The sequence below is a fragment of the Mytilus trossulus genome, chromosome 8 (genome assembly GCF_036588685.1).
Source record: "Mytilus trossulus isolate FHL-02 chromosome 8, PNRI_Mtr1.1.1.hap1, whole genome shotgun sequence".
In the NCBI taxonomy this organism is placed as follows: Eukaryota; Metazoa; Mollusca; class Bivalvia; order Mytilida; family Mytilidae; genus Mytilus; species Mytilus trossulus.
Genome location: NC_086380.1, coordinates 61,011,506 through 61,250,076, shown reverse-complemented (window position 1 = coordinate 61,250,076; position 238,571 = coordinate 61,011,506). Strand labels below are relative to the sequence as shown.

At 32.8% G+C, this 238,571-nt stretch overlaps 7 protein-coding genes across 7 annotated transcripts; 6 read left to right on the top strand and 1 right to left on the bottom strand.

Annotated features, from left to right (window-relative positions):
- Positions 1-21,763: 21,763 nt before the first annotated feature.
- LOC134681222 (sorting nexin-14-like) lies at positions 21,764-63,120 on the top strand. Its single transcript, XM_063540739.1, has 32 exons — positions 21,764-21,901; positions 30,037-30,105; positions 31,067-31,118; positions 32,227-32,309; positions 32,908-32,986; positions 33,682-33,725; positions 34,898-34,985; positions 35,312-35,396; positions 35,766-35,922; positions 36,810-36,885; positions 37,280-37,324; positions 38,013-38,093; positions 38,889-39,000; positions 39,222-39,377; positions 39,996-40,053; positions 40,679-40,745; positions 42,723-42,781; positions 46,048-46,115; positions 46,383-46,444; positions 46,696-46,891; positions 47,733-47,766; positions 48,539-48,588; positions 50,750-50,853; positions 52,581-52,683; positions 53,798-53,829; positions 54,164-54,234; positions 55,497-55,717; positions 56,703-56,867; positions 58,858-58,888; positions 59,168-59,232; positions 60,356-60,447; positions 62,847-63,120. Exons 1-32 carry the CDS (start codon positions 21,804-21,806, stop codon positions 62,904-62,906), a joined length of 2,763 nt encoding a protein of 920 aa, XP_063396809.1. The 5' UTR covers positions 21,764-21,803; the 3' UTR covers positions 62,907-63,120.
- A 7,086-nt stretch (positions 63,121-70,206) lies between these two features.
- LOC134727847 (fibrinogen-like protein 1) lies at positions 70,207-78,491 on the top strand. The gene is made up of 5 exons (XM_063592240.1): positions 70,207-70,447; positions 71,469-71,749; positions 73,430-73,526; positions 77,199-77,363; positions 78,226-78,491. The coding sequence occupies exons 1-5, from the start codon at positions 70,207-70,209 to the stop codon at positions 78,489-78,491; spliced, it is 1,050 nt and encodes a 349-aa protein (XP_063448310.1).
- A 7,158-nt stretch (positions 78,492-85,649) lies between these two features.
- LOC134727846 (caspase-2-like) lies at positions 85,650-124,145 on the bottom strand. The gene is made up of 9 exons (XM_063592239.1): positions 124,064-124,145; positions 119,288-119,565; positions 95,573-95,753; positions 95,074-95,174; positions 92,215-92,385; positions 91,041-91,263; positions 89,268-89,435; positions 86,654-86,763; positions 85,650-85,793 (listed from the first exon to the last, which is right to left on the bottom strand). The coding sequence occupies exons 1-9, from the start codon at positions 124,143-124,145 to the stop codon at positions 85,650-85,652; spliced, it is 1,458 nt and encodes a 485-aa protein (XP_063448309.1).
- Positions 124,146-153,475: 29,330 nt separating this feature from the next.
- LOC134727845 (ficolin-1-like) lies at positions 153,476-157,258 on the top strand. Its single transcript, XM_063592238.1, has 3 exons — positions 153,476-153,625; positions 155,170-155,266; positions 157,089-157,258. The coding sequence occupies exons 1-3, from the start codon at positions 153,476-153,478 to the stop codon at positions 157,256-157,258; spliced, it is 417 nt and encodes a 138-aa protein (XP_063448308.1).
- An 8,685-nt stretch (positions 157,259-165,943) lies between these two features.
- LOC134727844 (fibrinogen-like protein 1) lies at positions 165,944-176,757 on the top strand. The gene is made up of 3 exons (XM_063592237.1): positions 165,944-165,971; positions 166,557-166,673; positions 176,534-176,757. Exons 1-3 carry the CDS (start codon positions 165,944-165,946, stop codon positions 176,755-176,757), a joined length of 369 nt encoding a protein of 122 aa, XP_063448307.1.
- Positions 176,758-184,044: 7,287 nt separating this feature from the next.
- On the top strand, positions 184,045-192,839 carry LOC134727843 (uncharacterized). Its single transcript, XM_063592236.1, has 4 exons — positions 184,045-185,856; positions 186,575-186,597; positions 189,278-189,560; positions 192,573-192,839. The coding sequence occupies exons 1-4, from the start codon at positions 184,045-184,047 to the stop codon at positions 192,837-192,839; spliced, it is 2,385 nt and encodes a 794-aa protein (XP_063448306.1).
- Positions 192,840-195,828: 2,989 nt separating this feature from the next.
- On the top strand, positions 195,829-203,525 carry LOC134727842 (fibrinogen-like protein 1). The gene is made up of 5 exons (XM_063592235.1): positions 195,829-196,069; positions 196,963-197,354; positions 199,188-199,284; positions 202,425-202,589; positions 203,260-203,525. The coding sequence occupies exons 1-5, from the start codon at positions 195,829-195,831 to the stop codon at positions 203,523-203,525; spliced, it is 1,161 nt and encodes a 386-aa protein (XP_063448305.1).
- Positions 203,526-238,571: the final 35,046 nt, after the last annotated feature.

The following is a 238,571-nucleotide window of genomic DNA, read 5'->3' as shown; positions in this document are numbered from 1 at the left end:
GAATTATTGTATAACTTTCTTAAGCACAGTGAAATTTGCTCTTAAAGAGGGTGGTGGTGGAAGTCTTGAAAAAGGTTTGTTTTCTAATCGTTTTTATATAATGAAGTCGTGTTAACTATTCTCGTTAGACACGTTTAGAGAAGAATGGCAAAAATTTCCCCCCCCCCCAAAAAAAAAGAAGAGAATAATAGCCCAAAAAATAAAGAATACAGAAAAAAATCTTGTAAGAATATTTTGGTCGTGTTGACAGCAAGCTAACGTTTGTAGTGATACTTGTTAAACAAACTATGCCCCTAAATTAGACTTTGTACAACCTTTATGTTTCATGTCTTAGAAAATAATAGAAAAATAGATGCAGATGAAATTGTTTTAAAAATTCCGAAGCATTAATCATCTTTTGAAAGTGTTACTGCATCTGTTTATTTTGGGATAATGACACTATTCCTTATTATCAAAACTAATTGCTCTTTTAGAGCAAAGGAAAAGATAAAATACTTGTCTTTTACTTTTATATAAATCAGATTTTGTCGTCTCATATATTTGTAGCTAACGCAACTCAGATTTGAGAAGACTATATCTAATACTAGTACATATAACGATACACTTATCTTAGGAAGAAAGATGAGAAGTTAGCAATATCCTTTAACTCTACTTTCCGCTATATAGATGACGTTCTTTCACTAAACAATTCAAAATTTGGTGACTATGTGGATCGCTTCTATCCCATCGAATTGGAGATAAAGGATACTACAGATACAGTTAAGTCGGCTTCATATCTTGACTTACATCTAGAAATTGACAATGAGGGTCGGTTGAAGACAAAACTTTACGACAAAAGAGATGATTTCAGCTTTCCAATTGTGAACTTTCCATTTCTAAGTAGCAACATTCCAGCAGCACCTGCATACGGGGTATATATCTCCCAATTGATACGATATTCCCGTGCTTGCATTTCCTATCATGATTTTCTTGATAGAGGGTTACTGCTCACAAGGAAGCTATTAAACCAAGAGTTCCAAATGGTGAAGTTGAAATCATCCCTTCGTAAACTTTACGGACGCCATCACGAGTTGGTTGACCGTTATGGAATAACCGTTTCACAAATGATATCGGATATGTTCCTTACGTCGTAACTACAATCCCCTTCCCTTTCATGAATTTGACCTACCGAATTAGACTATTTACCGGATTTGTAATCACATAAGCAACACAACGGGTGCCACATGTGGAGCAGGATCTGCTTACCCTTCCGGAGCACCTGAGATCACCCCTAGTTTTTGGTGGGGTTCGTGTTGTTTATTCTTTAGTTTTCTATGTTGTGTCATGTGTACTATTGTTTTTCTGTTTGTCTTTTTCATTTTTAGCCATGGCGTTGTCAGTTTGTTTTAGATTTATGAGTTTGACTGTCCCTTTGGTGTCTTTCGTCCCTCTTTTGTGACTGGTTTATTTTACAAACTACCACATTAATATTGGAAAAACCGGGGGTTGTGAACAACATAGAAAATTGAAGTGCATGCATACAGATATAAAAAAATGGGTAAAAGATAGCATGCAATGTTCTTAAAATAGTTCCCCGTCTATTTCAACCCAGGTTTAAAAAAGGGATCGTTCAAGCGTCACAATGAAAAGAGTTAAGCCCTTTTATCTCAACCGTGCATGGAAGAGAGAAGTTACACAGGTAATACGCTAACACATTTGGTGGGAGGATTTCTTTCTTTGGAATTATTGCATAACTTTCTTAAGCACAGTGTAATTTGCTCTTAAAGAGGGTGGTGGTAGAAGTTTTGAAAAGGGTTTGTTTTCTAATCGTTTTTATCTAATGAAGTCGTGCTAATTATTCTCGTTAGACACGTTTAGAGAAGAATGGCAAAAAATAACCCCTCCTCCCCCCCCCCAAAAAAAAGAGATTAATAGCCAAATATATCAAGAATACAGAAAAAAATCTTGTAAGAGTATTTTGGTCGTGTTGACTGCAAGCTAACGTTTGTAGTGATACTTGTTAAACAAAATATGCCCCTAAATTAGACTTTGTACAACCTTTATGTTTCATGTCTTAGAAAATAATAGAAAAATTGATGCAGATGAAATTGTATTCAAAATTCTGAAGTATTAATCATCTTTTGAAAGCGTTGCTGCATCTGTTTATATTAGGATAATGACACTATTCCTTTATTATCAAAACTAATTGCTCTTTTAGAGCAAAGGAAAAGATAAAATACTTGTCTTTTACTTCTTATAATCGAATCAGATTTTCTCGTCTCATATATTCGTGGCTTACGCAACACAGATTTGAGAAGACTATATCTAATACATATATCGGTACAGTTTGTGACTGGTTTATTATTCAAACTACCACATCAATATTGGAAAAACCGGGGTAATGAACAACTTAAACAATTTAAGTGCATGTATACTGATATAAAAAAAATTAGGTAAAATATAACATGCAATGTTCTTAAAATAGTTATCCGTCCATCTCAAGCCAGGTTTTAAAAAAGGATTCGTTCAAGCGTCATGATGAAATTAGTTAAGACTTTTAACCTCAATCGTGGGAGAGAGAAGCTGAACACTGAACAATCGATACGCTAACACATTTGGGTGGCATAATTTCTTACTGAAGAATTGATGTATAACTATCTTAAGGTGGCTCATGGGTACAAAAATTTCAGCAAAAAATTAAATCTTTATTTTCTCATTACAAATTTTCTTTATTTCACAATTAGCTATTACTTTATGATATGGTACAAAAATCAACCAAAAAAGTCGATTCAGTTTTGCCCTAGATGACTTTTAAAATGTTTATATCATTGAAAAAGATCCAAATTATCTCCCTTTGGTGCAATAATGCCATTTTTTGGCATTAAATTTAAAATATCATTTTTAATTATCGGTGACCTATATTTTTTATTATTGTTTTCAAATAAGCTGTACATAAACTAAATAATTGTTAAATTTAAGCGACTTCTGTAATATTTTTTTTTTTATTTATTTAGATATTACCTTTATTTCTCATATTAGTTCAACAGAAAAAAGGACATTATCAAAAGTGTATGCTTCTTCCGGAGCAAATTGTGAGCTTAAATGAACGGTGATCCTATTTTTTTTTATTTCATTTTTCTTTTAAGTATATTATAAAGTGTATTTATAAAAAAAAATATAACGAAATCCTATATTAGAAAAAAAATGATTTATGCCCAGGAGCCCCCTTAAGCACAGTGTAAATGCTCTTAAAGAGTGTGCATTGGTGGTGGAAGTCGTGAACAAAGTTTGTTTTCTAATCGTTTTAAACTTATGAAGTCGTGCTTACTTTTCTCGTTCTTGTTCTTGACACGTATAAAGTATAATGGAAAAATCTCCCCCCTCCCCCCAAAAAAACCCCCATAAAATAAGCCGTTATAATAGCCAAAAATAATACAGAAAAAAATATGTTACATTAGTTTGGTCCGGTTGACTGTTTTTTCTGTTATGTTCTTAGACATGAAACATGAAGGTTGTCCGGAGGCAGATTAAGGGCCATATTGTCTTTTACTTCTATATAAATCAGATTTTGTCGTCTCATATATTTGTAGCTTCCGCAACTGAGATTTGAGAAGACTACATCTAATACATATAACGATACAATATGTGACTTGTTTATTATACAAACTACCACATCAATATCGGAAAAATCGTGGGTTTATGAACAGCATAGAAAATTGAAGTACATGTATACTAATTTTAAAAAAATGAGTAAAAGTAGCATGCAATGTTCTTAAAATAGTTCTACGTCAATTTCAACCCAGGTTTTGAAAAGGGATTCGTTCCAGCGTCATGATGAATTAAGTAAAGCCTTTTAACGTCATTCTTGGATAACTTGATACACAGACTCAGAGGTCTCATTTGTACTGTACACATAAACTATATATATAATAATAGTAATTGAAAAGGATTTTTAAATGAGAGTATGTGTATACAAAGCCCCGACCGCATGTTGTTGTGATGAATAGTTTGATACTACTAACATAAACTTTGGAAGGTCATTTGGCTTTTTAATTTCACATAAAATAATTTGAATTGAATTCTGTTTTTTTTTTTTAGTTTAATTCGTCACTTAAATTCCTATATAATACTACAACATGCTCAAGGACGATACGAAATTATAGGGCAACATTATGTCATTTGCTCAAATTCAATGCAATTTAAATTCTATTTTTGTTGAGGCCAATTTATTTTTAAAAGTCTTATTTACTTTAGTAGTTCATGGACTTTTCGAATTTGTAGGATAACATTATGTCATTTGCTCAAATTCAATGAATATAATCTGTTCAAAATGCAATAAATCCGATTCTTTGATAGAGCATCTGAAACGTTTTGTTAATATTAAATGTATTTTTTTATTTTCTTTCAAAGTTATGCAATCAATAGTATAAACGAAAATAAAGTAATATTTTAATACCACACACATTTAGTATGTTATGTCAAAGCTTTCATCATATCCGGGCTATACGATAGCAAGAAGGGGGCTACTATAGAAAAAAAGAAGATGTGGTATGATCGCCAATGAGACAACTATCCACAAAAGACCAAAATGACACACACATTAACAACTATAGGTCAACGTACGGCCTTCAACAATGAGCAAAGCCCAAACCGCATAGTAAGCTATAACAGGCACCGATAAGACAATGTAAAACAATTCAAACGAGAAAATAACGGCCTTATTTATAAATAGAAATGAAAGAAAAAACAAACATATGTTTTCCTATAATGTGCATATCCCACATACCAATGCAAGAGACAGTAAATCGTCGTTTGTAAGAAAAAGATAAAGAAGAGAAAAAAATTAGTAACGATGCAAGCAGCGAAAATATATATAACAATCGAGAAACAGACTTAATCAGTCAAAAATTGTACAGACTGTCAAAGTTTAAAACTTCAGAAGACAAAAAAAAAATTTCTCAACCAAAATTCCTCATATCTATCATCAAAAACTAAATTCACAAAATCACACAAAAATAATTTCTATACAACGAAGATAAACTATAAAATGTCTCCGGCACACGTACAAATAAAAGTTTTATCGCTTGTAATTTGTTATTTCGCTGTTCTGCTAGTATATATATATAGAAGCTTTTATTCCACAATTTTATTTATCATAAAGTTTTTGTTCTATATTACGACATGAAAAAACACGTATTGAAGCTATATTATTCAGTGCTTTATGTTTATGTTTGAAACGGATAAGGGTAAGATATAGTAACATTAAAAAAAAATATATGACAAGAATGTGTCCATAGTACTCGGATGCCCCATTCGCACTATCATTTTCTATGTTCAGTGGACCGTAAAATTTTGATAAAAACTATAATTTGGCATTAAAAGTAGAAACATTATATCATAGGTAACATGCATATGTGTACTAAGTTTCAAGTTGATTGGACTTCAACTTCATCAAAAACTACCTTTACAAAAAGCTTCAACCTGAGGCGGGACAGACGGACAGACGGACGAACGAACAAACGGACCGACGGACGGAAGGACGGACGGTAGTACGGACGGTACGACGGACAGACAAATGGACCCACAGACATGAAAATATAATGGCCCTCTACTATCGTAGGTGGGGCGTAAAACAAGGTGTAGTCAGAAGAGTTCCTGACTGATTATCTCCTAAAATTAAAGGATTGTGTATACAAATTGATTGATTGATTGATTAATTGATTAATTGATTAATTGAGTAATAGAGTAATTGAGTAATTGATTGATTGATTGATTGATTGATTGATTGATTGATTGATTGATTCAATTGGTAGAATAGTGATATCTGTAAATGAACTACTTTCGATCACTTGGTTAACGATGCCCGTGGTAGATAGAAACTGAAAAGGTATAACTCTGACACACGTTTCTGGCATAATTACTTTCTGTGCAATTATTGTATAACTATCTTATTTATAAGTATAGTGTAATATGTTCTTAAAAAGGGGTGGGTGGAAATAAAAAGTTTTTTACTAATAGTTTTAATCTAATGAAGTCGTGTTAACTTATCTTGTTCTTGGTCGACACGTATAGAGAATAATGGTAAAAAAAATAGAGAAAATAAACTTTTGAAGACGTATACAGACACCAGGGGTTGCGTTCAATGTCGCAATATCTACATGTATTGTATCTAGTCTACCTACACATTATCATGTATCCTGTTGCCGTCATATAACCAGTTCTTAATAATTTATCAGTTTGCTTATTTTTCGGAAAGTCTGTTTTTCACTTATGCCAATTTAAATAAGATTCTTAAAGTACAAAAATATGAAAAAAGTTTAAAAAAAAAAACACCAAAAAACAACCCATTTAAAGGCCACGCGCAAATTAATAAAATGCGTTATGTTTTTTTGGTGAAAAAGTACGACCTTCCTTTATAATTTATCTTACGTCTTTTACATATGATTAAGATATGCTGTTGAGATAGTAATAATCACTATATTTTAGAAGGATACAACTTTAGAATCAGATAAGTAAATGTAATAGCTTACTAAAACGATAGTGTAGCTTTTCTCATCTTTAACGGTCGTACGCATGGTACGGTAACTTGTATTTGTCTCCCTTTTCGTTCTTGTCTTTTGATAGATTATGTATCTTCATGGCCATCATACCACTCCTCCATTTTTTTTAAAATATTTATTGAGATGATTCCTCATTAGTTAAACATAAACGTTTATTGTTTTTTTTAATACTTTGTACTTTGCAGATTTAGGGCTATATTGTCTTTTACTTCTATATAAATCAGAATTTGTCGTCTCATATATTCGTATCTAACGCAACTCAGATTTGAGAAAACGATATGTATAAAACAGAAGTATAAAAAAGAAGATGTGGTATGATGATTGTCAATGAGACAACTGTCCACAAGAGACCAAAATGACACAGACATTAACAACTATAGGTCACCGCAATACGTATACGTAAAACAACACAGTCTGTGTCAGACTTGTTTATTATGCAAACTATCACATCAAAATTGAAAAAAACCCGGGGTTATGAACAAAATAGAAAATTTAAGTACATGTGTACTAACATAAAGAATAACTTGAGATAGCATCTAATGTTGTTAGAATAGGCCTGCGTCCATTTGAAGTCCATTTCAACCCAGGTTTTTAAAAAGGATTCGTTCAAGCGTCATTATGAAATAAGTTAAGCCTTTTAACCTCAATCGTGAGAGAAAGAAGCTGAATAGTTGATACGCTAACACATTTGGGTGGCAGAATTTCTTTCTGTAGAAATGTTGTATAACTATCTTAAGCACAGTGTAAATCAATCTAATTAATTTGAGTGTAAATGCTTTTGAAGAGTATGCATGTTGGTGGAAGTCTTGAAAAAAGTTTGTTTTCTAATCGTTTCAAACTTATGAAGTCGTGTTAACTGTTCTCGTTCTTGTTCTTGACACGTATAGAGAATAATGGAAAATCCCCCCTAGAAAAGTAAAAAAATAAATAACAAAATGATGTTATAATAGCCAAACATAATACAGAAAAAAATATGTTAGATTCGTTTGGTCCTGTTGACTGTTTTTTTTTTCTGTTATTTTCGTAAACATGAAACATAAAGGTTGTCCGATGGCAGATTTAGAGCTATATTGTCTTTTACTTCTATATAAATCAGAATTTGTCGTCTCATATATTCGTAGCTAACTCAACTCAGATTTGAGAAAACTATATCTATAAAATAAAAGAATAAAAAAGAAGATTTGGTATGGTGATTGTCAATTAGACAACTGTTCACAAGAGACCAAAATGACACAGACATTAACAACTATAGGTCACCGAAATACGTATACGTAAAACGTATAACGATACAGTCTGTGTCAGACTTGTTTATTATGCAAACTATCACATCAATATTGGAAAAACCGGGGGTTATGAACAAAATAGAAAATTTTAGTACATGTGTACTAACATAAAAAATAACTTGAGATAAGATAGCATCTAATTTTGTTAAAAAAAGTTCCACATCTATTTCAACCCAGGTCTACAAAAAAGGGGTATCATTCAAGCGTCATAAGAAAGTTAAACCTTATAACTTTTAACCTCAATCTCTGGTAACTTGATACACATACACTATGTAAATAGTATTTAAAAGGAATTTTTAAATGAGAGTATTTGTATACAAAGCCCTGACAGCATGTTGGGATGAAAAGTTTGATAACATAGACTTTGGAAGGTCATTTGGCTTTTTAATTTCATATTAAATAAACTTTTGAATTTGTTGAGTTCAATTTATCTCTAACTCTAAAATTCTTATATATACTTCAAGAACGATACGAAATTGTAGGGCAACATTATGTCATTTGCACAAATTCAATGCTAGTATATAGAATCTGTATTTTTCTTTGATAAGACCTCTGAAACGTTTTGTTAACATTTCAATGTATTTATTTTATTTTACATAGTTACTCACTCAATATAATAATAGAAAACGATATTTTAATACCAAATACATGTAGTATGTCCATTCAAAGCTTTCATTATATCCAGGCTATTCGATAGCAAGAAGGGGACTACAAGTATAATATTCCGATAATATCCCACATACCCATACCAATACAAGAGACAGTAAATCGTCGTTTGTAAGAAGAAGAATAAAGAAGAGAATTTTTTTTTTGAACCAACCGTTTTGTCAGAAAAATTACACTGGTTATATAGCGGTTTGACAAACACCAATTTTGATCATTGAGAAGCTTATGATTTTCTTTATACCACAACGTAATTAAAACGTTTTAAGCTGCTTTTACAAAGTTATCTCCCTGTAGTTTTAGGTACCGCCTTAATCAGACAAAAATTGTACAGACTGTCAAATTTTAAAACTTCAGAAGACAAAAAACTCCCCATATCTATCATTAAAAACTAAATTCACCAAATGACAAAATAGATAAACTATAAAATGTCTCCGGAACACAAATAAAAGTTTTATCGCTTGTAGTTTGTTATTTCGCTGTACAGCTAGTATACATAGAAGCTTTTATTTCACAATTTTATTTATCATAAAGTTTTTGTTCTATATTACGAACTGAATTAAAGCTATATTATTCAGTGCTTCATGTTTATGTTTGAAACGGGTAAGGGTAAGATATAGAAACATTTAAAAAGATATACATGTATATGACAAGAATGTGTCCATAGTACTCGAATGCCCCGTTCGCACTATCATTTTCTATGTTCAGTGGACCGTAAAATTTTAATAAACTATAATTTGGCATTAAAAGTAAAAACATTACATCATAGGGAACATGTGTACTAAGTTTCAAGTTGATTGGACTGACAACTTCATCAAAAACTACCTTTACCAAAAGCTTTAACCTGAAGCGGGACAGACGGACAGACGAATGAACGAACAAACGAACGAAGAACGAACAAACGGACGGACGGACGGAACGATGGACGGACGGTACGACGGACGGACGGACAGACGAATGGACCCACAGACCAGAAAATATAATGCCCCTCTACTATCGTAGGTGGGGAATAATAACAAGGTATAGTCAGAAGAGTTCCTGACTTATTATTTCACATGAATTAAAGGAGTGTGTAACACAAATTGATTGATTGATTGATTGATGATTGATTGATTGATTGATTGATTGATTGATTGATTGATTGATTGATTGATTGATTGATTGATTTCGAACTCAAAAACACGTTTTGGTTGAAAAGTGATATCTGTAAATGAACTTATTTCGATCACTTGGTTTACGATGCCCGTGGGTAAAGGTTGTATGCTGACAAAATTTTCTGGCATAATTCCACTTTCTGTGGAACTATTGTATTCATATAACTATCTTATTTATAAGTAAAGTGTAATATGTTCTTAAAAAGGGGTGGGTGGAAATAAAAAGGTTTTTTTACTAATAGTTTTAATCTAATGAAGTCGTGTTAACTAATCTCGTTCTTGGATGACACGTATAGAAAATAATGGTAAACAAAATATGAAAAATTAAATTAGAGAAAAAAATCTTTTGAAGACGTATACAGACACCCGGGTTGCGTTCAATATCGCAATATCTATATGTAGTATCTAGTCTACCTACACATTCTTATTTATCCTGTTGCCGTCATACAACCAGTTATTTATAATTTATCAATTTGCATATTTCTGGAAAAGTCTGTTTTTCACTTACGCCAATTTAAAAAAGATTCTTAAAGTACAAAAATATGAAAAAAGATTAAAAAAAAAACAAAATAAAAACATTTAAAGGCCACACGCAATTTTATAAAATGCGTTATAGTTTTTTGGTGTAAAAGTACGACCTTCCTTTATAATTTATCTTACGTCGTTTACATATGATTAATATATACTGTTGAGAAAGTAATAATCATTATATTTTAGAAGGATACAACTTTAGAATCAGATAAGTAAATGTAATAGCTTACTAAAACGATAGTGTAGCTTTTCTCATCTTTAACGGTCGTACGCATGGTACGGTAACTTGTATTTGTCTACTTTTTCGTTCTTATCTTTTGATAGATTATGTATCTTCATGGCCATCATACCACACCTCCATATTTAAAAAAAAAAATTATTGAGATGATTCCTCATTTGTTATACATACACGTTTATTGTTTTTTTTAATACTTTGTACTTTGCAGATTTAGGGCTATATTGTCTTTTACTTCTATATAAATCAGAATTTGTCGTCTCATATATTCGTATCTAACGCAACTCAGATTTGAGAAAACGATATGTATAAAATAGAAGTATAAAAAAAAAGATGTGGTATGATGATTGCCAATGAGACAACTGTCCACAAGAGACCAAAATGACACAGACATTAACAACTATAGGTCACCGCAATACGTATACGTAAAACGACACAGTCTGTGTCAGACTTGTTTGTTATGCAAACTATCAAATCAAAATTGGAAAAACCGGGGGTTATGAACAAAATAGAAAATTCAAGTACATGTGTACTAACATAAAGAATAACTTGAGATAGCATCTAATGTTGTTAAAATAGGTCTGCGTCCATTTGAAGTCCATCTCAACCCAGGTTTTTAAAAAGGATTCGTTCAAGCGTCATTATGAAATAAGTTAAGCCTTTTAACCTCAATCGTGAGAGAAAGAAGCTGAATAGTTGATACGCTAACACATTTGGGTGGCAGAATTTCTTTCTGTAGAAATGTTGTATAACTATCTTAAGCACAGTGTAAATCAATCTAATTAATTTGAGTGTAAATGCTTTTGAAGAGTGTGCATGTTGGTGGAAGTCTTGAAAAAAGTTTGTTTTCTAATCGTTTCAAACTTATGAAGTCGTGTTAACTGTTCTCGTTCTTGTTCTTGACACGTATAGAGAATAATGGAAAATCCCCCCCTAGAAAAATAAAAAAATAAATAAAAAAATTATGTTATAATAGCCAAACATAATACAGAAAAAAATATGTTAGATTAGTTTGGTCCTGTTGACTGTTTTTTTTTCTGTTATTTTCGTAAACATGAAACATTAAGGTTGTCCGATGGCAGATTTAGGGCTATATTGTCTTTTACTTCTATATAAATCAGATTTTGTCATCTCATATATTCGTATCTAACGCAACTCAGATTTGAGAAAACTATATCTATAAAATAAAAGAATAAAAAAGAAGATGTGGTATGGTGATTGCCAATTCTAATGCAATTTGGATGTATCATTGTTTTCCATTGGCTAACAGTTGCCGTCAAATCCACAGTTGACCAGGCGTAACTAAGGAGAGACCCGCCATTTCGAATTGATGAATCAACAAATGTTCGATTATTACTATATAATCAAAAATAAAACAACACCTACCTCGAATTTGCCGTTTTAATGTAATTTTATCCAAATTTGAAGCGTACAGGTAACGAAATAACCTCCAGTTTGTAAGTTTTCGTTTGTATGACGTCACGTTTAGCCATGACGTCTTTGTGCCAAAATTATTCATGAAGTTTCGCGGATTTTTTTTTTATTTGACAAATTTAGACATTTTTTCAAGTTTTATCGTATTTTTTTCTTTTTGTAATGCATTAGAATCGGAATAACAGTACTGTAGTTGAAGAGTTGCCACCGTCAATTTTGATTTGACGGTCGCAAATCTCCGTTTTAATGTCTCCGCTCCGCGTCGCCAGTAAAACTGCATTTGCGACCGTCAAAATCTACAATTGACGGTTGCAACTCTTCAACTACAGTACTGTTATTCCTTAATTAGACAACTGTCCACAAGAGACCAAAATGACACAGACATTAACAACTACAGGTCACCGAAATACGTATAACGATACAGGTTGTGTCAGACTTGTTTATTATGCAAACTATCACATCAATATTGGAAAACCCGGGGGTTATGAACAAAATAGAAAATTTAAGTACATGTGTACTAACATAAAAAATAACTTGAGATAAGATAGCATCTAATGTTGTTAAAATAGTTTTACGTCCATTTCATCCTAGGTCTACAAAAAATGGGGTATCATTCAAGCGTCATAAGACAGTCTAACCTTATAACTTTTAACCTCAATCTCTGGTAACTTGATACACATACACAGAAGTGTCATTTTACAGTACACATAAACTATGTAAATAGTATTTAAAAGGAATTTTTAAATGAGAGTATTTGTATACAAAGCCCTGACAGCATGTTGGGATATAAAACTTGATAACATAGACTTTGGAAGGTCATTTGGCTTTTTTAATTTCACATATAATAAATTTAAATTCTATTTTTGTTGAGCTTAATTTGTCTCTAAAACTATTATATATACTTCAAGGACAATACGAAATTGTAGGGCAACATTATTTCATTGCTCAAATTCAATAAAATTTTATAGAATCTGTATAAATAACAATAATCGCTATTCTTTAATAAAACCTTTTAAAAGTTTTGTTAACATTTAATGTATTTCTTTTATTTTCTTTCAAAGTTCTGCACTCAATATTATAATCGAAAATAAAGTGATATTCTAATACCAAATACATGTAGTATGTTAAGTCAAAGCTTTCATTATATCCAGGCTATACTATAGCAAGAAGGGGACTACTTTATAAAAAAGAAGATGTGGTATGATTGCCAATGAGACAACTATCCACAAAAGACCAAAATGACACATACATTAACAACTATATAGGTCACCGTACGGCCTTCAACAATGAGCAAAGTTCATACCGCATAGTAAGCTATAACAGGCACCGATAAGACAATGTAAAACAATTAAAACGAGAAAACTAACGGCCTTATTTATATAAAAAAAATGAAAGAAAAGAAAAACCATATTATGTTTTCCGATAATGTGCATGCATATCCCACTTACCAATACAAGAGACAGTAATTCGTCGTTTGTAAGAAGAAGAATTTTAAAGAAGAGAAAAAAATAAGCATTGATGCAAGCAGCGAAAATACATATAAAAGTCTTATCGGGGCCTTTTATAGCTGACTATGCGGTGTGGGATTTGCTTATTGTTGAAGGCCGTACGGTTACCTATATGTTTATGTTTGTGTCATTTTGGTCTTTTGTGGATAGTTGTCTCATTGGCAATCATATCACATCTTCTTTTTTATATTAATCAGTCAAAATTTGTGCAGACTGTCAAAGTTTAAAACTTCAGAAGACAAAAAAAAAAAGTTCTCAACCAAAACTCCCCATGGCCATATCTATCATAAAAAACTAAATTCACCAAGTGACAAAACAGATAACTATAAAATGTTTCCGGAACACAAATACAAGATTTATCCCTTGTAGTTTGTTATTTCGCTGTACTGCTAGTATATATAGAAGCTTTTATTCCACAATTTTATTTATCAAAAAGTTATTTTTATAGATTACGAACTGAATAAACACGTATTAAACCTATATTATTCAGTGCTGCATGTTTATGTTCGAAACAGGTAAGGGTAAGATATAGTAACATTTAAAAAAATATATATGACAAGAATGTGTCCATAGTACTCGGATGCCCCACTCGCACTATCATTTTCTATGTTCAGTGGACCGTGAAATTTGGCATTAAAATTAAAAAGATCATACATATCATAGGGAACATGTGTACTAAATTTCAAGTTGATTGGACTTCAACTTCATAAAAAAACTCGACCAAAAACTATAACCTGAAGCGGGACAGACGGACAGACGAACGGACGGACGAATGAACGGACCTACAGACCAGAAAACACAATGCTCTCTATAATCGTAGGTGTGGCATAGAAACAAGATATAGTCAGAAGAGTTCCTGACTAGTTATATCCTAAGAATTTAAGGATTGTGTAACACATACAAATTGATTGATTGATTGATTGATTGATTGATTGATTGATTGATTGATTGATTGGGTTTGGACTGTCAAAAACATGTTTTGGTAGAATAGTGATATATGTATATGAACTGGGATTGTGCCTGAAATTCATGTGATGAAGACATAATCTTTCAATCAGTGTAATTGAGGTCTGGAGCTGGCATGTCAGTTAACTGCTAGTAGTCTGGTGTTATTTATGTATTATTATCATTTTATTTATTTCCTTTGTTACATCTTCTGACATCAGACTCGAACATCTCTTGAACTAAATTTTAATGTGCGTATTGTTATGCGTTTACTTTTCTATATTGGCTAGAGGTATAAGGGGAGGGTTGAGATCTCATAAAAGTTAACATGTTTAACCCCGCCGCAATTTGCGCCTGTCCCAAGTCAGGAGCCTCTGGCCTTTGTTAGTCTTGTATGATTTTTAATTTTAGTTTCTTGTGTATAATTCGGAGTTTAGTATGACGTCCATTATCACTACTGTTTATATATTTTTTAAGGGGCCAGCTAAAGGACACCTTCGGTGCGGGAGTTTCTCGCTACATTGAAGACCCATTGGTGGCCTTCAGTTGTTGTCTGCTCTATGGTCGGGTTGTTGTCGCTATGACACATTCCCCATTTCCTTTCTCAATCTTATACTTTCGATCACTTGGTTAACGATGCCCGTGGGAGATAGAAACTGAAAAGGTATAACTCTGACACACGTTTCTGGCATAATTACCTTCTGTGCAATTATTGTATAACTATCTTATTTATAAGTATAGTGTAATATGTTCTTAAAAGGGGTGGGTGGAAATAAAAAGTTTTTTTACTTCTAGTTTTAATCTAACGAAGTCGTGTTAACTATTCTCGTTCTTGGTCGACACGTATAGAGAATAATGTTAAAAAAAAATTGAGAAAAAACATCTTGACTTTTGAAGACGTATTTACACACCCGGGATTGCTTTCAATATCGCAATATCTATATGTTGCTGCTAGGCTAGCTACACGTTCTCATTTATCCTGTTGCCGTCATTCAACCAGTTCTCAATAATTTTATTAAATCAGTTTGGATTTTTCTGAAAAAATCTGTTCTTCACTTACGCCAATTTAAAAAAAGATTTTTAAAGTAACAAAATACGTAAAAAGTTTTAAAAAACCAAAAAAACATTTAAAGGCCACACGCAAATTAATAAAATGCGTTTTAGTTTTTTTGGTGAAAAGTACGACCTTCCTTTATAATTTATCTTATGTCGTTTACATATGATTAAGATATGCTGTTGAGATAGTAAAAGTCACTATATTTTAGAACGATGCAACTTTAGAATCAGATAAGTAAATGAAATAGCTTTCTAAAATGATAGTAAAGCTTTGTTCATCTTTTACGGTCGTTGTCTTCTTTCTCGTTCGTATCTTTTAATAGATTTTTTCATGGCCATCATACCACACCTCCATATTTTTTTTAATATTTATTGAGATGATACCTCATAAGTTATACATACACGTTTATTATACTTTTTAATACTTTGTACTTTCCGCTATCCAAGATGAAATCTGTAGATCGTGCATGGACCTGGTGTGTCATCCGCATGATTTAATTTAGGCTTGATTATGTACAAAGTTCCTATGGATGAGGTTGTATTCAGCTTAGCATTCTTGGTCCTAGTAAGATCCCTGTTAATTTACGATTTTTTATTGAGTTAAGCCTTCCAACTGATATTTTATTCTGTGTTTTCTAAAAGGGAGAAGGTTTGGTACCATTAAAATGTTTAATCCCGCTGCAAATGTTTGCACCTGTCCTAAGTCAGGAATCTGATGTACAGTATAGTTAAAATTGAGAATGGAAATGGGGAATGTGTCAAAGAGACAACAACCCGACCAAATAAAAAACAACAGCAGAAGGTCACCAACAGGTCTTCAATGTAGCGAGAAATTCCCGCACCCGGAGGCGTCCTTCAGATGGCCCCTAAACAAATATATACTAGTTCAGTGATAATGGACGCCATACTAATTTCCAAATTGTACGCAAGAAACTAAAATTAAAATAATACAAGACTAACAAAGGCCAGAGGCTCCTGACTTGGGACAGGCGCAAAAATTCGATGGGGTTAATAGATATAGGAAGATGTTGTGTAAATGCCAATGAGACAACTCTCCATCCAAATAACAATTTAAAAATTAAACCATTATAGGTTAAAGTACGGCCTTCAACACGGAGCCTTGGCTCACACCGAACAACAAGCTATAAAGGGCCCCAAAATTACTAGTGTAAAACCATTCAAACGGGAAAACCAACGGTCTAATCTATATAAACAAAACGAGAAACACGTATATATTACATAAATAAACGACAACTACTGTACATCAGATTCCTGACTTAGGACAGGTGCAAACATTTGCAGCGGGATTAAACGTTTTAATGGACCCAAACCTTCTCCCTTTTTCTGAAACAATAGCATAACATCACAACATAGAAAAACATACGATAAAATATCAATTGGCAGACTTAACTCAATCAAAAAACGTATGATTACACAATGAACGAATAAATTTGATCTGCGATATCTGAATACAAATAAAATTGAGAATGGAAATGGGGAATGTGTCAAAGAGACAACAACCCGACCAAAATAAAAAAACACAACAGCAGAAGGTCATCAACAGGTCTTCAATGTAGCGAGAAATTCCCACACCCGGAGGCGTACTTCAGCTGGCCCCTAAATAAATATATACTAGTTCAGTGATAATGAACGCCATACTAATTTCCAAATTGTACACAAGAAACTAAAATATAAATAATACAAGACTAACAAAGGCCAGAGGCTCCTGACTTGGGACAGGCGCAAAAATGCGGCGGGGTTAAACATGTTTGTGAGATCTCAACCCTCCCCCTATACCTCTAACCAGTGTAGAAAAGTAAAAGCATAACAATACGCACATTAAAATTCAGTTCAAGAGAAGTCCGAGTCTGATGTCAGAAGATGTAACCAAAGAAAATAAACAAAATGACAATAATACATAAATAACAACAGACTACTAGCAGTTAACTGACATGCCAGCTCCAGACTTCACAGTTAATTAAATATTAGAGACAAACATTCATGACCAAAAGGCTAACAAACAAATTCAAACACACTGAGAAATATTTAACCAATCAATGTTCACTTTAGAAAAAAAAACGGTTTTTTATAATCTTGAAGTTTATACAAATGTTGTAAGAATAAGTGAAAAATTGAAGATATTACAAATAATCAAAGCTGGTATACAGACAAGATCCATATAAATAAAAAAATGACAAAAAAGCATTATAAACAGTATCAACATGTCGAATTAACAAGAAAATACGATTTGAGAGTACTCGCAGTTACTGACAGCTAGTTAAAAGCCAAAACCAATTAATAGTAAAAAATCATGCATCAGAGACTAAAATCGACTAAAACACATCACAGGGATTTAGTATTTTAACGTCATTAATAGTCAAAGAAGACATGACTTGTGCAATGCCAAAAATAAATGTATCGACAGGTAGTAGTATAGTGAAGAGCGACTTCTATAGAAATAAAAGTTAACGTGGCTGTGTCCCCTATACATGTTTGTGAGATCTCAACCCTCCCCCTATACCTCTAACCAATGTAGAAAAGTAAACGCATAACAATACGCACATTAAAATTCAGTTCAAGAGAAGTCCGAGTCTGATGTCAGGAAATGTAACCAAAGAAAATAAACAAAATGACAATAATACATAAATAACAACAGACTACTAGCAGTTAACTGACATGCCAGCTCCAGACTTCAATTAAACTGACTAAAAGATTATGATTTCATCATATGAACATCAGGCACAATCCTTTCCGTTAGGGGTTTAGTATTATACCATCATAACATATATGAGAAGAACATAACCCGTGTCATGCCAACAACTGTTTTTTTTTAGAATAAATGTGTTTAGTTCCGACGCAAAGACTTTATCAGTGACTCAATATTAACGCCAAAATATGCAATCTTTAATGACTTGACAACAGTATCGTAAGCATATCCCTTCTTAATAAGTCTATTCAAAGGTTTTGTAAGTTTCTGAGGTGAATACTGACACCTTTGTGCTTTATAAAGAATATTTCCATAAAAATTGGATGTGAAATACCTGAACGTATAAGAAGTCTGCATGTTGAGCTATATTTACGAATGATGTCTTTATACCGATGATAAAATTTAGTAAATGTTTTGACTAGTTTGTGATATCGAAAACCCTGGTGTAATAATTTTTCAGTAATACATAAATTTCTCTCGTTAAAATCTAAAACATTGTTACAAACACGAGCGAATCGTACAAGTTGAGATATATAAACACCGTAAGATGGTGACAAGGGAACGTCACCATCTAAAAACGGATAATTAACGATAGGAAATGAAAAATCATCCCTTTTATCATAAATTTTAGTATTCAGCTTTCCGTTAGTGATATAGATATCAAGATCGAGGAAAGGGCAGTGGTCATTGTTAGTATTAGCTTTATTTAAAGTAAGTTCAGCAGGATAAATTTCATTAATATACATACTGAAGTCGTCATTATTGAGAGCCAAAATATCATCAAAATATCTAAAAGTATTATTAAATTTGTTTATCAGATGTTGTTTTGATGGGTCTTTGCTTATTTTTGTCATAAATTGTTATTCATAACAATACAAAAAGAGGTCCGCAATAAGTGGTGCACAGTTAGTCCCCATTGGAATTCCGATAATCTGACGATATACGGAATCCCCAAAGCGAACAAAAATGTTATCTAGTAAAAATTCAAGGGCATATATAGTATCAAAGCATGTCCAATTAACAAAGTTTTTTTGTTTATTGCTACTAAAAAATGACTTAAAAGAGTTTGAACATATATATTCACATTTTTAATGCCCATTTAATTAGGTGTGTGATTTTTTTCTTAATGAGAATGTGAGGCAATGAGGTATAGAGGGTAGAAAAATCAAAACTTTGAACAGATTCAAAATCACCAATATAAGCATGCAATTTATCAAGTACTTCCAACGAGTTATTGACACTCCAAAAGTAATTAATTCCACTATTGTCGTTTATTTATGTAATTTATACGTGTTTTTCGTTTCTCGTTTTTTATATATATTACACCGTTGGTTTTTCAGTTTGAATGGTTTTACACTAGTAGTTTTGGGGCCCTTGGGCCCTTTATAGCTTATTGTTCAATGTGAGTTCTATATAGTTATTATTTCTTTGTTTTTTAACATGATTATTGGTATATTTCCTCTTATACACATATTGTATCATGTCATTAATTATATAAAAGGAAGATGTGGTATGATTGCCAATGAGACAACTCTCCGCAAGAGACCAAAATGACACAGAAATTAACAACTGTATGTCACAACATCAGAAACAATTAACACAACAATGCTACATCAAAATTAGGCAATGTTTATTGCATAATACTTATCAAAGGTTCCAGGACTATAATTTAGTACGCCAGACGCGCGTTTTGTCTACATAAGACTCATCAGTGAAGCTCATATCAAAATATTTATTAAGTCGAACAAGTAAAAAGTTGAAGAGCATTGAGGATCCAAAATTTCAAAAAGTTGTGCCAAATACGGCTATGGTAATCTATGCCTGGGATCAGAAAATCCTTAGTTTTTGAAAAAAAGTTCAAAGTTTTGTATACAGGAAATTTATAAAAATGACCACATTATTGATATTCATGTCAGCACCGAAGTGTTGACTACTGGGCTGGTGATACCCTTGGGGACGAAACGTCCACCAGCAGTGGCATCGACCCAGTGGTGTTAATACTTATCAAAGGTACCAGGATTATAATTTAGTACGCCAAAATACGGAAATCCAAATCAATCATTCATTTTTTATGCCCCACCTACGATAGTAGATGGGCATTATGTTTTCGGGTCTGTGCCTCCGTTCGTCCGTTCGTCCGTTCGTTCGTCCTGCTTCAGGTTAAAGTTTTTGGTCAAGGTAGTTTTTGATGAAGTTGAAGTCCAATCGACTTCAAACTTGGTACACATGTTCTCTATGATATGATCTTTCTAATTTTAATGCCAAATTAGATATTTTACTCCAATTTTACGGTCCAATGAATATAGAAAATGATAGTGCGAGTGGGGCATTCGTGTACTGAGGACACATTCTTGTTTTTTCATGTTATGTGGGTATTGGTATTGTGTGTGTCCTATCAGAAACACCTTGTGTACCAAGAGGTGTAAGAATCACGGCGTTTATATCAATCATTTGCGCATGGTGGAATATACCATGATCTACCATGTGTATACAAGCATGTGAGCATTTACTGTAATTTATATGTGAAAAGATATAAAAAAAAAATATGTGGTATGAGTGCCAATGAGACCATCTTTATCCAAGTCACAATTTGTAAAAGTAAACCATTATATATAGGTCAACGTACGGTCTTCAACACGGAGCCTTGGTCCACTCCGAATAGCAAGCTACAAATAGCCACAAAAATGACATGTGTAAAACCATTCAAAACGGGAAAACCAACGGTCTAATATATCATGTATATAAAAAGAACGAGAAAGGAGAAAGAAACACTTATGAACACGACAGCAACAAACGACAACTACGGACACTCAGATTCCTGACTTAGGACATGTGCGAAAAATGCAGCGATTAAAAACGTTGTAATAGGTACCAACATTCGCCATTATCTGAAACAATAGTGTAACATCACAACATAAAAAAAAAACACTGCACAAAATATCAATTGAAATGACTTAACTCAATCAAAAGATATATTATCACAAGTGAACATACACTGAACGAATAAATTTGATCTATGGCACAACGTAAAAACAAATTCAATAAATAAGGGGTAATATGCTTTTTCAATAATTTCAGAAAAACAAAATTGAACTAGAAAAATGTACAGTTAATGGGAAAAAAATGTTGTAAAATATACATTATAAATTGATTACAGAAATAGTTTCGGTTTATAGTACGAGAACAAAAATGAAAATTTATAGTGAAATTATTTATCAAACATCATTCAGTAAATCACACTTCAAATTGACAAAAAAAAATAAAAGAGTACATGCCAAAGAGCAGCAACAAAAACTTGAAAAAGTATGCGAATTTTTAGAGACAAAGATGAATAAGCTAATCATATATAATTTGAAGTTACATATGTTATGTGCTAAATTAGTTTTTCTAAGCACATTGTACATGATTTTTGGCATTGCATGAACGACATAATAGTCCGACCACATTAAATGTCATGATTTGCCAGTCATCATGTTATATTCTGTGAAAACGGCTCATCATAGCTTACGTTTTGATTGTTCGTCATTATGTCGAATATTGTCTAAATTTATAATGTTTAATATTGCGAATACATAACACAGCCCTCTGATTGACCTTTTATTAAATAATTGAAATTTGCAAATAAGTTTATCTAGATCGCAAGATCATGTTACGTTTCCGGAAATGTAGAAAGGGTTTTAGGTTGATTCAAAAAATAATAAACAGAAGGGGAGATAATCTATGGGAGGATGACGAGAAAAGGATAAACATGATTCCGTGGTATATCCTGAAGTATTATGTTAAGAAACACACCAAGTTCTGTGTGGGGACTGCTTCTTTGTTGTTTCTTACGTTACTATTTTATAGGTACGAATTTATGCATCAGTTTAATGTTATATAGACGATAAAATACATACATAATTTCATATTATAAAATTTTATAATCGGTAGAATACATGTATAAATATGTGCCACAGTACACTGTCAGTGGTATGAGTGCCAATGAGGCAACTCTCTATTCAAGTCAGAATAATAAAAAAAAATATATCAGTTAAATTATGGTCTTCAACGTCACTAACACCGAGCCTTGGCTAACAGCGAACAGAAAGCTATAAAAAGCCCACTACCGGCAAAATGATAGTGAACATCAACAAAGGGCAACCACTGAACATCAGGTTCTTGACTTCGGACAGGTGCAAACAAATGCAGCGGGGTTTAAACTTTATACCTTTACCCTTACCTTGAACAAAAGTGTAACATCACAACATAGAAAAAAGCCCTATAAGATTTTAAGTTAATATACACTAAATGCATAAATTTGATCTATGACACAACATATGCACAATATAAATTCAAAATCAATAAAATAAGGGGGGAGATATATATATTAAACAATATCAGAAATGCTGCCATATACATAATGATATTGTTATTAGGATACGATTGCTTTCAAGCAATCTGTAGACTTTTACCGCTGACTCCGGGCTCATTCCCTCACGTCAACCGTTTTATTCTAAACATTCAGCAACATCCCAGATTCTTATGATTGTCTTGCTTTAAAAGGTAAAAACAAGCAAAAGGATTGAACATAAACAACTTTCCTGTAATGTTGATATTTCCCTTGACTTCTACAGGTGTTTTTAACAACACGGAAAATCAGAATTAAGCAGTATTTATATTTAGTGTTTTTATAAATTTAGAAACACGTCAGTGGGGATTCCCCAGTTTTGATAAATGCGAGAGTTCTCTGAATTCCGATAATTCTATTTCTGTCAGATAAAAACTGAAGTGGAGTTTTTCTATATTTTATCGTTATGAAATTGATACTGTACTCTAATAAAGAAATGGAGACCCATTCATCATATCATTTAATAAACATTCTTGTTCCATATCGCAAGTCGCGGGTTTGTTTATGTATTAATGCGCATGCGTATAGTTCTCTTGATTTCAAGGGGTATCAGATTGAGTGGTTGCTCTGGATTCCCCGCTTATTAATTAATTTGAAACTCGAGAGATTCTTTCTGTGTCTGTCTGCTATTGAGGGTTTACTATTGTTGTTGCATTATTTAAAATCATATGCATCATTTAAATTAAAATCAGTGTAGTTTTACCTATAATACCCCTTCAGCCGAAATGGAGTCTTCCATATTAGCGTTTCGAGTTGTCTCCCTTCTGGAAGTATTTCCCGTCAAAATCGAAATACAATACGTCTTGTACAGAAAAAAATGACTCGTTAGATGTCGATGAACGTCGTATTATACTAAGAGCAATCTCAATTTAAACAGAGGAGTGTGTATGGAAAGGAGTCATGCCAACTGACCCAAAGGAAATTAATATTTTTAAGTAAGTAATGGGGTTCCTCCTAACGTTGAATTACCTTCTCTCACTCTCAATCTGAGCTCTCAGTGACTGTTGTGGAAAGTAAACTTGGAATTGATAGTACACAAATAAAACACAATACATTCATTGCTCATACACTTGTATACGGGATTGGTTATTTTTAAAGTTGAGTGACTATTCAGATTATTACATTTGCATGTGCAGTTGAATTAGTTTTGACTGAAATAATACTATCCAGCTGTACCATAAAACTTTTGAGTTAGTTTTTTGTACCCATACTCGAAAATCAACCAATGAAATTCCTTGATTTCTTGTTTCGAGCATGATTTTTGTGCGTCAAGCACTGAGCAAAGTTTTATGCCTTCAGGCGAATCCAGGTCCGTTCCCGCCCAATCATGTTTGCCCCCTTTCGCGTTCGCACCCTACATGTTTGCACCCAAAGTCCGTTTGCACTCTACACATTCGCACCCAAATATACTATGAATTATACAAAATGTATATTGTATCTTTATATCTTTTTTTGGTAAAAAATAATAATGATAGAGTCAAAATTGGTTGTTTGTTTAATAATTTGTAATTTGAAAGTGTATTGCTATAAATATTTAGCCATCATATTGTCATACTTGTCCAATCCAATCATACATGAGATCAAAGGAGACAAGCTGTTAAAAACAATTATATTTCATGTTTTTGATTTTAAATCTGTAAGTTTTAGTCATAACAAGCTAAATATATGCAGTTATTTACATCAAACTGCTTAATTAACATTTAAAAATTAATCATAAAATAAAAAAAAAGACAATTATATGATAATTCCTCAAATTTCGTTCAAGAAAATAAAAATATTTGGTATGTATATGTCGTGTACAAGTTGCGATTTTGTACAGGTTATAACATGTACAAAAATATTGTACATGTTATAACTTGTATAATGCAAAAATACAAGTTATAACATGTACAAAAGTACCTCGTACATGTTATAACCTGTACAAAATATTGCTTAAAAATGGTTTTAACTTGTACAAAATAAAAAAAAAGGATATGTTTCTATTACTGCAACAGATGTTATTAACCTCTATTATATTTTCATATTCTTTTTTTATTCCTTCATGTAAGTGTGTTTTGTCCTTTTTTGATACAGTAAATCATTCCAGGGGTCGGCTGTATAACGAAGCATTCCTAAGACCTGTCATAACGGATATTTCTTAAGGACTGATGTCTTATGATCCTCTTACTTGTGACTTTCTATGGACATATCTTTATTTGATAAATTATAATTGTGAGTGTCCACTTTGAAGGCAATAGTAAAATACTTTCATTCTAGTTGACACTTAAAGACATAATAGGATGGCCAGGATAGACGTGTCTACAAATGAAATTGGGAATGGAAATGGGGTATGTGTCTAAAAGACAACTGGCAACCCGTCCATGGAGCAAACATCATCCAAAGGCCACAAATACATGCTTTCAAAGTAGAGGATTTAAAACATCAAAATGACATTCACCTCATGCAATGATCTTAAAGTTTATAAAAAAAATAAGTTATCAATTTACATAAGTCATGCTGAAGGCCAAAAATGTTGAAGAGTAGATCCAAAGATATTGATTAAGAAGCGTGGTACATTGATAACTATTTCATCTCTCTCTTGCTTTTACAGAGTAAGCATATAATATAAGTTATATGGTTCGCTACTGACCCCCTACGGATCCATAGAGGGTTAGTAAAATTCATAGGGGGTGAGGCCGGAGGCCGAGTCCCCTATGGATTTTATTCACCCTCTATGGATCCCTAGGGGGTCAGTAGTTTACCGTATAACGAATTTATCGCACGCTAGACTTTTTCTGCTGCGTTTTGCTGTAAAATAATCAACGAAACACAATAACATTAATAGATGACGTCACCATTACCGCGTCACGAACCCCCTATGAAACTTACTAACCCCCTACGGTCTCATAGGGGGTCACCACGTGACGGCGTTAAACCAATCACAACGTGATAATTCACCCGCGGTGCGATAAGACATTATTTTAGTCTTGCATGGTATAAAACGAGAGGGAGGAGTATTACCCAAAATTATTAGACATTGATCTTAATTTTTTGGTAAAATTTAGTTACTAATATATAATGAACTGTCATTAAAGGAAATGTTTGCCTTTAGTAAATAACTTATGTAAGCCATGATAGACTGCTTCAAACATATAATTACATGAAAACACATTTTGCTAAGATAAGTCATGAAACATTTACTTCTTAAACTTTGTGATCATTGTCCTCTACAAAAAAAGACATTTTCTGGCCTATATATTGTTGTTCTTTATGCATTGGTGAATTTAAATGTAAATTTTACTTCAATGAGATTTATCTTAAATTTCATACAAGTTAAAACCATTTTTAAGCAATATTTTGTACAGATGATAACATGTATGAGGTACTTTTATACATGTTATAACTTGTAATTTTGCATTATACAAATTATGACATGTACAGCATTTTTATACGACCGCAAATTTTGAAAAAAATTTCGTCGTATATTGCTATCACGTTGGCGTCGTCGTCGTCGTCGTCGTCGTCGTCGTCGTCGTCTGTCGTCGTCGTCGTCGTCGTCGTCCGAATACTTTTAGTTTTCGCACTCTAACTTTAGTAAAAGTGAATAGAAATCTATGAAATTTTAACACAAGGTTTATGACCATAAAAGGAAGGCTGGTATTGATTTTGGGAGTTTTGGTCCCAACATTTTAGGAATTAGGGGCCAAAAAGGGCCCAAATAAGCATTTTCTTGGTTTTCGCACTATAACTTTAGTTTAAGTTAATAGAAATCTATGAAATTTTGACACAAGGTTTATGACCACAAAAGAAAGGTTGGGATTGATTTTGAGAGTTTTGGTATCAATAGTTTAGGAATTAGGGGCCAAAAAAGGGCCCAAATAAGCATTATTCTTGGTTTTCACACAATAACTTTAGTTAAAGTAAATAGAAATCAATGAAATTTAAACACAATGTTTATGACCACAAAAGGAAGGTTGGTATTGATTTTGGGAGTTTGGGTCCCAACAGTTTAGGAATTAGGGGCCAAAAAGGGACCCAAATAAGCATTTTTCTTGGTTTTCGCACCATAGCGTTAGTATAAGTAAATAGAAATCTATGAAATTTAAACACAAGGTTTATGACTATAAAAAGGAAGGTTGGTATTGATTTTGGGAGTTTTGGTCCCAACAGTTAAAAAGGGGCCCAAAGGGTCAAAAAATTAAACTTTTTTTGATTTCATCAAAATTGAATAATTGGGGTTCTTTAATATGCCGAATCTAACTGTGTATGTATATTCTTAATTTTTGGTCCCGTTTTCAAATTGGTCTACATTAAGGTCCAAAGGGTCCAAAATTAAACTTAGTTTGATTTTAACAAAAATTGAAACCTTGGGGTTCTTTGATATGCTGAATCTAAAAATGTACTTAGATTTTTGATTATTGGCCCAGTTTTCAAGTTGGCCCAAATCGAGGTCCAAAATTAAACATTGTTTGATTTCATCAAAAATTGAATAATTGGGGTTCTTTGATATGCCAAATCTAACTGTGTATGTAGATTCTTAATTTTTGGTCCAGTTTTATATTGGTCTAAATTAAAGTGCAAAGGGTCCAAAATTAAACTAAGTTTGATTTTAACAAAAATTAAATTCTTGGTCCTCTTTGATATGCTGAATCTAAACATGTACTTAGATTTTTGATTATGGGCCCAGTTTTCAAGTTGGTCCAAATCAGGATCTAAAATTATTATATTAAGTATTGTGCAATAGCAAGTCTTTTCAATTGCACAGTATTGTGCAATGGCAAGAAATATCTAATTTCACAATATTGTGAAATAGCAAATTTTTTTTTAATTAAGAGTTATCTTTCTTTGTCCAGTATAGTAAGCAAGAAATATCTGCAAGATTTTTTTTAATTGGAGTTATCTTTCTTTGTCCAGAATCAACTTAAATCTTTGTTATATACAATATACAATGTATATTCACTTTTTACTACCAACTGATAAATTTAAATAATCTTTACCATTCATTGATAACAAGCAGTTTTTTTACATCTTAATATTTTATGATGTATTTAAATGAGTAGTAATTGTTGCAAACTCCATTAGAATATTTTAATTGAAATTAGTTTTGGAATAAGGGAAAGGGGGATGTGATTTAAAAATTGGGTTCAATTTTTCTCATTTGAAATTTCATAAATAAAAAGAAAATTTCTTCAAACATTTTTTGAGAGGATTAATATTCAACAGCATAGTGAATTGCTCTAAGAGAAAACAAAAATTTTAAGTTCATTTGAATACATTCATTCTGTGTCAGAAACCTATGCTGTGTCAACTATTTAATCACAATCCAAATTTAGAGCGGAATCCAGCCTGAATGTTGTGTCCATACTTGCCCCAAACGTTCAGGGTTCAACCTCTGCGGTCGTATAAAGCTACGCCCTGCGGAGCATCTGGTTGTACATGTTATAATCTGTACAAAATCGCAACTTGTACACGACATATACATTTAAAAAATATCTAATAATTCTAAAACTAATTTCGACCTCCCTATTTCATATACAAATCGGGGGCGAACGTGAAGGGTGCGAACAGACTTCGGGGGGAACGTATAGGGTGCGAAAGTATATTGGGCGCAAACGGACTTGATACCCTTCAAGGCTAGGGCTGCCAAAAATGCTTGAGACTCATGCATATAAAGAAGAAGATGTGGTATGATTGCCAATGAGACAACTATCCACAAAAGACCAAAATGACACAAACATTAACAACTATAGGTCACCGTACGGCCTTCAACAATGAGCAAAGCCCATACCGCATAGTCAGCTATAAAAGGCCCCGATAAGATGTTCATGCTTTTTTGCAGCAGTATCCTTGGATCTGTTTTTTCCTCTTTGATCTTTTCAATTTTGACCAAATCTCACGAATTTGCTTAATGAAAAGTTGACAGAACTGCTATACATGTGTCAATGAAAACTATATGGCAATCGTATCCCTCAGAGCATTCTGCTCTTTGATATAGAGTCGAGGTGCTGATATGGGTTGAGGGATGATACCCAGGCTGATATGGAAAAAGCCATGTATTAATAGCTTTATCATATACTTCCGACAATAGTTTTATGTAAGGCAAATAAACAAATGCAATAACTAAAACAGTCAAAAACTTTTTAAAGAATTTAAATTATGAATCAAATATACCATTATTGTCCAATAACAGCATCACTACCTCCATATACATGTATATGTATGGTGACATTTCCTATAGAGGCATTTTGAAACATTGAAAATTTGGAAGAGTTTTATGATCATTATTACTCCATGTTTGTTGTACTATAAAATGATTCTTTTAAAATTGTCAATGGCATTTGTTAGCAAGTACTAAACTATCCCCACAAAAGTTCCCGTAAATTTTGATGTTGTCATAAAAATATCTGACATCACAATCATGACAATGGAAAAGTAAACAATCGGTACCAGAAACACCGGAAGTAACTTGCACGAGAAGCACTGTTTATCACAGTCTGTTATGGGTTTTTTGCACTGTTATGGGTATTTTGCACGAGACGCCCCTGATATGGGTTATCAGCCCGGGTGGGAAATTTATGGCTTGTGTTCTTCCGCTCATTACACATATGCAAAAGCTATCATATCAATGCTAAGTATATGATAAAACAATGCAAACCTTGAACATTGTTGAACAAAATGCCTCTAAAAAAATTAATTTACACAGGTATGCAAGAGGAGTTACCCGAGTATCTTCTTGTGGCATAAATAAAAGCTTAAGGGGGCTCTTGGGTATAAATCTTTTCTTTTTCTAATGTAGGATTTCGCTATGTTTTTCTATGAATAAAGTTTATCCTATTATAGGCTATACTTATTAATAGAAAAATAAAATAAAAATATCGGGTCACCGTTCATTTAACATGTTTAAGCTCACAATCTGCCTCTGAAAGAAGCATACAAATTTGTTAATGTCCTTTTTTCTGTTGAACTAATAGGAGAAATAGAGGTAATATCAAAATAAAAAAAGAACTAAACTACAGAAATCGCTTAAATTTTACAATTATTTAGTTTATGTACAGCTTATTTGAAAACAATAATATAAAATATAGGTCACTGATGAGTTAAAAAAGATATTTCAGTTTTTAATGCCAAAAAATTGCATTTTTGCACCAAAGGGAGATAATTTGGAGCTTTTTCAATGATATCATTATTTTAAAAGTCATCTAGGGCGAAACTAAATCGGATTTTGTGTGTTTTTTTGGTACCATATCAATCATTAGGTAAAAACTAATGGTTTAATAAATAAAATTTGTATAAATGAAAAAAAAAATGTTTAATTTTTGCTGAATTTTTTGTACCCGCAAGCCTCCTTAAAAGAATTATGTTTATTTCTATTTGACATTATTTTTAGATCTGTTTGACATTCTCATTGCTCATGAATATATTTCAATTCAGAATTTTGTTTTGTTAAATACATTTTATTGTCTCATTATTTTTTTCATTATTAAATACCATGAAGTCAGTCAGCCAGCGATATTAAGCAATTTTCCAAACTTCTTATGCGACTTAAATCGTCATATCGCCTCCAATATTTTGCCCTGACATTTTTCACTTTTGAATTTTTCTTTTTTTCTTACAGATATTTCCAGTTGTTTTTAATGCTATGGTCGTTCCTCCTAGGTATATTGTTATCATACTACAGCTTGAGGTAAGACACAGTTTGTACAGCTTGTAGAGTAAAACTTTGGGTGGCTTGCTTGCTTTGTTTGTATAAACGTTTACCAGAGCTTTGTACTTAATAGATATAGGAAGATGTGGTGTGAGTGCCAATGAGACAACTCTCCATCCAAATAACAATTTAAAAATTAAACCATTATAGGTTAAAGTACGGCCTTCAACACGGAGCCTTGGCTCACACCGAACAACAAGCTATAAAGGGCCCCAAAATTACTAGTGTAAAACCATTCAAACGGGAAAACCAACGGTCTAATCTATATAAAAAAAACGAGAAACGAGAAACACGTATATATTACATAAACAAACGACAACTACTGTACATCATATTCCTGACTTAGGACAGGTGCAAACATTTGCAGCGGGATTAAACGTTTTAATGGGCCCAAACCTTCTCCCTTTTTCTGAAACAATAGCATAACATCACAACATATAAAAACATACGATAAAATATCAATTAGCAGACTTAACTCAATCAAAAAACGTATGATTACACAAAGAATGTATTTTTTTTCTGACATTTCAGTCTTGTTGATGTATTTTTTTTCTGACATTTCAGTCTTGTTAAAATCTTGTTCTGGAATTATTTCCCAAACAAGTGATACAAGTGGAAACAGCAATTAAATTAATACATATCATAACCTAACTTGACTCTGTGAAAAAATTGTGTATTTACAATATTACAGCAGTTTTTGAGAAATAAATTTTTCATTTTTTTTACCAATCCAGTCAGTCTTTTTAGCCAACACTTTGAGAAAAAGAGCAAGGAGTATGAGAAATGATATTACAAGAAACATGTACATCCCATATAATTTTTTTCTTTCAAATTTCTTAGATATGTAATTTATCTATCATTTATAAAAAAAATTTTTTTTTATATATATGCATTTTGTTCTTTAAACCGAGAAAAATCACAGTCTTTTTATATCTTTCAGCTCATCTTCGTTATTACCAAATCTGTTATTTACTTACACACGGAAGAAGAAGGTGAGTGCATTTTATTACCAGCTTTTGACTCCGGATTATATAATTTTTTAACAGGTTACCTTTTCTATGGTTGTAACTTGTACATCATGGTGCTCAGGCAAATAAGAGCAATCAAAATAAGTAAAATTAAACATATAATCGGCATAATTTGAGGGGAAAGTTTACTATTTTTGAACTTTATGAAAAGCTACATTTTTAAAATAACACACTTCCTCCACCAATAAAAACTGACTGCTAAAAAAGACATGAAAGAGCACAATGTTGTTGAAAGTTTGATGAGACTGTTTAAAAACTGTGTTTCAAAACACACCTTCTATGGCAGTTTTTCAACTCAGCAAGTTTACTTACACACGGAAGAAGGAGGTGAGTGCATTTTCATATTACCGACTTTTGACTCCGGATTATATAATTTTTCAACAGGTTTCTATGGTTGTACATCATGGTGCTCAGTCAAATAAGAGCAATCAAAATAAGTAAAATATAATCGGCATAATTTGAGGGGAAAGTTTACTGTTTTCTAATGATTTTGTTGTGCCTTCAATGGCAGTTGTTCAACATAGCAAGTTTTTACACTCTGTTCTTCTAAACAAAGATCATCAAATCTCAAAAATTAGTACTGGTATATTTTTACTAAGGTTGATTACTTCATTGTTTTTTGAAAAAAGTAAAATCACAAAAATATTGAACTCTGAGGAAAATTCAATCGGAAACTCGCTAATCACATGGCAAAATCAAATGACAAAACACATCAAATGAATGGACAACAACTGTTATATTCCTGACTTGGTACAGGCATTTTCAAATGTAGAATATGTAAATTTTGCCTTTCAAAATACATACGTAAAATAGATATCATGGAAGATGCAGTTGCTCAAATTAACTAACATCTTTAATATGACATTCTTTCATTAGAGGCTAATCAAATGTTAAACAGTATGTAGCTGCCTATTTGAAACAAATAATTTTGGCACAGGGGTTTTTTTTCTAGTGAAAAGAAACACGTTCACTGTACGCCTGTAACAATATTTCAACTTTTTATTTTATGAAAAAAAAAAAAAAAAGTAAAAACTCTCATGAGCATGTTGAGAAGATGAGTTATGTATTTTAGACTGGTAACTTAACAGATGATGAGTTAACATTGATGAAGACAGTATGTACTGTATGTGGACAGAGAAAATGTCCTAGGCATAGGTAAGGGCTATTCCATTAAAATGTATATGGGAGGTAGGAAGGCAAGTTTAATTATTGAATGTGGGTCATGTGTCTTTTTTCAGTATGCATCTATCACTTTTTTGCAAAATTATCTAAAAAATGGTTCTTGGTTGTAGGAAAACTTTTAAAGTCCTTTCCAACCCTCCCACATACATTTTTATGGAATAGCCCAATTATTGATATTATTTTCCATTATTAAAAGATATATCACATAGAAAATTTATAAACAGTAATCACAAAAAGTACTCTCATTACTATAAACCTTATTTTAAAAGATATATTTGTTCATTTTCTGCTCTTTCTTTCCAATTTATTGCCGATTTTCCAAATTTGTCGCTCATTATTAGTTTAAAAGTTTTTGCAAAGATTTATATTCTTGTAACATCTTTTTCTTGCAAAAAATGACCAAAAAGGAAACTTAGTGACGACATTGTACAAAAAAAGATTATAATCCCAGTCAATTAAAAACAGACAAAAACAAATCCATAAAAGAACATACAAAACTACAGAAGGCTGGTGAGCAACCGAAACATGCATATGTGAATAATTCATTCAGTGTTGAGAAAATTTATTTCAGACCAGAATTGAATATTTTGGCATTCCAGCCATGGACCAATTTACAACTGACAGGAAAAACTAATGATGCAGTAGAGGAAGTAAGTCTATTTTTAGATTTTGACGAATAAAAGAAAGGATGTCTATAAGTAGTCCTCATTTGGTTGATTGAAGGAAAACATATATTGCCTTCTATTGGAGGCTTGAGGAGGCCACTTCAAACCCTAATTGATAGGGGATACCCCTGGAGTTCTGTTACCCCAACCTTTTCATATATATGTTAGATTTAGAAATGTGTATCTTTCACATATTTACATTATAATTGGGTAGGTAAAAAAGTAAAATTTTCATACTTACTGAAATGAATATTTTCAACCCTCTAAAATGATGTCATTGATGTATCTTTTTAGGCAAGAAATGTATGAATTTAATATAATGGGGTTGATTTAAGTAGCACATCTATTTTATAGAGGAAGTCTATGCTCTTAATAATGAAAGTATGATTTTTAAGATTGATGTCACAAAAGTTTGTTTCTACATGTTACGTATACACAAATACAATGTATGCTCTATGTCACTTTGAGACACTCCCCATTTCCTTTCTCAACTTTATTACAAATACAGACATTTTAGAATACAATAACTTAAGATTTTCTAAACCTTGAAAATGAATTTTGTCTCACTATTAACTGAAAAAACATTCAATATTTTTTTTTGAAAAGTATTGTAATTCAAAAATATTTTCCCTCGAAACCTTAGTCACAAATGCATATACTCTATTTGTTTTTTGTTTCAGTTTTTAAACATTGTATTAAAGGAGCATCTATACACATGGTACAAGTAAGTTTATAGTAGTCATTAGTCATTTGAGTAGTGAGAAGTCATGTGTTGGAAGGAATTTTGACATTCTCTCAAAGATCACCTGAGGTAACTTTTCAATTAGAAAATAAACTCAAGAGTTCTAAATATTGAGTACTGACCACAGGTCAATTTTCCCAATTTTCAATTTAAGGTAGCACAATACAAAGATTTTTTTACTTCCAATCACTAACATTTGAAATGCTGCAACTTTCTTATGAATGCATAGAAAATAATAAAAGAGGTACATATAGATAGATAAAAGATTAATCTTTTAAATGAATGTAATATTTTTATTATGCAATCATTATGTAATCAATTATTATGTAATTAGTGGCAAAATCTGGGTAAGGTCACTTGAATGAATTTAGCTCTTTCATCTCTTTAACTATACAGAAAATGTTAACGAAATCTTAATCAACACATCATGGGCTTCAAAAGGGTGTCTCAGATTGTCTCTATGTTATTCTATTCTCTCATAAATCTCCAATTAGTGAAACATCCTAACCACATAAAAGAAGATAATGTTCAATTAGGTGTAAAATGTGTTCTATACATTCTATCTGATATCTGAGACACCCTTTTGTAGATAATGGCCATAGGAACAACATATAATAAAATCAAGCCTCTAGGGATACCTATGCAGAAGCTAATTTCATTTGAAAGTGGAAATTTGGTGAAAAATATTTTAGACACCGTTAACATTATAATTGGTTACATAATTGTTGCATAATGCTAACTTTGTATTAATTTGAAAGAGTAATCTGTTAGCTATCCAAAACTACCACTTTTATAAATTTTCAAGCATTATTAAGAAAGTTACAGCATTTTAAAACTTGGTAGTTGGAGTTATAAAATCTTTGTATTGTGCTACCTTAAATCATATTGAAATTTGCACCCTCTATATATATAACTTAATAGTGCAGAATATCAAACTTATTAGTAGCTGATCCGTGTATAGTTAAATAACAGCCACACGTAAAATTTTGTACTGTGCTAATTTGAATTTCTGAGATATCATATTTTAATTGTTTGCTATAGTCAATTGTCAGTCTTATATTAATATTACTAGGTTACTATTGACTAGAATCAAGCAGTGCAATCCATAATATGTAAATTCATATAAATTCAATTGAGACAATTTTCTTTTTCAGAGATTTAAGCAAAGATGAAGAATTTGTAGATGATTTGAAGTCAAGTCTCAGATTTCTTGCATCTGTTGTACTCAGAAGAGCTAAAAAGGTCAGTGTTTTAAACTGCTAAAATGTGTTGCCTACCATTCCAATAAGTTACCTTAGTGCATGTTTTTCATAGATTCTAGTTTGAAGTTGTTTATCTGTGTAAAAGATAAGGAGATGTGGTAATAACCGTATAATAGCCAATGAGACAACTATCCACCAAAATTCAAATGAAATGGATGTAAGCAATTATAGGCAATTGTACCTGTTGGCCATCACAAGTTCACAAATTATGAGATAGGTTTAAGTAAGTCAAAATATCATTTAGAAACACAAAAAAATAACTACGTACAAACGTCTGATCATTATTTGTGTTTTGATATTTTACAGGTTGATATTGCAAAGATGGTTAGTGAAAAACTAATAAGAGCTGGACTCTTACATTTACATGTGTATTTAAAGGCTAAAAGAACAGGTAACTATTAAAGGTGTATTACAAATTTACTGTTTACCATCTTAATTTCATTCAAAATAACTAAAAATGAAGGTTTTACTTATAAAAATTTGACACATTCCTCATTTCCTTTCTCAGTTTTATTTTCATATTTTTTTGAAAATCACAACTGAATAACTAAAAAAAACAGTGTCATACTAGACTAGCCTAGACTTTTATATTTGTGAAAAAATAAGATAAATTTTACCTATGAAATATTGGCTAATGTGTGCTTAAATACTTTAAAAAAAATTAGTCTTTAAACTAGTACTGTGCCAATAAATAGATATTGTACTATTTCATTTGTTCACATTAGCATATTACCGTTTATTTTCACCTTGTATTTGACAGCACCTTCAGGTTCTGATCTACAGCTAGAGAGTTTAAAGATGTTAGGAACTAATCTACACTGTGCTATGCTCAGTAGGAAGGCAGAGTTAGAATATCTCAGGCGTATGATTCAATCATTATTTCCATATATCCTTAAACCGCAAGGTCTACATTCCAAGTAAGTCCTTTGTCTCCTTATCGTGACATTATGTAAATAGCACATAGTTGAGAGGGGGATAGAGCAGATTATTACCACGAGAAATCATTGTTAACTGTGGCAAAGCCAAGGTTGACAATGTCTTTTCAAGGGTAATATTCTGCTCTATCACCTATGCAGCTATGTTCTATTTAATTTATTATACTGAATGTTCTGTCCTTAGTGTCTATTAAATGTAAGCATTCCTGATAAATAAATGGACCCCCTTTGAAATAAGCTGTAAGGCTTTCATGAGCAATCCAGATTATTTATCAACAATTATTTAAATATTTGATGATTTTGGTATGTTAACATAGATATAAGAAGATGTGGTATGTGTTCCAATGAGACAACTTTCCAAGTCACAATTTGTAAAAGTAAACCATTATAGGTCAAAGTAGGGTCAAGGACACGAAGCCTTGGCTTACACAGAACAGCAAGCTTTAAAAGGCCCCAACATATAATTATCTATAAAATTTAAATGACCAAAAAGCATTACAAGTTGTATCAGCAGGTCTTCAGTACTCACAGTTACTGAAAAAAGTATAAACACAAAAATACTGAACTCCGAGGAAAATTCAAAAAGAAAAATCAAAAATCAAAAGGCAAAATCAAAAGTCCAAACACATCAAATGAAAGGATAACAACTGTCATGTTCCTGACTTGGTGCAGGCATTTTCTAATGTAGAAAATGGTGAATTGAACCTCGTTTTATAGCTAGCTAAACCTCTCACTTGTATGACAGTCGCATAAAATTCCATTACATTGTCAAAGCTAGCATATCTGCTACTGTTTCATTATACTTTTATACTACTTTTGTAATGTTTTATTTTGATATTTGTTTTAATCTGTCTATCTATGTTTTACAGATGTACATGTTCATTGGTCAGAGAGCTGTTGACTAATAGTATTTTACTTCCTGCTTTGGATGCAATGGCCAATCCTGTGAGTCGTCTATCTATTTTATATAGATGCTAATTATTCCTGAGACTAGTACTGTAAATTTTCCACTTTTTCTTGTGCATATATCAACAATAATAAAACATTATATTACATTTAAAAACTATTGATCTAGCCACATGAACCATACCAAAACTCGTAGCTTAATTGACTAGGATTGTCAGTTTCCTTATCAAAGGTCAGTGGTTTTCTCTAGACGCTCTGGCTTCCTCCACCAAAAAAACTGGCTGCCACGAAACAGCCCAAAAGTGGCCTTTCAACACCACCAAATTCTAAACTACACCAAAAACCAGTTTGTTGTGAGATACACCTGGCTGAACAATATGTTAAATATATCACTAAATGCAACCAATTATTTTAATTATTTTTTCAATTTCAGGACATGGTTAATAATTTACTGTTGATATTTCTTGATAATACTCCGGTAAGTCATTGAGATTTAAGTGATTAGTTTGGAGATATCTATCCTTCATTTGAAAACTGATCATTTTCTCAGTTTTATAACTTTTATGTCTCACGAAATTGTAATGTTGTTCGTAAACTTAAACAATGTATAAAAAAAGAATTCCAAATGATGTATTCACAAAATAATATTGTCTTTTTTTATCAGCAGGAGTGTTACAATTGAATCTCTTAAGATGACTAATTTCAACAGAAAGAGGACATTTTGTTTTCATGTCACTTTCAGTTTAAAGTTTTGGTTTATGGCTATTTACCAGGAAGTTGTTGTCACATCTACTGTAAACCAACTTAATTTCGTGAGCAATTTATTTTCGCGACTGTCGCGTTTAAGAAATAAATGTGAAATTAAATTGTCACGAAAATGTATAACTTGGATATTTCCTATCAAATCAAATGAAGGAAATTAAAAAAATCGCAAAATTTAATCACCGCGAAATTGACTAGCTGGTGATAAACGCGAAATAAAGTATCCACAAAAATAAGTTGGTTTACAGTATTTGAATCTTAGAACACATTTTGATTATCATGTGAACTTCATATACCAGATTCCAAGTTAGGGGTTTGACCCTAATTTCACAGTTCAATTAATTAATGACATCAGCTTAAAATTTTTATATCTTATCAAATTATTTGTTTGTTTTTATTATTAGCCACCTGAAGCCACAGAGCCACCAGCTCCTTTTGTACCTTTTCTAGGAACATTTGCACAGCCACTGGCTAAAAATAATTCTGTAAGTAAACTGGTGTTGCAGTATTAAAAATTTAAAATATATTTGATTTTCATTTAATATGATTAGTTTAGATCAAAACTATAGTAGCCTTGTTAAATGGCAGTCAGCCATTATCTAACAGAATTTGAAGGAACTTTTGATATCAGCAAAATTGATAATTTGAAATGTACTGTCATGGCTAGAACTAAAATAAACTATGTTGTAGATCAAATATACCTGAACTTATTAAGAATTAATGTACAAAGTAAGCAAAAAGTAGTTGAATTACATGCATGATGGTGGATATAATTTCAATAGCCAACAAGCCAACAACAAAAAAATCAAAAGACATCTAGATGGAAACACTTAAAAGGTGCTTACACAACATTTTGAGCTCTATATTGCCCTGTTTCATGAAATATGACTAGATCTCAAATGGATTATAAATCAACACAAATTTACTTTAATTACAAAAAACATAGGATAAGACAATAGACAACCACTGAGAAAGCATTGGTAAATTGTTTCTTAGCTCATATTACTGAAAAACAACTAAGTGACATGATCGATGTATTTTCACTACTTCCACGAGTAGAAAAATAACATGAATAATAATCGTTGCAATTATGTTAAACTTTGATCTTTCCCAATTCAAACACTTTAAGAAAACTTGTTTCCATATCACTAATCTTAGCGAAGTAGACTAGAGAGCAAAATGTGAAAAAAAAAATCTGCAAAAATAAGGTTTCCTCATCAAAAGCAATATTAACTAACTTCAGAACAAAGAATAACCTTTTTTAATATGTTTATTTTCAGTGTTTAAGATTGGAATTGAGTGAAGTTATGAAGCCAGAAAATTTATATTCCTTCATGCAGTTCCTAAAGTCAGAGGCAGCCATTAATGTGTTACAGTTTTGTTTACAATGTGGTTAGGTTTATATATCTTTAAGACATACAATATTTATAGATTTTTTAAAGAACAACAACAAACACATTTTTTTTTAAGTTATTGCTCTTGAGATAGATAAAATATGTGCAAGGTGTGGGACATTGGAACTCTGTTCTTAAATCGATAGATAACAACACATTTTTAATCAAACTTTCAGTACATTTATATGAAGAAATAATCAGTAAGGTATTTTTTTTCAGATGACTTTAACAAGAAGATTTTAAACCCTGACCTTTCCCAAGGTGACCTTGTAGAGCTACACAACATGGCTAAAGAGTTATACAGAAGCTATTGCTCACCATCAGCTCTGGATAGAATTAAATTTGATGAAGATATTGTGAATGAACTCAGAGATGGTAAGACATTGTGTTGGTATAGTGCTGTTTTCGATTAGAGCTAATTTCCTAACGCATGTAGAGCAAGGCTTTGGTTAGCTTGCTTGCCTTTGTTTGTATATTGTACAATTGTGATTTAGATAACGTCCAATAAAATTTAAATATGATATACAGGTTTAACTATCCCTATCTATATTGTTTGCAGATGTTTATCTTTATTACAAGGCTTGAGTAAATGTTAACACAAACAAGGCAAGCAAGCCAACCAAAGTTTTCACAAGCATTAAGAAATTAGCTCATGAACTACTTTTGTTTTTAGACTGGATGTCTTCAAAAAGAGTTAAGGATAAATATTCCCAACTAGTCTTTGGGTGTGTAGAAACAAGAAATTTTGAATGTAGATTTAATAAATAAAGTTAATGAATTTAAACATATGGACATTATTAAAATAAAACTTAAAAAAATTCTTAATATCTTTTTCAACATTAGATAACCATGACAATTAGATTTCTATAAACATTCAATAGTTTGGTCTTGAGAGAAGTTATTTGAGAAATGTATCATGGGCTCCTTATTGTATTTATTGACATATAAATTTGTTTAATAATGGATTACTATTTATTTTCTTTTGTTTTGTAGTTGTAGAAGGACCATCAGACCAAGTGATTAGACTTAGAACATCAACACCTCTCTTCAAGTAAGAAATATATAGTGTAAATTCAGAAATTATTGTGTGCATTTATTATTGCGATTTTGTCAATTTCAACTTAAAATATTACAAAATGCGAGTTTTATTTATTGCGTTTACAACTCTGTGGCACTATTCGCAATAATAAAAACCTCGCAATAATTTCTAAATTTACAGTATGTATTTTTTATAAGTGCTAAATAAGATATACCCTATACTACCCAGTAATCCTCTAAGTTTATACATATCTCATATTTGGCTAGAGTGCAAGGGTTATATTTACACTGAAAGCTTTCATTTACCGTAAGTAATACAGTTTCATATTTACTTGGTGGAACTAATGTTTGTAAATATGATTCAGGTATATTTTAACTACAAATTTGAATGTTTAGCAAACTCATTGAAATTATTATCTTCTAATAGGTTTATATCTAAATTTTCAAATCTTCAAATCTATTTTTTTCTTATTCCATGGGAATTGATTCTATTGAAACACCCCTGTATATCCCATTGAATGTTTGCATACATTGGTACAACACCAACTATATTATTCATTTAGAGATGATAAGTACAAATGATATATGGCAGTGTCTATCCTTTGTGGTTTACCTAAACTGAATTATTTTTATTTCAGGGCCTATGAACATACCTATGATTTATTAGAGAACACATTCCTACCTCTGTACCACCAAAGTGATGATGTGAGTATGACAAAAATGGCAATGATACAATAACACAACAACACAACAAAACCCAAAACAGAATTTATTATTTGCAAGCTTCAAAGCACAAATTTTAAATATTCAAGATAAAAGTTGTCAAGGAGAAGCTGCAGAAAATAAACCTGTTTCCTAGCTTGTTTGTCTTAGATATTCTTATCTTTAATTTTTGTCGAGCCTGCAACTTTTGTTTCAGAAAGCTCGACATATGAATAGTGATCCGGCGGCGGCGTTGACTAACTTTTTAAAAGCTTTATATTTTAGAAAATGGAAGACCTGGATCCTTTCCGTCAGTCACATGTCAAATTTGCTTATCTCATTTTCATGGTTCCGTGACCACTTGAAAAAAAAGTTCAGATTTTTTGTAATTTTGAATTCTCTCTTATTATATGTAATAGGATAATTATATTTGGTATGAGCGTATTTTGCAAGGTCCTAATGCCTGTCAGACAGTTTTCACTTGACCTCGACCTCATTTCATGGATCAGTGAACAAGGTTAAGTTTTTGTGGTCAAGTCCATATCTCAGATACTATAAGCAATATATAGGGCTAGTATATTCAGTGTATGGAAGGACTGTAAGGTGTACATGTCCAACCGGCAGATGTCATCTGACCTTGACCTCATTTTCATGGTTCAGTGGTTATAGTTCAGTTTTTGTGTTTTGGTCTGTTTTTCTCATACTTTATGCAATAGATCTACTATATTTGTTGTATTGAATGATTGTAAGCTGTACATGTCTAATGGGCAGATGTCATCTGACCTTGACCTCATTTTCATGGTTGAATGGTCAGAGTTAAGTTTGTGAGTTTTGGTCTTTTTATCTAAAACTATATCCAATAGGTCAACTATATTTGGTGTATGTAAATATTTAATGATCTATATGTCAGTCGCGCAGGTTTTATTTGACCTCAACCTCATTTTCACGGTTCATTGCTCATTTTTAAGTTTTTGTGTTTTGGTCTATTTTTCTTAAACTATAAGTAAAAGTCAACTATATTTATTGTATGGAAGCATTGTTAGCTGTAGATGTTTGCTTGGCATGGTTCATCTGACCTTGACCTCATTTTCATGGTTCATTGGTCTTTGTTTAGTTATTTTGGTTAATGTTAAGTTTATGTGACAGTTTTTAATAAAGCTTTATACTTAGGACTATCAACATAATATCAATGATAAGTAAAGAAGGAGAGACATTTCAGTGTGTGCACTTTTGTTGTCTTTTCTCAATGGGTATTATTCAAATAGATTAAATGGGATACTAAGTTGCATTCACACTGTCACATTGTGTTAAGACAGAAAACAAAATACCCAATAAAAATGCATCTAAATTATAGGTAACAACATAATGATAGAAATCATATCTTTATGAAATTGATCTGTAATTATACCCCTGCTTTAAAGAAGGGGGGGGGGGTATACTGTTTTACCTCCGTCTGTCCGTCCGTCCGTCCGTCCGTCCGTTTGTCAGTCCGTCCGTCACATGAATATTTTTCGTCGCATTTTTCTCAGGAACTACAATACAAGGATTTCTGAAATTTGGTTTCAGGGTTTATCTAAGTCAGCTATACCGTGTGATGCATTTTCAGATTGATCACTTGACAAATTCCTGTTTACCGAACACTTGTATGATTTTACACATGATAGCCAAGTTGAAAATTTTCGTCACATTTTTCTCAGGAACTACAATACAAAGATTTCTGAAATTTGGTTTCAGGATTTATATAAGACAGCTATACCGTGTGATGCGTTTTCAGATTCATCACTCGACAACTTCCTGTTTACCGAACACTTGCATATTTTTACACTATTTATGTTATCCACTTGCGGAGGGGGTATCATCAGTGAGCAGTAGCTCACAGTTTCACTTGTTTTAACTCATTCAAAAATCTAAATTGGAATAAGAGAAATTATGGTTAAAGTGAATGATTTAATGTTGTATTGTTGTATTGTTTTATTTCAGTACTATAAGATGATCTGTGGAACAGTAGTGCCATCACAAACAAGTAGATCTACTACAAAGTTAGTACTTATACAATGTATATATAATAAGTGTATATATGAACTTGTATATGAAATAACAATCAATCTAACATTTTCAGTAAAATAATCGCTAATTTATATTGAATGGAAATTCTGGTATTTAATGTTTTGTATTTCTAGTTTTTTTGTGGGGTTATTGGTAAAATACAAAAAAACCAAGTATTAGCTCCCTGTTCCCATATTTGGGACTAAGGGAATTTACATTTTAATTCCACCTTATGTAATAATGCTGTATTTTGATTGGATGAGAGACATGGTATTTTTAACCAATTTCTATGATTTGAGATTTTCTTTTCTCTGCCAGGGTATTTGTCATTAGGGAATTCCATGTGCTGGGGTATTTGCTAGCAAATACCATGGCAGATGGGGAATACCCTAGCAAATACCATGGCAGAAGGGGAATACCATGTCTAAAAATAACTCAATGCATTATTTCTATTCTAATATGACAAATTCATGGTCATTCTAAATATACGGTTCCAGATGAAATATTAAGGATAAAAAGCATCATTATTGAAGGACGTAAAAATTCCGCGAACCTGTACTTTTAATGACGTCATAAATAAAACTCAACGAAAATGAATTGTCAACCGGTCACATAAAACTGGAATCCACTAATATTACGTTTCGTTCAAACTGATGAACTAAGTGTAGTAGTCAGCCGAGAACCAGCATATTATCATAAAAAGGTCAGCTAGTGACTTTACATAAAAGTATAATAAGAAATGATTATACGGTCAATGCAATTTGACTGCACAAATAGCACAGCTGCAGTGTATACAAACAATATACATTCAAGTAGAAATTCTTTATGATACTTGATTATAATAAACTCACTGAGGTGGAACATTCGGTGGTATTTAACAATTATATCATGCTTACAAGGGGTATTTGCCAAAAATACCCCTTGTAAGCATGATTTATTTGTATAGTATGATGAAAGTTAAAGAGAAATTATAAAAATTACCTCTATTGATCATTACCCCATATTTAAATGTCTTTCCCTTTATGTTTCAATTTTATTAAAATTGTATACAAGAGAAGTTTGTCCTGGTTTATTTCAGTTTACAGTAACAGCCTAGATCTATTAACAATAATAGGTAACAATGTCCTGGTTTATTTGAGTTTATATTTACAACCTAGATTTATAAACAATGTCCTGGTTTATTTCAGTTTACAGTTACAGCCTAGATCTATTAACAATAATAGGTAACAATGCATGACGTTGTGTATGTTGTAATTATATATTAACTAGAGTGTTATTTGTAATAGTTTTAAAAGTGTACTGTAGTTTATATATTATATAATTATGTATTCTAAATATTGGAAACTTTATTAGTATTTTTTTAAAGGATGCAGAAAACATTAGAGTAATTAAAATTCATTGTCTGCTTGTCAGTTAACTTCCCAAAAGACTAATATTTATTTTGACCTATATATAGCTAGCATGAATATATTATTCTAAGTGAAATTAATTAGGAGTCACTTCTTACTGACCAACAAAGGGTCCACCTACAATAGCCAAAATGAAAATATAACCCTGATATGAGTTTGCAGTTTCAAAAACATTTTGTAGGGAGAACTATGTTTACTTTATTTTCAAAAAATAAGTAGATGTGGTATAATTGCCTATTAACAACTCTCTACCAGAGAGCAAATGCGCAAGAAGTAAGCAAGTATAGGTCACTATTCAGCCTTCAACAGTGAGCACAACTTATCCATTTATCAAAAAAGTGGTTTCCAGATGATATAAGAAGAGAAAAAATGGCTAAAAAAAGCCCAGTAAAATGCAAATATTTTGGGGAAGATAGAACATGACTCTCAGTATTTATTAACAAGATTAACGAATCGTTCCATAATTTTGTTTATCTTGATACAGAGTAAATCTTGAAATTCTAAACACAGCTCTCACTTCTGGTAACAATGAAAAAGATAGGTATTGTAAAGTTAACAAGATGATTTAATTCTGTGTTATTGAGCATGATTTTATTGACAAACTTTGTTTATCATTATCATTGTTGTAAACAATATATTGTTTGTTTATTTATTTTGTTTGTTTGTTTGTTATGATCTAACAGCATGTTAATATACTGTGGATTCATTTATTTAAGTGGATACCAATTTTAGTAGATTAAAGAAATCTTGCATATTAGTGGATTTTTACTTTCATGGTTTTGCTGAAGTCTGCATACAAGCCTTTAGAAAATTTGTCTTTCATTGAACATTTATTTCAAAGTTAACCTGTACCAACGAAATCCACGAAAATTGGAAATCAACAAAAAATAATGAATCCACAGTAATTGTTTTATGGAATCCACAGTAATTGTTTTATGGAATCCACAGTAATTGTTTTATGGAATCCACAGGTTTTACTTATATAGGTTGCACTTTGTAAATACAGCTGTTTCTCAAACCATGCCTCTTTTAGGGAAATATATAGTATTGATAGATAGTTTTTATGAAACTTCATTGCAAAAGTGTCACAGTTTTAGCAGTAAAACAAATTTCTATGGGATATCACATTGTCTCTATTTACAGAAGTGCAACCTATAAAGTAAATCTGTGTTTTAGGCAACCTTTGACTTGAAGATGGAAGAAAGTAAAATCAGGCAATATTTTCATGTAAATTATTTATGCATATGTACATGCTAAGCCTTAACCATACGTCTTGTTAAAACAAAATAAATAATCCCAGAGATTAAAGAGATGAGAGATGAAATCAATTTGATTTTTCTGTAAAAGTTTAAAAAATTTGCTTAGTTTGCAATTTATTTGTAAGTTGAGAATAAATTAATCAATCTAAATAACATACAATATGATTTTGTTTATATAAATAAGAAATTTAGTAAGGTAGTTAATAAGTTCTGGACAGGCAATCAATATTTCAGAGTAAAAAGAACACTTGTTATTATAGATGTCTTTTTAAGTTTAACATCCCACTTCTTGTCATAGTAATAATTACTTTCGTAATGATTACTTTTCTTTCACATTAGAGTTTATTTCTACTAGATAACTGTTTTGATCATAGATTTATTTTGAAAGAATTAACGAACTGATTTAGGGTGAGGCCTACTTTGTTAGCATATAGTTTCTATGTATTGTAAATATTCATTAGAATATGTTTAACCGCTGAGCTCTTTGCATGCTCATACACAGATTTTTTTTTTAAATTACCAGTTTAGGAAAATGCGTAATGAGCTAGTTTTTATTTCAAATTAGTTGTATTGAACTATTATTTTTTTTAGACCAAAGAAGAAAGAATCTGGACTTTCAAACATTGGGACCAAGATAAAAGGAGTATTTAATAAAACGGGTTTGTATTATGTCTCTATTAAAACCTAATTTGTATTTGAAGGTGTCAGATTAAAACAATGAGTTCTTTTTCAAGACATTTTCAACATGGAACAGAGCTTAACTCAGTAAGCCTAACTTGTTATATTGACAAAAGTGAAACAGTCCTTATCTGACACAATAGTGTATCTGCACAACATAAAAAGTCTGTTATGTGAAGATCTTAGTCCCATTATTCAACAACCTCAGTCATAATAATTTCTGAATTTACAATTTCTTTTTTATTTAGGTGACATGAGACCTTTACCAGAGGCAGACAACTTTGATGATGCGGATACAATCACTATAGCAGTAAGTGTTGATCTGTTTATATTGACTATTCCATAAACATGTATGTCGAAAAGTAGGAAGGGTGGTTTAATTATTGAATGTGGGTCATGGGTCTTTTTTTAGTATGTTCAATTGTGCAGTTTAATAGTAAAAAAATGGTGACCTTTTGTTACTTTTCTCAGACTTTACATGATTTTTCCAGCACTGTAGGAGAATAAGAAATAAGTTATTTAATTTTCTAATTCAAAATGTTCTCATGTGTATATTTTCAGTCGTGTAGTTCTTTAGACGATGAGATACCAGAGTGTATGGCTGTTGATGGAACATTCCAGGAATTCCACCCCCCTGATCTCAGTACATGGAGGGTGTCCATTCCTAGACTAGGGGCCAGACCTGACCCTGACAATCCTAGAAAACAATACTTTGTCTTCATCATTGATATTAGACGAGTAGATGATGTATCTAAAGGTAAATAGAAATATCCAGCGTATAATTTAAGATCATGAATTGGCTTTATCCGTGTTTGGCACAAATTTTTGGGAATTTTGAGTCCTTACTGCTCCTCAACTTTATACTTGTTTGGCTTCTAACTTTTTTATCTGAGCATCACTGATGAGAACACTAAATGCACCTCTGTTGTAACAAATTATAAGCATGGTACCTTTAATAACTATAAGTCTTAGGTTTTCTCAAAATATCTTTCATCTAAACAATCTGGGATTAAAATTGAACAGTTGTAGCACTTAATTAGTATTAAGCACCTTCACCAAATTTTCCTTACACAAACAACCTCTTTATAAGCCTCAGCATTTAAAGTAAGAGCAATGGTAGGTTGGCTTATAGAGTTATAACGATGTACACATTTAGAGTGACATGTTTTCCTACTGACTATAAGCTTGTTGAATTGGCAATGAAAATTCCACTCTGACAGCATATTTATGGCATATTTATGGTTTATTTTCTAGTCCTGATTTACATGCAAAAACCAAAGCGTCAATATAATCACCATCTTTAATAGACAAACTTAAAGCATGAGTAGATATTTGTAATAACCAATAAGATTTTGTAGGTGCATCGATTTGCTTGCATGTTTCAATCAGTTTGGTAAAATCAGTGCAATTCACAAACAAAGTCAGAAAAAAAATGCTCAATTGATCCATTTTATTCAGCATATTTAATTAACGAATCAACCCCTTTGTTTATTTTATTCTGTACATGACACAATGAAATTATTGTCAGTTTGTCTCATTCTACATTCACATTGTATATATAAGATGGTGTGAGTAAAAGTTTGTTATTTTATTTATAGATAAATCAGGAAGAGCAAACTGGGTTGTAGCAAGGTAACAGTTTATATTCAAATACTGTAAATTCAGAAATTATTGCGTGCATTTATTATTGCGATTTTGTCATTTTACACTTGAATGCGATTTTAATTTTTACGATTTTGAGAAAAGTCATGCTTAATTCAGTTAAAATATTACAAAATGCGAGTTTTAATTATTGTGTTTACAACTCAGTCGCATTATTCGCAATAATAAAAACCTCGCAATAATTTCTGAATTTACAGTAACAAATCTCTGATTTAACTGATTTGTGAGTTATCTCCCCTTATGTAAGATTTGTAATAATTATACCCTGGCTTTTACCTCTGTCTGTCTATTCATCAATCCATCCATCCATCCATCTGTGCGTCAGTCAGTCCATCAATCCAACCGTCAGTCACATGAATATTTTTCATTGCATCTTTCTCAAGAACTTCATTTAATGGATTTCTGAAATTTGGTTTCAGGGTTTATACAAGTCAGCTATACCGTGTGATGGGTTTTCAGATTCATCACATTCTACAACTTTCTGTTACCAAACATAACATCTTTTTACACATTACATCCAAGATGAAAATTTTCGTCACATTTTTCTTAGGAAGTACAATACAAGGATTTCTTACATTTGGTTTTAAGGTTTATATAAGTCAGTGTGATGTCTTTTCAGATATATCACCCAACAACATCCATTTGCTGTCAAGATAAAAGAATACATATATATATATATATATAGTAACGTTAAATCTATGACATAATCTATACATTTTAATTTGTTTTGTTTCTTTTTCAGGAGATACAATGAATTTTATGCTTTAGAGAGCAAACTTTTAGAATTCCATGGTAATATATAATATTTATTTCATAGAAAGTAAACGGAAAGGAACACAACAATGATGTGTTGACTATTGCTTAAAAATAAAAGAAGTAAACAATGTGCTGCTTGCAAGAGAAACTTAGAACATTTAACTATTGAGTGTGAAGACAAGACAACATTTATAACAATGCAAATGAGAAAACCAACAACTTGATTTATGAACAAAACAACAATCGATCAAACAATTATGCTATACCAAATCAAACAATAACTATGTCTGCATGGCTGGCTCCTGACTTTGAACAGACATGTTAATGTATAAGTGTTAATTTCTATATCATTTGGTCTCTTGTGGACAGTTGTCTTATTAGCAATCATACCATATTTTCTTTTGTATACTGAATGTAGCAGGGCTTAACATTTTAAAACAGGCACCAAAACCTCCCCATACATTGGACAGTGGTCTAACAGATTAACATAAGATAAAACTATAAAAATCAATGGGAAAAAGTGCTCAACTCATCTGATGTTGAAAATCTATAAATTTAAGTATCTTAAGCGTGTAAACATTATAAAACACTCACAACAGATGGCCTGTAAATTTAATACTGGTTACCTTTAGACTTTAATACTGGTTACCTTTAGACTTTGATACTGGTTACCTTTAGACTTTGATACTGGTTACCTTTAGACTTTGATACTGGTTACCTTTAGACTTTAATACTGGTTACCTTTAGACTTTGATACTGGTTACCTTTAGACTTTCATACTGGTTACCTTTAGACTTTGATACTGGTTACCTTTAGACTTTGATACTGGTTACCTTTAGACTTTAATACTGGTTACCTTTAGACTTTGATACTGATTACCTTTAGACTTTATTACTGGTTACCTTTAGACTTTGATACTGGTTTCCTTTAGACTATGATACTGGTTACCTTTAGACTTTGATACTGATTACCTTTAGACATTGATACTGGTTACATTTAGACTTTGATACTGGTTACCTTTAGACTTTGATACTGGTTACCTTTAGACTTTGATACTGATTACCTTTAGACTATGATACTGGTTACCTTTAGACTTTGATACTGATTACCTTTAGACTTTTATACTGGTCACCTTTAGACTTTGATACTGGTTACCTTTAGACTTTGATACTGGTTACCTTTAGACTATGATACTGGTTACCTTTAGACTTTGATACTGGTTACCTTTAGACTTTAATACTGGATACCTTTAGACTTTAATACTGGTTACCTTACTTTGATACTGGTTACCTTTAGACTATGATACTGGTTACCTTTAGACTATGATACTGGTTACCTTTAGACTTTGATACTGGTTACCTTTAGACTTTAATACTGGTTACCTTTAGACTTTAATACTGGTTACCTTTAGACTTTAATACTGGTTACCTTTAGACTTTGTACCTTTAGACTTTGATACTGATTACCTTTAGACTATGATACTGGTTACCTTAAGACTTTGATACTGGTTACCTTTAGACTTTAATACTGGTTACCTTTAGACTTTAATACTGGTTACCTTTAGACTTTGATACGGATTACCTTTAGACTTTATTACTGGTTACCTTTAGACTTTGATACTGGTTACCTTTAGACTTTGATACTGGTTTCCTTTAGACTATGATACTGGTTACCTTTAGACTTTGATACTGATTACCTTTAGACTTTGATACTGATTACCTTTAGACTTTAATACTGGTCACCTTTAGACTTTGATACTGGTTACCTTTAGACTTTGATACTGGTTACCTTTAGACTATGATACTGGTTACCTTAAGACTTTGATACTGATTACCTTTAGACTTTGATAATGGTTACCTTTAGACTATGATACTGGTTACCTTTAGACTTTGATACTGGTTACCTTTAGACTTTAATACTGGTTACGTTTAGACTTTAATACTGGTTACCTTTAGACTTTGATACTGGTTACCTTTAGACTTTGATACTGATTACCTTTAGACTTTGATTCTGGTTACCTTTAGACTTATTTCAAGGTTATTGAAATTTTAACTCAAAAGAAGTAAAATGGATGCTTGTGAGGAAGTCAAGATAGAGACAAATTGATTAATTATACATTTTTACAGATTTTGGTGCAACTCCATTCTCTCCACCATTGTTATTCACATATTGTTTACATTTGTATTATGATTAACAGGTGAATTGATGCAGGACTGTCAGTTACCAGCTAAAAAATCTTTTGGTACCAGTAAACATGAGTTTATAGATGGCAAAAGGGACCAGTTTGAACAATATTTACAAGTAAGAATATAATTTACACGTAGGAATATTTCAGGAAATGTTTAAATTTACTTTGCTATTGTACCACCCAAACAAACACAGAAAATCCTATGCATTGGCGGATCCATTGGGGGGTCTGGTGGTTGCAACACCCACTTTTTTGGGCCAGTCAATGCATTTGAATGGGGACATATAGTTGGAACCCCCCCTTTGTCCTGGGTTGGGAACCCCCCCTTTTCAAAATGGCTGGATGCACCCTGCTATGTGTAGATAATGTATACAAAAAAGGGGGGGTATACTGTTTTACCTCTGTCTGTCCTTCCCTCACTCCGTCAGTCAATCCGTCCGTCCCATAAATATTTTTCGTCGCATTTTTCTCAGGAACTACAATACAAGGATTTCTGAAATTTGATATCAGGGTTTATCTAAGTCAACTATACCGTGTGATGCGTTTTCAGATTGATCACTTGACAACTTCCTGTTTACCAAACACTTGTATGATTTGACACATGATAGCCAAGTTGAAAATTTTCGTCACATTTTCTCAGGAACTACAATACAAGGATTTCTGAAATTTGGTTTCAGGATTTATATAAGTCAGTTATACGGTGTGATGCGTTTTCAGATTCATCACTTGGCAACTTCCTGTTTACCGAACACTTGCATATTTTTACACTATTAATATTATCCACTTGCGGCAGGGGTATCATCAGTGAGCAGTAGATTGCAGTTTCACTTGTTTTCTACTTTTACATTTTTCAACAACTCAAAGTCAAAGCTTTTATATGTTGTCATTTTGATTGGTACAGTAGCAAGGTCTCACCACTTCATGATTATTTGTAAGACAAAGTTTTAAAAAAATAAAATATTGATTTCAGACATTCAACACACTTTTTAGTATTGTATCAATAAACCAATTTTTATATGCCCGTCTTTTTGACGGGACGTATTATGGTATACCGTTGTCCGTCTGTCCCTCTGTCTGTCGTCCACACTTCGGACAATAACTCAAAAACACTTTCACCAATTTCCATGAAACTTAAGTGAATTGTTTATATCTATTGACTTAAGCTCCCTTTTGTTTTTTTTTAATTTTAGATTTTAAGTTTTGGATTTATGGGGCTTTATTCATAAAAAAGGGGGGATTTTCAACACTTCTGACAATAACTCAAAAAGGTTTTCACCATTGTCTATGACACTTTGGTGAATTGTTTATATCTATTGATGTAAGCTCCCTTTCAATTTTCATAAATTTCAGATTTTACATTTCCGTGTTATGAATTTTTATGCTTAAAAAAGGGGGGATTTTCCAATTTTGAGAAATTTTATGCAATTTTGATAAATTGTTTATATCTATTGACCTTAATAGTGCCAATTTTTTTGTGCATTTTTATTTATTATTTGGGGGGGGGGGTATTTGACAGGGCTCACACTATTTCTAGTTGATCATTTAAATTCATTTAAAGCATAAAAGACAAGTTAAAAGAGCAACGGGCGTATCATGCGCTAAAGCGCAGCCCTTTATTTGAGATGTTTTGGCCATGAGGAAAAATAAAGAACTGAAGATGGCCAATGGCCGAAACGTCTCAAAAAATTGGTTTATTAATACAATTATATAAAGTATGTTCCCTATTGGAATTTTGAAAACAAGGACACTTTTTTTTGTCAAAATAATGGTAAAAGAAAAAAATGAAAATCTAAAATGTATTCAATTATTGATGGTATTGTTCATTGATTTATTTTTACAGAAACTATTAACAAAGCCTTACCTAAAGGGAAGTCAGTTATTGTATAACTTTCTCACATCAGAAGATGAATTTACCACAAAGTTCCTTCCTGACATTAAACTAGGTAAGAATAAACATTCTGTGTGAGCCTAGGCTATGTGTTGAAGACCATACATTGACCCTATAATGGTTTACTTTTGTAATTGTGACTTGGATGGAGAGTTGTCTCATTGGCACTCATACCACATCTTCTTATATCTATATATATTACTGTAGATTCATTTTTTTGTGGGTACCAAATTTCATGGATTGAGGAAAACCTTGCTCTTTCGTTGATATATGATTTCCTTGTCTTCTAAAAGTCTGCATATATTCACAAAGCAAATTTGTAATTTGTTGAATAATTCAATTCTTTGTTTCTCTAAACTCGCATAATCCACAACAATTGGTATACAACGAATAAAAATGAATCTATAGTAAGATAATGTCAGTGGGACTGCAAACAGAATATAAAGAATTATCAATATAAAAAAGAAGATGTGGTATGATTGCCAATGAAACAACTATCCACAAAAGACCAAAATGACACAGACTTTAACAAGTATAGGTCACCGAACGGCCTTCAACAATGAGCAAAACCCATACCGCAGAGTCAGCTATAAAAGGCCCAGATAAGACAATGTAAAACAATGTAAAACAATTGAAAGGAGAAAACTAATGGCCTTATTTATGTAAAAAATATGAACAAAAACACATATGTTACATATAAACAAATGACAACCACTGAATTACAGGCTCTATCATATTATTTTGGATGTTGTATCTTGTTACCTGCTGAAATATCAAGAATATGTTGGGGTAGGTTGCAGAATACAAGAAATCTGAAGCTAATTCAAAATTTTGTAGAACATTTTAAAAATGTAACAAAAAAACATTAAATAATTTTGCAAAGCTTTGAGGAAAAGGGTAGCTAAAAAAATCATATTTTGTGTTTTGTATATAAATATATTTAAAATTAATTTATAATAAAAAAAAAAGTGAAAATAATCATTTTACCAAAAATTGTGAAGTAACATAAATTTTAAGCATTGGAATATAATCAACTATGGCCATACAGAACTTTATCTACATTTCTAGCTCTTTAAAAGGGTTATGTTAAAAATTAATATATACATAAATTCTAACAAAATTATAACATTTCTAACAAATCCATATTGTTCTTAATTTTTTTTTCTCAGGGAAAATGATGAAATCCATAATTGTGAAAGAGGTAAGTTATTACAATTCTTGTAATTGAGTAGGATCCCGACATTTTATTTAACAATGCAACATAATTAACACAGAGTTCTCTCCCTGTAGTGTTAGGTACCACCTTAATGAAGAACAATTTTAAATATGTCAAGCATAAAATAATTTTCAATTAAAGATTTGTTTCTGTATTTTTTCAATTTTTCTAGTCGTTTATACTTTTCAGGAAAACACAATCTAAGTGTCATAAACAATGTTTTATATTACACATTTTGTCAAAGGTAATACAATAGGGAAAAGATTTTTAGTTTTATTAGTGGTCATATTTTAGGAATGATTTTTTTTTGTGCTTTCAGAAGGGACAACACTTAGAAACATTCCTACAGACATTAGAACAGTCAACCATAGCAGAGAAACCAAGATCTGGGTAATTATATCTAGTCTTTTATCAATGTTTGGAACAGTCCTTAACATTTCTTTGTGTCTGCCATATAAAATAAACGAAGATTTGGTAAGAGTGGCAATGAAACAAGTCCTCGTCCAAATCACAATGTTTAAAAAAATAACAATTAAATTAACAGCTTTCTCAGGGGCACCATTTTTGCCAGATTTTTATAAAACTTACAATAAAGGCTAATATCAGTAATATCTTGGACATGTTTTATAATAATAGATGATCAACCCTTTAATGCCCCATTTATGGGCATTATGTTTCCTGACCTCTTGTCCATTCATCCACTCGTTTGTCCATCTGTCCTGCTAGTGTTTGGAACAGTCCTTAACATTACTTTGTGTCTGCCATATAAAATAAACGAAGATTTGGTAAGAGTGGCAATGAAACAAGTCCTCGTCCAAATCACAATGTTTAAAAAAATAACAATTAAATTAACAGCTTTCTCAGGGGCACCATTTTTGCCAGATTTTTATAAAACTTACAATAAAGGCTAATATCAGTAATATCTTGGACATGTTTTATAATAATAGATGATCAACCCTTTAATGCCCCATTTATGGGCATTATGTTTCCTGACCTCTTGTCCATTCATCCACTCGTTTGTCCATCTGTCCTGCTAGTGTTTGGAACAGTCCTTAACATTACTTTGTGTCTGCCATATAAAATAAACAAAGATTTGGTAAGAGTGGCAATGAAACAAGTCCTCGTCCAAATCACAATGTTTAAAAAAATAACAATTAAATTAACAGCTTTCTCAGGGGCACCATTTTTGCCAGATTTTTATAAAACTTACAATAAAGGCTAATATCAGTAATATCTTGGACATGTTTTATAATAATAGATGATCAACCCTTTAATGCCCCATTTATGGGCATTATGTTTCCTGACCTCTTGTCCATTCATCCACTCGTTTGTCCATCTGTCCTGCTTCAGGTTTAAGTTTTTGGTCAAGGTAGTTTTTGATGAAGTTGAAGTCCAATCAACTTGAAACTTAGTACACATATTCACTATAATATGATATTTCTAATTTTAATGCTAAATTAGATTTTTTACCCCATTTTAACGGTCCACTGAACATAGAAAATGGTAGTGTGGATGGGGCATCTGTGTACTGGGGACACATTCTTATTTTCAAAAGAGTTATACCTCTTGGAAGTAATAAAGAAGTGCAACACGGGTGACATTGGAAGGCTGTTCTTTCATTGCTCATGCCATTAAAAAAAAAACCATTTCAGTAAACCAGAGAGGCGAGGATCAGATGTGTCTATAAGATCAACATCCAGTGAGGTTCTGTGTAACAGTGTGTACGAAAACAATGCTGGGTACTCCACAGATAGCTTAGCCTCAACTTGGAGTCTGGAAGGAAGTGTCAAGTCAGAGACCTCTGGTGGTGGTGAAGATCAAACTGTAGAATACCAGGATTTAGATGGGATATGTGATGTACTGATTTATATTGGTAAGATTTAGACGAAAGGTCATGTGATCAGTCAAAGGTTTGAATATCTATATACAGTGTTTACATTTTGACAGGTAATTAGATCAAATTGACTACTTTTTTACCAGTCGGGAGAAAGCAGTAATTAATATAAAACTGTGATAGATGTAGTTTGGATTTAAGATTAATTTGGACACTAACTGATTTCATTTAGATTGATTCAAAAATGCTAGTGTAAATGAGGTACTACTCAAGTTGTTTTATTTTTCATAATATTTTATCTTTTTTTTTTTTTTTATTCCAAATTGACTTTAAAATAGATTCTACCACATTATGCCGTAGATAAGGATATTTATCAACTCCAGATATTTAATTTTCAATCTTTTGAATGAGAGATTAGCTATCAATAATGAATTTATATTGTAGTCACTCATGAAGCTAAAATGATGTAATCTGTTTCTTAGAAATAGTTATGGAAAATGCAGAGTACTTTGTTTCTGAATGGATATTGCAGGAAATTAAATGAGAACATTTAATCATTTGTGGTATATCAAGATTTCTCAAACTGTTAAGATCAAGTTTAAATGTAGAGAAAATTGTTTCTATAGTAAACATTCAAATGAATAAAATCTTCATTTTAAGCCCATACCCACCTTTTCATATTTACCAAGCGTATGCATATATAGTTTATGAATTAAATAATTAAAATATTTTTTCTTTGATATTTCAGCCAGATATGTATATAAGATATCGGATTGGTTCCATTATTTATTATTTACCGCCATTTTTGATGTTTCAGCCAGATATGTATATAAGATACCAGATTGGTTCCACTATTTATTATTCATCGCCATTTTTGATATTTCAGCCAGATATGTATACAAGATATCAGATTGGTTCCACTATTTATTATTTACCGCCATTTTTGATATTTCAGCCAGATATGTATACAAGATATCAGATTGGTTCCACTATTTATTATTTACCGCCATTTTTGATATTTCAGCCAGATATGTTTATAAGATACCAGATTGGTTCCACCATTTATTATTCACTGCCAGAATGCTGTTTAAAAATACTCTAGAGAATTATTTAGAATGGTACATCGACTATAAAATAGGGACTGTTACACAGGAACATAGGGTTGTGGCTATTATACATTTACTCAGAGGTAATTATACTAAAGGGCCAGTCACAGGGTTGTGGCTATTATACATTTACTCAGAGGTAATTATACTAAAGGGCCAGACACAGGGTTGTGGCTATTATACATTTACTCAGAGGTTATAATACTAAAGACCAGACACAGGGTTGTGGCTATTATACATTTACTCAGAGGTTATAATACTAAAGGCCAGACACAGGGTTGTGGCTATTATACATTTACTCAGAGGTTATAATACTAAAGACCAGACACAGGGTTGTAGCTATTATACATTTACTCAGAGGTAATTATACTAAAGGGCCAGACACAGGGTTGTGGCTATTATACATTTACTCAGAGGTTATAATACTAAAGGCCAGACACAGGGTTGTGGCTATTATACATTTACTCAGAGGTTATAATACTAAAGACCAGACACAGGGTTGTAGCTATTATACATTTACTCAGAGGTAATTATACTAAAGGGCCAGACACAGGGTTGTGGCTATTATACATTTACTCAGAGGTTATAATACTAAAGGCCAGACACAGGGTTGTGGCTATTATACATTTACTCAGAGGTTATAATACTAAAGACCAGACACAGGGTTGTAGCTATTATACATTTACTCAGAGGTAATTATACTAAAGGGCCAGACACAGGGTTGTGGCTATTATACATTTACTCAGAGGTTATAATACTAAAGGCCAGACACAGGGTTGTGGCTATTATACATTTACTCAGAGGTTATAATACTAAAGGCCAGACACAGGGTTGTGGCTATTATACATTTACTCAGAGGTAATTATGATGACACAGCTGATGGTTGTGGCTATTAAACATTAACATTTATACAGGCTAGACATAGGGTTGTGGCTATTATACATTTACTCAGAGGTAATTATGATGACACAGCTGATGGTTGTGGCTATTAAACATTAACATTTATACAGGCTAGACATAGGGGTGTGGCTAAATATATTTTACTTGGTGGTAATTATATAACACAAAAAACAAGAGTTGTGGCCATTATACATTTACTTTGGGACATTTATATAAGCAAGGCACAAAGTAATGGCTATTATACATTTACTGAGATGTAATTTTACTATATGAATAGAAGAAGATGTTTCTGGTTTCAAATGAACTGTCTTTGATACTTTATCAAAATTATATAATGGTAATGAAATTAATTAAACCTTGTTCAATAGGTACAGTTGCAATGGGAAAAGGGGAATGTGTCATAGAGACAATAACCCGGCCATAGAATAGACAACAGCAGAAAGTCTTCAATGCAATGAGTAATTCCTGCACCCAGAGGCATCCTTGAGCTGTCTCCTAAACAATTATATATACTAGTTCAGTGATAATGGAAGTCATACTAAACTCCAAGTTGTACACAAGAAACTAAAATTAAAATAATACTAGACTAACAATGGCCAGAGGCTCCTGACTTGGGACAGGTGCAAAAATGCGACCGAGTTTAACATTATGGAATCTCAACCCTTCCCATATACCACTAGCCAATGTAGAAAAGTAAACTCCAAAAATATGCACATTCAAATTCAGTTCAAGAGAAGTCCAAGTCTGATGTTAAAAAATGTACCAAAGAAAATGAACAAAATGACAATAATACATAAATAACAACAGACTACTAGCAGTTAACTGACATGCCAGCTCCAGACTTCAATTAAAGTGATTGAAAGATTATGTCTTCATCATACAAATATCAGACACAATCCTTCCCGTGAGAGGGTTAGTATCATACCATCATAACATTTATTAGAAGAACATAACCTGTGTCATTTATCTGTTTATCAAAATTATTGAAAAACACTATGATGCTGGTTAAAAAATCTGAATGCATAGATTAGGAAAAACCCAGAGGGGTACTGATTGTAAATATTATAAAAACAATTTGGACTCCTTTGGTCCTCTGAATGATTTCTTTTCTTTTTATTTTATCATTAACCTTATTATTCCAGTTTTAATAATGTAATTGCTTTGTTATTTCAGATGTGTTATTCTTTGATTCAGATTCACCTAGGTGAGTTATATATGATAGTTTGGTATTTTCAGATACATGTATATTTTCAACATCAACTTAAAAGGATGAGTGAGGATAAGGATGTTTTAATTTCATATACTTCGTATACATTATTATTCATGTAGAAATGCATTTGTGTCTTATATTATTCTTGAAATATGTGTAATGCAGTATGTGGAGCAATTTACAATAACAGTATACAAAAATCATCAAAAACTTACTTGATTAATGTATGATGGTGCATGTATTTATTTGACCATTGTCTTTTATTCAATATAGAACTGATGAACAGAAGAAAGAAAGATACCATAAAACATTAGCTGAAGCTTTGAAATTCTTGCCTAGTAAGTACTTGTATCAGTTAGAAATTAACTATGATTACCAGTATTTACATATATGAATTGACTGTCATGCAAATTCTGAAAAAATTAAAAGACCTGTTTATTTATGTTTTAGGTATGTTAAACATTGTTTCTGTGAGTTTGACTGTCCCTCTGGTATCTTTTGTCCCTCGTTTCTGATCTGTATTTTTAGTCTATTTAAGCTGATACTTCAATTTTATAAAAGGTCAACAAATATTGTTTTATTATACCCCCGTTTTAAAAAAGGGGGGTATACTGTTTTACCTCTGTCTGTCCTTCCATCAGTCCGTCAGTCAGTCCGTCTGTCCCATGAATATTTTTCGTCACATTTTTCTCAGGAACTACAATACAAGGATTTCTGAAATTTGGTTTCAGGGTTTATCTTAGTCAGCTATACCGTGTGATGTGTTTTCAGATTGATCACTTGACAACTTCCTGTTTACCGAACACTTGTATGATTTTACACATGATAGCCAAGTTGAAAATGTTCGTCACATTTTTCTTAGGAACTACAATACAAGGATTTCTGAAATTTGGTTTCAGGATTTATATAAGTCAGCTATACCGTGTGATGCGTTTTCAGATTCATCACTCGACAACTTCCTGTTTACAGAACACTTGCATATTTTTACACTATTAATATTATCCACTTGCGGCGGGGGTATCATCAGTGAGCAGTAGCTCGCAGTTTCACTTGTTGTCTCTTTCTTACATGGTAATGCATCTACAAAAAAAACAATTGTCGTAACTTGAAATAATGGACTTTTATTTTAGAGTAAACACTTTGATGTAGTAATTTCTAGGCAAACTTACTTTTCCTAGATTATTTTTTTTTAGGCAAAAGTAATCTCCCCATGAGAAATTAAATGTTCCCTTAATCATTAAATCTTAAAAGTTGTTGCATGTTTTAGATATATATACAGATATGGCAAACATTTTAAGCAAGTTAATTTTTCGGAAGGCAATAGTAATATCTCAATTTTGTTATAATATTATAAATTAATATCAAGTATGACAAACTTATAAAACACAGCATTTCAGTTAAATTGTAAAACTTCTGTTGAATTGGTTATATAAAGGATAATTTATTCAATTCTTTTTTCAGAGCCATTCAGTAAAGTTGTAGGAGAATCAAACTTTGAACATGGAACAAAGTTAATTGTTGATATTTTACAACAACCAAAGTTAAATAAACAGGTAGGTGAAAGGTCTTAAAAAGGGCATGTAATATGTATACTGTGAAAGTACTTTAACTGGTGGGTATCAACAGGGCTCATGCTACCAGGCGATTTGGGCAAAGAAGTTGCTTTCCCGACCATCACTTCGCTTTCCCCAACCCCCAAAAGCGAAGACAAGTAGCCCTGTTGTTTACAATACTCGCTTTCAGTCGCTTCCGTCATCGGACATTTTCAATTTTTACCAAGTTGATGAAACATCAACTTTTTATTAATAATTAAAGAAATTTAGACATAAACGATTAATTATCTTATGAAATGAGGTTGAAGCATCGTTTTTGCAGTGTGTAGCAAGTTATTTGATAAAAATACAACTTTTTATCACTTCGTGCACTTCCAAAAGTTCTGGTGGTTGTTACTAGAAAACCTACATCAACCTAACTTTCGACTGCAAAATAAGTTTGTTACTTCATTTAAACTTGATAAAAGTTGCCTCCAGTAAATGTTCAATCCATTTAATGCATTAAAAACGTCACGATCCTTTCCAAATAACTTGTCAAACATCGTTTATTTTTGTAAATTTTCTTGCAATCGTCCGCCATTGTCCGAAATCCGTATTTTTACAAAAATTACTATGAACGCACGGATGGAACAGCTGACAGAAGAATATTGATCCCAAAAGGAAAGATTTCGCATTAAAAGACTTTTGGTTACATCTTAATAAACTCATTATTGATTGGTGTATATAATTCCCTATAATTTATATGGATTGTTGTAAACTATTGTAAAGTCGCTTAACTCTTAGACTATTACACTAATATCAAAATCCAAATATTGTAGTGCACGGCGCGAATGAGCACTTCTCTTTCAAATCTCTCCTCTTCTCCCTATCAGTTTCAAAAAGAGAAGTCACTTCTCCCTATAATTCTGAAGTAGTGTGAGCCCTGTATCAATTTTTGTGGTTTGAGCAACTTTTACATGTTTGTGGGTTTTTAAATGGGTGTATTTTAGTTTTCTAAAATTAAAAATTAAAAAATTGAAGCCATTAGAAATGAAATTTACAAAATGACTGGATTGAAGTAAACATTGGCCCATGTAAATGTGTTAATTGTAGTGATCACACTAATTAACCCGAGAAAGTGTGATCAATAGATTAAAGACCATCAAAGGCCATAAACACATGAAACATGTCACCTAAAGAAAACAGTAACATAAACAAATGTTGTAAAGGTATCTTGAATTGTAAAATAGCTCTTGTTAAAAACAAGCCCAGCATGAAATTATTAATTCCCATACCAACGTGAATTATGAGGATATAAAATGAACACTTTATCATAATTATCAATACCAGAAAACTGACTTTGATCAATCAAAAATATTTTTTTTGAGAATAAAAGGATCAAAAGTTGTAGAGTTCCTGCTTTTTCAGATAAAATGGGTATAATCCTGCCTGCAGTTGTAGTTCATTGTGTCTTTGTCTTGTAAATTCTATTATGATATTTTCAGATTTGGCAATATTCAATGAATTCTCCGGATCATATCAGTAGTCAAACCTACATGGGGATCTTTACTTGTCTTGATTTTGACATCGGTTACTTTATTTCGTAATTTTTTTCTTGGACACTAAAATTCGTGCATAAAGCCATTCACGAAAATTGGAACCCCACGAATAAAAGTACTTTCACAGTAGTTCAATTACTGACAAAAAAATCAGTATTTACACTGTAATGTTGAGGAATGGAAAATCATTTTCTGTCATATTTTTTACTTTAACTACATTGTAAGCTGATTTAATAGTTATGTGAGGTCAAGTTCAAGAAACACCTGCCAGAGAATGGTTGAAACTTGATAGGATAGATATTGACCTTATGAAAGTGCATGTATAAGATTTTGGCTGATTTTGGAACATTCAAATTCAAAATAAAAGAAGAGTTTTGATCGTCTTGAAAGGTCTTATGTCAACCCATTATTTAAACAGTTACTGACTTTGAAAAGATATTTTTCCCCAGAAAAAGGTTAACATAAGTTTGATTTCTATCTTATACAGCTCACTTCATTGAAACTAAATGTTTTTAGTGACTCATTTAGTATTTCAAAAGAAAATAATTATTCTTAGATGTGAAGGATGAGAATTTTTATTTCTCTGCAATAGCGGAGGTGGCATTAAGTTTTACCCTTACCTGTCTGTCTCTAACTTTACTTTTCCTCAAACAAATGTTTGAAACTTATACACAATGCTAACAAATACCACTAAACACAGATCAAGTTTGAATTTTGAGTTAGATCCCTTTTCAAAAGGAAAAGTTGCTTAATGTTTTATTCTGTTCTATAAATGTGGACAATCAACAGTAAATAAGTATAATGTATTATCAGTAATAAATAATGTACCAAGACTTCATTTTTATCTCTATCTACTTTCAGTTATCTTATGTGTTCCTTGATATTTTCATACAAGAACTGTTCCCAGAATTGAGAGGATGAAATTGACCAACGGATGAAACTGACCAATCAGTGTTGTGTTGAGAGGACAAAACTGACCAATCAGTGTTGTGTTCATGTGATTACTTTATGTGCAATCAAAAGATTTATTCAAACTTTATGTGTCACTGTCACATTTAGAATACCACCATGTATTGAAACTTATTATTGTCGGTATTTTTTTAATTTAATTTACTATCTTTTATGATTACACATGAATAAGGGGTCTTGGGCAATTTTATTATTAAACACATTTGATTAATTTTTTTTGGAGAAAAAAATATATTTTTGTTGACATATGTAGATTCAATTTTTTGGTTGATTTTTTTTTATGGACTTTGGATTATGTAGTTTTGATTATTTCTAAATGAAAATTAATATAACTAAATATTGCGGAAAATGAGAATAAATTCTCTCTGTTGCAGGTAATCAAAATAAGTATTGTAATCATGTTATAACTATCAGGTCGAAAATTTAATGACTGGCCTAAGAAGTTGGATAACACTAAAATGATCATGTTAAACTATATGTCTCTTTTTAAGATGTTTACCTCAAAAGTTAGATAACACTAAAATAGTAATTTTGACCTTTCAAATTTACAAATAATGATGTTTTAGAATTAATAGCATGTAATATAATGTATTTATTTTATGTTATATTTGATAAATGCAGATTTTAGACTTTAATTGGCAATAAACTGTCATAGTTAGATAGATGAGAGGATTTGGGGGGGGGGGGGGATTCTCAACTTTAATGAATTAAAATTTCTTATTTGAAAAATATAGTTTATATTTTATGTTTGTTTTTTTTATAAGTCTGGGTCACAGGCCTTTTTTTAAGCTACATGTTATGTCAGATTTTGTACTTTATCGGGACTTTGGGATTGGGTGTTTTTAAGCTCAAGATTTTGGGATTGATCCTGTTGGATCTGGAATTTCTTTTTTTCAAAGTTTTTGATGCCAGGATTTAAATTTATCTAAATTCTAGACCTCAGGATTTCATGTTTTTAAACGTGATATTTCCGGATCAGGACTCCTCCTACCCCCCTAATACATGTAAACTACCTTTGTGTGAATAGACACGCCATGGTATGGCCATGTGTTTTCTCATACAAAAGGGGAATGTGTCCAGTATTCTAGTCCTTATTGTAGTCTTATATGTCTTTTTCATATCTTGTGATGTTTGGGTTGCTGTTTCACTAAAGTTTACCTTACATTACCTTTCATTTTAGAGTAACAAAAATGATGATTGTATTAAAGAAAGTAATCATAGATACAGGATTTAAAATTTTATACACCAGACCGGTGTTTTTTCTGAAAGAATTTATTATAAATTTCTTCATGGAAACTGAGCTAACCTTTACATCTCTACTAGTTGCTTGTCATAAAATTACTTTTTTTAATTTGAATGAATATTATGTAAAAACCTGAAGTTGAAATTTTGATAAAATATTTGATTACTGAACTCTAAGATAGCTAGAAGATACAGTAAAAATTCATAACTATTTCTAAAATAAGTGAGAGTTATTTCTTGTTGATTTGTGTAGCTTAAGGTAAAAAAATTTTACAGATATTTGGGGATCTATGTTAAACAGATTATTTATCAAATAAAAATACATGTTTTTAGCTGCCACAGTGTGTATAATTGTATTAGTTGTTATTGTTTAAACTATGTGAGATTTGGTAATACATTTTTATTGTTAAATTTGTTAATAAAATATCTGGTGTCTGTTTTTGTATTTTCCTATTATGATTTTTTAGAAGATGATAAGATATTCAATGTTGTGGTGAGACGGACTGACAAGCAGACACCAACTGAGGAAGGAGACACAGTTCAATTTCAAAGTGCATTTTGAACAGCAGGGTACCTCCCACCAACTGGCATCTGTTGTAAATGAATTAGGGGACAATCGGAATATAGAAGTTAAAAAGGCTTATGTGCTTACATTGCCTATGTACTTTTTAAAACTGTTTGTATGCACATTGAACGACAAATTTATGTGACCTATACAAAAATTTCTGACGTTGGACACTCAAATCAATCAATGTGTTCGTAGATAGAAGATGTTTTTGTGTTCTGTTAAATTGTCCCTTTTAAAATTGTTATACAATGATGACTGATGTACCCATATTTTGACTATTTATTAATTGTGACTGTTTATTTATCGCATCATGTTAATATAACGGAATTTGATAAGACTGTTATAAGAGGGTTAGTGCTATAGAACCAGGTTTAATCCACCATTTTCTACTTTTTAAAATGCCTGTACCAAGTCAGGAATATGACAGTTCTTGTCCATTCGTTTTTGATGCGTTTTGTTATTTGATTTTGCCATGTGATTATGGACTTTCCGAATTGATTTTGCTCTGAGTTCAGTATTTTTGTGATTTTAATTTTTCCTGCATTGGAAACATCGTCTAAGCCAAAATTTGACCTCAGCCAGTACAACGCAAGTTTATCAATACTACACAACAAATTCCCTGCCTTGGGTCTTTCCACAATTATAGTTCTCATGAACTATCAACCGTGCCAACTCTGTTGAAGGTGTCTTCACCTAAAGTCAAAAGTCCTATGTCAGGGCCCTTGGTTCTGCATGAGACATTTTAAATTATGCAACAACAACCTCCATTTAAGAACATACTAGAAACCTCTAGTACTAATCAAGATTACCAACAAAAGCCTTATGTGTCTTCTTATACACACGTACCACCTACTATGAGTCAATAATATTTGGTTTAGAGCAGCACACCATTACAGAAACAATTGGCTGTAAGTGGATCCTATCAAGTTTCTCTAATGCTGACTGCAGTGCCTTCTTACGGGATCATCCCCGTCGAGTCAATGGCAAATCCTCCCACATTTATCACTCCAATGATGACAACCTCGTCAGCTCCTGGAGCTTTAACAAGCTTCCTATAACACCAAGCTGTTAAAGGAAAGGGTAGAGGAAACTGAAAGAGTGTGGCATCACCTATGCTTCAGACTCCTTATTGGGAAGAGAATATACCTGATGGCAAGAAAATCTTGTGCAAGGGTCCAAAGCCAAAACCCACAGCTTCCAAAAAATGCCAAAACTCAATTGAAGAGGATTTTTGAATTGGGAGGCGTTCATTTTCCAATTCGAACGAACTGCCGGTGAGAGGAACCAAGAAACCTTCATCAAGGCGTTAAAACAATTGAAAACCTCAATAGCCAATCAGATGACGATACATGGATCAAAAAGGGACAATGCTTATCGGCAAGTCTACATTACTGATGACACAGTATCACCGGCCTATAAGGGAAATACGAGTAGTCTTTTAGAAAATGAAGTGCATAACCTCACACAAAACTAGCTGATGTTATGCTTTCAACTAATCAGTATAACCGTGGATTGGCCGACCAATACAACATTGGCTCTTCTGATCAAATAATCATGGAAGATCACCTGATTAATATACATGAGGAAGATCTCCTGGGCAATACAATCGCGGTAGATCGCCATATAAAAATACACCCAAGTTTAATTTCGATCGACCAGCAACAACCCCACTTAGCCAGAGATCATCTAGTCCCTAAGGACAACGGTTAACATCTCCACGGGCAAACTCCAGAAATTCCGGTTATTTCAGGAAATGTTCACCTTCACCATGATACAGAGCAAATCAAAGCACAACCCCCAAAATGGGGTCTTTAAACCGCAAAGGGTCGGGTCAGTTGGCCAACGCTCGAAGTCTATTGGCCATGAAACATCACCTCATCACAAAATCGAACAGAGGCCCACAGCCTTGTCCGATATTGTCATCAGACGAACCAAAGAGCTTATCTGCTTGCTTGCTAAATGGACCGTGAACATGAACATGAAAAACAGCTCAAAACTGTCAAACGAAACATTTGATTAAATCCTTGACAAAAACGTCTTTTAAATTAAACCTTAATCTTAAATACTTTCTTTTACTACTTAATATTTGCAAACTCTCCAAATTCCCGATCAGCTGGATGAACCATCATGCCGGTTCTATAACAACACGTAGAATTAACCCTTTCTGTTAGCAGAATTACACATTAACTTAAGAATATCATCGGCAGAGTAAAATGTTAATTGTATTGAATGCACGATGTCAAATTGACTTTTTGTTTCCTCTCCAACAAATACAAAGGATTCGAGTAGCATGTATTGATAACCTAGTATTTTGTATTTGGCTTTTGACTGTCCCTCTGGTATCTTTGGTCCCGCTTTCATAAAAAAGATGACATCCACCAATGATTTTAATGCTGGATACAAACTGTGCCTTCATTTTATTTTTGCTATCAAAGTTTCTTTCTTATTTTTTGTTTGATTTCGGGTTAAAAGCTACAACAATATTATTTAGCATTTTTGATCACGTCTATAACAATTTGCAGTTTGAACAGGAATATAGCCGACTTAACTGCTTTACTAGAAACCTTTTCCAGGAATAAAACCGGCAACTTTATAGTTCAATCTGTGTAACCTGCCTAATATAAGTATTCAAACATCCTGCTTCAACCAACACATTTCATGGTCCCAAGGTATGTCTATCCTTGCAGAAAAAACCTGAGTATTCCAACATCCTGCTTAATCGGACAATTTGTTCTGGTCCCCCAGTGTGTGGGATAACACAGGATACACTGTATTCACAAAATATTGTAAAAGTGGTCTTGTAATGACAATTACTGCTAATGGAGATGAAGGAAAATATTATCAAAGTAGACAGTACGTTAATGATGCATTTTCTACCTCTTCTCTATAAAAAAAGGTTTAGCAAGCTATAAAACAAGGTATAATCCAACATCTCCAACATTTGGAAAGGACTGTACCAAGTCAGGACTATAACACTTGTTTTCCGTTTGTTTCAGAGGAGATTTTGTTGGTTAAATCTACTGAAAACTAAGAATGAAGACGACGGTGATAGTTCATAATTTAAAAGACGTTTTTGTCATGTCCGTTTGGCAAAGTGAAATAAAAAGGTAAAAAGTAGAATCTTACATTGTGAATAGTATCATATATGCCTGACTTTGTACAGGCATTTCCTAAGGTAGAAAATAGTGGATTCAACCTGGTTTTATAGCGCTAAACCTCTCACTTGTAAAACAGTCGCATCAAATTTCATATAAGATCTATTAAAATTATTATTTACCATATATAGATGTTAATCATCAAGAGACAATTACTTATATATATCTTTATTCTCATAACCCAAAGTACAATGGTACAGAGACATGTAAGGATATTATATCCGAGATTTATTTTTATTATATTTGTATCTTTATATAAAAAGTAAAATAACAAAAATACTCTGAGGAAAATCCAAAACGTGAATGCAAGCTCAAAATCTTAAACCCATCAAACGAATTGATTACAACTGTCATATTCCTTGCATGGTACAGGCATTTTCTTTTGTAGAAAATAGTTGATTAAACCTGGTTTTATAACTAGATTAACCTCTAATTTGTCAGACTGTCGCATAAAATTCCATTATAATGACATTGATGTGTGAATAAAACAAACATACATAATATGTAAAAATGTCAATAAATGGGGGTACAGCAGTCAACATTGTGTTATAGTCCAGTCAATCTACCATGAATTTGACCCTAACCCGAAAGTAAGATTTTTAAGTTTTAATCTTAAGCATTATACCCCAAATATACACAGAAAAAAGTCACAATAAATCTAACTTGAGGAAGACAAAAAAAATCACCATTTAAAATTCCTATGGAGATTTGCATTGAAAAGGGAGATAACTTTTGCCAAAAATGCCAAAAAAATTAATAAAAATTGATACAAAATAATAACTTTACCGCTTCTATTCATCAGAATGTATTAACTTTTTATTTTTTTAGCGGTCTTTAGAGTATAACAAACAACTCGAAAGGTGTTTTCATATATTTTATCAAGCTATAATCTAGATTTCGTAATTCATTAGTTAAACATTTATTGAATTTTTCAACATGTCAAAGTAAAGTATCCCAAATTTGATAAACATTATTAAGCATGTATTCTTCTTTTTGTAGTTTAAAATTTCTTAAGATAAGTAAGTTGCTGAAAAAAAATATACAGATAAAAACAATACAAAATTTTCACATCATTTTTTTTCAAAATGGTTAAAGCTTCAAATTTACAATTTCTTTAATGAAAAATGCACGAAAAAAATAATACTACCCATAACACTTCGGTTTTGTTCATTTCATGAGCAGAAGATTATATAATTTAGTCAAATAAAATCTTATAATCCTTTTAAAGTATCATACTTTACATAAATTTCAAACAAACAAAAAAAGACTAATTTTTGCTCAAGTTATCTCCCCTTCCAATGTTAATTTCTATAGGGAATTAAAAATGCTGAATTTGAGTTTTCCTCAAGTTAGATTTTATGGGACTTTTTTCTGTGAATATAAAGGGCATAATGCTATGGATTAGAACTAAAACATTTTCTGTTGCAATTAGTTTGGGGTCAAATCTTAGTTTGCCTGGACTATTATTACTTCGATCACTATAAAACAAACAAATATGTAACAAAGAAACACTAAAACGTTTATAGACAAAGCACATTAGCAAAAATGAAATCAAGAATTTAAAAAAATCACTTTCGTACAATAACGGGATGTTTAAGTAAAGAGCCACGTCATATGTAACAAAGAAATTTAAAAAGCTATCAAGACAAATCACATTAGCAAAATTGAAAGACAGGAATACAAAAATTTACCATAGCACAATAATGGGATGTATATGCACAGAGCTGCGTCATATATAACAAGGAAACACAAAAAGGCGCTTCGTACGTATGCAATTTATATTATATTGTTAAAAAAAAATATTGTGTCACATATTTATTTTATCTTAGTGATCAATTTTATGTCAGTTTACTCTTCTTTGAAATAAATAGATGTATTGTTTAGTAGAATGACAATGTTCTTACCGGACAAAACGAATTTCTACATATAGAAATATTGTTTCCTTTATATACAAATATTATAAAGGTTTTGAGATCCGATTCTGTTAAACATTTCCCGCAAAAGGAAAGCATTTGAGTTGCCAAGGTATGCATTTATATTCTAGTCAAAATATTACAATACATTATAGAACTACACCAAGTATAATGCATGTGTTAAAAATATTTAATTGTCAGTAAACACTGCCAAATCATCAAAAGTTTCAATTGTGAATTTTAGTTACTATCACGACAAAAATATTGACTGAAAAAATGTGATAATATCCAACTTCATTCCAGTTAAGTCCAGCATCATGGTTAAAGCTTTATGGTTATACATTTACAGTGTAGTATTCACACTTTCCTACGGAATGGATATCAAAACTCAACGTTTTGTAGCAGACAAGCCTTTAAAGATTTGTTCTTCAAACTATTCATCTGTTGAAGTCCGACAAGTGAAATCTGGTGTAATATGTGCCGCGTTGTGTGTGCATCATCAGTCATGTTGTTCTGCTGGTTTTAATAAACAAACTGGAGAATGTTTTCTAGATCATGCTTGTTTTCCAGAATGTGTCCCATCACAGAATGCAACGTTCGTAAAAAAAGTAACATGTGAGTATAAACACGGAATTCTGAAATAAGTTTTACCCAAAAGACACCAATTCTTCGATTTTTCGTAAGGTTGTCATATATTTCAATGAAATGTGTTTTATGTTACATTTGACTCACTTTTTTCGAAATACATCGTAAACACATTTTGAATTTAACAACAAAGAAGGGTCTAAATAAACATATATTTCAATGAAATGTATTTTATGTTACATTTGACTCACTTTTGTCGAAATACATCGTAAACACATTTAGAATTTAATAACAAAGAAGGGTCTTAATAAAAATGTGCAAATTTAAAACTCCAAACTTTGTCATAGGTATCTTCGCATCCTTCGACAATGTGACATAGCCAACAAAATTCTAAATAAATGGCCACCAAGTTGGGACTCAAATATCCCAATGAAATACATGTAAGCTGTTTCACTGCATTCTATTTTACGCAAATATCAAATTAAAAGTTAGAAAAATCCAAATTTGTAATATTGGTGACGAAAAATATAACACGACATTATCAGATGTGTTTCCTGACTAAATATCGCAGTTAGAAAACAATACATTTTGAATAGATTGCAAAAATGAAAAAAGCACCAAGCTCAAGTTGTAACCATTATTAATATGTTTAATGCAAGCTTAATTTTCTATGATAAAATTTAAGGAGACGTTGGATAAACTATACTTAGACGAAATTCGAATAATTATGTTTTCTTTATATTATATTTGTTACATTTAAGCATTGTCTTTTTATTGTGGTTTGCATATTTACCTGCGCACATGTGTATATATATTATAATATATCCACATGACAATAAGAGAACCATTTTCAAAAGTCTTTCAGAATGATGAGGGTTTTCAAAATTACTCACTGAACAACAAAACATTTTTAATCAAATAGAAAAAAAACTGTTATTTAGAAGCTCACATCGGACAGAAGTATGGAACAGGTAGACTGTCTCTAAGTAAGGATTTTAAGGGTTTATTCTGCATAAATATCCTAATTTCACGTTCTTGTGTTAAATCATAGCTAAAACTGAAGATTACGAAACAACAGTCTCTAAAATCACAAGCGAAAAGACAACAAAGATTGCCATAACGAGCGAAAGAGCCACCCAAAGTGCCACAACAATCGAACGAACAACAAACCATGACACAACAATGGAGAAACTAACAAGCCAAAAACAAACAAGTAACGGACCTGACTGTAGTAGTGTTACTGTTGGAAGTTCTAGTGGTGTTTACACAATATATGTTGACAATCAACCTCTCGATGTATACTGCGAAATGACTGGTTCTGATCAATGGACGGTAATACATTTTACATTCTAAAGTTTATTACGAAACAATTCTTATAATAAACACATATTTTATTTTGCAAATAACTTTTTGAAAATGGCATCTCATAGTGTAGTATAATACTAATTATAAATATTCTAATTTAATGTTGCTGATAACCTGTCCATGACACATCACAATTATGTCTCTGTATTATAGAATAACGATTATAAAATCATACTTGTTTGACAATCATGATAAAAAAAATCTCAAATAATTGAAGAAATTTAATATTTGAAAGGAGAAGTTTTACGAAGGGCTATTATTGGCCTATTATTTTAGAGTTTTAATCAAATCAAACGTAATTGTAGTCCAATGTTTTTTTCTTATTTCATAATTTCATAATTATTAATCGTATTTAAAACTTATTATGTACTATAATGATAGGATCTTTTTTTACCTACCACTAGATCTTTTGAAATCGATTCATTTGATAATCAAAATGTTACCTTTTTGATATTTCAGAATAAATGTTGAAATTAAAGGCCACTTTAAGCCAAAATCATTGCCTCAGCTCTTTCTTGTACAAATAATAGATATCATAAAAAGGAATTGATATATAGGGGATAATAAAAGCATAAATTAGGAAAAAATACTATGATAAAAGGAATAAGTCGAACTTACACATAACAGTAAACAAAACATCAAGAATAAAAATGAGCAAAAGTAACATCGTCTATTGTTTATAGCAATTAATTTATTTAAAATTTTGAATCTGCAAATACTTTGCCTTCGAGCATCGACAAATAATTGCCGAAATGCGCATCCGGTGCAGTAAAATTGGTACCGTTCAAGTCATCACTACCAGTGAGTCAATGCTTCTACTAGGGGACTGCACATCCCCGAGGGTAACATCATCCAGGTAGCCTGTACTTTGGAACAAAAAAGAACTGTGTTATCAAAATTTACCGGTCCTAGATTTTTTAATTAATTTTATATCACGGAAATTTGTATTGTTAGAAACAAGGAAAATTCCAGAATAATACTAACATGAACACTTTTTTAATATTTGTTATTTCATGCCATAGACGCATTATGTCAGACTATGTAATATTAGTATATATAACATTTCATTTGTAAGGTTTCCTGGAAGGGTATACAACACAATCCGTTAGTACACCATGTTGTTCAATCAAAATAAAAAAAACAACATATTAATTCAATTCGCCGTTTCAGAATCTAATGCATCCTCGGTAATATTTTCAAAAACGTACACCAAAGCGACCAATTATCCTCTCTTTAAACCATAATTCTGACTGTCAGCATGTCCAAGACTTACAATCGTCCTTACTGATTTCCCAAAATGATTATTTATAATGCTATAATATTTAACTTAGTTTTATTTTGATAAATCCATATACACTCTAACTATTAGTTTTGTTTTGTAAAATTATGGATACTTTGCCGAGTCTATTAAATCTTGTAGAACACCAGAGCTCACCTCAGTTTTTTATGAGTTGACTGTCTCTTTGTATTGTACAAGTTGTACTCATCTTTTCCATTTTAAATTGCATTAATGATCAAAATTACGAATACATAATAAAACAAGTGACAATAAAATACAACTATACTATAAAAAAAAATAATTATACAATACCTACAAATATGTGCCATTCATTTGTAATTTTTAATTTTTAATGTTTCAATGTATAGGTGTTTCAAAGAAGAATAGATGGTTCAACAGATTTCTACAGAACTTGGCAGGAGTACAAACAGGGATTTGGGAGTGTAAATTCGGAATTCTGGTTAGGTAAGTATACCATAAAGACCTGAAATACATTTTACTGTGCTTTTCGGTGTGTTAATTTAAAAATCAAGATTCTTATTGTGTGGGTTAAATTACGATACGATATAAACAGTAAACAGAACATGAGTTCATGGAGTTATAAATGATTGCTTAACTACATTCAAGCTCCTTGATATAAATTGACAAGCCGACTAATTAAAAAGAAAATAATGAGTGTTTGTTTCTAAAATATTAATTATTATAAATATTGAATTGGTTATGTTCTTGTAATGTATTGAAAGTATGTTTGCATTTGATTTCAAATAGACTACTGGCAATCTTTTCATCTTTTAAAAAATTTACTATGAAATTCACCTTAAACAAATTTATACGTGAATTAAGTACAAATAGTTACATGAATTTTACCCCAAAAATGTGTTTTTCTTGTTTTCATGTGAAATTCATGTGAAACTCATGTGGAATCAAATAACGTCAATTCACAAATAAGTGCGTTTAAGAATAACATTCAATTGAATGAAATTTCCATGTCCAGACTATGAAAAAAATATGTTACTTTCATGTTTTCATAAAAAAAGAAAACTAGTTTCGTTAATACCTTATACGACAACGGGTGTTGAATGTGTAGACATGCACAAACATATTGGCACATCCAACGGTAATTTAGAGCATTTAAATATATGTTTAAAACCAACATTGCGCTGAAAGTGAACAGTTCTTTATTATAATTTATAATTTTGATTATAGTTTTTTTTAAATACTATGAACGACAAAATTTCTTCCTCTGTGACTTTGCATTTTCTGAAGTCAGACACGCGAAGCAATGCATGTGGTTTTTAAATTTTATTGGTGCTTTCGTGCTTTTTTGTTAAATATGTGTTTGTTTTGAGATTGAGGCACAGTGATGACTGCTGTACCTATATTGTCACTATTTAGCCTATTGCGTCTGCTGTGTTCACGCATCGTTGTAAATATAACGGAATTTGATGGGACTGTCATACAAATGAGACGTTTAGTGATATAAAACTAGGTTCATTCCACCATTTTCTACATTTAAAAATGCCTGTACCATATCAGGAATATGACAGTTGTTGTTCGTTCGTTTGATGTGTTTTTTTTAAATGATTTTACCATTTCATTGGAGTATTTTTGTGATTTTACTTTTTTCTTGCGCTTAGACGATAATTATCTTTTCATTTAATTGATTTAAGAAATCACTTTTTATCAAATCACCTTTTATCAAATCAGATGTTGTGCTGAACATGTTCTGAATACCCCGATTAATATAACAAATTAAACATGTTAAACATGTTTGGTTTTGGTGTGTAAATAACCTAATGCCAAATTTTTACTTATCGAGGAAGAATAAACTATATTTTGTGAATGCTCAACTACACACATTTTTTCTGTCTGCTTTTTTGTCAATGCAGTATCAGACGCGCTTCGAACGTATCAAAGGATCAGGCTGGTTCCTTTGATAACTAGTTACGCCTCTGCTGGTTGACGTTTCATCCCCTGGATATCACCAGCCCAGTAGTCAGCACTTAGTTGTTGACGTGAATATCAATTGTATGTACAAAAAAGTACAAATAGTTCAAAATTCTAAGGATTTTTTTTATCCCAGGCATAGATTATCTTGTTTTGGCATACGTTTTGGAAGTTTGTGGGTCCTTCATGCTCTTCGACTTTTTACTTGTTTGACTTTCTAACTATTTTGATCTGAGCGTCACTGTTTAGTCGTATGAAGACGACACGCGCGTCTTTCGTATCAAATCGTAAGCCTGGTACCGTTGATAACTAATTGCATAGTAAAATATACCTCATTTACCTGTTTATAATATTATTGTAACATTTACATTGTTTCATAGATCAAAGGAGTAGGTCCAGTAAGACCCCTTTTTGGCCCCAAAAAAATAGCAGTTTTACACAATTGTTTAAATGTAAATTTTTAGTTATTTATTGGACAGTAGAATGCTTCTGCTACATAAATATGGGCTGTTTTTGACAATACAATTGCACATATATCGAGTACTAGCACCATGAAGTCATGCTAAATTACTGAAATCTTCACAATTCTAGCATTTTAGTTAAAATTTAGACGGTTTTCGTGTAAAACGAAAGAGGCCGCATTCGTGTTCATCCTTAATATGGAAATGAAAGTTGTATTTTATTATACTCCATGACATATATAAAGATTGAGGATGAACACGGATGTGGCCACTTTCATTTTTGACAAAAATCATCTGAAAAGTGGAATTTTTCGGCATATTTGATAGATTTTTCATATTTGAGCTTGAATCGGATCGTTTTTAATGACTAAATCAGTTAAAATCTTTCACATAAACTGATTGATTAAAATGAAATAGACACTTAAGTGTTTAAATAGTGGTAAAAATCTTTCGTCAGATGAACCTGAAATTTAAGGCCAAAATCGGTCCTTACCGGACCTACTCCTTTATACAATCAGGATATATTCACTTGTGTTGATATGTCTTTTGGTAGAGTTAAACCATTTCAATAAGCAACTTTCGAGTTCGATGTATATATGTCAATATCTTAGGTATTAGTGAACATCATGCGTGTGTTTATGGGCATCGTCACTTCCGTTCCCATGTTGAGCTAGTGGTTGTAATTATTCGGTGAATTAAATTCTCATAATTGACAATTCAACACTGCTGTCATTAGGTAATTGTGATTAAGTACCTACAGAACAAATATTTTTTTCTAGTTTATCCTGCACAATGACGATCACTCAGGCGCGTAATGCACGTTAATAATGCAGGAATACAGGCGATTCCCTCTATCTGGAAAATGACTTCATAAATGCACGCGTATTTTAGACGAGTTATTTTCTGAAGGACAAACTCGAAAGTAGTCTGTGTATAATGTGTATTCTATGTTGTGATGTAACACTACAGTTTCAGATAGGGGAACGTTGAACGTTGGTACCTATTTCAAACGTTTAAATCCGCTGCAATTGTTTGCACCTTTTTTCAGTTTGGAATCTGAAGTTCAGTGGTTTGTTTATATGGTTCTAACGGGTTTCTTGTTTCTCGGTTTTTAAATAGATTGTTGGTTATCCCGTTTGAACAGTTTTACTTCAGACATTTTGGGGCCCTCTATAGCTTTCTGTTCTCCGTGTTGAAGACTGTACTTTAAAATATAATGGTTTGCTTTTGTAGATTGTGACTTGAATGGAGAGTGGTCTCATTGGCACGCATACCACATCGTCTTATATCTATTAACCAGTATTAAAAAATCACACTCCCAAATCACTCTTTGTATTCTTGCCAAGTCCTGTTAAAATCCTGTGAACTATCTATTCTTATTGAAACACTTTTATTTTCGAATATTGAAAAATATAATATACGATGTTTTGGTCTTGTCTGATAAGATAATAGTGCTCATAGTTTTCTTTAAAGGAAAACGATGAAAGTAATGCCTCTTATATTTCTCTAGGGTTTCATGCACACATGCCGTTCTTATTTTATATGTTTATGTCACTCTTGCAACCAATCATTTTTTGGTTTGAAGCCTTTGCGTTATTCTTGTTTCTTTACTTTTGTTCTAATTAATTAATGAGAAAGGAATATTGCTCAGCATTCTTTGTGTGCGTGTGTTTGCTATGGAAATGGTAAAATGAAGCACAGTATGTTAGTAAATGTGTTTTATTTGCAGGGAATGACAATTTATATAAGATCCTATCTACAGGGAACTACAAACTACGAGTTGATCTAGAAGACTGGAACGGTGAAATACGGTACGCTGAATATGATACGTTTAATGTAGGCAATGAAGCTTCAAACTACGAACTCACTATTGCAAATTATATTGGAAATGCTGGTAAGTATTGTTATCATATCGTTTATCTAGTTTATGTTTTGGTCAGATCTTTTTGAGTCTCAATGTGTTTACTTATTAATATGTTACTTCTTATAAAAGTAAACAACCTCAATTATTTCGCTTCCACGAACCAGATGAACACAAAACATTGATTTGAAACACTGGTGATACCCTCGGGGAAATAAATCTCCACCAGCAGTGGCATCGACCCATTGGTTGTAAATAAATTCATCATAGATACCAGGACTAAATTTTGTATATACGCCAGACGCGCGTTTCGTCTACAAAAGTGGCGAAAAAAATTCAAATGATTAAGAAGGTAGACCAACGTGAAGGGAAATTATTCATACTAACAAACATCGATTATTTCTAATCTGTTTCTCCCTAAACCAAGGTCTATCTCATAAATAAATATATACATTAGTACATCACTTTTTTCATCTCTCTTTAAGAGGGACAGACACACTAATAGATTAGAAATAAACTGACAAAGCAATGGCAAATAAAAAGACAAACACACAAATAATAGTACAGAAGACACAACATAGAAAACTAAAGACTAAGCAACACGAACCCCATAGATAAGTGGATGCTAGGAGGTCCGAAAAAAAATTCACCGTACTTCGGCAGAAAAATAAAAATACCAATTATTATTAACTTCGACGAATAAGACTGCACCGGACCTTAGCGTGTTGTTTAAAAAATAATCAGTTTTAACAGTCTAATAATCTATGCTTAACTATTTACACGGTTTTGCCAAGAAGGCTTCTCAAAGATTTTTGTTTAAGCGTTTTTGATAAGGCAAAATGTAGAAAAAAAATTCATTACAAGGTATATTTTATTTAACTTTACCTGATTACAGGAGACAGCCTTACTGCACCAGATGTATCATATCCACCAAATGGATATGGGTTCTCGACATGGGATAAAGATAATGATGGATCATTTCTTATTAATTGTGGAAAAGTAGAACATGCTGGCTGGTGGTTCAATTGGTGTACTCAGGGCAATCTAAATGGGAAGTATTACAATGGTGGATCGATTGAGAATGACGGGATATACTGGGAAGCTTGGAAATTCTCACAATATTCTCTCAAGAGTGTATCCATGAAAATAAAACAAGTGTAAACATTTTTTTATATGTGTCTAATGGAAAACTTTAAATAACAATTGTGCATGCAATTCAAATAATACACGAAGACGTTTTTTTATAAATGTATGTTACGTAGTTGACATATTGAATGTCAAATGATTTAGTTATTGATTTTTTGGGGATTAATTATGACATATGCTATATATAAAGGCAACAGTAGTAGTATACATTATCTTTTTGGTGATCTTTTATTCACACTATTTACAAAATTGTAAGCTGAATATCTATAGTACTAAAATTACGAGGTCCAATTTGTCAGGCGTTATTACGTAGAAACGACGAATCAAAGAATTCAACTTTTTATATAACTAATATAGTACAAAGTTGTAGATTAAATATTTCATCACTCCAGGCCCTTTTGTTTTCCACGTAATTAATACCAATAGTATATTCACCGGTTACCGATTACCTTATCTGTACGTTCCGCATCTGACAGGCGCACCACCAAACAGTGTATTCAGGACTAATATGCTATATACACGGGTCATAATCACAGGGTTGACACTACTAAATGTCAAATTGTTACCTATTGTAGTATTTTAATCAGTTAGACTTTCTAAGATAACAATGCGAATATTAAAAATCTTGACTATAAATAAGGCGTATAGGTACAGTTTTCAATTTTTTAGCAGGCATGACGAAAACCAGCGAATCAAAGAATTCAACTTTATTTATAATTAATATAGGACAATGCTCTTGATTAAAAGTACTCCATTCCAGGACCTTTTGTTTTCCAAATAATTAATATTACCAAAAATTGATAAGTTCCAGTTCGACGGGATCAAACAGAAAGATTTGAAAGCAGAGAAAACTGTGTATCTTTTAAAAGGCACTACTTTATCAGATGACAATACTAATACTAAAATAAGGCTTGCACATAGTTTCATACTATAATTCAGTCACGGACCCGCGATATCACGGGTGTGTTCCGGTATTTGATAAAATGTTTTAACAATGTATTATGACTTCGATTTAGATCGTCGTGGTATCATTAATTGAAAGCTTTTTCAATTGAAGACTGAATATTCATTTCTCTTTCTTATTTTTGATTTGATGTTTGATTTTCCTTTTTTAATTAAAAACTGTGTTCTACATAAAACTTTGGTGTGGTTTATCCTAAGGTTTTTCATATTTTTTGCTTCAAAATATTATTTTATAGTTTTGTTCATCTGCGTCATTCGTGCATTGGCATCTTTCAGATTATATATTGCTGATTGTCAAAATCACTTTGTGTTTCAAAAAACTGTTAACTAGTTTCACAGATACGGCAACCATCTCTCAGCTACACATATGACTGGAAGTTCAAAAATAATTATACATCTCTTAGCGTCCTGAATTAATTCAAAAGACACGAACCTGTCATATGTTAAGTCATCGATAAGTTACATGGTGTGTTATTGACCTTATATGGTATATAAGCGCGAATCCCCATATGGAATTTACTAACCACCCCATATATATCGTATTAGGTCCCTAGCACACCGTATAACGAATTTCTCTTACAGATTGTCTTTACATATGGTATTTAGACTATCGGCCTTTCAAAGTGAGTAAGTCTGTAATACTTACTTATAACATGTTTAAGAAACAACTTCCATTTGCCTACGCCAAAAAACAAATGCCAACATTAACACCGTGTTGGTTTTAAGTTTTTTTATGAATGTATTTCAACCGTTAATTACTAGTTTCGTGGTCTGTTTGCACCTTTGAGATTTCTTTTTTTGTTTCAAAAGGGAAGTAACTCCTTACTTAATCCATATGGTTGCTAGCCCTCTGTGGAAACTGACCAAGTATTTTTTAGGTCACCCTATACCAAATATATATAGTCACCACGTGTAGTCCGTTTACCAATTGTATATCCCTACCGATTTAATATTATTAGTAACATAGTGTGCTAGTGACCTAATACGGTATATATGGGGTCAGTAATTCCATATAGGGTGCGGGCGAAGCCTGAATCCCTATATATAATTTACAGTTTATTCCATTTTGTTACAAACGTGTTCACGTATTCTTATAAATAACAGTGTATTGTCACCCTCAGTGGGGAGCTTTTTAGATCCCGTCTAATTGATAAGATTGCTTATATTTAACGTTGAGGTGATTTTTGGTATGAATAATCTAGATATTTCATATTTTATAGAGTGAATTTATCTTGGGTGAATTGTAAGAAAGCCAGGATTGACAATTTGAACGTTGGGCGTGCGTTTCGTCTACATAAGACTCATTATAATGGTCTTAAACATAATTATATTAGCCGTCTCATTGGCAATCATTGCCAATTAGACGGCTAGTATAACTTTGTTGAAGACCGTAATGCAAGGTGTGAGTGAATTACATTTTATCTCATCATTGAAGCTGATTTAATATTATGACGATCCTAGTTCCTAAAACTAATATGTCTAATCATCTGTATTAATTGGTCTCTTGTGAAGAGTTGTTTCATTGGCAGTCATATGAATACCTTTTATCGGATGATTTTTGTTCAGAATACCAGATTCGTTGAATACTGCCTAATAAACATGTAAAAAGGAAAATTCTAAAAATACTGAACTCCGAGAAAAATTCAAAAAGGAAAGTCCCTAATTAAATGACAAAATCAAAAGCTCTAACACATCAAACGAATCATATTCCTGTTTTCGTACAGGCCTTTTCTTCTGTCGAAAATGGTTGAATGAACCTTATTTTATAACTAGATAAACCTTTCATGTGTATGACAGTCGCATCAAATTTCATTACATTGGCAACAATGCGTGAACGAAAAAACAGTACAAAAGACAAAAATGTCATAAATATGGACAAACCAGTCAGCATTGTGTTATCATCTTTATCACTATATAAAAACAAACAACTTTAACAAAGAAGCGCAGAAAGGCAAACATAAAATTTAGCAACCTCATTTTACTTTTGTATTATACGATTATATTTGTTAATGGAAAATCCACCCATAAAGAATTGATAGATGTTAAGTACCGTTACCGAATCCTTGCTCTGACAAACACATGGTTGAACACTTACTTTAACGTAGAATCGCGCGTTTGACGTCACATAAGTAGAAAAACAATAATTTTATCATTTAATGTATGACGGGATGCGTTATCACGGAGTCACGTCAAACGGATATAACAAAATACAATTTTAACTGTAAAAGTAAAAAGGCATCCATCAATTCCTTTCATGATTTCCTTGATTGAGGATTGTCGCTTACAAGGAAGCTTTTAATCCAAGAGTTCCAAATGGTGAAGTCGAAATCATCCCTTCGTAAATTTTAAGTACTCCGTTTTAATGAAGAAAAATATAGTTTAAATGAACACAATTATACTAGCCGTCTCATTGGCAATCATTGCAAATGAGACGGCTAGTATAACTTTGTTGAAGACCGTAATGCAAGGTGTGAGAGAATTATCCCATCATTGAAGCTGATTTATTATTATGACGATCTTAGTTCCTAGAACTAATATTTCTAATAATTTGTTATTTGGTCCACGTCAAATGGATATCACAAAATACAGTTTTAACAGTAAAAGTGAAAAAGGATCAATCAACTACTTTCATGGTTTCATTAATAGAGGATTGCTGCTCACAAGGAAGCTATTAAACCAAGAGTTCCAAATGGTGAAGTTGAAATCATCCCTTCGTTAATTTTAAGGACGCCATCACGAATTAGTTGACTGTTATGGAATAAACAATTCATATATTATATCGGATATGTTCCTTAGGTAGCATTACACAGTAAAAGAAAACAATTAGAATTGACACTCATATTTTTTAAACACCCTCTTTCTCTTCTTATTTAACAAATAAGGCGTATTATTATACTTCAGTGTGTTTTTTCTATATAAAAAGTAATGAAATAGTTGTGCTATTTCATTCCACAGAACCATTTGCCAGTCAATAGTTTCAAAAACTATTGCCCCGGTGAATAGTTTCATAATCATCTTTCCCGTACTTTTTCATGCTTATTTTTCATTGGACAATAATGATGTCATTGACTACTCTGCTTGGTTACGTATGCTTTGCAACGTCAAACTCCCGCTAATATTGTAAACTGTGGAATCTGTTTGTGTGGATTGTAATTTCACTTATAAGAAGCAATTATAAAAAAGAAAAAGAAAGATCTAAAATATAGTACTTTATTCTTAATATTGGTTCGCTCTCCGTATATAAAAGGTGAATTTGCGTTTGGTGTATTTTAGCTAGAATTTTTTATAAGCACAGAAAGTTTAACACAAGTATTTCTAGTCTTGATTGAAATTAATGAAATATTTATTAATACAAAACGAATTATAAAAAAAAAGTATAGTTCATCATGTGCATATAAAGTTATGTGACATTTTTGTTTTCTTTCAGATGATATATATACACTTTTAGAAAATAAGTTATTTGGTATATATATAAAATACTTAATGGCTGTGTTGTTCTGTATAATAAAACACCTTATGACTGGGTGTGCGGGTAATAGCAAGTTTGTTGTCCCTTCGCATACCAACTATTGTTCTCGGCTTTGCCTCGAGCAATAGTTGGTACCACAGGGACAACAAACTTGCTATTACCCTCACACCCAGTCAATAGGTGTATAATATTTGTGTTATGCATGTGTATATTTATAGAAAGGGAAATTTCCATAGATTATATTTCTAATGGATATAATGATGAAATATAATCTCCTTTTGGTGTAACCATGGCACCAATCTGCATTTATATGATACAGAATATTGCAAAAAGGCAATTAACATGTCACAAAAGTCTCCAATATTTGATCCAAAGGAAAATTTTAATCAATTCCAGTGATACCATAGGTATATATCTATCAAGTGGTTGCAAAAACTCAATGCAATATTGCTCGTTTTTCCATAAAATTGAATTCAAATCTTTGTTGATAAACACTACAATTATTTATGGACCTAGTATGTGCGGTACAGATAGGAAAATACGGACGATCAAACAGATAATTGCCCTAAAAACAGGCTAAAACAATCTAAATGTTCATATAAACCCACTAAAAGGGCTATATTATTCTTTAATTATGTTAAAATTCTATTTTATTGTACAAAAACTATAATATTTAAAACATTGCCCATGGCCATAATGCGAAACTAAACCTCTTACTGTGTATTGCTACCTTTAGTCGTAACTACAATACCCTTACCTTTTTACGAATGTTAGCTACCGGATTAGACTTTGTAATTAGTTAATAATTCAGTTATGCATATCTTTTATATTCCTTTAATAAAATTTAATGTTTGCAATAGCATTAATTCTTCTTAATAATATATATGTTCCTATCACAATCGAGAAGCCTAGTCGTATTTGGCACAATCTTTTTGAACTTTTGATCATCAGTGCTGTATAACATTGTACTTGTTTTGACTTTCGAATTGACTTTCGAACTTTTATATTTGGGAGTCACTGATGAGTCTTGTGTGGACGAGGCGCGCTCCTAGCGTATTGACTTTTAGACCTAGTACCTTTTGTTAACAATTATTCATGTGTTTCTTTGTCTAATATGCTATCCTATTGAATTGTATAGTAGTCCTAAAATGTTACGTTGTCAATTTAATGTTATATTTTACATTGCCATTAAAGCGGGAGGTTTGGCATGCCATAAAAACCAGGTTCAACTCACCTTTTTTCTTTTAAAATGTTCTGTACCGAGTCTGGAATTTGGCCATTGTTATATTATAGTTCGTTTCTGTGTGTGTGATTCTCATCGGATTTTGTCTAATGCTAAGTCCATTTCTGCGTATGTTACATTTTAATGTTGTGTCGTTGTTCCCCTCTTATATTTAATGCGTTTCCTTCAGTTTTAATTTGTTACCCCGAATTTACTTTTTGTCCATCGATATACGAGTTTTTAACAGCGGTATACTACTGTTGCCTTTATCTACTAGAATTGTAATAACATAAGCAACACGACGGGTTCCACATTTGGACCAGGATTTGCTTACCCTTCCGGAGCACCTGAGATCACCCGCAGTTTTTAGTGGGGTTAATTCGTCATTATCTCAATTCCATAAACTTGCAGTCAAAGACTGGCGTTTGGAATCACTTGCTAAATCTATCTCGCCTAACGTAGAAGCAAGATATCATCCAGTGTTCTGATTCTGGTGTTTACGTTTCAGCTACCGATGCCAAAAAAGTATAATCGTCGTATGTGATTAGTACAGCTTAAGATGAAACCCTTCTGGTAATTCAAGGCTATTTAGAAAACAGTTGTATTTTTATTGGCGATTGTATAAAATTGAGAATGGAAATGGAAATGTATCAAAGAGACAACAACCCGACCATAGAAAAAAAACAACAGCAGAAGGTCACCAACAGGTCTTCAATGTAACAAGAAATTCCCGCATCCAGGAGGCGTCTTTTAGCTGGCATATGCCTTTTCTCTTTCAGTCATTCATTGACCATTGATTTGATACTTTCAAAGTAAAGGTGTGATGTTCTGTCAGTTGTTAGCAAGTCAACACTATTTTGTTTGCAGTGCTTTGGGGCATCTCATACTCATTCAAAATAATTGTTCTCGACGCGTCAGTCATTTTAAACAGACTTTGATGCAAAAGAATGGTTCACACACAAATTCATGTTTTACTTTTGTAGTCTTTATTAGTTAATATCTAACAATATTGACATTTAAAAGCAATGTCTGAAATTTCACTTTATATGATATATACAGATTTGACATATTTTGAAGTCAAAAGTGTTTTCATAACTATAATTCATGTGAAGATTGATTGATTGATTGTTGGTTGCTTTACACTGCATTAGAACAAAAAGGCTATATCGCAGCGATACATGTGAAGAGAAATCTTACTTTTTAAAAAAGGACGAAGATACCAAACGGACAGTCAAACTCATAAATCGAAAATAAACTGACAACGTAGTTGTATTGTGCTGCACATATTTTGTTATCACGGATTTCCCGCTGACATATTTATCCAAAAGCTAAAACAAATACATCAAAGAATATAATGTTTGAATAATATATTCAACAGAAATATAAGCAAAATTATTTGTGTACCCTAACATGTATCTCAATTTCAGATTGAGTATATATACATTTAATGCTATGTCATGCATAAATATAAGTTGATTTGCTCTCAAGCTCCAGAAACCATTAGCATTGTAAATTTCTTTTATTTTTCTAACAACTGAGGAGGGTCACCATAAACACCAGGAAAGAAGTAAAATTTCTTCCTTAGGTTTGATTTAACCTCCGATATGGTCAATTTCTGGCCAAATTCATCCGGACCTTTTCCTTTTGCCACTAATCTGTTTACCTGAAATAAAACAAACTAAATATCACCTACAATAGTTATAAAAGGTACAAGGCTCATAATTTTGATACGCCATACTCGCGTTTCGTCAACATAAGACATGCTCGACTCATCAGTGACGCTCCGATAAAAAAGGTTAAAGAGCCAAACAAGTATTTAGTTGATGCCTTGAATGTATTTTATGATCAAGTAATTGAATTAACCGACCTCTTCAAAATTAGTTCTTCTTATTATTGTTTTCTAGTTGTTACACACCAAAAAGGTAGACAGACAAATAATCAAATATTCTAAAATTTCAAAACCATTGTTTCTGGCAACAGGATTTTCCTGTTTATGTCCCGAACGTCACAAAAGGGGACAAAGTCTTGGTATGGGTTAATGCATAACATTCTAAAAGTAAAATAATCAAAAACTTAACTCCGAGGAAAATCCAAAATGGGAAGTCCCGAATTATACGTCAAAATCAAAAGCTTTAACACATCAAACGAATGGATAACAGATGTGTCATATTCCTGCTTTGCTAGAGATTTTTTAAGATGTCGAAAATGGTGGATTAAATATGAAAGCAATATAGCATGTATAGTTGGTACTTTTCACAGACATCGTAGACATCCTTTCTTTCAAGTTTAAACCAAATTTGATTGTTTTTGCCAAGCCAATTGCGAAATTGAAAAAAAAAAAAAAAAGATTTATAGTCAAATAACTGGCATGTATTTAATCAGCATATCATTGGTTCTTGTTCACATATTAACATTTAATTAAGTAAAAGAAACTGTAAATTTCAAGTAATATAAGTTTCATAAAACTTGAGGTTAATTTTAGACTATTTAATCTTTGCGAATAACACATTACTGAATACTAACTCTGATAAGCAAATGCTGTAATTCTTCATGTTTCGCATGGTATTTAAATATCCACACAACTGCACACAGGAACCAAGATCCGGTGGTAATGTTCCTGTAAGACAGTGTTCCTAAAATGTAAAAGAAAATAGACAATGCATTATAGCCAAGCTCACATAATTTGTGTTCTATATTTAAGAGTTTAAACATTTAACAAAATGTAAAAAAGTATTCGCTGTTGTTTGAACGATTTAGGATATATAAAAAAAAGAAAGATTACTTTCCGGTTTTTTTTTATCAAGAAAGTATTTAAAAGGAAGAAAGTTTTTTTTTTATCTTTCGTTAGATTTATTTGTCTAATATTTGTCATATGCTGCATTTGCACATCCCTAGTTTAATTAAGAAATAATTGATGCCAGCTATACTTTATTGTAGTTTTAACATGGGTAGGCATTATATTCGTGATTATTTTTGCCAGAGCGATAGCGAGGGCTAAAATAACACGAATATAATGCCTACCCATGTTAAAACTACAATAAAGTATAGCTGGCATCAATTATTTCGATTCTGATTAGGACAATTACGGTAATATCTATGTTCGCTGTGTATAAAGTGTACGGTATTTGTGTAGGCTCTTCCATCAACCTTCCTGTCGATTTTTATCCAACTAGTTCATACCAGTTTAATTTGGCAAAGTTGTATAAATTTCTAAAATTCAAAATTGAAACAGATATTAATAAATTAATTTATTAACTAAAACAATATTTGTGTCACAATATAACAGAAAAGTTATATTTCAACAGTCTTTTCCTTTGAGGTCAATTTCTGACACGCACATTTTCAAGTCAGTCGTCAATGGCGGTGGACGCACAAGGAGAATCGGGTAGGTCTTTATTTACTAAATTAATCGTAAATATTCCGCCGGTTAATATTGTAGCATTGGTAAATATGTTCATATCTGATAGAGGATTTCTTGATAAAGTTGTGCTGACATTCGAGACTTGGCAAGAGGGGCCCTTTGACAGAAATCCATTTATACTTGCGGTGGCTACACCTTTTAAAGTTGATCAAAGGGCACGCCTTTGTGCATCTGACGATTTCAAATGCTGTATTTATACATGAGATTAAAATTATTACTGGGTGACAATCTTGTTGCGTTTGTAAAATGGATTGGAAACCTTGGTGGTATATTGGTAATTACGCCTATTTGTTTTTATAGGAGAATGGGGTTCGATTCCCTGCTAGGGTCAATCCATTTTATCAGAAATATGAAACAATTTTGTCATTTCAGTACAACACCGTCAACAGTAATAGTAACCTATTCTTTGTTTTATATTTTATCGTCGGAACATATGTTTCAATGAAATTAATATACAATGACATGCCTTTTTAACAGGAGAGATGAAACGTGTTTTTAGGGGGATGGGTTTTGAAGTTAGAACAGCCAACATGGACGTTGCTGTATCTAGGTCAACTATTTTCAATTACGAATTGTAACACATTGTTGTCATTGTTAAAGTATTAGTAACAAAATGTGTATCATTTTAGTGTTTGAAAGTGTTTTAATTTAAGGAAATACATTAAATGCATACCATTTTGACGAAATTCATTTTTCTGCCGTAGTCAATATACGCATGTGCAAACTAATTTTATTGGATAATGAAGTATGGTTTCTTTACAAAGCTAAAGAAGCACGTCATATTAGAATAGATATTTTTTTATCCTTTGTTTTGTTTTAGATGGGGGAGCCCTACAAAATTTTGGAATTGAATCATTCATTTCAACTAACGTACGTAAGATATGTAATTTGTTAATTCATTGTTGCTAGACATTTCATGCATAATTATAATGGTCATTATGAACAATAGATAATTCAAATAGGGTCTGGGAGAAATGCTGATTGGAACGAATTGCCAGTTGACAGCCTTGTCATTGATTAACACATTTTTAATACCTTTCTTGAATACACTTTTAATTAAGAAAAAGTAATACTTTATAACTTTAATGCTTCAGAATCACGATTTTGGATAAATTAAAGAATATAAACAGAGAAAAAACGCAATTAGTAAATACCTATTATAAGGACTGAAAAAGGATTTTTATGTAAGCATGCTACACAATAGTACTCAGTGTATAAGATATTGATAAAATGATATTTTGCGAATATTACTTTATAATGTTTTTTAAAAAAAAACGGACTTCGTTTTTCCAAAACATCTTGTTCCATTTATAAAATATTTGCACTGGATATAAATGCTTACACTTATTTATCACAGATCAAGATTACTTACAATACAATTAATACAATTTATCAATAATGAAATTGAGAATGGAAATGGGTGAATATGTCAAAGAAACAGTAATCCGATCATAGGACAGACAACAGCAGTAGGTCACCAACAGGTCTTCAATGCAGCGAGAAATTCCAGCAACCTGAGGCGTCCTTCAGCTAAATCTAATACTTCGTTCATTCTTATCTTCTTTTACCTGACCCTGTTTCAATTAAGTTTGATGTTCAATAAAAACAAAAATAATCGAATAAAAAACACTTAACAATATATTTTTAACGTGATCTCAAATACTCATTTCGAGATAAAATGAAGGTTCTGCTGATGTGTTATTTATACTATTTTACCTTCTGGTGTTGCATAGACAACTAAAAAGTCTGCTGATGGGTGCTTTACTTCCGTTTGATTTTCAGTCTGGTAAGGTGCTGAATCACGTTGATCACCATTTTTAGGCTGAATTTGCTGTTTTTCGAATTTAACACTTAGTTTGGATAGCTCTTCATCGGTACGTTTAACTGATATGAAATTTAACATTTTGAAAACAATATAAAATTATAATAAATAAAGACCAACACAATTTCAGCAATGCATTTACTTCTGTTCTGTACAAAACTCACTTGAATATTGAATAAATGCTATGAAATAGTTGTTGTCGTAATGGATTTCAATTCAAACGAGACAATAATCAATCAGTTCGACAAATCTCACGCAGACTCCTAACTTGGGCAACATATAGAAATAAAGAGATGTGGTATGATTATAAAATTTGAAAAATTATTATGAGAATGACGTTCACTGTCCGGTCTTTTTCTCAAAGACAAAAATATTAATAAAACGCTTCTAAAAAGGAAACAGTCAGAGGAATGTAACTTTTCCCTTTTTTCGTGGCTTTTATAGAAATAAACTTATCATAAGATTAATTATCAGATAATTAACTGAAAACATACATGGTATATAACGGATAACGACAACAATTGAATAACAGATTCCTGGAACATTTCTCTCCTCGCAACCATCATTGCGCCTATTACAATGGTGTAGTAACACAACATAAAAACAAACTACGAAAATCAGTTGAAGGGCATACCTTTTCAGGTTGGTACCAAGGAAAAACTTATAACAAGCAGACACAAGTCACAAAATGGCGGGAAAAAACCTCGCACTTACTAAAAGCCAGTTACTAAAATCGGTTTAGATATGTCAACTTTCCCAAGATCTAAGGAAATTAGGACTATTTGAGTAAAAATGAGCGTTGCGAATATACCTGGGTGAATGCATATTTAAAACTTACAAATCTGTACATACTACAATTAAGAAATGACACAAAACCCAATGATTGACTAAGCTATATGCGATCATCTCTTGGCTGTTTTGTTTAGTCAGCTGAACCCTGTTAGAGTTGGGCAGTGCTGATTGTAAAAATGCACAGTCGCTTCAGGTGAAACTTTAAACGCAACACTTCGTTTAATCAGAGTTCTACACTCTCTTCACGTTACATAATCTTTCAAGATTTAGGAGGTCAATATGTTGTTTTTTGAAGACAAAATTGGTGTTCCATCCACCACATTGTTGGTCAAATTGTCTAATTGTACCGAGTAAAGAAACGAGCAGTTGTTTTAACTTGATCCGTAGATTGATAACGTTTGATTTTGGATTTGCATTGGAATCTGTCACTTTTGTTATACTTTGTCATCATTTACGACAATTCCTTATCAACATAGAGGTTTCTCCTAAATATTGCCTACGTGTAAACAGATAGACAAAAAACGCAATGGAGGAAACATCATGCTATTCATTTCTATTTTATATAAATAGTTATCAAAGGTACCATACTTATAATTTTGATACGCCAGGACGCGCGTTTCGTATACATTAGACCCATCAGTGACGCTCAGATCAAAAAGTTAAAAATCCGAAGTATTTTGAATTTGAAAGAATTGAGGACCCAAAATTCCAAAATGTTGTCTCAAATACGGCTAAGGTTTAATATGTTATATATGAGAAAATCTGTAGAATAACGATCAATTCTTACTTTTACAAAGAGTTAACTTATAAAAAGATGACCATATATAAAACACCCTCAATAATTAATTTAACTATTCATAATTTCATATAGTTACCTGCTCTACAAGCCTGCACAAATACTAATCTTGGCTTGTCTTTTAAACCGTCACAATACTTTGAAGCAAACACTTCTATAATATCTGTTAACTTAATTGGTTTGTCATCGTTTCCGTAAATGTATGCACCTTCTCCATGACTCATCAAAATAAGAACAACACAATCAATGTCGGTCCACGTCGTAATATTTTCCCGTTCTTCTTCTAAAAATCTTACCATTTTCTGTATAAGATAAAAAGAAAACTCATATATTAGATAAATTCCAGATAATGTTTGAAACATGATTAAGATAAAACGTACAATCGACGTTTCTTGAATTTTTTCAGCTTATTACGCAATGATAAATATATTTATCTGTTAGTTTCGTATAATACATAATTGTATAACTTATAAAAAGAAAGATCAAATTTTAAATCACAGATTACCAAAGATGCAATGAAAATCATTAAAAGAATATTACTGTAGATAAATGAGACATAAAAAAAGAAGATATGGTATTGTGGAGATGTTGGTTTAATGTTCTTCTTATTGTAAGAACGCAATACAATCGTAACATTGGTCCAGATTTTGTCAGTATGGACAGTATTTATATACGTCAAAATAGAATTAACCTTGTGGCAAAATAAAATTTACCTCGTGGCAAAATCTTGTAGCAAAATAATGCTTTTTTCATACACATTTAAGAAAATTCATGTAGCTGTTATTTTTCATTTTTGAAATCAACATTACATTGTCAATGATTAATGTAAACTCACTGACAGATATGTTGGGTTATTCGCATAGCTTTAAAGATTATTTTATCAAACTTGTAACGTGATATACGTTATCTATTGATAAAGAAAACATTAATGGAAATACTGATATTTTGACTAACATTTTCTTAACATCATCGCCTTATTGGTTTAAGAACCAAGCACTACATAAAATGTTCGCTGTTTTTTCGAATTATTTGGTTTGAAATACTCTCCAATTTTGCATTTTCTTTTCTTTTTCTTTTATGTTGGTTTGATTCGAGCGCGACTATTGTATGTATTGGTCTGGCGCAACAAATTATAAGTTTTGTACATGTACATGTATATGATAATAAATTGTCGAATCATGGAGAACAATATTTACAGTAAATATTGTAACGATGTCATGTATAAATAAAAATATATCAAATATCATTGTCACCTCTGCTGGTAAATTGGTTCCTGTTACAACTTCAAATTGTAACTGTTGGAATAGATCTGTCATATTTTTTACATCGACGTCTGATCCTGTTCTTTCCAGTTTTGTATCTTTAAACGTATTATTGATTATAAACACTTTGCCTCTACTTTTACCATGAAGACTATAAACATCCTGTAAATAGTTATGAATAACATTTATGTTTTCTAGAATAACTTTACTTTGGTAAATTGGTAGTATTGTACACTCAACTGATCGTTGTTTCATATTTTTCTATTATTTATCTGACATTCCTTTTGATACTAACAATATTTCAAGGTTTCCTGAATCGGGTGTAGCCAAGAGTAGGAAAATGTTCACAATTGGCAATAACTTCGAGGACAAATCTGCAATATCTTAAAAAAGTTAAAGCATCTGGTCCGAGTACACAGTTATCGTCCTTTGATTTTCGTTGTCCACAAATATAGTCCTTAATGTGGACAGTGTGTTACTTGCCAATTTTTGTTATACCCCTTCCAAATTTAATTCTCCATGTTTTCTGCCTCATATAGCAAGTTGGGGGGTGAAATGACACTGTAAAAAAATTTGGGTCATAAATATTTAGGTAAAGTAGTGATTAGGTCCAGCTGAAAAAGGTCAAAAATTAGCACTTCGGAAGCTGTCAAAAAATTTCAAGACCCCCTTAACACAAAATTGTCGATATTTTGAGTTAGAGCTGATGAAGTTTTCTATAAATTTGATATAATTTGTCCCAAAAGTAGTACAACATCTTGTAAAAATGTTATTGAGAAAGCGCAGGTGGGATTTTTTTTATTTACATTTATTGTCTAAAAGAAATGCACTACGAAACAACTGTGTACTCGGACCTAAGAGGTGAAATCAGGAAATATAGAATCTGTACTTTGGCAACTTCCCTGAATGATTTGATGGTGTCAATTTGTCAAATAGTATAAAACTAAGGGATTTAAACTTTTATTTGACAGAATTTCTGCAAAAATGACCAATTTTGGCATTATATGGTCAAAATAAGCATTTCATAGTTTTTTCAATTTTGATGCATAAGTGGCATTTTGACTTTCTATCTGACATGTTTTCATGTGTCAATTTTTGTGTTTCTATGCTTTAATCCAGTTGTTTTACTCATTTCTGAACTCTGAATCTACAGAAAAGAAGATTATCTCAGACAATATGAGTAAAGTGTGTTGTATAAATGACCCTCATTTGACACCCTGTTTGGATCAAGTTAAATGTGTGGAGCATGGCACATAAAAGTTGAAGTCCATAATAAAGACCTCACTAAATTTGTATAAAAAGCATTTAACTGTCTTTTGTACCTGTTTCATTTCACATAATATCTTTCTGTACCCCTGTAGGATACCATGTGGTTCAACTATAAGCCTGTTGAGACTAAAATTGCATGCAAGTTTTTCACTAAAAAGTGAAAAATCTTTGTATCAGACCATACTGTCTGCTCAAAAAGTTGAATGTAAGAGGCTTTTTGTGCTAAGATTTATTGTATCATGTCACCTGAGTATAGATATGATAGAAAAGACATTTTTTTTTATTTCTTATAGCTTCAATATGCATTTTTAAATGTAAATATGTGCTACGGCCTAAATTGACCCTAAATTATTTTTAGTCATACTTGGCCTAAGACCCTTTTAAACTAATATGATATGTTATTTGTAAGTTTTCTTTCCATTTAAAGTACAATAAGTACATATGTAAGGATTATTTATAATCAAAAAGCTTCACAAATTTAAAATTGCTGGAAAATATTACATCTTCATGTAAGGCTCCCCTTCATTGGAAAACCTCCATTTTTAGGCACAGGCTCATATAAATTTGACTTTTGAAAAATTATGCTAAGTCTGATATATCAAATGAGTACTCTATTGCTTTAAATACATGATGTTTTATATATTAAGGCATTTTAAAAGTATTTTTTGGCAATATTTTAATTTTAAAAGCCCCAAATGTTGATAGTTGAAATTTCTCAATTTTAACGTCCAAATTTAACACGTAAAGTTGAATATAGAATTAATCATAGTGTCTATAATATATATCCTATTGTTATGAAACTTTGTGAGCAGTCTTATAATATATTAAGCTTATGTCATACCAAGTTTTATAAAGATTGGTCAACTTTTTCTATCCTATTAGGTCCGAGTACACAGTTATCGTCCTTTGATTTTCGTTGTCCACAAATATAGTCCTTAATGTGGACAGTGTGTTACTTGCCAATTTTTGTTATACCCCTTCCAAATTTAATTCTCCATGTTTTATGCCTCATTTAGCAAGTTGGGGGGTGAAATGACACTGTAAAAAAAATTGGGTCATAAATATTTAGGTAAAGTAGTGATTAGGTCCAGCTGAAAAAGGTCAAAAATTAGCACTTCGGAAGCTGTCAAAAGATTTCAAGACCCCCTTAACACAAAATTGTCGATATTTTGAGTTAGAGCTGATGAAGTTTTCTATAAATTTGATATAATTTGTCCCAAAAGTAGTACAACATCTTGTAAAAATGTTATTGAGAAAGCGCAGGTGGGATTTTTTTTATTTACATTTATTGTCTAAAAGAAATGCACTACGAAATAACTGTGTACTCGGACCATCTGTTTAACTGTAAAAGGTTTGTATATTTAACAAATAGAGAAATAAATTAATGACAATAAATCATCGGCGAATAACATTGTTAAATACATTAACATTCTTAAATTCTATTTTTTTAAAAGCACTGAATTTAGGCATATGAAGAAACACCAGAGAAAAGACTAATGATGATCGTTTTTATCACGGTTTGAATTATCCTACACATTATCGTCGTTTAACTGTACGTTTTATGCAAAAACAATTACTTACTCCTTTACTATATTCGTGCATAAGGGGGCTCCTTATGTCTTTAATCTTAAAAACTGCGTGTGTTTCCATTTCTTTTTGTTCGGTTGGTTCAGGTGGCCATGCTTAAATACAATATTGCATCTTGACTTCAAATTATTACAGACCGGAGTCAAAGTCAAATAAAAGGTATATAAAGATAAAATCTATTGTATATTAAGAATCTGTGTTTACTCCGTCTCATAGGTAACTTTGATTAGCTGCAAAATAGAAGCAGTTCCATGTCACATACTTTTGCAGTGATATTTTGTATTTGCAATATGTATTTGCCAAATATTTTATATATTTCCAGCTTGTAATTTTTACTATTTTTCGGGGAAACAGCTGCAAGACCTTGTTTGGTTAGAAGTAATTATAAGAAAAATGACTATCTTCATTTAAATATTTATTTGTTTCATTAACACAAACACACACCAACATGCACATACATGTTTTTGATAATAAGAAATAATATTTATTATACCTTTTGGGTCATTAAAATTCTCTTTCAGGTCAATAAGTGCAGCATATTTGACTAACAAGTCTGCCAAATGTTCATTCTTAGTTTCTTGGAAAGCATTGTAAAGACTCTTTACACTGCCTTTTTCTCGCCTGTCAAGGGTATTAAGTATTAATCTAGTTTTGTTGTCTATTTCAGGTGTTTGCTAAAAAAAATACACCTAAAAATCAACGAACCACATCAAGACATGCATCGATAACGTAATATGCGGTAAGGTGTTTACTGTAGAGAGTAACTATATATTTCTATATAGCCTCAAGCAGGATTTAATTATGCGAATATTATAAATACACTTACAACAATTCTATTCCTTTAGAAATGCTACCTGTAGTCATAGGATTTGCAGAGATTATCACGACAAAGTTATTAAAGTTTAATGTAAAACAATCCACTTCAACAGACTACGTGACATACTTGTTATTTTTTTTAGTTAGTATGATTTGTATCTTATAAAGAACTTTCTCATGATAAATACAAAGAAACAATTGTTCACCTTTAACATCTTTTCTCAAGTCTTCTTACTGAAAATTTCAAAGTCCCTTCATTTAAGTTCAATTATAAGACTGTATGAACATCACTGCTTTGAAATATCGGGTAATAAGTAAAATAGATACTGATTGCCTCAAGTAAATATCACTAAATCGTGTATAGTTATGTTACATTTGTTTTATATTGTGGTGCTCGTTACTGTTGCAAGTCCTTATATCCGTTTTTTATATGAGATAATGAGAAGTTACGGTCTGCTTGTAGTTGAAATGCTGGGTTTATCAACCATGATCGAGGAATGATCATATATGATACATTCAACTAACCAAACCAAGCTATTGATGTCACGTGCTCATGACGGATGGGCAGATCCTGCTACACATATGGCACCTCTCATGTTCCTCATACAAAACCGGTAATAAGTCTTCTTTGCTAGTAAAGATTCAGAGAATATGTGACAGGAATGTGATTTTGACATTAGAACATATCCATTGTCAACAGTGAAACTGATATTCCTTTACAGTCAATCAACTCGTAATGGCGTCCGTAAAATGTATAAAGATATAATTTTAACTTCCCAATTTGGAATTCTTGGTTAAATAGCTTCCTGGTTAGCTGCAAACCCACTATCAGGACAAGATATCCAAACCCTGAAGTATCGTATCAACTGGAAATGTATGCCATGCATTGCTAGAAGATATCAACATAAAAAATGGAAAGCTAACAATATGGAAGCTAAACTCAAGAAGGACGAATGTGTGTACAAATCGAAGCATTAGTAGGACAGTAGCTCACTTTTGGTAATTTTGGACCATCCGTGTAGGCGCCTTACATCTTGGTACGTAGAGGATAAAAACTAAACCAATGAACAAACACGACAAGTTATTTTTCCAAATAAGTTAACAAGATATTTTACAACGTCATACACAATGTGCATGTTTATATTTATTTAGGTGACAGAATATCTTACGTGTACTAATAGTTGCATATCCTGTGTAAACATGCCATCGCTAAATAGATAGTCAGCCACTGCATCCGGGTTTGCTAAGCCCTTAACAATATCGACTCTATTGTCCTTAAAAGCTTTTTTCCAAGCATGTGTCATTACTAATCAACTGAAAAAATAGTATGTTCGAGAAAAAAAATTATCGCACATAAAAAAAACAAGCTTTCAAATACTGGAATTTATTCTCATTGTCACGATTGATTCAACACGAAATTTGCATGACAGTCTTTAATTTGCAATTTTTAGTTTATGTGTTTTGACAAAGAGAGCATATCACCACATCTGATTAAATTTAAAAACAACACTGTTTACACTAATATTTCCAACAAATAGAGTTGTTATGATAATTAATTTAGACGAAGTGAATAATCAGCTCTATTATACAGTATACTTTACTATATTTACATAAACAAACAAAAAAGACATCTGATTTGATATCATTTGCTAAATGGACGTTTATGCTTTGACCTTATATTCTTGGATTTCAAGCCTCTTTACAATGTTACAAACTTAAGACATGCAAGAAGTAATTCAATTGTTTTTTTTTTTCATTTGCAGGAAAACAAATAAAGAATGGAAGGAAAGATGCATAACAATTGTCAAACAACCGTACTATGATAATTTTTAAGTGTATGTATTTTACGTAAGTTGGCGTATAGGACTTCTCCGTTATACATTAAAAGATAATAAATTTATTTAGCATGTGCTCTTACCATTATATACTGAAATATACATTAGGTCAATCATCTCTTGCTTGGCCATTCCGCACAATAATAACTCTAAATGACTGTTAAAACACAATTGTTCAGAGAACAATTTCTTTCCATCCTATGATATGGAAACTATTGAAATGAGGTTTTAAATGTCACTTCCAGTACCAAATGATAGCTGATTAACAAAATATGCTTTCTATACACATTTGTTTCAAATAAAGGGAGATAATCTTTTACTTCCAGTTTGAAATATATTATATTAGCTATCATCTTATAGTTTACTCGAAACTGATCAAAACAGAAAAGACTTTTATACTTTTACATTAGATAAGTACAAAAAATAGCTACTTCCGGTTTAAACAATGTCATTTCCGGTTGACTTTTTCAAGGACATATTGCTAGAAACATAATACAAAAGGTCTCTGGCTAAATCATTTATACATACGAAGGTAAAGAAAATGTCAATATCTAGCGCGTCAAAATTTAATTTGATTTTGACATGTGATTAGGGACTTTCCGATTCGATTTTCAATATGTTTGTGATTTTAATTTTTACATATGGCCTTGACCTCTTTATTGCTAAATTGATGGCTTTACTGCTAATTTCTGTTTACTTGAATATTTCGTATAATTACTAGGAATTTTATTTTTTGATATTACTCAGGTAAAGAGACATATTAAACGTCTCCAAAATTTTGTTAAATATATCGTATGATGATTCCTCCCTGGAATAATATACCAACGGGAGTCTTTATGTGAGTTTTTCTGATTTTTTCTGAATTTTGTCCTCTCGGATTTTGTATTCATTTTTAAAAGACAAATATTCTTCGTAACTTGAGTTAAAAACTCGTATCAAGATATAAATAACCAAAAGCATTGGAAAGTGATGACCAACTATTTGTTGTAAACGAAAACGTACTTTGGTGCAAAAAAGAGAATAGAATAAAACATGATTCTGATAATATTGATTTCATACTTTTCACCAGAAAAACTTATAAATTTGATAATATTCAGTTTTCTTTATAAGTATATATTTCCTTTATTCGGCTAAAATAATTGATGAGACTTAACTAAGATAACAATTATAAAATCCTATCTTTTTTCAAACTATTTTAAAGAAATAGTAAACCTTGTATAAACGACGTGTTGTTGATCCTTATGTGGTATGCAGATAGGTATAACACTTCTGATTATAGTTTTCAGTGTATATATGAATCTGAAATACAGTAATATTATAAAGTTATTATTTATATCGGAAACAAATTTACTTTGTAATTCGTAGAAATATCATTTCTTGTAAGTGTCATTAAATCAGTCAACCTCGAAATTATTTTAAAACTAGGTAAAACATTTTTTTTTCGAGTCTCAGATTATCCCAAATTGACGCAAAATGTAACCAAAGGAATGTCATACTCTGTCACTTTTCTTTGTGCTGGGCCTTTAATAACATTTTAATTTTACAATACGTATAGTGTTTGTAAAATGATAGTGCAATAAACCCTTAGTCGTTAATGTCGCATCACCAATAACTATTTAAAAAGGTATGATTTTTGTATAAACTATTTTGATTGCAAGATTTTGCAACGAAATGTTTATAATAATGCAGGACTCGGAGGTGCGATGGGACGCAAAAATACGATGGTCCGTTTGCTGATGTATTATTTACAAGAGACCATCACAAAACCACCATCGAACTTCAGCACGGTCAGAAACATACGCACCCGCATTGCAGTTCAGAATACAATCGCTGCTCTTCTGTTCTTTAATATCAAAATCAAATTCAAATTCAATCAAACTACACATCAATACTGAAAAGTGGAATAACTAAAATACCGTACTCCAAGGACAATTCAAATCGGAAATTCATGAATCAAGTCAGGAAAATGGACATTGTTATATTATAGTTCGTTTCTGTGTGTGCTGAATGTTAGCGTTGAGGATCTGTAGTGTCGTGGTTCTCTTCTTATATTAGATGTGTTTCTCTCAGGTTTAGTTTGTAACCTGGAATTGTTTTCTTCTCAATAGATTTGTGAATTTCAAACATCGGTATACTACTGTTGCCTTTATTTATATTGAACCAATTACAAATGATTTTGAATATCTGACAGCTGTTTAATAATTATATTAAAGTTCAAATGTCTACACAATCGTTATTATTGATTGAATAAACATAATTCCGAGAAAAAAAAAGAAAATAATTCTGAATCACAAAAAACTACACATATCTTGAAATTCGTGATAACAAAGAAACCATGAAAAGTCTAAATATACAGTATACGTGTATGTTACCGAAAATAAAGCAGAATAACTAAGGTTAATTATTACCATCGAGAATTTTTTAGAGAGTTTTAAGTATGCTTCAAAACAATTTCATGTAGAAATACACGAAAGATATATGTCAGACTTCTATGATTTCTAGAAGTTTAACATGCTATTGAGAATATCATTTATTTTAAAACTTTATAGCTTGTTGCATTATCATTCTTATACTCTTATCGTCTGTATTAAACATACAACTCTTAAAACCTTCTGATAAACTCAGTAAGTTGCAATTTTCTTTTCTGATGAGGCGCTTCCTTCGTGGTTGTTATATGTGACGTCATAACGTCATAAATCTAAACTTTGTAAGCTTAAGATTTTCACATTATCACCAATATACGTATTAAGTACAGCTCTTTGTAAGAACCAGGCAGAGTGCGATACATGATGGTTTCAGATTTTATCTATAACTGGCCTAGTAGAAGCAGTAAATGAATATTGCTCCAAAAAAAAATTGAAGTGGGAAAATATGAGTGGTTGTCATGGTAACGGACACTCTATTTTTTGGTCGTTAAGCTTGGTAAAATCTTTCAAAAAACAGCTAAATCACCACAATTCAGAGCCTGATTATGAATAGAATCATGCATTTTTCATTAATGTTCAAATCTAACATTGATAGAACTTGGTTTAAGCTTCATTTTAGTGAAGATTGCATGTCAACCAAATTTGTATTTTTTTTGAAAATTTTTGCAAAAAAATGCATATTTTCAACATTTTTGAAATTGGGATTTTTCCGAAATTAACAAATTTTCTCCGGTGTTTTTCAAAAAAGTGCAAATGTATACAGAATAGTTAGCACTGTAGTTATGAAGTTTGGATACTACTTTACCAAATTGAATAGAAAAATGCGTGGGATTTTCTTCAGTTTTATCACCATAGCAAACAATTTTTTCCTTAGAAACGGAGTTTTATTTGCAGAATATTGCAGTTTAAGAGCTTAAATGTCTTGGATTTTTTCATAACCGATAAGAAAATACATAAAAACTTTAAATTTCTATCATCAAGTGGTGTTGACTTCAATTGTTACCACAGAAACACATATTAACCATAGCAACATCCACTCTGAAACTGCATAAATAGAAATTTATGTAAAAAATACTTAAATAGAGGGTGTTTATTTTCAAATTGGAACATGACTGCATGCTTTGCTTCACTCACAGTCTTGTTTGGTTTTTTTCCTTCAAATTTTTCAATAAATGTAATATATAATGTAATATTGAAGTTAGAAGGTAAAAAAAAGGGGGGGGGGGGGTAGGTTCATTTTTTTAAAGATATCATACATGAAGATTTTTGAAAAGATAACGTTTGGTCGGCGAGCCTGATTATAAATAGAATCATTTTTTTTCTCTCAGAAATTTCTTATATAACATCGATATAACTTGGTTTTAGCTTCAGAGCTAAATTAAGGTACATTGTAGTTGTCATGTTTTGGGATTTTTGTCAGATTTTGGTAAACCTCAAGTTTTATTCATTTGAATGCCTAAAGAATAAATTTGTAAGGGTTCTGCGAAACCCAGTGTCTTGGCTACTTTTGCTGTAAATCGCAGGCTCAACAGAAATGAGGAAAACAATCGGTAAAAATATTCCTTTTGATACTATCTTTTGATTGTAAGAAGCTTCTGTCCAAGTTTTGTAAAAATCCAGGATAGTTTATGAATCTAATAAATGTTTTAAAAACTTTTACTGCAGACTGTATGTCATGTTAACTGGAAGAAAATCTAAGTCCATTTAAAAGAAAAATACGGAAAAAATGGATTTATCTTTTTACATATTTACTTCTTGATACTATCTTATGATCATAAATAAGCTTCTGTTCAAGTTTGGTACAAACCAAGCATGCCCAGGATAGTTAGAGAAAGTTATTCAAATTCAAAAAAATTAACCACAGAGTAAATGTAATGTTTCCCCGCAGAAAAAAATAAGTCCATTTATAAGTAAAATACGGAAAAAAATAGAATTTTATTTTTACAAAATTTACTTCTGGATACTATCTTATGATCATTGGTATCTTGTAGAGAGTTGTCTTATTAACAATTAAACCACATCTTAAGATCAAATGGTCACTTTTAGAAATTTCTTTATAGTTAACCAACAACATTCAAACTTGATCTCTGTTTTGTGGTAATAAGCATTGTGTATACATGTTTCATAAGATTTGATTGAGACAAACTATAATTGCAAAATAGAAACCAACTTTGTGACGACTAATGTACTGACGGACATGGATTAAACCTACTACAACGCCCCCTCCCCCTCCCAAATTGCGGCGCGGCCATACAAGTGTTTATTTTAGTTTTTGCCATTGTACCTTGAATTGATCAAATGTGTGCACAACGCGTCGGACATCGGAAATTTATTCTTTTTTTACACATGGGACACTAAAGTCTTGTATTCATGAATGATTACAACTTGTTGGGACTAGAAAACATTGATAATTACAAAGAAACATAACATTGGTATGTACTGCGCTGTTTCTAGTGTTGCATTTAATTAAATAAGACCATGTGTGGAATTTGTCTTCAAATTATTACTGTTATTAATCTTGTATTTATGCAAATATTCTCAGCTTAGTGGTTTCATTCCAAATCTCGGGATTAATGCAGTCTTTTATAAAGGTTACAGAGACATATACAGAAAATAGGTGCGTAATTCATGTAAAGGTTAAAAAAACGTTGAGAATAGCAAAATATTTTTTTTGAAATTTGAACCTAAAAGAAGATGCTCCACAGAGAGCAGCTTTATACGACCGCAGAGTTCGAACCCTGAACATTGGGCAAGTATGGACACAACATTCAAGCTTGATACAGCTCTGAATTTGGATTGTGATTAAATAGTTGACACAACAAAGGTTTCTGACACATAATGAATGTGGTCTCAGAACTTAAACTTAAAAGCTTTAAATTTTAAATTGGACATTACCTATTATGGTCCAATATCCAAAATCAAAATACATGGTAAGATTCAGCATATCAAAGAACCCCAAGAATTCAATTTTTTATGAAATCAAATAAAGTTCAATTTTGGACCCTTTAGACCTCAATGTAGACCAATTTGATAACCGGTCCTAAACATCAAAAATCTAAATACATGATTAGATTAAGCATATATCAAAGAACCCCAAATATACAATTTTGTTGAAATCAAACAAAGTTAAATTTTGAACCCCAATTTGGACCAACTTGAAAACTGGGCCTATAATCAAAAATCTAAGTACATGTTTAGATTCAGCATATCAAAGAACAACAAGGATTCAATTTTTGTTGATATCAAACAAAGTTAAATTTTGGACCACAATTTGGACAGACTTGAAAACTGGGCCCATAATGAACAAGAGGCTCTCAAGAGCCTGAATCGCTCACCTTAAATGTTTTGCTTAAATTTTCTATCAATGATTATTTTGGGTTTCAATTTATATAAATGGTTCTTCAATTCTGTCATATCTTCTTCAAAAGCAAAACCAAGAGTAGACACACTGAAATGTCTCATTTGTCTCGTGTTCATAATATAATTTATGATGAAAGTATAAAAAAAACATTGTATACCCCAAGCATTACATTATTGCTGTTTACAGTTTATCTACATCTATAATAATATTCAAAATAATAACCAAAAACAGCAAAATTTCCTTCAAATTATCAATTCAGGGGCGGCAACCCAACAACGGGTAGTCCGATTCATCTGAAAATTTCAGGGCAGATAGATCTTGACCTGATAAACAATTTTACACCGTGTCAGATTTGCTCTAAATTCTTTGGTTTTTTAGTTATAAGCTAAAAACTGCATTTTACCCCTATTTTCTATTTTTTAGCCATGGCGGCCATCTTGGTTGGTTAGCCGGGTCACCAGACACAATTTTTAAACTAGATACCCTAATAATGATTTTTGCCATGTTTGGTTAAATTTGGCCCAGTAGTTTCAGAGGAGAAGATTTTTGTAAAAGATAACTGAGATTTACGGAAAATGGTTAAAAATTGACTATAAAGGGCCATAACTCCTAAAGGGATCAACTGACCATTTCCGTCATGTTGACTTATTTGTAAATCTTACTTTGCTGAACACTTTTGCTGTTTACAGTTTATCTCTATCTATAATAATATTCATGATAATAACCAAAAACAGCAAAATTTCCTTAAAATTACCAATTCAGGGACAGCAACCTAACAACGGGTTGTCCGATTCATCTGAAAATTTCAGGGCAGATAGATCTTGAGTTATAAGCTAAAAACTGAATTTTACCCCTATGTTCTATTTTTAGCAATGGCGGCCATGTTTTTTTGATGAAATGGGAATTAAAACACAAACTTCATTCTAGATACCCTAGGAATCAATCAGATGAAGTTTAGTTTGAATTGGTTCAGTAGTTTCAGAGGAGAAGATCTTTGAAATAGTTAACGACGGACGGACGACGACGACGGACGGACGACGACGGACGCCAAGTGATAGCAAAAGCTCACATTTCCTTTATAGCTAAAAATCTAAGTACATGTTTAGATTCAGCATAATTATCAAAGAACCCCAAGGATTCATTTTTTGTTAAAATCAAACTTAGTTTAATTTTGGACCCTTTGGACCTTAATGTAGATCAATTTGAAAACGGGACCAAAAATTAAGAATCTACATAAACAGTTAGATTCGGCATATCAAAGAACCCCAAATATTCAATTTTTGATGAAATCAAACAAAGTTTAATTTTGGACCCTTTGGGCCCCTTTTCTAAACCGTTTGGACCAAAACTCTCAAAATCAATCCCAACCTTCCTTTTATGGTCGTAAACCTTGTGTTTAAATTTCATAGATTTATATTTACTAATACTGAAGTTAGGGTACGAAAACCAAGAAAAATGCTTATTTGGGCCCCTCTTTGGCCCCTTATTCCTAAACTATTGGGACCTCAACTCCCAAAATCAATCCCAACCTTCCTTTTGTGGTCATAAACCTTGTTTTTAAGTTTTATTGATTTCTATTCACTTATACTAATATTATTATGCGAAAACCAAGAATAATGCTTATTTGGGCCCTTTTTTGGCCCCTAATTCCTAAACTGTTTGAACCAAAACTCCCTAGATCAATCCCAACCTTCCTTTTGTGATCTCAAACCTTGTGTAAAAATTTCATAGATTTCTATTTACTTAAACTAAAGTTATAGTGCGAAAACCAAGAAAATGCTAATTTGGGCCCTTTTTGGCCCCTAATTCCTAAACTGTTGTGACCAACACTCCAAAAATCAATCCCAACCTTCCTTTTGACACACACACACACACACACACACACACACAAAACAAGATATAATGTTATCGGAATCTTGAACTTATGAGATGTATGTAGAACGACGCATAGTAAGGAATAATTCATAATTGATACAATTATTTTGCTTGATAATTTTGATATAATAATCTTGCCGGTAATAGCATAATTATTTTACCGGGATTAGCACAATTCCAACTTAGCAGATGTATTCTATTTGTCTATCTCGGAGATCCTGCATTTTAATTTCGGGATAGTAGTACAACAAAGGAGTTATTTATGATATGTCAATAGCTACATGTATATTTAAAGAGGATTCCACTATACTGGACTTCTGATATTAGCGATCAACAATTGACTATTATTATTTATTTTAAGTCACCACCAACTTAAAATGTGTTCAATTTGCCTGTCCGTCTATCCGTCCGTCCATCACACTTAAGTTTCAGTTTAGAAATGCTTTGACCAAATGATTCTATTATTGGTTTGTTAATATTATGTTACAGGTCAATTTTGTGATTTATGCTGGAAGAACATCTTAGACGGGTGTGTGCCATAAGAAATTTAGAATTTTCTTACAATTGTTAGGGCCATATCTATCTTGCCTTGCCATAAGCCAGGTTGGCCCACTTATTGTAAACCCATGAAGTTAATCATCTGCTAACTTCCAAAAATTGATAATCAAATGATGAACTCGGAACAAAGTCCGACCAAATGCAATTATCTTTTTAAGTATCTACTTGTATGCAACATTTAAAAAAATCAACATACCCCCACTTGACAATAGTAATTTAAACTTTGAGTTGGCTTTTATGTATTTTCTTATTAGTTATAAAACAATTCAGGACATTTTAGCTCTTAAACTGCAATATTCTGCAAATAAAAACTCTGTTTCCAAGGAAAAAATCGGTTGCTATGGTGATAAAACTAAAAAAAATCCCATTAATTTTTCTATTTAATTTCGTAAAGTAGTATCCAAACTTCATTACTACAGTGCTAACTATTCTGTACACATTTGCACTTTTTTTAAAAACACCTGAGAAAATTTGATAATTTCGAAAAAAATCACAATTTCAGAAATGTTGAAAATATGCATTTTTTCGCAAAATTTTTCAAAAAATATACAAACTTGGTTGACATGCAATCTTCACTAAAATGAAGCTTAAACCAAGTTGTATAAATGTTACATATGAACATTAATGAAAAATGCATGATTCTATTCATAATCAGGCTCTAAAATGTGGTGATTTAGCTGATTTTTTTAATGATTTTACAATGCTTAACAACCCAAAAATTGTGTGTCCGTTACCATGGCAACCACTCATATTTTCACACTCAAAATAATTTTTGAGCTTTTTTTCATTTATTGCTTCTATTAGTTAAATTATAGATAAAATCTGGAACCCCCCATATATCACATGTATATGGCACTCTGCCTGGTTCTTATAAAGAGCTGTACTTAATAGAAACATAGCGTCAATATAAGTAAAGCATAAAACAATGCGTCAGATACGTAACATAACCTATAAAACACGTGATAGTCATATCAAATGAAAACAGTACAATGCTACAACATATGTAATAATGAGTTATATGACTAGATTATCCCTTATATTTGGCGTTGTTACAGATATGATATGGCAAAATGATAATGCTCTTTTTAATAATGCTTGAAAGGGTTATAATATACGTTTAATGTAATTTACATAGAGTGAAAAACATACATTATATTATTATTTCTACGAAGGACATTTTATCCTCTATGCGTCTTTTAACAGCTAGACATAATGCAAAGTTTCAAAAATAGGAACACGCGATCTTCTAGCCTCTTTAATTAGAAAAGCAAAGTCACATAAAACAATTTACACAAAAATGTGGTCAGTACAAATATATATATCTATTAACCAACTAAGTACATTGTTGATAAAAAATACTGTTTATTGAAAACCCTTAAAAGACCTTACTTTAAAAGGTCCCGTCAGTATTATTTTGGTCTATTATATGTCATTATGATATATTTCTATTATGAATTACTATATACGTTGAACCACAAACGTCAAAATCATTCAATCGCGTAGTGGAATTAACTATTTTTGATTCTCATAAATTCTACCTGTAACTTTTGGACTAGTTTAAATCTCGGTCTATTTCTGTAATTTGTTCTTACATACTTTTGATTTTTTAACTCTGTATGCTTACATTGCCTATGTAAATTTTAAAACTGTTTGTATGCACATTGAACGACAAATTTATGAGACGTTTACAAATTTTATGACGTCAGACACTCAAGTCAATCCATGTGTTCGTAGATAGATGTTTTTGTGTTCTGTTAAATTGTCCCTTTTAAAATTGTTATGCGATGATGACTAATGTACCCATATTTTGACTATTTTATTAATTGTGACTGTTTATTTAACGCATCATGTAAATATAACGGATTTCGATGAGACTGTTATTAAAGAGAGAGGGTTAGCGCTATAGAACCAGGTTTAATCCACCATTTTCTACATTTGAAAATGCCTGTACCAAGTCAGGAATATGACAGTTCTTGTCCATTCGTTTTTGATGCGTTTTGTTATTTGATTTTGCCATGTGATTTTGGACTTTCCGTATTGATTTTCCTCTGAGTTCAGTATTTTTGTGATTTTACTTTTCCCTTACTGTGCTTAATACTGACAAACTGGGCTTTAATACATGGCCATTACAGAAAAACAGTGTTAATATTAGATATATTAAATTTAACATGGCCGCCGATTTTCAAAACGGCACTGTACCCCTCCTTCACAACTCCACAGTGTCAACTCTAATATGTTAGCAGTAAAAAATCGACAGGAAACAAACCCATCTAATATTCTTTGTGGTGAAACTGTTAACATTAACATTTTCTCGGGAAAGAGGAACCATATATAGGGATCACTGTTCATCCTGTATTTCAACAGATAACTTCTATCAACTTAATATCTTGGATATTTGGTATGTAAAAAGCTTTATTCTGGTGAAGTACAAATTATTTTTTTCAAACTAAACTGTCATTAAAATGTTAAAAAAGAAGAGAGTATATCAAGTTGACAGCAACAAATACACTTTTGTCTAGTTGGTTAATAAATATATTCAGAAATGGGTGTTTTTACATGGCCCTGTTTTATGTCTTCGGTAATAATGGTCTTGGATGTCTGTAATGGCCCTCGGCGTTGCCTCGAGCCATTACAGACTTCCGCGACTATTATTACAGACCTTGGACATACAACAGGGCCATTATAAAAACACCCATTCGTTAATACTATAATATCTATAATAATATAATAACGAGGTCCAGTTTGTCAGCCGTCATGGGGTTAAAAACGACAAATTATAGAATTCAAATCTATATATAGCCAATATAGGACAATGGTGTTGATTAAAAAATACATAAAGTATCTGTACGTTTCGCATCTGAGAGGCGCACCACCAAACGGTGTATTTCGGTTTTTGCTATAAACACGGGTCTTTATCACAGGATTGACACTAATAAATTCAATCATTCTCAAATTGTTCCCTATTGTAAAATTTTAATCAGTAAGACTTTCTAAGATGACAATACGAATTTTAAAATTTTTGACTTAAAATAAGGCGTTAAGGTACAGTTTTCAATTTAAAAGCGGGCATGGCGTAAAACAGCGAATCAAAGAATTCAACTTTTTTTTATAACAAATATAGGACAATGCTATTGATTAAAAAATACTCCATTCCAGGACCTTTCGTTTTCCAAATAATTAATATTACCAATAACTGATATGTTCCAGGTCGACGGGTTCAAACAGAAAGATTTTGAAAGCAGAGAAAACTGTGCGTCTTTTAATCGGCATTACTATATCAGATGAATATCCCAATACTAAAATAAGGCTTACGCAAAGTTATATACTTTAATTCAGTCACGGCCCCGCGATATCACGGGTGTGTTCTTGTATATGTATAATGACATTCTTAAAATAAAATTGTGTTTGTTATTATGTAGCTGTTCGCATTTTCAGAACATTTCCAGTGGGTTTTTGAAGATATCTTCCTCATAACTCTGATGGAAAACTTTCTACTTGAGGAGCACACATTTGTGTATGAATTAAGTTGTATATAAATTGTCAAAATTGAGATAAGATGGGTTAGAGGGTATATTTTTGCTGAGAAATAGACAATTAATAATTGCGAAGTAGAAATTATGCCGGGTGACATAGATTTTAGTTTGAAGTCGTTCATCTTTGTCAATATAGAGAAAAAGATCAGCGTATGAAGTAGTCCTTCTTAATTTAGTAAATGCACTAACTGATGAATTTGCTATTGATCGTTTCATAACAGAAAATGCATAAATTTGTGCTGATTGTTTTCACAGTCCCATTTAAGACTTTAATATAATAACGCACATGCAGTATAGTAAGTCGTTAAACATATTCTGATCTATAGCAGTTATATAATTTGATAGTTTGTGTATAGTTTGGCCGCTGTATCATTCCCCACATCTGCTTATAGTTAATCGAACTTCATTCAAATCTTATATAGTTCTCTCAGTGTGGTCATATTACATACAGTGTATATAAAGTGCGAATCCAGCTAGTTCATTTTTACTGTTATATGCGGGTATGTCTATTGTAGAATAAAGGATCATGGGAAAACTGTATTTGTTTACGTTTTAAAAATATCAAGTTAAAGGATTTTAAGTTAAGTTTTAACATTTTTTCATTGTGATATGTCTTTATAATATCCAAACATAGCATTAAAGTTCAAATAAGTGTTATAAAAGCATCATAATATAGCATATCGATTATTGAAAGCGATCCATTTTAACTATAGATGCGATGAATTATCACTGTTAGTGCAGTCATTATTATTGTAGAATTTTCAAAGATGCGAGGAATTTTTATTGTAGAATTATGTGATATATACAGGACTCCTCCGGGTGCGGGAATTTCTCGCTACATTGAAGACCTGTTGGTGAACTTCTGCTGTTGGTTTTTTTTATTTGGTCGGGTTGTTGTCTCTTTGACACATTCCCCATTTCCATTCTCAATTTTACTTGCAACAAATGAAAAAAAAACTTAGTTGATGACTTAAGAATTTATGATACATGTATTTTCAAATTGAAATACAAACTCCTCATTCATTCTTCATCAAATATATAGCTTTTCAAACTTGTAACAAAAGCGATTCTCAAAATGTCATATTGTATTCTTCAGATAACGTTTCTCCTTGATTTTAACTTATATAGGGAATCACTGGAGCGTGACAGCAGCGGGCCCCCTTAGGCAGTCAGTAGGCCCCTACTTAGGAAAAATTCTAGATCCGCGAATGGATACTACCGCAGAGGTAAAACCATGCACATTTGGGTTATTGTACACGAAATGCTTGCTACAATTCATTTTTGTTGATTTTAGACCCTTTGGAACTCTGTGGGCTACTTCAGGAACTAGGCAAAAAATCACCAAACTAGATACACGGTTAGATTCAGCATGTCAACGAATTCCAAATATCTCTATTAAAGGACTTTTGTCTATAAAAGTTTTGACCCTACAAAATTGAAAAAGGGACCAAAAATATGAAAAATGCATGCATCGGATACATTTGTTATTGAAGGCATGACTGTAACAATAGGATGAATATACAAAAATATCTTATTCCTGGGTCTCATTGGGGGGTTCTGATCCCGGATCCCGCTTACTGTTTTGGCAGATTCCCGTATTCCGCTTATTGTTTTGTCAGATTCCCGTATCCCGCTTATATTATGCAGTTATAATTTTTTGTAATTATCCGTGTCCCGCTAGACTTCATTTCCCGTTTTTCACTACACAATCATTTGACTTTCACCTGTCACGCTTGCAAAAAATCGGCAATCCGGCGTGACGCTTATACCCAAATGCGACCCACTATTTTACTCTATTTTGACTCATATTAAGCCCATTATAAATATATTAAAAAAGTAGCGTAGATTTTTTTATACCTTTTTATCCCGTCTCGTTTCGTTTTTGAGCCATATATAGATGTCGTATGTGACAATGAGACAACTCTCCAACCGAGTCAAAATTTATAAAAGTAGACCATTATACGTCAAAATACGGTCTTCAACATGGAGTATTGGCTCACACCGAACAGCAAATTATCACTAGTAACCCGAATTTAACTTGATCGGACAAAAACGCATTAACGCTGTTTAAATGAAATTAATCGTCATTTGATAAAGATTGACAAAAATTAAAAATCATTTTTAATTTATTTCAATGCATATCAAATCATTTTAATGCCAGTCAAATAGCTTCGCTTGCAGTCGTTCAATTTAATTCAAGTTGGCGGTAAGTTACGTCAAACAAATAGGCCACGCCCCCGTTAAACTATTTCAAACTGGTATCAATTCGTTTTAAACCGTGTTGCGACCCGAGCTTTTAACAGGTAAATCACTCAAGCAAAACAACATCGATGTATCTTTCGTTTATTTTTTTCAAACTTTATCGACTTAAAATTATATATATAAATGAGTGTATTCTTATTAAAGTCATATACTTCACAATTTAAACAAATGAATGATCAATACACGTAACATATATGGAATTTAAATAAAAACAATAAAATATTGGTGCACGGTTTAAAAAATTCAAAACTTGTGAATGTGTTAAAAATAAAATAGTTAGATGTTTAACATATTTTTAATTTGCCCGAATGCAGTAGATCTTTATCTCACATATTCGTTTCAAAACTTGCTGAGTGCTATGAAAACTTGTGAATGAATGTAACGTATGGTCCATTGTAATGTCTTACGAAACTTTAGGTATTCCTGTATATTTCCGTTTCTCACTTTCTGTCTTACTATAGTGTACTCGTTAATTAAATATAGACACGGAAATTAAAGTATCTTACAAAAATTATTTATTTTTCACATAGTTTAAATCGATGTATCTTATATTTTCGGTCAACAACAAATATTCCCTAGCTGTATATTGATATATGAAATAGCTTGTAATAAATACAATGGTGTGTTAAATAATAAAATGAATGAACATAATGTTAATATTTGTTGAATTTAATAAACAGTTAAGTCTTGCACAACATTGTAAATGAAGGAACAGCTCAATAAACTTTTAAAACTGTGTCAAATTGTAATATCGGTCACTGACGCGAAACGGGCGTTAATTGCGGACAAGCAGCACATTACGGTAATTGTGAATTGTGGTTCCGATTCTGTAAAGGGATTATTGTGCTGTCATTTACCGTGACGTACAAAAAGTCTTGCTATAAATAAACATATATTCTGTATATATGAGATAAATTTTAATCTGAGATAACGATGGGTTGGTTGATTTAAGTTTTACGACCTTGACTTGCTCTTAGTCGACATTCTCTTACGTCTAATGCATTTTATTTACGTTTAGGGCATATTATATAAGTCTACCTACCAAATTGAAATCAACATAAACATTATTAAAATAAACAAGAATGGAAAAGAAACAATTATGCACTGTTGCTCTGATATAATTTTTATTAACTATATTTTAGCAGTAATGTCCAAATTAAAAACTAATTGTCGTACAAATAAAATAATTTATCGAGGTGCTTTCGTTGAAGTTCGCGTTACATATCAAAATGAATGTCATTGGTCGGACCGTTTGCAAACTTTCAAACCCGGTGTTCTCATCGAGGTCCGCGTTCATTTTTCAATTCAATACACAATATTTCATCTAGGTGCTTTCGTTGAAGTTCGCGTTACATAGTAAAACGAATTTCATTGGTCGGAACATTTGCAAACTTTCAATCCAGGTGTTCTCATCAAGGTCCGCGTTCGTGTTTCAATTCAATACACAATAAGAAGTCCAATATGGTATAAAAAAAGAATTTTAAACTGAAATTGAACAAAAAAGAAATAATAAAAAATATAGTTTATAATATGTAAATATTTAGTTAAGAAAGCTAACAATAAGATGAAAGAAAAATATGTGATGCTTAAGAACATTGACCTGGGCCGTAACAGCCTGATGTTGGAAATTTTAAAACAAAGTTGAAACAAAGGCTTGTCTTCATATCAAATTGTTTTCACTGCGAATTTCTTGCAAGAAGCAAACTCCCATTACTTCAGTGTCGCCCCTGCATGTTTTTGCGTGATCCATGCATGTTTCTGATTTATTTGTCTTATGTTCATTTACTGTCCTACTGTATGGCTATAGTCTAAGTGTTAATTGTCATTTGAAATACTTTAAACTTGCTTATACTGGTTGGTTCCACGTGAATCTTATGATAACAGTTCATGCATAAATCACCGGAATTTGGTACACGTAAAATACACGTAATTTTTTTTAAATTACATTATTAAGATAATATCTTTTTTCTAAAATTTAATTGAAATCATTAAAAATACCTTCATATTTTTGCAAAGTTCACGTAAAAATAACATGAAAAATTTCACGTGTGATTCATTTGAATTACTGAGTTTTTTACTCCATCATTTAAGGCAATGGTGGTGTCGTTGCTTCATCCATGCAGAAATACATTGTAGAGTACTTTAAAAATATGATTCAGTAAAAAGTTTTATAATTGCTCGGTTTTTGATGGTTGTTTTACGGTCAGTGGCAAATAGTGCATGCATGTTCGGGACGATACAATACAAGCTCAGCAAGTCGGACAATAATTGCAAATTATATGCAAAATTTCACAAAGTTCAACCGTGTCATTTGTGGAAAATTATTTACGAAACAAATCATGAGATCATACATGCATTATTTAAGTAAACCAAACTGCAAATGCGAAATGTAAAAGGTCCAGTTTGAAATTCCACATACATGTAGGAGTCTGCGTGCCTTTTATATTTTATCAAAACGTCTAATCCAGCAACCTGTCATGAACAAAAAATAAAGGAAACCAAGACGATATGCGCACCTTTAATATGAGCACACTTAAGTAACACCAGGTACATAATTAAAACCTGAAGCAAAAAGACAGCACTCATTCCTTAATAATATGCCGTATAAACCGTATATGTATACACCAAGTGCGCGATTGACGTTAGAACGGACACGGGTGAAACAGTATGAAGATACATGCTCTTTTAGGATATTAGTGACAAAACATATTTTTGAATATGCAGTTCATATAATGGAATGGTAATTTTGAGATATAGAATGAAGTAGCAATGTAAGCAAGCTAACATTTCCGGCATTTTGTATTTGGTAGAAAGTTGATGAATTGGCAATTTTACCGCACCTCCTTATTTCATTATGGTTGGAATTTTCTCCAGAAGAACAAAAGTATTAGGACTTAAACAAATATGTTCTAGGAGACTTAAATGTTACTGTGATAATTATACTTTCCTTTTTAGGGAACCGTCGTTTTGTAAACTGACTACATGCAAATTAGAATTAAAAAGCTACTCGTCCAATTAGCATAAGTCACAATTTGCTTGGTGTATTTGGTTTTGATGTAGTTAAATGTCCAACAGTAGCTATCTTATAAATTGCATATCCCATATCTCTATTCATCATTCTAACAGCAGACTGGTGTACAAATAACATGTTACATATATATATATATATTTTATTTTATTAGTACTTGTACTTTTTATAAATAAAATCTCATGTAACCCCATTTCCATAATTAGCAAGCGGTAACGTATATATTTCTTTTTGTCTAAACGTTCGTAAAATTTGTCGATTTCTTTGAAAAAATTAGAGGCAATGATTAAAATTTTAACAACTAAAGTTTCAAGTGACGGGTGTAAATTGTAGGATTGATTGTTGGTTGCTTAACGTCCAGTGGCAAATATTGCATGCATGTTCAGGACGAAAACAAGTTAACACTAACTTGAATACAATACTAGGTAGGTTTTGTAATAGAGCCGATCCGGGAAGATGTTTGAGAAAAATTTGGACTGACACTGGACAATGAGGGTATATATTATGAGCAATATGCCCCTCATGGCCTAAAAAGGCAACTATGTTAATGCTCTCTCAGTCGTTTTGTCTCCGAACTTGTACATGTTCATCATTTCCAACTCAAATCGCACACAAAAAAACTACACTACCAGCGAGTTCCCATGCAAGCGGAAATTAACACGAATAGAAAATCTAAATGATTTCAAGATCTAGCTATTTCAGTCTCTTTCTGCTATTTGAATACTAATACGTCATTCGTTTGCTTGTAAATATCCAGATTTTTTTTGTAACGGAACCAGTCTTACTTAGTGACTAAAGCCAGTCCCAACTATTAGCTTGCGTTTATAGACGCAAGTGGATACTTGGGACTGGCTTTAATCAGACTCTAACGGGACCTGATTTTTTTTATTATTTTTTTTCCGAATAAAGTTGCTTTGTATTTTCAGCCTACGGTAACCTTCTCAGGCCTGATTCCGATGTAACTGTATGTCCTGTGTAGACTTGGTCTAGCTAGCACTTTATTTTTAAAATGTTTCCGAAACTATAACGGATTTATGAGACTGTTTACATTTGGAACACATAGAATGTGATTCAGCAAAATAACCAAGTTAAACCACTTTTTTACATTGAATGTCCATACTAACAAACTATTTTCTGTTTGAGTTTCAAAGTCTGCTTGTATTGTACTTTTTCGCCTTATTATATCCGTATTCTCATCCAAATAAATTTCCTTTTTCCATTTTGCCCGAGCGGTGATTTTGACGACCATTTTAACACGAATTAATAGTTGTACGGATTCCCGTTTTTTTACACATCATCCTATGTTTCGATAGATACATATAAGATTTCTATTTTCAAAAAAAAAATCATGGGGATACGGCATGCATCATGAAAAGTATTTATTGCAAAATAAACTAAGAATGAAATAAAGTGATAAAACTCAGTCTGTTTTGCATAAGAACATATAGATAAATCGTGCAGATGCTTAAATATTAAAAAAAGCAGAATATAAATTAAAAGTATATAGTTATTCATTTTTAAAGGTTAAAAATGAGCAGAAGAATTGCTGGAAGACGATAAAGCAACCTATGTCAAAAAGTTAACCTTTACGTATTGCATAAAAACTTTCGACACTCTGCATCTAGAAAAAGTTACCATAAACATGTCAATTCTAATATGACGTCCTTATTACGATTTGTTAACAAAGCCGTGTTCTAATGAGCACAACAAATATGTTTGACACATGTGCACGTACTTTTTTTATTAACATTATTTCCATCGATATCCTTTAAAATATTTACATTTAAGCAGCTAACATAAACTTTTATTATATATTTTTATCAAACAACATATATTTACCTTGCTCGTAGTTTTTAAACTTTTCAAATATGAAATGCAATTAACAGACTCCTCTCGGAGGAAACGGGAACAGCAAAACAGTCTTACGGTATTTTCGTACGCTTTGACCTATAAATATATTGCATTTGTCATGTTAGAATCGAAATAATTCCTTCATGTCATGCTCTATGCTCATTTTAACATGGGTAGGCATTATATTTGACCACATTTTACACCTCGCTAACGCTCAGTGTAAAATATAGACAAATATAATGCCTACCCATGTTAAAATGAGCATAGAGCATGACATGAAGGAATTATTTCTTAAATAGTTTCCAAAAATAGTTTTGTTTATTATTTAATCACTTTGTGATTGCAGAACCTGCTGCATTGGCTTTTATGTGTGAACGTTATTCGATAACGTCAGGAACGATAACTCGTGGCGTAATGTCATAAGTCGTGTCAACTTTGTTGCAAGTTTTGTTAATCTAAAATCGATTTTACATATATCCTATTGGTCAATCAATTTTTACCAAATTAAGTTACGAGGGGGGGGAGTGTGGAGGTCAGTAAAAAACCTATGTGAATTCAGTTTTGTATCCTTCATTGAACTTTTGATGTCGTCCCTTACCAGAACAACAAAAAGACACTAGCTATAAGAGTACTTAAGTTACTGACAGCTATAGTTCACACTCTTAAGTTTGAAGTCTTCCTGTCCATCATCCCGCAATCGTTATTTTTGAAGATCATATAAGTGAATGAATAATTCGATTTTCTGCCTCAGGACCTGCGCATATATTAAATACTTAGCCTTTGGTCCTGGCTAATCTTGTTTTTATTATATGTGGGGGTTTTAAGGACGGCTTTCCTACTGGAAATTGCGCCCTACATGTTCCTAATGTTGTTTTTTGACAAAACAAAAAAAAAGAATGTACTTAAAGTTTGGATTTTTTTTTCTTTTGTTGTGAGTTTCAAAAGGACCTAAAGTGTGTCGCTAATTTTTTTTTTTTTTTAAACAGATGTTACTAACTTGCTTTTGAAATATTCGACTTAAGTTTCGATCAGTTGCCCCAGCCAGTGGTCCCGTGAGAATCGTGTATACGCACTATCTCACGGAGGTACTAACCATGGTAGTGTAGGTTAGTTGCAAACTGGAACCAGACATTGACCTGTTCTCTGTCTGATGATCAGTCAGGCAGAGGACACGCCACTGTCCAGACCCCAAAATGCAAAAAACTGTTTCATGATATACCCCCCCCCCCCCAAAAAAAAAATGCCAAATTGTATATATACATGTATATATATATAAAAAGAAAAATATGTTAACTTATTTCTATAATAAAATACTGGACTTTATATGCTTCTATATTAATATACTAGGATGCTCAAGGATTCCAGTTTGAATTGTACCTGCTTGTTTTTCCAGTAAGTACATGCGATGTACTTGTGCTGACGCCATTGTTAAACAAGCTACATACACGACAATCTGGTTAAATATTTTACATAATTTCATACCCTGTATATCACGACTACCATGTCAGGGGGTGACCACTGGTTGGCACCGCTAATCTACTTGTCTATATGTTGTGTCGATGACTTATCATGAATTATAATGTAATAAATTGAGCAGCTTAAATATGAAAATGAATGAAATGAAAATTAACTATGTAGTGCTACGTAAGTAGTGAATTCTTAATCGAGGTCGAATTGAAAGTTTGAAGATATATAGGGAAGGTAGCTATTCTTGTGTTTTGATGTAGATGAATATAGCATAATAAAAAGTCTTTAACTATTAAAAGTATTCATTAACAAATTTAACAATTTTTATCCTGGGGCAGAAAATAAATTCTCGCTAATATAGGTAGACCCCTATTTTTTTATTTGATTTATATGTAAAAGGTAAAACAAAATACAGCATTTGATTTTAGTTCAGATAACTAATAAAATCTAAAAAAAAAAAAAAAAAAAAAAAAAAAATGTTGCGTATTGTTGACATAATGTAGTCTTTTGGTACTCAACACATATTCATAAATGGGTGCAAAATTATAACCTTTTAGTAGATTTTTAAGTGAAAAATCAGTACCGTTTGATTTTTTTAGTTTTTCAAATAAAATTTTTCTTTCTAAATTGAATAATTTACAATTTAACATATAATGCTCTACACTTTCGATCTGGTTACAGTTTATACATAGATTAGAGGTTACTACTCCGATTTTATTCAGGTGCTTATTTAGCCCAATATATCCTGTTCTTAATTTGAAGAGTAGTACTTCTTTCTCTCTTGTTAATTTTGGAATAATAATTTGAAAATTTACTTTATCAATAATTTTAAATAATGACCTATCTTTGTTTGTCTCTCAATCTTGTGACCATGAATTTTTCAGAAAATTTTTACAGACAGTTTTAATATCTTCTTTAAAGAGAGGTATAATATCTATACAGTTGTCTAAATTAAGTGCGTTTTTTGCTTGTAAATCTGCACTTTCGTTGTCCATTACTCCAACATGACTTGGTATCCATTCAAATATAATTTCTGATCCCCCCTTTTTAAGTGAATTCAAAATTAAATGAATATCGTATAAAATTTGATTCTTTACTTTAAAAATAGGAGCTCTGATGGCTTGAAGAGCTGACAGAGAATCTACAAAAATTACAGTTTTAATAGGTCTAAAATCTTCTAGCCATAAAAGACTTACAAATATTGCCATTAATTCTGACATAAAAATAGAAATGTAGTTTGGTAATTTAAAACCTTTTTTAATTTTAAGTTCTGGAACAACATATGCACAACTTGTATTACCATGTGGGTCTTTAGATCCATCTGTAAATATTTGCAAATGTTTTGAATATTCTGAGTCAATTAATATTTCGGCTTCACTTTTAATCAAATGTGGTAGATCCTTTTTACTTATTTTATCATGAAGTTGCGTTTTAACCAGTGATTTTTCAATATGCCATGGTGGACATGGACATTCTGAATAATTATAAATACATTCTGTAGAAAAAATATTTTGAGCAAGGAAATCTCTTGCAGTTATTGAAAAAGGTTTTCGTTTAACGTTTTTTGAGTAATAATCAAAAATAAAAGTGTCATTAACAACGGCTTTTGCCGGGTGTAAGTTATCAAAACTAGTCATATTTAAAAAACTTTTACTATTAGACTTTGTCTTCTTATTTCTAAAAGCTGATCTCCCATTTCGACTTGCAAAGCTTTCAAGGAAGCTGATCTCATTGAACCAGTACATATACGTAATGCCTGATTTTGAATTTTGTCTAGACATTTTTTATTGCTAAAATAATCTTGTCAGTATAGCCAGGCGTGTATCAATGTACTGCCTGTCAATGATTGGTTAATACTAATTTTGTTCTCAATGTTTGTTTTACATCTGTATCCAATCAATTCTTGTTTAACATCAATTATTAAAAATTAGACTGTAATTATTTTTCTTTGTGAATTGATGTATAGTGTTATCATATCTAATTAGTAGTATGATGATAATTAGTAAGCAGAAAAGGGTTAATTCTAATCAGCAATCGCCTGGTGAGAAAGTTAAAAGTTTAAGATTTCACATGTCCAAGGTGTCAGAATTTTTGTGATTTTATTTTTTGATGATATCATGTTACTTAATAATACACATTTTAATAAGTCATAACATCTCATTGTTATTTTTCGATCGAAGGTCGTTGGTAATTCCAGGGCACTCCGGCTATTTCCACCATCAGAAAATGACTGCCATGAGATAGCCAAAGAGCTGTGCTTAAAAGTTGCAATAAATGACAAAAATCAAAATGAAATCCAATTTTTGTTTTAGCAAAAATTACCATCTGCACCATCAGAGAGCTTTGATTATATAATTTGTCTAAATTATAAGGCTTAGCTCGTACATGTTTAGACTATATAAATTTATTAACAGAGATGTTTAAAATCTGCTTAAACAGTTTTAAAAAATAAAAACTGAAACAATAAAAGGGATAAACAGGACCTACAGGAATCATAATGAGTTGGTAAACGAATTCTATATCGGTGTGTTCAACTGACTAGCGACCTATGTTTGTGGTTGATTTACATCGCTAAAGGTGGGTGCATAGCAAAAACACTTAATCTATCTTGCTGCGTTGGAATCTAATGTATTACCTTCTTATATTTGTTTGTTTACTGGATTTTTAACATTTTATTATTTGGGGAACGAAATTCTTAAAATTAATAATCAGCATTGCTGTCATTACGGCATTTATTGAGACAAAATAACTAAATTTTCAAAGTGAGATTACTTTTTCCGTAAATCAGCAAACCTCGAGAATCCTTCCTTGATGCAGTTCATCGTGATTAAAAAATCCCTTTTTAATCAGAATAAGTTATTTGAAAATTTAATACTCTGAACACATTTAATAGCTCCATAGTTTTACACATTTATTTTTTTCCCTACTTTCTAAATCAACACAAATGGTTAAGCTCAATCACTTGTATATCATAGGCACACAGAGATTTTTTGTTTTCATATAATTTTTTAGTTCCTCATTTTGAGGCGCATCACGGATATTGACCCCAATATTATCCTTACACTCAAACACTTTGTGATACACATTTACTGGAAGCTCTTAGCAATTAAACATCAGACTTTTACACGTCAAGATGGTTTTTCGTGTGAACAGCATCAATTCAACATGAAAATGGTGGCGGGGGACTACTTCATTTTTCGGTTGAAAATGAGTACCAAAATGCGTCTAGAATGTGACTAATCCCCATTCAAATATTGATGTATAGACATTTTAGCCAACTCATATATAGGGGTGTTTCTAAGAAAAGAAACACAAGAAATCAGGTGCGGTCCAGGATTTTATATTAGGGATTTGCAAAAAAAAATGTTCTGCGGAGCGGAGCATGTTGCGAAATATGTTTTTGGTAGCAAAGTAGCAAAAGTTTACATGTCGTTATTATCATTTCCTCTTTGTCTGCGAATATAATGGTCTGCTCAGCAAAATATATAACCTCTAGGTACACAACAACTATTTTCAAAATGGGATAAGCATAATTGCTTGAAGTTCTATCTTTTTTTTACCAAATCAGAGTCAGCAAGATCAAAATATTTTTGGAAAAAATCCAAGTTAATTTTCCCTCTATATGACACCAAGAAAGATATTAATAAACATATATTATTTTGATCAGTGTAATGCATCCATGGTATGAGAATGACATATCCTATGATTGGATCACAAACGCCGATAGTTTCTCTTTGGAAGCCTATTCTGTTGAGTGTCATGTTGAGTGGTGGCATTTCGTCTGTGACTCGCTTTGAAAATATTTAAGATCTTTATCTTTATCTCCTTATCCCAGGAATAGATTACCTTAGCCGTTTTTGACACATCTTTTTGGAATTTTGGATCCTCAATGCTCTTTAATTTTGTATTCGTTTGGCTTTATAAATCTTTTAATATGTGCGTCACTGATAAGTCTTATGTAGACGAAACGCGCGTCCGCCGTTTTAAATTATAATACTGGTACCTTTGAAAACTTTTATGTTGCCTTACACCAAAAAATATATATCTTCATGAAAAATTATGAACCAAAGTATATTTTGCTGGTATTTTCTAAGTATTTGATATAAAAACAGGGAGCAGTTTTAAAAGTATCTTGGGCAAATAATAGAAAATTGAAGAAGGATCAAAAGGCATATAATAAAAAAATGTGTTAAAAGTTTGACTTCAGTTGATATAATGACTTATTCTACCATATATGTCTTTTTAAATTAAAATAAACATCTTGTTTGTATATAGTTGTCAAATTTCCCAGAATTTGGGTAGACAACGGGAAAACTAAGCCAGTGGAAACTCCATTCCCATTACATTTAGTAACGGGAGTGAAGTTATGATGTTAAGTTCGTCTATTTAATCTCCAGCGGTTCTCGTCATTTTTCCCTGGTTCCAAAATATAAGCCATATAATAAATAATCCCTTAGACGTTTTGATGGTTTATTAAACTATTGTGTACATTGATATTGTTCATACACTTATACATTTGAGTGGTTGACGTTCATACCAAAATATAATTGTTTTCTATGGTTTTGAAGCAGTCGTCAGATGTGACGTTTAAATCTGGACTATCAAGGCACTACGCACAGCTGTTGGTGTACTCCCAAAAATACGCGACCGGACTCGGGACAACAAAAAGTGTCTGGACGCGAAGTACAATATTATTGCACTTGGGGTTTAGAACGTAAACCACTACATCCTGTTGACTCCCGGGCTGATATCCTGACCTAGGGCTGATAAGGGGTCTGATATAGAGAATGCCATGTTATAATCAATATGTATCATATACTTCAGTAGAAGACAAACACACACAATCTATTGTTCAACTTTGAAAAATTAGTTACTTGTTATATATATGTTTTTCATTTTTAATAATGTATTTTCCAACTTTGATGTTTTACACTGAAAAAAACCTTTGATGTGTTTTTCAGGAAATTACCGAATGACGGCGGAGTGTTATGATAAATTAAGAGAAAAGTAGACGATAATAACCGGGAGCAGTTGATATAAACCGGAATCAGTTGATAACAAAAGTCATACATAGTATCTCATGACGGCTAAAGCAATTCTTCAAATTTAGTGAATAAATATATTTACAAATTAGTTTTATAATGGGGTATAGGTATACCATTGATTCATTAAGTATATAATACAATGATTTATCAAAGCAAGCAATATGACATTCAGACTCATTCATATATCTGGGGTTGATACATCATTTTATTAATTGTCAATAATTGTATATTAATATTCAACTTTGTGGACTAGAAAATAATTCATGACAAATTCTCTTCTCTTTGTTGATGTACTTTTCTAATCATTCATGTTTTTTTATTGTTTCTATCCGTCTAATTAGAAATACGGCAGTCCCATTAGGCCACGATCGCACTTCGATCTTTGACAAAAAATGCAAATTTTGAAGATCGTTTTGCGATTGTGCACATTAGCATAATCGTGATGAGCGTGGGCAACTTTGAACATGTCCAGAACAAGCATGGTACGGTCGTGGCGAAATCAGGTCGTAGTAGAAGGTCGTGGTAAGATTGCAAAGGTCGCAGTTCCATCTTAGCGACAGCGTAGTAATAGCGAGATTCTAATCGAGAAACTGCGTTACAATATAACAGCGACTTTACTACGACTTCACAATGACCGCCATGTTCTTACCACGACAAAAACACGCGTCAACTATGACTATACCACGTGTATACCACGTTTATGTCACGCTGTTCAAGACCATAGTACGATTTGATCACGCCCATGGCGTCCTCATCGCGCTGTTCTTACGACCTTACTACGTTAATACTACGATTATCAAGCCCATTGTCATTGTCATATAAATTTTATGAAATCTCTCCAGCTTTTGTTTGTCTATATGTAATTTGGACCTCCTGTATTTGATATCCAACGGCTAAATCATGATGACACATCTGTTTCATACTTACCTTCGTTCACTAGGGTATCGTTATTTGAACATGATGGACCAGCAATTGGTTGTGTATCAGGTTGGACTGGTCGGTCCGACATATATCTTCATGGTCAAGATTCGTTACTATCAGATCCTACTCTGCCTTTACCTCTACCCTTACCCTTACGTAGATTTTGGTTGCTTGAATGCATTGTTTCCGGGAAAATCAATGCAACATAGAAACACACTTTTGACGTTATTGCTGGAAGCGTAGTAAGAGCGCGGTATAACGTGGTATGATCGTAGTATGGTCGTGGTAAGAGCGTGCTATAATCGCACTAGAAGCGTGATTATATCGTTTTGAACTCGAATAAATCGTGGTTGGTCGTAGTGAGAACGTATTAAGCGGAGAAAGATACTGATAATCGTAGTCAAGTCACAGAATACTCGTGGTCAAAACGTGGTTTAATCGTAGCGAGATCGTGGTAAAAGCGTAATTAGGACGTAACAAGCAACATGATTTGAACAAAAATTTACATTTTCATTCCGCTCATACTGCGAATTCACCCCAATCTGAATTAAAATAAGATGACAATGATCATGATGCGATCGTGGTCTAGTGGGATGGGGCTTGACATCATGTAGCCTTATTGGTAGATATTGTCTTGCTGATCACTGTTGCTTATATAAGTAAAATTGAGAATGGAAATGGGGAATATATCAAAGAGACAACAACCCGACCAAATAAAAAAACAACAGCAAGAGGTCACCAACAGGTCTTCAATGTAGCGAGAAATTTCTGCACCCTGAGGCGTCCTTCAGCAGGCCCCTTAACAAATATATACTAGTTCAGTGATAATGAACGCCATACTAATTTACAAATTGTACACAAGAAACTAAAAATTAAAATAATACAAGACTAACAAAGGCCAGAGGCTCCTGACTTGGGACAGGCGCAAAAATGCGGCTGGGTTAAACATGTTTGTGAGATCTCAACCCTCCCCCTATACCTCTAACCAATGTAGAAGAGTAAACGCGTAACAATACGCACATTCAGTGTTTATTTTTCTTTAATAGTTTTTCTTATTTAAGGCAAAAAGCAAAAAAAATAAATGGTAAAATTGTAATCAAAAGGCAAAAACTACAATAAGAGTGATATAATACATATGAGTTTTACCATGTTGAATAATTTGAAGAACTTATCTTGCTGAAGATTTTCGTTAAATACAGTTTATCTTTTTCACGGCAAAAACATATTCTATTCGTGATATATACAGGATAAAACAACAAAATCTACTGACCTGTTTTAAGCTAGAAAGGAATATTTCAAATTCATGTTGTTTTGTAGACTACATCAATTCAAGGTCTTTTCTAGACTTTAAACACGTAAAAGAAATACAGTCATCGGTTGAAGTTGTTAATCATACCCGGATGACATGAAAACAGCATAAAAGGACCTATTATTCCCAATCTCATATTTTTGATCAATAGAAAACTTTATATAGATGGGCTCAATTGGGAAAACTATATTAGTTGTATTTAAATTATTTCCTTACTACCTTGAGAACAGAAGTAATAATCAAGATATAAATCTATTTTATAGACCTTTGTATAATCTACACGTCTTAAAAAAATAAAATTGAATTATAATATTTTGTAAGATATCTTTTCGATTTGATAACATAAAAGCGTTCAACCAATCACAAAATATTTGATTTCATATAATCTCAAATCCATGGCTATTTTGAATTATTTTATATAAAGGCAACATCAGTATACTCTTGTTTAAAAGTCATAAATCGATTGAAAAATAAACAAATCTGGGTAACAATTTGAAACAATGGGAAACACATCAAATCTATGAGGAAAACAATCAAACAACTAAAAACACCGAGTCGCAACAAAAAGAAACGACAATCCGACACACACAGAATTGTTTTTAAAGATAAATCTGGTAAATCATTATTTTTATAGAAAGATATAAATAAATTTCATTTTTTCTTATATAGCTATATGATTTATTTTTTCGTGCAGAATCTCATATTTGTCTGTAAACAGTGAGAAAAACATGAGAAATGTTAATTATAAAAATAGTTCATAGCTTTTTACATCATTCTATGTTTCACTTCTGCATATTATTTTAATATCTAAAATCCAAGACATACATAGTAACACGTGTGTTTGTAATAAATAACACGTGGGTCACTATACACCAATATTCAATGATTTTCATATAACTTTAATTATTTGTTAGTTATATAGTCATGCTGTTCTGAGATGATTGTACGTTACATCCTCCCTCCTCAAATAGGAGTTAAAGATAGATTACCCGAATAATTCGGGTGAAGGGTACCGTAAATAAACCGTATGTTACTAGTATTAAAAAGCACTATTTTACTATACAAATACTGTACTTAAATTATTTGTATGTTATTTATACACGTTTGTTATCTAATGTATACTTTACAAAAAGGCATAGCCTTTTTTTAAATAAAACTTATTAAACAGGAGTTAGGTTTTTAACTTTAAGTGAATTTCATATCAAATTTTTCATGTTATTATTGTTACCCATTTTATTTGATTATGGATTAAAATTGAATATTGCGAACTATTTAAAAAGTAAATATGGACAAATCTACAAAAAACATAAGCACATAATGATTTTTTTCTTTAGAATATAACCAGCTGAAACAACTGTCAAGATAGGTGCAATTTAGAAACTTATAATGTTCGTTTATATTGTTGATTGTCCCTATTCACATCATCAACTAGACTTTTATTGTCTTTGTGCAGTATTTTTTAACTGAATTTATGTTTTGATTTTAATAATTACGAAGAAAGTAAAATCACCAAAGTACCGAACTCCGAGAAACATTTGATATATGAAACTGGAATTGAGGACCAAATAAACTCGCCATATAAACCAGGATAAAATTTTGTAGTAACGCCAGACGCACGTTTCGTCTAAAAAAAAAAAAGACTCGCCAGTGACGTTCGAATCAAAAAAAGTAAAAAAGGCCAAATAAACTACGAAGTTGAAGAGTATTGAGGACAAAAATTCCAAAAGTAGTGACACTATGCGTTTCAATTTTGATTTATAACGTATGTAAAACGTTTGTTTTACTATATAAAAAAACGGGTATGCAATTCTTGCAGTTAAGTCTTTCAAAATTGAGAGTTCAGTTTCTCAACGAAGGTTGATGGTTTATTTTAGGCGTTTCGACTCCCGCAATCAGAATGCATGGCTGCCATGATAAAAAAAAAAAGAGGGGCGAAAGATATCAGCGGGACAGTCAAAATCATAGATCGAAAATCAACTGACAACGCCAAGGCGAAAAAATATATAGGCACACAGACAAATAACAGTAAACATGACAGCCAACAGTAAAACTAAACCCTAAACAACTTGAACCCCAGCAAAAACTAATGGTGATCACAGTTGCTACGGAAGGATGAGCAGATTCTGAAAGTGATTTCGTAAACCAACAGTCAATCAATAAATAGAAGTCACACAAGACCTCTAAAATGAAGCGCACACTATCTTACCACACTGCTTGTCAACGACGGTCCTAAGCGAAAATTGTAAACAATTAACAATTCGGTAGGTCATTGCTGATCAATTTTGTACTTAAGGGTCTACCAATCTTTCAAAGATTTTAAGATAGTATGCAAAACGTTAACTGTTAAAAATCTTAATTAGAGACCAACTACTCCTATAAAGAGTTGACTGATGATTTTGACTATTTGACTTATTCATCAATCAATTATTCCCATAAAAGCTTTTTCAGATATTTTGCAAAATGCGAAAAATTTATAAAATTCTCATTAATGGGCAATAACTTCAACAATAAGGAGTCGTCGGACTATTGTAAACATATTGCTTGTTGATAGTATTGAATAAATAACATCTTTTTCTTTTATAGATTTTTTCAAATATGAAGTAAACAAGGCACAATCGTCATTTCAGGGCAATAACACATAAAAGTATATTCTTGTAGTCGTCTAGCAGTTTTGATGCAACACATGATATGTAGATCTCAGCATTATGCACAAGTTTGTCCCAGATATATTTTCTCCATTTATAGCAGTTTTCAAGATGATAGATCAACAGAGAGGGACGAAAGATACCAAAGGGACAGTCAAACTCATAAATTTGAATAAACTGACAACGCCATGGCTAAAAATGAAAAAAGACAAACAGACAAACAATAGTACACATACCACAACATAGAAAAATAAAAAATGAACAACACGAGCCCCATCGAAAACTAAGGGTGATCTCAGGTGCTCCGGAAGGGTAATCCGATCCTGCTCCACATGTGGCACCCGTCGTGTTGATTATGTGATAACAAATCCGGTAAAAGTCTAACTCGGTAGGTCAAATTCATGAAAGGGAAGGGGATTGTAGTTACGACGTTAGGAACATATCTAATATCATTTGTGAAATGGTTATTCCATAACGGTCAACAAACTCGTGATGGCGTTTGCCCTTATGTAAAATATTTAACCTTGTCAGTCATTTTGGTTGTCAGGCGGGGTCAGCGATACACTTCTTTTCATACATATACTATTTATGACAACTACGGACTATGAAGACGGACGCAAAGCGAAGAGAAAAACTTGTACACCAGGTGAGCTTATGATAATTATAAAAAAAATAATCGTACACTCGTCAATATAAATCAATAGTTAGTTTGATTATGCACATATATATTAAAGAAAATTGTATGAGACTTCAAGTATACACGGATAGTCTTTATGAATCTGGTATATAAAAAAATTACCAATTTACTATTTTAACGAGTATATTATATCTATATTTGTTGTACGTTTATTAATTTTATAACTGTTTGAACTGACATATAATCAGTCAACACAAACACTAATCTGAAACAGAGTTAACAGATGTGTTGTTTTCGTCTGAAGACATTATTATTTGATGAAACATTTTACCCCAGTCATTTAATTCCCAGTCACTTTTTTTTGTGGTAAGCTTTGTAAAAGTTTTTATCTTCAGATATTGTTTTCCATCTTATGAATAGTATGAGTAGCATTATATTCCTGTCATGTCGCAAGTATGTAATTATAATATATGATATCAACTAACGCTATTTTAGGAATACAGAATTAATATTTAAATTATTCTGTGTATGAAGATTTCCGCGAATGTGTCATCTCATCTTGATCATAAAAAATAAATGGGTGAACTTTGACGCTAGACAATGTCAATAATATATTTTCAGAAGTAATGTAATACTAATTCATATATTAACCATATAAAAGTGTCACGAAAATTTAGAAATACCTGTGATTATGAAAACATTTAAATAAATTAAGATGTCGTACTGAATTTTTCACCTGCATGAGGGTATATTTAATTATAAATAAAAAAAAATATGTCAAAATTAAACTGTCAATTGTTCTTGAACAATTGAGAGGTCTTTCCTTTTGTAATGTAAATTACATGTTCTAACAGACGTAGAATGTATTGAAAAGGTCAAGGTCAACCTTAAAAAGCCCGAAAACACACTAAAAATCCTTTATATAAGGTAAAAACACTAAATTGGCTATCTGGCACATGACCTTGACCTTTGACCTTTGAGCTTTTGACCTTTGTCAAGGTCATTAGTCCCCAATGCCATTACTGAAGACCCCAAGGGTCTAGGACCTTTGGTTATATAGTAGAAGCTGATTTTGTCTTTTCAGAAACCTAAAACAGGGGTTATGCCCCTTAAAAAAAGGTCAAATCTCTTTGGTCAAAATGTAACAAAGTTGCGCCATAATGATCCAAACATTTTCCACTATTTAAAACTTTTGTAAGTTTTATGGTTTCTGAGATTATCCCATAACAAGATGTTAGGTCAAAGGTCAAGGTCAACATACAAATTTGACCTTGAGATATTTTTCAAAGATACATAAATTGATGATGATTGGTGAAGATCCTAGGTGTCTACGACTAACGGTTTTTGAGTTTTGGTGGCCAACCGACACCGGTTAATTTTCAAAGGGGCATAACCCTAGGCCTACCAATGAGTCGTTGAATCTTTTCGATCCAAATGTAACGAAGAACCGGGGTCTGGTCCTGAACAAATTTCACCCTTTGTTTTTTTTTCTACCCATTACGGTTACGGTGTTGGAACGATAACAAGGTTTTTTGGTTTCGGAGGGATTACTCCGAACCGACAAAATATTTCGACTCACAGGGTGAGTTCTGGATAGGTATTCATGACACCGATACAAAGTGTGAATATGAAAGCGACACGTCTTACGGTTAACGCGGCTAAATTTGTCAAAGTTTAACGGAAGAATAATAATAATAAACAGAAGAAATACAGTAAGGTCTTTCCCTTTTGTAAAAGGAAAGACCTTAATAATACTCTTCTATTCATTCCTCTAAAATCATGAAAAAACAAATGATTCAGTTATAAATGATTTGATATTAAACCAAATAATTTTAAAGATCTTACAGGTAGTCAATTCAAATTTTTTCATTAGCAATTCGTACCTTTTTGATAAACAAATTTCAAATACATTTGCTATATTATTTTATTATTGTTTTAGTCTTTTATAATTCATCTCGGACAAACAAAATAATTAATAGTAGACGTCAGCGCAATCTTGGACTTTTCTGTGACATATAGCAAGATGTATGTTTAGAATTTTTGTTTATGATATAAATAAAAGATGACATGGGGTAGGATACAGCGAAAAAAATACACAAACAGACAAATTGTCTGCATCAATTGGCATGTACTTTATGTGCACAAATCCACGCAAGTTTTCATAGAAATATTTATCCAATACCAACCTACAGTTTTAGTGAAAGCCATGCTTGTCTTTCAAACTGATGTATTGGATATACAAGGAAGAAGTTAGTTAGTAAAACATATTTGAGGAACGCCAATCCACGATAGTAGATGAGTGTCAAATTATTTTACTAAAATACTTATAACTTGAAATAAATTTCATTTTAAAATCACTGACAACTGTATAAACATAATTGCAGTTAGGAACAAATCTTGCAGTAGAACTTAAGTTCATATGGAGCCTATTTTCTCGTGAAATTGCCCAATATGCCATTACTAATTCATTTAAGTTCCTTTTTCTACATTAACAGCAGTAAATAGAAAATAGCTCCCCCACCGGTCTGAATACAGTTGATACCTTGTATCGCTTGTGGTATTGTTCTCCTTATCTGCACCATGATTTTACTTTAAAATAACATTGATGAATTCTCTGATTTTCGTCATAAAGAAAACTGATTGCTTGTGAAAAATAATGTCCTTCGTTGGCACATGGTTCGAAAGTTGGTTTTGAAAAGTAATGCCACAGAAGAGAATTTAAGATAGAATTATTTTGATACATGAAAATTGAAGAAAATTTTCAGACTCAACTCAAACTATACACTTAAAGAAAAGTAAACTTGTATTAGTTCCCTATAACCACAATACGAGTATACATATCCGCGTCATCTCTTAAAGCGAAAAACATGAACTCATTGCATATTTTTCGACAAGTATAATGATATTCCGTAAATTAACCCTACGATTGTTACAAAAAACATATTTTCGTATATCTTATCTAAAGATATCAATATTCCAAGTATGAAAAGAACACTAAGAAATAATTCTTAGGGCTTAAGTTTATATTACTCTTTTTGCCTTATATTTTACCACGAGCGAAACTCCCGATCCCGTAGGCGTCCTTCAGCTGACCACTTAAAAATGTTTATACTACTACAGTGATAATAGAAGTCATACCAAACTCCGAATTATACACAAGAAACTAAAACTAAAAATCATACAGAGGCTCCTGACTTTGGACAGGCGCAAAATATCGGCGGGGTTAAACATGTTAATGATATCTCATATGTCTATTCTAATAGGACAAAGACGACAAGTCTTTTAGATCAAAGCGCTCAAGGTGTAGGCAAACATTTTATATTCCCGTAATTGAACAAACTATTAATATTAAGGAAAAAATGATCAAAACTAAGTTTTATATTTAACTCAATAAATCAGTAAAGTGGTCATTAAAGAGCAATATTTCGAATAAGAGGTCATCAGACGATTTTAGAACTTATCCTGATTTAGAGTAATTTCTCGCAATTTGATTGGCTGATATTGTCTTGGTAAATTTCAGTACATTTTTTAATTACGTCAATAGAATTTATCTCCCTTAATTGTAACGTCAATTTGGATTATCTCCTTTATACCATTGACCTAACAAAAAATCAAAAAATCAATTCAGTTGCTTTATACATGTTATAGTCGTTATATTTTGAATTTTTCACAGTTTTAAATTAAATATCTAAAATATATTTGGTTGATATTGTCCTCATATAAAATTTGAATTTATTAATATGTAATATAACAAGAGTGCACACACTGAAATGTGTCGCCTTCTTTACTAATCATTAATATTATGTTGATACTCCTAAATACGAATGTTTATTACGACTTTAACATAAAAGAGGGACGAAAGATACCAAAGGGACAATCAAACTCGTAAATCTAAAACAAACTGACAACGCCATGGCTAAAAATGAAAAAGGACAAACAGAAAAACAGTAGTACACATGACACAACAAAGAAAACTAAAGAATAAACAACACGAACCCCACCAAAAACTAGGGGTGATCTCAGGAGCTCCGGAAGGGTAAGCAGATCCTGCTCCACATGCGGCACCCGTCGTGTTGCTTATGTGATTACAAATCCGGTAAATAGTCTAATTCGGTAGGTCAAATTCACGAAAGGGAAGGGGATTGTAGTTACGACGTAAGGAACATATCCGATATCATTTGTGACACGGTTATTCCATAACGGTCAACCAACTCGTGATGGCGTCTGTTAAATTAACGAAGGGATGATTTCAACTTCACCATTTGGAACTCTTGGTTTAATAGCTTCCTTATGAGCAGTAACCCTCTATCAAGAAAATCACGATAGAAAATGCAAGCACGGGAATATTGTATCAGTTGGGAGATATATACCCCGTATGCAGGTGCTGCTGGAATGTTGCTACTTAGAAATGAAAAGTTCACAATTGGAAAGCTGAAATCTTTCCTTTTGTTGTAAAGTTTTGTCTTCAACCGACCCTCATTGTCAATTTCTAGATGTAAGTCAAGATGTGAAGCCGACTTAACTTAACTTAACTTAACATAACCTTATCATTAACCAATCAAACTAAACATTGATCAATGAACCATGAAAATGAGGTCAAAGTCAGATGAACTATGCCAGGCAGACATGTACAGCTAACAATGCTTCCATACAACAAATATTATTGACATATTGTTTATAGTTTAAGAAAAATTGAACAAAACACCAAATATTTTAACAATGAGCAATGAACCGTACAAACGAGGTCAAGGTCAAATAAAACCTGCACGACTAGCATTTAGATCATATATTTTTTCCATACACCAAATACAGTTGACCTATGGCATATAGTATTAGATAAAAAGACAAAACTCAAAAACTTAACTTTGACTACTGAACCATGAAAATGAGGTCAAGGTCAGATGACATATATCCGCTAGACATGTACACCTTATAATCATTCCATACAACAAATTTAGTAGACCTATTGCATAAAGTATGTGAAAAACAGACCAAAACCCAAAAACTTTTAAACTATAGCCACTGAACCATAAAAATGAGGTCAAGGTCAAATGACACATAACAGTTGGACATGTACACCTTACATTCCTTCCATACACCAAATATACTATACATATTGCTTATAGTATCTGAGATATGGACTTGACCGTCAAATCTTGACCTTATAAAAAAGAAGATGTGGTATGATTGCCAATGAGACAACAATCTACAAAAGACCAAAATGACACAAAAACTTACAACTCACTGATCCATGGAATGAGGTCGAGGTCAAGTGAAAACTGTCTGACGGGCATGAGGACCTTGCAAGGTACGCACATACCACATATAGTTACTGTTATCTCATTACTAATAGTAAGATATAATTCGACATTAAAAAAACCCTGTTTTTTCAAGTGGTCACTGAACAATGAAAATGAGGTCAAGGACATTGGACATGTGACTGACGAAAACATCGTAACATGAGGCATCTTTATACAAAATACGAAGCATCCATGTCTTTCAACATCGGTATATTACTGTTGTCTTTACTTCCACTTTCTAAAATATAAAGCTTTTAAGAAGTAAGCTAACACCGCAACCGCCGCCGCCGCCGCCGCCGGATCATTATTCCTATGTCGAACTTTCTGCAACAAAAAAGTTACAGGCTTGACAACAAAATCAGGATAAATTCGTTACACAGTGTTCAATTGTCCTAATACGCAATTTATTGACCCGATAAATACTCGTATTAGGACAATTGCACACTGTGTAACTATAATTATCTTGCTGATAATGTTTTGTTCTAAATCTAGTTACTCTCTAGATAGACCATGAACATATTCGTGATATTAACATTGTAAAGTAACAAAATTTACTGACCTCTTTTTAAACAGGAATATTTCTGTATCACGTTTTTTGTTGTCTGTAGACTTCATAGGCCCAAGGACTATTTTACTCTTTTGCACATTACAGAAATAAAGTTACCGGTTTAAATTGTTTTTACTTCCCGGATAAAATCAGTACTGCGTATTAGAATCTTTTGAAACCAATCTGATACTTCTGAACAATGATTTTTTTTAAGTGGGCTCAATTGGGATGAATTTTATTTAAAGGGCTCAATTGGGATAAATTTAGACTCTTAAAATAATTTGGTTGTAAATTTGTTTGTCAGTCCATGTGAACAGTAGCGTTAATAAAGAACATATTTTATAGACCTTGGTATATTCCAACAATCTTAAAGAAGATTAAATTGATAATAAAAAAGTGCATGTCGGTTTATTTAATATATTATGAATTTGACGACTTCAAAAATTGGATTTTGTTGACATTTAAAAGGTAATACTAAGTTCAATAGTTATCAAGTTGTCAAAAGTGTTTCACTTGCCACAAATTCTATTATTTCATTTAAAACAGATCTTTGAATTATCGGCATAAACTTATTAACGAACAAATTTTTATGAAATTTCAACTGTAAACCTTCCAAATGTGTAGTATTTTTTATGGTTATTTGAATTATTTTTATGACATTCCATTACAGAGATATTTTGTACAAATATATAAAAAGTGTAATAATTTCTATACAGCCATCGGATTTTTTCAAACTAAAGTTCTTTCTGAAATATTTGTTTCCTAAAAAAAATAAAAAGAAATATATATTTTTTTATTTTCTACAAGAAAATGTTGATACGTCTGTATGTAATGAAAAAAATCAATCAATTTGGACAAAATAATCCTGTTACTATCATCAAAAATGTGTATTACATAAAGTACGTGTAATAGGGCAATTTTGATAGTTGACCCACTTTTAAACTTAAACTTATATGAAAACAAAGCAGTCAACAAACACAAAAACCTCAATTCGAAACGTATGACTTCTTCAATGGTTTAACATGCATGTTATCTGTACTTGTATTTGCGTGCATTTATTGTCGCAATATACTCATCGTGAAATTCTCGGGGAAAAAGAAACCTTAAAAAAGGCTAAATATTGTAGCATATTTAAACATTACAGAAAGGCAGAATTACAACAAATAACTACATGTACTACTCTGAAGAATAATTTTAATCAGTTTCACGTGTCTGTTAGTAAAAAAAAAACATGAAGAAATATAGGTTCAAAAGGTTTAGAAGCGTGTTTATAAAATAATTGAATTTTCGACATGCAGAAGTTTAAGATAACAAAACAAATTAAAATACATATATTCTTTTTAGAGGGTAAAATTCCATAACAATTAAATATCTAATATGAAAAATAACAAATAATATAAAAAAAACATTTTCTAAATCCTACTTACAATCAAACAGTCAAGAAGTATTTGAAAATTAAAAAAAAATACCTAAATACTAACCAACACGAGTGATAATTATATGTTTTCAAGTGACAAGGATAGAGTCAATCTACAATTTTAGATGAAAAGGGAATAAAATAATGTGGTGTATTTTTATATAAATAAGACCGTTGGTTTTCCCCGTTTGAATGGTTTTACATTACTACATTTAAGGGTCCTTAATAGCTTGCTGTTCGGTGTGAGCTAGGGCTCCGTGCTGAAGGCCGTAATTTGACCTATAATGGTTTACTTTTATAAATTGCTATTAGGATGGAAAGTTGTCTCATTGGCACTCATACACTAATTTCCTATATCTAGCACTGTAATTTTAGAAAAAAAGTAGCCCCACAGGTAAAGGTAACGGTGAAAATAATGGATACTTTTATCCTGGAAAAGACATTACTATCAAAACCACCGACTTTTTTTAACCTTTGGAAGAGAAGGATCGACATATCGCATATCACCACCGGAAGTATGACTCCCATCGATAGTAGTAAATTTTTCATAAGAATTTAAAAAAAAAAGTCATTAAAATATACGAAATCATATATTCACATATGTGTTAATACATTACTTTCTTCATGTTTTGAAATTGCATGTGAAGTTTTAATGCTCAATACCATTATTTTTTTACGGATATGTAGTTAGTTGGGTAGTTCCGATTTGATGTATATACAAGCACCCTTATGTCTGGAGATGGCAGACTACAGTACAAAGATGTTTAGTAACTATCTCCATTATTTCTATTAGACCTTGGATTGTAATATTTCCAAGTCTGTAATACTAAATTTGTTGAAAATTACTCTTTGGTACGATTCAAATAATGAAAAACATAGCAGTACTAAGATAAATATTGAAACATCTTTTAGAACAATAATGTCAAAAACGCAGTTTTTTGTTTAAACATATAGCTTTTATTTTATATCTTCTACAAGAGTTTGATAACAAAGGAGTTGGTTCGGTAAGACCCCTTTTTGGCCCCAAAATATAGCATTTTAACAAAATTGTTAAAATGTAAACTTTTAGTTATTCATTGGAAAGTAGAATACTTCTACTACATAAATAGGGACTATTTTTTACAATACAATGCACATATATCGGTTACTAGCATCATTAAGTCATGCTAAATAACTGAAATCTTCATAATTTTAGCATTTTAGTTCAATTTTAGACGGTTTCCGTCTAAAATGAAAATGCCCAAAGTTGTGTTCAACCTTAATATTGAAATGAAAGTTCTATTTGATGATCATACATAACATATACAGTATAAAGGTTGATGATGAACACGGATGCGACGAAAATCATCTGAAAAGTGACATTTCTTTTGCATACTTGATAGAATTTTCATATTTGAGCTTGAATCGGAGCGTGTTGTATGACTAAATAAGTTTAAATCTTTCACATACACTTATTGAATCAACTGAAATAGACACTTAATCGTTTACAGTCCAAAATCTTTCGTCAGATGAACCTAAATTTGAAGCTAAAATCATCCCTTACCGGACCTAGTCCTTTCCTAGTTTCGATTTCTTGTTATGTCATGTTCATTAAAATGGTTCTTTCTTTTCTTTTGGTACTGGAAGACTTCAAGAATATTAAATACACACTTATTTTGTATACAAATCATTTAACTAATCAGTCAATGAACTGCCCTTTTTATATCCTTTTGAAGTCACTGGAATATGTCAATGGATCAGTTGTGTTAAATGGTTTGACAACAATGTATTTGTCAGTAATGCAATATCAGTTGCATACAACAATTTTACTGCTTCCAGCTAACACGGATAGTAAACACACACACACAGGTCCTTAGTTTCGTTTCATTTATTTATTTATCATCATTAAGGAGACAATTTTTCCAACATATAATGTCATTTTAATTGAGCTTCTTTGTGAGGGTTACACGTAAATGTTTATTTTAGAAAAGGTACATTAATTTCACCAAACATGGGTGAAATTCAATTAAGATCTAGCATTTTAATTTTTGAAGCAAATCCATCATGTTACTGCTTGTTAACTTTATAAACATTATATAATAAAGGCTGATTTTCATTTGACTTTAAAATACCAAGAGTGTAAATTCCCAATTCAGCTTATACAGCTGTATTAACTGCCTTTGAAAAAAGGTCAGTAGAAAAGTGCACCAACATATTTGTATTTTGAGAAAATGATTCATCTATTCAGCTAAATTGTTGACTTGTCTTGATAAACATTAATTAAATCACGTATTTTAAAGAGATAGTTAACCCTACATAGAGGATGTGCCGTTTATCCTAGTCTTATTATAGGTGATATTTTATATTCTAGTGTCCAGTGCAATGATAGTCTTTATGATGACAAAGCTAATTATGTATATAAGAGGACTTTAAAAATGTATGTTGTTCATATTGAGATCATATTTTGTTTTTAGTTCTCATGAATACAAGCAACTATAAAATTCTACTATTAGAGGTCAAACAGATGATTATCTTCGCGTATTCAGTTTTCCTAAATTGATGAGACATTTAACCTTTTTCTTTGTCATTAACTATGGGTAAAGTTATAATTTCACATATCATTCTTTATCATTAGAATAGTATTTGTAATATCATAGTACTGTCATGTCGTAACCACTAACAAAAGCAATTTAAACAAGTTTAAATTACTGTATAAACTATTCTACTTATTTTTATTCACGCGATTTCGTCATCTGACTCTTTTCTAAATAAAAAGAAAGATTTTATTTCAACGCCTAATAATTTAAATAATGTAATTTTAGATGTAAAAGAACATCAAATCGTTTATTAACCGTACACATGTGTCACGACGTTTCAGAAATTCCTATGTAAGATGAAATTTTTGAAACACTTAAAAGATGTTGTTAAAATGTGCAGTACATGAGCCAATACTTTCACGGCAGGTATAGTGTTCGGCTAGGATTGTGTTTTTTTAAGCAAATTTGTTCATCTTCTTTTAGTGTAGAACGGGTGTCTCGAGTGATAAATCATACGATAAAACCAATTAACTGATATTTCGTAATTATAATAGTTTCTAACATGACTATTTTTTTTTTAACAATTTTCATGTTTGAGGAACAAATTTCCTTGTATTTAACCAAACAATTCTTTGTTTGTTATTATCCGGGTTTTAAGACAAATGGTCTGGTTTTTTTTAACCTATTGATAAGAAAAGAAGTATTATTGATTTAAAAAAAAAAACTTTATCTATGAAAAATGAGTTTGATTTTACAGTTTATTTGACTGCTTATATACGTAAATATGAGTATCAATTTCTCAACTAAAGCAGCCTACAATATAGCAATCGATATGTATTCTAAAACATGACTATTAATACAGCAGGAAATGATAATAATATCTCTGGTATCTGTTTATATGTAAATGTTCTAATGCAGTAAACTGTCCGGAAACAGCAGTTTGTTTTTTCGACTTTTTGGTGTTGAGACAAACCAAAAGTGATGCTCTTCAATTCAAAAACCTATACAGATTGTTATCAGCTTGTAATGTTTTCATGGTAAAATGAACTTCTGTTGTATATTTTTATACATAATTGAACATTTTGATACGATTTAACAAAAGTATTTAACTTTGTGGTGTTGGGAAAACTCATTTTCCTGATCAGGAGATTGTTGCATACATGTACGGGTGATCCTAAAAACAGAGCTGTGCGCCTGCGCGGAGAAGATGGCCGTGAAACTTTTCGGGGAAGAACTTCATACAGATTTTTAGAGTTTTTATCAGGAAAATGCATGCAACACACACTTAAAATACGTCCAATACATATTTGTCATAGAATTGAAAAATTTTCGTGTCACCATTATAGTAATTACTATAGAGTAACTTTTATTGGAGTCTGGTGCAACCACGTGGTAACCGCAAATTGCCTCCCAAACAAAACAAATCTTGTAATGACTGTAAAACAGACGTCAGATGACAGTATTCACTGGTACTGCAAATCATGCAAAGGTGCATCACAGAAAATGTACAAGATGATATCCGTAATGCATAAAAGGCAGGATAAAATTGATAATAAAATTGTAGGGTTAAGTACTAACATTAGTAAATGTAATGTCAAACTTGATGGTCAAGCTGAGAACATTAAAGGGCGCAAAAAGGTGATAGATGAGTTGAAGAATGATTTACCTCTCTTATTACTAAAAGAATTGTCAGTATGTAAGAGGATTAAGTCGAAGAGGAAGAGAGGGAGGATATCCTAATATTCTTTAACATCCCAGGAGTCAGTGCAGAGTAGGATGAGTCCTTTATCATGTTTATTAAAGAGTTATTAACAGACTCCTTGGGGCTTGGGGAGACATGTGTTACTATTGATAATATGCAGAGGTTAGAGGTTAAACCAAAAGATTTAAATAGTAGGCATTGATTATTAAAGATAAGCATTAAAAACCATGCGGTAAGAGGTGACATTTTAAAAAGTACATATAAATTGAAGAATGCTAAACAAAAGTGTCCCACAGGAAAGTAGGAATCAGTAAAGACCTTACACAAAGTCAAAGGGGGAATAATAAGATTTTACGACAAGAATTAATGAGGAAAAAGAAGGAGTGTCCAGATAAGAAATGGGTAATAAGACGAGAAAATTAATAGAATTAAATACCATACAGGTATTCCTTCGGGGTAGTCAGGAGGTGAAAACGGAGAGTAATAATGTTGAATCAATCACAGTTTTAATGATGTAAATAGTACTGCGTTAAACGTTTCTAGTTCAAGTTCAAATAGATCGTTTTCTAATGTTCAAAGTTCGAGTTCAAGTTCGTTATTTTTTGTGACAATTCTGATGTGAGTTCAGAAAGCAACGAGGAAAGTTTGAATACAGATGATAAGCAGAAATTGAAAATTTTGTTTTCAAATGTCGATTCACTGAGTAACAAGCGTTCAGAATTATTGACATATTTAGCTTATCAGCGTCCACATGTATTTGGTTTATGTGAGGTATTTCCTAAGTGTTCAACTGACTAAGAAAGTATAACAGATATATCCTTGCAGGGGTATGCTAAAATTACACCGGACAATCAGGGAGACAGAGTTGAAAAGCTATTTAAAAGTTAGTAAGGTATCAATATTAGATAACGCATTTAATGAAGCAGTCTGGTGTGAATTAGTGTTAAAATTTACAGACAAATTATAAGTGGGGTTACTTTATAGAAGCCCAAATTCTACTCCAATTAACAATGACAATTTAATAGTAGCAATAAACAGAGCTATAGAGCTAAAATATAGCCATTACTTATTTTTTGGGGACCTGAAGTATAAAGAGATTGACTGGATTAACTGTGAGTCAACTGTTGGCGAGGAGCATTCAGCTGGAAAAAAAATTAATCGCATTCAAGAAAATTTCCTTTTTAACATGTGAATTCTCCGACTCGATTTAGAGAGGGTCAGCACCCAAGCTGTTTGGATTTAATTTTTACAAACTAAGAAAATATGATTGATTGTTACTCTTTAGTAATTGATTCACCAATTGGTAAAAGTGATCATGCCGTAATTCATTTTGACTATAGCTATTTTTTATGTTTTGAACAAGATACAAGTGAAAAATTTCAGTATTTTAAAGGTGACTATCAAGCTATGAGCGACGAGCTAGATCAAGAAAATTGGGATGTCTTATTTGAAGACAAGAGCATTGAGCAAATATGGAACATTTTCAAGTCAAAATTATGTGAGTATATAGAAAAATAAATACCAAAAGGAAGGCATTATAACAAATTTACGAATGTGGATGAATAGGAGAACTAAATCAGCTATAATTGATTAACGTAGATCATGGAAAAATACTAATTTTCAAGGTCAAGAGTTTCATATACTAATTATGCATCTAGTAGAAATAATTGTACTTACACTATACGTGAGGCTAAGAAATCGTATGAAAGGAAGGTAGCATTAGAGGCTAAAACTAACTGTAAGTTGTTCTGGAAATATGTCAATTCTAAATTGAAAACAAGAACTGATGTGGGTAACATAATGAAATCTGATGGCTCTTTAGCTATTAATGACACTGAAAAAGTAAACGTACTTAATATTTTCTTTAGAAGTGTATTAACACATACAGAAGATTTAAATGAACAACCTAATGTGAAAGATATGGAAGAGGTACTTTTAGATATCTTAGTTACTATTGACGATGTTTTAAAAAAACTGAACAATTTACATGTAGACAAGTCAGCAGGGCTCGACGACCTTCACCCTAAGGTTTCATATGAAGTGAGACAATCTATAATTTATCCGTTATGTATAATTTTTGATAAATCCTTATCAGAAGATGTTTTACCAGAAGAATAGAAAAATGCAATACTTTCACCTTTTTTTAAAAATAAAGGTGATAAAAAACAGCCATGTAATTGTCGTCCAGTATGTTTGACATGCGTTATTTGTAAAGTGTGCGAATCACTTATAGTGGAAGATATTAGCAAGCAAAATCGAGGGAATTGTGCAAATGATGATACAAGTATGAAAATAACCGTAAAGCATCATTATTATATACTGTTTAAGAAATAACTGCTAGCCATTAAAAATAAAAATCAAGATGACCACGACCATTTTCTAAAATGGCTGTTTTCTTTAGTTTAAAAATACTGATGTTTCTGGAAATCGTTTCTTTGAACTTCTTTTAGTAAAAACCAATTACCAGGTTTAGTGGCTACCTTCCTTACATCACATATATATTTATTAAAAATGAATATTTGACATATCCAGTATTTGCGCATGAAAATGTAACAAAATTCTTTCAAAAATATTTTGAACCATTTACTATTTATTTGTGCTTTTGTATTTCTAATGATACTATGAATTGATTTAATAATAATATTTTGCGAGGTTATGATGCACATGTGTTTCACACTTTTGCGCATGTGCAAACTATTTATGGACATCAAGAGCAATTTGTATGCACTACCAGGCAATGCTCAGGTGTTCGATGGTTAAGGCGAAAATGTGGTCAATCCCGGAGAAACATCAATTGTGAGTGCAGATCAGCCACTTTTGGAAATGACTAAGCAAGTTCAGTGGGAATGACCTTATTTGTAAGGAAAATATAAGTATATCTTCATGTTTTTTGGATTGCACATTGAAATGACTTGTTATAAATTAATATATATTGCGTGATAGGGGATTGACATATTGTCCTACTGAAGCCAATATTGTAACACCAAAAACGCAGATTCTTTTTATGTATGTTCAAATGTACCTAGGACTAGACAGGCGCATCAGACAACTGCATGTATTTTACTTATAAATTGTTAATTTCAGATTATGAAAGCTAAACACAGAATATATAATTATGTCCTGACGTTCAAGGATTTAAAAGAAAAAGACTGGTGTAAAGATTTAGAGTTATCTCGACAACAGTTAAATTCCTGGCGTTCAATTATAAATTAAGAATTTCTTCTGATCTTGGTATAATGCTCATTTCATGAGTGAGATTTCGTACTTTTCAAATACTAAATATAAAGCATGATAGCGTATTGTTTTAGGTCTTGATCGTTTAAATTATGCTCGATGGTTACCGACTCATTCCTGAGATATGACTTCCCTTCCCGAACATCATCCACAGTTGGCATTGGAATTAGAAAATGATAATTTCACTGTACGTAAGACCAGCAAATTTCTTTCTTGTAACACAATCGATCAGGCACAAAAACAGAATAATGCAATTGTAAAGGGCGACGATGGTGCCATTGAATTAACCGAAGATCCTTTTTAGACAAATGGATTGTAGTTGGACCAGAAGTCAGTATACTAGAAGATTGATTTGAAAGATCTAGTAGTTTGGGTCATTTTCAAACAGATGGACGTCATAATGAAGACTTTACGAATACACAAAAAGATGTATTTAAACAGCTCTAAAGGCTTTGCAAAGTGATGAGTTTGGAATTCATTTCAAGAAGAGTCGTCAGATAGATATTGGTCCAAACAATACGAAGATCTGTTGAAGCAAATGCAAAACGGAGGAGAAAACCTGCTTTTTATGACAATATAATAAGAAAGACTTCCTATTTTTGCCGCAAAAAGAAACTAGAAACGTCTTTGTCAAAAACAACGCTAGAGAACCTTAAAAGTGATTGCTATATCTTTTCTAGACTTTTCATTTCTTGTCACAGTAGACAGTTGTACTTGGAATATTTCTTTATCCATAGAAACCAAACTGCTCCTCCGTCTTTATCTCAGGATGTCACTTAAAATAGTGGTATTAAGTTTCTGCAAATGGCTTTATTTGAAACAGTCTGCGATTTGCTGATCCAAATTGGTTCTGGTAGAACAACAAGGGTATGGAGTAGTTTTCTCTGTGAAGATGACAACAAAACTAAATGGTTTAAGTTTCTTGCTGACATAATTGCTTCGTAAGAGACTAATACAAATATGTGTGTTACTCATGGTGAAAATATTCTTCGCAATTGCCATAAAGATACTTCCTATCTATCCCCTCGTAATCATGAAGACGCAGATACACGAATATTTGTCCATGTTCGGCATGATTATGGAAAGTGTTGTAAAATGTAATTTTAAGCCTCGGTCACACCTTACCGGATAGCTCGAACGGACGCCTAACGGATAAAAAAAAAGTTATCCGTTGACAAAATTTTTATCCGTTAGGAGTCCGTTGGTGTACTAACGGACATGTAACGAATGCCTAACGAACACACAACGGACATTGAACGTACGTGAAACGGATACATACCGGACAGAACGGACGTCGAACGTACATCCAACGGACGAGTACCGGATAAAACGGAAACCTAACGGAAGCGTAACGGATAAAACGGATGAACAAAATAATCTGAAAATTAAAGGCAATAAACCATCTAAAAATTAAAGGCGCGTCAGATTGACATGGTATCTAGTATATATGTTATAATATTTGCTTCTGGGAAAGTCTGGTCAGTAGGACAGTTATCAAGGTCACACGTACCAAACAAATTGAACAATTTATCCGGGTTTTTTTTACGTTTCATCATACGAGGGTCACTTTTTGAGTTAACTGGTTTAGTTGATTTTATTTTGTATTGCGTTTTGTTTAGCATGATATTTGTGCAAATAAAGAGCTCCTCTGATTAAAAAAAATCAAGGTAGAAGCAGTGTGGTAATTCAGTCTTATAGAGTTTAAGTTGATTTTCTGAATTTGTTTATATTATGTACCTCTGGTATGAAAACGGATGTGGTGTTATGCGGAACTCTCCATCCGTACTGCATGCTACGATATTTTGCTCCAGAAGCAAGGTGTCTAAGTATAATTGCTAACTTGAGTCCTGGTTCCAGCGGATTTCTGTAAAAGGTATTCTGCTTAGCTTTGCGAGGCCCAACCCGCTGCAATATCTCGTCGAACATCTCTGTGGGCATTCGAAGGAAGTGTACAAAGGAATGCAGATCCTTCCGCCTAAGTTCGGTCATGAGTTGGTCATATGAACCAAAACTGCGTCGTCTTTCAGGACTAAGTCATGGTCGTGTCCACCATCTCCTTTGTCTTCTCCTTTCGACAGCTATAAGGTTTTTATTTGCTACATTTAAGTTGAGTCTGGCCTGCATAAGAACTGCTTGGTAGCGAAGACGTGCTCTTACTCACGAATAATAAATAGTCATGACACTCAAGAAAATCTAACATACAATATATTGGCATTTTTTACGCGAAATTTCAATTAGCATTTGTCCGTTTTACATCTAGTATTTTTTTAATTTTATGCATTTCTAATGCATATTTTTTTTTTTATGTATATTATTTTTCAAATTCTCTGTAACCTTTGTACTTACATGGTTTTATGAGAATAAACTATCAGTAGGCATCCGTTTTATCCGTTATCCTTCCGTTAATGTCCGTTTCACATCCGTTTTATCCGTTAGGCGTCCGTTAGGCGTCCGTTAGGCGTCCGGTAGACGTTCGTTGTTGAATTGGTCTACCGGATCTCCAACAGATGCATAACGGACACGTAACGGATACAAAACGGACGAGTACCGTACAAAAAAGACGCCTAACGGACGCATAACGGACGTTAAACGGACATTTTATCCGTTGGAGGTCCGTTCAAAGTTTTGAACATGCTCAATATTTCCAACGGACAGAACGGACGTCAACGGATAAAACGGACGCTTAACGGACTCGCAACGGATATGGACGGACGCCTAACGGATAAGAACGGACGTCTAACGGACATCAACGGATTGAAAAAAAGTTATCCGTTAGGCGTCCGTTTGAGCTATCCGGTAAGGTGTGACCGAGGCTTTATTAGGTAGTACTGACACTGCTGTAATAGTATCAAGAATTGCAGCAATCACAAAATTAGGTAGAACAAATTGTGGATAGGTTATGGAAGGAATAACGACTGTTGATGGCTTCCTGCACGTGACATATCAAATGCGTTTGGTCCTTGTGTAGCTGCTCCTTCTTTCGTCCATGCATTTAGTGGATGTGGCACTTTGTCGAATTGTCATTACAAAGGCAAAATAACGCTAATAATGGCTTAAATATGAAGCGAGGCACGATGTGAAATGTTAGCCAAGAAGCAGCAGTATTGTGATGCAATTTCGCCTACAAGAGGTTCTCTTCCAGAGCACATCAAAGGAGAAGTATATCAAGGAGGAGTTGTTTGGGCTCATCCTGATTCATGTATTTGACAGGTATGTGTTCCAAGTCATGAACAGTGGGGTTTTATGAAAGAAAAATCAATGACAGTTGGAAACCAAAATGGATTTCTTTGTTTGTCGTTGCATCGTCGTGTCAGAAAATTTTGAATTGCGGAGGCGAAAATCGAGCTGTGTTGGTCACCTCTTAATGCTACCGTTTTGACCTTCCTGGTACGAGTTGCTGTATGGGCAGCTGTCATATTATTATAAAATAAGCAACCTGCCTTTCTAACCAAACTAGGCATTTCAACTTAGCAAAGAGTGTTAACACTTGTTAAGTTGATGGAAATTATAAAAATATTCTCTACGTATTTGCCGCCATTTTGGAACCGGAAGTCACTATTTTCTTCATTTATGTGTTGTTTTATTGTACTTGTAATTTTCTTAACGTTATCATAACTTACATTGGATTATACCTATAACACAATTTTCAAGGATTTACATCCCTTGTGAAGTTGCATGAAAGTATAAAAAATGAAATTTTTGACTTTTTCGCCAGCATTTTGAAACCGGAAGTCACCTTTAGTTTCATTAATGTATTGTCTAGTCGTAATTTTAGGAACTGTAATTTACTTTTTATCAGATCTAACAATGGATTTTACATATAATACACCTTTTAAAGGTTAACGAATTATTGTCAATTTGTAATGACGCCATTCCGAAATGTGTGGTGGCCATCTTGAAAAAATGATTTTTTTTTCTGGCCAGCAGCGGATTTTTTTTAAGTATCATTAAGTCAATCTTTATACCAAATTTCATGCTTGTATCACGATTTGCACAATTATGTCCATAATATCTCCCACTAAAATTTGTTAATAAAGTATCATGTGTATGTTTTTTTTTATTTTGTATTATTATGCTGACATAGAAGATGTTTAGTTCTTTGTTCATTAATTAATTACAAATGCAATCAATTATCAACCCTTCTTACTCTTGAAGGACCCTTATATTTTCAAGCAGCATTTGAAATGATATAGTCAGGAGGTGTTTGCTGAAGAAAAATTAAGCATCTCAAGATAACATTACTTGGTCACAAAAAACAATCCCATATATATAAACCATTCAAACAATACAAAAAAATACCAGTATATCAATTAACCAAAAATGCAACATTCTCTCCTGTGGTTTTTGATAGACATAAACATGATAAAAATCATTACTTAATAAAAAAAAAAAAAAAACATAAACTTAACAAGATACAAAATGTTAGTACAGTTGTAGTTTTACCGCTTATGTGCTTATTTCAATTATATCATTTTCACTGAGTGTAAATTATGTTTTCCCATTACTCCCTCCAATTTAAAAATTGAAAATAGGCCTACTCGGACAATTATAGTGCATTTGATGTCATTGTTTACCTGAACTAACCAATAGATTTGCAGAAATCAGACTGTTGGTGAAAGAGAAATATATTAATATAAAAAAGAAGATGTGGTATGATTGCCAATGAGACAACCATTCACAAGAGACCAAAATGACACAGAAATTAACAACTATCGGTCACCGTACAGCCTTCAAGACCATTATTAAGAACATTTGGAGCCAAAATTTTCATGACTTCGAGTTTGCATTCAACATTAAGGATTAATGCGGCCCATATTATACTAATTTAAGATTTCTAGAAAAAACAGATATAATTTTTAGTGGTACATGGACCTCTATGTGGGACACCTCTTCTTTCTTAAAAGAATTTAAAGTTGTGTTGAAAATTGGCATGTAGAAAGATGATACCTGTACGATTCAGAATATATCTGATTTCTCTGAAGTTAACAAAAAGGTAAAATATATACAAAGCTGTGAAAATTGCAAAATTTGGTTGAGCAGATAGGGCTTATACATAATACTATGAAGGTGGCTGGAAAGTATTCGACTGCACATAATTTCATGCATGAATTACATAACTATTTGTCGTAAATTCCATATATTTTTTTTAAAATATTTTGATTGATTAGAAATGTTAAATCATTGAAGTTATGTTACAAATAGAATATTTTCGTTATTATCCGTATTTGTTAAAGGGTCAATATGACATTTCACCCATTTTCTACCATTTTCCTGCCAAAATTTGGGTTTTAAGGCAAAATATTTTTTTGCCTTATCGGTGATCTATGTTTTTTATTTGCTCATTCTTTGAAGATATATTTCAGCTTTTTATATTACAGTTTTGGACCAAGTGTCATAGAAGGTTTTTTTGATATTCCGATAAAAATATGTCAACACCTCTATTTTCCCTATCATTTCATTGAAAAATGGTCCCTTTTACATACCTGTTTAAAAGTAGATTTTTTAGCTTTAATGGTCCGTGACTCCCTATTTTCTCGACCAATTTGATTCATTTTCTCAAGGACTTAAAATAGAAGGATTGGAATCTCATAATTTTTGGAAAATATGTAGAGAATCGTTGGATTTGAACATATCTTCTAGTCATTTTTAAATTGCTTATATTTAATCTTATATCTTACCCCAAAAATAATTACCCTCCTTTCTTAAATAATTCAAATTACATGAAGGACAGGAACATTATCAACCAAATTAACTCTATCAATGTAGGAATCATTTAAGTTTAAGAAAATCTTTATTTCATTAAAATCCATCAACAACTTTTAAAGTTTTAAGGTGTACAGTGGGGTTTCTACAATGATTCTCTACATATTTTTTTTATCGCAACAAGGATTGTTAAGAAGTTACCTATCCCTCTATATACGTCCCTGATTTTCTGTAAAGAATAAAATAACAAAATTACGGCACTTCTGATAGAAACTTCGAATAGGCCCGAACAACCTTAAATAAAATGATGCAACAAACCAAGTGAGACTAAGTTAATTTATCACTTCAACTTTTTTGCAGTTTGATCTCTTACACAAGATCACACAATGTAAAAATATATTTACAGCCGATAATATCTTTGGTTAGCTTGCTGGCTAGCTGAACCGTTAAGTCAGTATTAGATAAGGTATACAACCCTCCTTTCGAAGAAGCATAGTCCTACATACATACATATTGGTTATCTGTCTAACTAGTCTACTCTTAAAGGAGGGTACTTTACCTTACCTACTACTGATTCCACGGTTCACTGATGAGTCTTATGTAGACGAAACGCGCGTCTGGCGTACTAAATTATAATCCTGGTACCTTTGATAACTATTCAGCTAGAAAGCGAGCTAACCAAAGATATTAACTTTGCCTACACACTCAATGGAATCGGCTGTAATGGTATAGCAGGGGTAACATTTTGTTGATTTCAATGAATAGACGAGATTTTAAAGACAACATTGAGTAAAATATAATTATGGATATCTGATGAATTAATGCTTCATGAAAATGAAAAACATCTCAAAACTGTCAAACGAAACATTTAAGCAAAACCTTGACACAAGCGTCTCCAAAACCTTAATCTTAAATACTTTAATGTTGTTCTTTTCCGTTTGTTTGATGTGCAAAAGTTTTAGCGAATATTTTGTTTGTTTAATTTACTGAAAACGAAGACTAAAGACGACAGTGATAGCTTATACATTGTATGTATCTCTATGTCCGTTTGTCAAAATGAAATAAAAGGTAAAAAGTAAAATCTTACAATTGTGAATAATATCATAAATACCCAGTACGGACACGTTTGAACAAATAAAGATGTACAAAATAGAAAATGCATGGGAGAACATTATCTCAAGGATATTATGTTCTTTTAATGTATAAAAAGTAAAATCACAAAAGTACTGAAATCCGAGGAAAATTCAAAACGGAAAGTCCCTAATCAAATGACAAAATTAAAAGATAAAACACATAAAACGAAAGGAAAACTACGTCATTTTTCTGATTTTGTACCGGAATTTCCTACAGTAGAAAATTGTGGATTCAACCTGGTTTTATAGCGCTAAACCTCTCACTTGTAAAACAGTCGCATCAAATTTCATATAAGATATTTTAAGATTATTATTTACCATATATATGTTAATCATCAAGAGACAGTTACTTATATCTATATATATATATTGTTGTGAATTAGTTATAGTTTCAGTTTAGTACTTTATACTCTTTTATTTGTTTAACGTTACTTATATATATCTTCATAAACCAAAGTACAATAGTACAGAGACATGTAAGGATATTAAACCAGAGATTTATTTTTATTATATTTGTATCTTTATATAAAAAGTAAAACAACAAAAATACTCTGAGGAATATCCAAAACGTGAAGTCCGTAATCAAATGGCAAATTCAAAATCTTAAACACATCAAACGAATGGATTACAACTGTCATATTCCTGGCTTTGCTAGTCATTTTCTTTTGTAGAAAATGGTTGATTAAAGTTTGTTTTATAACTAGCTAAACCTCTAACTTGTCAGATTGTCGCATTAAATTGCATTATATTGATAATGATGTGTGAACAAAACAAACATGCATAAAAGGTAAAAATGTCAATAAATGGGGGTACAGCAGTCAACATTGTGTTATTACTTCGATCACTATAAAAACAAACAAAATATGTAACAAAGAAACACTAAAACGTTTATAGACAAAGCACATTAGCAAAAATGAAAGACAAGAATTTAAAAAAATTACTTTCGTACAACAACGGGATGTTTAAGTAAAGAGCCACGTCATATGTAACAAAGAAATTTAAAATGCCATGAAGACAAATCACATTAGCAAAATTGAAAGACAGGAATACAAAAATTTACCATAGCACAATAATGGGATGTTTATGTACAGAGCTGCGTCATATGTAACAAGGAAACACAAAAAAGCGCTTTGTACGTATGCAATTTAAATTATAGTGTTTAAATTTTTTATTGTGTCACATATTTATTTTATCTTAGTGATCAATTTTATGTCGGATAACTCTTCTTTGAAATAAAGAAATGTATTGTCTAGTAGAATGACAATGTTCTTACCGGACAAAAAAGAATTTCTACATAGAGAAATATTGTTTCCTCTACATACAAATATTATAAAGGTTTTGAGATCCGATTCTGTTAAACATTTCCCGCAAAAGGAAAGCATTTTAGTTGCCAAGGTATGCATTTATATTCTAGTCAAAATATTACAATACATTATAGAACTACACCAAGTATAATGCATGTGTTAAAAAACATTAATTGTCAATAAACACCGCCAATATCATCAAAAGTTTCAATCGTGAATTTTAGTTACTATCACGACAAAAATATTGACTGAAAAAATGTGATAATATCCAACTTCATTCCAGTAAAGTCCAGCATCATGGTTCATGCTTTAAGGTTATACATTTACAGTGTAGTATTCACACTTTCCTACGGAATGGATATCAAAACTCAACGTTTTGTAGCAGACAAGCCTGTAAAGATTTGTTCTTCAAACAATTCATCTGTTGAAGTCCGAAAAGTGAAATCTGGTGTAATATGTGCTTCGTGGTGTATGCATCATCAATCATGTTGTTCTTCTGGTTTTGACAAACAAACTGGAGAATGTTTTCTAGATCATGCTTGTTTTCCTGACTGTGTTCCATCACAAAATGCAACGTTCTTACGAAAAGTCACATGTAAGTAAACACGGAATTCCGAAATAAGTTTTACCTAATAGTTATCAAAAGTACCAGGATTTACCTAAAAGACACCAATTCTTCGATTGTTCGTAAGGTTTTGACATGTTTTTTAATGAATGTATTTTTGGCATATTTGACTCCTTTTGTCGAAATACACTCTACTGTAACAAGATATTGAAATAAATGTGGTTTATCGCAAACACATTTATGATTATACAAAAAAGTAGCGTCTAAATAAAAGTGTGCAAATCTTATACTTCAAACTATGTCAGTGGACAATGTGACATAGCCGAAAAATATTCTAAATGGCCACCAAGTTGGGATTCAAAAATCACAATAAATTTTATATGGAAGTTGTTTCAATGCATTCTATTAAACACACAAGATCAAAAAGGATCAAAAAGGAAATAAGAAAAATCCAAATATGTAAAATTTTTGTCGAAAAATAGAAAAACCATATTGCCACAGGACTTGTGTTTACTGATTTATGTTCCGGGAAACAAATTTTGAATAAAGTGTAAGAATGAAATAAAAAAAAAACACTAAACACAAGTAAAGATGATGTTATAACCATAATTAATATTTTTCATGCAAGCTTAGTTTTCTACGAAACAAATAAATGGAGACGTAGCATAAACATGATAAACAATACTTAGATGACAATCAAATAATTTTTTTTTGTCTTTATACTAAAACTGTTGCAATTAAGCATTTTATAATTATTGTATATTACATTATTATTTACTTGCATACGTGGTATACATATTACTAGTATAATATATTCACATGATAATCAGAGAACCATGTTCAAAAGTCTTTCGGAATGATGAGATTTTTAAAAATAACTCACTGAAAAACAATACTTTTAATCAAATACAAAAAAAAATGCTATTTATAAGCTCACATCGGACAGAAGGATGTGACCTGTAGGCTGTCTCTGGGTGAGTTTTATTTTATTTTCTCAAGAGTGCATACTGCATAAATATCTTGAATAATTTCACATTCTTGTTTCAAATCATAGATAAAACTGAAGATTACGAAACAACAGTATCTGAAATCACAAGAGAAAAGACAACAAAGTTTGAAACGACGAGCGAAAGAGACACTCTCAGTGTCACAACAAGCGAACGAACAACAAACCATGGCACAACAAAGGAGAAACTAACAATTCAAAAACAAAAAAGCAACGGACTTAACATGACGAGCCAAAGGACCACCATCAGTGCCGCACAAGCGAACGAACAACAAACCATGGCACAACAATCGAGGAACTAACAAGCCAAAAACCAACAAGCAACGGATTTATCATGACAAGCCAAAGGGCCACCCTCGGTGTCACAACAAGCGATCGAACAACCAACCATGGCATAACAATGGAAATCCTAACAACCCAAAAACCAACAAGCAACGGACCTGACTGTAATGGTATTTCTGGTGGAAGTTCTAGTGGTGTTTACACAATATATGTTGAAAATCTACCTCTCGATGTATACTGCGAAATGACAGGTTCTGGTCAATGGACGGTAATGCATTCAAATTTTAATTACAAAATCAATGAAATTTCAATGGTTTGCTACATAATATCTTTGGACACAATGATATATCATTTTGCAAATAACTTTGGAAAATGACCATTCGTAGTGTAAAGTGTCAATATAAAGTTGATGATTACCTGTCTTATGTCTCTGTATTAAGAAATGACGACTATAACATCATAATGAGGTTTAGCTAGCTATAAAACCAGGTTAAATTAACCATTTTATACATAAGATAATGCCTGTACCAAGTCAGAAATAAGACAGTTGTTATCCATTCGTTTGATGTGTTTGAGCTTTTGATTTTGCTATTTGATAGTTTTTTTTTGGAAATCACGAAAAATTCATTTATCAAATGATTGAAGAAATTTAATATTTTTGAAAGGAGAAAGGAGTAGGTTCAGTAAGACCCCTTTTTGGACCAAAAATATAGCAGTTTTACAAAATTGTTTAAATGTAAACTTTTAATTATTTTTTGGAAAGTATAGTGCCTCCGATTCTAGCTTAAATATGAGAAATCTGTCAAATATGCCAAAAACTGTCACTTTTCAGATGGTTTTTGTCTAAAACGGAAGTGGCCGCATTCGTGTTCATTCTTGATATTGAAATGTAAGTTGTGTTTAATGATAATACATAACATATATAAAGGTCAAAGATGAACACGGATGCGGCCACTTTCATTTTTGACAAAACCCATCTGAAAAGTGACAGTTTTTAGCATATTTGACAGATTTCTCATATTTAAGCTAGAATCGGAGCGTTTTTAATGAGTGAATCAGTTAAAATCTTTCACACAAAATAATTGAATCAATTGAAATAGACATTTAAGTGTTTAAAAAGTGTCCAAAACTATTCGTCAGATAAACTTGAAATTTGAGGCCAAAACCGGCCCTTACCGGACCTACTCCTTTTACGAAGGGCTAGAATTTGTCCTAATATTTTAGAATTTTAAATGACCAAACGTCAAAAAAGTCCAATGTTTTTTTTATAATTTGCAACAGCTTTTTGCCCTTCTTACTTTGGCTCCTTTCCCTGATCTCCAGACTTTTTTCAACTAGGGATTCAATATCAATCATGGTCCATGGCACATTTTGGATACAGATAAATGATGATCGAAGTGTGCCTTAAAGTATCACGTTCCAAAAACATGCCCTATAATTTCTATTACGATGGATTTTGTTTTACCCAGCAATAATTACGTCTTTTAAAATCTCCTTTTGATTCGGTTATGACTATTATAAAATTAAATTTTTACTTGCCATGTATACTGCACATGCAACATGTGGACCAAAATCTATTCAACCTTGTAGAACACCACAATTTTTTAATAATTAAATTGGCTCTTTTTATTGTATTTATTTTAACTTTATTTTGCATTGATGATCAAAAGTACGGATACTTAGTGCAGCTTATAAATAATAAAATAAGTGACAATGATTAACAACTATACAATTTATAAATCAAATTATACAATACCTACAACTATGTTTGATAAATTTGTAAGAATTATTTTTCATTATTGAAATGTAAAGGTGTTTCAAAGAAGAATAGATGGTTCTACAGATTTCTACAGGACTTGGCAGGAATATAAACAGGGATTTGGGAATGTAAATTCGGAATACTGGTTAGGTAAGTATTTCGTAAGGACCTGACAAAAATTTTAGTACAATTTTTTTTTTACGATAGTTAATTTGATTTCACCCCAAGTATTTGAAGGGGATCGCGTAGCTTAGACTTTATATTTCAATGTTGTGTTTTGGTGTACTATTGTTTCAATTGGTCTATTATAGCCATGGCATTGTCAGTTTATTTTCGACCTATGAGTTTGAAAGTCCCTCTGGTATCTTTCGCCCCTCTTTTATAAAGATTTTCTTTTTCATTATTGCATTTAATTAATTTGAGAAATAACCATGTTTTGAAATCTATTTCCTGAATACTCCGATCAATATAGACCATTAAACATGTTTGGTTTGTGTGTGAATAACTTAATACTTAATTTATACTATCTTAAGAAAGAGTACCGTATACTATTATGGTTTACTTTTAAAAATTGTGACTTGGATGGAGAGTTGCCTCATTGGCACTCATACCACATCTTCCTATATCTATTTATTGTACTTGTTATCGACTATTTACACTTTTTTATCTGCGTTTTTTGTCAATAAACAATATATAATTTTATACAGACATATATATTCCTAACCTACTAACATTTATTCCATACTTTAAAGGCACTGGCTACGGTTACAATGAAATGTAACAAAAATAAAAATAGTATTGTTACATTAGAGACTAATTACCGGAATACAGAGTTGGGTAAGGATCCGTTTAATTACGAATGTTACAATAATACTTGACTCTAAGGTTAAATTGCGTTATTGTTACATTAATGCACTTCAATGTACGCTAGATAAATTAAACTTAAATCTTCTATAATTGTGTTACTTATTTTGTTTTGCAATAAAAATGAAATTATTATCACAAAATACATGAACTCTGAAAATGAAAACACCGATTCTACCAGTTTCAATATGTCGGCAAATTTCCTTCACAATTTACTAATATTTTTATGTTTTATTGGGGTTTAATCTATGCTAAGTTGGATGTAAAAATCAGAGTTGAACATAAATCAGTATTGGACGGCAATGACTAATAAAATCTAAAAAAAAAACTTAACTCCGAGGAAAAATGATAAACGGTTAGTCCTGTTTCCGACTTAAACATGGACGAAAATATAAACATCTCAACAGGGATTTTTATATACAAATCCTTGATCGTAAAAGTAAAAAAAATATTTAAAGTTTCTTTAACTTCAAAACGTATTTAAAGAATGGAAATACATACGTGCATATTGCTGCACCACACGTTAGGATTTGTTGAAACTGTAACTATTCAAATATATTTTGTTTAAATTGTATGCAATTTTGTATAATTCAATTAAAGTTTTCAAGTTTTACTTTATTACGTTTTACTAGTCCCACTGTAAATTGAAGTGAATTAATGTAACAATAACCCAATGTAATCAAAAACTCAATAATTATAATTACATTCGTAATTAATCGATTCCTTCCCCTACCTTGCATTGTTGCAATTAGTCTCCAATGTAACAATAATATTTGTATTATTGTTACATTTCCATGTAACCATAGCCAGTGCCTACTTTAGATCCATGTTAATATTCCTGCCAAATCTTTAAATCCTGTAAAAATTTGTTAAACTATCTATTCTACTTTGAAACACCTATATATTCATATATCTAAAAAAAAATATACCATTTTGTCCGATGTCCTATCTAGTTTTCTTTTTCTATTAAACATGGACCCTGGTGAAACCTGGTATATTTCCTGGTAGGGTTCCATACACACATGCCGATCTTCATTTTCATGTTGGTGCTGTGAAAACGGTAGATAAAATGAAGCACAGTATGTAAGTAAATGTTTTGTATTTACAGGGAATGACAATTTACATAAGATCCTATCTACAGGGAACTACAAACTACGAGTTGATCTAGAAGAATTGAACGGTGAGGTGCGGTATGCTGAATATGAAACGTTTGATGTAGGCAATGAAGCTACAAACTACGAACTCACTATAGGAAATTATAATGGAAATGCTGGTTAATATTGTTATCATGTAATTCATTTTTTTTTTTTTTTTTTGTTCAGATCACATCATGACTCCAAGTTCTTACTTAGTCAGGGATCTCCATGGATGAAAATTGAACCATGGAGGAACTTTCACCATCATAAACCGTATCTACGCCGTACAGTGTAGCGCGATCGAAAGTATTTCATTCCTCCACATAAGGATAGGTGAACATGCAAATTCATTGCTTATTTAAATTATATGTAGATCTATTTAAATTTTCATTATAAATACTATATAGAAGTATATATATTTTCAATAATTGCCGTTTGTAACTCTTCAAAGGACAAGCCCTCAAGCCCCCTGCCTTTCCCTTAGTCGAGAATGACCAATAGCTATCACGAAGGTCACCATGTAGTTCTCTTGCTATTTTTGGTAATTGTTATGGGGGTTAAAAATCATTGAAGCTTATTTTTCACGGTAATGTCAAAATTCAGAAGTCATGAAACCATTACCGGTATGGCTGATTTGCATAAACGAGTCGTTCGGGTTATGTAAAAGGTTAAAAAAGATTTGTAAAGCAAACGCTGTCAAATGAAAAGGTTTTTAATGACTTTATTTAGCAAATCGATGCTATGCAACATGCATCGTTTGAGTCTGAATAGAAACCGGAAATGCGGATGTATCAATTTCATTGTAAACTACGAAATGAATTCGGAATTACGATACGATATTTCTTTACAGGAAATATTAATATTTTTACTTTTAACTTTTAAAGTAATTCTATATTATCGTTACAATACAGCAGTACTCGAGTTATTTGCGATGAAATAATAATTACTGTTTTACGTGTTATTTTGTACTTCTTAAAAAGGGGGATGCTGATTGCGTAAGTCAAAATAAACGCACGTGTTCGACTTGTTAAAACTTTGTAGCTGGATTATTAATTTATTTATTTAATCTGAATTATCATAAGCATTTGCGGAAACTTCGTTAAATAATTCGACAAATGTATCGTCTATCTTCGGATAATCTTATCCTGTCTGGTTTGTTGATCTACCTGTACAAGCTCAGGTACAAGTGATTAGCGATCTTAATCTGGTTATCCCTCAGGCGTTAGAACTATATTGGATTATACATGTACTATAAAAAAAAGCCTGAGGGTCATGCAATTACATGCATTTGATTATAATTGCTACAAAAATGGCGTCAGGCTATAAAACAACGACAGTTTTGAACGATGGCAGAAGACAATTGAACGATGGCGCAAGTCATTTGACGATGGCGCAAGACATTTGAACGATGGCGGGGCGCCATCGTTAAACAGGCCATGGAGATCCCTGTTAGTTATAAGTTAGTTTAGCTAGTACTTATGAACGAAAACACGTTGATTTTTTAAACACTTAGGCAAGCAAAAACAAAGTAATAGTTTTATATAAATCCAAAATGTGGGAAGTATTAAGATAAAACTATGACAGTCACATAAACAATGTTCCCTCAGAAACCTGTCTAGTTTAACCCACCTTTTCCATTGGAAAATATCGGTACTATGTCAGGAATATACAAATTTGTTTGCCATTTGTCCCTTTCATTAATACGTTTGATTGTGTCTGTGTTTATTAACTTCCTCTGTTTACATTTGTCTTGATGTTCGGCTTTTTGTGGGGTTTTTTTGTTCGTACAAAAGCCTTAAATTTAAAACATATTGCATATCAAAGTAATCAAAACAAAACATAATAATTTTTATTTCTGCAGTTTGGAGTCCCTCGATTTCAGTGACCGCAATACTAGATCATTTAAACATTTAAACCGACGGTCCATATGTGTATTCTTTACAATTTTATATAAGAATTGATTTTACAACTCCCAGCGAAATAGTAACACAAACCATACAATACGCTTGTAATTATTATTATTTTATATCGGTTAAGAAATGGATCCTTTTTTACGAAAAAAAAACCCGGACCAGATGGTTAACGATCGTTGAAAATGCCTGTACCAAGTCAGGAATATGACAGTTGTTGTCCATTCGTTTGATTTTGATGTGTTTTGTCATTTTGGGTTGACCATTTGATTAGGCACTTTTCGTTTTGAATTTTCCTCGGATGTCAGTATTTTTTTATGATTTTACTTTTTACATGTAAATTATCAGTGGGCGTGATTTCTATGCTAAGAGTGGTGTCAATTCTATATTGAAGTTGTTGAATTGTTTACTTTTTGTTTTCGCTAATTTTGAAATTTCATAAAACTTTATTTTGAATTCCTATATTGAAAAATTGCATTTAAATGAATGGCAGTGACTTATAGTTATCACTATGAAAGGTCCTCACTTTTTCCTTTTGAAATCGTACAATAACTTTGCTGTGAACAATTTAAATTCATGAGCCTACGGCTCGGTCATTATTACTGTCTTAGGCAATACCATTGTCCTGTGGGCAGTCCATGTTTTACGATAATGACCAATTTTTCAATAACTATTAGATAATGAATGATTCAACCAGTTACACATTTTAATGCTTGCTAAACTGATTGATATAACTTTACTCATTATGCATGTCATTATATATTGTTGTTCTTAATAATATAACATAAATGTTACGTATTTTCAATTAAATTGACAAACTGGGTCTATGACATTATATGAGTTTCGAGTAAAAATTACAGGAAACAATGTTGCTGCGTACCGTATTACGTGAACGAATTGAATTAGAATTAACATTTTATATTCGAATGAGTTATATATAATTATCGCAAAAGTATGAATTTTTCGAAAACCGCAGGATTTTATAATTTAGGCACATTTTACCTTAGTCGTATTTGGCACAACTTCTTGGAATTTTGGGTTCTCAATGCTCTTCAATTTTCTACATGTTTTGAGTTTCTAAATATTTTGATCTGAGCGTCACTAATTAGTCTTATCTAGACAAATACAAACCTGGTAGCTTTGATAATAAAATAAACGGTACCAATTTTCCTGCACCAGATGCGCATTTCGACAATACATGTCTCTTCAGAAATGCTCGTTGCCAAAATATTTGAAATTCAAAGCTTATATAAAACATGAAGAGCTATAATCCAAACGGTCCAAAAAGTAAAGCCAAATCCGCGAAAGGAGTCAGAGCTTTGCACTAGGGAGATACATTCCTTAATTTATAATAATTTCTAACATTTTGTAACAGCAAATTTTAATAAAACAAAAAATCCTTATTTTCTGTACTGGCTACTGGGATGGTGATACCCTCGGGGACTAACAGTCCACCAGCAGAGGCATCGACCTAGTGGTAGTAATAACATTAACGATACTAATTTTCTTGCGCCAGATGCGCATTTCGACATATTTAGATTTTAACCTTAGCCACAGGCACAGTTTACCTTAGCCGTATTTGGCACAACTTTTTGGAATTTTGGATCCTCAATACTCTTCAACTTTGTACTTGCTTGGCTTGATTTTTTTTATATGAGCGTCACTGATGAGTCTTATGTAGACGAAACGCGCGTCTGGCGTATTTAATTAACTATTTACACCACTGGGTCGATGCCACTGCTGGTGGACGTTTCGTCCCCGAGGGTATCACCAGCCCAGTAGTCAGCACTTTGGTGTTGACATGAATATCAATGATGTGGTCATTTTCATAAATTTCCTGTTAACAAAACTTTGATTTTTTCGAAAAACTAAGGATTTTCTTGTCTCAGGAACAGATTCCTTTAGCCGTATTTGGTACAACGTTTTGGAATTTTGAATCCTCAATGCTCTTCAACTTTGAAACGCGCGTCTGGCGTACTTAATTATAATCCTGGTACTTTTGATAACTAATTAAATTAGTGTGAGTCGCAAAGTAAAATGTGGTGGACTAAAATTTAGAAATGTGTTCCTTTGAATTGTATTTTGAATCAATGAATTGTCAGTGGAATGAGAAGATCAGTTTCGTCTTTAGATAAAGCGTGAGGGAAGAATAATAGGAAAAGCTAAACAGTTTGATATTGTTACAGAATTTGAATAATTATTTATGAAAATTATGTATCTTCTTAATTTGTAAAATTATTTGATCTTAAACGAGCGACAAGCGCATTGAATAACGCAAATTTCAAATTTTGTTTTAACCAGATCTATTCTCATGTCATCAAATATTGTCATCATTTGGCGTCTATTGTCGTTGACAACGACGTCCGTTAATTTTCCTACTAGGATCTTCTCCTCGGCTATTACTTTGTTAAAGAAAGCAAAATTGATGTGTAAATTATATCCTAGAAATTCTAGATATGTTAGTGATCACATGAAATGAATGTTGATCGATCCTTCTCTTGGCGAACACTTTTGTCACAAGAAGTATTGCTTTATGATGACAGTTTACTTGAATTCTAATGCAATGAGTTCGTAACGATAATTTTCATTGGACGTTGACAAACAATATGAACGGTTAGATTACACGTTCTTCCAGTCGGTAACTAAGAAAGCCAACATTTTGAATTCCGATTTTTTTCGTTCGTTCGATTAAAACGATATTGACACAAAAAAGATTTTGTGTCACAAAATGTGACTTTACTTAGAAGATAAACAAAAACATCACATTTTGTGACTCGAAACTTTTTGTTTTGGCAATTTAGAAAATAATTTAGAAGCGTACGAAAAGTATAAATGCGTGTTATGTTTATGCTACAGTTTGACATCGGGAGTATACATATGCCGTTGTAGATTATTGCGTTGCGTTGTGTATTTGGTCGTAAGCTAACTAAGGCGTTAAAGATAGAACTACGTCTGCCATTATACGTTTCTCTTCAATACAACATAAAGTATAATAATTACGCGACGTCACAAAGATAGTGGCCGTACCGCAAAAAGGTACGTAAATATTAGCGCAATTCTTTACATTCTGGGACCGCAGAAAATAATATTTAACTCAAATTTGAAATACAATATGAAAAATTCGTAAATTTTAAATTAAATGTTTGATCAATTGTGATATAAAATGAAATAAAATCATAGTTATAAAAGTCTCTCAATAGTTTTTTAACTGTTCACGTCTGAATAATTTAACACTTTTACAAGTCTATATAATAACCGGAGTTAATTGAACAGTCTATACATAAACTAATTTCTCCAGGTCAGAAAAGATCATTCACTGTCATCATTTGTACTGCGTATTTCCATCGGATAGAGCTTCACAATCGGACGGTTGGTGATTCCTGTGTCGTTCTTGATAAAAGCTGATCGAATGAGTCCATCCTTTCCACGAACTAAATCTTGTACAACTGCTTATTTCCACATTATACGAATTGTGTCATTGTGTACTTGTACATTGTCACCTATTTGTATTGTTTGTTCGTTTCTTCCAGATGTACGGTGGAATTCACGGAGTGACGTCAGATATTCGTGTTTCCATCTTGAGCGAAAATGGTTGATTAGTTCATTATTTCTCTGTAGATTTTTATTCAGTTTCACGTGCAAATCTTCGGAAGTAAAACTGTCAATATTCTGTTCCGATTGGTTGTCAAGTCGACGACCATATAAAAGGTGCGCTGGCGTCAGCGGTTCGGGATCTTTAATATCAGTATAAATGTAAGTTATAGGACGATTGTTTAGAGTTTCCTCGATTTCGATTATAATTGTATTCAACATTTCCGTAGTGACACATGACTTTCCTAGTATTGCTTTGATTGACTTTTTCGTGAGTCCAATTAGGCGTTCCGAAAAGCCTCCAAACCACGGTGCGCGGTTGGGTATGAATTTCCACTCAGTTCCTCGATCGGCAAGTTTTTCTTGTATTCGGTTGTCTTTGCTTGATCTTGTAATCTTTTCGGCGGCTGTCTTGAAGGTTGCTGCATTATCGGACAACATAATCCTTGGTGTAGATCTCCTAGCGAAAAATCTTTTAAAAGCAAGCATGAAAGACTTCTTGGTTAAATCTGTGACTATCTCCAAGTGTATAGCTCGTGTAGCGGCGCAAGTGAATAAACAAACATATGTTTTGCTTAATGCGTTGTGTTTTCCTTTGGTATACAAAGCTCCTGTAAAATCAACGCCGGTTACTGAAAAAGGATAATCGTAGTTGACTCGATCTTTAGGTAACGGTGGCGGATCGGGTGCGCTGTAAGGCATTCCTGATATTTTAATACATTGGACGCATTTACGAATTTGTGATTTTACGCACTGCCTTATTCCCTGTATCCAATATTTCTGTTGAATATATGCGATTGTTCTGTTAAGTCCGGCATGTAAAGTCTTTGTGTGTGCATCCATTACGATTAAGGACGTAAGACTGTGGTGTGTTGCCAATAACAACGGATATTTAGTACTCTCCTTCACAGGTGCGTTTTGTATTCTCCCGGTACAACGTAGTAATCCATTTTTGTCTGTATATAGTTTAAGTTATCGAACAAGTGGCACTTTTTTCTGTGAAGATGAATTCAAGCTTTCAAGTTTATCCTTAAATGTTTCTTGGTCACGGCACCAATGTAGATTATTGAGTTGTGTGGTGTATTTGATCGTAAGCTAACTAAGGCGTTAAAGATAGAACTACGTCTGCCATTGTACGTTTCTATTCAATACAACATAGAAGTTTCTGTGTCTACTTTATTTTGCGATTGTTCAGTTTCAATATGATGTCTATATATGAGTACGAGTTCTGTTTACATAATGAAGAGTGATGCTTCCGGTTGCAACACTTACACGTATTCTTGGATTTGCAATCGGCTATTTTATGCTTACCTAAACAATTAAAGCATAACCTCTTTTCTTTTATAATGGTTACTCTTTTATCGTGATCTATGACATCTTTACATTCGTTTGGCCAGTGGTTTCCGTCACAATATGCGCATTGTTTCTTCAGATTCGAGTTTAATGATTTGTCTGTTGTGTTTATCGGACGGGATTTATCTGTAGTTACTCGTTTAACGCCTGTTATGAAATTTGCGCTGGGAGTTGCGGTTGAATACGTCTGTGTATAATCCCCGTATCCGGACTCTTGAATAGAAATCTCTTTACCTATCGCGTTTCTAAGCGATTGAATATTCCAACTGTCGCTCCCGTTTTCTTGTGTTATATATTTTCGTACTTCATGCGATATCTTTCCGAGAATCACTGGTATCAATAGCTGTCCGTACATTTCCTGACATTGTCCGAGAGACTCTAGACTCCGTATGTAAGCTTCTGATTTGTCATGAAATGTTCTCAAACTTTCTAATGTATCATGTGGTGCGGGTATACCAGGTAGTGCTCTCATATATGCATTAATGATTTTATGTGGTTGGCCATAGCGGTTTCTCAATAATTCAATTGCTTTGTGATAGTTTGGATTTGTCATGGTCAATCCTGAAATAAAGTTTGCAGCTTCAAATTGAAGCAATGAGTTCAAGTACGAAAATTTCTGAATGTCAGTTAATGTGTGATTGTGATGAATCGTGGTCTCGTATGAATCCCAGAAATTTTGCCATTATAAAATGTTTCTATTAGAATTGGGAAGAGAAAGCTTTGGTAGGCGATGGTTATTACTTGAGGTCGAACTTGACTGAGATAATTGCTGACTTTTGTGAGTAAATGGGTTTGTTAACGGAACAAACTCTGGTGCGTTTGAATCTAGTATCGAAGATGTTGCTTTTGGTACGGGTTTTAAGAACTTTTTAAATTTTCGAATTTTACCCACTAAATCTAAATAATACTCATCTGTTTCAAGAATTTCATTTGTAATATCTTCTGATTCGACTGTATTTAATATCTGTTCGTCTATTGAGGCTAACGTCTTCTTTTTCTTCTCAATTGCTTCGAGCAATGTTGATACTTCCTCCGTGTCTATTTGTGAATCTCCGATGGCTTCCTCCAGTTTTTTAAAAACTTTTGTTACAGCTGCTTTGTTCCCCGCTCTCATGGATTTTAATCGGTTAATGTCCATTCTCTCCGTTTGAAGTCACGGCACCAATGTAGATTATTGCGTTGCGTTGTGTATTTGATCGTAATCTAACTAAGACGTTAAAGATAGAACTACGTCTGCCATTATACGTTTCTATTCAATACAACATAAAGTATAACAATTACGCGACGTCACAAAGATAGTGGCCGTACCGCAAAAAGGTAGGTAAATATTAGCGCAATTCTTTACAGACGTCACATTATTTCAGATGTAAACAAGATGCAACAGTTTTGTGGACTTTTCTTTTATGGCACTTTTAAGACAAATTTTTATTAAATGGAATTTTTTTTATTTGTGGCATAAAAATGATGATAACTGTATTGTATATTAAGCCTGGCCTTCGTAAGCGTTTTTTGATACCGCAAATGTCAGTTACGCATCGCTAGTTAAACTCCATTTGCGACACTAAAATTTACGTTTTACGAAAGCCAAGCTTAGAATACAATACAGTTATCTCATAATTTTATGCGAATTTTAGATTTCTTTCATGAAACATAAAAAATATTACAAAAAAAACCCACTTCAATAGTCAACCCAAATCACCATCAATTTCTTTATCTGAAGATCGTGTTCACTGTTACACCAGTTTCCACGTGGTTTGAGTAGTCAAAATCCTGAACACTAGACTGTTATACGTTCGAATCACGTTCGAATCCGCCACATGGCAGATACGAGTTTGACTCTGATTCATATTGATTAGGGTTGTCAGTTTTCTTTTTGGGCACTCCGACTTCCTCTATCAAAATAAAATGATATGAACGATATAGCGCAAGAGTGATAAAAAACATGCAAATAATAAAGGGATAGAACTTCATTAATGGAAATTATCTTTAAATCCACAGATGGTTTGTGTCAACTATTTTCATAGATATATTTTAAGCTTCTAGGTTACATTGATTATTTCTAATCTGTTTCAGGTAATTGCTTAAAATAAAAAGATGAAACTTGAATTTTACAGACGCATTTACAACTGATTTACAAAGTTATCTCCCTAAACCAAGATCTATACTCTTAATAAATCAATACATTAATACATAATTTGTTCGTCTCTCCTCAAGTATTGATAGAGTAATACTTGTTATGCTTTCAATTTTTTATTTGATGTTTGGTGTTTAACTCCTCTTTCAATAATCTTTGATATATTACCAATTTGTATAAGTGGATGTCAGGATGTCGAAATAAAACATGGTACTTCGGAGAGGAAAAAATGACCTAATCTTAAAAACTTCGATCAGAAAAGACCGCACCGACCTTTAGCGGGTTGTTACTAAAAAAATCAGTGTTAACAGTCTTACGATTGTTGTTTATTTTTTACACGGCTTCGCCAACAAGGCTTCTTAAAAGGTTTTTGTTAAAGCGTTTGTGATGAAGTAAAATGTAGAAAAGAATACATTACAAGGTATATTTTATTTAACTGTACTTTATTACAGGAGATAGCCTTACTGCACAAGAGGTATCATATCCACCAAATGGATATGGGTTCACAACATGGGATAGAGACAATGATGGATCATCCAATATAAATTGTGGAGAGATAGAACATGCTGGTTGGTGGTTCAACTTGTGTACTGAGGGCAATCTAAATGGGAAGTTTTACAATGGTGGAATGATTGAGAAAGACGGGATATACTGGGAAGCTTGGAAACTGTCGCACTATTCTCTAAGAAGTGTATCGATGAAAATAAAACAAGTTTAAAAAAATTTCATAAGTGACTGATGGAAACATTAGATACAGATTGAACATACAAATTAATGATACACGGAGAACTGAGTTCTTTTGAGAAGAAAACGTTCACTTTTTTATATAAATTTCTTTTACGCAGTTGATTTATCAATGTTAAATAATTTAGTTATTGAATTTTGTTTTAGTTATTTATGACATATGCTAGTTATCATGTTGTATCATATTGTTTAAGGTAATAGTAAGAAATGAAGAGTTTGGTGATCTTTTATTCACATTATTTAAAAAATTGTAAGTCTGGTATCTTTGATGAAATGTTTTAACAATGTATTATGACTCCGATTTAGATCGTCGTTATATCATTAATTGACAGTTATTTCAATTGAAGACTGTATATTCATTTCTCTTTCTTATCTTTGTTTTATTGCATGTTTGATATTTGATTTTCAGTTTTGAAATTAAAAACATTGTTCTACACAAGACTTTGTTATGATTTATCCTAAAGGTTTTTTTTTGCTTCGAAATGTCAATTTATAGTTTTGTTCATCTTCGTCATTCGTGCATTGGCATCTTTAAGAATATACAAAGCGGAATCTCTAAATTACTTAGTGCTTGACAATGCTGTTAACTAGTTTTACAGATACGTCAACCGTCTTTCAATTACACACATGATTGGAAGTTCAAAAATTAGTATACATCTCTTTACGTGTTGTTCCTGAATTGAAAAATAAACACGAAACTGTCATATGTTATTAAAGTCAGCGACAGGATATAAAAATTGAAAATAGCACGTATGAATTTCATGAGTTTGAAGCGCTTTTCTTGCTGGGTTTACTTAATTCACGAACGCTCAAAGCCGAATATTTGAGAGTTAAGGATGTGAACGAACCGAACCATAAGTCGAACATCGTTGTGTTGAATTCACTTGTGTCGAAAACGCGGATGTGTCGAAGTAACTGAACGGTCCCTTTAAAATATTTCCCTTTTATGAGCCGAACTCTGCTGATTTTAAAACTCAATTAAGTAGAGAAAATGTAAAAGAGTGGCGAAAGATACGAGATGGACAGTCAAACACATAGATCGAAAATAAACCGACAACGGCATGGCTAAAAAATAAAAAAAGACAGACAAATAATAGTACACATATTATTTGTCTGTCTTTTTTTATTTTACAAGACACAACATAGAAAACTTAAGATTAAACATTTGGAAATCTTTTATTAACATTTTCCTTGTGATCAGAAACCCTCTATCAAGGAAACAATGATGGGAAACACATACCCATGAATATCATATCAATTGGGAGATATATACTCCGTATGTAGGCTGGAATATTGAAATGTAAAATTCACAATTGGGAAGGTAAAATCATCTCTTTTGTCGTAAAGTTTTGTTTTCAATCGACCCTCACTGTAAATTTTTAGATGTAAGTCAAGATATGAGACGGACTTAATTGTATCTGCTGTATCCTGTATCTCTAGTATGATGGGATAGATGAGTTCAACATAGTCACCGAATTTTGAATTATTAAGTGAGAGAACATCATCTATATAGCGGAAAGTAAAGTTAAAGGATATTGCTAACTTCTAATCTTTCTTCCTAACAAGTTCCTGTATGATGTCAGCCTCATATTAATAAAGAAACAAGTCGGCAAGATGATGGAGCACAATTTGTTCCCATTAGAATGCCGACAGTCTGTTTAACAACACGTCCTCCAAACGTAACAAATATGTTGTCAATAAAAAAATCAAGCATCTTGATTATGTCAGTTTCAGATAATTTTTGGTTTGAATCAGAGTGATCCTTTACAAAGTAGGATTAATCTCTCCCCAAGACAAGATATTGGTATCTATGCTCGCCATTCTCTTTTTATGAACGAAAGCAATACCAATTCTTTCAAATTGTCTTGTTATAGTTTGGAATGGGGAATAATTGTGTAAAGTGTAGAAAAAGTCAAATGCTTAGTACTATTGCAAGATGAGAGATCTAGAGTCTTAGATTATATGTACTTGATTGGAATTGCTTAGTATCCACATCTGATTCAAGTCTAATCGTCCCGTCGTTGTAAAATAAATGTCAATTTACCCCGATGTCTAGAGGTTCGTAAGATGCAGACTTAATAATAAAAATTCAAATCAGATGTATTCTTTCCAAAAGAATTTAAATCTGTATTAACATACTTTGTTGTATAACAGTTGGAATGACATTTTCATCATGTGTTTATGGGGAACGGCAATCAACATCTTTGTTGATCGTCCAAGCAGAACATTAGTGTGTTGAACATATTTGACCTGAAATACAAACACAAAACGCATTTAAATGACCCGAGCCGTAGTTAGATGAATCCTAAGGTTTTTGTGTATTGATTTTATCAACGAATATTTTGTATTTGTTCTTAAATTATTATGAGGGAGCAACAATTATAGATATTGAATACACAATCAAAAAGTGTCATATCGAAAAGGAACACTCTTCAAAATACCTAGTTCACACTTATCGCATACCGTATTTTTTGCATTCAAGATTAACGACGATACAATCGACCTCAGAAGAGTCGAACCTAAGATAAGAATAACACGTTTATTCGTTCCCTTCGACTTCAAAATTAGAAGATTCGAATGTATTCGATTGGCAACAATTGACCCCCTTTTGTTACAAAAGAGAGACGAAAGATAACAGAGGGAGAGTCAAACTCATAGATTGAAAATAAACTGACAACGCAATAGCTAAAAATAAAAAGACAAACAGACAGAGATATCAAAAACCTGTTTAACCCCGCCGCAATTTTGCGCCTGTCCCAAGTCAGGAGCCTCTGGCCTTTGTTAGTCTTGTATGATTTTTAATTTTAGTTTCTTGTGTATAATTCGGAGTTTAATGTGACGTCCATTATCACTGTACTAGTATACATATTTATAAGGGGCCAGCTGAAGACCGCCTCAGGTAGCGGGAGTTTCTGGCTACATTGAAGACCCATTGGTGGCCTTCGGCTGTTGTCTGCTCTATGGTCGGGTTGTTGTCGCTATGACAAATTCCCTATTTCCGTTCTCAATTTTAAATAATAGTACAGAAGACACAACCTAGAAAATTAAAGACTAAGCAACACGAACCCCACCAAAAACCAAACTTGTTCCCATATTCTTAAAAAATAACTGTTTATGGCCACTCCCATTGAAGAGCTTTACAGATTTAGTTCAATTGATAATTTTGATAACACTTTACGTAACTTTGATTTTTGCTATAAAAAATCAAGATATTTAATATTTTACACGGGGGATTTATCTTAGGTGACCTGTACATAAAAAGATTATACATACCAGGATTACATATTTGAACGTTAGACGCGCGTTTCATCTACATAAGACTCATCAGTGACGCTCAAATGAAAGCATCAATTAAAAATGCAAAATAAAGAAGAGTTAAATTGGGACCCCAAGCTCCTTAAAGTTTTGCCAACTACAGATTAGGTATTATATTCCTGAAAAAGATGAGACTTAGTATTTCAAAAAGATTTTAAAAAAAATAAGAATGATCATATAATTTATAATTCATGTCGATACAGAAACTTCTGGAATTTTGATACCCTCATGGAGAATAACTCCATCAGCATTTGCTTATACCCAATAGTTGTAAACAATATTTATCAAAGGTACCAGGCTTATAATTTTATACGCCAGACGACCGTTTGTCTACAAAAGACTCACCAGTGACGCTCAGATCAAAATAGTTATCAAACCAAAGAAGTACAAAGTTGAAGATCATTGAGGACTAAAAATTTCAAAAAGTTATGTCAAACACGGCTAAAGTAATCTATGTTTGGGATATGAAAATCCTTAGTATTTCGAAAAATTCTTAATTTTGTAAACAGGAAATTTATACAAATGACCATACAATTGAAGTTCATGTCAACACCGAAGTGTTGACTACTGGGCTGGTGATACCCTCGGGGACGAAACGTCCACCAGCGGTGGCCTCGAACTAGTGGTTTAAATGGATATCAAATGTACAAGGATTATGATTTAATACGCCAGACGCGCGTTTCGTCTACATAAAAAGCATCAGTGACGCTCAGATCAAAATAGTTATAAAGCCAAACAAGTACAAAGTTGAAGAGCATTGAGGACCCAAAATTCCAAAAAGTTGTGCACTCGTAGTGTTGAATTAAAGAACAATGCAATTTTTGCTAAAAGTATTACAATTCATTATGCTATTAGTAATTTTTTTTCATATGCTGAATTGTACTGTGTTAATTGTTGTTGGCCGCATTTTTCTAATTGGTCCAAGTTTTTATCAATTAATAATGAATCTTTATCGCTTTCCAAGATAACAGACAATTCCACCATTTTGATCTATTTTAGCCTTGGTGTTAGTGTATGTTCATGGAATTCTTATTAATTGGGAAGATTTTAAAAGATAACATTAAAGGATGTTTGTGACCAATGTTTTTTTTTCCCGTTGAAAAAAAAAAGTTTCAGAAAAAATTGATTTTGTTAAAGGGAAACTTCGGAAAAAAATCAAAAATTGATATTATGTTCATTCTGTAAAAAAATGCTCAAATTCATAGATATTAAAGTTTTATTCTGCTAGATAAGCGATCACCATCGATTTTAAATTTAGAGTATCAATTCTCTGCGTTCGGCCATTTTGTCTTCTTTCCCGAATAATAACAACGATATGTCTATAAACCACAAAGGAACAAAACTACAGTAACCGATGTAGTCGTAATTGCGTGTCGATATCTTGTCAATCGTACGGTTGTTTTATCCGACTAACAAACTTGATACGGAAAATATTCTTAATTTTATAAATTACCATGGTCTGTTGTTTTTAAACTGTTGATATTGGAATTAGGTAAAAAGTCAAAGTTGAAATCATAAAAAAATGTTCCGTGAAAATTGTTTTCGAAAATCTAATTTGTTCATAATTCTTTAAAGTAATAAACTTTTTTCAAATAAATTCTGATTTTCCCTCATCTGACCACCAGCATGGCTAAAGGTATTACTTCCAAAGGTATTGTGAGGGGTGTGAGGTGACACGTCCAGGTATTCAAGCGATTTCCTGTCGGGCTTGCAAGTTCATGCATCGTTTCACTTCTGCAGGTATTGATCAGTGTACACGGCCGATAACTTATAACTTTCCATTTTGAACTATCAGATGTATAATATACAACTCTGTCTTACTTGTCAGTACTAAACTCATACGCTTGTTTATAAATAACATTTCTGGTGTAAAGAATATTATTCATAAAAATATAAATAATACCCTAAAAATAAGATTTGATGAAATTAAATTCTATTTAAATATTTTTTCCAAGGGTGAATTTGGGAAAATGTAATATATACTCATTGTCAATAGTGAAGGACGGATTGGAACACACCAGAAATATTGATTTAAAAAAATGTAGGCACTTGTCGACGATTCGTTTATACGACTGGGTAGAAAGTTACGGAACTATAGCGCAATTTAAATAAAGGCAACAGTAGTATACCGCTGTTCAAAACTCATAAATCCATGGACAAAAAACAAAATCGGGGTAACAAACTAAAACCGAGGGAAACGCATAAAATATAAGAGGAGAACAACGAAACAACACCGAAACGCAACACACACAGAAACGGACCAAGCAACAGACAAAACACCACGAGAATAACAAATATAACAGCAAAACCAAATACGTGAATTTGGGATAGACAAAATATATACATAAAAGTGAGAATGGAAATGGGGAATGTGTCAAAGAGACAACAACCCGACCAAATAAAAAAACAACAGCAGAAGGTAACCAACAGGTCTTCAATGTAGCGAGAAATTACCGCACCCGGAGGCGTCCTTCAGCTGGCTCCTAAACAAATATATACTAGTTCAGTTATAATGAACGCCATACTAATTTCCAAATTGTACACAAGAAAATCAAATTAAAATAATACAAGACTAACAAAGGCCAGAGGCTCCTGACTTGGGACAGGCGCAAAAATGCGGCGGGGTTAAACATGTTTGTGAGATCTCAACCCTCCCCCTCTACCTCTAACCAATGTAGAAAAGTAAACGCATAACAATACGCACATTAAAATTCAGTATACATTGAACATAAGAAAAAAAACATATATTTTGAATAAATTGGGGTAAAAGTTTTGAAATAGACTAGTCCACGTTTGCCAACAGTATGTTATCATCGAAAGTCGATAGACTATTGTATACCAGAAGAAGAAGAAGAGAACGAATTTGATTTAAATACAGGTCGATGTATAACTTTTGCTTTGGTTCACTGAAGTTGTGGACATAGTAAAATCACAGATTTATATTTCAATAAGATTGTTCTCGAACAAAGGAAAGAATTCGTCATCACAATTGTTATATATATGCCACTGGACGAAACTAATTATCCCCAAGGGATGTGAATATTTCGCCGGGAAACTATTGAGTATCAAAGTTTCAAATTAATTTCGGGATTTATTTTCTTTCATGGTATTCAATAACAGAAAAAAGAATAAATTACTTGTCTGCTAAATAGGGATATTCTTGTCGGATAAAAGACTTTTAGTTATATTTAAAAAAAATAGGGAAATATGACATTAAATTGGTTCTGTCTTTTTTTTAAACATCGTTAAAAAGATGTGTGTCAAAGGTGAACGCCATAAGAACCCTGTAATACTAGTACGAGAGTATAACATGTAAACAATCCTTCTTAATAATATGGTTGTATTGGAAATATTTTCATACAGATTGACAACTCATGGTCCGATATGCATGTAATATTTGCCACTTGACGCCCATAGTTCTTTCTACCATCATCATCTTATTCTTTGATATTGCTGTAATCATCGATGGTTCACACCCAAACAAAATGGAAGTAATGTACCTTCAGAGCTTCTCCGTGTTATACACCTGTGAAACTTATATATATAGACGAAATTTCTGTATTGAAATGAATCTACATCTCACAAACAGGATTTTCAAATAACGATTTTGAGTAATCAACTTACAAACCAATATAAACGTATGGCAAGATATAACCATGAAGCAATTTATTTTTTGTCAAACGCAAGAACTCATCACTACCATAAACGTATACGTATATATGCATGCAGTTTCAAATATCAAGAACAAGCGGTCGATGTCGATAGTCCGTTTTCTAACTGTTCAGAGTTAGACATGTCACTTGTTCGTTCTTGGAAGCCTTCATATTCCCCGTCCAACGATGGGAACTCTTTCTGATTGTGTTGACTATAAATGCTTGTATGATAATTCTGTCGTTTATCTGTACAAGTGGTTGCATTTCCTCTCCTTTCCCACCAAACAAACGAACGAAACGCTACTAGTCTGCCTTCTCTGGAGCTCATCCTAAATGGCGCTTATACGTCAGGAAACGTACATGTATACTAATAATGATTGTTTCAAGAACAACGATGTATGGACGAACTATTCTAAATTCGTCAATATCAGTTATGCATGACTAAGATATAAGTTTTATTACAACTACTGTATTACTTATTTGGATTAATGACGGCTATCATGTTCAACATTGCACAAATATTATCATAGAATTTAAAAAAAAGATGTACAAAAATCCTCAAAAAAAGTAATGCCTTAGCTAAGATAATTGGTATTCTTTTCACAAAAAGTTCGTGTAAATGATTGTCAAATGAATTTAATTATGTAAGAATGAAACGTTAAAAAGAAACTAAAAAAAAAATCATGCATGTTCTATGTTGTATTTTTTATCAATTAAAAACTTTAAAAGTGCGATAGTTTTATTAGCATTTAAACACAGTCAGATTTGAATACAAGTTAAGAAATTCCGGTAAAGTCAATGATATCAAACAGATGTGCAACGGTATATCAAATTGGGTAATATTGCATTTTGTTTTTATTAAAGATTAAAACTACTATGTTTTACTTCATATTTGAATCTTTACGCCAATTGCCGCTAAGAAAGTAATCAAAAATCGTTTCCTTTTATTTTTATACACTTTCGGAATTACGAATCTGAATTTTATTTTCAATTAATTTACACAATTTAATTATTGTATCTTTATTCTCATCGTGTATTGAATCTTAGTGTATTAAATTAAATACAGCATACTCTTTCTAATACTTTCTGTTTATCCTTTCCAAATAACAACATTCATATCTGTGTACGCTTGAACTCACACTGCGGCTACATAGCTACAAGGTAAACGAAATGACCTCAAGCCGAGAAATATACAGTGACCTTTACAAAATAATATACACACTCTGCTCACACATTAGTTGCATTGAAATGATTATCAAAACAATATCAGTAAAAATGTTTAATAAATATTTTATGAAAAAAATCTCAACAATATTTAATGAAATTTATTCGAAAACATTTAATAGAGATAATTTTATAGGAGTTTAATTCAATCAATACAAAACGGTACATGCATATTCATTTTCGATCATTCTTATATTGTGGTTAATAACTACGACCATTCGTCAGCTGTGCGCTTTTAATGACGTCTATTGTCGATAAGCTATAAGATTTAAACAGATTTTATTTTTTTCCCAGAATTCAACAAATCGGGCTAAAACGTAACGACCCACTCGAGAATTCAACCAAAAAAGTTACAAATACTTGATTTTCTCCGTTATTAGAAGGAATATAAATTTAAAACTTTGCAAATGTGTTTTTTATTTTAAGATGAACATAATTAGATGATAAGTAAAAAATCGCGGAATTTCCCTTTAAATCTTTAGGTCAGCGAAAACGATAGACGACGGTCGCCAAAAACGGGTAAAAAAACGAACAGTAATGGAAGTTAAAACGGAAAGTCCTTTATAAAATGGCAAAATCAAAAACCAAAAGAGGATAATAGCTCTTACGTTTTTCCCGTTTGGCAAGGCAAGCTTATACATGTTATAGGAAAAGGAAAATATAATCTTACTATTGTGGATGAAATCATGAAAATCTAGCACGTACACGTTTGAACAAAATGCGAATTGCACACCAAAAGTTTATCTGAAGGGCATTTTGTCTCGTAGTAATGTAAAATATATTATCACGAGACCCTTACTTTGAAGGATATTTATTCAGAGATTTTTTTAATTATTTATTTATCTTTATTGTGTTCATATATTCATTTAATCTTATTGATATTTTTTTTTGTCGGAAACGTTCTACTTTGAACTAAAGAAATGAATGGTCTAATAGAATGACAATGTTATTAGCCGACAAAAAGAATTTCTACATATAGAAATATTGTTTCCTTTATATATAAATATTATAAAGGGTTTGAGATCCGATTCTGTTAAACATTTCCCGCAAAAGGAAAACATTTCAGTTGCCAAGGTATGTATTTATATTTAAGTCAAAACATTACAATTCTCTATCGAACTACACAAAGTATTATTAGATTTATTTCACTTGAATGGGCGGGGTTTAAGAAGTTCGCTTATTTTAGACCAGTCCACCTACAAACAGGAGTTTAGGGATAAACCCATCAATGAAGTGTCCCGTTATTTGTTCCATATCATTCACTCAGTTCTTTTGTATATGCGTTTGATGACACCGATAGGTGATTAGAATTCGATAATAAGTATGACGGCAATCATCCTTATCACACACATCTTCAAATAGATTGTCCTAATGCAAATTAAAACATAAGCTCCACCCGATCAGTTAAAATAACATTGGTAATATAATGCCTGTGTTAAAACAAATTAATTGGCAATAATCACCATCAATATTATCACAAGTTTCAATCTTAGGAGACAGTCTTACTGCACCAGATGTAACATATCCACCAAATGGATATGGGTTCTCAACATGGGATAGGGACAATGATGGATCATCCCATAAAAATTGTGGAGAGATAGAACATGCTGGTTGGTGGTTCAACTTGTGTACTGAGGGCAACCTAAATGGGAAGTATTACAATGGTGGAATGATTGAAAATGACGGGATATACTGGGAAGCTTGGAAACTGTCGTAATATTCTCTCAGGAGTGAAAATAAAACAAGTTTAATCATTTTTATATGCGACTGGTTGACAAAAAATTAATCCGAATTGTGCATATGAATTAAATAATACACGAAGAACTGAGTTCTTTTAGAAGAAAAGGTAGACTTTTTTATAAATTTATTTTTCTTAGTTGACATATCCAATGTTGAATAATTTAGTTATTGATTTTTTTTTTGGTTATTTATGACATATTCTAAATTTGGTGACTATGTGGAACGCATCTATTCCATCGAACTAGAGATAAAGGATACAACAGATACAGTTAAGTCGGCTTCATATCTTGACTTACATCTAGAAGTTGACAATGAGGGTCGGTTGAAAACAAAACTTTACGACAAAAGAGATGATTTCAGCTTTCCAATTGTGAACTTTCCATTTCTAAGTAGCAACATTCCAGCAGCACCTGCATACGGGGTATATATCTCCCAATTGATACGATATTCCCGTGCTTGCATTTCCTATCATGATTTTCTTGATGGAGGGTTGCTGCTCACAAGGAAGCTATTAAACCAAGAGTTCCAAATGGTGAAGTAGAAATCATCCCTTCGTTAATTTTACGGACGTCATCACGAGTTGGTTGACCGTTATGGAATAACCGTTTCACAAATGATATCGGATATGTTCCTTACGTCGTTACTACAATCCCCTTCCCTTTCATGAATGTGACCTACCGAATTAGACTATTTACCGGATTTGTTATCACATAAGAAACACGACGGTGCCACGTGTGGAGCAGGATCTGCTTACCCTTCATAAGCACATGAGATCACACCTAGTTTTTGGTGGGGTTCCTGTTGTTTATTCTTCAGTTTTTCTATGTTGTGTCATGTGTACTATTGTTTGTCTGTTTGTCTTTTTCATTTTTAGCCATGGCGTTGTCAGTTTGTTTTAGATTTATGAGTTTGACTGTCCCTTTGGTATCTTTCGGCCCTCTTCTATATATCATGTTGTATCAAATTGTTTAAGGTAAGAAATGAAGAGTTTGGTGATCTTTTATTCACATTATTTACCAAATTGTAAGCCTGGTATCTTTGATGAAATATTTTAATAATGTATTATGACTCCGATTTAGATCGTCGTGATATTTGATCTTCCTTTTTGAAATTAAAAACATTGTCCTACATAAGACTGTGTTATGGTTTATCCGAAGGCTTTTGATTTGTTTTTGCTTCAATATGTCAATTTATAGTTTTGTTCATCTGCGTCATTCGTGCATTTAGTGGAGTGACAAATCGTGAAAAAGTCGCATATTTAAAGAGTTTAATGTACCGAAATACCTCCAGGCTGAAAATCCACATGAAGATAGAGTTAACATCATACTTTCATTTTAGCCCTGTCGTAGAGTTTTCCCACGGTACAGTGTTTTGTTAAATCGCGTTAAAGTGTGACTTTCGGATTTTTTTCTTTTTCATTTTCAAACATGGGAACGCTTATGATAAACACCCGAATAAAGATGTCATCAAAAAATTGGTTTCAGATGAAAGAATTATGTATCAGCTTTTATTTGACATCAAACTTTAATATCATGTGAACATATTAATTGAGTGAATTGGACGATTTTTAATTGTATGTTAAATTTTTTTCAATCTTACCTTCTGTCAAAGTATATTACATTTTATATATATATTACCTACAGTAAAATAGTGAAACAACTAATACTAAGAAGTTTTGATATATACAAGTTTGATAGAACATAAACATTAACAAGCCTTTTTATAATACCAATCACATAGCAGTAATACTACTCAATTTTTCACATCAATAAATCATGTCAAGCTCCCTTTTCCTATTTTCCCCTGTGATATGAAATGTTGTGTTTTTTACAATGAATTACTTAAGTTTTATATCATATAGATATAGATATGTATCAATAGATGTGTCTATGTGCTTGTTTACAGATCTTTCATGTTGCGAAAAGAATGTGAAAAGCTGTTTACGATCGTTCGAAATTTCAAAATTATTTCTATCTTGACGATGTATTCCAACATCTCTGATAAATATTTTGACCGGTTAATTAGTAGATGACAATTATTTTCAAATGGATAAGGTTTACAATTCACACTCAAGTGACACTGATTGGAAATGTATAATTTAACTGATTGTACATGTGTGATATCCCTTTATGAAAAACCAGTACACCCCTGATCAGATAGATGGTATTGGTATTGTCCAGCCTTCAACAATAAGTAAAGCCGTTACCGCATAGTCAGCAATAAAAAGTCCCGAATTGACAAATGTAAAACAATTCAATTCAGAATAATTAATGGCAAAATAATAAACGAACAACGAAAATGTAACACAGCAACAAATGACAACCACTGAATAACAGACTCCTGACTTGGGTCTTGCACATACAGAATGTGAGCGCCCAACCCTCCCCTAACATGGGACAGTGGTGTATATAAATAGAAGATGTGGTATGATTGCCAATGGGACAACTCTTCACAAGAGACCAAATGACACAGAAATTAACAACTATAGGTTACCGTACGACCTTCATCAATGAGCAAATTCCATACCGCATAGTCAGCTATAAAAGGCGTCAAAGGAACAGTAAAGTTTTTTTGCAAATGGCGGTAAATCGAAATTGTTCTTCAAGTCAGTGAATGCAGACCAAATAGAGATTGTAAGAAATTTCTTGGTGCATCCAAAAATAAACATGGGTTGATAAGATTTGTAGGTTCTTATATAGTAACTATTCACTATGACAATACAGTGATTTTGATTTGCAAGAACATGACGAAATATTTCTAGCTTGATCTTTTCAAAATCTTTAGACTGTGAAGCAATTATATGCAGGATATGTAAGTGAATGAAGAGGCAGATATAAGAATTATTCTGCTTCCTCTGTTTGCTATTGAACAAAAAGTGAAAAGTTTTTCTAGACGTTGCATCATATTAAAATCAAGACTGTTATGTTTTATTTCTAATAAGGTATTTTTCTCAGATGTCAAACATGATGAATTGTGATTTAAGACTGGAGGCGTTTCTTCAACCAAAACCAAAAGACAGTGTTTACCTATTCACGACATTTTTTTAAGTTATTGGACCCCTGATGTCTGGCAAAACAACAGTAGCTCGTCTTCTCTAATCGAAATTGGCAAAATAAGACAAATACAAGGGGTCGGAAAAAAAACAATGCATGTATCAAGATTGTCATTCTAGCTGGTTCTTATATTGACACATCTATTGCAGTGAAGATCAATAGACCACTTTCGAGTTCATCCGTCACCGGAAAAACCTCGTCAATTATACGCGCCTTTATCATCGTCATTTGTGCGTTTAGGGGCGTCGTCACTTCCTTCCAATGTTGAGCGAGTGGTTGGAAAACTATAATTCTATCTTGTACGAATTATTCGGCAAATTGAATTCTCAAAATTGACAATCAACACTGCTGTCATTAGAGAAATGTCAGTAAGTACCTACAGAGCAACCATTATTTCTAGTTTATCCTGCACAAAGACGCTTGATGAACGTAAATAGTGCAGGGATACAGGCGAGCCCCTCTATCTGATAAATGACGTCATAAAGGCGTGTATAATTGACGAGTTTTTGCCGGTGACGGATGAACTCGAAAGTGGTCTATTCACCGCGGATCAAAATAACCCCAGAAGCAATAGTCAATCGGTATGTGGGGATCTGAACAAACACATCTACTTTTTTCCCAGTATTCCGTTACCTTTTCAAATTAATATGCATATTGGTGTCTAGTGTTAGTGTATTATAATTATATACCTTGACAGCTTCTTTTAAAGCATTATATCTCTTGGAATCGTGTTATTTTTGTCGTTCACATATATATATATCGGGCTTTCAAGTCTGCTATACATTCCAATTTTATGCAGTTAAGCTGCATTATGCGAGCACCCTAGATTTGTGCTCTACCCAATAAATGATGAAATACGCGCCGTTGTTATTATCTAGCTGGCTAGTATGTTATATATAACTAGTTGAACACTTTTTTAATACTTTTAATTCTGGATTACAAAAAATATGACCAGAAAAACCTTAAATGATCGTCGAATCACCAAAAAGTTTTGAAGTTGCACGTAGGAAGTAGTGCTCTCTAGAAATCCTTATGTAGTTTATTATCGCCTGTGCTTTTGGCTAAGATGTGAAAGAACAATTGTATGAAATATTTAATCGCCGAAAATCTCTAAAGACAAGTAGTTTAGATTTCCCAAATGGCAAAAGTCGTAGGGAAATTGTTTGTTGTCAATACGTAGTACAACTACGTCAGTAGTCTATTAATAAGTTCAACTGCTCATGATGTTGTCGGCAATTTCAAGTTAGAAGACGAAATTTTCGTATCTTTTCAATTTGGAGCCCGGCCCGCAGGGGTTCAAATTAGCGGTGGTCCGAGGTCAGCGACCTTCCACTTTTGCAATCGGACTTTCGACTTGGTAATTATTAGCTACGCCCGACGGACCTTCCACTTGAAAGAAAATAAAAAAAATACTTTGCAAACCTTCTCACCAAAGTCTCCAAATAAACGATTCCAAAACTTATTTTCATCATTATTATTCATGACAGCGATGTTCATTTTGTTCAACCGCTAGCTTTATACAGAAAATCGCCGACAAATAATGTGTAAATTCGAGTAAAATCGTGTCTGACTGACACAAACAACATTGAAAACACAATGACAATGGATGCCGTACAGACAATTACAATATCGGATCCGATTCCGGAAGTGGATAAGGGTAATTCCGTGTTTTGGCAATCAACTACAAAAAAGATCCAGGCAGGTAACAAAATACATCTATGCATGGTAAATGAATATAAACAATAGAATTGAAAACCAAAAGATATATGTAAAAGAAAGAATCAAAGCACCAAAGGCGCTATTGGCAGTTAATTAAAAAAACAGAGGCAAACTTGGCTTAAGTTAAGACAAATATTATGGCAAATTGGTGAAAATATTTATCTCGGCTATTTCTCAAGTATTGAATAATGTGTGTACCCTAAAGTTTTCACTATCTAATCCTGCCACTTTCAAAAGTTATGTCCAATTATTTTTTTAATATTCAATATCTGCGATTATGCACATACTGTACACTGTCCGGTGTAAGGGGAGAGTTTTGTGCCAGCTAACATGTTTAACCAACCACATTCTGTATTTACCTGTCCATATTGAGGACCCAGTAATTTGGTAATTGTTGTATATCGTATCTATTTTTCATAAATGTTTTGTACATTAATCAGGCTGCTATAGTTTTATTGTTTTACATTTGTTATACCTGGTCTTTTAAAGCTTACTATGCAGTATAGGTTTGCTAATAGTTACAAGCTGCATGGAGGAATATTCTTATCAGAATAATAATTTCAATAATGGCGTCCAACAGTGATGTATGGTTTATTTCCACTATATTCTAGAGTATGAATATGCCATATTAGCAGTTTTAGTTGCATCAGCTGGTGCATTTATGGAAAATCATCAAATCATTTCTGAAACTATCTGTAGTGGTGTAACTTTCTTGTACATTATATTACAAACCTCTCAGTCATATGCATGATTGTTGTGAATGAGTTAAAGTTTCAGTTAAGTATTTTATACTCTTTTATTTGCTGAACGTTTTACCGCCATTTTGACGTAACAATAGGCCCGCAACGTCGTCACTTGCCGACGTAACTTTGTATATCTTAGACTCTAGTAAAGCATACGAAACATTGAAGACGCTTTTGTGTTTACTCGCCTTTATTATCGATACGTCCAAAACATTGGTGCCGTGACAAAAACAGAAGAATACGAAAGATGGGTACCGCGACAACGAAGATGAAGACCAGACGAGCTGGACATCGGGAGTTCTTACAAAGTTGCTAAAGAAAGTGGAACCGAGTCCCGAGGAACTTTTGCAGGAATATGACGTTAGCGAACTTTCTTCCATTCGAAGACGTATTGTTAAGAAGCAGGAAACGATCGATCAACCGAACTAGAAGATTGTGGAGGAACTATCAGAAGAGGAAGTGAGTGGAGAAATAGAGGAAGCCGACAGATACACGTATGACATAGAAATGACAGTAACCAAACTTTCAAAAATCATTAAGGAATCAGAAATCACAGACAAACAGTCAAGTAAGTCATTGCTAAACCCAAATGCACACGAGTTTATTAATTACACGAATCATCAAGAAAGTCAGCCACAGCCCAGTTTCATGCACGCAAATACATCAGCGTCCGTATTTTCAAACTCCAGCATGTACCACAAACTTCCCAAATTAAATTTACCAACGTTCGGCGGGAATATGTTAGAATGGCAACCCTTTTGGGATTGGTTTAGTGCTGCCGTACACGATAACCTGTCTTTAAACGATGTACAGAAAAATTTAATAACTTGAAATCTCAACTGTTCGGAGAAGCCACCCAATGCATAGCAGGTCTACAAATAACTGACACAAATTACGGACAAGCATTACATGTACTGAAACAAAGATTCGGTCAACCACACAAGATAGTACAAACATACATGCAGTTTAATCAGCCTTCCTAGTCCAACATCAAATATTACACATTTGAAAAAATTCTACGACAGCATGGAAAACTACATCAGTGGCCTTGAAAGAATAGGGGAGTCTCACGAGTCTTTCGAAAGCCTTTTAGTGCCCATAATATTAAATAAACTACCTGGGAATATCCGAGAAAACATGGTACGTGCCCACGGAGACGACCACTGAAACTTGCCGTCGTGACGGCAAGCTATTCAACATGAGATAACGATTAAAGAAGCGGGTCAGTCGGTAAATGGTGATGATATAGAGCCAAATTACACACCCACATCAACATTCTTTACGGGTACCAATCGCATCTACGCAAATCAGAAAGGGAAAAGAGACATAACCAAGAAGCCGTGCGTCTTTTGTCAAGGAGTTCACGCCCCATTAGCTTGTAAAACTGTTACGGAAATTGAAGATCGAAAACGCATTGTTAAGGAGAAACAGGCATGTTTCAATTGCTTAGGAAATCACAGAGTTGCCGATTGCAAATCCGACAAAACGTGTAAAAACTGTAATAAACGACCCCATACTAGCATTTGTTCAAAGAATGAAACACACTTGTATACCAAGTCTAAAGATAGCAGTACATTAAAACCAGATACCGATGCCGCAGTCGCAAGCATGCATTCATCCACATCATCGGCTAGATCGCAGGTATTGTTGAAAACCGCGATAGCACCTATCACGTATGACAAGACACATTTTAACACCGCTAATATACTATTCGACGGAGGAGCCCAGCAAAGCTTTATTACTCAAGAGATGGCCGATTTATTGAATCTGAGACCACATAAGAAAGAAGCGATAACGATATCCGCTTTCGGTGAATCCAACAAGAAGGTTAGAAATTTACAAATTGCTACTATCTATATAAAAGGTCTAACGAATACGCTTATCCCTATTGAAGTTCTTATAGTACCACAGATTGCTCATACGATACATACTTACGCAAGGAACCAGTGGAGTTTTACGCATTTAAATGGATTGAAGTTAGCCCACCCAGCTTTACAGGACGAGGATTTTGAGATATCAGTCTTAGTTGGCGCCGATTATTATTGGGATATAGTTGGAGACAGAGTAATTAGAGGTTCCGGACCAACCGCTGTACAGTCCAAAGTTGGATACTTGCTATCAGGACCTATACAATTGAACACTAACAGTTATAATCAATCAACGTCATCGATTATGAATATGTTGACCCCACACAGACTAGAAAAATGTGAAATACATAAATTTTGGGAAATCGAATCCATAGGAACAGAAAAGGACAGTGAAGTGAAAGCGAAAATGGACTTACAAGAAATGACCACTTACCAAGATAATAACATTAATTTGAAAGAAAATAGGTACATCGCCAAGTTCCCATGGAAACAGGAACATCCGCAGTTGCCTAGCAACGAGATGATCGCCAGAAAGAGAACATACAACGTGATAACCCGACTTGCTAAAGAACCAGAGATGCTTAAGATATACGGTAACATTATTAACGACCAAGAAAATCGAAGTTTTATAGAGAAGGTTGAGAACCCGGATGAGACTACTAATCGAGTGCATTATATTCCGCACCACCCAGTGAAAAAAGATTCATCGACTACACCGATACCTATAGTATATGATTGCAGTTGTCGCAAAGATTCAGAATCACCCAGCTTAAATGATTGCCTTTCTTCTGCACCGCCGCAGCTTTATAAGTTAACAGATATTGTTACAAGATTACGCGACGGAAAATACGCCTTAACAACTGATATTGAGAAAGCATTCCTCCAGATTGGACAAGACGAAGAAGACCGCGATTCCACCCGATTTTTCTGGCTTAGAGGTCATAGCAACCCCAAGAGTGAACTTGAGACATACAGATTCAAGGTAATTTTATTCGGAGCGACATGTTCGCCATTTATTCTTAACGCTACATTATTGAAACATTTATCAACGGTTAAAAATGCTACTGTTGAAATACACAAGCGTGATTTGTATGTAGACAACGTACTTACAAGTGTTTATACGGAAGAAGCTGCATTAAATTTCTTTGAAAAATCTAGAGAACTCATGACAAATGCAGGATTTAATTTGAGAACATGGAAGTCAAATAGCAATCAACTTAGCAACGAAGCTACTAAGGCAAACGTACTTGATAAGGATAGCCAGACGAAAATTCTTGGAATGCGTTGGGATGCGATGTCAGACATATTGACATTTGCGCAACAAAAAGATCATATAGATATTGACAACACACAAGCGACAAAGAGAGAAGTTTTGCGGAAATCATCGTCAATTTACGACCCACTCGGAATGCTTGGACCAGTGACCGTAAGAGCTAAGCTACTGATACACACATTATGGAAAGAAGGATACGATTGGGACCAGGTGTTACCTTGCAACATAGTTAAATCATGGTGTGAAATTTTAGATGACATCCGAGATGTAACTGTTAATACGAAAATAGCACGATATTATTTCAACGATCAAAATGAAAACGAAAGCAACGAGAAAATCACATTACATGTCTTTGTTGATGCCAGCCAACGCGCTTATGGAGCCAGTGCCTACTTATGTAAAGGAAACACTTCTTCTCTTGTAATTGCAAAAAACCGGATCGTTCCGCTCGCCAAAATGACATTACCAAAGCTTGAATTGATGACTGCAGTAATAGGAGCTCGAATGGCTAAAAACCTCACGAAAACCATAAAACCACAACGCACAGTACTATGGAGTGACAGTCAGATCGTTCTGCACTGGATTTCGTCTTTAAAATCATTTGGAAGATTTGTTCAGAATCGTGTACTAGAAATTGAAGAAACGACACAAAATTACGATTGAAAATACGTACCAACAGACTCAAATCCAGCCGACCTTCAAACTCGAGGAATATCATCAACGCAATTCAAAGAATAGTTGGCCTACATGGACCCCACAAGTTAAACAAGAGATTCTTTTGTTAACGACAACAGATGACAGCGAAAAGATAAAACCGTGTGTATTAAATGGAATTTCGAAAATAATCGATCTATCAAGATTTTCGTCATTGAAGAAGTTACTACGAGTTACATGTTACGTGTTAAAAATTTGCGAATATATGTAAAAGTAAGCGACCGTATAACTTAAGGAAATATGCTAGACACGGAAAAGATATTACGAAAGATGAAATCGACCGCGTTCCCGTATTCTTATAAATAACAGTTTATGGCCACTCTCAGTGAAGAGCCTTATAGATTTCGTTTAATTGCTAATTTGATAACACTTAACGTTACTTTGATTTTTGCTATAAATAATCAAGATATTTCATATTTTACAGAGGGGAATTATCTTAGGTGACTTGTAAATAAAAAGGTCATGAATACCAGTATTGGAATTTTGAACGTTACACGCGCGTTTCCTCTTCCTTAGACTCATCAGTGACGCTCGAACGAAAGCAACAGTTAAAAGGGTAAAATAAAGAACGAATTTGAATAGCATTCGGGACACCAAGTTCCTTACAGTTTTGCCAAATACAGCTTAAGTAATATATTCCTGAAGAAGATAAGCCTTAGTATTTCAAAAAGTTTTAAAATAATTCATGTCAATACAGAAGTGCTAACTCATAGGTTTGGGATACACTCGTGGAGATTAAATCCATCAGCATTTGCATCGACCCAATAGTAGTAAACAATAGTTTTCGAAGGTACCAGAGTTATAATTTAATACGCCAGACGCGGGTTTCGTCTACATAAGACTCATCAGTGACGCTCATATCAAAATAGTTATAAAGCCAAACAAGTACAAAGTTAAAGAGCATTGAGGACCCAAAATTCCAAAAAGTTGTGCCTGAACTTTGCACTCATAGTGTTGAATTTTTTCATATGCTGAATTTTACTTTGTATTTGGTTGTTGGCCCCATTTTCTAATTGGTTCAAGTTTTTGTCAAGTATAATGAATCTTTATCGCTTTCCAAGGTAACAGAGAATACCACCATTTTGATTTATTTTTGCCTTTGCGTCAGTGTATGTTTATAAAAATCTTATTAATCGGGAATATTTTTTAAGATAAAATTTAAGGATATTTGTGACCAATGTTGGTTCCCGTCACGAGACCCTTACTTTGACGGATAGTTATAAAAAGATTTTGTTTTAATTATGTATGTATCTTTATTGTGTTCATATATTCACATAATCTTAGTGATCATTTTTTTGTCGGAAACATTCTACTTTGATCTAAAGAAATGTATGGTCTAATAGAATGACAATGTTCTTGGCTGACAAAAAAGATTTTCTACAAATAGAAATATTATTTCCTTTATATACAAATATTATAAAGGTTTTGAGATCCGATTCTGTTAAACATTTTCCGAAACAGGAAAACATTTTAGTTGTCAAGGTATGTATTTGTATTTAAGTCAAAATATTACAATACACTATCGAACTACACAAAGTATAATGCCTGTGTTGTTAACAAATTAATTGGTAATAATCACTATCAATATCATCACAAGTTTCAATCGTCATTTTTAGAATTTTTCGAAAAACTAAGGATTTTCTTCTCCCAGGCATAGATTACCTTAGCCGTATTTGGCACAACTTTTTGGAATTCTGGATCCTCAGTGCTCTTCAACTTTGTACTTGTTTGGCTTTATAAATATTTTGATATGAGCGTCACTGACGAGTCTAATGTAGACGAAACGCGCGTCTGGCGTACTTAATTATAATCCAGGTTCCTTTGATAACTGTTAGTAACTATCACTACAAAAATATTGACTGAAAAAATGTGATAATATCCAACTTCATTCCAGTCAGGTCCAGCATCATGGTTATTGCTTTAAGGTTATACATTTGCAGTGTAATATTCACACTTTTCTACGGAATAGATAAACAAACTCAAAGTTTTGTAGCGTACAAGCCTTTCAAGATTTGTTCTTTAAACTTTTCATCTGTTGAAGTCCGAAAAGTTAAATCAAGTATTATATGTGCCGCGTGGTGTATGCATCATCAATCATGTTGTTCTTCTGGATTTATTAAACACACTGGAGAATGTTTTCTATACCATGCTTGTTTTCCTGAATATATCCCATCACAAAATGCAACATTCTTACGAAAAGTTACATATAAGTAAACACGAAATTCCGAAATAAGTTTACCTAAAATACACCAATTCTTCGATTGTTCGGAACGTTGTCATATTCTTTAATGAAATGTTTTTATGTTACATTTGACTCATTTTACATCGTAAACACATTTACAATTTAACAAAAAAAGAACGTCTAAATAAAAGTGTGCAAATTTAAAACTCCAAACTATGGCATAGGCATCTTTGTATCCTTCGACAATATGACATAGCCAACACAATTCTAAATGGCCACCAAATTGGGACTCAAACATCACAATAAAATACATGTAAGCTGATATACTGCATTTTACCAAACGCACAAGATCAAATTGGAAATAACAACAATCAAAATATGTAAAATTGGTGTCGCAAAATAGAACACGATATTATCAGATAAATTGTATTTCCTGACTAATTATCTCAGAAAGAAAACAATACATTTTGAATAAAGTGTAAAAATGAAAAAAGCACCAAGCCCAAGTTGTAACTTTAATTAATATATTTTATGCAAGCTTAATTTTCTATGATAAAATTAAAGAAGACGATGAATAAAATATACTTAGACGACAATCGAATAGTTTTGTTTTCTTTATATAATATTTGTTACATTTAAGCATTGTCTTTTTATTGTGGTTTGCATTTTTACCTGCGCACGTGTGTGTATATATTATAATAGATCCACATGACAATAAGAGAACCATTTTCAAAAGTCTTTCAGAATGATGAGGTTATTCAAAATAACTCACTGAAAAACAAGACATTTTTAATCGAATAGAAAAAACCCTGATATTTAGAAGCTCACATCGGACAAAACCATGTGCATGTAGGCTGTCTCTGAGTAAGTTTTTTAAAATTTTCACAAGAGTGCATACTGCATAAATTAATTTCTTATATTATTTTACGTTGTTTTTTATATCAGAGATGAAACTGAAGATTACGAAACAAGAGTCTCTGAAATCACAAGAGAAAACACAACAAAGATTGCCATGATGAGCGAAAGGGCCACCACCAGTGTCACAACAAGCGAACGAACAACAAACCATGGCACAACAATAAAAAAAGTAACAAGCCAAAAACCAACAAGCAACGGACTTGACTGTAACGATGTTTCTGTTGGAAGTTCTAGTGGTGTTTATACAATATATGTTGAACATCAACCTCTCGCTGTATACTGCGACATGACAGGTTCTGGTCAATGGACGGTAAACTATTCTAAATTTTAAAGTTTAATTACAAAATCGAAAAGACAGTGCTTATAGTGTTTTAAAATAACTACATAATATCTTTTCAGTAAGACACGTGATATCTTTTGAGTAAGACATAAACACATATTTGTTTTGCAAATAACTATTTGAAAAATGGCAGTTCGTAGCGTAATATGTCAATATATAGTTGCTTATGACTTGTCAGTGACATCACAACTTACGTCTATATTAAGATGACAATTTTTATAACATAATTAGGCAATCACGAGAAATATTTTTTTAAATAATAGAAGAAAATTAATATTTGAAAGGAGAAGTTTTACGAAAGGCTAAATTGGCCCTATTATTTTAAAGTTTTTCATAAAACCAAACTTCAGTTTACTGGAAGGGTATAAAATACAATCCGTTAGTACACCAAGTTTGTTAACAAAAAAAAATATGTGGATTCAATTCTCCTCTTTTTAAGCCATAATTCTGACTGTCAGCATGTCCCACTCTTGCAACTTACAATCGTCCTCACTTACTTCCCCAAATGATTTATCTTGACAATTATCTACAATGTTACAATTGTCATTATAAATTTAACCTGTTTTTGTTATACTCATTAAACAATATTCAATATAACAATTGAATTATGTTTGTAAATTTCAGTATTTCCTTAGTACTGATTTTCTCTTCCTGGCATTATCATTAATCAAAAGTAATTCATGTTTCTCAGCAACAACCCGTTCTCTTTTCCTCGTTTATGGCTTTCATCAAATTAGATTGTTTAGTCACCATGTATACGGCACATAATAAAACAAGTGAAAATAAATAACAACTATTTTGTATACCATTTATAAAACAAACTATACAATATTTACAATATATATTCGATAAATTTATAAATATTGTTTTTCAATACGAAGGTGTTTCAAAGAAGAATAGATGGTTCAACAGATTTCTACAGGGCTTGGCAGGATAATAAACAGGGATATGGGAGTGTGCATTCGGAATACTGGTTGGGTATGTTTACATCTTTTTTATCCGCCATAACTGGACATCACAAAAGTTCCCGTAAAATTTTGACGTCACAATGAAAAAGCAATTTGTGTATGACGTCAATAGTTTAGGTTGCACAGATTCTAGGGTCGAATGTCGCAGATTTAAAAATAGCTTAGATTAAGAACAGATCAGACAGGAATTGAAGTACTATTTTCGATGTGTTCATTTAGAAAATCAAGGTTCCTTTTGTGTGGTTTACGCTATGATATAAACAGTAAACAGAACCTGAGTTCAAAATAGTTGCTATAGTAGACATTTCAGTTCCTCAGTATGAATAATTTGACAAGCTATGTTTAAACGTAACAGAAAAATTGGTACGTAAACAAGAAAGAGAAAATTACCAAAAGGAGCCTTTATGTTCACATTAATCTCTATCATTTTATCACATTAAATCGGTATTTTTCATATTTTTAATCAAATTACAATATTATTTGAATAACTTCATTTTGAAAATTCCTATGAATTTCAAGTAATAAATGTCATGTGATTTTCATGTAGGATTCATATTAGTTTCACTTTGGAGTTCTTTTGAGTTGAAAGTTAAGTGATCTTCATATGAGATTCACATGATTCGGAATTGAAATGAAATCCTCGTGAGTGAAATTTTCCTGTGTATTTATCAAGAAAATATGTCACTTTTCAGGTTTAATTCAAAAAAGGTAGAAGTGATCAAAAATATTGAAACACCTTACAAAAGTTAATAGCATTCACATCAATGTTAAAAAATTGCGCTAAGAGTTTAAAGTTCTTGCGCAGAAGCGATACAAAGTGATGATTGCATTTCTTTGATTTAAGAGAATTACCTTTAATCTAAATAAAAGCAACAGTAGTATACCGCTGTTCAAAACTCATAAATCCATGGACAAAAAACAAAATCGGGGTAACAAACTAAAACCGAGGGAAACGCATTAAATATAAGAGGAGAACAACGACACAACACCGAAACGCAACACACACAGAAACGGACCAAGCATCAGACAAAATACCACGAGAATAACAAATATAACATCAAAACCAAATACATGAATTTGGGATAGACAAGTACCGTGACACGTCTTATCTTAATATCTCAAAAATAAGAAAAAACAAACTAAAATATTTTCCGAATACTTCGAATATAGACCATTGTGTTTGCGTGTGAATAACCTAATACCTCATACCTAACTTGTACTTTATCGAGAAAGAGTATACTGAATAGATCTTGTATTTGCTATTAACTATCAACACTTTATCTGTGTCTTTGTCAAAATACTATCAGTTTTATATAGAAATATATTCCTAACCAGTATTTCGTATTTACACTCTCAAATCCCTGTTCATACTCCTACCAAGTCCTGTAGAAATCTGTTGAACCGTCTATTCTTTTTTTAAACACATTTTTATTTAAATATTTACTATAGTTTGATTTTGTTTTTTAAGCTTATATTGATACTAGTTTTTATTTGTTACAGCATGAAAGTAACACCTCCTATATTTCTCTCGGGTTCTATGCACACATGTCGTTATTATATTGCATATATATGACATTTTTGCACCCGATGTTGCTCCGTTTTGAGCCATTGCGATTCCCTTGTTTATTTAGTTTATTCCAAATTATATATTAGAACATCGGTCAGGACTATTTGTGTGCCTTTGTGCACTATAGAAACGGTAGATAAAATGAAGCACAGTATACATGTACATGTTTTATATTTGCAGGGAATGACAATTTATATAAGATCCTATCTACAGGGAACTACAAACTACGAGTTGATCTAGAAGACTGGAACGGTTAGATGCGGAAATGGCAATGGAGCTACAAACTACGTTCTCACAATTGCAAATTATAATGGAAATGCTGGTAAATATTGTTATCAAGTCGTTTATTTAGGTTATGTTTTGATCAGATCAAATCGTGACGTCATTTTGCTTCAACAAACCAAACGGATTCTAAATATTTTATTTTACTATACTTCTTTATTACAGGAGACAGTCTTACTGCACAAGATTTACGGGTACCCACCAAATGGATATGGGTTCTCAAAATTGGATAGGGATAATGATGGAACATCCTTTGTAAATTGTGGAGAACTAGAACATGCTGGCTGGTGGTTCAATTGGTGTACTAAGGGCAATCTAAATGGGAAGTATTACAATGGTGGAATGATTGGGAAAGACGGGATATACTGGGAAGCTTGGAAACTCACACAATATTCTCTAAAGAATGTATCGATGAAAATAAAACAAGTTTAAACATTTTTATATGTGACCAATGGAAGAAATTAGATACAAGTTGTGCTAATAAAAGTAAGTGATACACGAAGAACTGAGTTCTCTTTAGAAGAAAAGGTAAACTTTTTTTATAAATTTATTTACGTAGTTGACATATCCAATGTTAAATAATTTAGTTATTGAATTGTTTTTGTGTTTTTTTATGACATATTCTATATATCATGTTGTATCATATTGTTTAAGGTTATAGTATGAAATGAAGAGTTTGGTGATCTTTTATTCACATTATTTACCAAATTGTAAGCCTTTTATCTTTGATGAAATGTTTAAATAATGTATTATGACTCCGATTTAGATCGTCGTTATATCATTAATTGACAGTTATTTCAATTGAAGACTGTATATTCATTTCTCTTTCTTATCTTTGTTTTATTGCATGTTTGATATTTGATTTTCCTTTTGAAATCAAAAACATTGTTCTACATAAGAATTTGTCATGGTTTATGTCAAAGATTTAGTTTTAACTTTTTTTTTGCTTAAAATGTCAATTTGAAGTTTTTTTAATCTGCGTCATTCGTGCATTGCCATCTTTCAGAATATACATAGCGGAATTTCTAAATGACTTTGTGTTTCAAAATTCTGTTAACTAGTTTCACAGATGCGTCAACCATCTCTCTTTTACACACATGACTGGAAGTTCAAAAATAAGTATACATCTGTTCACGTTGTTTCTGAATTTAAAAAGAAACACGAACCTGTCAAATGTTAAGTCAACAAGGATATAAAAATTGAAAATAGCACGTGATGAATTTCATGAGTTTGAAGCGCTTTTCTAGCTGGGTTTACATATTTCAGGAACGCTCAGAGCCGAAATTCAAGGATGTAAACGAACCGAACCCTTTTCAGATCTATGTAACGAAAATGAACATACATTCTCAAATTAATACAAATACATAATACATCTAAGGTCAACTTGTAAGTCGAACATCGTTGTGACGAACTCACTTGTATCAAAAACGCAGATATGTCGAAATAATTTCACGGTCCCTGTAAAATATTTCCCTTGATGAGTCGTCCTCTGTTGATTTTAAAACTCAATTAAGTCGAGGAAATGTAAAAGAGCGGCAAAAGATAAGAGAGGGACAGTCAAACACATAGATCGAAAATAAACTGACAACGCCATGGCTAAAAAATAAAAAGACAAACAGACAAATAATAGTACACAAGACACAACATAGAAAACTAAAGACTAATCATTTGAAACACTTGCTTTAATAGTTTCCTTGTGAGCAGCAATTAACCCTCTATCAAGGAAACCATGATGGGAAATACAACCCCGGGAATATCGTATCATTTGGGAGATATATACTCCGTATGTAGGCGCTGCTGGAATGTTGAAATGGAAAGTTTACAATTGGGAAGCTAGAATCATCTCTTTTGTCGTACAGTTTTGTTTTCAATCGACACTCATTGTAAATTTTTAGATGTAAGTCAAGATATGGGGCAGACTTAACTGTATCTGTTGTATCCTTTTTATTTAGTTCGATGGGTTAGATGCGTTCAATATAATCACCGAGTTCTGAATTATTTAGTGAGAGAACATCATCTATATAGCGGAAAGTAAAGTTAAAGGATATTGCTAACTTCTTATCTTTCTTTCTAACAAGTTCCTGTTTGATGTCAGCCTTATCTCAATAAAGAAACAAGACGACAAGATGAGGGGCACAATTGATTCCCATTGGAGTGCCGACAGTTCTCCAAACGTAACAAATATGTTGTCAATCAAGAAATCAAGCATCTTGATAATGTCAGTTTCAGATTATATTTTGTTTGAATCAGAGTTATTCTTTATAAAGTATGATTTATCCCTCCCCAAGACAAGATAATTGTATCTATGTTCGCCATTCTTTTTTTGGAAAAAAGCAATACCAATTCTTTCAATTTGTCTTTTTATAGTTTGGAATGCGGAATACTTGTGTAAAGAGTAGAACAAGTCAAATTGTTAGTACTTTTGCAAGATGAGAGAGTCTTAGATTATATGTACTCAATTGGAATTGTTTAGTATCCACATCTGATTCACGTCTAATTATACCGTCGTTGTAAAATTAATGTAGATTTACTCCGATGTCTAGTGGTTCGTACGATGCAGACTTAATAATAAAAAGTTCAAATAAAATGTATTTCTAATTCCAAGAGAATTTAAAACTGTATTAACATACTTTTTTTGTATAACAGTTAGAATGATATGTTCATCATGTGTTTATGGGGAACGGCAATCAACATCTTTGTTGGTCGTCCAAGCAGAACATTAGTGTTTTGAACATATTTGACCTGAAATACAACCAAAACGCATTTAAAGACCCGAGTCCGTTATTACGAGGGAGCAACAAGTATGAATATTGAATACACAATCAAAAAGTGTCTTATCGAAAAGGAACCGTATTTGTTGCATTGTCCCGTGATAATGTAAAAGATATCATCACGAGACCCTTACTTTGAAGGATAGTTATAGAGATATTTTTTTTAATTATTTATGTATCTTTATTGTGTTCATATATTCACTTAATCTTAGTGATCAATTTTTTGTCGGAAACATTCTACTTTGAACTTAAGAAATGTATAGACAAATAGAATGACAATGTTCTTGGTTGACAAAAAAGATTTTCTTCTTATAGGAATATTATTTCCTTTATTTACAAATATTATAAAGGTTTTGAGATCCGATTCTTTTAAACATTTTCTGCAAGAGGAAAACATTTGAGTTGCCAAGGTATATATTTTTATTTGAGTCAAAATATTGCAATACACTATCGAACTACAAATTAATTGGTAAAAAACATCATCAATATCATCACAATTTTCAATCGTGATTTTTTGTTACTATCACGAAAAAAATATTGACTAAACAAATGTGATATTTAATATTCAACTTCATCCAGTCAAGTCCAGCATCATGGTTCATGTTTTAAGGTTATACATTTACGGTGTAATATTCACACTTTCCTACGGAATGGATATCAAAATTCAACGTTTTGTAGCAGACCAGGCTTTAAAGATTTGTTTTTCAAACTATTCATCTGTTGAAGTCCGAAAAGTGAAATCTGGTGTAATATGTGCCGCGTTGTGTGTGCATCAACAATCATGTTGTTCTTCTGGTTTTGATAAACAAACTGGAGAATGTTTTCTAGACCATGCTTGTTTCCCTGAATGTGTCCCATCACAGAATGCAACGTTCGTAAAAAAAGTAACATGTAAGTAAACACGGAATTCTGAAATAAGTTTTACCTAAAAGACACCAATTATTCGATTGTTCGTTACGTTGGCATATATTTCAATGAAATGTATTTTATGTTACATTTCGAAATACATCGTAAACAGATTAAGAATTTAACAACAAAGAAGGGTCTAATTAAAAATGTGCAAATTTAAAACTCCTAACTATGTCATAAGTATCTTTGCATCCTTCGACAATGTGACATAGCCAACAGAACTCTAAAAAAAAATGGTCACCAAGTTGAGACTGAAGCATCACAATGAAATACATGTAAGCTGTTTCACTGCATTTTATTTTACGCAATTATCAAATCGAAAGTTAGAAAAATCCAAATTTGAAAATTGGTGTCGAAAAATAGAACACGACATTATCAGATAAATTGTGTTTCCTGACTAAACATCGCAGATAGAAAACAATACATTTTGAATAGAGTGTAAAAATGAAAAAAACACCAAGCACAAACTGTAACTATAATAAATATGTTTTATGCAAGCTTAATTCTCTATGATAAAATTTAAGGAGACGCTGGATAAACTATACTTATACTTCTTTATTTTACATTTCTGTCATTGAAGCATTGTCTTTTTATTGTGGTTTGCATATTTACCTGCGCACGTTTGTGTATATATTATAATATATACACATGACAATAAGAGAACCATTTTCAAAAGTCTTTCAGAATGATGGAGGTTTTCAAAATTACTCACTGAACAACAACACATTTTAATCAAATAGAAAAAAAAACCTGTTATTTAGAAGCTCACATCGGACAGAAGTATGTGACATGTAGACTGTCTCTGAGTAAGGATTTTTTTTAAGAGTTAATTCTGCATCAATATCATAATTTCACGTTCTTGTGTTAAATCATAGATAAAACTGAAGATTACGAAACAACAGTCTCTGAATGTACAAGCGAAAAGACAACAAAGATTGCCATATCGAGCGAAAGAGCCACCCACAGTGTCACAACAAGCGAACGAACAACAAACCATGGCACAACAATGGAGAAATTAACAAGACAAACACCAACAAGCAACGGACTTGACATGACGAGCGAAAGAACCAGCCTCAGTGTCACAACAAGCGGACGGACAACAAACCATGGCACAACAATGGAAAAACTAACAAGCCAAAAGCCAACAAGCAACGGACCTGACTGTAGCGGTGTTTCTGTTGGAAGTTCTAGTGGTGTTTACACTATATATGTTGACTATCAATCTCTCGATGTATACTGCGAAATGGCAGGTTCTGATCAATGGACGGTAATACATTTTAAATTTTAAAGATTCATTATCAAATCGTGAATACCAATGCTTTTTATGCTTTAAAATAACTTGTATATATATATATCAATGAAACAGTAATTGTTTCCTCCTAGATATCTTTTGACATAATGACATATTATTTGCAAATAACTTTGGAAAATGGCCATTCGTAGTGTAATGTGTCAATATAAAATTGATGATGACTTGTCTTATGTCTCTGTATTACAAAATGACGATACTTACATCATAATGAGGTTTAGCTAGCTATAAAACCAGGTTAAATCCACCATCATGTAACACAATTTATGTTCCTATAGTCAACTTTCCATTTCTGTGTAGCAACATCCCAGCGGCACCAGCATATGGATTATATGTGTCTCCATTGATACGTTACGCAAGAGCTAGCTCAAAATACGTTGATTTTGTTGAACGAGGAATACTTCTTTCTCAAAAGTTGCTAATAAAATCAACGGTACCAATTTTGTTGCACCAGATGCGCATTTCGACAATTCATGTCTCTTCAGTGAGGCTCGTGGCCAAAATATTTGAAATCCAAAGCATATATAAAAGATGAAGAGCTATAATCCAAAAGGTCCAAAAAGTATAACCAAATTTGTGAAAGGAATCAGAGCTTTGCATGAGGGAGATACATTCCTTAATTTACAATAATTTCTAATATTTTGTAACAGCAAATTTTAATAACACAAAAAATCCGTATTTTCATGCCAGTACCGAAGTACTGGCTACTGGGCTGGTGATACCCTCGGGGACTAATAGTCCACCAGCAGAGGCATCGACCCAGTGGTAGCTAAGACAGGGCTATGAATCAATCAAATTAAGGTCATCACTCAAGAAATTTTACGGTCGCCGTCATGAGCTGATTGGCCATTATGACAAAAGTGTGTCAGAAATCATATCTGATATTCTTCTTCAGTCATTAACTTCCCCCATTACCGGACTGAACAAAGAAATAACACGACGGGTGCCGTATACGGTGCAAGAAATGCGAACCCTTCCGGAGCACCTGATTTCACTCCCGGTTTTTTATTTGAGTTCGTGTTGTTTCTTATTTATTATTTGTAACTGTTGATGTAAATGTCTTTCGGTTTTACGAGTCTTTGTTTACTCCTTGGTTTTGATTGTTATTGTCTTCTACAAAAGAACATGTCTGTACGAAGTCAGGAATATGACAGTTGTTAATCACGAAAAAATATTTATTCTAATAATTGAAGAAATTCTAAATTTTTGAAAGGAGAAATTTTACGAAGAGCTTGAATTTGTTCTACTATTTTAGAGTTTAGTGAAATAAGTCCAATGTTTTTATAATTTGCAGTTTTTAGCACTTCTTACTTTGGCTTCTATCCCTGATCTCAAGACTTTTTGTAACTAGTTATTCAATATCAACCATGATCCATGACATTCCAAAAAATGTTGATCGAAGGGTGCCTGAAAGTATCACGGTCCGAAAAAAATGCCCTAAAATTACTATTACCATGGATTATTTTACCCAGCATTAATTAAGTCTTTTAAAATCTCCTTTTTCAACGTATGCCTATCACGAAGTTATATTGTTTACTTGCCATTTTTAATGCACATGCAGCTTGTGGATCAAAATCAAAATTTTAATGGTTTGATTGATTCTTTGTATTTTATTAACCTTTTTAATTTGATATTGCATTTATGAACTAAAGTATGGATACTAGGTGCACATAATAAATAACAAAACAAGTACCAATAATTATAAGCTATTCAATATATAAAATAAATTATACAATGCCTACAAATATGTGCGATAAATTTGCATTTTTTTTTCAATGTTTGAATGTAAAGGTGTTTCAAAGAAGAATAGATGGTTCAACAGATTTCTACAGAACTTGGCAGGAGTATAAACAGGGATTTGGGAATTTGAATGCGGAATTCTGGTTAGGTAAGTATTTAGACAAAGACCGGACCAAAAAATTATGTAATGTTTTTTTTTTCAATCAATGATCCTATTGTGTGGTTTACATTACGATACGATATAAACAGTGAACACACATGAGTTGTAAGTTGTTGCTTAATAGACATTTTAAGTTCCTTGGTATAAATTAACAAGCCAACTGATCAAAAAGAAAATAATGAGTGTTTGTTTCTAAAATATTATTTCTTATATATATTGAATTGATTAATGAAAACACTTTTTGAAACGTATTAAAAGTATGATTGCATTTGAATTTCAAATGGTCTACTGGCAATTTTTTCATCTCTTGAAAAATTAATTATGAAATTCACCTCAAACGAATGTATACGTGAAATTAAGAGCATTTTTTTCATTACTTTTACCCATCAAAATGTATTTTTCTTGTTTTAGATTAAATTTTATTTGAATAAACTATGTTTTGAGAATTTCTGTAAATATGTGTAAAATAAATCATTTGATTTTCATGTAAAATTCGTGTGAAACTCATTTGGAATCAGTTAGTGTAAATTCACATATAAGCGCGTTTGAGATAACATTCCTTTGAATGAAATTTCCATGTGCAGACTATGATAAAATATGTTACTTTCATGTTTTCCTAAACAAGAAAGCTAGTTCCGCTTTTAGCTAATACGACAACGGATGTTGAATGTGTAGACATGCACAAACATATTGGCACAACCAACGGTAATATAGAGCATTCAAATAGATGTTTAAAACCAACATTGTGCTGAAAGTGAACAGTTCTATATAATTTATAATTTTGATATCAGTTTTTTTTGGGAAATACTTTGAACGACAAAAGTCTTCCTCTTTTACGTTTACATTTTCTGATGTCAGACACGCGAAGCAATGCATGTGGTTTTTAAATTTTATTGGTGCTTTTTGTGTTGTTGGATATGTGATTGTTTTTGAGATTGTGGCACAATGATGATTGCTGTACCCATATTGTCACTATTTTGCCTATTGTGTCTGCTTTGTTCGCGCATCGTTGTAAATATAACGGAATTTGATGCGACTGTCATACGAGTGAGACGTTTAGCGCTATAAAACCAGGTTCAATCCACCATTTTCTATATTTAAATATGCCTGTATCAAGTCAGGAATATGACCCGTTGTTGTCCGTTCCTTTGATGTGTTTTATTATTTGATTTTACCATTTCATTGGGGACTTTCCGTTTTGAGTTTTCCTCAGAGTTCGTTGTTTTTGTGATTTTACTTTTTTCCTTGCGCTGAGACGATTATCATTTTTTCATTTATATGATTTAGGAAATCAGCTTTTATCGAATCTTTTGATTTTTTGTTGAAACATGTTCTTAATACCCCGATCAATATAACAAATTAAACATGTTTGGTTTTGGAGTGTTAGTAACCTAATGCCATAATTTTACTTATCGAGGAAGAATAAACCATTAGTCAGCACTTCGGTGTTGACGTGAATATCAATTGTATGGTAATCTTTATAAATCAAATATTTGCAAAAAGTATAAATAATATTAACTACTAAGGATCTTTTTATCCAAGGCATAGATTATCTTGTTTTTGGCACAAGTTTTGGGAATTTTTGGGTCATCAATGTTCTTCGACTTTATACTTGTTTGACTTTCTAACTATTTTGATCTGAGTGTCACTGTTTATTCGTATGAAGACGACACGCGCGTCTTTCGTATCAAATCATAAGCCTGGCACCTTTGATAACTAATTGCATAGAAAAATATACCTCATTTACCTGTCTATAATATTATTGTAAATGGCGGATTTTAGTTCAAGGTTATTGTTGTTTTCTCAAAATGTTTAACATTTCACAGTGGTACAATACTGTTACCTTAATTATTCATCCCTTGTTTTATTGATTTTGTATTTACATTGTTTAATAGATAAAATGTTTATATTCAGGGGTATTTTCACTTGTGTTTTATGTCTTTTGATAGAGTTAAGCCATTCCAATAGACAACTTTCGAGTTCGATGCATTTCCGTCAAAGACTTAGGTTTTAGTGAACAGCATGCATGTATTTATGGGCATCGTCACTTCCGTTTTCATGTTGAGCGAGTGGTTGTAAAACTATGATGCTATATTGCACGAATTATTCGGCAAAAAGAATTATCCTAACTGCTTTTGAGCACTGCTGTCATTAGGGGATTGTGATTATGTACCTACACAACAAATAGTATGTCTAGTTTATCCTGCACAATGACGACCACTACGGCGCTTGATGAACCTAAATAATGCAAGAACACAGGCGATCCACTCTATTTGGTAAATGACGTCATAATAAAGGCGCGCTTAGAAGACGAGTTTTATTTCTGGTGAAGGACAATCTCGAAAGTGGTCTATTTATAATGTGTCTTTCTTTTTTGTGATGTTGCGCTATTGTTTTAGAAAAGGGTCAATGTTTGTACCTATTAAAACGTTTAAATCCGCTACAATTGTTTGCACCTGTGTTTAATCAGGAATCTGATGTTCAGTAGTTGTCGTTTGTTTATGTGATTCATAGATATAGGAAGATGTGGTGTGAGTGCCAATGAGACAACTCTCCATTCAAATAACAATTTAAAAAGTAAACCATTATAGGTTAAAGTACGGCCTTCAACACGGAGCCTTGTCTCGCACCGAACAACAAGCTATAAAGGGCCCCAAAATTACTAGTGTAATATATAAACAAAACGAGAAACGAGAAACACGTATATATTACATAAACAAACGACAACTTCTGTACATCAGATTCCTGACTTAGGACAGGTGCAAACATTTGCAGCGAGATTAAACGTTTTAATGGATCCAAACCTACTCCCTTTTTCTGAAACAATAGCATAACATCACGACATAGAAAAACATACGATAAAATATCAATTGGCAGACTTAACTCAATCAATCATACTTGTTTCTCGTGTGTTATATACTAGATTGTTGATTATTGCGTTTGAATGGTTAAACCACCTATTCTATGTTGCAACACATTTACATTCAAATTTTGAAAAATACTATACTATATTTTGGTCTTGTCTGATAAGATAAACGATGGAAGTAATATATATATTTCTCGAGGGTTCTATGCACACATGCCGTTCTTATTTTGTACGTTTATGTCATTTTGTTTTGTATTTGCAGGGAATGAAAATTTACATAAGATCTTATCTACAGGGAAATACAAACTACGAGTTGATCTAGAAGACTGGAACGGTGAAATGCGGTATGCTGAATATGATACGTTTGATGTAGGCAGTGAAGATACAAACTACGAAATCACTATTGCAAATTATAATGGAAATGCTGGTAAATATTGTTATCATGTCTTTCATTTGGCTTTTGCTGTTATCAGATCACATCGTGACGTCATTTTCACTGAAGAGTCTTCTAAAGACGAAACGCAAGTCGGGCGTATTTAATTGTAAGCCTGATACATTTAATAACTATTGCTTTCGCACACCAAACGGATTCTAAAAGTTGATTAACTTGTTCTTCTCATTGATAGCGTTTGATTGTGATAGTCTTTATGGACTTCCCATCTTTGAATTTGAGCTCGGCATCTTTCAGTGATCGTAATACTTTATCCTTTAAACAAACCAACAGTTCATATGTGTTGTCGAATAAGACATACATATAAATACATTTCACAGACACACCACTAGATTAAATATCCATCTAGATAACACAACTGAAAAAACTACAAAAGACAGAGCTATTAAAATATCACGGAGCTAGGTTTAGAAATACACACACCGACATCAAAAGGAGTAAGACCGGGTACGATGTGTTTTAAATTGAGGTACAAGGGGACAAAACTTACAATCTCGGTGCTATCAGGATAGCGATTGATGCAGATGAACTATTTAGACTGGTTTGCCAACAAGGCCCTCAAATGTTTAAACGTTCCTTGTGAAGTAAAATTAAGAAAGAGTATTATATCTGTTAAGGTTTATTTTACTGTACTTCGATATTACAGGCGACAGTCTTACTGCAGCAGATATATCATACCCACCAAATGGATATGGGTTCTCAACATGGGATAGAGACAACGATAGACCATCCTTTCTTAATTGTGGAGAACTAGAACAAGCTGGCTGGTGGTTCAATTGGTGTACTGAGGGCAATCTAAATGGGAAGTATTACAATGGTGGAGTAATTAAGGGTGACGGGATATACTGGACAGCCTGGAAACTGTCGGAATATTCTCTCAGGAATGTTTCGATGAAAATAAAACAAGTTTGAACATGTGTATATGTGTATATGTGACTGATTGAGAATACTATATACTAATTTTGCATATAAATCAATGATACACAAAGTACTGAGTTCTTTTGAAAGAAACGTTGACCTTTTTTTTATAAATTTCTTTTACGTAGTTGACATATTTAATGTTAAGACCTTAAGTATTATTCTGATTATTTTATTAGGTCTTTCCACTTTTCTCTGGAAAGACCTTATGTATTTGTAATTTTGCTCTTGGGATAAATATCTCTTTGGCAATATGTCGCTTAGAACTTTCCCTATTCACTGATTATCGTGTGACTGCATCTCCTTCATAACAAAACAAAATATATCGACAACATTATTAATTGTTTGTTCCATCCGCCGGAATTTTTGGCTAAACTGGATCGAAGCGATTCGATGAAATTATATAGGAGTTATTTACCTTCACCAAATAAATTTGTCAGTATGTTTTTTTAAACTCATAAACCGTTTACTCGAATCTTTTGATATGAGGTCCCTAGGTCCTAGCTTAGAACATGGGGTCAAGGTTAAAGGTCAAGTTCTCAATTGTTTTTGGCATTTTTGCAACACTTTTAAAGATATCTATAAAATAACAAGCGTAAACTGTTTGCTTTATTGTAATAAAGATTTGTAACATTTAGTCTCATAAAATCTGATGGCATCTTATAGGAGTTAGCGGTCATGGAATGTCTAATTATAAGGTTAATTGATTATAAATCAAACTTGGTTCATTATAAAGCCATATGACCTTTAACAAAAGTTATGTGGCATATGACCTTGAACAATGACAACAAGAAGTGAACATGAGAAAACCGGAAATAGCTATGTTTGCCCTTTTCATGAAAAAGTACTCACAATCCATATTTTTTGTAGTATATACATAAACTTTTCACTTATTACCATAAGTGACTTTGGATAAACCGGAAGTGGCCAGTTATCTTCTGTTTTTCATGCAAAAGTATATAGAAACTTTATAGTTTTGAAATTAGTGTGCAAGCAGCTATCATTTGAGACGGGAAGTGACATCCACTTTATCGGAAGTAGCTAATTATTTCCCATATTTTACTCAAATATATTTAGAAACCATTTATTTATCACATCAGTATGAAGAAACTGATGATAGGAAGCCTGTTTTAACTTTGAGTAAACCGAAACTAGCTTCTTATTTATAACTTTGAATATTGATGTGAAAAGATCTATTGGTTTCGTTCTGATTATTATTATTTTTTTCTTCAGCCTAATTTTCTTCTTGCAATAAAAAATTATTGTGTCACAACATGTCACTTAGATATTTCTCATATTGTATCGTATAGTTTATGCGCTTTTAAATTTCACCCTGTTTACCTTGTGACTGCATCTCCTCGGTAACCGTAAAAGGAAGCGACAAATGTATTTTATAAATTTGCTCGTTATATCCTTCGCTTGATTTGTCATATTTTGACCAAAGCTATATCAACACTCTTTATGAGAGTTATTTCCCCTTCTGTAGTGATATAAGTGATATGCATTTCTATCTTTCTTTTGATTTGAGGTTCGAAAATAAGGTCAAGGTCAGAGGTCAAGGTCATATTATAAATTTTCATTTGGCTTATTTTCTGTTCTTTTCAAAAACCGTATAAAAAAATGAAAACAACACGTTTTATAATTTCTTGCGTCCGAAGCGCTTTTCTGAATTTACCTTCAACAGGAACGCCCAAAACCAAACATTTGAAATCCGAAGATGTATAAGTACCGAAACCGTTGAAGAGCTATATTTTTTCAAATTACCTAAAATAAATAGCCAAAATCATCAAAAGTCAAACAAGCATCAAATATAAAAAGAAGATGTGGTATAATTGCCAATGAGACAACTGTCCACAAGAGACCAACATGACACAGACATTAACAACTATAGGTCACCGTACGTCCTTCAACAATGAGCAAAGCCCATACCGCATAGTCAGCTATAAAAAAAAAGGCCTTGATAAGACATTGTAAAACAATTCAAACGAAAAAACTAATGGCCTTATTTATATAAAATCAAAGTCCAGAGAGTCTTTTAAAGTTGTATTTTAAGAGAAGATTATAGGTGTAATACCACCAAATCATGGTACGTCACATCCGGTTGCATACGAAAGTAGGTCTAAAAAATATATTCCCTTGAATTTGACCGTTGTAGGTAATTAATCCTACATTTTATTGCAGTAAAACTATTTCTGTATCATAAACATATGTCTTGGGTATTTCAAAACACCATTATTTTTTATTTGTGATTTCTATAGAAAATTTTGTAATCTTGAGGTTACATGGTGACTAAACCTTGTACACATATAGAATAAGGGGAGACATTTGATTGGTGAATTTCCAATGATGGTCATTTTCTTATATGCAATGAAACGTTATGTGAAACTTTTTCTATAGAACTGGATAGGATAAAACTTTAGTCTTGCCAAGTATTTCTTTATTTGAAACAAAGATAAATTCTGCACAATTTTTTGAAAAGTGCAAATTTAACAAAGACTAATAGGGGGAAATCAATGGTGGTATTACACCTAATATGGGAATCAGTAACAGCAAAAAAGAATTTTTAACATCTTGACAAACATGCGAGATCCGTTTGCGCCAAAACTTTTTTTCCAATGCACCGTTTGCGCCACATGTTTTAAAATTACATGGTATCATATGCGCCAAAAACAAAACATACGATTTCTTCTGTACTTGTATATCTTTATTAAATATTCAGCAAAGCAATAAGTTGTATTCTCTCTGTACATTGACTGTCTAATGCAATTTAAACCATTTCTCTCCAGATGCTAATCTTCATGGTGAATTATCTCCGAACATATGATAAAAAATTAGAATAAATAATATACTAATCATTATTATTTATGATAGATATGTGTAAATGTAATTTGGCGCAAATGAGTTACGAATATTGGCGCAATTGATACATTTGGAAAGCAAAAATTTGCACAAATGATACCCATGCAAAACAGTAATGGGCGCAAAAGGACTGCTGCCCATTTGATTTAGCAATCTAATTAAAATATTGATCTCTGATTACGTTATACTGCATATGAGATCTAACAACTATCAATATGTAGTTTCGCTTTTGTGACCTTTTTTTGACCCGAGAAAGTATTTATATTGACCAATCAAAATCGTCCTAATGAAACGTGCTTTAAAAGAATTTGAAGATGGCGACGAAGGATGAAAGACGATTTGGAAAACGAATTAATAAGATATTTTGCCTCAACACAAAGTTTAAGGGCTAAATTGTGAGCAAAGTCAAAGTTTGCAGGTATTTTGAGGCACAGAGATTGTATAGTCATGCTTCCTACGGGCAACGGAAAGAGTTTTTAAAGAACTAAAGAAACAAAATTATTTCACCAATTCTTACATAAACATTTTAAAAGACACTTAAAACTGGAGAAACACCTATTACAGGAGTGGAAACATGTTAATGTAGCCCCAGACTTTAAAAAGGGGTAAACATACAAACCCGTAAACTACAGGCCAATATCTTCAAGTTCAACCTGCACACGGTCATCATTACAAGTAGCATCATGTCTCATCCCGAAAACATCATATATTATAAGGGGGGGAGGGTAGGAGGGGTCCTGATCTTGAAATCCCGGGCTGCTTTAAAACAGGAAATCCCGATGTCCTGAATCTATATAAAATTAAATTCCTACATCCCTAAATTTCGAAAAAAAGAATACCCCAGATCCCGAAATCCCGAGCTTAAAAATACCGTATTTAGAAGTCCTGATAAAGGTCCTATCCCCCCTCATCATACATTCTTCAGCATGGCTTCAGAAAATCAAAGTCGTGTGAGACACAATTAATAGACTTCATTCAGGAACTACATGTAGCACAATCAAATAATAGAAACACACAAATTGACTTAATCATAATGAACTTCGCTAAAGCGTTGGAAAAAGTCTCACATTGTCACCTTCTTTACAAACTCAAATTCTATGGTTAATTGGATTCAGGCATTTTAACAGGACAGAACACAAACAGTAAGTCATTAATGGTATTTCCTCCAACTCAGTCCTCGTAACATCTGGTATACTACAAGGAACAGTAATATTGCACCCATTACTGTTTCTCATCTATATAAATGACTTTAATACTGGAATACATACGACATAGCAAGCTTAGACTCTTTGCTGCTGACAGCACAATTTACAGGGAAATGATAAAAACACAAGATGATTGTCATAAGCTACAACTTGACCTACACTCAGCAGCTCAATGGAAGTCAGATTGGCTTATGGCATTTCACCCTGATAAATGTACCAACCTTCCCGTCTCACAAAAGAAAAAGAAAAACCAGCATAATTACATCCTCCACAATCACATCCTCGAATAATTTACATCCCCAAAATATCTAGGCATTACCCTACAATCAAATCTGAAGTGGCAGTCTGCACCAAAAACTTTTTCAACTGCTAGTCCACAGACCAATATTCTGGCATTTTTCTTATCGGTCTACACAAAGTTTTGCAAAAGATTACTAGTCCGCATGAAATTTTACTAGTCTGGGGCATCAGACTAGTGGCTAACCGTGCAGACTGAAGTGGAACAAACATATAGACAACATAGTCATGATAGTATCAAATGGGAACAGATCATTTGGTTTTTTAAAAAGAAATTTAAAAGAAACAAACACAGAAACAAAATCAAGAGCATACCAGACACTAGTAAGACCCAAAATGGAATATAGTTGTTGAAGTGTCTGGGACCCCCATCATGCCCATATGAAAGAACAACAGATACAATAATAACGGTACAGAGACAAGCTGTTCGTTATGTACACAACAACTACGATTACACAAGCAGTTTCACAGACATGCTTAATCAAGTGAAATGGCCACCACTAGCTGAGAGACGTCAGACTTATTTTATTTTATAAAGTAATACATTGTCTTGTAGCCATCCATCGCATATTCTTGAACAAACAGACAGCACATAACATGAACAAGACAAAATCATACTCAGACATACAGACACATCCAAACTTCCAAGGACACATACAAATGGGCATACTTCCCATGAACAATTATTCAATGGAATTTACTACCACAAACAGTAATTAAAACCACCACTGGCGGATAAAGAACTGTTCATTAGGAAGGGGGTGACTCAGTCTTCAATGTAATGCAAGGCCTGTTAGCACGAATTATTCCAATGCCAATGTGCCGGTTTTCTCTTTGTTGAGTTTTCTTCTCATATCTCCTTCTCTGTGCTTTAAATTGGTATATACTGGCATGACTGGTTAAGATTTGGATTGAGGAACAGCAGTTTCAAATATGCCTGTTCTGTCAATGCATGTTTGTAGTTTGACTATTGTCTCTTTTTGTTTTCACCGTCTAGTCACACTAGCTTAGTACATTTAACTAAATTCAGGTTTGTCTGCAGGTCCAGCTGACTTACCTATTGGGGAGGGGGCTCCAGACATGCTTCAGTGATTCGCTTTAAAAATATGATTGCCAATGAGACAACTCTTCACAAGAGCTAAAACTACATAGAAGTTAAAATCTCTCTCTATATATGTGTACATTGTTACTATATATACTCCATTCTGAAAACTCTAATCAAGACTAAGGTTGGTAAATTTAACAAAGGTGGATGCAGAGAAGATAAGCAAAGGGAATGATAAACACTGTTGTGTGAGTGTGCCATTAATGGCTTGTTATTGCACATATACTTGTACATCATGTATGTACATGTAAACTTACAAATTTATTTATTTTGTAAAAGGTTGAGTTTTCATGTTCCCATTAATATACTGTAGTTTTATCTTATGAAGAGGGACGAAAGATACAAGATGCATCATGGACCTTCAAACTCCTATATATGGAAAAAAACAACACAAGGGCTAAAAAAGAAAAACACCAAAATAAAAATCAGCAATACACAATCACAACATGGAAAAACAAATTACCGAGCAATAAAAAACCCATCAAAAGCAGGGTTGTAGTTAGGATAGAACAAACATTTCGGTCATCATCTATGAAAAGGATATTGCAAAACGGTCAACTTACTGATGATGTCAGATAGCATCAGTTAAACTCATGACTTTTAACTTCGCCATTTGTAGCACTTTGTTCAAAAGCTTTCACAATTCATTCCAAAGCCTAGGAAATTATAAACCGCTTTTTAATCTATATAAATGCAAAGGATACATATATATTCCATGATTCCTCATGACATTTTGTCAGACATATATATTTATTTGAGAAAACAATATCATATGTTACCATAAACAGCTTATTGTACAACTTGTTATGGCCAGAAATTGTTGTCCTGTCATACAAAGTCAACAATATAAATTACAAATTTTGGGATGATTATCAGCTTTTCAACAAATTATTTTTGGAAATTTACATATATAAATGTAACACAATTATAAGGATTAATGAAGACCAATTATAAAACTCTTTAATTTCAGGTTAGTGTCTGATCAAACAGTAGTTTGGACTCCAGTCTGAAAAACCCTAGATTCTGACAATGTTTCTTTCAATTTCTGACTGGGCCAAACAAATAACACGGTGGAGGGAACTCTTAAAACACACAGACAGTGACATAGAAAAAGCCACTACAAGCATCTGAAGATGAATCTGAGAATGGCACTACAGATCTAGGTTGTGAACTAGCTCCAGAGTTTCAACATACAGATCTAAGCCTATGGTACATGTATTGTATGTATAATGTATGATATAATATTTTAAATTTATGATCATGATGATAAAGAAAAAATAAGTATCTGGATACACTTTTAGTGTATTGTCTATTTATTTCATTCATATCTTAAGTTTGTTCTCAAATACATTTTTGATATATATACCAAAAATTATGTATCACAATATCAACTGTCAATTTCATTAATGATTGAATGAATTAAATTTTCGGTCTTTTTTTTTTGTTTTACAGAATTCTGTCATTAATTATTATTAGTTTGATGTGCTGAAAACATGGAAAATAAACGTGACCATAAATCATTCTCAAAATTGTTATTCAGTTGTCAAACTGCTTCTAAATAAACAGTTTGCAATTGTAATTAATTATTTTGAATGAGTTAATTTACATCATGTACTGCTGCTGAAAGTTGCTGGATAGTCATAGTCCTGAAGTATGGAAATGGAATAAAAATGTTATATTGCTGCTGGTCTGTTTTAGTCTTCAATAGGATCAAGGTATGTTATATAAAATAGAAGATGTGGTATGATTGCCAATGAGACAACTCTCCACAAGAGACCAAAATGACACAGAAATTAACAACTTATGACTATAGGACTAAGGTCACAGTACCGCCTTCAACAATGAGCAAAGCCCATGTATATGGTATATATATATAATACTTTCCAATATTATGATATCTAAAGAATGTTCCTAAACATGTAATTATTATTTTTTTTTAAGTCATTTGTAATTACACAATGTTACATGGCCATACATGTACATAACAAAATTTCCAATGGTACACAAGTATTTACTACATTGAGGAATAGGTCCATCCAATGAAATGATCTGAAAAATAATTACTTTTATACTTTCATACATTTGACGTGAAACTGTACTTATGTATCCCGTCATACTTTGAACCACAGAATTATTTTATCTATTATTATTACTTCTACTGTTAAGTATGTTTTTTGTTATATCTACTTTACGTGACTCTGCATTTATGTATGCCATCAATCGAACGACAAAATTATTTTTATGTCTACCTGTGTGAATTTCAAACGCGCAATTTTACACCAGAACTGAAAATTCTTCTTTTCTTCACGGGTAGACTTTACATAGATAAATTAAGTCATATAAGAAAAGCAATATGAGTATGTTAAATTTGATGTATGCCTTTTTGTGCTTCTTCGTTACATTTGTTGTTTTTATAGTGATATTAAGATGATAACACAATATTGACTGCTGTACCCCTACTTTTGACGTTTTTACTCTTTGAGTATGTTTGTTTTGTTCATGCATCGTTGACCATGTAATGGAATTTAATGCGACTGTCATACAAATGAGAGGTTTAGCTAGCTATAAAACCAGGTTCAATCCACCATTTTTTACATTAGAAAATGCCTGTACCAAGTCAGGAATATGACAGTTGTTATCCATTCCTTTGATGTGTTTGGACTTTTGATTTTGGATTTTCCTTTTTGAATTTTCCTCCGAGTTCAGTATTTTTGTGTTTTTAGTTTTTTTCATACATCATTACAAGGAGAAAGTACCTATGTTTATACATTCCAGACCATATAAGTATTTGGATTGTATGTGTACGGTCCAGTACGAGTATACTCATATGATCTAGTAGATTAGTACGAGCTTGACCGTACATGTATTTGGAACATATGGGTTTATTTTAGACACATTTTTATCAAAATACTTTTATTGAGTATTACTTATTAATATTAGACAGTTAAGGGAAAAAGTGGAAAACATAACATCAATTGAAATTGAATAATTCTGTATTTAATTGTCTGTTCCAATCTTATTTTAGCATTCTCGTCCATGGTGACACTTGATGACGGAAGGAACATCATATTTCTTACATTTACATGTTTTGTTCATGCCTGTTCCTTTGCATTTGCATCACATGCTTGTTTTGCAGCAGCATGCGATGAAATTCCTTTTGTTTTTACAAATTGCATTTTCAATTTTGTATGTCAAAAGTTCTATTGCACTCATAACCTAACAATATGCAAAATAATAGTTTGTATAAAATTGCATCCTTACCAATAATATCAGCAACCCTACATCCAGAGTTACTCTTCTCACAGTAACAAATATAAAAAAGAAGATGTGGTATGATTGCCAATGAGACAACTATCCACAAAAGACCAAAATGAAAACTTTTTCATTCTTTGCTTACTTTTTAACACTATTTTATTATAGTTTTTAGTTTTTTTGGAACAGATTTTTATATAATTTATGTCCATTTTCTTCCGTGATATACTGTACAGGAGATTAACTTTCAAATAGTTAAAAGTTACAACATTGATTTTTTATTTCAATTACAATTGAACTTTTTATATTAATTTAAGATTTCGGTTATGTTGAACTGTGATGTTTATACTTTTAATGATATACATGTGTTGAGGGACGTATTTTAACCTGTAATGGTTTACTTTTTAAATTGTTATTTGGATGGAGAGTTGTCTCATTGGCACTAACACCACATCTTCCTATATCTATATATGTATCGAATAAACTTGACCAACGTCTTATAATCTGGCAGACCGTAAGTGTACATTCAGAACATATGCATATTTTGAAAAAGTATGCATATATGGATCGGACCTAATTCATTATTATTATTTAAATGATATATATTTATATGTAAGAGTGGGAAATTTAGATATTTGGGCAACAGATTAGTGGATAATGTACATCCTACATTTGATTTGCAAGAATTTGGATTGATCGTTTGTCAACAACAATTCATAGTAATAAGGCAAATTTTTGTTTATTTTATTTGACTTTTTAATATTTTTTGTTGTTGTTATTTGTTTGAATCCTATTAAGTGTCCTGAATTTTGGTCATTGCTATATATATGGTATAGAGGCGTTTACCGCATGCACATCTAGGTTGTCCAAATTTCAAAAGTGTCATAGGTTTGATATATTGGTTTCGAGACGGAACTTTTTGCAGGTAGGGGTGTGTGTCACCGGATATAGGTATCAATTTTGTTTCATTATTGAACATATTGTTTTATTTGTGTTATCAGTGTTATATGTTTCACATTCATATCATATTCATGTTTCTTGACGATTGATGAAAAATAGTTTTGCGCTGTATATTTTGAAATAATTTATTGCTTTGTACACTATGTTTGGTTTTACGTACTGAATATTTAAATTAGTACAATAGAAAATTAAAGCAATTCTTTATTATTATTTAAATTTTATTTATATATATTCAAATGGCATGAGTTGTGCATGAACTCAAAGCGCGTCAAAATTAACCATATAAATTATACATGTACACTAATATAAGCACTTTTCGAGATAGTCACTGGTCCATATTACACTCAGGAAGGTGGAAGACGAAAGTCACCGCTTCAGGTACAAAATGTACTTGTAACTTTATTATTCTTTTAGCCTTGTTTAAAATGTTTCAATTAAAGTAAAGTTACTCTAGGTTTTTCAAATATATAGAATTCAGTATGGCTTGAAAGCCGCATTTTAGTATGCAAGTTAATGACAGAATAGAGCTCTGTTGCATGCAAATATATTGTTCATATTTATTGGAACACAATTGTAAACTTAGTTTACAATTTTTATACTTTCAGATTAATATAATAGGGTATCTTAAAATTGGACAACTCGGTTAATGCAGAAAATGGCCCACACTTATCACCTCGCCTAAAGTCTTTGTGCTTAATGGTGTCTTAATTTTCACCCTAGTCTGTGATATTGGTGTCCCATTTTTCCTGCGACAATAATTTGCCCTTAAGAAACTCCAATCTCCACCACAAAACATATGCATCAATTGAACTGCCCATCTTAATTCTATACTATAATAAAATGCCGCACTGAGCAAACCCTGAACAGTTGATACTGTCTGACTTTGGTTCAAACAAATGTTGTCATAGTTCTTGAGGGCTGAGCGGAACAAATTAAGATTATTCATGTCTGTTTAAGCTTCCTATTTAGAGAAAAATCTCAATTGAATTTTATTTTGTAATGTTAATTCGATGTCAAATTCTAGAACCTATCCGACAAAAATATTTTCACCAGATCGATGAAATATTACATTTAATATCGAAAGACAACTTTAGAACACTTTCCAGTCATGATAAAATCCAAATAATCCTGGACTGTACGTTATACTATACTGGACTAAAAGGAAATAGTGAAAACATTGTTAAATTAGAAGCAATATGCAGGCAAATGTCGTATGCGTTACATATAGCAAGATACCGATCTTTAGATATTAAAAGGAAATGAGGATATTTCATTGTTATGAACTGATAACATGTTCCGAACATCGATACTCCCGTATTTATACTGTTGTTGTGCCGAGAGCATACCTGTCAAATAGTGTACTGTATATACTCGTATAATGTGGAAATTATTTTAAACATTGCTAATTCAATGATGCATAGAGGATAATATGAAACATTGATATATCTCCGTACTCAAGTGTATTATATAATTACCGATAATGTGTGTAAAATAGTGTACATAGATGTGGTGGTGGAATATTGACTACTCAAATGAGGTTGTCCCGAAGTGGACGGAGAAAGATTTCCTGGTAAGGTGATGCCAATGTCTACAAAACTGCTTTATTTATCGACTTTGTTTTTGAAGCGAGTAACAAACTGTCGGGCTTTATCTTTCGATGTTCTCAGGACATATCCTCATGATATAGATAATCCATATTATACATTTTGGTATCGAATGGACGGCAAAGATTTGTTAAGATTGATTCTAATTGGTTTAAAAAGTCACGTGTGAAATCCTCAGAAGTGAAACTACATATTGATAGTTGTTAGATCTCATATGCAGTATAACGTAATCAGAGATCAATATTTTAATTAGATTGTTGATTTACCTGGAATGTACCTATCTGTCTTATTGATATGACTGTTTTGATAAGTATGCACTTTTGTTGTGATAACTACTTGCACCTATTCCTCGAATGCCAACATTATTTTACATGTACATTGACGGTAGATCAAAGGATGTTGGCATTCAAGGAATAAACCTAAAAGACAAGGGGTTATTCCCCGACTAAAAATAACCATGTTTATTTACTTAATTGGTGAAAAAATATCATGTTTTTTGTATTTGATTGTCAAAAATGATTAATTAGCTTTCAATTAAAACAGGTTGAATGATTGAAATAATTTTAAAAGTTATATAAAATATACATGTTTTGAGGGGAGACAACACTGTAAACATCATGTTTTAGGCAGTGAAAAAAGAAAACTTATTTGCAGACACTGTAGCTCTTTTCGGAGCAGGAGACAGTACCCTGAAACAAGATTGTTTTTAAAGGTCTGGTAAAAAACCTATAAATTTTATACAGTTTTGATTATGAAAAATGTGCACGTATCATGTCTTTATGGATATGAACATGACCTGATTTCTACGAAAGCCGAGAAGGATCATTCAAAATTCAAAATTCAAAATTCAGAATTCAAAATTCAAAATTCAAAATTCAGAATTCAAAATTCAAAATTCAAAATTCAAAACACAAAACGAAATATTTTGTGAAAACATAACACGTGTTTCTGGTATGAAGAACTGTCATCCTGACACCTTTTAGACAGTTCTACCTAGAACTGATCCTGACAGTTCTACCCTAGAACAGTTTTAGACAGTTCTACATAGAACTGACCAATGTTTTAGACAGTTCTACGACTAGAATTGATTTAGTTAGTTCTATTCATAGAAAAGTTTTAAGAACTCTTTGCCTTAATTATAAATAAAATAATAATATAATATAAAGTATTTTACATGTGGCTTTATCAACGATTGTAATAACACTGAATGGTGACCAGTGAGATGCCCTAACTGCAGTGATGTCATTCAGAACTGTTCTACCATCCTGACAGGTTTGGTCAGTTATACAGCTAGAACAGTTTTAGACAGATGTCCAAACCATTAACACAAAATAGACTGAAAATAGACTGACACGATCGCAAGATATTCTCGATTAAACTAGATTGACACTGCCGATCAGATCAATTCTATACCCGATTGCTCATATTTCCACGATCAAGCGTACTAGTAACTAAGTTCTTAATTGGGCCTGTTTGCATTAAGAAATTTCTACCCGACTGCTACTAGACCGTAAAAGTCTCCAACTCGATCATTTAACGACTCCTTCACAACTTCTTCACGACTTATGAAATCTAACCACTAGTTCAATATCTTTTAGATGATCTTGACCAATTTACGATCTTTACATGATCTTTGATCGACTTTCTCGACTTAATCAGCAATCTTCGATCTCAACCCGATCCTGACCAGACATGACCGACCAGTGATCGTATAGTAGTATTGGTCGGAGAAATAATCGGTATTGGTCGGGTGAGAACATATTCAGTACAAAACGTGCAATAAATAAAATGTCTAATCTGTTAGCCTCCGCCACAAAAGAGGAGAAATTAAGTGTTAGCCTTGTCCGTCTCATCGCCCAACAGTCAGTACGCTGTCTAACTCTAGTTTGCCCCAACCAATAGTATATAAGACTTATATGCAATGCTTTGCACCACTTAACACAGTAAAAAATAATCTGGGTTGTGTCAATTTTTCCGTTCTATCGTTATGCCCCTTTAGAAATGAAAAAAATGCCGAATTTTTCGTTTCCATTCTCTAAGTTATGTTTGCCTCAACAAAATGTTATGAAACTTACACAAATATTTACTATGTTAACATCCGAGAAAAACTGCTAAATTACTATTGCAAGCTTTCAGTAAGAGAAAACACTTTTTATATGAAAATTTTCGATAACATTTTATTTATTTTGTTTCGTCGTACCACTGAAATTTATGTTTAAAGTGACTTATAGACCCAAAGGGTCGGGTGTTCTAATTATTGTTTTATATATTATTGTATACGTATCATATGATATTCTGTGAAATACACATGTCACTATAATAAATAATTTACTTACTTACACAATACGTATAACTCCAAAACTCAAATCAAGTTGGAATAGCGGGTCATCATTCATGTATGTGTCCCGTGGACAAAACTTGAAGTTTGGCGAAGAAAATGAACATGAAGTAACGACACTGAGAAATATGTGTGAGACTTCAGTTGTCAGGCACGTCGATTCTTGTATGAGAGGCCTGAGAGACAACTGCAGGGTGGTTTTTTTTGTTTCTTGTATAGAAAAAAAAATCCTTACTTTGGCAAAAGGGTCCCAGTGAACTGAGAATTGGAATGCAGTAAAATAAGTTCTACACAAAGCACAATATGGATGAAACTTAAGGCTCTGAGGAGCCTGTATCGCTCACATGTGTCTAATGTGGTTTTGAAAATCATGTAAAATAAGGTGAAAATCATTACAAATAGTACAAGATACCCATATAACGACGATTAAGACCAAGTTTGGTTTAATTTGGCCTAATAAAATGTACATTGTAGTTAAATTAATAGCAGGTCAATCCTGCAGAGTAGTCTTACATTAGCTACTGAAGACCACTTATCATTATTTAAATATCAAGTGTTCAAGTTGTGACCATTTGAAATTGATTTTTAACATTTCCCATGGACTTCTATACAGAAAACCCCTATGTCATATTTTCGTCCTGCATATGCATGAATATTTGCCACTGGACGTTCATCAAATAATCAATCTCCTTTTAGCCATGGCGGCAATGTTGGTTGGATGGCAGGATCATCGGATACATTTTTTAATCAAAATACCCTACTGAAATTGTGGCTAATCTTAATTTTATTTGGCCCAGTTGATTGAGTGAAGAAGATTTGTTAACAATTATCTATAAAGGGCAATAACTCCTTAGGATCAATTGACCATTTTGGCTATGTTTGCTTATTTGTTGGTCTTACTTTGCTGACCATATCTGCTGTTTACAGTTTATCTTTGTCTATAATGATATTCAAGATACTAGTAAACCAAAAACTGCAAAATTGTCCTTACAATTACCAATTCAGGGACAGCAACCCAACTAGGGGTTGTCTGATTTGTCTATAAATTTCATGGAAGATATATATCATAACCTCATGAAATCTTTTACCGCATTTCAGATTTGCTCTAAATGCTTTAGTTTCAAGGATATAAGAAAAAAATCTGCATTTTACCCCTTGTGTTCTATTCTAGCCATGTCAGCCATATTGTTTGGTGGGTGGGGTGATCCGATATATTGTAAAAACTAGATATGCTTATGATGATTGTGGTCAAAAGAGATTTAGTTTGCCTCAGTCAGGAGAACTTGCATATTCGTGGATATTTACTTTCGTGGGTTTGTGGAAGTCAGCGTACACGCCTATATAATCTGGCATTCGTTGATCGTTTGATTTCGTTGTTCAGTTGTACCAACGAAATCCACAAATATATGTATCCAACGAATAATAATGAATCTAAAGTAACAAAAAAAAACTGCATTTACCCCTACGTTATATTTTTAGCAATGGCAGCAAAGTTGATTGGCAGGCGGGGTCGTCGGACATATTTTTCAAAAAAGATACACCAATGATGATTGTGGTCAAGTTTGTTCTAAATTGGCCCCGTAGTTTCAGGGAAGAAGATTTGTGTAAAAAACGACGACAGATCCAAATAATGAGAAAAGCTCTTTGAGGTCAAGTGAGATAAGAACAGGTTATTCTTAAACTAAACGAAATCAATATTGATTTCTACGCCAGGTCGGCTGTTGACCTCAATTTACTTGAGAATGTAGACGCATATTTGAGTGCGTCGGCAACAAATTTTCTTGAAAGGTGAATCAATTTGAAATAAGATATAATAAAAAAATAAGGGGACGACCATTTGATATTCGGGGGGGGGGGGGGGGGGGGGGCAGGAGGATATGTCTTGGATCGGTTATTTATTTTTGTAAATTAATTTTATCTCATTTCTGCACTATTGAAGCAAGATTTTTCATTTTCATAGAACGACGGGACTGATTATTTATTTTAATACATGACTTTTTTGTATAAAAAAATTAGTCAGGTCATTGTGCACCATTCAATCAGAATTAATCATCATCCTCTGTATTTAAAGTTGCCATCACTATTTCTGTGTTTTCTGGCAATGTGCAGTTTACTATCCATATACTGATTTTTTTCAGTATATGGATTTGGATAGTAAACTGCACATTGCCAGAAAACAAAGAAATAGTGATGGCAACTTTAAATACGTTAATATAGTAATGCAAATAGACAGGAAATAATAAAAAATAAATTAAAAACATTGATTTACAAAATTTTTATCTGCTAACCGAGTCCCTGTGTGTAAGACTTAAGTTTCTAGCGACAACATCAACACACCAATATGCATGATAAAGCAAAAATATAATTCACATTCATATAACTCATGATCAAGTTAATTACAAAATTACTAATTACAAAAGGAATGACACACTAACAGAATACAGAAGGGCAATCAATGAACAAATTTTAAAGACAAATAAATAAGAAACATTGATTCCGAAAAATCAGGGGCTACGTCTGAGGGACAACACAACTTGCTTCTTTCAAGCTTTTAGGCACTCGACGTGAACACAATTTGATATGGAGACAAGCATTTGATTTTGAAATTTCCTACATGAGGCATTTGATTTGTCTCAATGAAGTTATGGCCCTGTAATAAAAGTGAGGTAAGGGTTACTGAGAAAATGATACCTCATGTTAAATGAAACCAATTTTCAGTCATTTCAAGTATATTTAAATAATATTTAAGATACTTTTATAGGAGGTTTTGGAAGTTTTTCCCCGATTTTTTTTGGAAATAAGATGAATTTATGAAGACTCTATAGGGCCATCTCATACTTTCGATTAGACCTGCTGAGTTATTTATTTTACAATGCATTGCATGTCAGGTAATTTATTTTAAAACTACCACAGAACAAACCACTTATTTTTGTGATATAAAGGCTGAGTTATTTATTTTCAAAATCCTCCTCCCCTCCCCCAGAATATCAAATGGTCGTCCCCTAATGCCAGCATGATAGGCTAGGTGATCTAGGATTTTGGAAAGGGGTGGGCGAAGTATAAAATGATTTTTTTTAAACCTTTTTTGGCTAAAACAACATAAAATAAGTGTAAAATACACTTTTGCAACGGTACCTGACGCGGGACATGTATATTTTACAGTTTAAGTGTAGGGGTTGGATACTTTTATGCCGTATTCTCCAAAATAAGTGTCTATTATAAAATGATTGGATGGATCCTTTGGATGAAAGCTATACATAGTATTTGATGTGGGACTTACCAGTGAAAATGTACATCGAAGATTTTCATTTGTTGTATGTTTAGGTAGTATAACCTCACAGACTTCTTGTTGAAAACGAGATATAAGCCGGGCTATTCAATTAAAATTACTATAGTAAAATTTAGAATTTAGAATGGAAATGTGGAATATGTCAAAGTGACAACAATTCGACCATAGTGGAGACAACAGCCGTAGCCCACCAAAGGTTCTTCAATGTAGTCAGAAACCCCCACACACGAGATAAGAAAGACAAACAAGTAATATGTATCCGACTCGAGTTAAGAAAGACAAACAAGCAATATGTATCCGACTCGAGTTAAGAAAGACAAACAAGCAATATGTATCCGACTCGAGTTAAGAAAGACAAACAAGTAATATGTATCCGACTCGAGTTAAGAAAGACAAACAAGCAATATGGATCCGACTCGAGTTAAGAAAGACAAACAAGCAATATGGATCCGACTCGAGTTAAGAAAGACAAACAAGCAATATGTATCCGACTCGAGTTAAGAAAGACAAACAAACAATATGTATCCGACTCGAGTTAAGAAAGACAAACAAGCAATATGTATCCGACTCGAGTTAAGAAAGACAAACAAGCAATATGTATCCGACTCGAGTTAAGAGAGACAAACAAGCAATATGTATCCGACTCGAGTTAAGAGAGACAAACAAGCAATATGTATCCGACTCGAGTTAAGAGAGACAAACAAGCAATATGTATCCGACTCGAGTTAAGAGAGACAAACAAGCAATATGTATCCGACTCGAGTTAAGAAAGACAAACAAGCAATATGTATCCGACTCGAGTTAAGAAAGACAAACAAGCAATATGTATCCGACTCGAGTTAAGAAAGACAAACAAGCAATATGTATCCGACTCGAGTTAGGAAAGACAAACAAGCAAAATGTATCCGACTCGAGTTAGGAAAGACAAACAAGCAATGTGTATCCGACTCGAGTTAGGAAAGACAAACAAGCAATATGTATCCGACTCGAGTTAAGAAAGACAAACAAGCAATATGTATCCGACTCGAGTTAAGAAAGACAAACAAGCAATATGTATCCGACTCGAGTTAAGAAAGACACACCAGCAATATGTATCCGACTCGAGTTAAGAAAGACACACAAGCAATATGTATCCGACTCGAGTTAAGAAAGACACACAAGCAATATGTATCCGACTCCAGTTAGGAAAGACAAACAAGCAATATGTATCCGACTCGAGTTAAGAAAGACAAACAAGCAATATGTATCCGACTCGAGTTAAGAAAGACAAACAAGCAATATGTATCCGACTCGAGTTAGGAAAGACAAACAAGCAATATGTATCCGACTCGAGTTAAGAGAGACAAACAAGCAATATGGATCCGACTCGAGTTAAGAAAGACAAACAAGCAATATGTATCCGACTCGAGTTAAGAAAGACAAACAAGCAATATGTATCCGACTCGAGTTAGGAAAGACAAACAAGCAATATGTATCCGACTCGAGTTAAGAGAGACAAACAAGCAATATGGATCCGACTCGAGTTAAGAAAGACAAACAAGCAATATGTATCCGACTCGAGTTAAGAAAGACAAACAAGCAATATGTATCCGACTCGAGTTAAGAAAGACAAACAAGCAATATGTATCCGACTCGAGTTAAGAAAGACAAACAAGCAATATGTATCCGACTCGAGTTAAGAAAGACAAACAAGCAATATGTATCCGACTCGAGTTAAGAAAGACAAACAAGCAATATGTATCCGACTCGAGTTAAGAGAGACAAACAAGCAATATGTATCCGACTCGAGTTAAGAAAGACAAACAAGCAATATGTATCCGACTCGAGTTAAGAAAGACAAACAAGCAATATGTATCCGACTCGAGTTAAGAAAGACAAACAAGCAATATGTATCCGACTCGAGTTAAGAAAGACAAACAAGCAATATGTATCCGACTCGAGTTAGGAAAGACAAACAAGCAAAATGTATCCGACTCGAGTTAGGAAAGACAAACAAGCAAAATGTATCCGACTCGAGTTAGGAAAGACAAACAAGCAATATGTATCCGACTCGAGTTAAGAAAGACAAACAAGCAATATGTATCCGACTCGAGTTAAGAAAGACAAACAAGCAATATGTATCCGACTCGAGTTAAGAAAGACAAACCAGCAATATGTATCCGACTCGAGTTAAGAAAGACAAACCAGCAATATGTATCCGACTCGAGTTAAGAAAGACAAACAAGCAATATGTATCCGACTCGAGTTAGGAAAGACAAACAAGCAATGTGTATCCGACTCGAGTTAGGAAAGACAAACAAGCAATATGTATCCGACTCGAGTTAAGAAAGACACACAAGCAATATGTATCCGACTCGAGTAAAGAAAGACAAACAAGCAATATGTATCCGACTCGAGTTAGGAAAGACAAACAATCAATATGTATCCGAATCGAGTTAGGAAAGACAAACAGGCAATATGTATCCGACTCCAGTTAAGAAAGACAAACAGGCAATATATATCCGACTCCAGTTAGGAAAGACAAACAAGCAATATGTATCCGACTCGAGTTAAGAAAGACAAACAAGCAATATGTATCCGACTCGAGTTAAGAAAGACAAACAAGCAATATGTATCCGACTCGAGTTAGGAAAGACAAACAAGCAATATGTATCCGACTCGAGTTAAGAGAGACAAACAAGCAATATGTATCCGACTCGAGTTAAGAGAGACAAACAAGCAATATGTATCCGACTCGAGTAAGGAGAGACAAACAAGCAATATGTATCCGACTCGAGTTAGGAGAGACAAACAAGCAATATGTATCCGACTCGAGTTAGGAGAGACAAACAAGCAATATGTATCCGACTCGAGTTAAGAGAGACAAACAAGCAATATGTATCCGACTCGAGTTAAGAAAGACAAACAAGCAATATGTATCCGACTCGAGTTAAGAAAGACAAACAAGCAATATGTATCCGACTCGAGTTAAGAAAGACAAACAAGCAATATGTATCCGACTCGAGTAAAGAAAGACAAACAAGCAATATGTATCCGACTCGAGTTAAGAAAGACAAACAAGCAATATGTATCCGACTCGAGTTAAGAAAGACAAACAAGCAATATGTATCCGACTCGAGTTAGGAAAGACAAACAAGCAATATGTATCCGACTCGAGTTAAGAGAGACAAACAAGCAATATGTATCCGACTCGAGTTAAGAGAGACAAACAAGCAATATGTATCCGACTCGAGTAAGGAGAGACAAACAAGCAATATGTATCCGACTCGAGTTAGGAGAGACAAACAAGCAATATGTATCCGACTCGAGTTAGGAGAGACAAACAAGCAATATGTATCCGACTCGAGTTAAGAGAGACAAACAAGCAATATGTATCCGACTCGAGTTAAGAAAGACAAACAAGCAATATGTATCCGACTCGAGTTAAGAAAGACAAACAAGCAATATGTATCCGACTCGAGTTAAGAAAGACAAACAAGCAATATGTATCCGACTCGAGTAAAGAAAGACAAACAAGCAATATGTATATCCGACTCGAGTAAAGAAAGACAAACAAGCAATATGTATCCGACTGGAGTTAGGAAAGACAAACAAGCAATATGTATCCGACTCGAGTTAAGAAAGACAAACAAGCAATATGTATCCGACTCGAGTTAGGAAAGACAAACAAGCAATATGTATCCGTCTCGAGTTAGGAAAGACAAACAAGCAATATGTATCCGACTCGAGTTAAGAAAGACAAACAAGCAATATGTATCCGACTCGAGTTAAGAAAGACAAACAAGCAATATGTATCCGACTCGAGTTAAGAAAGACAAACAAGCAATATGTATCCGACTCGAGTTAAGAAAGACAAAACAGCAATATGTATCCGACTCGAGTTAAGAAAGACAAACAAGCAATATGTATCCGACTCGAGTTAGGAAAGACAAACAAGCAATATGTATCCGACTCGAGTTAGGAAAGACAAACAAGTAATATGTATCCGACTCGAGTTAAGAAAGACAAACAAGCAATATGTATCCGACTCGAGTTAAGAAAGACAAACAAGCAATATGTATCCGACTCGAGTTAAGAAAGACAAACAAGCAATATGTATCCGACTCGAGTTAAGAAAGACAAACAAGCAATATGTATCCGACTCGAGATAAGAAAGACAAACAAGCAATATGTACCCGACTCGAGTTAAGAAAGACAAACAAGCAATATGTATCCGACTCGAGTTAAGAGAGACAAACAAGCAATATGTATCCGACTCGAATTAAGAGAGACAAACAAGCAATATGTATCCGACTCGAGTTAAGAGAGACAAACAAGCAATATGTATCCGACTCGAGTTAAGAGAGACAAACAAGCAATATGTATCCGACTCGAGTTAAGAGAGACAAACAAGCAATATGTATCCGACTCGAGTTAAGAGAGACAAACAAGCAATATGTATCCGACTCGAGTTAAGAGAGACAAACAAGCAATATGTATCCGACTCGAGTTAAGAAAGACAAACAAGCAATATGTATCCGACTCGAGTTAAGAAAGACAAACAAGCAATATGTATCCGACTCGAGTTAAGAAAGACAAACAAGCAATATGTATCCGACTCGAGTTAAGAAAGACAAACAAGCAATATGTATCCGACTCGAGTTAAGAGAGACAAACAAGCAATATGTATCCGACTCGAGTTAAGAGAGACAAACAAGCAATATGTATCCGACTCGAGTTAAGAGAGACAAACAAGCAATATGTATCCGACTCGAGTTAAGAGAGACAAACAAGCAATATGTATCCGACTCGAGTTAAGAGAGACAAACAAGCAATATGTATCCGACTCGAGTTAAGAAAGACAAACAAGCAATATGTATCCGACTCGAGTTAAGAAAGACAAACAAGCAATATGTATCCGACTCGAGTTAAGAAAGACAAATAAGCAATATGTATCCGACTCGAGTTAAGAAAGACAAACAAGCAATATGTATCCGACTCGAGTTAGGAAAGACAAACAAGCAATATGTACCCGACTCGAGTTAGGAAAGACAAACAAGCAATATGTATCCGACTCGAGTTAAGAGAGACAAACAAGCAATATGTATCCGACTCGAGTTAAGAGAGACAAACAAGCAATATGTATCCGACTCGAGTTAAGAAAGACAAACAAGCAATATGTATCCGACTCGAGTTAAGAAAGACAAACAAGCAATATGTATCCGACTCGAGTTAGGAAAGACAAACAAGCAATATGTATCCGACTCGAGTTAAGAAAGACAAACAAGCAATATGTATCCGACTCGAGTTAGGAAAGACAAACAAGCAATATGTATCCGACTCGAGTTAAGAAAGACAAACAAGCAATATGTATCCGACTCGAGTTAAGAAAGACAAACCAGCAATATGTATCCGACTCGAGTTAAGAAAGACAAACCAGCAATATGTATCCGACTCGAGTTAAGAAAGACAAACCAGCAATATGTATCCGACTCGAGTTAAGAAAGACAAACCAGCAATATGTATCCGACTCGAGTTAAGAAAGACAAACCAGCAATATGTATCCGACTCGAGTTAAGAAAGACAAACAAGCAATATGTATCCGACTCGAGTTAGGAAAGACAAACAAGCAATATGTATCCGACTCGAGTTAGGAAAGACAAACAGGCAATATGTATCCGACTCCAGTTAAGGAAGACAAACAGGCAATATGTATCCGACTCCAGTTAGGAAAGACAAACAAGCAATATGTATCCGACTCGAGTTAAAAAAGACAAACAAGCAATATGTATCCGACTCGAGTTAAGAAAGACAAACAAGCAATATGTATCCGACTCGAGTTAGGAAAGACAAACAAGCAATATGTATCCGACTCGAGTTAGGAAAGACAAACAAGCAATATGTATCCGACTCGAGTTAGGAGAGACAAACAAGCAATATGTATCCGACTCGAGTTAGGAGAGACAAACAAGCAATATGTATCCGACTCGAGTTAGGAGAGACAAACAAGCAATATGTATCCGACTCGAGTTAAGAGAGACAAACAAGCAATATGTATCCGACTCGAGTTAAGAGAGACAAACAAGCAATATGTATCCGACTCGAGTTAAGAAAGACAAACAAGCAATATGTATCCGACTCGAGTTAAGAAAGACAAACAAGCAATATGTATCCGACTCGAGTTAAGAAATACAAACAAGCAATATGTATATCCGACTCGAGTAAAGAAAGACAAACAAGCAATATGTATCCGACTCGAGTTAGGAAAGACAAACAAGCAATATGTATCCGACTCGAGTTAGGAAAGACAAACAAGCAATATGTATCCGACTCGAGTTAGGAAAGACAAACAAGCAATATGTATCCGACTCGAGTTAGGAAAGACAAACAAGCAATATGTATCCGACTCGAGTTAGGAAAGACAAACAAGCAATATGTATCCGACTCGAGTTAAGAAAGACAAACAAGCAATATGTATCCGACTCGAGTTAAGAAAGACAAACAAGCAATATGTATCCGACTCGAGTTAAGAAAGACAAACAAGCAATATGTATCCGACTCGAGTTAAGAAAGACAAACAAGCAATATGTATCCGACTCGAGTTAAGAAAGACAAACAAGCAATATGTATCCGACTCGAATTAAGAAAGACAAACAAGCAATATGTATCCGACTCGAGTTAAGAGAGACAAACAAGCAATATGTATCCGACTCGAGTTAAGAGAGACAAACAAGCAATATGTATCCGACTCGAGTTAAGAGAGACAAACAAGCAATATGTATCCGACTCGAGTTAAGAGAGACAAACAAGCAATATGTATCCGACTCGAGTTAAGAGAGACAAACAAGCAATATGTATCCGACTCGAGTTAAGAAAGACAAACAAGCAATATGTATCCGACTCGAGTTAAGAAAGACAAACAAGCAATATGTATCCGAATCGAGTTAAGAAAGACAAACAAGCAATATGTATCCGACTCGAGTTAAGAAAGACAAACAAGCAATATGTATCCGACTCGAGTTAGGAAAGACAAACAAGCAATATGTATCCGACTCGAGTTAGGAAAGACAAACAAGCAATATGTATCCGACTCGAGTTAGGAAAGACAAACAAGCAATATGTATCCGACTCGAGTTAAGAAAGACAAACAAGCAATATGTATCCGACTCGAGTTAAGAAAGACAAACAAGCAATATGTATCCGACTCGAGTTAAGAAAGACAAAACAGCAATATGTATCCGACTCGAGTTAAGAAAGACAAACAAGCAATATGTATCCGACTCGAGTTAAGAAAGACAAACAAGCAATATGTATCCGACTCGAGATAAGAAAGACAAACAAGCAATATGTATCCGACTCGAGTTAAGAAAGACAAACAAGCAATATGTACCCGACTCGAGTTAGGAAAGACAAACAAGCAATATGTATCAGACTCGAGTTAAGAGAGACAAACAAGCAATATGTATCCGACTCGAGTTAAGAAAGACAAAACAACAATATGTATCCGACTCGAGTTAAGAAAGACAAACAAGCAATATGTATCCGACTCGAGTTAAGAAAGACAAACAAGCAATATGTATCCGACTCGAGATAAGAAAGACAAACAAGCAATATGTATCCGACTCGAGTTAAGAAAGACAAACAAGCAATATGTACCCGACTCGAGTTAAGAAAGACAAACAAGCAATATGTATCCGACAAACAAGCAATATGTATCCGACTCGAGTTAAGAAAGACAAACAAGCAATATGTATCCGACTCGAGTTAAGAAAGACAAACAAGCAATATGTATCCGACTCGAGTTAAGAAAGACAAACAAGCAATATGTATCCGACTCGAGTTAAGAAAGACAAACAAGCAATATGTATCCGACTCGAGTTAGGAAAGACAAACAAGCAATATGTATCCGACTCGAGTTAAGAAAGACAAACAAGCAATATGTATCCGACTCGAGTTAAGAAAGACAAACAAGCAATATGTATCCGACTCGAGTTAAGAAAGACAAACAAGCAATATGTATCCGACTCGAGTTAAGAAAGACAAAACAGCAATATGTATCCGACTCGAGTTAAGAAAGACAAACAAGCAATATGTATCCGACTCGAGTTAAGAAAGACAAACAAGCAATATGTATCCGACTCGAGTTAAGAAAGACAAACAAGCAATATGTATCCGACTCGAGTTAGGAAAGACAAACAAGCAATATGTATCAGACTCGAGTTAAGAGAGACAAACAAGCAATATGTATCCGACTCAAGTTAAGAGAGACAAACAAGCAATATGTATCCGACTCGAGTTAAGAAAGACAAACAAGCAATATGTATCCGACTCGAGTTAAGAAAGACAAACAAGCAATATGTATCCGACTCGAGTTAGGAAAGACAAACAAGCAATATGTATCCGACTCGAGTTAGGAAAGACAAACAAGCAATATGTATCCGACTCGAGTTAAGAAAGACAAACAAGCAATATGTATCCGACTCGAGTTAGGAAAGACAAACAAGCAATATGTATCCGACTCGAGTTAAGAAAGACAAACAAGCAATATGTATCCGACTCGAGTTAAGAAAGACAAACAAGCAATATGTATCCGACTCGAGTTAAGAAAGACAAACAAGCAATATGTATCCGACTCGAGTTAAGAAAGACAAACAAGCAATATGTATCCGACTCGAGTTAAGAAAGACAAACAAGCAATATGTATCCGACTCGAGTTAAGAAAGACAAACAAGCAATATGTATTCGACTCGAGTTAAGAGAGACAAACAAGCAATATGTATCCGACTCGAGTTAAGAGAGACAAACAAGCAATATGTATCCGACTCGAGTTAAGAGAGACAAACAAGCAATATGTATCCGACTCGAGTTAAGAGAGACAAACAAGCAATATGTATCCGACTCGAGTTAAGAGAGACAAACAAGCAATATGTATCCGACTCGAGTTAAGAAAGACAAACAAGCAATATGTATCCGACTCGAGTTAAGAAAGACAAACAAACAATATGTATCCGACTCGAGTTAAGAAAGACAAACAAGCAATATGTATCCGACTCGAGTTAGGAAAGACAAACAAGCAATATGTATCCGACTCGAGTTAAGAAAGACAAACAAGCAATATGTATCCGACTCGAGTTAGGAAAGACAAACAAGCAATATGTATCCGACTCGAGTTAAGAAAGACAAACAAGCAATATGTATCCGACTCGAGTTAAGAAAGACAAACAAGCAATATGTATCCGACTCGAGTTAGGAAAGACAAACAAGCAATATGTATCCGACTCGAGTTAAGAAAGACAAACAAGCAATATGTATCCGACTCGAGTTAAGAAAGACAAACAAGCAATATGTATCCGACTCGAGTTAAGAAAGACAAACAAGCAATATGTATTCGACTCGAGTTAGGAAAGACAAACAAGCAATATGTATCCGACTCGAGTTAAGAAAGACAAACAAGCAATATGTATCCGACTCGAGTTAGGAAAGACAAACAAGCAATATGTATCCGACTCGAGTTAGGAAAGACAAACAAGCAATATGTATCCGACTCGAGTTAAGAAAGACAAACAAGCAATATGTATCCGACTCGAGTTAAGAAAGACAAACAAGCAATATGTATCCGACTCGAGTTAGGAAAGACAAACAAGCAATATGTACCCGACTCGAGTTAGGAAAGACAAACAAGCAAAATGTATCCGACTCGAGTTAAGAGAGACAAACAAGCAATATGTATCCGACTCGAGTTAGGAAAGACAAACAAGCAATATGTATCCGACTCGAGTTAAGAGAGACAAACAAGCAATATGTATCCGACTCGAGTTAAGAGAGACAAACAAGCAATATGTATCCGACTCGAGTTAAGAGAGACAAACAAGCAATATGTATCCGACTCGAGTTAAGAAAGACAAACAAGCAATATGTATCCGACTCGAGTTAAGAAAGACAAACAAACAATATGTATCCGACTCGAGTTAAGAAAGACAAACAAGCAATATGTATCCGACTCGAGTTAGGAAAGACAAACAAGCAATATGTATCCGACTCGAGTTAAGAAAGACAAACAAGCAATATGTATCCGACTCGAGTTAGGAAAGACAAACAAGCAATATGTATCCGACTCGAGTTAAGAAAGACAAACAAGCAATATGTATCCGACTCGAGTTAAGAAAGACAAACAAGCAATATGTATCCGACTCGAGTTAGGAAAGACAAACAAGCAATATGTATCCGACTCGAGTTAAGAAAGACAAACAAGCAATATGTATCCGACTCGAGTTAAGAAAGACAAACAAGCAATATGTATCCGACTCGAGTTAAGAAAGACAAACAAGCAATATGTATCCGACTCGAGTTAGGAAAGACAAACAAGCAATATGTATCCGACTCGAGTTAAGAAAGACAAACAAGCAATATGTATCCGACTCGAGTTAGGAAAGACAAACAAGCAATATGTATCCGACTCGAGTTAGGAAAGACAAACAAGCAATATGTATCCGACTCGAGTTAAGAAAGACAAACAAGCAATATGTATCCGACTCGAGTTAAGAAAGACAAACAAGCAATATGTATCCGACTCGAGTTAAGAAAGACAAAACAGCAATATGTATCCGACTCGAGTTAAGAAAGACAAACAAGCAATATGTATCCGACTCGAATTAGGAAAGACAAACAAGCAATATGTATCCGACTCGAGTTAGGAAAGACAAACAAGCAATATGTATCCGACTCGAGTTAGGAAAGACAAACAAGCAATATGTATCCGACTCGAGTTAAGAAAGACAAACAAGCAATATGTATCCGACTCGAGTTAAGAAAGACAAACAAGCAATATGTATCCGACTCGAGTTAAGAAAGACAAACAAGCAATATGTATCCGACTCGAGTTAAGAAAGACAAACAAGCAATATGTATCCGACTCGAGTTAAGAAAGACAAACAAGCAATATGTATCCGACTCGAGTTAAGAGAGACAAACAAGCAATATATATCCGACTCGAGTTAAGAGAGACAAACAAGCAATATGTATCCGACTCGAGTTAAGAGAGACAAACAAGCAATATGTATCCGACTCGAGTTAAGAGAGACAAACAAGCAATATGTATCCGACTCGATTTATGAGAGACAAACAAGCAATATGTATCCGACTCGAGTTAAGAAAGTCAAACAAGCAATATGTATCCGACTCGAGTTAAGAAAGACAAACAAGCAATATGTATCCGACTCGAGTTAAGAAAGACAAATAAGCAATATGTATCCGACTCGAGTTAAGAAAGACAAACAAGTAATATGTATCCGACTCGAGTTAGGAAAGACAAACAAGCAATATGTACCCGACTCGAGTTAGGAAAGACAAACAAGCAATATGTATCCGACTCGAGTTAAGAGAGACAAACAAGCAATATGTATCCGACTCGAGTTAAGAGAGACAAACAAGCAATATGTATCCGACTCGAGTTAAGAAAGACAAACAAGCAATATGTATCCGACTCGAGTTAAGAAAGACAAACAAGCAATATGTATCTGACTCGAGTTAGGAAAGACAAACAAGCAATATGTATCCGACTCGAGTTAAGAAAGACAAACAAGCAATATGTATCCGACTCGAGTTAAGAAAGACAAACAAGCAATATGTATCCGACTCGAGTTAAGAAAGACAAACCAGCAATATGTATCCGACTCGAGTTAAGAAAGACACACAAGCAATATGTATCCGACTCGAGTTAAGAAAGACACACAAGCAATATGTATCCGACTCCAGTTAGGAAAGACAAACAAGCAATATGTATCCGACTCGAGTTAAGAAAGACAAACAAGCAATATGTATCCGACTCGAGTTAAGAAAGACAAACAAGCAATATGTATCCGACTCGAGTTAAGAGAGACAAACAAGCAATATGTATCCGACTCGAGTTAAGAGAGACAAACAAGCAATATGGATCCGACTCGAGTTAAGAAAGACAAACAAGCAATATGTATCCGACTCGAGTTAAGAAAGACAAACAAGCAATATGTATCCGACTCGAGTTAAGAAAGACAAACAAGCAATATGTATCCGACTCGAGTTAAGAAAGACAAACAAGCAATATGTATCCGACTCGAGTTAAGAAAGACAAACAAGCAATATGTATCCGACTCGAGTTAAGAAAGACAAACAAGCAATATGTATCCGACTCGAGTTAAGAGAGACAAACAAGCAATATGTATCCGACTCGAGTTAAGAGAGACAAACAAGCAATATGTATCCGACTCGAGTTAAGAAAGACAAACAAGCAATATGTATCCGACTCGAGTTAAGAAAGACAAACAAGCAATATGTATCCGACTCGAGTTAAGAAAGACAAACAAGCAATATGTATCCGACTCGAGTTAAGAAAGACAAACAAGCAAAATGTATCCGACTCGAGTTAGGAAAGACAAACAAGCAATGTGTATCCGACTCGAGTTAGGAAAGACAAACAAGCAATGTGTATCCGACTCGAGTTAGGAAAGACAAACAAGCAATATGTATCCGACTCGAGTTAAGAAAGACAAACAAGCAATATGTATCCGACTCGAGTTAAGAAAGACAAACCAGCAATATGTATCCGACTCGAGTTAAGAAAGACAAACCAGCAATATGTATCCGACTCGAGTTAAGAAAGACACACAAGCAATATGTATCCGACTCGAGTTAGGAAAGACAAACAAGCAATATGTATCCGACTCGAGTTAGGAAAGACAAACAATCAATATGTATCCGACTCGAGTTAGGAAAGACAAACAGGCAATATGTATCCGACTCCAGTTAAGAAAGACAAACAGGCAATATGTATCCGACTCCAGTTAGGAAAGACAAACAAGCAATATGTATCCGACTCGAGTTAAGAAAGACAAACAAGCAATATGTATCCGACTCGAGTTAAGAAAGACAAACAAGCAATATGTATCCGACTCGAGTTAGGAAAGACAAACAAGCAATATGTATCCGACTCGAGTTAAGAGAGACAAACAAGCAATATGTATCCGACTCGAGTTAAGAGAGACAAACAAGCAATATGTATCCAACTCGAGTAAGGAGAGACAAACAAGCAATATGTATCCGACTCGAGTTAAGAGAGACAAACAAGCAATATGTATCCGACTCGAGTTAAGAGAGACAAACAAGCAATATGTATCCGACTCGAGTTAAGAAAGACAAACAAGCAATATGTATCCGACTCGAGTTAAGAAAGACAAACAAGCAATATGTATCCGACTCGAGTTAAGAAAGACAAACAAGCAATATGTATCCGACTCGAGTAAAGAAAGACAAACAAGCAATATGTATATCCGACTCGAGTAAAGAAAGACAAACAAGCAATATGTATCCGACTGGAGTTAGGAAAGACAAACAAGCAATATGTATCCGACTCGAGTTAAGAAAGACAAACAAGCAATATGTATCCGACTCGAGTAAAGAAAGACAAACAAGCAATATGTATATCCGACTCGAGTAAAGAAAGACAAACAAGCAATATGTATCCGACTGGAGTTAGGAAAGACAAACAAGCAATATGTATCCGACTCGAGTTAAGAAAGACAAACAAGCAATATGTATCCGACTCGAGTTAGGAAAGACAAACAAGCAATATGTATCCGACTCGAGTTAGGAAAGACAAACAAGCAATATGTATCCGACTCGAGTTAAGAAAGACAAACAAGCAATATGTATCCGACTCGAGTTAAGAAAGACAAACAAGCAATATGTATCCGACTCGAGTTAAGAGAGACAAACAAGCAATATGTATCCGACTCGAGTTAAGAGAGACAAACAAGCAATATGTATCCGACTCGAGTTAAGAAAGACAAACAAGCAATATGTATCCGACTCGAGTTAAGAAAGACAAACAAGCAATATGTATCCGACTCGAGTTAAGAAAGACAAATAAGCAATATGTATCCGACTCGAGTTAAGAAAGACAAACAAGCAATATGTATCCGACTCGAGTTAGGAAAGACAAACAAGCAATATGTACCCGACTCGAGTTAGGAAAGACAAACAAGCAATATGTATCCGACTCGAGTTAAGAGAGACAAACAAGCAATATGTATCCGACTCGAGTTAAGAGAGACAAACAAGCAATATGTATCCGACTCGAGTTAAGAAAGACAAACAAGCAATATGTATCCGACTCGAGTTAAGAAAGACAAACAAGCAATATGTATCCGACTCGAGTTAAGAAAGACAAACAAGCAATATGTATCCGACTCGAGTTAAGAAAGACAAACAAGCAATATGTATCCGACTCGAGTTAAGAAAGACAAACCAGCAATATGTATCCGACTCGAGTTAAGAAAGACAAACCAGCAATATGTATCCGACTCGAGTTAAGAAAGACAAACGAGCAATATGTATCCGACTCGAGTTAAGAAAGACAAACCAGCAATATGTATCCGACTCGAGTTAGGAAAGACAAACAAGCAATATGTATCCGACTCGAGTTAGGAAAGACAAACAAGCAATATGTATCCGACTCGAGTTAGGAAAGACAAACAGGCAATATGTATCCGACTCCAGTTAGGAAAGACAAACAAGCAATATGTATCCGACTCGAGTTAGGAAAGACAAACAAGCAATATGTATCCGACTCGAGTTAGGAGAGACAAACAAGCAATATGTATCCGACTCGAGTTAGGAGAGACAAACAAGCAATATGTATCCGACTCGAGTTAGGAGAGACAAACAAGCAATATGTATCCGACTCGAGTTAGGAGAGACAAACAAGCAATATGTATCCGAATCGAGTTAGGAGAGACAAACAAGCAATATGTATCCGACTCGAGTTAAGAGAGACAAACAAGCAATATGTATCCGACTCGAGTTAAGAGAGACAAACAAGCAATATGTATCCGACTCGAGTTAAGAAAGACAAACAAGCAATATGTATCCGACTCGAGTTAAGAAAGACAAACAAGCAATATGTATCCGACTCGAGTTAAGAAATACAAACAAGCAATATGTATATCCGACTCGAGTAAAGAAAGACAAACAAGCAATATGTATCCGACTCGAGTTAGGAAAGACAAACAAGCAATATGTATCCGACTCGAGTTAAGAAAGACAAACAAGCAATATGTATCCGACTCGAGTTAGGAAAGACAAACAAGCAATATGTATCCGACTCGAGTTAGGAAAGACAAACAAGCAATATGTATCCGACTCGAGTTAAGAAAGACAAACAAGCAATATGTATCCGACTCGAGTTAAGAAAGACAAACAAGCAATATGTATCCGACTCGAGTTAAGAAAGACAAACAAGCAATATGTATCCGACTCGAGTTAAGAAAGACAAAACAGCAATATGTATCCGACTCGAGTTAAGAAAAACAAACAAGCAATATGTATCCGACTCGAGTTAGGAAAGACAAACAAGCAATATGTATCCGACTCGAGTTAGGAAAGACAAACAAGCAATATGTATCCGACTCGAGTTAGGAAAGACAAACAAGCAATATGTATCCGACTCGAGTTAAGAAAGACAAACAAGCAATATGTATCCGACTCGAGTTAAGAAAGACAAACAAGCAATATGTATCCGACTCGAGTTAAGAAAGACAAACAAGCAATATGTATCCGACTCGAGTTAAGAAAGACAAACAAGCAATATGTATCCGACTCGAATTAAGAGAGACAAACAAGCAATATGTATCCGACTCGAGTTAAGAGAGACAAACAAGCAATATGCATCCGACTCGAGTTAAGAGAGACAAACAAGCAATATGTATCCGACTCGAGTTAAGAGAGACAAACAAGCAATATGTATCCGACTCGAGTTAAGAGAGACAAACAAGCAATATGTATCCGACTCGAGTTAAGAGAGACAAACAAGCAATATGTATCCGACTCGAGTTAAGAAAGACAAACAAGCAATATGTATCCGACTCGAGTTAAGAAAGACAAACAAGCAATATGTATCCGAATCGAGTTAAGAAAGACAAACAAGCAATATGTATCTGACTCGAGTTAAGAAAGACAAACAAGCAATATGTATCCGACTCGAGTTAGGAAAGACAAACAAGCAATATGTATCCGACTCGAGTTAGGAAAGACAAACAAGCAATATGTATCCGACTCGAGTTAAGAAAGACAAACAAGCAATATGTATCCGACTCGAGTTAAGAAAGACAAACAAGCAATATGTATCCGACTCGAGTTAAGAAAGACAAACAAGCAATATGTATCCGACTCGAGTTAAGAAAGACAAAACAGCAATATGTATCCGACTCGAGTTAAGAAAGACAAACAAGCAATATGTATCCGACTCGAGATAAGAAAGACAAACAAGCAATATGTATCCGACTCGAGTTAAGAAAGACAAACAAGCAATATGTACCCGACTCGAGTTAGGAAAGACAAACAAGCAATATGTATCAGACTCGAGTTAAGAGAGACAAACAAGCAATATGTATCCGACTCGAGTTAAGAAAGACAAAACAGCAATATGTATCCGACTCGAGTTAAGAAAGACAAACAAGCAATATGTATCCGACTCGAGTTAAGAAAGACAAACAAGCAATATGTATCCGACTCGAGATAAGAAAGACAAACAAGCAATATGTATCCGACTCGAGTTAAGAAAGACAAACAAGCAATATGTACCCGACTCGAGTTAAGAAAGACAAACAAGCAATATGTATCCGACTCGAGTTAAGAGAGACAAACAAGCAATATGTATCCGACTCGAATTAAGAGAGACAAACAAGCAATATGTATCCGACTCGAGTTAAGAGAGACAAACAAGCAATATGTATCCGACTCGAGTTAAGAGAGACAAACAAGCAATATGTATCCGACTCGAGTTAAGAGAGACAAATAAGCAATATGTATCCGACTCGAGTTAAGAGAGACAAACAAGCAATATGTATCCGACTCGAGTTAAGAAAGACAAACAAGCAATATGTATCCGACTCGAGTTAAGAAAGACAAACAAGCAATATGTATCCAACTCGAGTTAAGAAAGACAAACAAGCAATATGTATCCGACTCGAGTTAAGAAAGACAAACAAGCAATATGTATCCGACTCGAGTTAAGAAAGACAAACAAGCAATATGTATCCGACTCGAGTTAGGAAAGACAAACAAGCAATATGTATCCGACTCGAGTTAGGAAAGACAAACAAGCAATATGTATCCGACTCGAGTTAAGAAAGACAAACAAGCAATATGTATCCGACTCGAGTTAAGAAAGACAAACAAGCAATATGTATCCGACTCGAGTTAAGAAAGACAAACAAGCAATATGTATCCGACTCGAGTTAAGAAAGACAAAACAGCAATATGTATCCGACTCGAGTTAAGAAAGACAAACAAGCAATATGTATCCGACTCGAGTTAAGAAAGACAAACAAGCAATATGTATCCGACTCGAGTTAAGAAAGACAAACAAGCAATATGTATCCGACTCGAGTTAGGAAAGACAAACAAGCAATATGTATCAGACTCGAGTTAAGAGAGACAAACAAGCAATATGTATCCGACTCGAGTTAAGAGAGACAAGCAAGCAATATGTATCCGACTCGAGTTAAGAAAGACAAACAAGCAATATGTATCCGACTCGAGTTAAGAAAGACAAACAAGCAATATGTATCCGACTCGAGTTAGGAAAGACAAACAAGCAATATGTATCCGACTCGAGTTAGGAAAGACAAACAAGCAATATGTATCCGACTCGAGTTAAGAAACACAAGCAATATGTATCCGACTCGAGTTAGGAAAGACAAACAAGCAATATGTATCCGACTCGAGTTAAGAAAGACAAACAAGCAATATGTATCCGACTCGAGTTAAGAAAGACAAACAAGCAATATGTATCCGACTCGAGTTAAGAAAGACAAACAAGCAATATGTATCCGACTCGAGTTAAGAAAGACAAACAAGCAATATGTATCCGACTCGAGTTAAGAAAGACAAACAAGCAATATGTATCCGACTCGAGTTAAGAAAGACAAACAAGCAATATGTATCCGACTCGAGTTAAGAAAGACAAACAAGCAATATGTATCCGACTCGAGTTAAGAAAGACAAACAAGCAATATGTATCCGACTCGAGTTAAGAAAGACAAACAAGCAATATGTATCCGACTCGAGTTAAGAGAGACAAACAAGCAATATGTATCAGACTCGAGTTAAGAGAGACA

Excerpts from the sequence above, each read along its gene's own strand:
- LOC134727845 (XM_063592238.1), top strand. The coding sequence starts at position 153,476 with ATGGAAATCCTAACAACCCAAAAACCAACAAGCAACGGACCTGACTGT. Across the intron at positions 153,626-155,169 it reads CAGGTTCTGGTCAATGGACG|GTGTTTCAAAGAAGAATAGA; the intron begins GTAATGCATTCA and ends TGAAATGTAAAG. Across the intron at positions 155,267-157,088 it reads AAATTCGGAATACTGGTTAG|GGAATGACAATTTACATAAG; the intron begins GTAAGTATTTCG and ends TTGTATTTACAG.
- LOC134727847 (XM_063592240.1), top strand. The coding sequence starts at position 70,207 with ATGGATATCAAAACTCAACGTTTTGTAGCAGACAAGCCTTTAAAGATT. Across the intron at positions 70,448-71,468 it reads GTTCGTAAAAAAAGTAACAT|CTAAAACTGAAGATTACGAA; the intron begins GTGAGTATAAAC and ends GTTAAATCATAG. Across the intron at positions 71,750-73,429 it reads CTGGTTCTGATCAATGGACG|GTGTTTCAAAGAAGAATAGA; the intron begins GTAATACATTTT and ends TTCAATGTATAG.
- LOC134681222 (XM_063540739.1), top strand. The coding sequence starts at position 21,804 with ATGATTCCGTGGTATATCCTGAAGTATTATGTTAAGAAACACACCAAG. Across the intron at positions 32,310-32,907 it reads AGAAAATGTCCTAGGCATAG|ACCAGAATTGAATATTTTGG; the intron begins GTAAGGGCTATT and ends AATTTATTTCAG. Across the intron at positions 40,746-42,722 it reads TGTACCACCAAAGTGATGAT|TACTATAAGATGATCTGTGG; the intron begins GTGAGTATGACA and ends GTTTTATTTCAG.
- LOC134727846 (XM_063592239.1), bottom strand. The coding sequence starts at position 124,145 with ATGTCGGACCGACCAGTCCAACCTGATACACAACCAATTGCTGGTCCA. Across the intron at positions 91,264-92,214 it reads GAACCAATTTACCAGCAGAG|AAAATGGTAAGATTTTTAGA; the intron begins GTGACAATGATA and ends TATCTTATACAG. Across the intron at positions 85,794-86,653 it reads TACAGCATTTGCTTATCAGA|GTAAACAGATTAGTGGCAAA; the intron begins GTTAGTATTCAG and ends GTTTTATTTCAG.
- LOC134727842 (XM_063592235.1), top strand. The coding sequence starts at position 195,829 with ATGGATATCAAAATTCAACGTTTTGTAGCAGACCAGGCTTTAAAGATT. Across the intron at positions 196,070-196,962 it reads GTTCGTAAAAAAAGTAACAT|ATAAAACTGAAGATTACGAA; the intron begins GTAAGTAAACAC and ends GTTAAATCATAG. Across the intron at positions 197,355-199,187 it reads CAGGTTCTGATCAATGGACG|GTGTTTCAAAGAAGAATAGA; the intron begins GTAATACATTTT and ends TTGAATGTAAAG.
- LOC134727843 (XM_063592236.1), top strand. The coding sequence starts at position 184,045 with ATGGCCGATTTATTGAATCTGAGACCACATAAGAAAGAAGCGATAACG. Across the intron at positions 185,857-186,574 it reads AAGGAAACACTTCTTCTCTT|AGGGGAATTATCTTAGGTGA; the intron begins GTAATTGCAAAA and ends CATATTTTACAG. Across the intron at positions 189,561-192,572 it reads CAGGTTCTGGTCAATGGACG|GAGACAGTCTTACTGCACAA; the intron begins GTAAACTATTCT and ends TCTTTATTACAG.
- LOC134727844 (XM_063592237.1), top strand. The coding sequence starts at position 165,944 with ATGGAAATTATCTTTAAATCCACAGATG. Across the intron at positions 165,972-166,556 it reads TATCTTTAAATCCACAGATG|GAGATAGCCTTACTGCACAA; the intron begins GTTTGTGTCAAC and ends ACTTTATTACAG. Across the intron at positions 166,674-176,533 it reads TGGAGAGATAGAACATGCTG|GAGACAGTCTTACTGCACCA; the intron begins GTTGGTGGTTCA and ends TTTCAATCTTAG.